Source organism: Vidua chalybeata, chromosome 10, assembly GCF_026979565.1.
Source record: "Vidua chalybeata isolate OUT-0048 chromosome 10, bVidCha1 merged haplotype, whole genome shotgun sequence".
In the NCBI taxonomy this organism is placed as follows: domain Eukaryota; kingdom Metazoa; phylum Chordata; class Aves; order Passeriformes; family Viduidae; genus Vidua; species Vidua chalybeata.
In genome coordinates this window covers 21,837,814-22,092,641 of record NC_071539.1, presented here as the reverse complement: position 1 = coordinate 22,092,641, position 254,828 = coordinate 21,837,814, and the positions used below count along the sequence as shown (strand labels likewise).

Here is a 254,828-nt window from a genome sequence, read left to right as displayed (position 1 = left end):
ATATGTCGTCATCGCTTTGGCGGGATGAAGGCTGGGCAGCAGTCCCCAGGCTGACTGTGGCTTCCATCAGCTATGCGGGATCAGACTCATCTGTCCCCAGCTCCTCTCAGTGGTGGCCACGCGGCTGCGGGGCAGATGTGCTCTCACCTGGCACTGTTGCTGGCCCCATGCCTCTGTCTGTTATGTCTTCAGCAGTGGCCACTGGTGCCAGTTCTGCCGGGTGGGAATTCTCATCCCTGTGCTCACCCCTATTCTCATCCCTAGCCAAAGCTTTGCTCACTGAGGAGCTCTTCTAGGCAGAGACCCACTCGTGGATCTGCTAAAGCTGGCAGTGGGCAGCTTGTTTGCATTTCAGGGTGGTGATGGCAGAGAATGTGGCAGAGGTGGGGCACAAGGCAATGTGCTGAGGGTACACACAGCAGATAACAGAATATCGACCCCACGTGGAGCCTGTGGCATCCTCAGGACATACTGCGATGCTCATGGTCCAGGCTGAGCCTGCAGAGCACAGCTCGCTGTGCCAGCGATGTGTCCGTGTCCCAGTCCACAGCCCTGGTGCACATCAGTCCACTGGCCAGCCTCCTTCAGGCTGTCACCCAGCCAGATGTCCCTCTGCAGAGCAGGTCCCTGGTCAGGGAGCCCTGGTCAACAGGAACTTTTTGCTGCAGGAGGAGCTATGACCATGGCAGCTGTGCCAGACCAGTCTCAGCACAACCATCCCATGGCACAGGATCTAGGTGCCCAGAGCAGGGATCCCACCTGCTGGGATACTGTTGGGAAACATTAGCCCTTGTATTGTGGGGGCCATGGGGACAGGGACTGCCTCAGTGCTTGGGAGTCCCAGAGGCTGGCGTACCTGGAGAGTGATGCCCTGAGCACCAGCAAGGGGGCATCCCCCAAAATGAGGGGCCCAAGTCAGCAGGGATAGCACTGGTGACACATTAACCAGGCAGAGGAGGCAGCCAGGAGTAGAGTCCAGACTGGTTAGGGGGGAGCACTGAATTCTGGGTCAAGGTCCATGGGGACACTGGACACTGCTGGCACAGGATAGACTGTGCTGCAATGCTGGCAGCTGCTCAGGCAGCCTCCTCTACTCGTCTTCTCTGGGCTCAGCTCCTGGGGACAGCACGGCGTGCCATGGCCACCAGCCTGCTCCGCTTTGCCCCTCCGGAGGAGCTGCTCCGGCCCCTGGCCGTGCCAGAGAGGTTGCTGCTGGGGCCAGGGCCCAGCAATGTGCCCCGCCGCATCCAGGCTGCGGGCGCTCGCCAGCTCCTGGGCCACATGCACCCTGAAGTGCTGCAGGTGAGCCGCCCCTGCCCAGCTTTCCTTCCCTCCCTTCCTCTTCCTCACCCCCGGGAAGGACTGGAACAGCTCTGCTGGGGCAAGAGGAGCAATAGCAGTGCTGGCCAGTGTCCTGCTGCCACAGGTGATGGATGAGATCAAGGCAGGCATCCAGTACGCCTTCCAGACACAGAACAGGCTGACCCTGGCCATCAGCGGCAGCGGCCACTGTGCCATGGAGGCCGCCCTCTTCAACCTGCTTGAGCAAGGTGACCCCGTGCTGGTGGCCATCAACGGCATCTGGGGACAACGTGCTGCTGATATTGCCAGGAGGCTGGGTATGCTGGGAGCAGGCAGATGGTCTGGCAGGGCTGAGGGGACTGGGCTTGAAGGCAGCGTGCCCTGGCTTGCTGTCCCAATCCTGGCAGTGCTCACTGACACGGCTTGCAAAACCAGAGAGCACTCTGCTAGAGAGCACTCCAGATTTTTTTCCAAGAATGATGCCACGCCATTTATGGTGCTTTATGGTTTTTCCACTGGGCAAATCTGCAGGAGGCCAGACTCTGGCAGGTGGCTCTGCTCCTGGTTCACGCATGACCAATTGCCCCATGGAGCAGGTGACTGCCCAGTGGGAAGCATGCCCAAACCTCACTCTCTTCTGCCCAAATTTCTCCCAGGAGCCAACGTCTATGAGCTGCTGAAGCCCCCGGGCAAGTACTTCACTCCACAAGACATTGAGCAGGTGAGTGCTGGCCACTATGCAGAGGGCACAAGCTGACCTCCAGTGTGGTCACCTTCCCCCTGTGTCATGCAGGGCCTGGTGCAGCACAAACCTTTGGTGCTCTTCATCACCCACGGCGAGTCCTCCACAGGGGTGCTGCAGCCCCTGGAGGGGCTGGGCGAGCTGTGCCACCGGTCAGTGCATGGTGGGCACCCCAAGGTCACCACTGGGGATTTGGGCCTGGGGATTTATGTGTGCTGGGCTCTTCTCTGGCTCTGTTGTGCTGGAAGCAGTTGGTGCCAGTGAGACACGCAGCTCCTGTGGGGACCAGAATGCCAGGGCTGCAGCCAGAGATGTGGCAAGAGGAGGTGGCAGGAACACCAGGCTGAGCTCTGTCCTCCCACAGGCATGGCTGCCTGCTGCTTGTGGACGCAGTGGCATCGCTTGGGGGAGCCCCCATCTTCATGGACCAGCAGGGTAAGAGCCACAGTGCCATCATGGGCAACAGGGGACAAAGGGGCTCATGCCTGGGACAGGGGCAGAGAGCAGTGGGATCAGCCCCTCGGCCTGCATTTTGGCTAGCAGCATTAGAAACTGGTCCAGCTGAAGCCAGAGAGCCTGATTCCCCTTGGGGGACCATCAGCAGTGCCCGGGGTCCTCCCAAAGCAGCCTGAACACAAGTGGGACCTGCCATGTGTGCCATCCTTGTGCTTCCCACCCACCCCTTGCAGCTGGGTCGGAGGGCTCAGCATTTTCCTGCTGGGAGCCTCTGATTCCTAAGGAGCTGTCTTCCCTCTTGGGCAGAGATCGATGTCCTGTACTCGGGGTCCCAGAAAGTCCTCAACGCACCCCCTGGCAGTGCCCCCATCTCATTCAGTGAGCGAGCCAGGTAAGAGCAGCCCAGTCTCACCAGAGTGGATGGGGCTGGGGGAAGCTGTCCCCTCTGTCCTTTGCCAGCCACCTGCTTCTGTCCTGCTCTGCAGTGCTATGAGGGTAGAGCCCATCCCATCCCTGGGCAGTGACTGGGAGCTGGAGCCAATCTCTGCACTCACTGTAGGGGAGTCCTCCCTCCCACAGGGCTGATCCCACCTTGGAGCTGGTGGGGTCAAGGTCCCACCTCTCCCCAGTACTCTGTTTCGCCAGGGAGAAGCTGCTGAGGAGGAAGACGAAGCCCCCATCCTTCTATCTGGACATGGGCTGCTTGGCAAACTACTGGGGCTGTGACGGGGAGCCGCGGAGGTGAGGGCGGGCTCCCTTGTTACAGAGGCTGCGAGCACTCCCCACCCAGCTTTGTCCTGGCTCGGGAGCCGCCTGCCCTTCAGTGCTCAGGCCCTGCCTCCCCATCACCCTGGCTGCTGGTCACAACCCTCTGCACTGGTTGGTGAGGAGGGAGGATGCTGTGCCTCAGTTTCCCCAGGCCACGAGCAAGGGGCCGTGCTGCAGCCAAGCTGAACCCCCCCCCGGGTGCCCCTTGCAGGTACCACCACACGGCGCCCATCAACAGCTTCTTCAGCTTGCGGGAAGGCTTGGCCATGCTGGCAGAACTGGTGAGTGGCACCAGGCAGGCAGGGGAGCGCCAGCAGTGCCCGTGGGGCTCGGAGGAGCCGTGGGTGCCAGGAGATGCCTGTCAGCAGCAGAGATCTTCTCTCTCCTCTCTGCCCTCAGGGTCTGGAGAGCTCCTGGGAGCGACACCGGGCCAACTGCACCCAGCTGTGCCAGGGGCTGCTTGACATGGGGCTTGAGCTCTTTGTGGAAGAGGAGGTGGGTGCAGGGCAAGCCCACCACCACCACCACAGAGTAGGGGCAACGTGAGGGCACAGCCCTGAGCAGCTGGAGACGTGCCTGGGCAGCTTTTGATGCCAGAGAAAAATCTCCCCCCTCCGTGATGCTCTCTCCTGGCACTGTGCTGGGGTCACCAGGGGCCGTGGGACTGAAATCAGTTTCTGTCTTTCTCAGAAGGCCAGACTGCCCACCATCACCACTGTCAGGGTGCCTGAGGGCTACAACTGGAAGGACATCACGGCCTTTCTGATGGACAGCCACGGCATGGAGATCGCTGGGGGCCTGGGCCCCACGGTGGGCAAGGTGGGCAGAGTCCTCCCGTCCTGCTGCCCATGGCTGGGCACAGAGCCCCGCATTCACTGCCACTCTCGGGCTGCCACAGCGTGTGTCGCTGGCTCTGTCCCATTGCCCGGAGCAACGCATAGCAGCATAACCACACACAATCACCTCCTAATTGAATAACCACGCACGTAATTAGCGGGGTGACACCTCTTTATAGGGAACGATGTGCTAAATACCAGCAAGGGAGCTGCGCACAACCACTCACACCTGGCTGTGTGTCCCCCACTCCCTCGCACGGGCTGCTGAGGCACAGACACTCACCCTTCTCCTCCCAGGTCCTGCGCATCGGCCTCATGGGCTGCAACTCAACCAGTGGCAACGTGGAGCGAGTGCTTGGAGCCCTGCAAGATGCCCTTAAGCGCTGCCACCGCAGCCGGCTGTGAGCACCCCTGGTGGGGGGAGGCTGGGGGAGGTGGCCTGGCACTGCCTTGCATGCCTGGCTGCAGGCAGCTGGCAGCAGAGGGACTCCACTGCCTCCCTGGGATGCTGGCAGGAGCCACAGCGACATCCAGCAAGCCAAGGCACAGTGGAAAGAAGCTGGGATAGCAGGGGACATGGAGGAGAGGGCTGTGCTCAGCAGATGTGAGACGTGGCTCAAAGCCACTTCTCCCACCACCCCCCACAATGGCCTGGCCCCTCAGTTCTTTCCCTTCCCCTGGCCCCAGGGCATGGTGACCCTCAGCAAGCTGACAGAGGGTTGGATGCAGGCTCTGACCATAGGTCCCTTCCCCTCCCATCACCAACAACCTTGGCCTTCCCCACCTTGCAGAGCAGAATGCCAGCCATCCCCCTCCAGATTCTGTACCGTGGAGCACCCCATGCCCAGGTCCACCAGGGCAGCCAAGAGGCTGTGTATGCCCCCCCAGCTGCAGCAGATGTGCTCTCTCCCCTGTACCACCTTTCCTCAATAAAATGACACAGCAGGACGCTGCTCCCTGGCCCTGTAGCTCTCCTTGCACCCCCCCAGAGTTTCGAGACACCCCAATGGGTCAGCAGCAGGGTCCCACTCAGCTCTGCTGAGGGATTTCTTGACGGATCCTGGAGAGGAGCTGGGACGCTGCTGAGCGACGTGCGCTGTCCTGGATCCGGTACACCTGAAACTAAAGGCGGGTGGGGAGTGAGGGGACAGGGCTCCCCACTCTGCTGGAGCTCCATGCCCAGCACTGCCAGCCTCCCACAGCCTCCACAGCATGCCAGAGGGCTCGGTGGGGCCAATTGCAGCTCATCCCAAGCTTCCTAGCCCAGGTGGTTCTGGTGCTGCCTCACGAGTTCAGCTGAAGGGCTGGGGTTACCTGGCTGAGCAGGATGTCAAAGTAGGCTGTGTCCCAGCAGGACCCATCCTTGGTGGGGAGCTGCAGGAGGGCTCGAGTTTCTGTGTCTGCCTGGCAGCTGCCACTGAACCCATGGAGGCCAAAGTGGAAGCGGAGGAAGCGTTGGGGGTCCCAGGCAAAGCTCTCCACTTTATGGTAGAGGGAGGCAAGGTCTGGGGCAGCTCCTTGGAAGAGGTTTTCCTCTGGGTTCAGGAAGTGGGGCAGGTGCTGGGTGGCCAGGCAGCGGAGAAGGACCACCAAGAGCCTGTAGACAGAGCCTTCCAGGTCCTGCCAGTCCTCCGGGGAGGGGAAGAGCTCTGTGCTCCACAGCAACACCATCTGTGAGGAGGGAGAGAAGAGCACAGGATCAGGCACAAGTCCTGATTCCAGGAAGGCTGTCCCTTCACACCCTGCAGGTCACCATGCAACCACTTGTGGGGCTGAATCCATGGGGGCTGGATCAGATGATACTTTTCTGAAGGCCAGATACATTACATGTGCCCTTTTTCTTAAAAAAAACCCACAACCACCACCCCCAAAACATCAAAGAATGCAAAGCAAAGTACACAGGATTTGGTTACTTGGAGCTGGAGCCATTCTGTAAGCAGAAAACACCCTTGCATCCTTCTTCACCCTTGGCTTGGAGAGCCATCAAAAGGCAGGCCACACCTGGATTGTGCCACCAAGTGCTGTCCCCAGCATGGCCAGTTGGCACGGTTCCAAAGCGTTGAAAACAGGTTGGGTGGGGAGAGGAGTTTTTTTCTCAGCAGAAATGCCACCCTCAGCCCTGTACAGGCATGTCCCAGCACACCAGGGCATGGGGCAGCCTTGCAGTGTGGCACAGAGGTGCCATCCCACAGACACAGGCAACCTGGGCCAGGGGATGATGCCCTGCACACCAGAGCAGAGCCCCAGCTCTGAATGCACTGTGTCTCCAGCTGGAGGTTGCTGGTTCGATCCAAGGAAGAAGGATCCAAGCCCTCTAACCATGGCTGGCAGCAGCACACATCCTTCCCAGACACAGCCATGGGCTATTACACCCCAAAGCCCTGCAGATCCTTGTTTGGGTTCTTGTGCAGGGGAGCAGCCTTGGCTCTGCTTGCCCAGAGAGCCATGGTCCCAACCAGCAGAACCAACCTACCTTCAGGTGGTTGAAAGTGAGAGTGCCTCTCCCCCTCTGCCCTCCCCAGTCCTGGTCACGGAGCTGGTCGAGCAGGCGAAGGCTGTCCAGACGGGGTCCCTGCAGGGTGTCCACTCCTCGGAGCAGCTTCAGGATGGGAAGGTGAGTGGAGGATCTGGAGGAAGAGAGTGGGGTCTGGTGGGAGGGGAGATGAAGACCTGCATCCTCCCAGGATGGGGAGAGTATGCCTGCAGTGACTTGGCATGCAGGGGGATCCCTCCATGGCACACATGTGGTCCCAGCCAGTGCAGCATCTTAGATCTGCAAGACCCTCCTGCACTTGCCTCTGGCAGAGCAGAACTTCAGAGGTGTGGAGTGAGATGGGAACACTGCTGAGCAGCTCCTGCCTTCCCAGCAGGATCAAGAGTGGGGCAAAGTGGGGTTGTTCTCCCCTATGTGTAGTGGGGAGGGGCGGCTGGGTTGGTCCCCAGCAAGAGGCTGGGCATCCAGTTGGACCACCTTGTTCCCAAAATAGATATGGACTGGTCCAGCTGGCTGCTCAGCCCCTCCATGGGGCTGGGTCATTGTGCTGGCAGGCAAGATATGTCAGTCCAGCCCTGTTTTGTCCTGCAGCCCATCCTGGGAGGCAGCTCATCACCCTGCTGCTGCCAGGTGCCTCGGCTTGTCTCTGAAGCCCAAGCAGGGATCTGAGAGCTGCCACCCTCTGCACAGTCAGGGCACACCTCCAGTGAATAATTTCAGGGGGCTCCTTCAGTTGCACTCCCCCTCTTTCCCTGAGCTGTCTGAAACTTGGCTGAGGTTTTTCTCTCCAACACAGGGAAAAGGGTTTGGGCATCATAAGGGAGTGACTTGGACTCCTGCTGACATGTCCCTGCCCTGTCCCCATCTCTTTTTGCCTACACCCAGCAGTGCTGCCAGCCAGGGGGGCATCCCTGGCGCAGGATCACCCCACTGTGCATGCAGCTGAGCCTCTCACCTCCAGCAGTGGGGAGAGGCAGGGACAAAGTGAGCCTCTTCTGTGGCCCTCCTGAGGCTGCCTTCAGGGAAGCCCCTGTCGCTCTGCAGCCTCTGGAGCTGCAGCGGCTCCTGCTGCCTCCTCACCACAGGAACAATGTCAAAGCGAATGGTCTTCCAGCTGCCACGGATCAGCAGGGAGAGCTCCATGGCATCTTCCCGCAGATTTTCAGCACTGATGTCACCTAGATGCAGAGGGTTTGGCAGCAAGTGAGCAAGTTAGCACAGCCGGTCCCGCAGGCTGAACCAGGTCTGAGCTGCAGCACCCGTGGCCATGTCCCACCCCACTCGACTCAGCCCTTTCCAGTGCTGCAGTCTGGGCGCCGTTCCCCGGGTAAAATCCCTCTCCCAGCCCTGCTGGGGTGGTTTTACAGGAAGAAGCGTCGCAGGGGTCAAGGTCAGGCACAGCAGGAAGTCTCAGGCAATCAAACTGAGCTGTGCTTCTGGGCAGCTGAACAGTGCCAAGAAAAGCAATGCAGTCCAAGAAAAACGGATCAGGAAAGGTTCATTGCTTTCTGGGGGTGGAGGAAGATGAAGGTCACTGGCTTGGCCACAGAGGAAGGAGGGGATGGTGGAGTTACTAGGACTGGGTTAAGAGACTTTCAGACCCACTGGTCCTCTCACATCACTCTTTCACCCTGGCTGAGCTTTCCTTCAAGAAGCACATTGGGAGATGAATATGTATGAAGAAGCTTATGGAACAGCAATGGGCATTTCCCAGGGTCCCCTCCCACCATGTCTCTTCCGTGGACACTGCTGCCAGCTGAGGCTCATGTGTTCACAGGGTCAGACCTGTGCCCCAGGGTCCTGGTCCAGCTCTGATGCACTCCCAGCTCACTCTCCAAACAGCCCCCTCCAGGGAGCTGGGGGCACTTGGAGGCCAAGAGGTGGAGGGGAGAATGTGGTGAGGGTAAATCAAGAACACCAAGTCCTTGAGGAAACCCTACCTGGGGACTAACAGCAGGGCTGGGTGGACCCTGCACCCCTCAAGAAGGATGCCATCAGTCCCCGGTGAAGGTGCCTGAGGATGACTCTGACACCCTGGGATGGCAGGGAACAGTTTGCATCTCCCCTTCCTTAGTTGGGGGCAAAGCCCATCCCAGCACACAGCAAGGTGCTCGCTAACCTGCCCCTGCAGCTTTTGGGTGGGCCACATGCCCAGGAACATATGTCCCAGCACGTTTGCATAGGGATCACTGCCAAGCTGGGAAGCTGGGCAGGCACTGGAGGCAGCTCCTGGCGGGGAAGCACCCTGCTAGTGTACGCACCTGGCTGAAGCAGGAAGAGGCGTTGGCAGCGCACGATGGCTGAAACAAGGAGCTCTTTCAGGTGCTGGAGGATTTTGCCTGGAAGCAGGCACCTCGCACCACCTCCGTGCTCCATCACATCCACACCACCAGTCCAGTCCTCCAAATCAGTCCCTGGAGAGCACACTTCCAGACAGCAGGTGTTCAGCTCTGAAGGATGCCCGCCCCAGGTGTCCCTGCTCTGGCATGCCAGCACACGCAGGGTATCGCCGTCAATGCGCAGGGGCACCTCAAGAGTGACAGCGTCCTCAGAAGCACAGAGAGCAAACTCGAAGGCTTCCAGATTCCTGGCGTAGTCCACGAGGAAGCGGGGATCCCTGGCATGGACACTCTCCAGCAGGGTGAGCAGGATGTCCTCGGCCCGCTGGAAATGCTCCACCCGCTGCCTCTCGCGGGACACGATCACCCCGAGGTAGCTGTGCCAGAGGGAAGTGTTGGCTTCCATGGCAGCTCTGCTAACTACGTTACGCTGCTCCGAGCAGCAGTGAAGGTGCGTGGGCAGGGAGGGCAGGGCTGGCTGCCGGCGTGGGGCGGGAGGAGGGAAGCAGAGCCGGGCGGTGACAAGCACCAAGTGCTCGGTGACTCCCATGAAGAGGTTCAGGGCAAACCCAGGGCGGGGGCTTGAGTCACACCGTGGCCCCTCTTCTTGCACTCCAGAAGGGTGACAGCGAGTGCTCAGCTGTGGGTCATGCCAGGGGAACGCTGTGCTCTCCCACACCGCCCTTGGCACAGAGACTAGGTGCCGGCAGCACCCTCTCCCAGCCAGTGCCAGGTGAAGGATCCACTGTCCTCCCAGCCCAGCCCAGCTCAGCCCTGCCGGCCCCGCTGCTCCCAAGCTGCGCGGCACCCACAGGAGCTGGGCCGGCTCCTGGTGGGGCGGGGCAGTGGAAGGGCTGCTGGACCCTGAGCTGCCGGTGCCCAGAGCAGCCCTGCAGGCCCAGTGCAACTCTGCCAACACCAGGCTCAGGCTCCATCAGGTTCCAACTCTCCCAGGTGCGGCAGCCCCCGGCGCCCCTCTCTAGGAGCGAGCCCGCCTCGCTGCACACAGGGCGCCGCCCGGGGCGCGGTTTCCTGCCAGGCTGCGGGAAGATCGAGCCGGGAGGACGCACAAAGCGGGGCTTTGGACCCCAAAGCCGCCGTGGGAAGGCTGCGGGAGCGGCAGGGCCGGTCCGTGCGGTCCCTCAGCCCCGCCGCTGCCAGGGGGCGCAGGCGCTGCCGTGCCCCGGCCCCGCTCCGCGCTCTGGGCTCGGTGCATCCCGAGCTGCCTGCGCTCGTACCCTCAGACCTGCGCTCGCTTCTCCCCATCTCCCACAACTTCCAGAATGGGTATTTCCCGGCACGTTATCTTTTTTGAGTGCCGTCACCTTCCAGAGGTTCCCGAGCTCCGCAGGCCTGGAGCCGCAGCTCAGTGATGATGGCTGGAAGGCTGGGCTCTCGCAGCGGGACTCTGTTCAGCCGTCCCAGGCTTTCCTGCGAACTGATCCCGCCTTGGTCACAGCAGGGAAGGGAATGGGGAAGCGGGGGAGGCTCCGTGGCAGCAGGGGTCCCGAGACGAGCGCGGGGACCACTTGTGAGGAAGAGAGGGAGAGTGCCATGGGGCTCGTGGCTGCTCCTCCCATCTCCTGCGGCTCACGCTTACCCTTTTAAACAGCCCAGATGAGGTTTCTGGATCTCCCCAGGGCTTATTTCCAGTGCCTCCTTCAGTTCCTCGTCTGAGGAGCTGCCATGCAGGTAGAGTCTGTCCCTCATATTCATTAACCCTTCTGCCAGCCGACTGAAGGAGTTCTCCCTTCCAAGGGTCAGAGCTTCCACCTGCAGAGCACCCTTGAGCACCTGCAGGCCGAGTCATTAAGCCTGCACTGGGCTTCTCACTACCAGGAGGCTGCAGGTGCTCTGAGCTGGGGAGTCTCAGCCGGATTTTAAACCCTGACAGTGAATGATGGGCTCTGTATTTCCTTGCCTGAGCTCTGTGCTTCAGGTTTCAGCCCATCTGAGCACAGGATGCTCAGTCCCCCACACCAATGGCTGTCTCAACCACGGGGGGGAGGGGGGCAGGTCTTGCCCTCCTCCATCATGTGGGGATGGACCAAAAGCAGCAGACCCCCATCAGAGTGTCTTGGGCTCATCCTGAAGAATGCTGAACCCAAGCCAGACAGGACAGATTACTGCTTCATGCCCCGGTGTGGGAAAAAGAGGGCAGAGAGATGTAGGCCACCACTTTTCTGGAGGTGGTGGGGCATGGCTCACTGCTGGCAGGGTTGCTGTGTGTCCATGGAGCATCATTCTGTCACGGATGGAGTCCCTGCCTCAGCAGCAGCCAGGACATTCCTTCTGTTGGTGCCTGGCAGGAGTGCTGGAGGAGGCTGTGGGCATGGTGCAGAAGCTGAATTGAGAGCCGGGAGTGGTTCTATAGGAAAGTAAGGCTGGGCAGGGAAACATGCCTGTCCCTCCAGATACCTTGGTGCTAGTGGGGCAACCCTGTCCTCTTGTCACAGTGCTGGCTGAGCCCACAGTGTGACCTGACATCCTGCAGCCAGAGCTCTGGCACCAGGAAGAGCCGGTGTGATGTGATTCCCTCAGCCACAGTCAAGAGGCTGGTGCTGCAAATGCTGCCTTCCTGCAGGCTAGGACCTCCCCCTTTCCCCTTTTCCCCTTTTCCTCTTTTCCCCTTTCATCCTTCTGCCTTTCCCTTCCTCCTTTCTTCCTCTTTTCCTCCTTCCTGTTTTTCATCCTGTTTTTCACCTTTCCTATTCTCCTTTCCCCTTCCTCTATCACTTCCTCTCCCCTCCTCATTCTCTCCTCTCCCCCATAGGCAAGGGGCCAGGGGCAGGCCCTGGAGGAGCATCCTCCTGGCTGCTGCCAGGCACGGGCAGCGCAGTGAGTGACCCTGCTGCAGGCACCATATGAGAAGGAGGAGTGATGCTGGGCAGTGGCACATCTGGTGACAAAGCTGGTCAGCTAGAAGAGGTGGGAGCAGCTGGAGGTGCTGCCAGATTCTGAGCAGGGCTCTGAGCAGAATGGTGTACATCAGGTGGTGGGCACAGAAGCTCCAACCCACGTGGGTGAGTGGCTGAGCCCTGGCTGGGGCCACACTGCACGGGATGAGCCATAGGGCAGGGACACTGCATGGCTGAGCATTTTGGGGCAGCACCTGGACACTCAACCCCACAATCAGTCCAAGCTGAGCACAGCTCCACTGGCCCAAAAACAGCAGGAAAAACTTCCTAGCAGGAAGGTTAGTTAGGCTATGGAAGACATGGCTGGAGTGCAGAGTGTCTGGGCAAGTCACTAGAGGCTGGTGGCGAGTGCCCTGGCACTGGCAGAGAGTCTGGCCTGAATGAGTAATCACTGTTTCCATCTCAGTGCTTTACAGTTCCAAGAACTTTTGATCTGTTAGAAACAGGAGAGAGAAAACAACCCCAAGCTAAAGGGCAAGTACAAGCAAGACAGAGGAAAAAAACCTGGGGGCATGGGAGCACCTGGCACAGCAGAGGTGGGCGAGGAGCTGCAATGAGCCCCCAGTGTCCCTCAGCCAGCTTGTCTCTCTGCAGGGCTGTGCAGTGTGACTGCTGCACGCCAGACCCTGCAAGACGCCATCATCACCCAGCAGAAAGATTTTGGGGGGCTGAGCTGTTGGGTTGAGGAGCTGGCAGGCACAGGGGCACTGGGATGAGGGAGGTAGGTTATGCTCTGCCCCAGCACCAGCACTTCTGCACCCCACAAGCCCCCAGAATGGCATGGGCCCCAACAAAACGGCTGGCATGGGGAGGGGGGACAAAGGCAGGGAAGGTAGAGGGGAAGAGAGAGTAATTTAACATGACAGGCTGTTTATTTTGGCAAAAAGGGTCTCTTTTCAACAGATTTCAAAGCTCGGCCCTGGGGCCCGGGGGGGGACCACACAGAGGGGTGGGAGATGAGGGGTGCGAGATGGGGGGGTTCAGCAGGGCACCCAGACTGAGAGGGAGGGAGAAGAATCCCCTGTCTGTTCCGGCCTGGGGCACAGGCAGGTTTTCAAGCCCTGGCTGTGCTTGCACGCTGCAGCAGCGGGGTGTCCCCGTGGGTGCCCACGCTCCCGCACACACACGCTTGCCTGCCTGCACACACACACATTCGCACGCTCCCCCTGCCCCTGCTCCTTCCTCCAGGCCAGGGCTCAGCTGGAGTCTTGGCTTCCCCCAGTGACATTTCAAAATAGGCTGTTTATTAAAATTAAAGAAAAAAAAAAAAATAAAAAAACAACTGCGGGAGGGGTGGGGGGGATTGCTAGGAAAGAAATAATTATTATAATCACATTAAGAGCTTTGGCTGTAAAATTCTTGTGAGGGCGCAGGGAAGGAGCTGGGGCTGCTCTCTGCAGGGAGTACAGGGGGCGGTTTTCCTGCCTTGTGCTCTTTTATTTTCCAGTCCTGATCCAACAACACCTCCCCTCCTCCCCTTTTCCTCCCCCTTTATCCTGGGAAATGAAAACAATTTATTTAATGATGGATCATCCCTTTCTCTGGTCACTGACCTTCTGGGTGAATTTCTGCTGAGCTCGGTGGAAAACTCGAGGCTGAGTTGTGGATCCCATCTGTGGATGGGGGAGGGGGGGAGCTCACCCTTATCCTTCCCAAAACCCACAGCAGCAATCCTGGGGAGCAGGACAGGGCTGGCAGAGAGGGTCCCCACCAGGAAGCCCAGAAGTAGACTTTGCTGCAGCCATCATCCCTGCAGACCGGGGGCTTTGGGGGCAGATATGGGGCCCCCAGAGCCTTCTCTCCTGGGACACCCTCATGGGTTTTTGGTATTTACTTGTTCTGCTCTGAGGTTGGGGTGGGCTGGGGTGCAGTGCTGAGGTGGGAGTGGGCAATGAAGAAGTGATCTCCACCCTGCCAACAGCCCTTGCTGCCCAGCGGGATTTCTCTGGCTCAGGGTGTCTGAGGGAAGTGGTTTTGGGAGCTGCTCAGGAACGGGGTGTGTGGGGCAGTGTGGGGCTCCCAGCAGCAGCCAGCCATGTATTCCTGTGTATTTCCGTGTACTCCCATGTATTCCTGTGTACTCCTGTGTACTCCCATGTACTCCCATGTATTCCCATGTATTCCCATGTACTCCCGTGTATTCCCATGTATTCCAGTGTACTCCCATGTATTGCCATGTATTGCCATGGATTCCCATGTATTCCTGTGTACTCCCATGTATTCCCGTGTATTCCCATGTACTCCCGTGTATTCCCGTGCATTCCCGTGTACTCCCGTGTATTCCCGTGCATTCCCGTGTACTCTTGTGCATTCCCATGCATTCCCGTGTACTCCCATGTATTCCCATGTATTCCTGTGTACTCCCATGTACTCACGTGTATTCCCATGTACTCCTGTGTATTCCCGTGTACTCCCATCTATTCCCATGTATTCCCGTGTACCCCCATGTACTCCCGTGTATTCACGTGTACTCCCGTGCATTCCCGTGCATTCCCGTGTATTCCCGTGTACTCCCGTGTACTCCCGTGCATTCCCGTGCATTACCGTGCATTCCCGTGTACTCCCGTGTATTCCCGTGCATTCCCGTGTACTCCCATGCATTCCCGTGCATTCCCGTGTATTCCCGTGTATTCCCGTGCATTCCCGTGCATTCCCGTGTATTCCCGTGTACTCCCGTGCATTCCCGTGTACTCCCGTGTATTCCCGTGTACTCCCATGCATTCCCGTGCATTCCCATGTACTCCCGTGCATTCCCGTGTACTCCCGTGCATTCCCGTGCATTCCCGTGTACTCCGGTGCATTCCCGTGTACTCCCGTGCATTCCTGTGTACTCCCGTGTACTCCCGTGCATTCCCGTGCATTCCCATGTACTCCCGTGTATTCCCGTGTACTCCCATGCATTCCCGTGCATTCCCATGTACTCCCGTGCATTCCCGTGTACTCCCGTGCATTCCCGTGCATTCCCGTGTACTCCGGTGCATTCCCGTGTACTCCCGTGCATTCCCGTGTACTCCCGTGCATTCCCGTGCATTCCCGTGCATTCCCGTGCATTCCCGTGTACTCCCGTGCATTCCCGTGCATTCCCGTGCATTCCCGTGCATTCCCGTGTACTCCCGTGTATTCCCGTGCAGGCGGTTTGGCCCCGGGCCGGTCCCTGCTTGGCTGGGCTCTGTTCCCTGGGGAGGGCATTGCCGGGGAGTGAGGGGGAAAGGCAGATCACAGTGGGGGCGGTGGGTGGGGTGTGTGCTGTCAGCACCCAGCACTGCCCGGGGCCCGGGTGGGAGTGCTGCCCTGCATCCCTGCTGCTCTGCTCACCCCCCCGCTGCCCTACAGAAAGGGATGGAGCAACCCAGCATCCAGCCCCTGCCCCCCCTGGCCTTTCATCTGCCGTGGCCTGTTGCTCAAAGCATGGTTCTTGTAAAAATGCGTAAATATTTATACAAGAATAATTTAAAAAACGTGGTCTGTCAAATAATCAAAGCAGCAGAACATCCGAGGAGCTTTCAGCTGGATTGGGAAACCCGATGTTGCTTCCCGATGCTCCGCTGCAATGCTGGAGGTGCCCATGGCCAACCCCAGCCCTGTGTGATACCACACTTGCCAATGTGGCTTCACAACAGGCTTGAAGTCTTCATTAAAACTGGTGGTGGGTTGGCTTTCACTTCCATTAACCCAGCTGCCTGCTGCAGGAGCCTCAGCCAGGGGTAAGACTTCACCAGGCTCTGGTGTCTGCCTCATGTCCTGGTTTTGGCACTGTTCCCTGCACTGGGACTGCCCCAGGACCTGGGAATATCCTTGGGTGAAGTGCTGTGTCCCTGTCCTCCCCTGAGATGTGTGGTGAGCCAGGGACTGGTGTGGGGAGTGACAGGGTGGCAGCTGAGCTGACAGGGTGACCCCTGGTGCTACCAGGTTGCTGGGGCACTCCCTGATAGCATCCTCATCCCTCCAGAGCCAGCAGCACCCTCAGCATTTCAAAACCTTGGCTTTGCAGTGGTGGGGCAAGAGCCTTGGGCCAGGGCTTCGCCCAGGGAAGAGGATTTGTGTCCATCTCAAGGGCTGCACATCCCCATTTGTTCTGGTGACAGCAGTGGCTGGCAGAGCCACAGCTCCTTTTCTGTGTCCCAGTGGCACTGTGTTCCCCCAGGGAACAGCCCTGAGCTTCCCAGGGGAGCAGCACCTGGGACCCCCCAGGCCCATGTCTTCTGTTCATTTGGGACTCCCCTAGTAGCAGGGAGGGGACACAACTGCAATCCAGCAATGTCCCTGCCACCACAGCTCAGATGACACGTGGCCACCAGATGCCTGGGCCGTGGGGTTCAGAAGGGTCCCAGGGTGGCAGGAGGAGGTGACAGGATGGGAGAAGGGAAGAGGTCCCCCCTGTTCCTGGCCCTGTGGGGTGGAGGCAGGCGTTGCTGGGGGTTTGGGGGAGTGGGAGCTGGGTGTTGCAGTAACCTCCATCCTCCTGGCTACCCTCCAGCCCCTTCCCACCACCCACATCCATGCACGTGATCTGTGTTGCTGCATTCTTTGAGCCTGGGCCAGATAACGAGTTCAAACCCTTTCCTTAAACCTCAGCTCCCCTCAAACACCCACACACCTCCCCGGTCTACCTGGCTGCCTCTCCCACCCTGGGGAGGGAGCTTCCAGGACTAGTTCTCCCCCACAGGAGGTGATGCTTGTGCCACACACGTGTTTGGCATCCACAGGGAACGCTCTCTGGGCTTGGCCCAATTAGCTGGAAGGGAGGGGAGAGCCAAATCCAAACCATGTGCTGACCTGCAGTCCCCTCTGCCTGAAAGCATCCGTGCTGAATGCGCTCTGGATCATTAATAGCTCCCCAGGCCCCTTCCACATGTCCCGTCCCCCAAGCACGGGCTCTGACTGGGGTGGGGGGTGGGAAGGGCTTCGTGCTCTTTCCCAGTGGTTTTCTAGGGCTGCCTTTTGTGGGAGGTAGTGGGGCTGTGAGGAATGGCTGGGAGGAACCAGGGGGTGACTCCCTGTGGATTTGGGGCAGCCCTGAAACTGTGATGCCAGGTAGAGACAGGCTTGGGGTCAGCAGAGGGATCTCTGCCTCCACCTCTCCCTCCTGGAGGTGGTTCTTCCCTGGGGAGCATCTCCAGCTGAAGCTGGGATGACAGTCCAGGACACCCCTAGGACCTGCAGCATCCCCTCCACACCCTCCAGAACCACCCACTGGGATGGGTGGGGCAGATCCTGGCCCCGTTTTGGTGGCCATCAAAGAGCTGGGCACCATAAAGGTGGTGGCAGAAATGGGCATCTGTGGCTGGAGATGGAGTGGGTGGCAGAGGACAGAGCTTGGCCAGATGCTGTGCAGAAAGGGTTGCTTTCCCCAACACTCCCCCCAGCATTCTCAGCACAGAGCCCAGCTTTGCACTGGCTCCAGCTCCAGGCCCAGAGGAAATGTCTGCAGCTGGGGCCCACAGCTGTTCTCCCTGCTCCATTTACTGCTTCCAATTTAACATCCCGGGGAGCTGGGCTGGACAGCATGGGGAGAATGTGGTGATGCTTTCCTGTGCAAAGCCTGCTTGGAAGAAAATCCTCCCTTCACTCTTGGGATAGCTGCCTCTCTCGAGGTAAAACCTACCAGGAGAAACCCAGGATGGCCCTGTGGGGTTGGTCCTGGAGGAGGGGCAGGTTCTGCCACAACATCCCTGTGTTCCTTGGAAGCTGAGCTTGTGGCAGGCCTGGCACGGCATGGCAGGGCCAGGAGATGGGATTTGGGAGCGCAGGGCTCATTCTGGTGGGTGTAAGGTGGTAGATGGTGACGGCCAGAAGATGGCCCCGCAGCCACTCCCCTGAAGAGATGGGTGTCTGGCATGGCAGAGCCACAGACTGGCTGTGGGGGAGGAGGGCAGTGCCCCCTCTGCATCCCTCCTCGGCCGGGCCAGGGCCGGGCTGTGCAGCCTAAAGCCTTCCAGAAAATCAGCGATGAATGACCAGGGAGGGTAATTCATATCAAACCCATAAAACCTTTATTAGCGTCCTGGGGGAGAAATCCGGATGTGGCTGCTTATTTATTTTGGATTTCTCTCTCTCTCTTTTTTTTTTTTTTTTTTCTTCCCTCCTTTTCCTTTAACATTTTCTTCCAAGAGATTTTTAAAGTGATAGGGTCAGCTCTCTGGGATCAGCAGTAGGGCTCAGACAGGGTTGCCTGCTGGGGGGACACATGGTCCTGGACAACTGGTGGATGCATTGATATTCCAGGAGTCAGGGTGATCTTGGGGTCCAGCTTTGGGACCCATCATGAGTTGATAATTATTCAGAACCATTGGTGCTTTTAGTGGGGCTTCCCTGGGAGTAGCCCTCACCTTTCCTGGGAGCTCAGCCTCTCCCAGTCAAACCATTTCCCGATAATAAATGTAGGGTGTGTGTGTTTGTTTTGCTTTGGTTTTTTTTTTTTTTTTTTTTCTCCAGTAAAGACAAAGAAGCCCTTGAGCCTGGAGCGTAACCTAAAACACGGCATTCCTGAAAAGAATTTCCTGATAATATTTTTAGCACCTGAAAAAAAAAAAAAAAAAAAAAAAGCGGGGAGGGGGGGCGGGGGGGAGAAGGAGGAGGAAAAAAAAAGCCAAAAAACAGGGAAAAAAAGGGAAATGACCCAGGTTTTTTTCTCCTTCACTCTTGTTTGTTTTCCCTCTTCCAGCCCTGTGTTTTAAGGGAGCAGGGGAGACTGGGGGCAGCGGCTGGGCGCGGAGGGGGCTCTGTGCCCACGCGTGGTTTTGGGTGGGAGATTGGGGGGACCCCCCGCCGCTCGCGCTCCTCGGGGAGCCCCGCCCCATAGCCCCGCCCCCGCACGCCGCGCGTCCATTGGCTGGCCACGCCCCGGTTATGCAAATGCAGCGCGGGGGCGTGGCCGGCAGGCTGAGGGCGCTCGGGGCGCGTTGGAGCTGAGGGGCCTCTGGTCCGCGCAGCGCTGCGGGCGATCGCTCCCGGCGCCCGGCCCCGGGCACCAGCCGCCGCCCTCCCCGTGCCCCTCCGCGGGCGTCCTGCCCCGTCCCGTCCCGTCCTGCCCTGCCCTGCCCTGCCCTGCCCCGCCCCCGCCATGCTTCCGTGGCTGGTGCCCCCGTGAGAGGCGAGCGGCGTTGCCGGCGGCCATGCGGGTCCTGGCAGGCTGGGCCGTGCTGGTGGCACTGGGCGAGTGGCTGTGGGCCGGTGGGGAGGTGCCGCTGGGGGACTTCTACCCCTTCGGGCCGGCCCAGGGCGACGCCGCCACGCGGAAGCAGGACGACGGTGGCTCCGAGCTCCGGCCCCTCTCCGTCCCCTTCCCCTTCTTTGGTGCGGGGCACACCGGCCTCTATGTGAGTAATTTCCACTTATTTCTGCTTATTTCCTTCCTATTCGCTCCCTCTTATTTATTTCCTCCTATTCCGCTTTTTCCCTCCCTCTAATTCCCTCTTTTCTGTTTCTTTCTTCCTCTTCCCTTTCTCTTATTTCCTCTTTCCTGTCCTGCTTGGATGGATCCCAGTTTCCTTGGGTGCCATCAGGTGGTCCTCACTGAACGGGAAACATCAGAGGAGTAGCGGTGTGCCGAGGATGCTGCAGTGGGCCCTGGGCTTGGGGAGCATGCAGGACCCCTGGCTCAGTGTGGGGGTCCCCAGCGAGGATCTGAGCCCCACTGCCTTGGGAATGCTGGGCAAAGCCCTCACCCACGGTGGGGAGCCTGGACTTAGCCTGGAGCCTGGATTACCTGCGTCCTGACACCCTGTGGGACTGGCTTGGTGACATGCTGGGGGATCCCGCAGCAGGGAGCTGGATGCATCTGGTGGGCAAGAGCCCAGAGTTGGTGTGCTGCAGCCCCAGCGTGGTGGCCCCTGGCTGGTGGCCCTTGCTGCAGCGAAGGGAGGTTGGTGGGGCTCTGGGTGTGATGTAGAATAAAGACAGCTGCACTTTGGGCTGCCCGCTCGGCACATCTGATTCCTTTGCCTTTCCCTGCGCCCACTGGGCTGCTGGGACTACGGGTGACACGCTCCCTTGCAACCCCTAAGCCACTGGGAGGGGACTGTGGCCAAAGAACTCAAATCGTGCCTGGCCCATTGTGTCCCCTGTAGCTGTGGCCAGAGGGGCAAGCCCAAGTGCCTGGCTGTCCATGGAGTCTTTTGGGTGGTGCTGTCTTGCATCCAGAAGTGAGATTTGGGCTCCCCATGCCGGTTTCCACCTGGCACAGAGACTCCTTCAGCGTCCTTATCCCATCTCCCTGGTTTGCTCTGGGCTTAACGATGGCCCAGACCCAGGTGGCAGAGGAGAGGGCTGAGCATTGCCCTGATGCCATCCCAGAGCTGAGCTCATGTACCATTCCACTGCCTTGGCTCAGTGCAGGGGGTCCTTGGTCCTACCTGGTCGTGTTTTTCCCCTGATCAAAGCACCAGCCCTGCCATCGGGTGGGAGGGATGCAGGCTTGGGGCTTGAGCCACTGTGGAAGGATAGAAGGGGCTGGGAGAAGCCAGGTGACATGATGGTTGTCCCATAGAGGATCCACAGTGTGGCTCTAGATCTTGGAGGGGCTGCAGGGATCAGAGGACAGTACATCCCCTTTCCCTGAGCTGAAACCCCACGGCTCTGCAGGGCCAACTTGCCTGCCCCCAGCACAGAAGTCCATGTGGCAGCAGCCCTCCTCCCCAGGGAGCTGCTGTCCAGGGGAACTTGCACAGGGCTGAGTTCACCTGGAAACCTCTGTTCTCAAGGGCTGCCTCCAGTCACCCCCCTCCTCCTTCACAAAAACCAGCAACAACAAAAAAAGCCTTTCTTGGCTCTGGTTCTCTCCCATCTTGCTTTAATCAAGGGAAGAATGTTCCTCTGCGGACACAGTGGGGTTACAGAGGCTTTGGGAAAACAGAATCCTCTTTCCCTTAGTCACAGTAAGGACTGCCCTGTGTTCAAATGGAGGGGCTATGAACTGTCCTTAGGGACTGGGGACCTCCCCCAGGGACTGCACAAGGCCATCACAGCTCAGCCCCCCGTGCCTGGGTGTGCTGGCAGCTGGGGTGAAGGCATTCTGGCTTCCACATGGCTCCTGGGGATGTTGGCTCCCAGCTCCTTTTTGGCACACGAGTGTGACACCACTGCCTGCCTGCATGCCAGAGCTGCTCTCTCCAGTTGAGAGCCTCTTGCCTGTACCAGGCCCCCTTTTCCATCCTGCCTGGAGAGCTTGGCTGTGTGTTCCTGCCTGTCCCACGGTCGCTTGTGGGCTGGGGAACAGAGTGGCTTGGAGCTGACTGGACCGCCAGTCATGGCACTGTGGCAGAGTGCTGGCAGGGTCTCCTCCAGGGAATTTGGGAGCTCAGGGTGAGAGCGTTTCCCTGTTCAGGCAGGCAGGGGGTTTCTTTACCTTCCTCATTCCCACTGCATCCCCATGTTGGGAAGTAGCACTCCAGGCAGCAACATCCACTAGTTCCAGTTTCCTTCCCTGGGCTCAGGCTGCCTCTGCCATGCATCCATGGGCCAGGCATCTCAGAACTCTAATTGCCCCAATTAGTTAGTGCTGAGGAACAGCTTGAAGTATCTCACCCTGGGGGTCTGACATCCCCCACTTTACTGAGAGCAGCCTGCTGAAGCACCGGGGGCTTTGCATGGAGTGGCGGCGCTTGGTCACCTGGGGATCGAGAGCCCGTTGGCTCACCCAGAGTGCTGTGCATGCCGGGATGGATGGATGGATGGATGGATGGATGGATGGATGGATGGATGGATGGATGGATGGATGGATGGAGTAAGGCTCCTCCCACCCTGGGCCAGTGCCCACATGGACCAGTGCCCACAGCCCCCCTGCCAGCAGGGTCCAGCCCCATGGGCTGCCTATGAGCCATGGGACTGGGGAGCGAGCTCAGGCTCTCTCCCCTGCCAAGAGCAGTGCCGTGAGCTGGCCCCACGCACTGGGCACTGTTTGTTTTATGCGCAGGGCTCCTGCAGTTTTTGCAGCTGTTCCCCTTTCCCTGGCCGGGAGAACAGGGCTGGGTTTGTTCGGGCAGCGGCCTGCAGCCGCGCTCCAGTGAGCAGGCAGCTGGGGCGGGGGGCTGGGGGTGTTGTGGGTGCTGAGGCACGTCTCTGCTTCTAAGGACAGGAAGGGGAAGCGCTCCAATATTTGTGGAAAGGGGAGGGGGAGGGAAAGATGAAATGGAAAGCACCTCTAAAACATGGATTCCTGCTGGCAGCAGGAGTCAACTCTGGCCACCCGTTTCTTTCCCTTCCTCTCTGCAGGTAAACAACAATGGGATCATCTCATTCCTGAAGGAGGTCTCTCAGTTCACACCAGTGGCCTTCCCCATCTCCAAGGACCGGCGTGTGGTTGCTGCTTTCTGGGCAGATGTGGATAATCGGCGGGCAGGCGAAATATATTACCGAGAGAGCACCGAGCAGCCCATCTTGGACAGAGCGAGCAGGGACATTGCCCAGTATTTCCCTGAGTTCCCAGGGTTTTCTGCACAGTGGGTCTTCATTGCAACCTGGTACCGAGTCACCTTCTTCGGGGGCAACTCATTTTCACCAGTGAGTAGCTGAGGCAAAGCAGCCACCCCACCTGTGTGCCTTCAGTGTGGTGCCAGACCTTCCACTTGGCACAGAGCTGTCAGCAGAGCTCAGTTGACCATGATGGCTCTGTCCTCATACCTTGCTGTGACAGAGCAATAGTGGGGCTAGCAATACCAAACCCTCCTCTTTGTGCCATGTGGAGGCTTTACATCATCAGGCTTCTTGGGCAAAAGTGAGGCACTTTTTGCCTTCCAGATGCGCAATATCCATATTTCCCCCCATTTTTCCCATTCATCTGAGCTGTTCTAGCTCAGGATCACAAGTTAGGATTAAAAATAATTAAACTCTAATGCCCTTGGTCATAGAGGAGGACTGGGGTTCAAGGGAACAACCCTTTGCTGAATGTAGTTTCTGTCACTTTATTTTAGGACTGGTTCATCGCCCCTCACTGCTTTCCTCCCCTCCCTGCTGCAGGTAAACACTTTCCAGATTGTCCTCATCACGGATGGCAAGCTTTCCTTCACCATCTTTAACTATGAGTCCATCACCTGGACCACGGGTATGCACGCCAGCAGTGGGGGGGACTTTGCTGGGCTCGGTGGCATCGCAGCACAGGTAAGTGGCAAATGTAGCCCCTGGGGTGCCTGGGTAGCACATCCGCCTTGTGAGCTTGTGGCTCCTCTTTGGGTTTCTTGGAGGTGGAAAATCTCCCCCGCTTGGGTTTTTTTTTTTTTCTTCTTCAGAGTTCTTAAATATCTGTGTGTGCTCTGGCTCCCAATGCGGAGACCATACAGGGGGCTTTGTTATCCCGAAACCACAGATCTTTGCCTTGGCTGCTGCTTCATAGTCCCTTTTCCTTCCTAACCTCAGCCTTTAAGAGCAGCTGCCACGGCTAGCATAGCTTTTGCTTGTAGTTTTATTTCATCCCTGTGTGTGTTGTTGTGTTAAAGGGAAAAAAAGCCAACACCCACACCCGCAAAAACCCCAGTACCCACTTGGATGTGTGAATTTACCGACAGTTGATCCATGCTTGGCTCCCTGCTTGTAGCCTGCAGCAAGCAGGATGCTGCAGGTGGAGAGGAAACAAATGGGATTTGAATTCCCAGGAAGGGACTGAGCAGGCCAAGCGTCGACTTCACACTGTTGTCCTGTCATGTGAATAGGATTGAGTGCTGGCCTGTGGCATGTGGAAAGGGAAAGTTGGTCTGAGTGGTGCCACCAGTGGTGCCACATGATGAGAGATGAGTCCAGGTGTTCCAGCTGCCTTTTCCCATGCATTAGTGATGTCTCTTTACTCTCTGCCTTTGTCCTTCCAGGCAGGTTTTAACGCTGGTGATGGAAAGCGCTACTTCAACATCCCCGGATCCCGCACCGATGACATCGCTGACGTGGAGATGACGACAAATGTGGGTATCCCCGGGCGCTGGGTGTTCAGAATCGATGATGCCCAGGTGCAAGTGGGGGGCTGCAGCAATACAAGTAAGAGGACAGCAGTTAGGTTTACTTAACTCCCAACCCAACCCCACACTGTTCTCCAGCCCCATCTTTCCCTGCCTCAACCCCCACCTCCGCGGGGTGGAAGAGATGTCTGGAAGGGCTTTGGGGAGGGAGGGGAGGCAGCTATGTGGGGACTGTCTTTAGCACCAGCTGTGGTTGGGGATGGCACCTGTGGTTGCCCTGGGGCTGGGAACGGCTGGGAGAGCAAATGGGAAGGGGAGGAAGAGTTCTTAGTTTAAAGAAGCCTGCGGGGAGTGATGAGGGAGGCTGGGGAGGAGGTGATGTGCACAGCTGGGCCCCTGCCAGCCCAATGCCAGGCAAGGCATGAGGGGCCAGCACCCTTGGGGGGTGCATATGTCCATCAGTCCTCATATGTTGGGCTGAGCCGAATGGAGGGCTGCTGAATGCCAGCCGCCATGTGGGGTTAGGTTGCCAGGGCCTGGTCCATGCTCCCCACTCTCGGGGTCCTGGCACGTCCCCCACAGAGCTGTTGGTCTCCGGTTCCTCATCCCCACTTCCCCCTGGCTGTGTTTTCCCACTCGTGATCTGTGTGTCTTGCGTTATCGGTGGATTTTCTGTACATGGGCTCTCCCGTCCCCTTTCCCTCTGCCCTGAATGATAAATGAGGGCACGCTCATGTCCCCTCAGCCAGTGGAGCAGACCTCCCCACAGCCAGGCTGCAGACCTGTGCAGCCTCTCCCCCTTGCACAGGAGGAGTAAAACTGCCCCCTGTCCCAGGGGAGCCCACAAGGAGCAGCCCCTGCCCTGCCATCAGGCAGGCAGCCCCACGGGCTCCCCAAGCACCCCAGGGAGCCGGGCGGGTGCAGGGAAAGACCCAGGCACTGGTGTGGCTGGAAGGTGGCAGGTGAGCCCTGCCAGGGTGGGGGCTGACAGGGGTCACTGCCTGTTCCCACAGCCTCTGTCTGCCTGACATTGCGGCCCTGCCTGAATGGGGGGAAGTGTATTGAGGACTGCATCACAGGGAACCCCTCCTACACCTGCTCCTGCCTGGCCGGTTTTACTGGGAAGAGGTGCCATGTTGGTGAGCACTTTGCTGCAGGGAGCAGGTCTAGCTCTTGGTGTCACTGCTGCCTGCTGGCAGTGTGTCTGTCCTCTCCCTGAGCTCCTGTCCCCACCCGGGGATCTGTTGCAGATGTGGATGAGTGCCTCTCCCACCCATGTCAGAATGGAGCCACCTGCCTCAACGGTGCCGGCAGGTTCACCTGCAGGTGCCCACCAGGCTTCAGAGGCAACAACTGCGAAACTGGTGAGCAGTGCAGCACTTGAAAAGCAGAGACCCCAGGCTTGGGGGGCGCTTCTGCTCTTGGAAGGGCTCTCTAGACCAGGGCTCCTGCAGTAGCTGCTGGGCTCTAGCAGTTTGTTACAGCCAACTTGGATTTCAGCTTGCTTCAGGCAAAAGAAGCTTTTCTCTGGCCACGAGCCTTTCCTTCTGCTGACTCCTCTGAGGGCTTCGCTCAGCACTGCTGCTAGCACTCTTCCACCACCACTCCCTTAGCCAGAAAAGCTGGCAGCCAGTGCTCAAACAAGCCTTGCAGGCCCTGCTTTTGCAGGTGATGCTCTAGTCCCAAGCTCTTCAAAGGCAGGGGAGACCCTCCCAGTCCCTGGCAGGAGCCGTGCTTGCAGGTTTCCCCCAGTGCTGGCCTCCGCCTGCCAGTGGAAGTGCTGCCAAAGCATTTGGCTCCCAGCAAGCTGCCGCGCCAGTGGAAAAGGCGAGAAGGGAGTTGACCTGTGGGGGAGGAAGGAAGGGAGGGAGAAATGCCCAGCAGAGCACACTGACTTCCAGGAGGTGTGGGGGGATGAAAGAGCTGAGCTGCCTAAGGACAGGTTTTGGGGACAGTCATGACTAGGGACATGGCCACTGTCCCCTGACAGAAGGTGCATGGGTGGCTCCAGTCCATGCTTTGCCTAGGTCTGGTATCACCATGTGTAGAAGGTGCCGTGTGCTGGTCCTGCGCCTAGGCTGACACCCCTGTCCCTCTTTTTTTTCATGTTCTTCTGCAGCAGAATCACCATGTGAGAATAGGGTGTGCCAGAACGGTGGGAGTTGCCAGGTGGTGAACAGGACAGCAGCATGCTTGTGCCAATCAGGGTACACAGGGGAGGACTGCCAAACAGGTGGGTGACAGAAACAAGTATGGGATGGAGATGGGGACATTTCATACCTTGGCAAACTTCCTTCCCAGTCAGCTTCATTCCTGGATGTAGTTTTTGGAGGGGAATGTTTACAGTGGTGGCCCTTATTTTTTTCTGTCCATTGCCTTCACCCTCCTGAGCATCATCCGGGCTGGGAGGGAAGCACCAGGTGAGCTGGGTGTGCTCACACATGACCTGACAACCTTTCCTGACCTCCCTTTGCAGAGGTGAATGAATGTGAGTCCAGCCCATGCCTGAATGGCGGGCACTGCATTGACCTGGTCGATAACTACACCTGTGTGTGCCTGGAGCCCTTTGTGGGACAGCGCTGCGAGACAGGTGCTTGTGCCCCAGCATGACCCACGGCAGGGACTGTGTACCCTATATTCTGCTGGCCATCATGGCCCAGGCTCTCCTCCTGCTCACTTCCTTGCTTTCCCCTTACCAGATTCATCTTCCTGCGAGGACCTGAGTTGCCAGAACCGGCAGACGTGCAACTACATCCGCCCTGGCCGCTATATCTGCACCTGCTCCCCGGGTTATTACGGCAACAACTGCCAGTACGGTGCGTGAGGTTGTGCCTCGACCGGCCTGGCGTGGGAACTGCAGTCAGGGGCACTGGGCAGGAATGGGCAAATGGCTGCAAAGGGGCTGTGTCAGTCATGGACACTGCTGAAAGTGGTGGGTGGCATGTGCAGAACAGCCATAGTGCTGCCAGGAGGGAACACCTTCCTGCAGGGCTGCTTGACCGTGCTGGAACCTCCAGCAGGATCCCCAGGACAGAGGATATTCCAACCCCAAACGGGACCTGTCCAGCTCAGGCTCCCCATTCCCCACAGGTGGGCCCCGCATGCCCGGCGCCTGCCTCTCCCACCCTTGCCAGAACGCAGGCAGCTGTCTGGAGACCGAGCGGGGCTATGTCTGTGAGTGCCAGGAGGGCTACACTGGACAGGACTGTCGAGACCGTGAGTACAACCAAGGGGACTTGCTACTGGGGTGCAGCATGTCAAGGGGAGCCTTCATGCTCATAAGAGGGAGAAGCAGCAGCCCCAGAGAGCCTGTCCAGGGCTCTGGGATTGAGCAGAAGGTCTGTCCTCCTGGAGGAGGCTGTGCCTGTGTGTCTGAGGGCCTCAGGGCTGCTGCCCACCTGAGCTTCCCCTGTGAGTGGCACCTGGCAAGGCTGCTTGTCGGTCCCAGCCCACAAGGAGGAGAGGTCCTGGGAAGCTCCTGTTTCCTCTCTTGCAGAGCTGTCTGAGGGCTGTGAGTGTCGTAATGGGGGCAGTTGTTTGGAGGGGAATGTCACCGTCTGCCAGTGCCTTCCTGGGTTTTTTGGTCTCCTCTGTGAATTTGGTAGGTGAAAGCTTCTTGCCTACTGTGTTCATTCCCTCTGGGATGCTTGAGTCAGGCAGCCTGTGGGTCAGCAAGGAGGCACTGCCTGTGCCTGGGCCTAGCACAGTGCCAGAGGCACACACTGAATTTGAGCCTGGAAATATTGTCGCCTGGTGAGATGGCAGTGCTTCCACCTCCATCACTCCCCCTTTGAGCTGTGCCTCTCCCAGCCTCTGCCTCAGCCCAGCTCCCACGGGTGGGGAGGGAGTCACGGCCTTTGTGCACTCCCTTGCTGAAGCTCACTGAGCATCCAGGCTGGGCATTGCCATTTGCACTGTCTGTGCCAGAGGATCTGTTTTGTCTCATTGGACCCTGCAAAGTTCAGAGACTCCTGTTTCCATGTGGGTGTTCTCCTGCCACTGACTGAAAGAGGTTGGCACTGGCCATCTGTTTGCAGAAGTCACTACGACACCGTGCAACATGAACACGCAGTGCCCAGACGGTGGGTACTGCATGGAGTATGGCGGGAGCTACCTCTGTGTCTGCCACACCAACTACGGCACCAACCACAGTAAGGCTCCACGGCGGTGCGGGAGCAGCCCTGGGGTGGGGGTGAGCAGGGGGTACCCTCACCTCACCTCAAGGGAAGCTGCCCTTGTACCCCTGGCCATATGTCCTCGGTGATGCCCTGTGTTTGGCTCTGCAGCGATGCCATCCCCCTGCGACTCAGAGCCCTGCTTGAATGGGGGGTCCTGCAACGTTCACGATGACTCGTACATCTGCGAGTGTCCTCAAGGCTTCCTTGGCATGCACTGCGAGAAAGGTACCTCCACAGCACCTGGCAGAGGTTGGAAGAAGGGCTTGGACCTTCTTGGGAGATGAGCAGTTCCTTGCAGAGCTGGAAGTTGGTGCAGGTTTTCCCATCCCATCCTGCAGGGTAGAGGGAGGGATTGAATGACTCCTTTAATGACACCCAACAGTCATAGCAGCAGATCCAGTTGTTTTCTGTACAGCACCATCAGTGTTGATGTTTTTTATTTGCGTGCCACAAGTTCTGCCCTTGGGAGCAGCCAGCTGTCTCCCAGCATTAAGCACCTGTTGGCCCCCAAGGCCCCAGTACACGTCTGCACAGGTGTAGTTTTTGTGCTGTTGCTGGACCCAGGACGCAGTCAGGCTTCCCGCAGCGAGGGGTGGTGGGGTGCTGCTGGGAGGCAGCGGCTCCGGGTGACCCCACTCTGGGCGCTCTCTCTGCAGCCAAGCCTCGGCTCTGCAGCGCGGGGCCCTGCCGCAACGGGGGCACCTGCAGGGAGGCGGATGGCGAGTACCACTGCACCTGCCCCTACCGCTTCACCGGCAAGCACTGCGAGATCGGTACAGCCCCCCGGCCCCCACAGGGAGGAGAGGTGGCAGCTGCCCCACCAGGCTCACGCCCGCCTTGTGCCCCCAGGTAAGCCGGACCCCTGTGCATCGGGGCCCTGCCAGAATGGAGGCACCTGTTTCCACTACATCGGCAAGTACAAGTGTGACTGTCCCCCAGGCTACACCGGCCGGCACTGCGAGATCGGTAGGTTTGAGGAGGGTGTGCCACTACCTGGTGGGATGGTGGGTCTGTCAGGAGCTCGCTGCTTGCTTTGAGCCCCCTTCCCTGCAACTCTTCCTTGTGCCCTGCTGGAAGGGGAAGGGGGCCGGCTCTGGTTTCATTCCTTGCTCTGCTCTTCTTCCAGTGCCCTCCCCTTGCTTTCTTAGCCCCTGTGAGAATGGGGCTACCTGCGAGGACCTCGGCGGGGGCTATGCTTGCACCTGCTCCGTGGGCTATGTAGGGAAGCACTGCCAGTTTGGTAAGGGCCTTGCACTTCCCCTGCTGGCTGGGGACTTGGGGCTCCTCTGTGAGCCCCATTCATCCCCTTTCTCTCCACAGAGGTCGACTGTGGCATCCCCAGTGAGGTGAAGCATGCCCAGGCTTCTTTCAACTCCACCAAGGTGGGCTCACTGGCTGAATACCAGTGTGAGCTAGGCTACATCCTCAGCCAGCACAACCATCCCCGTGTCTGCCGTGTGCCAGGTGTCTGGAGCGACCCCCCCGAGTGTGATGGTGAGGAATGTTGGGGAGTGGGTAAGCCCTGGGACACCATCCCAGTGACCCGTGGTCGTGGCATGGTTTGGTGACCCCAGGATATGTACTCCAGTTGCCTGCTGCCTTCCCCCCCGGGATCCCTGTCCTGTGCTCATGTCTCTCCCTTGCTCAAATGCCTTTAGAGATCGACGAGTGCCAGTCACAGCCCTGCCTGAATGGTGGCCAGTGTAAGGATCGTGTCTCTGCCTTCCTGTGCTTGTGTGAGCCAGGTTACACCGGCTACCACTGCGAGCTGGGTAAGAGACCATGCCAGGCATGCTCCAGGACTGTCACAGTCCTTTCCTCACCCTCCCACCCTTGGGAAAGCCCCAGAGGATTGCTAATTCCATCACAAGGAGCTAGGTTACCACGAGTTGTGTGTGCTTGGATCAACCTGAGGCAAGGGCTTCTTTCCCAGGACTCACAGCCAACTGTAGGGTTTTCCACCAGGGAGACACTACTCCTGACTGGGGACAATGGGCAGCATGGCAGGTGGTGGCAGGCGGCTCCAGTCCATTTCCCTGGGATCTGGCAGAGGACAGTGGTAGGAGAGGGTGGGCTGTTGGAAGTTAGATGAGGGGACATGACACAGGCACCCTGTGAGATGGATCTCTTGGCACAGCCCCACGCTGCCAGTTGTCCCAGGTGTCCCTGAAGGAATGTCCCATACCGTTTTCTTCAGGGGCAGGCTTGAGGCAGTGGGCATCCAGGAGCAGGGATGTTCCTGGCCACTGGGCTTGGGGAAGCAAATGACATGGGCAGGGTCCATGCCCTGTGGGAGGAGTGCTGCCTCTCCAAGCCCCTGTCCTTAGCCACCAGCCGTCTGTGCTGAGCTGGTGCCTTTTCTTCCCACCGGACCTCAGATGTTGACGAGTGCCAGTCGGAGCCCTGCAAGAACAGTGGGACCTGCCAAGACCTCCCCGGGTCCTTTGCTTGCTACTGTCCCGAGGGCTTCCTGGGGGCCCAGTGTGAGACAGGTAGGGCTCTCCCTTCCTGGGTCAGTGGGAGGCTGGACTGTGGCCACCAGGACACTGCCAGGGCTGGCACCATGCTAGGTGGCTGGTCACTGTCTTGGACACCTTGACCCCAAGCCATCACCTAGTTGCTCACTGTTGCACCTCCTTGCCTGTAGTTTTGGGGGCAGAGCTGAAACTGCTCTGATGGGGAGGGAGCAAGGAATGAAGTGTCCACCGGTGATGGACTCCCTTTCCAAGGTGTCCACCCTTTCCTGGGGATGTGGGCACCATGGTGCACAGTGCAGGTTTCAGTGTCCAGCCTAGCTGTGCCAAACTCTGGGCTATGCATCTGCCCAGCTGCCCCCTCAGAGGTCTGTCACTGTTGCTCGTTCATGGCAGCTGGGAGCTGGCTGCTGGCACGCTCACTGTCGGCCTTCTCCCCCCTCCAGAAGTAGATGCCTGTGAGTCAGACCCTTGCCGAAATGGAGGGGAGTGTGAGAGCTACGGGGGCTCCTACCTCTGCGTGTGCCCAGAGGGATTCTTCGGCTACCACTGTGAGACAGGTGAGGCAGGCAGGGCAGCGCAGGGTAGCCCCAGGGTCAGCGGCACTGCTGACACTGCCAAACCTGGCACCTCTCCCACAGCCAGTGACCCGTGCTTCTCCAGCCCCTGTGGGAGCAGAGGCTACTGCCTGCCCAGCAATGGCACCCACAGCTGCACCTGCAAAGTCAGCTACACAGGCAAGAACTGCGAAAAAGGTAAAGGCCCTCAGCACCGGCACCAGGACATGATGTGGGGCTTGACGCCAGCCTGGCAGTGCACACCGCCCACGAGGGGCTCCTCACCATCCGGGACCAGCAGCACTCCTTGAGGCAGGCAGGGCTGGGGGCTCGCCTTGGTGGGGGCAGCCCATGCCCCTCCAATGCCATGGGTGGGTGCTGGCATGCTGAGTCGCTGCCGCAGGTGCCGAGCTTGGCACCAGGACATGGGGGACAGATTTCCCCTGCAGCAATGGCAATCCCTTGGATGCCCTCAGGAGGGGAGGCAGAGGCGTCCGAGGGAAGCCTTTTGGCACTGGCCTCCCCCAAACCCCTCGCCCCATCCCGCAGTGGCAAGTGTTTGGCCACCAGTGATACCAGGGAATGCTCCTGGCGCCCTGGCTCCTCCTGTGCCCACTGAGCCAGGGGTGGCTTACACCCAGAGAGCCCCTGCCAGATGTGTCAAGTGAGACGAGGGAGGACCTTGTCCTCTTATCGCCGCTGTTCTGCCGCTTGCTGACAGGGTCTGTTCTCTAAAGATTCATGGCATTACCTCTCCCCTTTGCTTTTGCACACACCCTGAAGAATTGCTGCCACCAACCTCATTAAAGGTGGAAAGGGTGGAGGACACTGGTGTGTTGATTTCTTGGCACCCACCTGAGGACGCAGCTGCCAGGCAACTCATTGACGGCTACGCCGTGACGTACGTATCCCTCGACGGCTCTTACCGCAGGACAGATTTTGTGGACCGAAGTCGTTCTGCCCACCAATTGCGGGCACTAACCTCCGGCAGAGCCTACAATATTTCTGTCTTTTCAGTCAAACGCAACGTGAACAACAAGAATGATATCAGCAGGCCCGTCATGCTCACCACGCGCACTAGTGAGTAGCGTCCCCAGGGGGATCACTGTCGTGAGCGTGCGCGGCCCCTGCAGGTGCCAGGGTTTGTGCTGCCACCTCCAGCCTGCCACCAGCTCCAGCATGGTATCAAACCTGGCAGGTTTGCTGGTGCAGATCCTAAAATCCAGCTGGGGGCCTCTGGAAAGTGCTTGGCACAGAGAATCGCTGTTTTCTATGCTGTGAGTAAAATGCCTGACACCCTGTGGCTCACCCTGTCCAGGGGCTGTAAGGCAGCTTGCAGTGGGGATTGCTCCTGAAACCTGTTCATTGGGGCCAGGCTGTTTTGCTCTGTGTCACTGTGCCCAGGAGAGTATGAGGAACCCCTGTGCAAGGCAGGCAGTGGGGCTTCTGCAATCCTGTGGACCAGTCACCCTGCCATACTGCTGGGCTTGGAGTGGGAGCATGGCAGCAAGGGCAGGGGCTGTCAGGGACCTCAGTTCCATGGGCTGAGGAAGGGGCACAGTGATGCCTCTGGGCCATGGACAGGCAGAGCAGCTTCGACCCAACTTCGTAGGGCAGGCAGATGTGGAAATCAAATGCAAACAGGATGGAGGGAATTAGGAAAGCAGATAGCCTCTGAGGAGAGGAGAATGGTGGTGGTAAAGCCCCATCTCCCACAGCAGCTTGAGACCAAGTGAAGCCCAGGGGAAGAGATGGCAGCATAATGCTGGGCACAGCATCTCTTGGGGCCTCAAGCCACAGCTGGATGCTGGGGTCAGGATGGCCACCTGAAATGTGCCATGGACTTAGCAGACGCTAGTGGGGTTGCCCAGGGCTCGGTTTGGGGCCGTTCTTGTTTAATGTATTTACTGATGGTCTGCACCTAGGGATTTTGTGTACCCTCAGTAAATTTGTAGACAACACCAAGTTGGATGGAAGTGTTGATCTGCTTGAGGGTAGGAAGGCTCTGCAGAGAGACCTTGGCACACTCAGTCAAAGGGCCGAGGACAACACCATGATGTTCAATAAGGCCAAGTGTTGAGTCCTGCACTTGGGTCATAGCAACCCCATGCAGTTTCAGGCTGGGGGAGGAGTGGCTCAAGAGCTCTCAACAAAAAGGGACTTGGGGGTGCTGGTTGACAGCTGGCTGAACATGAGCCAACAGTGTGCCCAAATGGCTAAGAAGGCCAGTGGCATCTTGACCTGTGTCAAGAGCAGCGTGGCCAGGAGCACTAGGGAAGTGATCATCCCTCTGCACTTGGCATTGTTGAGGCTGCAGTGCATTCAGTTCTGGGCCTCTCACTTTAAAAAGGACATTGAGGCACTGGAGCATGTCCAGAGAAGGGCAACAAGGCTTGTCAAGAGTCTAGAAAACATACCTTATGAGGAACAGCTGAGAGAGCTGGGTTTGTTTAGCCTTGAGAAGAGGAGGCTCAGGGGGACCTCATCGCTCTCCAAAACTCCCCCACAGGAGGTTGTAGTGTGGTGGAGGCTGGTTTCTTCTGTCATGCCTGCAGAGAGAGAACAAGAACAAATGGCCAAAAGCCAAGACAGGGGATCCACATTACATAGTAGTAAAAAATTTTTCACTCTTTGGATGGTCAGACATTGGGAGAGGATATTCAGGGAGGTGGTAGAGTCACCATCCCTGGAGGTGTTCAGGAGGCATCTGGGTCTGGTGCTGGGTGATGTGGTTTAAGGTTTATAGTGTGGTTTATAGTGGCAGTGCTGGGAGGATGGTTGGACTGGATGATCTCCTCGGTCTCTTCCAGTTGATGATTCTATGGTTAGGGCTGGGTCTGGGCACTACAGCCCCTTTGGCATTGTGGTAGGGGGCTGGGGCAGAGGGGACAGCCTCGGGGGTGCTTTGAGTAGCACAAGGCCCTGGGGGTGGGCAGATAGATGTGCCTTCCGCCTACCTGGAGGCTGTGAGGAGAGCATGAGATCAGTGGGAGAGGTGACACTGAGCTCTTCCACTGGGGAAGGTGATCCAGAGGTGCCAGCAGGACCCCCCTTGGGGGCGCATGGGGAAGGGACGGGCTGACCCACGATGACCGCAGTCCTCTCTGCTTGCTCCGGCCAGGACCGCGTCCGGTGGAAGGCTTTGAGATCACGAATGTGACTGCCAGTGCCATCACGGTGCAATGGGCTCTCCACCGCCTCCAGCACTCCACTGTCAGTAGGGTGAGGGTCTCCATCCGCCACATGGGGGACCTGGCAGGCCGCACCGTGGAGCTGAACAGCAGCGTGGCCAAGTACACCTTCCTGTGAGTGGGGTGCTGCTGGGTGCCAGGGCTCTGGCTCCCTCCGGTTGCCCCACTTACCCCTTCCCACCCTATCTTTTTCCTCCACAGGGACCTGCAGCCAGGAGAGAGATATATCATCCATGTCACAACACTGAGTGGCCTAGGAGTGGAAGACCACCCCTCGGAGAGCCTGGCCACAGCCCCTTTTCATGTGTGGACAAGTAAGTGAGGTTGCCTTTGCCATCCCGGCTTGGCAGGAAAGCTGTGGGGAGGGAGAGGTGTGGGAGCTGCCAGACTGTCTGGCCAGCACAGCAAGTAGGAGGTGTGCAGGCAGGGCTGGGGAGGCCAGGAAAGACATTGGCATGTCCTCCCCTGCCAAATGTTGTTCAGTCTCTGAGACCAGCATGAGCCCAGCCCCATGCATGGGTGCAGTTCATCCCCTGCTATCTGGCAGTCAGAAGGCAAGGGCTGACCAGGGTGTCAGGGTGCAGTGAGGCTCTGTCTGTCTTGGCAAGGACCTAGTGTTGAGCATCCCCTCACTGTGCATCCCGTGGCTGGAGCAGGCTCGGGGCTGGTCCGGGCAGTGCCAGGCAAGCTGGGGTCCTGGCACACTTGTGAGGTGATGTGAGCGAGTAGGGCGGTGGCCATTCAGGGATGCCAGCTCTGACCACTTTCCTCCCCACCCCCTGCCTGCTGCAGGGCCTCTCCCCCCACAAAATCTCACCGCCTCCCACGTCACCGCCACCTCTGTGTCCATGGCGTGGGAGCAGCCGCCCGTTGGCACCATGGAGGGGTACATCATCAATGTCACCACTGCTCAGAGCGTCAAGAGCCGCTACGTGCCCAACGGGAAACTCGTGTCCTACACGGTGCGGGACCTGCTGCCTGGGCAGCGCTACCACCTGTCCTTGACAGCTGTGCAGAACACGGAGCAAGGCCAGGTGCACAGCGAGCCCGTTCACCTCTACGTCAGCACCCGTAAGTGCTCCCGGGGCTCTGCTGGGTTGCTGCAGCACAAGGGAGGCGATGGGATGACAGGGAAGCGGGGTAGGGGGTGGAAACCAGTTGGCCAACAGAGTGACAAGCCCTTGCTGCCCCAGCACTGGGTGTCTGCAGCAGGCTGTGGAGACAGGACACAGGTCCACTGGAATGGGAGGTGGGGGTTGTAGGGTTAGTGAAGGGCAGACGCAGATCTCCAGCTTGGTGATAGGCATCTACATCCCCGGTGTGTGGAGAGTGTCCATGTGCCACCTGGCAGCCTTGGAATGATGGGATGGGATGATTGGACTGGCTGGGAGGTTGGTTGCTGGCTCACACTGCCTCCATTAAGCCTCATCCTTTGGTCTGCAGTGCAGAGGGATGGGGCTCCAGACAGACGGTGGAGCCAAGCTGGGCACCCCCGGGTTCTGCGAAACAGGCTGCCCCCAGCCTTCCTGCCGGAGCTCCGCCTGCTGGCAGATCACGACACGGCTGAGGAGCCCTCGCCAGCCCCCAGGTAGGCACTGCCTCAGCACTCCTGGCTCTTGCACTCGGCCCAAGCACTAGGCTGAGCCAGTCCCTTTTCCCAGCTTCCATGCCCAGGAGTGTGCAGGCTCCTGCTGGGATGCAGCCTCTTGCCCATCCACTGGGGTTCTCAGCCAGGCCCCTTACCCTGAGAGCAGTTCCCCCATGGGACTTGCACAGAGCCTGATGCCACCAGCGAATGCTTTATACAGCTGCCATGAGCCCCAGCACATAGAGCCTGGGGGCCCTGCAGTGCCCTGTACCCTTATGGCTCTCCTGTCCCAGGTTCACGGAGCTGGTGGATGGCAGAGGGAAGATCAGTGCCAGGTTTGGCACTGCGCTGGGAAAATCCATCACTGTGAAGACGCGTAAGTGCTCTTGTGCCTTTGTGTCCTGCTCCTGTCATCCAGTACCATCTCCTGCACCTCGCTGCAAGTTGAGATGGCAGTCAGGCAGGCTGCTGTAGGGCTGGGGGAGATATAGAGGAGGGTGGAGCCCTCTCACTGGCCCTGGCAGGCAAACATCTGCTCTGTTTGTTAGACTCCTGCCTGAGGAGAGGGGTGAGTGGCTGGGGGAGCCCAGAGAAGGACCCTTGCTGATGGGAGGCAGTGCTGACTGTGCCTGCCCTTCTTCCCTGCCAGCACCAGCAGGGGCTTGAGCAGTAGCTCCATAGCCCTCCAGTGCAGCCCCTGCCTGCCCAGCAGCCTCAGCCCCCACTGTCAAGAGCAGCCTCACACCCAAGGAGAGTGCCTGGGTGAGAAACCTCTCACTAGTCAAGACCTATCCTGCATTTTCCATCCCGAGAAGAGCAGAGACCAACCCAAATGCCAACCCAAGATACCCTAGAGCACCTGCAAACCCCACACCATGCGGTGGGGAAAGGGGCCTGGCACACCTGAGCCCTTGGCCTCACTCCACATCCTGGTTCTGCCCCTACCTCCCCAGGACTCTGTGTCCCAGCCCCTTCCAGGAGGAGTGAGAGTGTCACCCCAATTCTAGGGGTGCCAGCTGGGAAGGGCTAAAGCACTGCCTCAGGCCTGACCAGTACCCCAAAGCTGCTGGCAGGCTGGATCCCCTTGAAGGGGCTGCCTTTGGGTCTGGCCCTGGCCTGGAAAGTGACATTTAATCCTCTCATTGTCCAGAGCCAGAGGCTCCAGTGAAGCTGGAGAACACAGAGGTGTCCAGCTGGGACAGTCTGGCACTGCAGCTGCGTGAGGCAAAAAGCAAGAGTAAGTCCCAGGGGAGACCCAGAGCAGCAGGAACCCAGCCCTGGCCCCACAGGCAACCTGCTCAGCACCAGCCTGCCCTCCTTGGAGGCATGGCAGGCACCCCTGCCCACCTGCTCTTCCTGGGAGCACCCTGGCAATGCCAGGGGCTTGGCAGGGCTGAGCTGTGGCCCCGGGCTCTGATGGTCGAGCGTGTTTTGCAGGAGAGGGGCAGAACTGCTCCAAGAATCCCTGCAGGAATGGAGGCACCTGTACCCAAGATGATGAGTCCTACCACTGTGCCTGCCGCCCGGGCTTCAAGGGCCGGGTCTGCCAGCTGGGTGAGTGCCAGGCTGTGCCCGAGGGCCAAGCTCCCTCCTGCAGTGCCAGGCTGGTGGCTGTCCCTGTCACAGGATGTCCCCTAGGATGTAGGTCACTCAGCACACCCTGCCAGCACCCAGGGGCTCCCACAATGCCCAGGCTTTGCTAGAGATCTGTGTTATGCTGGCAGCTGAGAGAGGGGCTGGGCTCTGCTTTTAGTTTGAGGAGATATGAGTGCAGGTCTGGTCTCTGCTCCTGGCTGAGCTCTCTGCCTCTGCCAGAGAGTTACGTAGGCAATGTGAGGCTGGGGGCTCTGCTTCTACTGGTGGGTCAGCTGTGCTGAGGCCAGCCCTCCAGCACGGCCAGGAAGCCAGGGGGGCCTCACCGGACCCTTGCCACAAGGCACAGGCAGGCAGGGCCAGGGATGGGCTCAGTGATAGCTCCCCTCTCCTATTCCCCAAGCAGCCTGCAAGAAGGTGCCACACTCGTGCACGCGGCTGTACTCGGAAACCAGGTCATTCCCAGTGTGGGAAGGAGGCACCTGCCACTATCTGTGAGTACTGCCTGCAGGTTATGCTCCCCCCTTCCCCTTGTGCTCTGAGCTGGGGATGTCTCCCTGCAGCTCGGCTTTGGGGAAGGGAGAGCGAGCACGAGGCCGTCTCCAACCCCAGCTGGCAGTTGCCCCCTCCCCAGTGCAGGCTGAGCAGCCTGGCATGGCCCTGTGGCCACCCCCAGCTGTGCTTCAGGGCAGGGTGTTGCTGAAGTGACAGCCCCATACTGCTGTTACCCACCCACAAGGCAGCAAGGTTGGATTTGGTGTATGTGACCCCCAGACAGAAGCAGATCCCATCCAGCTCCTGGCTGTCTCTCCATCTGTGAGCAGGGGGCTGGGGGAGCCCTGATGCAGTGCCAGGGCGTGGGGGGTTCTGCTCTGCCCCTGGCCTCCCTGCAACGCAGGCACGAAGGCCTGGCTGGGATCAGTCCTCCAGCACAGCAGGCTGAGCCCCATTCCTGCCAAGGCTGGCTACTGCAGCCTGCAAGGAAATAGGGGAAATACCCAGACTTCCCCTTCACTCTCATTAAAGCACATCTGTTCCTTTTGTTCCCTACACTCACATCTCCACTGTGTGTGCAGGTCCAGGAGAGTCTACAAGGTACACCAGGATATCTGCTACAAGGAGAGCTGTGAGAGCACCAGTTCCAAGAGGACAAGCAGCAGGTACAGCCCGCAGCAGCACACTGCATGTGCCAGCCTTCCTGTGATCCTCACAGGAGGATGTGGCTGGCTGGTGTGCCCCAGCATGCATGGGGACACCCAGGCTGGGGGTGGACTGGTCAGGGGTACAGACGTGACCAAGGCTTGGATGCCAGTGCTGTGCACTGGCCTGTGAGCAATAGCCAAGGGCCATGGGGCTGACAGTGCTGTCCTCCCTTCTCTTCCAGAAAGCCAAGCAACAGTCACACACTGAAGAAGCCATAGAAGTAAGTACCTGCTCCAGCCCTCCTCAGACGCAGGCAGGGACATTTCTCATGCAGGGAGTCAGGGAGATGGGTGCAGGCCAGGGCACAACCTTAGCTCATGCCACCATGTCAAGGGGGTATGAGGGCTTATGGCTGAAGGCTCCTGGTTGTGGCTGGGGTAGGAGAAGCAGGAGGCAATGCTCTGCTTCGCCCTGGCTCTGCAGCTCCACGTGAACAAGAGATTCCTGCATAAAAAGAGCCAGGCAAAGGCTGGAGTCCTGGAGGCAGCAGGTCCCCTTCTCTCTGGGAAGAGGCCAGCTGCAGGGCATCTGGCAAACACTGCACACCAGCTCATTTTACTCCTGCTCCTCCACAGGGTTTAAAGCAGTAGAAGCTTCGTCTTTCCACATCTAAGGGCTTTTTGAACACCAGGAAGATCCGATCTGCTCACTGGGTTGAACACAGCAGGGGAGCCTTCCTGCCTGGTGTCAACCTCTCCCTCTCCTCCAGCCCATTAGGGACACGCAGCTGGATCAGCACACTGAGTAGTGCTCCCTTTCCCCCTGCTGGCCCAGCACTGCCTTTGCTGGCCCCCTCTCTGCCCCTGAGGAGCTGAGCACCAGTGCCCCTTGAGGGGGCCAGCCCTGCTCAGCACCCCCAGCCACTCTGCACAAGCGACGGGCTCCCCGCTTCACTCAGGGGTCAGCCCAGCTCCTTGCCAACAGCATCTAGAACAATCTGTTTTCGTAATCCAAGGTTACAAATTACCTATAACCCTCAAATAAAACAGTTTAATGCAGACCAAAAAGCTTTAGCCATCACCTGAAATCTGGCCCCCAAAAACATGCTCTGAGGAGCAGCCTCTGTAGATGAGTTAGAAATGGTGAGCAGCTCCGAGTGGTGAGGTGAGCACAGGCAGTAGACGAGCATTCCTGTTTCCTCTGCTCTAGCAGGGGAAACTGAGGCAGCTTCTACTGCCTGCCTTTTTTTCTTTGCTTTGTAAACAAGCCCTGGTTTTAACCAAATATCCAGCTCAGAAACCAATAGAGCACCTAAAAAGCATTTAAAATGTGATCTGTAGGGTGAAATCTGTCAGCTGAGGCATGCCAGTACTACCACACTTGTCGTTGCCTCCACACCAGCGCAGGGCACAGCAGAGGCTTGGTGAGGAAGCCAGCCCCACATGCCAGCCCCTTGCACTGCACTTCCCTGTGGCACCAGTGCTGCAGGGTTATGTGGAGGAGAGGACCAGCAGCCAGCACTGCAGCAGGGCAGGCAAAGAAAGAAAAAGTGTAGCTTAGAAACGTTCCTAGTTTTTGTGAGTTTGTATGACAACACTAGTTAAACATAGATTTGTGTATTAACGTACACGGTGTATATTATAAATTAACACATACCAGAGATATATCGCAGTTATGGTATAGAGCGTCATGGCCCCAGCAGAGTGGGATTATTCTGGTGGGGAGGGCCTCCCCTCCTGCCAAGCAGGGCTCTGTTGCTCAGCCACATGTCTCAAGCAGCAGCTTGGAAGATGCTCTCAGAGCAGGACAGGCCCAGGAGCTTCGGCGCTCCTGCCACCACCCTCTTCCTCCCCCAGTGCTCAGCCTGGGGGCAGGGGCAATGTGAAGCCATGACCAACTGGCCCATGTGCTGCTCCCCTCCTGCACCACCTCTAGCTTTGCTCCCACAGGACAGACGTGCCTTGTTTTCCTCCAAGGCTGCCTGGTCCTGCTCCAGCTGCCTGGCAAGCACAGCAGCCCTGCCTTCCCAGGGCAGGAGAAGCAGCCAGCCCTCCCTACCAGGAAGAGCAGGGCAAGGGGAAACCCAGACAGGAGAGTCTGGAGCCGTGGTCTCAAAGTATTTGCACCCCTGCTCTGTCAGCCACGAGATCAGCACTGACATGGGCTGTGGAGGTGGCCCTGCCATGGGACACTTCTGTATCCACAGGAGTTGTCCCCACAGCACCAGGAAGCTTGGTCCCACTGCCAGCCAGCAGAGCAGCCCACAGCCTCCTGTCCCACAGCTGGCTCAGTATGTAATGCAGCTGGAAGGTTTTAACCTAGTCTTGGAAATAAATTAGGGGTTTTTGTTTGATTTTTTTTTTAATAAAAACACTTTATGGAAACTGTTTTGGTTTTTTTTTTAATAGTTGATCAAGGGGGAGGAAGGAGTGTTGTTGTATTTGACAGATGGGATTTATTGGTACCCCACCCATGGGGCCCTGCAGTCACCCCAGCTTCTGCTGGTGTGGCATGGGAGCCCAAAGCACCCAGTGAGTGCAGCACCCAGTGTGAGTAGAGCAGCAGGGGAGGGCTGGCACCTCGGAGCCTCACCTCCTCACTCCCTGGCTGTTTTACTTTCATCACTGTCCAAATCATCATAATCCTCTGTGTACGGTGCATCCACATCCTCCTCTTCCTCCTTCTCCTCCTCCTCTCGAGCCAGCAGCTTCTTGAAGACCTCAAACTCCTCTGGGGTAGAGTAGGCCAGGCTGGCCAGGAAGTCTTTCTCTGGGAGCTGAAGGATGTCCTTCAGTTTTGGGTTACTAGTTTCGGTCTGTCCTTTGTGTGGGGTCTCGTAGAGCCCCCGGCGCTCCAGGAAGATGTGCCGATTCCGGAGCTCGGCAAAGGGCATTTGGAAGAGCCGAGCCTTCACCATCTCCTTCTGCTGGACCCCCATTCTAAAGTAGGCGTACTGTGGGCAGAACGGGGGGTGTCAGGCACATTCCCGCAGCCGGTTCTGGCAGGAACGTGGGTCTCGGTCCTCACCTGGAACTGGTGATGGAGGGTGCGCGGCTCCTCCAGCAGGACGGCGGGGCAGGTCCCCAGCACTTCCCGCAGCTGCTCCGCCGTGAAAAGGCAGCGCTCCCGCAGCAGCCGCACCGCCGCCTCCAGCCTCTTCCGGGGCACGTGGAAGAGCTGCGGGCAGCGGCTCACCGCCCGCTGCAGCCGGCCTGCGGGAGGCAGCTCAGCGGGCGGCGGCTCCGCGGCACAGCCCCCGTGCTCCCCCCGCAGCCCCGCTCGCCGCCCTACCTCCGTCCAGCCCCAGGCGCCGCAGCTCCTCGGCGCGCTCCCGGAGTCGCTCCGTGGGCAGCCGCAGCAGCGCCGGGCTCCGCTCCAGCAGCGCCAGGGCGGCCTCGGCGCTCAGCCCGAGCAGCAGCAGCTGCGCCGCCGCCGCCTCCCGGTGCTCGGGGCCGAGCCGGGGCTGCAGCGCCAGGAGCCGCCGGGCCTGCTCCTGGCTGAAGCCCATGGCCCGCAGCGCCGCCAGCTCCCCGCAGCCGCGACGAGCGCCCGGCCCGGGGGCGGCGGGGAGCGCCCGCCTGACGCCGCGCAGCACCAGCCGCGCCGCCATGGCCGCGGCCGCGGGCTGGGGCCGGGCCTGCTCCGCTCCGCCCCGCCGCCACCCGGCCCGGAGCGGCCGCGATCCCGCCCTGGGCAGCGCCTGCGGATGGGGAGGAGGGGTGGGGTGGGAGCCGCGCCCGGCACGGCCTCGCCGGGCGCGCAGGGCTGGAGCCCGCGGGGCGGAAACAGCGCGGTGCCCTGGGGAGAGCGCGGGCAGAGCGCCTTGCCCGCTCCGATGCCCGCAGAGCCGACAGCCGCCGGGGCCGAGCCGGGGCGCGGTGCTACAGAACGCAGGTGAGGTCAGGGTGTTGGAGATAGCAGAGTCCAGAGCTGGATTCAAAGCTAATTAGTAATTAAGCGGAGTCCTTTTGATTCTCTGCAGAGCTGCCGCAGCCGGCCAAACTGCTGCCTTTTCCCAGCATTTCCTCCCAGGCAGCCTGACCTTGGCTGACCTGTACCCCAAAATATTCCTGTTCCCCATGTGTCGACCAAATTCTCTTTACTGAATCTATTTTTTTCTTTCCAATATCTCTATCTCATCAAAATCGAGAACTGCTTTCCTGAATATAGACAGGACTCTGATATTAAAAAAAAAAAAAAAAAAAAGGACACTGCCAACCCACCCCTCCCACCCAAGAAATGCGATTATATGTCTGGTTTTGAGTCTCCTTTGTGCACACACACTCCAGAAAACTAACAGCAATATTACCATTCATTTATTAATGCGCTTTTCAGAAAAATATATAAACTACATATAAAAAGTAAAACCAGGCAATAAAAATATTTTCCAAGTATTGAGCAATTTAAGCAACATTAAAATCTTCACCTCACATCTTTGAAACATGTCCTGGGTAAGAACAGTCATAGACTGAGTATATGTGGGTGTCAGCAGGTAACTTTCCAATGGGACCTATCCTGCTAACAGAGCTCAGACCTTTCTAAGTTGTCCCTAGATGAAGAAGCCTTTAGAGCGAGGTGTCAGCTGGCTCAGCAGGGGCAAACACCTCTTCCCAGGTATAATCTGCCAGGTTCACAGGCTGCCGCAGCCAAGGATGCTCTGCCAGCATGGCAAGAGTCATGCGCTGCTCTGGAACGGGGTGCAGGAGCCCGGCCATCAGATCCATGAGACCTGGGCAGGGACAGCAGAGGATGGCTCAGGCTGGATTTTAGGCAGGTTGGGAATGAGAGATACAGTCTATGTGCAAACAATGACAAATTTCCCAAACCCTGCTGCACTGAGCAGCTTTCCAAATCATCACAGAATACATGAGGGAGCATTTCTTCAGTCTTCTCCTTTTTTGGGGTGAAAAAACACTGCTTATACTTTCCCAAGAGATCTGCTCCTTTTGAAAAGCAAATGGGAAGAGCTCACCTTCTGACACGGGGCGAGGAGGACTCAGGACAGCTGCCAAGGCCTCTTCCAGCTCACAGAAGGGATTCTCCCCAAGCACCAGGGTGTAAAGGGTGATGCCAAGCGACCACATCTCCAGCTCAGGGCCATGGTACCTGTGCAGAGATAAGCTTGCTTAAACTCAGATTGCAAGTACAGAGCTATATGCTAAAGAAAGTGAAAAGAAAAAAAGGACCTTGACAGCCCTTGTTTCCACTTTTTATTTTAACATAGGAAGTTTGTGAGAATTCTAAGAAGGTTCTCATGTGTTTGAGGAGTCTGCATTATCCTTCTCCAGGAAATAAAACCAACCAGAGAACAGCCAACCAGTTTCTGTTGATGAGTATGTGTAACATGCACCCAGACTTCCACATACGTAAGCTGCTGACAAGAGCTTACCCCTCCACCACCTTCATCATCAGCCAAAACTGTCAAGTAAATATTTAACTGCAAGAGTAAACACATCCTCCCAGCCCTTTCAAAACAAAAGTTATGTGGAAATAACTATTAACTATCTCAATTCCATCTGAGAAAACATGCCAGTTCCTTCACACACAGTAAGAGGTGGAACTCCCAGGGCAGAGCTGCTTGCTTCACCTTTCATCTCATTTCCAGCAGGAATTTCCTCTCTTCCTTGCATTGCTTCCCCCACACTCCTTTAGGAGGAGGACCCATGGAAACAGCTGTGAGGCAGGAGCAAGATCCATGCAGGCATGTACAATTACAGCAGTGCCACCCATGATGGGGAGGCTTCCTTGTGGAGCAGCTACGAGAGCACCAGCTGCCAGGTACAGAGCACTTGGAGAGGGAAAGGAGAGGGAAGAGAGCCAATATTTAGGTAGCACACCCAAAACAGCAGCAAGAGAAGCTGTAAGAGAAGAATCCTTGAGTCCTGAGGAGGGCAGAAATCAGTGGGGAGACGAACAAGGACCAAACTGCAAAAATTCAAATAGAGGGAAGCACGTAGAAAAGAGAACAGAGAGGATGAGAGTGGGAGGATACAGAGCACAGACATGCAAGGAGAAGGTGCTATCAACAGCAATACTTGCTTACTCCACCTCTCTGACAGCAGCTTTTGCTAGAGAGAGCCTGACAACAGTTTTAGAAACACCTTTGTACATATTCAAGCTTTTACAACTTGATTTCTGTCACTAGAGAGCCCTACTTTGTATGCACTCAGACCTTCACAGTGATTTCTGCCACTGCAGTGCCTTAAATCTCACTGCAGTTTCCTGTGGTTGGATACTCTAGCAGCATTCCAGTGGCACAGCAGTTTGCCTTCTGTTCCAGCCCTGCCTACGTGGGTTATTTTTGGTGTGATGGCACAAAAATGACTTTTCAGAGGGTGACATACGGTTTGCCAGACAGCACTTCTGGTGAGCAGTATTCAATTGTCCCACAGAAGGTATAAAATAATTTCCCAGGTTCCAGGTAGGCAGCCGAACCAAAATCCACTAATTTAATTGTGAAATCTTCAGCAATGACAATATTTTCATCCTTGATATCTCTGTGAAGGATGTTCCTACAATGGAGATACCCAACAGCTGATACAAGCTGGAAGAGACAGAAGGAACTAGGTGTTACTACATAGAGTCCCTGAATAGTTGACAGGCATCACAGCTTTCCCAGAGTCACATTTTGGCTTGTTTTGACACTGCCTAAACAAGATATACACCCTAATTATGGTAATGGCCTCAGGCCTGCCTGTCATCATTGCTGCAGTGCTCTTGGAAGAGACACTTTAAAGAGCTTTTGCTGCTTTCATCTCACAGATGTGCAGGAGGAGGGGATGCTGCAGTCAGGATGCGATTGAGAGCATTGGAGCTTGCTGCTACAATCCTGCAAGTCCCTCTATTTTTATCCCAGCTTCATTTGGAGGGTCCTTTGGTTTCTCCAGAAGGATATTACTGTGTGCTTTCCATGCTGCAGGATGACAAAGCATTTGAGAGCCAAGTTTGGTATAAATAACTTAGTCACTCCTCAACTCCATTCTTTTTCCAGCACGATTCATGCTTTAATGCCATAATTAAGGATAATATGAGAATGATATCACCGTGGAGATGATCCTGACTCCTACAATGTTTTTAACAAGAAAAGCAGATGGCTGAGGGAGAAAAGTTTCTATTTATAATACAAATGTGCTTCTGTAGAGAAATGCAGTGCAGATCTGAGGGAACAATTCAGCCTTACAAGCCCCAGGCTGGGTTAAGGAAAGGGCTGATCACAAGGCTAAAGGGACACCTTTGGCTTCCATCCTTCCATCAGCACCCCAGGTGAGGGCAGGGTGGGCACAGCAAGGGTGTGTGTGGGGGTTACCACATGCACAGCAATTCTTGCATACCCTAGAGCAAGGAATTTACTCCAAAACTCATGAGGGGAAATTACCTGGGGACTGCTGTTGTGGTTAATTCACTAAACAAAGTACAGTTCAACCCTCAGGCAAGCTCCTGACTTATGGGAAACTACCCTGAGTTACTTTGCATTATGCCACCTTAAAATCCAATATAATTTCTTGATCTAAAGAGCAGAGCCCTTTACTCCTGTAACCAATCTAAACTAAGCACTGAAGTAAGTGAAAACGTGGCTTTTTGGAGGCTTGGGGGAGCTTCTGTGAGTCTTCCTCCTCTCTCAGAGGAAATGTGAGTGCTGCCTGAATGGTGTCTGGGTGACAGGGGCTGTGTGCTGTCCTGGTAACAGCTGAGGGGCCAGGGAAACCCTCACAGGCAGTAAGGTCCTAGAAAGGCTTCTTGGTAGTTTCTAAGTAAACCTTAACAAGGTTTCTGCAGGCAGCATTTCAATCAGCCCTACAGAATGGTGGGGAAAGGTTCTGCAAGTATAGAGCACAACTCCAGTGCCAGTTGATTAGCCAGTATTAAGTGGAACAGAATCCTGGTTCTTACATTAACCAATTCTCACCTGCATGCAGCAATTCTGCTCTCACCTGTCTGAATATATAACTTGCTAATGGCTCATCCAAGTTGGGCTGATTATCAATAAATGTAAAGAGGTCCAGACCAGATCCATGCTTCTCCATCACCAGTTGGAAGAAGCATTCATTTTCAAACACATCCAGCACCTATAAATAGAAGACTTGTTTAATCATGTACTTCATCCTCAAAAATTGCCTTTTTTTTAACAAAGACTGTTCTCCTCTTGGAGATTTAATTGGTGTATATTATAATCTTTAAAGGCTCATTTCACTGAGCACAAATGATTCTTGAAGTGTACAGAATTAAAACTGGGAGCAGAATTAAATCCAAGAGGAATTCTTGCTGAAGCAAAAAAAAAAAAAAGCCAACCAACAAACCAACCAAGCAACCAAAAAAAAACCCACCAACAACTCCAAAACCAAAACCAACAACCTCAAAACAAAGAGTATGAAACAAGATGTGTCCAGATTATTTACTGAACTAGTACATGTTGAAATGTGACATCACACTTCCAAGATATGGGTCTTATCTTGAAATAGCTTTTTTCTGTTAGGAATCACATCTTCAGATCACTTTGGGGTAAAAGTGTGGAAGCAAGCAACAGTCTGCTGTGTCACACCCTCCAAAACAAAGCAGGATAAACAGGTTCTTTTCTCTCCTGAAAAGACAGATTCAGTACAGGACACCTCACTCCTGAAGAGGAACACCAGACACCCAGGATGCAAACAAACCACCCGGTGCAGTGCAAACTGCATCAGTTCCCAGCCACTGTACCTTAATGATACTGGGGTGCTGCAGCTTCTGCAGGATTGCAATTTCTTGAGTGACCCTCCCCAGGTCAGGATCATCTACCCAGCAGTCCTCCAGCACCCTCTCCTTCCAGATGAACTTTACAATAACCTACACAGACATCAGCATTCAGCATCACATGCCAAAGCATGGCTTGGCGTGTCAGGGAAGTTAATTTCCAGGAAATCTGTTAGTGCCTCATATTACTAGAAGTGGAAGTAACCCCATGTGAATAGCTTAGAGTATATTTGAATGTGTTTAAATTAATTTAGTCCTAGAAGCTAAATGATACACATAAATGGAATATATTTATTGCTGTTCTGAATTCCAAAGGCTTTGGCAAGCCAGCTCTCTTATCAACCAGTTACAGCACATGGGTGCAGTGAGGGAAATGAGCACCAAACATCCATGCAAGAGAAACACCAGAACTTGCCCTCTGAGCACCCAAAATACTTCTGAAAAAGAGGAGGTGCCATCATCTCAACATGTCTACTCCCCATTCTTGGGTCATGGCACAATAAAGATTTTGAGGTTTGCCATTCTCTTTAGTAACAGAAGTCTAAAACCTCTAATTCTGTTAAGATTAATGTCTACTTCTTTCAACAGGTTTAATTAGCTGCATTAATTAGCTCATTAACTCATTCTGCACCTGTTGTTTCAGGTAACATTTATCCACAACATCAATGCAAATGTTTTACTATCCTGTTTCCATTACAGATTTCTGTTTAAACAAAACAAAACCCCAAACTACCAAAGAGAAGCTTTTGACAGTATAATGTTAACAGAATATGAATGCTCTGACCTTTCAGTTTTCATCCTAAATTATTATTGCAATAGGGCAACAAGAAATACTTCACCTCCTGGTGATCTTTCTTGCTCCTGGCACTCCAGACAAAGCCAAAAGAGCCTTTGCCAATAAGACTGAGAGTGCTGTAATTTTTTGCATATTCTCCCTCACATGCTCTTAATCCTTCAAGATCTTCAGCTCTTGGGGAATTGTTGAAAAGTGAAGTTGATCTGATGGCCTAAGTACAGATACATAGGTTACAATAGCAGCAAAAAATGACCAGCCACAGAATCACATTTATAAAATTAATAAATACTGAAAAGAACATGCACATCTGCAAGAATAGATAAAATGAGGAATCTTTGGTTCTGATAGTGAGAACTACACTATACATACATACATATATATATATATATATATGATAGTGAGTATCCTGCAGTTTGGAACTGCACTGTTCAGGCTGGAAAGGTAACTACACTAAGCCCCACACCAGAAGTGTTACAAAATAGCAATTGATATTTTATTTTAGTATATTAAAAAAAAAAAGTAGGGGAAAAAAAAAGAAACAGCAACATCCACCCCACCAACTCATGTCATTAATTTGAAAATCTTCTTGACTTTAGCTTCAGCTTAATAGTCAAACGAGGAGAGAAATGCTCAATATTCAAAGGTAGGATTTCTTACTTCTCCAAGACTTTTAGTAGAGAGATCAGCAAAAGACTGGGAAGAGTTTGCCAGGCTGGCAAGCAAATGCTGAGTCTTTGCTACAGCTTCCTTTTGGCTCTGTGAAATGTCTTTCACCACCCAGACACAGAAAAGCACAGTGGGATCCTGCAGCTCTGCACATTTCACCTCGAAGTGTATGCCTGTAGAAACAGGTGAGGAAATGAAAATGGTGGGATGTAGCTTTAGTGTTGAACAAGACAGCAGATGTTTTAGGACAAAATTCTGAGCTCTTGACAAAAAGTTCAGAATTTGGGAAACAGCTGCTCAGTAAAGAATCATCAGAGGGCTGACACCAGCACAGCTATTCTAGAGGTACCAATCAGCTACCTCCAGCAGAGATTTGTCAGTGTCCAATTCATTTCACACTGTTATTCTAGATTACATAAAAATGGGGATTTTATTCAACAAGCCACTGATTGCAGCTGAAGGAGTGATTGAAGCAAATTCCATTATGCAATTTTAATGCAATTTACAGTTTTACAGTGAAGTTTGTCTTTTCTGTTCAGAAAAAGTTATCAGGTTCACACTTTTTAATTGTGTTTTGAGAGTATTTCTGACTTTTCAGTAGGGATTATTTTCTTACCAACTTTGTATTTTATACCACCTCCTTTTCTGATACCCTCTGGGTAGACTTAAATACCTTTTTTTTTTTTTTTCTTCTACATGCTTCTTCCTTCCTCTCCACTGTGAGCTTCTAACCAGAACTGTCTGCATTCTGCAGAACTGTGGGTGAAAAGGAGCACCCCAGTAAGAGTTTGGGAAGGGGACAAGGTTCCACTTACTGAATTGTGAGCCATCTCTGTGACAGCAATTCCCAATGTAGCTGCCTTCCAGAATCTCCCAGGTCAAAGGAGCTGCTGGATTTAGCCTGCCTTCTTGTTTCACTGGGGTGGATGTTACTTTGATCTTCATATTTTGCTGCCTGAGGAACTGAGAGTGTTCTTCATGCCTACCTTTGCTTTTCAGGGGATTTCTGTTGGAGTTGTCCCCCACAGTTTCTGCAAGGGTTTCAGGTTTCTCAGGAAATGCTTTGGAGGATTCCTCAGAGTTTTGTAAATGCCTTCTGGAGGCCTGCCATCCACAATCACCTCCTGTGGCAACACCACTCAGCAGCTGCTTTCCTTGATGAGTGGAAAAGGTACTGTTGGTCTCAATTAGCACATTGGAGTCCACTGCATCAGAGCAACATCCTCCTACAAGAGCTGCAGTAACACCTGAAGAATTGTCTGAGTTCCCCTTGACACCAGCATTCAGTCCCAGTACCTCAAGACCAGAGCAAATACAGTTCAGTTCAGATTCTTTCACATCTTCAGAGGTTGTGGCAGCTCCTGGTGCAGAAGCACTGCAGCCTGGTTTATTTCCTGAGCAAACATCACAGTCACTGTTTCTTTCACGTGCAAAGAAGGTTGAAGGATCATTTAGCAGGCAGTTGTCAACAACAATATGCTCGAGGCTGGAATGTTTTGCATCACACATGGAATTTTTTTTTGACACCGGCCCTGGAACCATGTGGCTTTTCAAGTCTTGTCTGCAGTTCAGAGCTGTCCCAGGCCATGGCTCATCCACTGTTGGTGTTCCAGGTGAGTTACAAGTGGCTTCAGAAGGCAGCTTCACTGGGTCACAGGATGCTGCATCTAGATTGTCTTCTAGTCTGGAACAAACAGGCAACCAGGCAACAGTTACTGCAGGAGATCCTGCACTATGACTGCTTCTCTCTGCAGTCTCCAAGTTCTGACCTAAATCCCACTGTTGTGAGTCAGGTGATGTGTGAGAGAGAGCCTTGCAGAGAGCATTTTTTGAGAATTATTTGATCCTGAAGTTCCCACTGTTCTATACTGTGCCACTGCTCTGATTGTGTCAAGCCAGCTTTTGGGATAAGGCTCTGTGGTGGGCTGAGAGCCCATCTGTAGCAAGGCTGTCCTCAGTGCAAAGATTCAAAGTTATCAGCAACATCACGTTTACAAAATAAGAAAACTGTCCTCCTGTATAATACACATTTAAATATGGTCACTATTTAAAACCTGTACCAATAGTTTTATTTCAAGTTTAAAAGCAAAAGGCAGAAAGCTGTATCCAAAATCCTGACAAATGTACCAAAGGTACACTCAAATGGCCCTCTTTCCTTTTGGATAATTTCCTTCTCTAGCTTAATTTCTAAATATAGATCATAAACCATTTACCACCACAAAAAAAAAAAAACAAACCCTAATACACATGGGAGGTGTTTTGCCAGCTGATGGGAATGATGGAATGGGTACAGACACCAATGGAAAGAATGGTCTTATTTTACTATTAATATTGAGGCAACACAGAAGAAAAAAGATACATTTGATAAAACAATAAAGTTATTACCCACTCAGCTTTAGCAACAAGCAAAAATAAGCAAGATGATGCATCTGATCATTACTAGGAGAAAGAAAAGTGATTGAGAAAGATCCATCACCAACTGCCTAAATACTTTACCATCATCCAAAGTCTGCAATTGCTGGGGAGCACCTTTTTTTTTTTTTTTTTTCAGTAAGGACCTGGAGAATTCTTCCAGCAGTTGGAAAAATCCCATGCAGTGCATCCACTTGTAGTTGAAGTCTCTAGGTTTGCCCAAAAAAGGGGTCCAGCTTTATAGGCCCAAATCAAACAGTCCAAATTACTTGTTCACCTTTTTGTGCAGAAAACATCTGGGTCTGATGGCCCACTTCCCAACCAGCCAGGGCCAGGGCCGGGGGGGTTTTGCCTAAAATATTCTACTAACAAGCCTCCAGGGATATCTGTTGGGACAATTTCTTAATATACCTTACACAAGGTTATACAAAGGTCTCTACAACCGCAGGTTTGGCATTGAGAACAACTAATATAAATGTTTTGATCATCTATTTTTAACTAAAAACCCTTGGTGGTATTAATAACATCATGCTCAAGATTCATCTTGTAAGTCAATTTGGTGCTGAGGCCTCAGCAGGATGCTTCCAGTCCTGAAAACAGAAGTTCCCTTGTCTGTCCAACAGGAGATGGATATCTCCATCCATCAGGGTTTGGAGATATGCTTTGACAGAAACCCAAGCCCTGAAAAAACAGCTATTGCCCAGCTACTTGTAATATTTTAGACTAAATCAATTAGTTTTATGTTAGGCCATTAATAATGGAACTGTTTAGGAAGTATGCAGAATATCTACATTGGGCCACTTGTGTGACGATTTTTAAAATGACCACATTTCAAACCTTTTTGTCCACCTAAAGTGTTTGCTTAAAATACTCGTTGATTTCCAGATTTATACCATGTTCAAAAATCTCTAACAGGGAAAATATAAAAGCTTTATATTTATAAAAATATACAGCTTTATAGAGTTCATATAAATACATAAGAAATAAAAGAATGCAGAACTGTATCTTTAATAATCCATCCATGGCACAAGGTATTTTGCAAACATTTCCATTAGTAAAAATGCAGCATAGAAAAACAATGAAGCAGAGCACTTACAGGCCTTACTTACAAGGATGATATGAGAGATGTAAACCAGGAGAGTACAAAAAATGACACTATCAGCCACTTTAAAAAGCAGCAAGAGCTGTGCTGTAATAGTCTTTACTTTAAAGTGGATAGTAAATATTTACTGTGGTGGAGAAAACCACAACTGTAACAGAGTTGCAGCTAGAATTGTTAATGTGGAAGGCTTAAAATTTGACTTAAGGTAGGCCATGAGCATGAGATACGTACTTCTACAGAATTTCTAACCTTGTGACAGGAAAAAGACCTGGAAATGTTCAAGAAAAAATGGCTGGACTTCAGTAACACAGAACCCTGTTTTAATGGGATGACCTGACAGTTACACCAAGCACCAGAAGGAATAACACTTAGAATTCCCTCCAGGTAACCTGACTTCAGTGCAACACCAGCTGGAAGGGGATAAACATCCACTATTTATGATTAGGGAGCCAATTTACCTTAGTCTGGATGAAACATTTGGTCCCCTTTAGAGCTGGAATTTCTGTAACTTTACAATGGTAGCTTGTGCAGATAGAAATAAAAATCTAAGGCAGGGACAGCTCAGCCTGTCTTGCAAACAGCACTCAGATTCTAAAGACAGTAAATCATGGAAGGCTCTTGCTACACCCTCCCACAGACATCAAACAGGTGAAAAAATCAGCTTTTGCTGGTGATTGCCATCACAGCTCTTCATTTTCCTAAGTGAATATACAGTCTGTGAAATGCCTACCTATTATTGGGGGTGGATGCTGCTTCAGGAGGTGAGAGAGGAGAAGAGAAACTGGTCCCATTCTTTTGTTTATTCTCATCATATATTAATTTGTCATCTTTGTGTTGTTGCTCCAATTTCTGCTCTTCATCTCTTGACAGAAGGTGTGCTAAAGATGCAGCCAAGAAACTGCTCTCTGTACCAAACAGGAAACAAAACCACACCAATTTAAACTTTTATATTTAGACTTCAGAGGCTACAGTGATTAAAAATAAACTTGGAACTGCCCTGGTCTGTCTTTTCCCTAAGGAATTGAGTATAAAAGGCTTGATTGAGTCAAAACAGTCAAAATACAAGCACTCCACTCTTCTTTGATAAATCACCACATGCAGGAACCTGCATGTTTTAGGGCTGCCAAAATTTGCTTTTCCAGCAAGGCTCTTGGGCAGATATTGGTATCACACATTAGCTACTTGAAGTTCAGAGGCCTAAAAAATGCCAATAATATAAAGAGACTGAAATTAAAATGATCATACAGCAGCAGCATTAAAAAAAAAAAAAAAAAAAAAAAAAAAGAAAAGCTCAAACCACACATATACAGCCCATTCCAAACCCATATAATGGAAAGGCTTGGACTGGATTTATGTAACTCACTGAAGCTATAAGATAAAAAAAAGAGTTGAAACATGTTTGAAAGAAGAGGAAATTAAGGTCTTTCCTTCCCCAGTGACAAGAGATCAGAAGAAAAACGTGAGTTTGGAAGATGAAGTAAACCAAGTATTATTGCTGCACAAGAAGGTAATGAGTGAACAAATCTAGATTTGAATCTAGAACAATGTTTAATTAGTAACAGCTGAGTGCTAACAATGCCTCCTCACTGAAGAATTGAACTACTCCTAGATTAGGGGCATCATTTCATCAAAGAATTACCTAAGAAATTGTACACTGTCTACTAACTCTTCTTTGTTCCAGTGGGGTGCATTGGTTTCAGCACAGATGTGCATTTCTAAGCAAAGAGAAAAAAAAAATAGGGAAAAAAAAAAAAGAGACAAAACCGGCCTAAAATGTGATATGGATGAAAGCATGAACTTGCTGGTGTTGGGCAGAGCTGGCTGGAAAAGACAGATATGGAAACACGAGGCTTCTTTGCTTCTGTTTATTCATGCTGTGTTCAGAGAAGTAAAATTTTGGTAAATTCTGATGCAAACTGAATCAGAGGAACAAGTGATGTCTCCCTGACTGAAATACAGCAACCATAACATTGACTATTAGCCAGCAGCTCAAGCCAATTCAGAAGATTAGATTTTTCCCTTAAAATATTAATCCTAAGTAGCTACAGCTCCGCAGAAATACAGTCACACAAGCTATATTTTTCACATTTTAAAATACCACAGGGTCCTAGCAGGGAAGGGAGGGAGGAAGGGAGGGAGGGGAAGTGCTTGTTAAGTACAAAGCATTCTCTGTTCTCACTGTAATTTCCAAATTGGATATTCAGTTTTGTCTTCTTGGCAACAGAGAGAGAAGCTCAGTCTTAGGTGAACAATTCTCTTTACCTGAGGTTATAGTGGAAACCTGATTTTAAAACTGCATGGAGGGGCATTGCTTTTATGAAGAATGTTCTCTTTTTTGTGGGTGAACCTCTTGTCTCTTCTCATTTCCCCTCGGTTACAGCAGCCAGAGCCAGCTGTATGGCAGGCACTGACACCTTCAAAAAGGCACTCACCTTCTGTCCCTGTGGGATCATCCAGAGGAGGTAAAGGCAAAGAACAGCCACTGCTTCTTTCCATGTTGTTATAGAAACCAGGGATCAGGAATGTAATGTTCTAAAACAAAGAACAAAACCTTATAAAGCTAAGCCAGCTCTCACAGAATGGGGGCAAATGCTGACAATCTGTGTCTGTGAGCCTGATTCTCATGGACAGCCAGGCAACAGTGATCCACACGACCAATGGAGAACATAGAACTGTGCAGCTTGCTTTGGGCTACTTGAAATCCATAGCAGCTCCTCAGCACTGCAAGTCTCAGCAATTCCAGCATGGGAATTTGCATGTCATCCCACACCTCACTCACCAAACATGTGGAACACAGGGGTTTTGTGATGGCAAGGAGTGTAAAACAGCTTCACAATTCCAGTGGGTATGCTGCCACATGTATCAGTCTTCTGGGAGGACATGAACTTATCTTACCTTTCCCAACAGATCTTTCTTCTCATAGCCAAAGAGCATTAAAGCAAAACTATCCGTGATGCCACAGATGATTCCATCTGACTGGACAGTGATAAGACCACTGATGGTGGAGAAAACCACAACTGTAGCAGAGTACTGATAGCCTGGGAGAGAGCCTTCTGTCTGTGGAATCTCATCTTTCTGCACTGCTGCTGGCTCCTCCTCCAGATGGCTGACTTCCAGCTTTAAACTGAGAGGAAACATGGTACCCTCTCTGCATCGGCCTGCAGCTCGCTGGATCCTGAGGTTCTAAATCAAAGCAAAAAAAACCCAACCAAACAAAACTCAAACACAAAACGTCTAACTGACCAAATGTTTTGGGTTTATTGCATTGTTCATATAAAAGTGGGAATTCTCAGGAAAAAGAAGCAGGAAAAGAAAAGGAATCAATCTTGTGAGTATCAAAATGAACAACATCTGTTGTTCACTGGATTTGGAATCCAGTGTTGAACTACTAAATAAATATCCTGAAGATGAAGACCAGTCTACGCTGCAGCTTTTCAACAAATTAGGCATTCATAAGAAGGCCTCCTTCAACTCCCTATCTGCCCATTTCCATGGCATTTGCAAGACCTGGGTGTTCTTTCACTCCTCAGACAGACATGACTGAAATGACCTAAAGAATTAAAAGGAATCTTAAAAAGCTTACAGAGAGAGCACGGTGTCTTACAAAGCTAGGACTGGAGAAAACTGTCTTTGACCAGGGCAGAATCCAGGGCATGGTCTCATCCCAGGTTAGGAACTCTTCAGACAGCAGCTCCACAAAAAGGCAGCCCACCCTTTTCCAGGGGAATGAGGCTCCTCTCTGAAAAGGCTTTCTTCTGTTACGTAAGGAGGGAAAGCAGCATGCACTCCAAATGGGAAGGCTATGGAAGAATGAGGCCGGTGCTCGTACTATACCTTTGGGATTTTTTTGCCTAGAGGAGGGATCTGCACAGAAGGAATCAGGTCCTTTATGTGGAGTCCAACTACTGCTTCCAACTTTGGGTAGCCATGGAGATGAGCATAAAGGAGATCACACGATGTAATTTTTCCCTGGGGAGGAAAATTTACAGGATTGTTAAAATTTTAACATTTTAGGCACAGTCCACTCAATGCTTTGACAATGGCTTCTGCAGTTACCAAAGCAATGGCAGGAAATTTCATTCTGCAATATTTTGGTGGACACAACTCACTCAGTAAAAGCAGACACAGCATAAACCAATATTCCCATATCACTGTGCAGGGAGCCTGCCCTTTGCCCAGGAGAGAGTAAAGGTGTCCAGTGCTCCTCACAGAACTGTTCCTCAGCCAGATGATCCCTTCACAAGGACATCCATACCCCAAATTATCAACCCCCTGCCAAACCAACACTGCTCAAGGACAAGCCATCCCCTGAGGAGAGAGAGTGCATTTCTGTGTTGTCAAACACGTCAGGGTGAGCCTCACCAGAGATCCATGCACAGCTCCTGCATGCACAGCCCTGCTTTCAGGCTCTGCCATGGACACACTCCATGTTCACAAAGAGCAGCCTGTGCCTGCTGCCTTTCAGACACCTTCCAGTCCCACACATACTCTCCCAAATTACAATCTAGTTTGATTCTTAGGAAAACACTTACGTCAACCGTGAAGGAAACATGAGCTGCAAGTCTCTCCACTGGTTCCAGCACAACCACACAACGCTGGGTGTCCTTGCTTCTTATCTGCCTCAACCAGACTGAGACAGGGATCTTCTCATTGAGGTAGCCAATAACATCCACCTTCCCACCAGATTCAGAAATGGAGACATGACTTACTTAGACTGTGGTTACTCAGAAGAAATTTCAAACAGGGGTAAGATACTGAGCCAAGATACCTCCCTATCATTATTAGAAAAACATCATTTCTTGACTACTTTCTAGTATTTTATGGGAACAAACAGTTTTAATACAGAGATTAAAATGTCTGAAAATAGTTCACAAAATGTTGTTACTTTTGTATAGGCTCTCCCCACCTCAGGAAGTCTAAAGGCACAAAGACTTCAGAATAATAAATGTACCACTCTAACACCTTGCATTCAGTGTGAAGTGCCTCTCAGAGATGTCCTATTTAAGGGATGTCCCATGGTGCTAATGAACACTCCCCATTAGTAACACAGTCCTTACTTTCAGCTGCAAAAACAGCAGTTTAATTTCTTTTGGGAGGAGATTCTTCTCAGATCAGAAAATGTTTATTTATCTTATAGCCTGCAAGGCTCGTCCTAAGCCTTTGATGATTTTATATGATCTTGGCAGAATGGGTTTATGACTTACACAGTGACTCCTATAAAGTATTTGGAACAGCTTAGAGTAAGTGCCTCTGTCAGACATTTAATTTTAATTCTCACTGAATCAAACTTAGATCCTTGCCCCGACCCCATATCCAGCTGAGGATTCAGGAAGATAAGGCTCTGAGATACCAAAAATTTCAGTTCAAAAATAACACACCAGAAAGAATAGGAGCTCATTTTCCAAAGACTCTCTAGTGACAGCTCACAACAGCAGCAAAAGAAAATAATATGGAGATTTTCTCATGCAGTTCTCTTATAAATAACCCCATTCTAGGCAAAATATCAATGCCACTCTTTTGCACTAACTATGGTGTTTTTAACACAGACACTTCACACAGTATTTCAATGGCTTCAACCTTTATAATATGCACAAGCCAAAATGAGAAAATTTAAAATATATTTTTAAGGACCAGACAACTGGGAAATTTTCCACAATAGAGTTTTTCCATGTTAATCCATTTTTTAAAACTCTAATGTCCTTTAAATTCTGGTTTGGCCAAGTCACAGTGACTCCATGTGCTGACAGCTGCAAGATTCTCATGGGTGTCCCCTTGAATCATCTTTTGCCCTTTGAATTCCCACACCTGCAAACTTTTAAACTAAGCAGTCCTGCAAATGACACAATTGCCAAATGTCCACAGAGTTAAATATATCAGGAAACTATATAGAAAATGTAAAAGAAAAAAGAAAATCCCAAACCAAAGCCTACAAAACCACTTTATGTGGTGGAGAATAATTCCTTGAACATTTGACATACCACAGCTCCCGAAACCACGGATGAACATTCAGAAGTTTCTAGGTACTCCTCACCCACTGCTTCCCAGGCCTCTTGGCCAGATTTGGATATCAAGTGAGACAGCTTTTGACCAATGAGTTCCTGACTACTGCACCCAAGCAACTTGCAAGCTCGATCATTGGCCACGAGGATCTAGAAAAGAACAGAAAAAACTAAACCTAAACAAAGAATAAAAATTTTTTAAGAGCTCATCATCTCCACAGGTTGTTGCTTTAATGTCTTGAAACATCCCTTTCTCCTCGTGGAAATAAAATGGCTCTTTACAATTCTGAGTTCATTATAGATTCTTTTTCTAGGACATCCCTTGCCCACACGTCTTTTTGGTTAAGAGGTTTTGAGACATTGCTTTCCTTTTAGGTTCCCCTGTTTTCTTTTAACTGTAAACAATGACATCCATGGAGGCAAAACTACAGAGTTGTATTTGCAACCAAAGCCCAGGCAAGCCACAAAATTGCAGCCAGACTCAAAGGGGTGCAGTGATCACACCAGTCACTGGCACACTGGAGCCTGTGCAATGGAGCAAGTTGGGATTCGGTGTCTTCAAAGTGGGCAAACCCAAGCTGTCAGTTCAAGCTAAAACATGGCACAGCTCTTTAAAGGTATCAGGATCCAATTTTAGATTCCTCTCAGGACAGGAACAGTGAAATTCTTTCCCTCCCAATGCAAATGAAATGTTTACTAGGGCAGATAAAGAAATCTCGTGCCACCACAAACACATTTCAGGTTTGGTACTTTACAGAGAGAAGGCCTGAAGCACATTCTGCTCTTCCTTTCTTCCCTCATGTCACTTCACAGCTGCATTCTTATAGAACCATTGAATGCCAGAATGGTTTGGGTTGGACAGGACCTTAAAGACCATCCACTTCCACCTCCCTGCTATGGGCAGGGACACCTTCCACCAGCCCAGGTTGCTCCAAGCCTTATCCAACCTAGAACATTTCCAGGAATGGGTAGTCCACAACCTTCCTGGCCTGTTTGAGAGAAGACTCAACACGTCCTTGCTTCTGCTATTATTTTGTGCATTTTGCTAACTTCAACCTGCAATGGGAATAAACTCATCAGCCTTTAGAACACTACTGAGCTGGTGCAGACTACAAACTGCCTTCATGACACTGATTACCTGCAGATACACAAGACAAAACCAGACATTTTAGCCTGCTGTCACACAACCTGCAGCCGTTATGGGGAGCTTAGTGCTGCAGGTACCTCTGTTGTGCTGGCATCCACAGTGAAGATGGCTTGGTTTGGGTTGCGTGCAGCAGCTGGGAGGTGCTGGCTGGGTTCCTCCACAGCTGGGGTGTGCAAAAAGGAGCAAGAACTTCCAATGGAAGCAGAGAGAGGGGCAGAATCCCACTGAGCCCATGAGGTACCAGTTTTGCTGGTACAAATGTTAGGAGCCGTCAGAGGAGACGAACAGTAAGAGCTCCACTTCTCCCCTGTGAAAACATAAAGGTCAGCAACGTTGCTGTAACAGGAGTATCAGAGGAATGAATTAAAGAAAAAAAAAAAAAGCTGTCAGCTGAAGTGACTGTCAAGTAATCCCAAAATGCATGCTTCTAGATTTTTAAAGAAATGACAAGAAAATAAAATCAGTGAAACTAAAGAAAGCAGAAACTCTCCTAATAAATTTAGAAATTTATCATTTTGAATCTGGAACACATAAACTTAGTCCATACCACTTGCCAACACTCAGACTAGTTAACTTTTATTTTTTAACTTAGCAGTCTTTAAAATGTTTTGAAATCTCTGAAAATAAAAATGAAATGGTCATTAAGTAATTGCAGTAAGTGCTCAAGCCCTTATTAAAAACTGCATTAGTTGGAAGCCAATTAAGCGTTCACAGTATGTGACATTGAAATACCTGTATCCACACCAATGTTTTAGGCTACAAATTGACAAGTGATTGCACTACAATTTTCAAAGGTTCTGTGAGCACCTGTCCAGTAATGTTTTCCCTATAAGCTCTCCCAGCCTGCAGGAGTCCATGGGTCAGGTGCTCACTGAACAAGTGCATCCTGGCAGATACTTATTGCTGTTATCTCTGGGGAAGGGGAAGATCTGAAACTGCCCAAAAGCTTCCCAGGAGCTCAGTCTCACAACAGAGTGCTCACCAGGCAGTGATGCTCCAAGCTGACAGAGCCCGAAGAGACGGCTTCTCCTGCTTTTGTTGCCCCAGGGGAAGGATCTACTTAGCGTGTCAGAGCCATTCAAGTGAGTAGGGACTAAGCCTGCTGATGAAGACAGAAGGGCCCCTTCAGAGGTGCTACAAGCCTTAGCTGCCATGATCACCCTCTGGTCGCCAGGCCACGCCTAGGGAGCCACCATCTGCAAGAGAATCAAAGGACAGAGTCAGGCCCTTGGCAGGGACCGACGCTGGCAGGTGACGATGCCTTCCGAGCCAGCCATACCCCTGCAAGTGACAGCAGAACGCTCATTCCTGAGCTCCTGCTCTGTGCTCGGTCTGGGTGGGTATTACCCACAGGTGACTGCTGACTTGGCATCCTGCCCAGGTGAGGGTTCCATCCCTCTATGGATTATTCACTGAAAAGTTGGATTCCGTGATCCTTCCGGGTCCCTTCCAAGCCAGACGCTTCTGCAGGACACGAGTGACCGACAGGACGCCGCCACCACATTTCTGTCAGAGCTGCTGAGCGCCCAGCCAGCACCCTCCTCCCTTTCTGCCGGTTTTGAAATCAAAACCTTTGGGTAATTTGGAAAGTCACTCGCAGTTTTGAATCAGCAAGTGTAGCGCAGCCTGCCTCCCTCCCTCCCACCCAGGGTGCCGGCCGGACCCCCGCGGCCCCCACCGGGACGGGACAGGAAGGGACAGGACCGGTCGGGACGAACCGCTCCGGTCACAGCCACGGCCGCGGCTCCTCAGGGCGGCCCGCCACAGGCGGCGGGCACGAAGGAACGGCAGGCGGGACTGAGCAGCCACGGCACCCAATGGGCACAGGCGATGCGAGAGCGGCACGGAGAGCAGCAAATGGGACGCCAGCGCGGGAGGAGGCAAAACAGCTCGGATGCCCGGGCGTTCGTTGGTCCCGCCGGCCTCCCCTTCCCCGCCGCCGCCGCCACACGCGGTGCCCCGCGCTCCGCAAGGCGGCGCGACCGACCTGCTCCGGGGGCGGGAGGGCGCGGGTGGAAGGCCCTTCCGCAGGGCGATAGCTGTTCCTCCCAGGGGTTTGTAGGCGGAGGGACGAGGCCGAAAGCAGCGCGTAACGCGTCCGGCTCCGGGCGCCGGTGGACGGGGAGCAGGTCCCGGCCGCTTCCCACCCCTCCCGCAGAGAACTACAACTCCCAGGAGGCCGCGGGGCGCAGCCGGCGCGCGTGCGCGCTGGAGTGTGTGTGTGTGTGTGGGGGGGGGTGCTCTGCCGCGCCTGCTGGGCGCGCCAGCTGCGGGCGATTGTCGGCGGCAGCGGCGGGCTCTGATTGGCTGCGGCGCGGCGGCGGCGGCGGGCTCTGATTGGCTGCGGCGGCGGCGGAGGCAGTTTCCGGAAGGGGCGGTGGGAGGAGCAGCGATATGGCGGCGGAGAGCGGAGCGGGGCTGCAGGAGATGATGGAGGGTGAGAGCCCGCCGGGGCTGCTGCGGGGGTCGGGGTGGCGCGGCGCGGCGCGGCCGGCTGCTCGAGCGCCGCCTCCGGGCCGTGCGGCTGCCAGCTGCGCGCCGGGGCGGCTCGTGGGCCCTCCGGGGTCGTGCAGCCCCCGTGTGTCCAGCCCGAGGGCCGGTGGCCGGGCCCTGCCGGGGCCGGTGTGTGTCACCGCATGGCGGGATGCCCGCGGGCTCCATGTGCCACAGGGAGAAGGAGCGGGGTTGTGGAGATGGCCGTGACGTAAAAAGTAAAGATAACGAGAAAGAAACCTTCTGGATGGCGCTGGTTTTCCTTAGTCCCCTGGTGAGACGAGAGGAAAGACTGAGGGGGGGGCAGCGAGGAGCGAGGAGCTTCTTCTGGTCCAGGCTCAGGGTGGCCACTGGAGCTGTGGCTCGGTAAACGTGAAGGGACCTGACAAGTTGTGCTGGGAGGTTGCTCTTATCTGCGAGGATTTTTTAATCGATGCCTTCACTTCTTCGTGTCATTGGTACTATTGTACATGATACTGATTTTTTTTTTTTTTACTATATTCTAAAAGCTCTTAAAATGTAATCGTTCTAATTCCATCTCCGTAATCTTTGGAATTGCACTTCATTGATCTAAGAAATTTCCTTTTTCCTCCAGTCTTCTTCCCAGATTGTTGGTTTTAGGAAGATGTGATGGGAGGAAAAAGTGCATCCAAAATCAAAGTAGAAACAAGGGGTAAGAGGCCTTTTATTTAAGACTAAACCTTTCATTTAGTTAACTTAGGATTTCTACTAACTGCGTAGTCGTTTCTGTGAACCCTGGTTGTTTTATCTGCTTGCTGCTCCTCCCCTGTGCCCCTCTGCCGGGAAAAGCCTAATTCTGCCTTTCTGTGTCTCGTGCAGTTGATAAGAGGCTCGAGTCGGAGGAGTCGGGAGACGAGGAGGGGAGGAAGCAGGCGGTTCGCTTGGTGACAGAGCTGAGCCAGCAGAGCCTGCGGGATGAGCAGAACGGCGAGAACTCCGCAGGTACCGCGGCAGCCTCAGCACTGCCGCCAGCAGCGCCGGCCGCGTGTGCACAGCCTGCAGCAGCCCCCCGTGCTCCCGCTGCCTGGGTAGCCATGGGAACCTGCCCCAGAGCCATCTTCCTGGAATTTCAATAAATCATAGCGTTATCCTTGCCTGCTTTTTATGGAACTGCTACTTATTAGACCTTTGATTTTTTTTTTTTCCCCTTGTTTATTTACCCATCCGTGTTTCTCTTTGAATGTAAAGTGTCTTTATTCGTGTTTTTCTTTTATGGAAATTTAGAAACTTTATGTGTGAAGATGTTGGAAATTTTCATTAGAAGTTATCATGAGGAGCTTTTTGTAATTCTACCTTTGTTTATGTAGTTTTTTTTTTTGCCTAAAGAATTGCCAGGCTCCTCTGGAAGGCAACCAAGACTATTTCTAGATGGATTGAAGGAACCTGTCCCTTTTGTTGTTTTCATTTAAAAGTTCTAACACATCTCAAAATTATATCTTTGAATCCTATTGGGCTTAAGCTTTTCCTGCTGATCCCACTATTTGTACTAGAACATGGGGTAGAAATACTGACAGACTTTAACGCCTGTGGATATTTGATGGAAGGGTTTTCAGTGGCTTGCATGGAACTTGTCAGAGCAGATCCATTTCTGCAGACCCTGTGTGGTGATTTGAGCTGAGCTTTTGGTGCAGCCTGAAGTGTAACATCATTCTTTTGACAGAGATGTCCTTGTTATTATTATTATTGGGATATTAGAAGGGAAATAATGAAAGAAATTTTAGTTCTTATAGTGGATCCCTGCTCATCTTAACCTTGCACATTGGGATTTGCCAAAGTATTTTTCAAACAAGTAAATTGTTACTAGAATTTTAAATCTCTTCTCGTAACTAAATGCACTCTATATTGATCTAATTCGTTGTTGATAATTTAAACCCCCTAAATATTAATAAAGAAATGCTTTTCCATTCTTCATGGCTTTGCAAACTGTGCATCCAAGCACTGTGAAATTGATGGAACCATGCAGATCAGACAGAGCTTTCCTTTGCATGCCTGGAATCCTGAGTGTTTGCTCAGCTGCCATGATTTAGCTGTGTGTTGGAGGTTGTATTTTGCACATTGTTCCCCTGGGAGTTCTATGAAAGGAAGTACAGAAGTGATGTACTCTCAATCTAGTGAAAGCAAGAAAAGCACATTCAGATTTGCTTACTGAATTACATTTGTGTACTGTTTAATATAATGACTGCATTGTTACTTTTTCCAAACTGTAAGTATTCAGAAAACTAGGGCAGGAACCAAGCAGAGGAATAATTTTTGAACATTCGAGATAGTTTCCACAGCCAGCTTTGAATTTCTCAACTGAAAGAAAAATGATGAGTTTTCCACATTTTTTCACTGAAGATCTGAAGTAGCTTGAGCAGCTGAAATTTCAAATTCATCATTTAGCTGATTCTCCGTGGAATAGAGCCTCTGGTTAGAAATCATATAACTGAGCTATTTATAATAGTCTTCATGCATATGCACTTAAAAAGTGTAGTTAGGCTTTTTGTTGATTGAAATGCTTGTGGTACTGTGAACTTGCATAACTCAGTAATGACTGTTCCCGCTGTGGAATTTGGGTTTTCTCAGTGGTGGATTTTTTTTTTTCCACCTCTGCAAAGGCGTGTGGCTTGCAGGTATAAGTTACACAAAAAGTCACTTAGGAAACTTCACTGCCAGAGTGATGGGATTTTTTCCATTGAGAAGTGTGGAGTAAAGCAATTTGCAAGGGAAATTGCAGTCCTGGCTGTAAAGTGCTTGTAGGAGGGTCAGTTTAGAGTTTTTTTATATCCAGTCACTTCATAAATAAAATGACATATGACTGCAAATTTGCTAGAACCATTTTTCTTTTTTTCTTTTTTTCTTTTTTTTCTGCTTTTGAGAGAAAATGTATTTTAACATTTTCCTACCAATACTGATTTACAGCTGGTACCAGATACACATCTCCCTCAGGCTGCTGTGTGCTTTATACACAGTGCATGGACTTCCTGACAGTTAGCTTTAGTACACAACAGCACTGCCTGTGTGTTTAGTTTTAAATTTCTTTTATTTTACTGAATTCAGTGTGCATCCTGTGTGACTTTCTTTTGCATCTTTGGATTTGAGTGCTGTTTTCCACACTCACTATCATGAGTGGTCTCTCAAAGCCATATGTCAAAATTAAGAGGAGCCCCAGAACAAAGTATTTAACACGTTACCTAAATCAAGTGTTTATAAATTAAAATATTCAAGCTTCCTAGCCAAATGAAGTCAAATATTTTTTTTTACTTGAATGGGGTTTCTTGCTGAAGATTTTTTTCTTTACCAAGTGCGTAATTGGCTTTACTGTTGGACAACTTTAAAGTCTCAAAGGACTTGAAACTCAAAAAGTTCCTTCACCACGAACACTAAGTTACTGCCAGTATGACTCAATACCAGGGGCATAATTTGGGATTTTTTTTGTGTGATATCTCAAATAACTGTTGTTCCAAAGCTGAGCACTGTTCCTGTGGGCTGTAAATTCTGCAAGGCTGCTTGTTTGGCTTGGAGCACTTCTCTCTGAATCTTTGCACCCAAGAAACAGGTCAAAGAGGTACAGCCTTGATGGCAGCAGGATGGAGTATCCCACTCCCTTGCTGAAGTGCAGAGCTCCTGATATAGAATTAAAATAAGAAAAAGCAGGTGTTGCTCACTGCTAATTGCTGACAGGCACGTGGATGTGTGTCAATTTTTGATGGCATTTCTATCTTGCTGTTCAACATCCCCAAGACTACCAGCTCATTTTGCATTCCCAAAATATAATTTAAGTTTCCTGCTATTTTGTGCTATTAAAAAAAAAAAAGAGGATTGCTTTTTCAGTTTTAACTTCTGTGAATCAGCTCAGTGAGTCTCTTTCCTGTTTCAATGTCCAGGCAAGAAGAACAGCCCAAATACAGGAAGGTCAGTGATGATCTATGGACCACCAAACCCTTGGAGTTGGATGGTGCCATTAAAAATGGTGATGCTGGTACTGTTTGTGCCTGCACTACTACTTACAAGGGCAAGCATTAGCAGGAGAAACACTCATTAGCACTTGACATTTAACCATTCTGGGCTGTGAAAATAGTCACTGCTACTGAGTTAAGGGAATGAGCTTGCATATGTGCAGGAGTTAGTGCAAAGCCCTTGGGATGTGACTGTAATTAAAGTTGCTTGAGTTTTTGGTAGCACTCAGAGAAGCTTTGCACATGAAGTAGAAAAATCTTGCAAATTGTGTTGTGTGTCAGTTTTGCAAAGTTGAATCAGACTTTGTTTTTCTTCAGAAATTGATGCAACCAGCATGCCATCTCCAGCAAATGGGAACGGGCATGAATTATTCAGCATGAATTCTCCAGTAAATTTCCCTCCCTCATGTGCTGTGGTAGAAGCACAGCAAATGCTGGGGTGTTTTCCAGAGCTGTAAAAGCATTTCCCAAGGAAATTCATGCAGTGGGATAAACAGTGTTGTCTGGCATAGTAGAGAGTTCAGCCAAACAAAGGAAGGGAGATCCATGCAAAAGTGTTCACAACCGTGCCATAAAGTGTCAGTGCTAATAAAAACACCGTGAAGGGTGGCATTGTTGAGATGCTTGGTCATTCCTGGTCATCTCACTAGACACTTAGGAATCCTTCTTGGCAAGGTTTTATTGTGTTTTCAGAGGAGCACAGACACTTTGGATGGGGTAGGTGTGAAGGAAAGGCATCCTGCCCACCCTTGAGCCTGGAGTTTCCAGCAGCCACACAAGCAGGTTGGGCAAGGTGCTGATCTGTGTGTGTTTTATATCTCAACATGAAATCCTGCTGTAAAGAAAGTTTTTTTTTCCGTAACGAGCTCTTGTGGTTTTAATGAAGCAGAATGTCTGAACTGTGCCTCTCATGTGTTTCTCCTCCTGAGGAGCATTTGCTCTCTGGATGTTAGCTGTTATCCTGCCTTTGGCTGTCTGGTACAAGAGCTTGTAATGTGTTTGCTTCTCCTGCAGGAGAAGCGGAGACCCCAGTGGACATGGAGACTATTAGCCTGGACCCAGAGGCTGAGGTAAAGGCAGATTTTTGTCCTTACGGGCTTTATTCAGCAGGAAGCAAAGGTAGGCAAAGGCAAGTATTGAATCCTGATTCAAAGATCTAATTCTTCTGAAGGTGCTGGCTACTGTGATCCTCCTCAGAATTGATTCAGAAACTTTAGACTAGCAGTAGAGACGTTCTATTTTTCATCACTAGCTGAAACATTTCGTTAGTACTTTAGAATTTTAAATTAAGCATAGATGCACTGAAAGTGTGTCTGTGCTGCAAGAGGTACTGCTGGGCTGTGAGCTTCAGGGAGTCTGTTCAGTGAGCTGTTAGCTGCTGTGAGCCCTGTGGTGTGGAGCAAGCACAGTGACTTACCCAGCCCAGTGCCTTGGCATCAGCAACCTTGTGAGCCCATTAGCAGCAGAGGCTTTGAGCTGGGGTGGGAAGTGCTCTGTTTCTCTTTGACTTTCAAAACTGGAGCATCTGGGGCTGAGCAGCACAGATGGGAAGTGCCTCAGCTGATTGCCAGTGCAGAATTAACATTCACAAAACCACTGGTTATTCAAACTGTCAGTGACTCCTGCTCATCTGAGGCCTGGAACTGGAAATGGCAACTTGTGTTCTGGTTAAGCCCTAGCTAAGTAGGTAAGAGAACTTTATGCAAAACTTTATTTATGCAAGAATTTTTCCATCTCAATAAATTTCTGAAGGTTTTTAGTTTTGGTAATGCTCAGACTCAGGAAAGGGCTGTTGCATTATATGCAGTTGACATTTTGCATTTGCAGTTGACAAGTTCAGGCCATGTGTCTCAGTTGTGGTGGTAAAATCATGTGCCAAAGCCATTTTACAAATACTCTTGGAAGGGAAGTTTTAGTGAGCTACACATTTTGTAAGACTGTGATTTCCTTAGAACAAAGTACCAGGTTGATCTTTAAAGACCAGATTTGTTTTGAAACAACTGCTAAATCCCTCCATTTCTCTTTAAGGATGTTGACTTGAATCATTTCCGAATTGGGAAGATTGAAGGATTTGAGGTGCTCAAGAAAGTGAAGGTAACAGTCCTGGGGAATAGAGAATGCCTCTTGGAACTGAGGATTTTGTAGATCTAACCTATAAGATGACAGAGAATCTCTTCTTGGCTGAGATTTAGTGAGTTGCTTCATTTTTAGCTGAAAAAGGTAGTTTTACCTATTTGTCAAGTGATAATAAAAATTTTGAGATTTTGCAAGTGTGTTTTGTAAGTGGATGAGAGACAGTGCATCAGGGCACATCCTGGACTAGCACAGCAGACTGAACACAGAAACACCTGGATGGTAAAGCCCTCGAAGCAGGCCCAGTTAGAACATGTTGCTTAAGGCCTTCTCCAGTTAAGCTTTTGAGTATTTCCAAGGATGGAGATTATGTAGCTTCTCTGAGCTGCTGTTACTGTATCTGACCCTTAGGGTTGAAAGACTTCTGTAGAATTGGAGTATACCAAGAAGAGATTGTATTAAAACAAACAAACAAACAAAACCCAACAAACCACTAAAAACCCAACAAATTCCCAGCAAAACTTAATGGGGAAACCCTCACAAACATCTTTTTGTCTGTAAGCATAAAGGCATTACATGCAATCCTTCATAGCCATTTTTCTGTTTCTTTCTCAACTTTTCCTCAACAATTAGACTCTGTGTCTCCGTCAGAATTTGATTAAGCACATTGAGAACCTGGAGCAATTGCAGACCTTGCGGGAGCTGGATCTCTATGACAATCAAATTCGGAAGATTGAGAACTTGGAGTCTCTGGTGGAGCTTGAGTGAGTCCAGGGGAGTCACCAGGATTAGGCTGGGGGTGGTTTGCTACTTGCTGTGTTACTCATGTTGTACTTACTCCAGTGTTTATCACCCAAGCCACTCTCAGAATTTATTTTGGTGCTCTGTGAAGGATAATGTGTATTCTCTATTCATATTTAACCTGTGCAGTACACAAGTTTCATTATCCTGAAGCTGCCCAGGGACAGGCAGCTGGAAATGAAACCTGTGCTGTGTAAGGCAGTGAGAATGGCTGGTGGTTGTAGCTTCCACACAGGTGTGGGAGCTCTCAGGCCCTCTTTGCTCTTGCAGTGAGAGCTCTGTGTAACAGGTGTTTATTCCTGCAAAAATGACAAGAGATTTTGGGTAAGGTTATTTTCTTTGAAGAGTGTTAGGGAAGGAGTAGTACCTGTCCAAGTTTCTGGCATTTGCCTGGATCACTCTGGAGGTACATTACAAAAGTGTTCCCCGTGGGGCAGGACGGGCCCATTTCTCACCATCACAACTGCTTCCTTCCAGGGGAGCCCTTGACATGGTCCTGTCAGAGGCAGATCTTGTAGGCAAGTACCTTTGCCAAGGAAAATGCAGATTGGCTTCCTCCCACCATGGCAGCTCCATGGCTGGGCAAAATAATGGCTGTCTTCTGCATGTGGCAGATGATTTTTTTTTCTTTCCTAACACACTGCAAAAGTATTTTGAAAGTTTTATTTGTTGTATTTTTTGATAAAAAGAAATTGCATTCATGACTTTAGCTTCAAGGCCTAGTAAAAGGCTTGATCTCTGCAGACAGGGAGATTCCCCACCAATTTACAGGTGCCTCTTTCAGAATCATCCATGCCTGATGGACTGATGAGACCTTTGGTTTGTTTTACCTCAGGGTCCTGGACATCTCCTTTAATGTTCTGCGACACATTGAAGGACTGGATCGGCTTACCCAGCTTAAAAAGCTCTTCCTTGTCAACAACAAAATCAGCAAAATTGAGAATTTGAGCAACTTGCAGATGCTACAGATGTTAGAGTTGGGATCCAATCGAATTCGGGTAGGTGTGCTCTGAGGGATGTTGGCTGGAGAGTTTTCAGCTCTCTGTGTGATATTGGCATTTTCTGAAAGGGCACTGCATTGACTCGGATTTGCAGTTTTGTTGGTTTTTATTGTTCCAGTCACTCCCTGTGCTTATTGCTGTGCATGCTGGAGCCTTTCATTCTGCATTAGTGCCTGGCTACTAAATCACCATTTGTGAATTTTTGTCTTTAATGAATTCGGTTATCCCCTATATGTTTCCTTTTGCAGGTGATGGTTTCTTCCTGCTAGAGAGCTAAGCCTATCAAAACTAGCAGTTGTTTTCTCTTACCTTTCTACAGACTGGTGCTGAGTCCATGAAACCTATTGAAAACAAAATGAGTTTGATTTGCAGGTGCAATTGACAGCCTGCTATGGTAGTCAGTCTAGTTTAGGAAAAAAAAATTCTTGAAGCTTTGCTCTGGAATGCCTTTAAAACCTAAAACTTGGTCCTTTACTGCTGATTGCTTTGGGGTTTTATTGTGCAGATTGTGACTTTTTCAATTTAAAATCCGTGCCACTTAAGGGAGAGCAGTTATGAGTAGTCCCTCCTGTCCCTAAGGTATGATTCACTGTATTTGCTCAATTCATAAGAGAGCTGGTCAGACAGATGACACAAAAGACTTGCAACATGCAAAATAAGCTCTTTTTTTTTAAAGCTTTTTTAATTACATGCTCTTTAGAAAATACTCATAGAAGATGAGTGCATTTCAATCAATGTGGTGTAAGTTGGTGCTGCCCATTTATAGTCTCTGAGAAATTACTTGTTATGCTGAAAGATTAGGAAAAGATCTGTTTGTTCTCTTTGTTTCAGGACTTGTGAAAGAACACTTGTCTTTGTAGAAAAGAAGGAAACTTCAGCTATTAAAAAACAGCCTTCTAAAGCAGAAATGTGTGCTGCCTTTTTGAAGAGAAAAAATTTTGGTTTCCTCCTAAAGCCAGACTGGACTGAATTGTTCTCCAGGAATTTCTGCTTTGGAAATGAAATTATTTAGGGGGATAAATATAGAGTGTGATAACATCAGCCAGGTCAGATGAAGGATTAGGAACCTTAGATTTTGCATAGGATGGGGGAACAGGAGTTAAGAAGAGAAGCAGAGCAGGCTCAGCACACTGATCCTTACATTACAGAAGTTGGGTTAAGCAAAGCTGTACTGTATTCTGTTTCTAAGCATCATTATCATCTGGGACAAAAAAAAAATCCAGCTAGATACTTAATTGATACTTAAGCAGTACATTGTCAATAATGTTGTCAAGCCAAGGAATATATTTTTAACAATGGGATTAGATTTATTTTATGTGTTTTCTCAGTGTTGAGCCTGAGCATATTAACAAAACAAACAAACAAAAAAAAAAAAACTTAAATTGTCACTGTATGAGTAACACAAGCTTCTTAAATTACTTTATTTTTAGTGGGTTTTTTTCTGTTTGTCTGTTAATTCTATTCTGACTTCTTCAAAGAGCAATGTTCTCTGCTTCTAATTGCTTTATTGGAGTGAGTAACCCGTGACTTGGCTTGGCACAAAGAAATCTCATGCTGCCTGGGGCTACCTGGAACTCCTGGGCTGGTTTTCTCTGGGTGTAGGATGCCTTGGGTGTATGTTTTACAGCTGGACATACCCTTAACTCTTTAGTATACAAGCCTGTGGACTCTACAGGCAGTGTTCTTGGCTCTGAGGTGCCTGATTAACTTCTTCCTTGTGTATTAAAGCTGCTGCAGCAGGGCTGTTCTTGCCTACTCAAACCTCCCAGAGTGCCCTTAGCTTGGAAGCCCTCATGAATTAGCACTTCTTGCTCTGTTTCTTTTGGGGAGCAGAACTTTATGCTTGAGCTGAAATATTTAATGTTTTTTTTTTTCTTAAAGTTGGACTGAGGCAGCTGTAATGTAAAACACTTATTTACTTGTTCTTAGGTTTTTGTCCCCTCATGTCCATCTGTTCCATTCCTCTCCCTGCTCTGAGTCATCAGTATTTCCTCCTCAGGGCTGTAGAAGTTGCCAATGGGCAACAAATCTATAAATTTTCTTGCAAGGTTAAAACAGGGCTAAGTGCATAATCTAAAAGGGGGGTGAATGCAAATTTGAGCTGGTTAACACTGTATGTTCAGTCTTCTGGCAGCTGTGGGATGGAGGTTGGAAAGCTTCTTACCTTTCCTGAGTGTCCATCTTCTCCTTCCTTATGTTAGTACCTGCACAGGTAAACACACAGAGTGATCGAGGTCGTGCTAGGACTCAGTGGCCTGGCTCCCCAGCACTACTAATTCGAAATTTTGGCAGGCAAGAAGTATGTGGAAAAGCTGAGATGTCACAGCCTGCCTGAGCACAGCAGACACACAGCTCTGGGTGTGTCTGTGTCCTTATTACTGTTCTACTCTGAGCTGAAGTCTGGTTGTAATGTCCTTATTGCTTTTAACAGCATCTTGGTTTTTTTATTCAGAGGCTTTTCCCTGCAAAATAAAAGTGTCTCCTTTTGTTTGCAGGAGCCTTTTGTAATCTTGCCCTTTTCCCTTTTTTTCCTGTTTTCACTCCTCTGTTCTTGCTTTCTCCCTTCCTTTGTAATATCCTTGATGCTTCACAGAAATCCTGATTTTCTCTTCCTGAAGGCTGAGCTTGAGCTAAACTGGTACAGTGTCTGTATTCTCCCAGTAAAGTGTGTATTTAAAAAGTGTGCATCACTCAGACTGGTGTAGTGTGTTCTGCCAGAAGCAAGGCTGTACAGCCAGTAGTTAAATCCACACACACCTGTGAGACAGTTAACTTTGCTTATGGCAGGGAAGCTGAACAACTTGCCTCTGTGTTATACAGTCACTGATGTGCAGGACTCAATTTACAAATTCTGGTTTTTCTTCCCAGATTCTCTTTTTTTTTTTTTTTTTTTTTTTTTTTTCTTCATAAATGAGTATCTTCTATCCAGGATACACCACATGGTTCTAATGTGGCTAGAAAGTGACAGCCACATCTCCCAGGTGGAGTTTTGCAATAACACTGTCTCCTCTGCTCGTTTCACAGGTAATTGAAAACATTGACACCTTGGCTAATCTTGACAGTCTGTTCCTTGGAAAGAATAAAATCACCAAGCTCCAGAACTTGGATGCCCTGACAAACCTGACTGTGCTCAGTATACAGGTACTGGTTGTGTTCTAAAACCTTGAACCACCCTGTGAGATAGGATCAGCTCTTCTGAATCACAAAATCCCAGGATGGTTTGGGTTGGAAGGAACCTTAAAGACCATCTTGCTCCATGCCTCTGAAATGGGCAGGACACCTTCCACCATCCCAGGCTGTGTCCCAAGCTCCCTCAGGGATCCAAGGGCAGCCACACCTTCTCTGTGCCAGGCCATCACCTCCCTCACAGAGAAGAATTTCTTCCTAACATCTAATTTAAACCTGTCTTCCTTCAGTTAAGGCCATTCCCCCTTGTCCTATCACTGCATACCCTTGTGAAAAATCCCTCTCCAGCCTTCTTGTAAGCCCCCCATTAGCAGGTCTGCAGGGTTAGAGTCAAACTCCTGTGCTGGAAGGTAGTGTGATGTGCTTTGTGTTGTTTTTTTTTTTTTTTTTCATCCTTTCATGCTACTTGAGATTGACAGACACTGATAAAATTTGATAGCTATTTGACTTTTGTGGAAGAAAGAACAGGAAATGAATGTAATCCCCTATTTCCTTCCTGAAACACTGTTTCCTAATGTATTACAGTAACACTGGAAGTGTTGTGTTACAATGACAGTGGCTCAGTGTCACTGCCTTCTTACTGAAGAGGCAAGAAATGTGAACGAGCCTTTGCTGAATGCAATCTGACCTTAATGAGCTTTCAAACAGCTTCTTCCTTTTTGAAAGGTGAAATAAAATACACTCAGCTAATTTCTTTCACTGAATCTCCTTATCCATATGACAGTGCTTGTGCATTCTAGTATCCCTTAAAGCTGCTGACAAGACACTGACTACCTGCTGTGGTACCTGTATGTGCCATTATTCTGCAGGCCATAAAGAATTAGCTACAGCAGAGTGCAGTGTGATTAAGGTGGTGTAACTTCCTCTCTGACCTTCCCATTTGTAAAGACCTACAAAATGAGCACTATTCATGCATAGGCCTTCTGTTTGTTAAGACACCAAGCCAAAAACTTTCAGGCTGCAACTTTTGATGGGAAGGCCAGAGTCTGATCTTGCTGGAGACTGGGACTCCCATGGAACTTCTCATGCATCAGTGGTGCAGAGATCAAACAGCTGAACTCCCCAAGATCTGTGTGGGCCCAAGCAGACTATTTCCACTTCCCAGCCATACTTTAGAGAAATGGTTTCCCCCAGTGAGCCACGTGGCTTTGGGTTTGTTTGGAGGGTACTAAACAGCCTGCTGCACTTCCAGAATAACCGGCTGACCAAGATTGAGGGGCTGCAGAGCTTGGTGAATTTGCGGGAGCTGTACCTGAGCCACAACGGCATCGAAGTCATCGAGGGACTGGAGAACAATGTGAGGCTTTTGCTGACTGTGCAGCACAGTTGCTGCCCTGAGCTGCTTGTGTTAGTGGCTTTTCTGGAAGTTTTTGTTCCTCAGTTTCCCCAGTTAGGTGTGAGTTCCTGAGTCTCTTGAGAGACCACAAATATCCAAGTGTTTGTTATATGTTAAAGTATCTCATGTGGGTAAAGATCCTCCAGATACTCTGGAGTAAAATTATTTTTGTGACATGGGAAGGGTGATGTGGTTGGAGCAGTAGCCTGGCTGATCCTCAGCCATGGGAAGGCTCCTGGACACAGCTGCTGCAGCCTTTCAGACAGCAGCTTGTAGACACCCATGCGTGCTTTTCAATAGGACAGAACTGGAGCTGGGAGTAAGAGAGGCCAGCCATGGCATGCAGTTTGTCTTCCTGTCAGCGTACACGTCTCTCTTTTTAGGTGGGATGGATTTTGTGGAAGCCTGTATCATTTTCATTCTCACCCAGCGAAAGCTTTTCTAAAATTGTTGAGTTTCCTGCTGCTGAGAGTTTGTTCAACTCTGGTGCTCAAGAGGACACTTTGTATCCAATTTTTAGTGCTCCTTTTAATGTGCTCTGAGGAAAGCTCACTTTTTAGGAGCCCTTGCCTTGCAGTTGCCATCCAGCCAGTAACTGCCTTCATTTTTGTCACATGGCTTCTGGGGGGTCAGTAGCCCAGCTTAATTGAAAACAATCTTCCTTGTTCCATAGGGGCAGCAAGAGTTGAGCTGAATGTGAGCAGCTGGCAATAACGTGTCTGCTCCTGACAGTTTCCAACTCTGGGCCTGGAAAAAGTGTCAAAGAGAAGATGAAAGGAAATCAGATCTAATATTTTTGTGTTTGCTTTGTCTAGAACAAACTCACGATGCTGGACATTGCAGCCAACAGAATTAAGAAGATTGAGAATATCAGTCACCTAACAGAGCTGCAGGAGTTCTGGGTAAGCACAGGCCAGAGCTGTTCCCCAAAATGTCTGTGCCACAGTGAGGGGAACCCTTCTGATGTGCAGCATATGGACATGTGTGCCTTGGAGGGAACTCTTCTGGTGATCAGCTTTAAGGTCTTGACAGTCTGCATGGATAGAGTGTGTGGTGGTTTTCCGTAGGGAAAGGAAAGAGCTTAAAGATTTCTTTGCCAAGTTTTGCTGAGTGGTAAGGAGCCTGTCTCTGCCTAGGAAATGGGGCCTGCCTTCCTGCTCAGGTTGGTTATGAAACAGCCCCACATGTCCTATTTCTGTAAGTGAGCATGACAGAGTACCAGGGGAAGCACAGAGCTTGTGCAGAGCAGAGTTGGTATATTTATGGTGTTATAAATATGAAGATAATGGAACCAGAAGTTGGTTTAGTTCCTTTGAGGTAGGTAACAGCTTAGGATTGCTTCTGTTTCTTTCTGGCACCCTGAATTGCTGAGCTCTTTGGCTTTCCTAGGTCAGGTCAGGAAATTCAGAGATGCCCTGTCCTGAAGCACCAGCACTGTACCATATTTGGGAGCTGTGCACAAACGTGCTCGTGTGAAAAAATGGAGAAGCAGCAGCAGATGTTCATGAGCTGGCACGTGCTTTAGCTCTTGTAGAGTCTCTGCATTCAAGGCTGAGAATAAGAGCTGTGCTGTATAATGTCTGTCATTTGGAGTTACTTAAACTCTTGGGCAGATGCTGAGAGAAAAGGAGTGGAAAGCAGCTTCAAATGAAACCCAGCTGGAGTCTGGAGCCCAGGCTCCTTAGATGGTTTTTCTCATCTTGCAGTGTGGCTGAGGAGCCAGCCAGCAGTGTTACTTGGCCTGTGTGTGAGGAGCTCTTTGAGGAGCAAAGCCATTTAACTGCCCATTAATCTTTTGGGCAGTAGAGGTGAGGCAGTGCAGTGTGGCTGGTGCAGGGCCTGTCCTGACCCCATACAATTTCCTCCTGTTTTCCTCTTTGCTGTTGCTGTGCTTATAGGAGGTGTCTGCACTGGTTGCATTTGTTCTGAAAGGACAGGCCAGAGCTGGACTTGGCTGGATTCCTTTGCAAAAACACCAGTGTGTTCAGAGTCCTTTGTCAGAGCAGAGTACTGGCCAAGATCTGTTAGCTGAGCACAGAAAATGCCCTCCTGGCTTTGTTCCAGCCTTCCAACACTATGTTTAAAAAAACTGATAAGTTTGAAAAGAAGCAGGGCAGAATTTTCAAAGGAAACTAGTGTTGTAGCTCCCAATTTATATTTTTTTTCACTGACTGCACATTTGAAGCCACGTAACAATGTCCTTTAACACCTTAAGTAAACAGAATTCAAAATCCTAGCTACTGTGACAGTCTTCTGGCAGTTTCCCAGTAGCACATCCCCAGTGGAGGGACTGAGATATCTGAAAGTTGAGTGACTTGGCTGAAGTAACATTGTGATGAGCTGTAGCAGAGTGAGACAATCCAGTGAGGTTTTTTATATTTTATGTGAAGGCATTGCTGCAGTGACTCTGTATCCAAAAGCAAAGGGTGCTGTTGTTTCAGGGTTGGACAGCATGTGTCCACTTTGCAGCTTTGCTTCCTTGTTGGGCAGCTGAAGCATTCATTCCTTTGTGTGCAATTGCTGAGCCAACAATGAGGCAGGAGAAGAACCCAAATCAGAGAGCTTGGCATTTCTTCTGGAGTGTAGAAGCAGTTTTTGCAGGGAAGTTTATGTAGAGGAGAGAGGAAAATGTTGCTTTTCTTGTTAGTTTGGGACCTTTTTTTAATATTTCCTGAGAAGTCATAAAAGTAAAGATGGGTGTGACAGTGGAAATAAATTATGATATAAAGATTTCCAGCCCATAAATGCATGGTGGAGTGGGAGATGGTGTAGAGACTGGCCGGGTGCCTTGCAGGGTCTTTCCTAGCACACTGGCTGGACTGGATCTGCTGTTTGAAGGGTGGGACATCTGCCCAGCAGCCAGAACAGCATGGGGGAGTTGGGTTTAGTGCTGAGGCCTGGGATGTGAGACAGAAAAGCTCATCTCAGAGGCTCCAGGGCAAAAAGGCTCTTGTAGAGGTGTTTGTGAATGGTGGTGCTCCGGCAGTAGTGGCACAGCACCACAACTGCTCTCCTTTTGGGGGTCCCTGTGGGTGTGAACATGCCTGTGTGTGCTCTGCAGATGAATGACAACCTCGTGGAGAGCTGGAGCGACCTGGATGAGCTGAAAGGAGCCAAGAATTTGGAGACTGTATACCTGGAGAGAAACCCCCTGCAGAAGGACCCCCAGTACCGGCGCAAAATCATGCTGGCCCTCCCGACTGTCCGGCAGATCGACGCCACCTTCGTTCGATTCTGAGCCTCTTGCTGCCCTCTCTCCCCTGCCCTCCTTCGAGAAATGTCCCAGCGGGGTTTTTTATCCACTCACCACTCCCCAGGTCTTCAGTACACTGACACACAGGGCAAAAAGTCAACAAAAAGCACTGAAACCAGGTCTCGTGTACAATGCACTCATTGTTTTTGAAATGTTGTTATTATTATTATTAAATCTTAACACAAGAGCCTTCAGTGTACCTGTGGTTTTTATTTCATGGGGGAGGTTTTACCAGAAGGTGTTTGCAGTAGACTGAAGCCATGTGAACCATTTGCAGACCACTGTTGACTCTGTGACACACATTCAGGTTAGGAATGTCCTCACAAACACCACCTCCAGATCAAGGCTCAAGAGTGGCCTGTAAAAAGGTGGAAATAGATCTGACCCAGATTAGTTACCAGGTATACCTGTTGGTACAACATTCTTCCCCCAAATAGTGGCTGGGCACTGAAACAGGCTCCTTAGGCCAGTGGTCATGGCCCTGAGTCTGCCAGAGCTCAAGAAGCATTTGTACATGCAGGGTGTGATTCCTGGGGTTGTCATTGTCAACCCCAGATGCAGGGTGTGATTCCTGGGGTTGTCATTGTCCTGTGCAAGACCAGGAGTTGATCTTCAATGATCCTTATGAGTCCCTTCCAATTAAGGAAAATACCTTAATGATGGACACCTGCAGATTCCCAGGCTCCCTTTTTTTAGGTGGTGGATGCACTGAAAGAACTGTTTCTCTTCACTGAATGGACAATGTCCTCCCTGTCTGCCACTCATGCTGTGACACTCCCCTGCTCTCCCACCTCTGCCACTGCAGGCATCTTTTTATCTCCTTATTCACCTCCCATGTGTGGGGGGTTCCTGTCTGCTCAGCTTCTCGAGTTCCTAAGCTGAGCTCACTTTGCCTGGTCTCTTAGATTTGAAGTGCTTGGCATGGACTGGACCCAGTGGCTGGTGTGGAGGAGTGTCTGACCTTTCCATCACCAGATCACACCCTGATGGACATGCCTTTGAGCTGGGTAACCCCAAAGAAAAATCCTTATCTACAGTGACAGAGAAAAGATGCAAGAGGATGTTGCTCCACAGCGTGTATTTGGCTGAGGTGGTGGAGGAGAGGGGCGCTCAGATGGGGCCGGGGTGGTGACGTGACAGAACACTGCACCAGACCACTGCCTCTCATGTCTCCTTTCTTTCCAGCTGAAAACATTCCTGATGATAGGTGTGCCCAGATGTGGACACTGGCACTGCCAGGAGGGATGGTGGGGCTGTGCAATGTCCATGAGCCACGGGCACCCCATTGCCTGGGTCTGCTGCTCAGCACTAGGAGGAAGGAAGGGCACGAAGGCTCTGCCATGCAACAGAGGAGCTCCACAGATGACCCCCCTGCAGCCTGGTGGGGCAGGATGGTGGCAGTGGGTGAAGAGGCCATGGAAATGCCCCAGCTGGGTGGTCACAACCCATTTCTGCTGCAGCCAGGCTGCCTGGGGGAATTGCTGTGCTCCTCACCCCACACACCTCACCCCCAGCCCAGCCACACAGCCCTGGACAAGAGGAGCATGGCCAAAGTCTTCAGCAGCAGCTGCACGAGGATAGGTGAGGGGAAAAGGAGCTTGGAGTTCGACTCCTTTCCACATCCTGGAGAGGAGGCTGGGGCAGGAGAGGGTCTGCTAGGTTGAGGAGCACAGGAAAAGCCTGAGTGTTCCATGGCTGGAGCTGGCAGCTGGTCCATACATCATGTTCAGAGGGTACTGGACCCCCAAGCCCTGGCAAGCACCAGCCTACTCATACTATTCAGGTGCTCCAGCCCTTCCCTTTCATGAGACAGGTGCAGTCCTCAGTCCTGTTAATCAACTCTCCCAGCTTCCTGTGCTAGGAACACCCAAGTGAAGTGGCTGGAGCCTCCAGAGCAGGCACATCCTTCCCTCAGCTCCTTGTTTCACTCACAAGACAATGCCCAGCCCCACAAGAGCACCAAGTCATGGAGGAGAGAGATAATGCAGGACAAACAGGGCTTTGGGTTCCACCATGAGATCCCTTTCCTTGCCTCAGACTTGGTCCTGGTGTGGGAAACCACCCCCCAGGAGCTGAGCTGGCAGCAGGACATTGTGAGAACAGGGACTTGCAGGAGAGATCTGCTGCCATCCACAGGACCTGGAGGAAGAAATTTCTGGATAAGCTTCACTCTGCTGGGATGCACATAGAAAAGGTACCCAGTGATCTGACTCCAGATTTCAATCCCCTTGTGGTAAATGCAGCCTTGATTAGTGGATTGTTTGATCCAGGGGAGGATGTGCCCTGCCACGGGGGCCTCTTACAGGAGGGGAGCCAGGGGTGTGATGTGTTTGTGTTCATCTCCTGGGTCAGCTCTACCAGGCTGATCCACACCAGCACAGTTACCCCAGTGCTGCCCACATAAACATGTACAGGTGCCAGAAGCCTTATCTTTTATCTTCTGCTGGAGTCACACATGCACATGACTCGGCTGGAGAAGGTGGTGCCCTATCGAGTGCACCCTGCAGCCTGCTCTGCTACTGTGCAGCAGCTCCAGCTCTGGCTGCCTCTGCAGGTGAGGGGCTGTGGTGCTCAAGCTTGCAGGGGATGGGGGACAGTGCCCCAGTGCTCCTGGGTGTCCCACTCTGCATGACCAGCTGTATTTCTGTGGGGCTCTGATGGGGTTTGCAGCCTCCTTGCTTTCCAGGGGACCCAGCGACCCCCAGTCACCACTCTTGTCCCATGGACAGCTGTGGGATCCCACTTCATTTTGCTTCTCCTCCAGAGCCCCATCCCTTCTTTCCCTGGCTCCTGAAAAGCAGGTTCCTGGGCCTTTGGGCAGGGCTAAAGGACAGGGGAGTGCTGCTGCCACCACAGGCAAGGAGCACTGCGGCAGGGGGACTGTCCCAACAGAGAGTGGCAGCACTCACGTGGCCACAGGATGCCTGGGGCTGAGGCAGTGCCAATTCGCTGTGGGCTAACTGGTCCCAGTCTGGGACCAATCATCAGCCCTTTTGTCCCACCCTAGCAAACAGGAAGAGGCCTGTGTGTGAACCAGACGAACCCTTCTTTCCCTGGGGCTGCTCTGGATACATTCCTGGACGCAGAGCCTGGGGTATCCACTCACAACTCTGCCGTGGCTCCTGCAGGTTTGTCGGCTGTCCCACAAACTACCTGAGCTCTCTGGGGATCTGCAGTGAGGAGCTGAGTGCCAGCTGGGACAGACCAGCCCCTGCACTGGCATTCTCAGCTGGTGTGTGCTGTGGGAATTCCTTCCCATGCTCGGGGTCCCATCTCCCTGTGCCAGCAGGCTGAGGGCCCCGCTGTCCCCGCAGGGCAGCCCAAGTGGGTGCCCCATGGAGATGGCACAGGAGCTGCTGGGCATCATGGTGGGGAACCATATCAACAACGTGCAGGAGGTGGCCAACCTGTGAGTATGCCCTGGCTTGCCAGGGCCATCACGCATCCCTGAGCTCACACAGGATGCCAAGGGCATGTTCAGTAGCAGAGGGCATGGTGGCCCTTCTTTTGTTCCTCCAAAGACCTGAAGTGCTGGTGGCAAAAGCAGAAGCTTCTCTCAACCAAGAGGAGGGTGAGGAGGGGGAGTCAGCCCTGGTGGAACAGGCACGCTGGGCTGTGGGGCACCAGCTGCAGGGGTTCAAAGGGCTGCTTGATGAATTCCTGGAGATGGATAGGGACTGGCCTCGGGCTGGGGAGTGCTGAGAGGTGCTGGGAGAAAGGCTGCCCCACTCCCCACAGGATGGGGATGTGAGATGCTGCAGTTGATGCTGTCATTTCAGTCTGTCTCTCCCTGCTCCCCCTCTTTCTCCTAGTCCTGCAGTTTGGCTTTACCACCATCTTTGTGGCAGCCTGTCCCCCTGGCATCCCTCATCATCCTGCTCAACAACAGGGTGAAGATCTGCCTGGATGCCCACAAGTGCTTCAGTGACTACCAGCAGCCTGTGGCTGAGCAGGCATGGGGCATTGGCACCTGGTTCTCCGTCCTGGAGGTCATCACTCACATGGCCAGTGGGCTGTGAGGGGGCTGCAGGTGGAGTAAGAGAATTGGGAGAAGTTGTTTGGGTGTTGAAGGGTGCAGCATGATGAGGGGAGCAGCAGTGCTCAGGGAGGGTCTGCCTGTGCAGAAGGTGCAGCTCCAGCCATGGGCACTGGGTAGTTGTCATGCTCTGGGCCTTGGCAATAATTGGGGGAAGAGAACAGCTGTCTGCTGTCCCAGACCAGTGTCATATCTGGTTTGTCAGGCTGAGGGCAAGGAGAGGCAGAAAGCCATGCAAGCAGCACAGGGCATGAAGGAGCGTGGGGATGGGGTGTCCCCCAGCTGCAGATCTGCTGCTGCACATCTCCCTGCTTCCAGGCCTTCCTCATAGCCTTCACCTCTGATTTTCTGCCCCATGCATACCACAGGTACATCCACAACAGCAGCCTGCACGGCACATGAACTTCACCTTGGTGCATGCACCATGGGACTTTGTCCTGCAGAGCAACACCCATGCATGTGGGAGCCTGCTCCTGCCTCTGCTGCCTTCTCCTTCCTTAGGCTGCGATTTTGCCTTTCCCTGCCTTTCCCACAGCAAATATTTTGTTTAGCAGAGCGACTTTTAGCCAGGTCCACGTTGTCCACCCAGTTCCTTGAGGTCCTGGGGGCCCTCACTCAGCCAGGGCTGAGCGTGTGCTGGACACGTCTGTGTGCAGGGTGGTGGGGAGGGTCACTGGACACTGTTGTGGAGGGAGGTGCTTTTGTGAAGAATAAACTCCCTCGGGGCTGGGTTACCTGTGAGACTTAGGTCCCAGCAGAAGCTGGCTGAGGGCTGGTTCTGCTGTGCTCTGGCACACCAGGCTGGGAGCAGGAGGAACTGCTAAGAAGCTCGGTCAGTACCTGCTGCACTTCACTCCCTCAGTTACAGAGCATTCAGGGACAGGATGGCGGCCTGCCCTTGAGTGACTGGCCGTATGCTCAGGTTTCATCATCACCTTTGAGGTACCAGCTATGAGCCCAACTGGGTGGCCCAGGGCGTGGTGCTGGGGCAAGGGTAAGGATTCACCACGGCAGCCAACTCACACCTCTCATCCACTTCCAGCATTTGGGTTTCCTTACTGCATGTGTGATTGCATGGCTGGTACCTGACACGCCTGAGGCTGTGGAGGTTAAGATGAAGTGTGAACAGTACCTGGCCAAAGAGGCTCTGGCTGTGGAGTAGCTGAGCAAGAGGGACCATGGCTGATGCCTCCCCTTCCTCCCTTACACCAGCAGCAGCCCTGGCACCAGCTGCCTGAAGGCAAGCAGGTCTGTGTTTCCCTACTAAGAGGGAACAGCCCCCGCCCCTTTCCTGCTCTCACCCCTTTCCTTCACCCCACTGCTTGCCATGTGAGTCCCACCCCTTCAAGGGCAAGGCCATAGCAAAGGCTCAGGTGGGCAAACTTGAAGTCCTTGAATCCCTGGCTAAACCCAGCCCAGCATGGGCTATCTTGGATCTCACCCCACCAGCAGAAATAATATCCACCACACTCCAAGCTGTTTCAGGTTTTATTTTAGAATTTATAAAATTCCAGTGTCATCCATACTCATGAGCCTTTTTACATGTTTGCATATAGTCTCCAAATTCCAAAGTTAAGGCCAAGGGATCATTGCTATGGAAACGTACAATATGGAAGACGTCAAAGAGAAGAAATGGACACATGCCACAGTCTGCTGCAGAAGGAGGGTGCTGGGGGAACAGTACTAGGTACAATCACTTCATGACCTTCTTTAGAGTGGAAGGTTGGGCTGTGGGGCATGAGCTCAAGGCAGTGGGTGCCCTGGATGTAACTCAAGCCTTGCTGTGCAACTGGTGAGGGCACAGGGGCATAAAGAGGAGGAGGGGGTGATAGGCTTGGTGATGCAGGGCAGACCTAAGCTACAGGGTATTAACCATTTTCTGACAGACGCAGATGGGAAGGTACCACCCTAGTTCCCCTTCTCCCGTGCTGGAGGCAAGGCCGCCCTGTCCTTCAGGGGCAACCAGGCACCCCACAACGGGCCATGGTCCGTTCTCAGACTAAAGGAGAGCACTGTGAGGTTTTGGTTTGACTTCTGCATAGCAGCCTCTGCCAAGAAGAGCTGGCGCAGGAAGGAAAAGCATCGGCATGTTTGGCCTGTCCCAAGGAGGGAAAGGCAAGGCAGCTGGGCTCAGCCTGCCACAGTTGTGCTCTGTCAGTAGCACTAGAGAAGAGAGGCTAGGGACTCCTGCTTGTCCAAGAGCTGAAGCAGCTGGGACAGAGGAATGGCTCAGACTACAAGCTCTGTAGGACCAAGGCAGGGAAGCGGGGGCACACAAAAAGCCCACGCTACATGCCTCCCTCCATGAAGACATGATTTTCCTTTTACTTGCTGGAGGAGCTCAGACAACACCCTTTGAGCAAGCTGTGGCAGGGCCCAGGTGCAAGAGACCCCGAGTACAGATCATGGATCACCCTCTACCACATGATGGAGGTCTCAGGAGGGCTCAGCACACACATCAACCCCCAATGCTGTCGGAGCAGAAGCCTGGCTCACACCACCTCTGCAGCCCACGGCCCTGGGGCCAAGCCCTGTGCTAGCTCAGCACGCAGTCCTATGGATTCACAGCCTGCCTCAGCACCACCATGCTCTGCTTCCCTCTGGAGCAGCTCTCACAGCTGTGCGGAGACACAAGGCTCCTCTTGCTTCTCCTCCACGCTTGTGCTACGGCTGCCCAGGTGACAGCTGGAGTAGCTGCTGACCCACAGCCATCGAGAGGCCCCCATCATTCTGCTGTTTGAGGTAGAAAGAAGGCAACAGGAACGGTGTGACTGCCGCTCATGCTGAGCTGCTGCAGCACTAACAGCGAGCTACAGCTCCTCCAAGCTGTGCGTCCCACCAGCTGTTCCTGAGCCGCGTCACTGCAGCCACCTTGGGTGAGCCAAACCTGTCCCATCCGGCCACACTGCCGTGTGCTGGCTCTCCTGCCTGCTCACACTGCTGGGAAGGGGGAACAAGGAGCGGGGTCTGTCATCAAGCACTGGAAGACTGGTCAAGTGTGCAGGCTGGGGCTGTGCTTGGTGAGGCGCAGGGACGCGCGCTCACTGCGCTCACAGGTGTTTTCCTGACCAGGGTAGCCATACGTTGTTCTGGCCCCTTCCATCTCTGTTGTTTCTACAGCCTATTGAAGATTTTGTTTCTTTAAAAAGCAGATTTCTGACCTTACAGATTATTTGAAGCTCTCTCCCCACAGTCAGCTATCAGCATTAAATGAATTTTTGGCAGTTAAAAGGAAAAAAAGTTGATTGCACTCTACAAAGGTAAGGTAAGGCCTGGGATAAACACAAAGGAAAGAGGGCAAACGTTTTGGCTTTAGAAAGTCAAGGAAATTTATTTCCTGAGGTCATGAGACAGGAAGTAGATTCCTAGCCACAGTAAAGGAGGTCTCCTAATGAAGGCGAGAATGCCTAGTCAGACATGCTCAAGAGAGCAGATTGCTCTGCTAGCGCTTGGGAAGCTGCAAATCTTAGCCACTTGGAGTCAATTATGAAGTTTCTAACAAAAACACACACATTTAGTGTTTGGTTCTGAGTGGAAGTCTTGTTCCGAACGAGGAAAGAATATCCATCAAGAGATGAGGGTGGGTCCTAGACACGGTGATAGCTGAGGGGAGCAGGATGGGGTCTAGCACTCCAGACACCATTAGGAGACCTCTTGGGACAATTGATTTGTGCTCCAGCCGCTGGGTCAGATTTCAGACAGGAAGTATTTGTGGCAGGTTAGTGTCAGGTCAGCGGGCTGGAGGAGTTTCTGCTTCCAGGTCATTATCGTTTGGGTCCCCAGGGAAGAGTCTTGGGGGCCACTTGAGCCCCAAAGCTGGGGAAGTCTTCAGAACTGCTCATATCAGGGGCCTAGAGCAAACAAAAAGGGAACAAGTTAAGCTCCTGCCCTGCTGTGAACTGATGTGGTCAGGCCCTGAGCTAAGCAGCATTGTTGATATCCCAGGAGGTGAGACAATGGGGAAAGGACAAAAAGGATCATTGTGGCCCCAGGACACCTAGAGGTGGTATTGAGGAGGGTGCAGATAAGGTGCAAAGGGCTCCAAGGGTCCCAGCTGAGTAACTGGGACACTGGAACAGGGTCAGGCCAGCCCTGAGCAGCACTGGGGCAGCTGAGGAGCTGTCACATGTCCCAACTCAGAGCTGCAAACACTGAGCCAGTTCTGTGCTGCAGCATGAGTCTCAAGTCCCAGGCCCTACCCCTAAAACAACACAACCTGGCAGGACGCCTTCTGTAAGGATCCCCCATTCCCCAACAGCTCCACACTGATGTAGCCAGAGTGACAAGACACTGGGAAAGTGCTTTGAAAGCTGGACAGGAGAGCCCAGGCTTGTGCTCAGGCCACAAAGAGCAGCTAAAAGCTGCTTTCTCTGTTACCAGGGAGAGAATGCTGTGTCCCTAGCACAGACAGAAGTGTCCCCACGCTCTGTGTCCCCAGCCTGCAGCACGAACAGCACTCACCTTCTCGTTGTTGACAGTGGCCCAGGGGGCATCTCTCACCACAAAGCCCTTGGATGGGGCCTTGGACTCTTCATGTGAGGAGGGCTTCATGTACACCTGCATTGCCTCGTTGTCCACCACATCTGCAAGCTGCAGTAACACAACCAGTGAGGGGGCATCTGGATAGCTTCTCAAACTGGAATAAAACACCCACCCCTCCATCTCTCCACACTGCAACCTGCTCAAGCTCACCAGCCTGTTCTACAATGACCAAAAATGGTGTGTCTGCACTAGACTGAGGGCCACAACTTTTAACTGGTGCAGGCTGTTACAAGGCAAGAACATGCACATCCTCATTCACATGGCATTCTCATTCACTGTCCTCTCCTGGACATTAGGAGAGGGGACAGTCCAGCTGGTTTGAGGGACAGCTGCAGTGGAGGCAGACAGCCACCCACACAGGGCTCAATTTCTCCGATGCAGTGGAAGAAAATACCACATGGACATAGGTCAGACATCCAGCTCTGTAGCAGGGGAAGCTCTTGCTAAGCCCCATCATGGATTTGCTGAACACTTACATATTCCTCCTCCAAGTTCAGGATGTGATCAATAGCTTCTTCTACATTCTCAGGGAGTCCTGTCACAGTCACACAGTTGGGGTCAGGAGCTCCACTCTGGGGAAAGCGAATATCCACCTGTAACACAAGGAACAGCGTAAGACTTACACCTGCACATCTGAAATGCCAGACACTCCCCATGACCCTTGTCACTGGAATCACAGATCACTGTCACTGATGCCCTAATTACTGTCTGTTCACAGCCACAAGTCTGTTTCAGACCTCCACAGCTCAGACACTGAGGGGTCAGCAGGTATATAGCTGGCCCCAAAGCTTGCCCAGTTTCCTGTGAAGGAAAGCAGAGCAGTCTGTAGTAAGGACCAAATTTCCAGCAGCCCCTGGTGCTCACTCCCAGAGGCTCACTGTTTTCTGGGCAGCTCCTGCAGCACAGGCAGGAGAAGGGCTGCATTTCCAGACAGTGTCCTCACACTGCTGCAAACATTTTTACCACTGAGCCATCACCGCAAAGCACAATGAGCTTTCAGTGTTTGCCACAGAATAATCCTGGCTGACAATGGCTTTACAGAGCTGGCCTAGTGCACCCCATGCACAAGCACTGTACTCTCTCACACCCTGCCTTCCAGATGGGTGCCAGAAATTTAAACAAGACAGGACCAAACCCAAAGGTTGCTCATTTGGGAACCAGTTTGTTTCAATAACTGAGCCCAGCCAAAATGCAAGTCTCCAGAATCCTATCCCTCAGTATTCACATTCACTGCTGGCCCTGCAGTAAAGCCTGCTGATGATGCCATATGCTATTAGGGCAGAGATCCCTGACCTTCCAGAGCCAGCTGACTTTGCCACATCCACAGCCCTGAGAATGTGCCATGATTCCCAGAGTCAAGGGATCCACAGTGGCCTAGACGAAAGCCAGAAAAATTCCTTGAATTAAGCTCAAAGTAGCTGGGGGGTCTGGGGACAGCCTCCTCACACAGCCTCCCCCAGCAAGAGGCCTGGCTGCCCACTTCCAGTAATCAGAGTAGCTGACATACACACCTCCTCCTCTCTCTCAAGATCATCTGGGACCCCGTCTGCAAGAAACCCAACAAAAGGGCTCCAGAGAGGGACGGAACTCAGTGCTGCTTGCAGAGCTAATCCAGAGCACTGAGGAAGCATTCCCAGGTTCCACTTCTGTCTAGGTTCCAGCAAAACAGGAAAAGCTCCTGGCCTGGCTTCCAGAGAAAATGACTCAGAGCTGAGGGGTGTGGGGATGCTTCAGCTGGTGTCTGACTATGGTGTCCAGACAGCCCAGGTGCCCTGGGCATATCAGGGTGCCCTGGGCCACGGATGCTGCTCATATGCTGGTGGAGTTGAAGGTGAGCAGGGAAGCACTGGCTTTTCATTCATGTCTGTTCTAGCTGAAGATGCTGAACAGGCACAAGACACAAGAACCACAGGATGTGAGCCTCATTCAGCACCAAGCCCTTTCCACAGGAGAACGTGGCTGCCCAGGTCCAGCCTGACCTGTGTGGCATTGCCCCGCTGCTCACCTTGAACTCATCCATGATTTTGCGGATGGCTTTTCCACGTGCACCAATGATGCGTGCGTGAACACGATGGTCCAGAGTCACATCCTCGGAAACCATCTGCTCCAGCTCACCAACGATCTTCATGATGGCATCCCGGGCAGCCTCGGCGTTCTTCTCATAGCCAGTAATGGTGATCTGATCTTGGGCCTGGGGCACAGAGACGTGTAAGAGACCAAGCTCATAAGCAGCTGAGCAAGCTTTCTCCCTGCTAATCCCCTTCACCATCCACCTTATCTAAAGCCACTGGAGAGAGTTCAGAGCTCTTGAGAAGATGCTCAGAGACAACCACTAGTCATCCTTGCACTCTGTCTGATCTCTCACCTGGCTTTCATCATCCTTGTCGGGAAACTGGATGTTGACCTCATGCTCTGTGCGTATCTGGGTGATCACTGCTCCCTTCCGCCCAATGATTTTAGGGTGATACTTGGGATCTACAGTGACTGTCAGTTTGAAGCTCCGCAAGGCCTGGAACAGGAGAAGCAGAGTGAGAGCAGAGAACACACCATGGCTGTTCCAGTGATGTCCACTTAAGTCATAGCATCTCCTTCTGGCTTCTGAGATGCATGGAACAGATTTTGCAGGGCCATGCTTGAGCACCCAAGCTACCCATCCACTGGAGCCTTGTGCTTTCGCCAAGTTCAGGGGGAAACTGCAAACAGCAGACATCCCTAACCTATTATTCAGAGCTGTGATAAGGATTCAGTGAGGCTAGGTAGAGAGAGACTGGCAGCACAGTGAGGTTCCCACCCACCAGTGTCTCAAAAGCACGTGAAGGTGCGAGAGAGACCTGGACAGTCCAAAGTTAATTCCCAAACTCTCCTGTCAGTTCATGGTAAATGAGCTACCTTTGAGTAACCCATTTATGACCATTCCACACCCACAGAGCAGCTAAGGGTGTCCCTAAAAGATGAGGTGTTCCAGGAGTCTGTGCCCAGAGGCTGAAGCCATGTTTTGCTGGAAGGAAGGACAGGCCCAGGCCTTACCCGATCCTCTTGTTCAGCTTGCAGCTCCTTCACTCTTTCCAGGAGCCCGACCTTGGCACGGTCCAGGTTGGTAGCCAGCCCAGTGATTGTGATGATATCTGACTGCAGCTCAGGAGCAGGCACCTGGATGTTCACCTGAGTAACAAGTAGCAATTATCATTTTGTATCACTGCTCATTCTATATCACTTGTGATGCCTCTCACTGCAAGCTGGCATCTCACTGGTCTCCCCTGGCACCAAGACCGGCTCCCACCCAGGCAGCCTAAAAACCACAGAATGGCTGAGGTTTCAAAGGACCTCTGGAGGGCATCAAGCTGGGTAACCTGGAGTCAGTTGCCTGGGACCATTTCTAGATGGTTTTTGAATAGAACTCTCTTTCTGTAACCCCTGTGCTGGTCTAGAGAGGCCAGGAAACAAATATATGTTCAACAACACTGACTGCGGCCAACCTGCATCAGCCCCAGAGGCTCTGGAGAATTCTCCTGAATGGGTAGGCACAGCAGAGCTGTTTCCCAGGGCCCAGGAGGAAAACAACTCTCACACTGATGAGGTATCCCTGCAGACACCAAACAAGTCATGCAACATTCACAACACCAATAGTATAGCTTCAGCATGAAACCTACCAAGCCCTGGATCCAGGGTCCAAAATACACAGGGATCATTTTCCTATTATGGAGCCTTGGATTCCACAGCAGACCTGAGTATGTTGTAACTGTCCAAACCCCCAACACAGTCACTTAGAGATTCTCCAGGACAGAGGACGTGGAAGGAAGGGCAACAACTTACTTCAAACTCATCCATCATTTTGCGGATCCCACTTCCTTTCTGGCCTATGATGTAACGGTGAAGATCAAAGGGAACTTCCACCTCAATGGTGACAGGAACCAGAGCCTGCAGGGGATGGAGCACAGTTTAGCAGGGGAAAAACTTCTCCCATCTTCTAGCTTGCCATATACTTGCCCAAAAGAACATGTTGCTGAACAGAGGTACATTCCCTTCCCAAATCTGACAGAAAGAGAGGACAGCTGGGAACACCAAAATGACCTGTTGCATGTTTTTGAAAGAAGACATCTGAAACCCCACCTTTAGGATAGGTTGCTTTCATATCTTTGGCTTCAGTCTAGCAGAGACTTGGAAAACATCACTACAGAAGCATGGCAAGGTCTGCTGAACCTGGAATGACTCAGCCTCAACCAGACTCCTCCTCTTCTCAGCTGTGCTCCATAAAACAATCATGTCATGCTTTTATGGCTATTGGGGCTGCTTACAAGCATTAGTAATTACAAAGTCAGGCACTATGATTCAAGCTGCCAGGCTAAGTCACAGAACAGAGGAGGTTCCCTTGAGCAGGGCAGACCCCCTCTACAGCCAACATCACTGACCACTTGCATTGCACCTGGGCTGTGCAGCTTTTACTACCACCACCACAAATTATATCCAAACATCACCACCTTAACAAGGAAAGGGACTAAGAAAGCCACACACCTGCAGCGCCTCCTTTGCTGCCTCACACTTCTCCCTGCGGCCAGAGATGATGATGATATCGCACTTCTTTGGAGAGCTGGGATCTGTGTCCTTCCCCTCCTTGCCTTCCCCACCTTCCTCACCATTCTCCTGCACAGCTGGCTCCACAACAGGGGCTGAAAATATGCAAAGTCTTGTGTTCAATGCACAGAGCCCCCTCCTCGCTCATCATCTCCCTCCTCCAGATCCTAAGGCTCAGCCACCAGTGAGAGCTCAGAGAGACCTCACTTTTTTGTCAGGTAAGTCCTTGCTCTCCCTGTACTCTGCAGTGACATGTTCACAACACCCAGGTCTGCAGTTTGACCTCCTGAAACTGTCCCCTTCCCAAGAGGACAAGGCTGATGCTAAGCCCAGATTCAAGGACACTGCAGGAACACCAGGGATCAGTTCTTCCCAAAAATTTTAAGTAGAACATACCCACTGGTACAGAGTGTAGGCTACACTACACTTATTTGACCATCCCAACTACCAACCTAAAATGCATCCACAGACATACCTGGGTTTTCCTCCCTGTCAGGGAATTTGATCTGGACGCCGTAGTCCCGGGTGATCTGCTGGATCCGGGATCCTTTGGGGCCCATAATGGAGCGGTGGAACTTTTGTGGAATGGTGCATTCGATTGTCACTTGAGCTTCCTGTGGGAAAGCAGAGTTGCTCTGTCGTGATGCAGACTCTCTCACACCAGAAAACAGGATGTTTGTGCATGGTGAAATCCAAAATGGACACAGAGAGGAGTCAGAAAAGGAGTCAGAAAAGATAACAATGGCTGACAGGGGAAGAACTGAAAATTTCCAAGAATCGTTCCTCTCTTAGAAGAGCAGAGGGTTTAAAGAAGGTTGCCTTCAACTCAGGACATTAAAGACTTCCAAGAGCAAAGCTCAAACTCTTTAGTACTCTGAAGAGGAGGAAGCATTAGAAGAAATAAAAAAAAAATAAAGACAGATGGGAAGAGAACAGATTTGACACTTGTCTGCTTCCAAAAGCCAATACTAGCAGTGCAGGAAACCCCTGAAAGCAACCACTACCCAAGGCCAGACATGGAGAGGCACAAGAAGGCTCCAAATCTTTTAATGTCTGGATGTACATCAAGGAGCGGCCTCCTACTTCCACCCCTAAAAACCAGAAGATTGTGAGAGGAGATTCATTCATACAGCATTGGCATTTTGGAGCCAGCTGCAACCCCCAGGCCAGGATCTAAAGTCTGCAGACCCTGTATGTTGACAGCGAAAGTTCAAATCCAAGTCCCAACCATGGGACTTGTTCACATAAAGCTTGGACATACAGCAGGTTCAAGCAGGACACTGCTGAGGGAACAGAGTACAGAAGAAAAAGTTTTTCTACAACATACCAGGTCCTCAATGATCTCCTGGATGCGTTTCTTGGCTGCCTCCACACAATCCTTGGCTCCCTTGAGGGTGACTTTATCGCTCTGGGTGCCGGAGCGCGGGAAGCTGACCATCACACCACCATATTCATCTGCAATCTCACGGAGAACTTGTCCTCGACGGATGACAAAGTGGCGGTGGTGCTTGGGGTCAACCACCATGGAGTCTTCAACCACGTTATCCTGCCAACACACAACAACCAGTCAATCCCACCCGTCCTGGTTATAGACACGAGCTGGCTGCACTCAACAGCAATCAGCTTACAACCTCACTCTAAGGTAAGGAAGGATCTTCCTGAGCTCCCACGAAGGCCAGCAAATGGTTTTAGGACAAGCAGGTCCTTCATGCTGACTTGTTACACCTTGCAATAGTGAGAGGCAAGAAAGTAGAAAAAGTTCATACCAAGTTCTTGATGAGGGCCTCCAGCTCCTTCTGTGCCTCTTTGACAGCCTCCTCTGTTCCCATGATAGTGATCAGTTCCTGATCTTTGTCCTCAGAGGTGGGAAAGATGATGCGGGCCCCTGTGTTGTCTCGCACCTTACGGATGTTGCCACCACCCTTACCAATAAGGAATTTGTGGTACTCTGGCTTTGCACGGAGGTCCACGGTATAACTCTTTGTTTGCTGAAAGGAGCCAGAGAACCATGGAACGTGTCAATATATAGAAAATATCTATCAGCACCAACAGTCAGCACACAGATGTGTTACCTGCACCCATACACAGAGTGCTGCAAAAGCAAAGTAGAATGCAGCACACCGTTGAAAGTAAAAAAGGTATACAATGTCTTAAATCAAAAACACTACCCTAAAGATGTTCTCAGGGCCAAAAAACTAGCTGTACACTCAGCATGCCCAATGAGAATATGAGCAGAGACGTCCTAAGGAGAAGGGTCTGACCTGCACGAAAGGCAACACAATCATTTGCTAACTGCTGCAAACCAGGCTCCCAGAGGCAACCAACCAATTCCCATGGAGAACATGTTCACCTGCTGACCCTAGAAAGCTTGCTATTAAAATGACCAGTCAGTCAGCCACAACTCAGAGCAAGGTCTTGTAACCAAAAGCTCCCAAATCTGAATATATGCAGTGAATGGAAGAACTGGAGCTGAAATGCAGAGATCAAGAAAAAAGAAGGAGATTGAGAGAGTAAAGTGTTTGAGAGAAGTGTGATTCCCAAGAACATTCAAACCAAAGAAGCAGGGAGTGAGTATATCATCAGTCTGGCCAGAGATTACAGACAGTTCTTCTGCCCATGAGAGAAGAACTCATTGTCACAAGGATGGAAGAACAGCTCTCTTTTAATCATCCAAACTGTACTCAAATCCCCTAAAAGAGGATTTGTTCTACTGATGCCAAAGGCTTCCATGCAGACAGAGGGAATCACTTCAACCTCCAAAAACAAACAGCTGGTCAAACCAACCCATTTCTTCCCCTGTAAGGCAAGGCTCACCTTCTCCTCTGCCAGATGTAGCAGCTGTTTCTTGGCTTTCTCCACATCCTGGGCTGGGCCCCTGATGGTCACAGTATCACTGCCAGAGCCCTCTGTGGGGAAGTGGATGTGGACTCCACCACATTCCTCCATGATGGAACGGATGAAACGGCCTTTGGCGCCAATGAGGGAATTGTGGAGTTTGGAAGGAATAGAGACCTCCACCTCTGTGATGTTGGCCTAAGCAAAGACAGCATGGGACGTTAGTCAAGCTATAGCAAGGTGTTTGCACAGTCTCCGCTTGCCCCCTAACTCCCACGTTGCCAGGAGCTTTGCAGTGCTGAGTGTGATAAATGCCTGACCAGAGGAAACTCCTAACACATGAGCAGCCACAAACTTTGGCTGAAGAGTCAAGAACAGATTGACATCCATATTTACTCCCTCCTGCTGTGCCCCACTACAAGCACTTCTATATTTGTATCTCCCGTAACTCCTATATTTTTATGTTTTCAAGTGCCTAATCTGCCACAGGCCAGTTGTTTCACTTACCAGTTCTTTTTGGATAGCCAAAATTCTGTGGCGAGCAGCCTCACAGTTTGCTCTTTTGCCCGTGATAACAATTGTCTCCGAGTTGCTGTTCTCAGCTGGGAGATCTATTTTGGTGTTGCTTTCTTCACGGATCTGCCACCAAAAAAAAAAAAATCCCAGCAAAATCATTTGAGAGGTGTCCTATGTCAGAAAAAAGGCCTTAGAGGTTTTATTTTGCATTATCAATGAGCAGGGGAGACCAGCGATTGAGATTTCACTGCAGGCAGTCACCATAATGAGCAGTGAAGACAAGAAAGATATCTCACCTTCTTGATGTTGGCACCTCCTTTCCCTATGATGTTCTTGTGGAATTGTTTGAAGATGGGAACAGAAATAGAAAAGCTGTTTTCAACCTAAGAGAGAAAGGAAGGGAGAATTGAAGATTACACCATCCTGGAAAGTGAAACCCCATCCCAGGAACTTAATAAACAAGCTTCTGACAACAGGCTTAGACCCCAGGAATTCTTCATATGGGACACTTCCAAGAATAAGCAAAGATATGTACCCTCTCCTATAGCTCTTGAATAACAAGTATTATTTGCCTGCCCCCATACACATAGAACCATGTCCGCAGTTCCTTCATCTTGAGGTGTGCCAGCCCTAGCCAAGCCACTACAGCTCTCCTCTATTCCAGGGTTATCCAGGCATGGAAGAGAGAATAGCAGATAGAAATCTCCCTTACCAGGTCTGCCACCATCTTTTGCATGTACTTGGTGCACTTCTCCACCTCATTTTTGGGACCTCTGAGTTGGACAATGTCACTCTTGTGTGCAGGGTCTGGGAAGTTGATGATAACCTGCAGGAAATGGTCACTTATATCAACTCAAACAAATACAATGATTGTTATGTCAGACATGTGCAAAGATTGGGGGGATCCTGCATATTTCCTTTCCCATTTGGAAGCAGGTAACCATGTCAGCAGTCTCTGGCCAGAAGAACCATCTTCTCACATATATAAGATGTATGAGCAGACACATATCAGTTAGATATTTCTCATACTCACAGAGAGACTAACTTTATGACTTTACTGATCACGTGTCTATTACCAATGTAGGAAAGATGCCCTCTGAATCCCTCCTCTCCTGGAAAGCCTTACCTCTGGGAATTTCTCCCGGATTTCCCGGATCCGCTCGCCCTTCTGCCCAATGATGGTCCGGTGGAATTTCTGCTCAATGATTAGGTCCTTGGTGCGTTCATTTTCCTGTGGAGAACAGAGTTTACAAGGAGTGCTCAGCAGGAGAGCCACATAATAGTCAATACCAGTTTGCTGCCCGACAGTTTACTCGCCATCCATGTTTTTCCTCCAGATATAATTCACTCTAGGTTGACAGAGAAGGGGATCCAAGGGAATAGAGGAACATGCACTTGTCATGAGATCCAAGTGCTCAGTGGGCCAGGGGCACAAACCTCTACCAGAAGGTTACTAGGGAACACAGGAGCTCAAACCCTGTGGCCTCCCAGACATCACATCGCACTAACCATACGGGAAGCGAGTTCCAGCAGCTCTTTCTTGGCCTGTTGGACCCCCTGTGGGTCTCCTTCAATTCTGATCAGGTTGCTCTTCTCATTGTCCGGGGGAATGCGCACAGACACCTTGTAGAGGTCCTTAATCCTGTTAACTGCAAGGCAAGGGCTGTGGTGACACACTCTGCTGGGCACAATTTGGAAGCAAAGACACCTTGACTAGAGGCTTTAGGAAGTACATCAGCCTCTGAGGAAAGGGCAGAGGGATGGAGCTGAATCAGGGGAAAGTGCCTCTTCACCCTGGGGTTCAGCAAGAGCAGCAGATCCATGCTACACAGCAATCTGTGCAATTAAATATTATGGCATCTAATTCACTTGCCAAAGTGAGGCATCTGTTTCTTCCCCAGATTGCACCTGTCTTTTTTTGGGGAGAAACTCACCATGCAGATTTCTACCCCCCAAAACTGAGTTCTAAAATGAAATTCACATAGACCAACTTGAAAAAAAAAAAAGAAAAAAGGACAACTTTCCAACCTCCCCAAAACACAAAAATTCTACCAGGACACAGCAAAGTAATCTGTTCAACTCTCCAAGGCATTAAAGCCATCCCAAGGCCTCACTGCCCATTTATCTTCTTGTGCCAACTTCACTCCAGAAGGGCAGAGGCAATGTAATGGAGGCAGCACCCTGGCTGAGCTGCAGAGCCACAATATGATAGGCTTATCACAGAGAGTCTGAGTACAGGAAGGATAAGAAAGGCACCCTACTTACTGTTAGCTCCATTCTTGCCAATGAGGTGTCGGTGGAATTTGTGGTCAACGTTGATTTCTGCATAATCCATCCGGTTGATCTACAAAGAATTGTACAGGGCTAGGCCCCCTCTGCTGCTGCCTGTGCCCACTGCCAGTGCAGGCACTGACTCCAGCTGCCAGCTACAAGCACTCCTGCTAGTGAGCAGAGCAGAACACTCCCCTCTGCTTTGAGCTGAGAGAACCGTGCTTGTGAAACATTTGAAGGGACTTAAATGCCTCTCCAGCTATGACTGAAAGAGAATCTTTCCTTCTCTGAATCAAAAGACTAAAGATGTGCTCATGATTTTTTAAGGAAAGCTTCATAACCAAGGTTTTTGTTCACCTGCCACACAACTCGCCTTCTGCAAGTTCTGCTAAGCCTGTGAAGATATCTGCAGACAGGAACTACACTTCATCTCTGTTCTGTTTCCCCACTTTCTTCTTATACACTAAAACTACCACCATCAACTTACCAGATCCTTGACCATGACTTCAATCTGTTCCTGGGCCACATTCACATCTTCTGTAGGTCCTTCCAAAGTGATTTTGTCTTCTCCTTCAGTGAATTCGATGTGAACCTTGAGACACAAGGCAAGGAAACCAATAAGAATTTTCCAAGACACAAGCCAAGGTCAATGCTGTCAGTCAGGCCTACACCATCAATCCCTACCACTAAGGGTACACATGATTTCTGAAGTAGGCAACCTACCATTTTGGCCATATCGGTGTCTAGAGCATAAGGTTTTGGTGCTGTCTTGAGTATGCAAGGGCTTTGGAGAAGTTCCTCACCTAGCCTGTCTACAGATACCATCTAACTCACAAGGGAGAAGTCTCATAGAACTCAGCATTTCCAGCTCTCCTACTACATCAATTCTCCAAATACTAACACATAAAGCTTCCTTTGAAGGACTCCACACTTGAAAGTTACATGGGATGGGAAGTGTTCGAGGCAGTAGAATTTGGAAGTTCCCCTGAATATTATAAGATCTGTGTCATTTCCTCCCTGGTTTTATCCATACTAGAATACATTTCTCTCTCTACAAAGAGCGAGCTGGATTAAACCACATTCTACTTCAACTGGTGCTAAGCTAATAGTTCATCCATACCTTTGGCATCTGCTGAGTTATTTTGGCCAGGTTTTGTCCTTTCTTTCCAATGATGAAACGATGAAGCCAAGAGGGGGCTGAGACCGAGGAGACGGTAAAACTGTTGGCCTGAGAGACAGAGAAGCTGTTTGATGGACAGACTGGAAGAGGCCTTCACAAAAATTCACTTCCAGTTCCCATGCTGCACCCTCGTTCTTGAGTTCTAAGCTGCATCTCTGACAGCCTGACAGAGACCACCCCCCTCCACTTGTCAGTGCCCAGGGATGTATCTTTGTGGGGCTTTCAAAGGAGCCTAGCCCATCCCATCAATACCTTTGCATAGACTTCAGTCAATGCTTGCCCAAGCTTTTCAGGCTCGCCTCGCAGTATCACCGTCTCCGAGCTACTGTCAGTGGGTGGGATCTCGACAGAGACTCCAGTTTTCTCCAAGATCTCCTGCAGGGAATTACCCTTGGGGCCGATGACATACTTGTGCTGGGACTTCTTCACCTCCACAGCGATGGTAGTAGTCTTCTTTTTCTGTAGGAGCAGAGGCACTGGAGCATCAATCACAAGGGAGCAGGGAAGGACAAAAGTGAAAGGAAGAGACACAAGATGCAGTGAAGCTCAGCAACCAGGAAAGATCAAAGCAAAGGTGAGCACAGGAGTTCTGCAGTACCCTAGCATCTTTAGGACCTGCCTATAGAAAGCCCTATTCTCAAAAAATTAACAGGTGAAATACAAAAATTCTGTTTAAGCTCCCTGGGACACTACATGGAAGAGACCACATACACACCCCTGCCCTTGCACAATGCCCAGCTGTCCCCAGGCAGTGCTGTAATGCAACACCAGGCTATAAGCTGATTACCTGTGTTGAAATTCAGACTGGTACAAATGCAGACATAACCATGAGGAAAAACAGACCAACAACCCACAACAAGGATATTCACAGTGACGCTAGCAATGGAAAATAAACTGAAGTGAAATTTACTTTTCAGCAACTTCTACTCATGTAACAATTTTGATACTGTCAGTTGGCCACACTGTAGCCTCCACAGTTCCCTCCTTCCTTTGCAGCACCTGTGAAAGCAGGCACCCAGAGAGCTCTTTGTGGTCTGCTAATTTCCATTACAGAAAAAAGCAGGATATCTGTCACCTCCCGGGCAGAATCACCCCAAGGCCCACTCTGCTGAGCAAGGAAATGGTAAGACCCAGGGCCATGTACTGCAAGGGCTGCTGAGCAAGAGCTGACATGAGGAGTACGCAACTGAGGGATGCACAGAAGTAGAACAAGAAGGGAAGAGGGACTGTGAGCAGGTGGGGGGAAGATAGGAAGCTCTAGGGACCATCCTTACCTTCTCCTCATAGATCTTCTTAACACGAGCCACAGCCTGGGCCAGCTGTTCCTTTTCCCCTGTGAAGACTATCTCTGTCTTGTTAACGCTGGGCGGAGGAATGTTGATGCGTGTCCCTGTCTCCTGCATGAGCTCACTCACCAGCTTGTTGTAAGGACCAGCAATGAAGGGATGGTACACTTTCTCCACATCCAGCCGCTCCACGGCACGCTTATCCTGGAAGAATCCAGAACAGTCCTCAGTGGAAACTGTTGTTGATATTACCATCTCTGCCACATACAGCTGAATTCCCAGTGCTGTCTTACTTGACACTCTAGCCCAAGCACCCTTTCCAGTTTGCAGGCTCCATCTCTTTCCATCTACAAATACTGCTGTTCCCAATTTATGATATTCACCTCTAATCTCCTGTCTTAGCTGGCATCTAATTCTCAAAATATGAGAAGTGTTTTTCTGACTTTAGAGATGGACAAAAGGGACAATCAGAAGGTGCAAAACCTGGAAGCAGTGCTCAAACAGCCAGTGGAATGGTATACATCTCTGTTCAGACTAACAGTGTTACCACTGGCTGTGGCCATGGTGGCTACAAACATCTAATATACCATGGAGAACCAAAATGGCTGTTCAGATAATGACATGAGAGAGATCACAGGACTGAAGTACCTGCTCAGCAGAGATAAGCAAGATCTCGTGTCGGGCCTTTTCAATCCCTTCTTTAGTGCCAGTGATCTTGATCTGGTTGCTGGGGTCATCTGGGCGGGGGATCTGGATCTTGGTTGCAGTTTTGAGCTCCAGGTCCTGCAGCTTCTCACCATTCTTGCCAATGACAAAACGGTGGTGCTCCTTGGGGATGGCAACTGTCGCTGAAGCCTGCAATACAAAGGCCAAGCATCTATGAGAGCCCCTGCCTGTACAGGGAAAGCTTTTCAGATGCTGCTTAGTGCTACAATTGAGGAGTAAACACAGTGCCTTCCAGCACATCCATCTAGCACAACACTGATACTATGCCAGAGGATTTGATCTAAAGTGCCTGTATTCCAGGAGTCTAAACCCCACTATTCCCTAAAAAGCCTTCTGTTTTACCAGGAGCAGTATTCTGAATAATCAAAGACCTTCAGGCACAGATGAGGAGGTGTCTATGCTCCACTGTCTCACAGCCTCTCAGCACCAGAGAGCAACTGGGATGACAGCTCAGGGGTAGAGTTTATCTGAACTCTGATATCTGCTGCCAAGGCTACAGAGAAGAAGACATAGTCTGACTCCTAGGAAACTGAAATTCAACACCAGAAACTTATTCCAGCAGGCAGACAGCTCAACTATGCTTACCATTACTGAGTGCTAAGGTGTCTTCAAAGCAGCACATGCTGCTTCAGGGACTGCTTTTCTCTTGAAAAAGAGAACTTTTCTCAATCTAACATTAAAGGGCTGGCTTGTAACAGGAATTCCTGACTTCTTCCCTTCGCAATGAGTTTTTACTGACGTGAGAGCTAAGGATTGCTACTATGCTCTTGATCCCAGTGAATACTATAACTATTAACTAACTAGGCACTTACAATTCAAGCTACAATGGAAAAATAAATCAATCAAATAAAAAACACATCACTTGGTGTGACTCTTCAACTTCCTGTCCACCTACTGATGCCAGCCAAGTCTCGGAGAAGTTGCAATACAGACACACCTTTCAGACCTGGGGCCAAGTAGGAGGGATATTTGAGGACAGTGGGGTAATACAAACTAAACTATTTTTTCAGATGCACATTATGTAGAGTTTGTCCCTTTTCGTCCCTCTGGCAGGGTATGACACATGGGCTGAACAGCACTGAGCAGACATGTATTAACTACTGCATTAACTACCTTGAACATTACACTTAAAAACACACCTGGCTGTGATGGATATTAACATGAACTACCATTTTGATAATGAACTCAAAAACCTGAAAGTAAGAAATCAAAATGCAGAGGACTGAAAGGAGAAGCAACTGAAATGAAGAGTCTGTAATTACTTACCAACGGGGCTCAAGTTACTCAACTCAGAACCCCAATCTGAAACTTCCAGCATTTGGCAGACCTCCCTCTTCTCTACTTTTCTTTCTCCCATCCCTCCACACTCTTCTCTGAAGGACTTCAGAGAAAGCAGCACTCCGTTCTCACACACTATGAATTTTGTGTGAGGGGCCTGTACCCTGCCAGCACCAGCACCTCAGCACAAAGTCACAGATTGAAGACTCCACCCTTCATGCAACACCACGGCCTGTAATTAGCTTTGAACCCTATTTTAAGCCTCATTTCCATTCTAAATTGCCAACTGTATGCTTTGAAAATATATGGCAAAGCTGAATTAGTCATCTAATAACACCTCTTTGGCTTATAAGCATACACACCCAAGGGTCTCAAAGCATTCAGGAGTCTTGGGGAAGAGCAAGGATCAAGTGAGAAACAGTTAGCTGCCCTCACCTGAGTCTGCAGTCGAGCAACAATTTCCTTCCGAGCCTTCATGACTGCTTCCAGCTTGCCAGAGACCATGATGGAAAGGCCCTGGTCCTTTGCGAGAGACAGCTCCAGGTGAGCTCCTGTCTTCTGCATGATGTCAAGGCAGATCTTGGCCTGCTCACCTTCTCCAAACTGATTCATGTCCTTGTATTTCCTCTCCTCCAGTGGCACATGAAACACCTGCTCAGCCACAGACACAAAAAAGAGCACACAAGCTGTCAGTGTGCTTTTGCCTGGCAGCTCCTCTCTCTCTCATGGCTATACAGGACTTTAGTGGCAAGCTGACTCCCAGGTTTGTGCAGCACATGAACCAGCTGTGCCCAGGGAAGTGCAGGAGCACTTCAGCAGCCAGTCTGCCCCACTATGATTCCTCCTAAAGAGGGATTAGCACTCACTTCAGGAATTCTGCAATCCTCCCTTCAGGCCTGCTTCAGCTATTTGTGGAAAAGGGATGCAAAGCTCCTTCTGGACATTTTTCCAACACATCCCTCCCCTCCAGAGCAGTCCTAGCTCTCAGCTGCAGTACCAGGGTAAAATACAATAAAGAGGCTGACATACCAAGGATTTCATACTCCAGGGAATGCTTCACTTCACCTACATACCTACTTTGGGGACTGGGGAAAAGATAGGAGGTAAGACATCCACTCCCACCAACCTGAGTGATGACAGAAGCCTTTATTGGTCGAATTTTGCTCCAGGGACCAGCAGGCTCCTGGGCAGCTTCCAAACATGGTGCTTTCTCAGGGAGTGGAGGGAAGGCTTCCTTGTAGGTTGGAGGATCATTCTCTTCTTCAGAGTTTAAAGCTGTAACTGGAGTAAAGCAAATAGGGCAAATGAGTCACTTTCCTTGCAGAAATGCCCCTGTTCACAAGCAATGCAATTGTAATTAGGTACCACTAACAAGGGAGAGCAAATGGCTTGTGCCCTGCTATTAATCCTATTACAACTATGCCTATGGGGCTGCCAAGTCTGGACTACAACTGACATCAGCATGGCACAGACTGCAGAGGATGCCACAAATGACCAGCCTTGTCTGAGCTGGCACAGGGGGTGCAGGGAGTGAACAGCACCTTATTGCCAACTCTGTCAAGAGGGGCTCAATTAGGGGAAAAAAGGCTGAGCTGAAAGAAGTGAAAGGACCAAAGGGTGCAGGTCAGAAGAGGATAAGACAAACATAAGCCCAGGAAAAAGGCAGAGAAGGACTATAGCTAGGGCAAAGTCTAGGGAAAGCCTGTATGCCTGTACATTATGTTTGACTCACTTGTGCACTGGGCCATAACAAATGTGGCAGTTCACAGGTGGGAATGGATGCCAAAACCCACCACTGAGTCAGTTTGTATGGCTAGTGACCACCCCAGCACCCAGCTGAGCAAAGGGTGGAAATGATACATGAGGGTCTCATGTTGCTCAGTGCCCCACCCCAGGGCTGAGAGCACTGCTAGCCAGAACTCTCTGAAGTGCTCAGGCCCATCTCCTCACAGCCCTGCATTGTGCAGCACCACAACTGCGCCGCTGGGAGTGGAAAGCTAGTCCAGCAAAACACTAATTTAGGAAAGGAAAATGCACACTTTTGGGGAACCAACACATAGAGTGAGCTTCGGTAAGAGGTCTGTGCAGTCTGGATCTAGAGGCACATCACAGGAACTCACCTTTCACTTGCTGCTGGGCCAGGCCGCTGCGGTGTTCAGCAAAGCTCTCCTGGGTCAAAACTGCCACGGAGCTCATTGTCGACTTCCCACCCACACACAATCCGGGTATGCCACTGGAAGAGATGGAAGTGGCAACAGTATTACCAACACCACCGAGGGTGAACAAAGTCAGTCCAGGAAGACAAAGTATATGTTACTGAGCAATTTTCCAGTTATCCTCTTGAAAAGCACCCAAAGGGCCCATCGGCTGCCCAATTTCCTTGTTGAAACAGACAGGAATTTAAGGGGGATATTTCCTCCCTCTACACAGTGGTCACCAAAAACAGGGCTCCTCCCTAAGAAGGCAGGGGATGTGTAACCTAAGAAGGCCACTGGAAAGGGGGACACCACAAATTTTTAAAGCATACTCTAATTAACCTAAAGTACAGTCTCATTAATCTATTTATTATTAATGGTGTGTGATTTTTGCATGAGTATGTGAATGTCTGGACCATCAGTCCAAGACTATCGTGTAACCCAAGAGATAAAAGAGGAAGGACCCAGGAAGCTGTTACCTCTTCATGAGAAACTTACTTAGGTGCCTGACTTAGGGAGACACTCAAAAAGCCACTCTGACTAGCAAGCTCAGCAACAGCAAGATCTGTGGCTCTCCCAAAATAAGAACTTACCAGCTAAATGGTCAGTAGCCAGAGAGTCCGTCCTGTAAGCTGCCTGTTTGTCAGCCTGCCAGCTTTTGCTTTAGAGAAAAAAAAAATAAACAAAATAAACAAATTAGCTCCAAGACAACAGAAAACCATGACATCCCTGTTACTCTGACTTCCAATAGAGCACTGCCTGTACCTTTCAAAGTTGCACCTTATCCAAAACACCCAGCTGCATCTCCCCACACATGACACCTGTCGTATTCTACTAGCTCTGCAGGCAGCGCCATTATCTACTCAAACTTCACAGCAGGAAGTCTGGAGTAGTTACTCCTTCACCACACTGGCTACAAGAGTTGCCAACCAATATCAGGCAAAAATATAGTCAATTAATAGCAGATGTTCAAAAACGTGAAATTTCAGGGTTGCAAGCAAGACCTTTTCTAGTCAGAAGAGACTAACAACCTGAAAACCTGCCAACAACACTGCCATCAGTCACAAGTTAGGAATGTAGTTCAGTGGAGCTTGGGTGAATCAACACAGACATCCTCACAAACTAAGGCAAACACTCAGGGCTCTCTACACTCAACTGCTGGGTAGTCCAGCTCTGCAGTTTTTATTGCAATAAGATCATGCACCAGACACTAAATTCTGCCTCTAGGCCTAAATCTGAAAGTTAGAAGAAGAAAATTTACACTGGTTTACATGGACTATTTTAAACATGTACAAAAGGCAGAACCAGGAAGAAAAATACACTGCTGGGAAGATATTTCCATCTCCCAAATCTGGATCCACAGATTTACTGAAAAAGTAAAAGCCAGTACAGTACACACACTGTCAGTTGTACAATATCCACACCCAGAATCCCCCAGAGCTGTTCTGTGTGCTTCTGCAGAGCTTGCACTCTCCTAAAACCCAGTGCTTCTGCCTGCTTATGGGACAAGAGGCTCCTCTCCCACACACACCCTGCAGTGCTGCTTGGACCATCTTCTGTACAGCAAACTTGATTGCTTTTCAGGAAAGTGACAGTTGCCATCTCTGATCTTCCAATATGTTAGAAAAGGCTCCCCAAACCAGGGTCACTCCTAAAAACACAGTGTTGCCGATGGGGTGTCTCACATTATGCTAGAGCTGTGATGCAGTAAGGAAGGCTGATGGTGGCAGAAGGAAAGGAGAGAAGAACAGTGACGCAACAGAGTCATACAGGCGTGATCTGCACCTCAGCCAAGGCTATTGTTTTCCCCTACTTCAACATGCCTTTAACAGGCAGAAGGCAGCACAAACTGTGCCGTCAGAGCAATAGAGCTAATGCTGCAATTAATCCAGGAATGAGGCAGCAGGTACTGGGACAGCCAGTCATGCTGCTGAAGTACAGTTGCTGCAGCAATGCAGATCTCTGCAAGGCATTTGCTGTGTACAGAAAGGGTGGCTAGCAACCTGATCTTGGAGAAATCTCCTTGCTGTCCAGGGTTACACCACAGTGTAAAACATGGTTACGTGTCCATGGTACATGCCTGCACTGCTCAAGCTGCTGCAGATCCAAGGGAAGCAAGTTACTGCCATGGCACCTGTTCCAGACTATCTCAGCAAGGCTTGCAGACTCTGTGGCAGCTCCTCCAGCCTGTTGGGTCACTAATGAGGGTGCCACCACCTCATGGCAGGCTCCAAACGAAGGCAGGAGGGAGAAGCATGCTAGACATCACAAACAGCTGTCAAGCTCTGGCTGGAGCCTTGCTAAAGGCACACACGTGCTTATAACTCTCATTTCTCCAGAAAACACCACCTGGCTGATCTTGCACATATTTTCCTCCTTAGAGGAGGAGGGTAAGGATAAGAAATTAGTGAACGACACCCAATATAGCACCTACTTGAAAGACACAACCTCAAGGCACAGCTGCTGGTTTCACTGTGTACACACCAGCTGCACAGATCCTCCTTGCAGCCTCCACCTCAGAGAGCAGCCAGACATTCAATGCAAAATCAAAGGGCAGTGTTTATCCATACAAATTTTTGCTTCGTCACCCATACAAGAAGCTAAGCACAAATACTCCTCATTTCCAGCAACCCCAAGCATCTGGTATATTGTAGGCCTCAGGGATTCATCTCTGGCCAAAATCAGAGGCAACCATTAGAATGGTATTTTAAATGTAACATCAAAACCAGCAGTTCAAGCATTGCATTTGGATCCTACACCTCTTTGGCTTCCCACTTAGGTTTTGAAACTAAGATTACAGCTACGTCATGCCAGCGTGTAGCTGACTGGGTCAACAGGTTTCAAACTGCCTGGTTGATACACTGCCTGTAGGGCTAGCCTTGTGTACCCAAAGAAGTTACAGAAGTCTAGAGCACACCTCAATAAAGAGAACGAAATCATCCCAAAAATAACCTCCAGCAAGGGCCAGACCCTAATCGCACAGGAAACATTTGTATGAAAAGAAACAAAGGCAAAGTCATGAGTTACACTGCCAATACAATCAGTTCTTGCAGATGGAAATGTCAGTTACATGTTATTTAAAAGTATTTTTAATAAAAACATGGTTACTTTGTTAACCCATGCAGTGAGAACCACACACAGCAACAGGGCCGGGCTGGTCGTGGTAGGCACTGTCCCTCTGTTCACACAGGACAGGGCAACCTCTCGGTTGATGAGTGGACACAATACTTGCTTTCTGAAAACCGACGGACTCAGAGACTGGAGGTCCAGGCCCCCTAGTTTTGAGGGAAGCAGGCTGACAGACAGCTGCTGTGTGGCAGAACGCAGTCTCCCTTCATAGCGATTCCCGACTTAATGTATCATAGACCGCAGCCCTGGCCGCGGGCAGCCCTGACCCATCCCCCATGTTTACTCTTCCACTAGCGCCGGCCCCGCCACCGCGTCCGGCCCCGGACAGGAGGAGCCCTGTGGCGGCCCCGCCACCGAGGACGTGCACCCGGCCGCGTCCTGCTGGCCGGCCGGTGGGGCAGGCAGAGATAGCGGGGCTGGGAGAGGGGCATCAGCGGGGGAGCCTCCCGCGCGGGGCTGCCTGCGCCCGAAGCCTACCCAGGCCCGCGCCGCCACCGTGACCCTCGGGGCAGCGGCACGGGGCCGCCTCTCCGCTCGGCCCCGCGGTGCCCGGCCGAGGGGCGGGGGAGCCGCCAGGCCCCGCGGGCCCGGCCGGGCGGGCGGCGCCGCCAGCGCCACCTCAGCACTGGCGGCACCGGGGGCGGGGCGGCGGGGCGGGGCGGCGCCCTTAAAGGGCCCGGCGGGCCCCGCTGTCACCGCGCCCCCCGCGGGGCCGAGCGGGAGGGGGCGGCGGGGGCGCGCCCAGCGCACCAGGACCGTGCGGGAACGGGGTCAGGGCGCGGCCAGTGCCACGGGGCAGCTGCAGCCGCAGCAGCCCTAGCCCGCCGCGGCCCGGCGGGTTGCAGGCCGGGGGCGGCCGCATCAGGCGAGCGGAGGGCAGGAACTCCCGCGGGGCCCAGTGACAGCCTCGAGCGCGGTTCCGCGGCCGCCGGAACGCTGCCGGTGGCGGTAGCGCGGCGGGTACGGCCAGCTCCGGGCCCGGCGCTGGCACCTCCCCCCGCCGACAGTGGCCAGGGCGCTCGTCCTTCTATAGCCACGGCAGGAGGGGAGCGCTCGGCCCCGCGACCCGGGGCAGGCTGCACTCCGCCGGTTGACCAACACCGGACGAAGGCTCGCCTCCGGCCGCTTTGGCTCCTATCGGAATCAAACCCTAAGACGGCCGGGAACGGCATGGTGTCGCCTCGGCCTGCGCCACTAACCCTCTCCCACCAAGGACGGGATCCACGCCGCGCCTCGGCCCAGCCTCCCCCTCCCGAGGCAGCCGCGGGGCCCGGCCTCCCCATCGGCCCGGCCCCACACGCCGGCCATACGCGGCAGCTGCTGCCGGCCGGCACAGTCACGCCACCGCCGTCCGAGGCCGCGCCGCGGGGCCAGACTTTTCCCCACCTCCCGCCGCCGGATGCCCTCCCTTGCCGGACTTTGCCCTGCCCGGCCCGGCCGGCGGGAAGTTAGCGCGGACTTTCCAGGCAGCGCCGACACGTCGGTGCCCTGGGGAGGATGCAAGGCCGCCTCGGGCCGAGCCGGGCCGCCCCGCCAGCCTCCACGTCGGCGCCGCGGCCGCGGCGGAGGGGCCGCCCCCCATCCCCCGTGACTCACTCCGGCCGGTGCCCGCTCGCCCGCCCTTCTGGAGAAACGGAGCGCTCCTGGGAGAACGGCGCGGCGCCCGCCCCGCCGCCTATATAGGCCGGGCCGCTGCCAATCCCCGGCCCGCACGTCAGCGGGACATGCCCCTTCCCGGCGGGGCCGGCCCGCCACGCGTGCCCTGCGCCGCCGGGGACGCCCCGCTGCGGCCGAGCGGCCCGGGAGCCTGCGGCTCTGGCTGGCGGCTCCACTCCCGCACGGCGAGGAAAGCGAGTCGCGGGTGGCTGCCGCCCGCTCTGCGCCCTCGGGACCGCGCCGCCGCCGGTTCCCCGGCTGATATCCGCGCTACAGGCCCTTTGCACCTTCCCTGCGGATTCGCCGCGGAACGCGCCTCCCGACCGCAGCCCAGCGGCAGAGGGGGCTGAGGCTGCTGTAGCACCGAACCGCCCGCGGGCCCTACCTAGCCCCGCGACTGCCCCAGAGCTCAGGATGACCCGCTTTGGTCAAGCCCAGTTTCACGCAGGGTTAGTGAGTAGTGCCTCATGAAGGCTCTGATCATTCTGAAAACCACGGCTTAGAGAAGAGAGCGAACAGCTGGGGCTCCTGCCCGGTCCCGCGAGTGAAAAGGGACAGCGAAGCCCCAGCCCCAAGAGGCCCCTTGATCCACCTCCTCCTGCACAGACTGTGTCAGAGCAGCAGCTACCCGAAGTGAGGCTGCAGGCAGGCAAAGGGGCAAGGTAAGAGCGAGAGTAGGAAAAAAAAAAAAAAAAAAAAGAGAAACAAAACCATAGAAAACCTTCAAAGCCACAACACACCCCCTATACCCCAGAAAATAATAATAATAAAAAAAAAAGCCCCTCTTCTTATTCCAGTCTCTAATTTGGAAATGGGGAAGAGTGAAGGAGGGGAAAGGCAAGCCAGCAAGCACAATACCCTCCTTTCCTGCATAGAAGGATGTTTATTACTTTGTGCAACATAGATGTTTTTAATTATTAGCTCTGCACTGTCAGGGAACCAAGGAAAAAACCCTATCCCATCACTAAAAATACATCAAATTTGAACTGATTTTTGCATTAGCTCATTTTCCTACACAGCATTAATCTTTCTCATAATTCATAACTTACACTTAGTGACTGGTTTTCTCACTCACCTTGAGAGAGAGCACCCTCAGATCCTAGCAAACAAAACTAAAGCTTCTGTGTGGAGCTCTGGCCACAAAAATCTGAGGTCTTTGGGTTAACTGCTTTTGATTACATGCAGTAAATGTTAGAGATATAATGGACATGTTTATTTATGGAAACATGCATGGTATTTAGCCTTTCGTAAAATTATTACTTATTAATAAACAAGAATAGATTTCTCCATTTCTCCTTTTTTTATCTTATGGTTGGGAGGACATCATCAAAGCACTTGAATTTTTTGACACAAACAATTTATAACTATGAAGATACACTTGTGGGTGAAATCAGGAAGCCTGCTAAACAGAGAACAGTTGTCAAGAATTGACACCATGGTCAGGCACCTCCATCTATCTCACCCAGCCCAGCCTCTCCTCAGAAAGCCTGTTATCTCTGGGAGGATGCAGGAATACCACTCCAGGCACAGGGTTCTCCACAGAAAGGCAGCGACCACTGCTGCCACATCACATCTGCTGCAGGAGCTGGCTCTGGCTGCTCTGACACAAACCACCTGGGCTCTGGATGCCACAAGCACCTCTAAGGCCCCCAGGCAGGCTGGTACCAAGAGCTACAGGGACCTGGGCAAACCTCAGCACCTCCAGGCTTTGGGCAGCAGATGCAGTGCAGGGTGTTGTAATTTGGAACTCAGAACCTTGCTTAAGGTGCAGGATGCTTTTCAGGTGCTTTTGCTCCCTCGGGTTTATCTCCCCAGTGCAAAGCAGGCAGGCTCCTCTCAACACTAACTTCCAATTAACTCTAACACGAGTAAGTACCGTGATCCCCTGTGCCAGGGAACCAGAGAAGCATCACAGCCTCCAGCCTACAGCATCTTACCAAGGCACCAACATCTCCCTCAACTCCACCTCATTATCTGGTTTAGCAGGGGCCCTCTCTGGGGACATGCCACCTCTGGGATAACAGCATGGCTCTCTCCTGCTTTCTCTATATAGTGCTGCTGCAGCCACAGGTTGCCAGCTCATTATGGATTTCTTGCTTCTATCACATCTTCCTCTCCAGGTCTGCTTAAGAGGCAATCTTCCTCTGCCTGTTGCTATTCCTTTATTTGTAGTTGCAAGTGGTGGAAGGGAAGCCTGCCAGTCCCAGAAACTACCAGAAGGCCTGGAGCACCTCACCGTGTGACACCCTCAAGTAATGATTTCTGCTGAAGGAAATGTGTCACAGGCTGTTCTCCTTAGAGGAAGATCTTCCACAGGGAAAGAGGTGTATGGGGCGGAAGAGCTCACCTTTCCTCCCACATTCACTAAGTATATAACTGCAATACACTGTGCATGGACAAAAACACATTTAGAGGGTGCCAGGAAGCTTATTTCAACCTCCTGCTCCCACCAGCACATCGACCATCCGTGTTCCATCCCATACCTTGTGTTCCATGAGGCTATGGAGTCTGGGTAGAGAGGGGTTTGCAGGGATTGCTTCAGATCTGTTATGCCTTAACTTACTTGCCCAAAAATGCAATCTCACATTAAAAAATAAATTAAAAATACACTTGTCATGGAGATGTGTGTAAAACCGCTCTTCTATAAGCCAGGTGCAGGAATTTTTGGCAGCTTAGGGGAATGGAGACAGAAGAAGGTACCCAACCCCTTGACAAACACTAACCTTCCACTCTCCCTCAAGCAACCTGTATTTTGGCAGCATTACAATAGGCCCCAATTTTATGACTTGTTAGAACAACAGAAAAAGAAGCATCCCAAAGAGAGCACCAAGGGGTGGCAGAAAGGATAAAGGATTGGGCAGTGCATACTTTCCACAGCTTATCAGACTGGCAGCTCATATCACCATCTGAGGGAGGACACAAATGGGAACAGTAAAAACATCAAACACACAGAGAGATAAAAGTTAACACTGAACTGGTTTGGGGCTTGTTTTTTTGGAACATGTGTTCACCCATGTGAAGGCAAGGTTGAAGAGTTAAGAAGCTTTCCATGATCGCTTCAGCCCATGAGCTCTTGGGGAAGGGAAACTGCACCTTAAACTATTGGAGCAAAAAGGCTGGTCTTTCCTGGCACATCTACCCTCAGCTGAGCTGGGATTTTGCAAAGCATTTCTTCTAGCCTATTCGTATTTTCTGTTGTTATAAGAGAGTCCTATTTTTCCTGCCAGAAACCAAAAGCCTTATTTGGAAAGCAACCCAAGTATGTTCCAAAGAGTGTGTGCTATGATTTTATTTCCTGTTAAATATAACTCCAGATTTCTAGAACTGTACAAATAAGCACCCTTTTTGTACTCTGGGTGCTTATCCCACACACAAGTCAGAGAACACCACAAAAGAGCTACTCCCTGAAAGCATCCATTTCAGCACATCCCTTGCCAGTGGCATTAAGAGAAAAGGGTTGGGGGTATACTTTGCATCACACTAGAAAAAGCAAGCAAAAGAGGATTCAGGATGCAGGGCACTTGTATGGCAGAGAGCATTGAGGTTCTCAGCCAAAGCAGGATACGTGTCTCAGCTCTGTATCACTGTGGCTCGCCAGGGGATCTTCCAACACAAAATTTGCATTTCTACAGAAAATCTCTGTTAAACTGTATTTAGGAGTCAAACTATATAGATAGTTTCGCTAAGAGAATATAAAAAGTTTCATCATAAGAAATGACTGAACATGAGTCCACAGTGCCTATGTCTCTGTGACTTTGAGACTAGTTCACACTTATTTGCCAGGAGGAAGAAAAGTTCCAGGGATGTGCAAATCTTCTTATCTTCCACATTCACACATCAGTGCTGGGAAGAAATGATTCTGTAGGCTAAATTCTGCCCCTTGGCTGTACTTAATGCAGCCCCACCATCTTCAGAGGCCCACTGTAAATACCCACTTAGAGAATTATAGGGAGAAAGAGAAAAATCTACCCAAGCCTAGACACTAATCCCAGCTCCAACCACTTAGTGATATTGTGAAGAAGAGAGGGTGGTGGAAGGAAGATGAGAGATGTGTGTTTGTCTCACACAGGATCTGGGTGGTATAAAATTTAGGGTCCCAGGTGGGTGCAACACGACTTGCTTTTCTCCTGGTAACCTACATTGTTTATCGAGGGCAATGCTCTTGCAGGAACAGAAGAGCGGACTTGATCTTGAAGGAAAATGACAAACCTCAGCAGGGCTCTCAGGCAAATATGGGTCTTTAAAAGATTTATTTCATGGGCACTCTGACAATAAAATTATGCAACCATCAGCTAGCAAAGAATATATACACTGCCCTTCCTAGGCTAACACAGGGTGCTCTGTAACAAGGGGCATGCAGAATAGGTAGGAAGAAGAGGAGCAACTGACTGGTGTGGACAGTTTTAGTGTGAACAAGGAGCATCAGGCCTTCTGACTGCAGAGGGAGGAAAAGCTGCTGGTTTTACACAGGGACACTGTGAGAAAATGAGACTGAATGGAAAAACAAACAAACAAGCAAAAAAACCCCAGTAAAGAGACTCAAGCTCTGCTCTTAGATTTGCTGCAGATTTGGTGAATTGACGAGCAAAATTCTCTTGGTTGCCCTGGCTGTGCACACACAGCATCTTGATTTTCTCTGTGGACTCGTTATTTCATTTCAAGTTGTTCAGAATGCTGTGATCCTTGGATGTCAGGTTCTGTGACAAAACAAATGCCTTTTCAGAGATGAGGAAGAAAAAAAAAAAAAAAAAAAAAAAAATCAATGGACAGTTTAATAAAATCAATTCAAAAGCAAAGCAGACAGAAGCCACAGAGGATCAATCTGAGTCTGCCCTTCCACTTGCACTGTGAGAGAAAACTGATTTAACATAAACTTGGCTTCCAAGAAGTTGCAAAGGAGTAGAATTTTTAAGGAGTGGAAGCAAATTTCAGGTTCCTGGCCTTGGGGAGCCAATAAACATTTTCACAAGGAATAAATATGAGGGATAAAGAAAAATACAGTATCTTCCAGTTTCACAGTAAAGCAAAACACTCTTTTGACTAAGAATGGAAAAAGTGATTCAGAAAACAAAGACTCCAAATATATTGCCTGGAAAGTGGGAATGGCACAGAAATCACAGAAATTCAGAATATCTGGCAACACATGGAGGTCAGAGCCTCTGGGGCCTGCTCAAAGCAGGGTCAGACCAGGCCATTCCTCACATAGGTCTTGAAAACCTTCAGAGCTGCACAAACCTTCTGGGCAACCTATTCCAATTGCTGACTATCCTTACAGTGAAAAAAGGTTTCTTACTTGCAGTTAGAACTTCAAATTTCAATGTTGGCTCTTTATGCTGATCTGAACTTTTAGTTCAGCTTTTTAGTTTAAATTACCATCACAGTGTGTCCTTATGACTCCCAGGTGCTTTCAGAGGGGTGCTGCAGCACTGCTTGCCATTCCACACTGCAGAAGAACAAAAATCTTCCACAATTAGAGAGCTGAAAGGTGCTTTCCAAAGCCTGCTAATATCCCAGTTACCCAAGAAACGAGGATTTTGGAGATACTGCAGAACAAAGCATGCACTATTTTTCTTTTCCTGTTCTTCAAATGGAAACTTTCACTTTGCTCTCCTTTGGCTACTGGATTGAAGTTCTTTTGTTTACCTTTCAGTGTCTCCTGATCTCTCTCCATTGGCCACTGCAATATAAAATGAACATGTGGCAATTTTTTTTAAAGAAATGCTCCCAGCAGCTCTCATCCACTCTACATCACCTAGCTTGAAAAGGGCAAGGGATTCACAAGCCCTAAACTTACCTTTTTCGACATTAACTGTCATATACTGAGAAAATGTAGTCAATTGTGTCCCTGAGCTCAAACCTGTCACCAGACCCACTAAGACCCTCCTCCAGGTACTCTTAAGCTGATGTTTTGCAGGGCAGAATTTAAGTACTTGCTTACAGCAGTTGATAAAGATGACAACAACCACTTCTTTTCATATTGATTGGATAAATATATACAGAAAATGAAGAAAAAAAGAAAGAACAGTGGCAAACTAAATGAGACCTCCCCAATGCCACTTTTCAGGGGAGGAGCAGAAAAATGCAATTTAAGCAAAAATGTAAACAGACATTTGGTTTTGTCCATTTTATTTGGGTAACAGTTCTTTTTAATCTTGCTTAGCTACTTTGATTCCACGTATTATATAAAATAACCTCAGCAAAGTTGTTCAAGGCTCCTTGAAAGATTTTAAAGATTCCTCAGTTCAAAATGTTTATTGGATAACGAAGACTCAAGAGAATGCCAGAGCTCCATTTTTATAAACTTCTATGTGCTCTGGTATGTTTTGCTCTGAATTCCAGTTTCCCAAGTCACATGGCTTCACGAGACTCTCTAATTCTGTAAATTTTATTTTCTTCATTTCTATCTTTCACTTGCAATAAGCAGCTTGAAACTACAACCTAGAAAAGTTAGCCTTATTGTGACAAACAAAACACTTAAAAGAATAAAAGCCTGAAACTTGCAGGGAGGCTAGTGCTCTGTTTGGAGCAGGACAGAACTATTTAAAAATGAAAAAAACCCACCTTCAGTTTGGCAACAATTTCTCTGAAAAAGCATTAAAGTAAATATCTGATTCCAACTGCCACTTGGGAAATGCAATGCTCAGACCCTCACTATTTAAGCACTGCCTTCCCTTTGTCCTATTCATAGCACATGCAACAGGGGCTCAGCATATCCACAGACAAGCACTAATTCCTAATCTCTACTAGGCCAAGCAAAAGGCTCTTCATGTGTTAGACAGAATTACATCACGGTGATCTAAACTGACAGTGAAAAACCCAGACAGTCTTCCCTTCCAAATTTGCAAGGCCACTCTAAGCCTGCTATGAAAGGAGAGAAAGACGGACAGGGAGAACTCAGAGTAAAACTATTCCCCCTAATTGTTACAAATAATATTATTTTATGCTTAAAACCCCTTTTCATAACTGAATCATTCCCAGTTCTACCCTGCTCATCTTTGGGCTGAACTGGAACAGGACATGAACCATTTTGGGTACTATTTTTTTGTTTTGATACCTCATGCTGCTCAGCCCTCCACCCACTTGGAATGGTATCCTGAGCAAGATGAGTTTTCAAATAAAATACAGGGGTAACGTTTCCTGAATTTGCAAGAACTTCCAACCTTCTGTAAATACTCACTGCTTGCTCTCATTTTACCCACAGCTATGCTGCAAGCAACAGAGCCATCTACTCAGGATTTTAATTTAATGAACCTATAAGAGCAAGAGTAAAAATTCACTTTTAAGCTTCTTCAATGCTACACAACCATCTCTACTTTTAAGCAATAGTCATATACCTACAACTTGCTATTCTCCAGACATTCCAAAGGTCCTTGTAAGACAAAACACCTAAATCCCAGCATGCTGCACCAACTGCTGAAGTATTCACTTTGAAAACAAAGGCATATGCACTAGCAGGTCAACCATAATATATTCCCATTCCCACTTTCACCCTGCCTGCTCTGGGAGTTGTTCTTTTCAGCTTTCCTTTCAACTGCTCCAGTACAGGTTTACATGCAACTTTATCGCTGGCACAGAGATAACAGCAAACTTACTTTCTCCTGAGCAGTGGAAACTGCTGAGGCCTGCTGTACAAACAGCAGAAGCCTGCTCTCCTCTTTCAGAAAGGCAGGAGAAGTCAGGCAGTCCACACCATCCCCAGTGCACACTGGAGACACAAAAATGCCCACCAACTTCTGGGACAAGCAGTAATAAGTCCACTGCAATCACTCCTGGCCTCCTCCCCCACAGTGGCTTTCCCTGGCTTTGCCTTTGTCCCTGACAGTGGGGAAATCTTAATTCCATCCCTTACTCTCTTCCTTTTTCCTAACTCAACCCATGTACCCATCCCATGCCTGAGGTCCCAGTTCTGGCCACACAGCCTGCCCTGGCTTTGTTTGTCACTCATCTTTGGCAAATATCCACTTTATTTTGTGAAATACCCAGTTCAATTTCCAGTGCCACAAATGTAGGGATAGACAAAAACACGGGACTACAAAAAAGCAGAAGAGAAGTAGCAAGTGATGTTACAGCAGGTGGTACCACCTGAATCCAGCACTGGCCATCAAGGCAGTCAGTGTTCCTCTGAAAAAAAAGCCTCAGCAGATTTTTCAGCAACTTGCTGTAAAACCTTTGAAATACCAGTCAACCAAAACCAACATGGGTGAGGAAAAGGGACAGGGGAGTGATGTCCATGCTGTGTGCCAATACCTGGAGCCAAGCCTGAAATCTGAATGATGTAAGAAGATTATTTGTTATCCAATCCCTGATGAAAAACATGCCAGAGGTTACCTTTGTGACAGTCAGCTACACCTGTCTCATGGTATTTACTGGGAGACATAACACCTGTAACCTTCCTTTAAAACCAGAATCCTGACATGTGACCTGGGGTCAGACAGCACTTTATGGGCTTGGAGAGAGATCTCAACAAGCAACTATCAATTCAATAACAGAGAGAAGGCTGGCTCCTGCCTCCTCCAAACAGGATTGTAATAGTCATAACACAACAGGGTTCCAAGTCTTTCCTCCTTAAAATCCAGTTATTTGCTGGGATGTTGCTGAATTCAGAGCTACAGCACACAAGTATCAATTACCACGATATGAGAACTCCCAGAACCTTTCCTTCACAGGTATTTCTCTTGCAGGTAAAAGATGTGGCATACACACAAGTTGTATATGTGTGGATACTTTTACTGGAATCACACTGACATACATTTATAAGCAAGTTTCTTATAGAATTCTGTTTCTTGGTTTTGCTTTGTTTCCGTGTTTGAGTTTGTTTTGTTGTTGGGGTCTTTTATTCAGGGGGAAGGATGGGTGTGCCTCTTTTCTTCTATTAATGCTGAATAAATCTATCTGTTCCATCCCCAAACTTTTCCCAAGCAGTTCTCTCATCACTGAAAAATTGTCAGTAAAACAGCAAAACTGTTGCTGGAAAACAGCTCCAGACACTGTGCTGTGGAGTGTAAGAGAATCTGGTACTACTTCCATTCTGCGTCAACAAGTAAATCCATTTTATTTTGCAATTAAATTAAATAACATCTTTTAAGGGAGGTCACATAAATATGCCTGTGCTATTCAAGCCTCTCAAAGGCAAAACTTTTCCTGTGAGTCACTATTTCTTTGTGTCTTGCAGCTACTGAACCAATCCCTTCCCTTCTACTAGTGCTGTTTTTCCACTGAAGTTGAACTCGTTACGACTTCCTCTAGATGAGCCTTTTGTGGTCTATCTTTTCTCTCAGGTTTCTCCCTGTTTTTTTTTTTCTGCCTGCTGCTTTGCAAGTGCCTCTTTTGTGCCTCTAGCTGGACATAACTACTTGCTCCAACCCCTGCTCCTCACAAAAGAGTGACATGCTTCCCTCGCTGCCTCAGCAACACAGCCAGCTCCCACAGGCCAGGCAGCTGTGGCCAAGGTCAGCCCTCTGCACCCACAGAAGTGCTTATGTGTATTTAAGTTACTCACATGCTAATATATCTAGCAATAAGTTGCAAAATATTAGTAGGTATCATTGAGGCTTGAGAGATCTACCAGATGCAAGATTCAACAACATAGAACCAGTCGTGAGAGACAAGTGAAGTCTAGCAGCGGGATCAAAGAGAAGTATCTGTATTATATGGCAGCTGCCAGAAATGATTGCTGTACTTCTGCAAGACTGCTGGAAAATATCAGACCTTTTGTAGGTAGAAACACCACAGATCACCTAAATGAAGGACAAATAAACTATTTCAGCTTTAACACACCTTTTTTATCAAGCAAACTCAGAACACTAATCACAGCCTGATTACTCCTCCTTGTTGCAATTAAAACCTTAAATGCATAAATCCTTTAACAACTCAGTTTTCCCCCTTGCTTTGGCTGGAATTTTTCCTCCCCATCTATTGACAGATCTTTTTCCAACCTGACTTTCTGATTTCCTCCCACTGAAGTCGCACCATGAGAGCTGAGGGCCAACATGAGTTCACAGAAGGAAGATGTGGAAAAAGATCACTAGAGTCATTAGGCATTCAGGACTTATCCATTTAAGATGGGAATACAAATCACAAGATTTTAATAGACTGTTTATATCCTAAAAATCTGCTTTGTTTTAAAGCTAAAGGACAGATAAATACAAACATAAATATAAATACAAATCTCTCCGGTGTAATTCCACATCCAGGATAAGCTAGGAACCCAAAATTGTTTTCCTAAACCTAGGAATCTCTAAAATGGAAAGAGCTCTTGAAACAAGCCCTAGATCCTTGAAACAATACTAGATTCTTGACTTAATCACCAGCTTAGCATGAACACCTGGAGGCCAGGGACCACTTCCAGGTGTCCTAGGTCCTCTGCAATCCCTTCCCCAAGAGGCCCTACTGACTAGGGCCCTCCCTTCCACTCCAAATGCAGGCTCACAATCAACACCACAGACTCTGCAGGAATAGCTTCCAGACCAAAGGCCTACAAAAAACAATAAGTAAAATAAAAAAAACATGAGAAAAGCCCAACAAGCTACACAGCAGCATCCTGCTTTCAAAGGTAGGGTAATTAGGAAGAGGAACAGAGGCTTAATCCTGCAGCTGGGTTTTATTTTCCTGTCTCTTCTTTATCTGTTTTCATATTTTAATACAATAGCACCTACTTAATTCCTGGGCAGACACATGCTGCAGAAGTTCTGCAGGCCCTGGGCCTCTCAGCACCGTGCTCCTGGACAAGTCAGACTTGTTACCTCCTGGGTGAACATGCCTTTCTCAGCCTGCTTTAAAAAAGCCCATTGTAAATCCTGCAGTGGTGCACAGAATCCCAGAATCACAGACTGGCTTGGGTTGCAAGGGACCTTAACCACCATCCTATTCCACCCCTTGTCATGGAAGGGAACCTTCCACTAGGCCAGGTTGTTCCAAGTCCTGGCCTTAAACATTTCCAGGGATGGGGAAGCCACCCCTACTCTGTATGTCTTTGTCAAGACTGTAACAACATTCCCATAAGGGTTCAAAACACTCATGGGAACACTTGCCAGTCTCATTATTTCATTCTGAGGTTTATTTTATAAGCTCTGCACAATACAGGCCTGAGGATTTCCTTCTGAAGAATTCTTGAATACAAAACAAAGTTGAACCATTGTTGAGTGACTTTTTTTCAAAGAGAAACATTTTCACATAAATGTGACACTACAGAAACCCACCATTGAAACTGACAAAACCCAGTTATGGTAAGTGAACCACTCATTCATAAGGGAAGGTTTAGATTGGATTTTGGGAAGCAGCACAGGCTACCCATCAGCCACCATCCCTGGAAGTGTTTGAGATGTATGGACATGGCACCTGGATTGGGCTAGTGATGAACACAGCAGTGCTGGGTGAAGTGTTGGACTCAATGTTAGAGGTCTTTTCCACCCTAAATGATCCTATGATTCTAACCACACACCTGCATTCAGTTTGAATGTTCTGGACTGGTCCCATTGCCACTGCTGACTACCCTGACCATCTGATTGGAGTAGTGATTGGAGGAATTACCCAAATTTTCACAGCAGCACAATCCTAAGTGCATTTGTACAAGCTTAACAAGCTTCTATATATAAAGAGAATCATATGCTTTGGAAAAGGCAGTATCACCCAAAATACTGTAACCAGTGAAACATCCCAATTTTCATCAAAAAGGTGCAAATTGCACAGTTTGCCTTGTCTGGGATGGCTCCCACTCAGATTATAGCTATGGAAACCCCAAGGTTACAAAGCTCTCTTCTAATAGACCATACTATCTTCAGAGGTAGCTTAATGTTAAATGGAAAAAGAACAGCTACTTGACTAAGAAAAACCACCCTTAACCTACCAAAATCAAGTTACTATTGTTGCCATTAAGCTGTGCAACAACCAACAACAACATTATGATCCAATTCTAGTTCAAGGGGAAACATTCCTCATCATCCCAGTCTAGGTAAGAGAGACTAATGAAAAAGTAGGAATCATAATAACCTTCAAAATCATAAGATGATATGTCATTTTTTTCAACCTATCAGGCAAAACTCGGGGAGAGATGAAAAAGAAGCCAACAGAAAAAAAAAAAATCAGCTTAACTTGCAACAAAGGAGGAGACAGGAGTGTGTATCACACTACCAGCTGTGGACACACCAGAATGATCTACATAGAACAAACCTGGAGCAATCTTTAACTGTTTCTTATAGAAGCTACTTGGAAAACTGTCCTTTGAGAATGATCTGGACTTTGCAGCAGTGGCAAAGCTCAGGCTGGCTGGTTACACTGCCTCTGCCACCCTGCAGTCACATACCAGCAGTTACTGTTTCTAGTGAGAGCTCTTCCTGTGCCTGCGTCATTCTGATCCCTGTAGAACTATACTGTGGACCTTTATGGAAAAGGTTGTGTGTTTTTGTTGTGGATGGCTCTGCCTATGATTTGGGCCATGCTTTATGAAAATCCATGTACAAATAGGAAGACTTTTTTTTTAACAGCTTGAATCTACAGAGGCAAAGGGTTATAGAGACAGAGCTTTAGCAGATACACAGCCACACATTAGGTTATTGCTTCCTTTCCTGCTTCACCTCTGATATATGTTCCTTTACCATGGAGACGGAAGCCCAACCATCACATGAAACAATACACAAAACACCACTTCCAAGTCAGGTTTGGGAAAAAAAAAAAAGCAAACACAAATCAAAGTACTATCTGTTGTCTTCTAACTGAAGACAGTTGTCAGAATAGAGCCAGTAGGAAAAATGGAGACTAAATCACCAGGCAGATTCTTCAGTTACATTACTGAACAGAAAAATGTGATAAAGCAATGCAGTACACATGAGCGTGCAGATTTTTCTCTGTCATTACATAACAGGATAAGACAAGAAATTACTCTTTCAAACACCTTGGGACTGAATGTCACTAATCTTAAATTCACAGGCACAGAAATGAGAATGTTTCAAATTCTAAGCTTAGTGAATTCAAGGCCCTTGCCTCATTTTACAAGTTAACTGATCTCTGTATTACCAACATTCCCAGCACAATCACCTCTCTGGCTTCTTGTCTTTCAGTGGAAGAAATTACTCTTGCCAGTTATGAAACCTCCCCTACTGTTTGGGGAAAGCCACCACGTAAGTGCTACTTATCATGTGCCATTTCAGCTATAGCTCAAGAATCATCAGTGCCCCGTGCTTAACCCTCTTCAGGGCGGCTAGATTGCTGGATCATCCCGGTCTATAAATAACCCGAAATCAAACCACACTGCAGGCACAGAGAGCAGGTCAGCAGAGGCTGAATTTCCCCTGGTATCATGCACAGAGGCGGCTGACGCTACCTGCAGTGTCACAGGTGAGGCCAAAGCCCTCCCCCACGGCGGCCCACGGCGCAGCCTCAGCCTTCGGGCGCAGGAGCACTGGGAATGGAGGCTACTGCACTTGGAGAGCCCGCAGCAGTCCGGGCCCGGGGGCGCAGGGCAGGGGGGAGAGCGAGCGCTTCCCCAGCCGCATCCCCTTAGCAGCGGCGCGGGCCCAGCCCGCGGGGGAAGGAAGCGGGACATGACTCATGGCTTTTATCTGCTGCCGGGCGGCCCCGCAGCGCTCCCCGCCGCCACGGCGGCGCGGGCGGCGGAGCGGGACCTCGGGCGGCGGAGCGGGACCTCGGGCGGCCCCCGCGCCCCGGCTCGGTGCGGGCTGCGCCGGCGGCACGTGGCCCGCGCTGCGCCAATGGCAGCGGCCGCGACCATAGAGCGGGGCCGGGCACTCGCTGCACATCCCGCCCGCCGCCCTTCTCGCCGCTGCCGCCATCTTGCTGCAGGCGACGGAAGGCGCCCGGCCACGGCGCCGGGCCCGCGCCTTCCTCCCGCTCACCTGAGGCGCCCCCGCCCCCGCCCTGCCGCGCCGGGCCCGGCGTTACCTCTAGTCGGCCCGCAGCGAAGCCTAGGCTGGGTACGAGGCCGACGGCCCGGCCGCCATCTTGGTGCAACAGAGGGGATGCGCGCGACCTACAACATGCGGGCGGCCCCGCCCCGTCCCAGCGGGTTGCTATGGGGATGAGGCGCGCGCGTGCGCGCGGGGCCCTGCACCGCCCGGGGGCGGGGCCTGTGGCGGGGAGGCACCGCCCCCTCCCCCGGCCGTGCGCGCGCGGGAGCGGAGCTCGGAGCGGGCGGCTGAGGGAGCGCGAGCCGCGCTGAGGTGAGAGGAGAGGAGCGGAGCGGAGCGGAGCGGAGAGGAGAGGAGAGGAGCCGAGCCGAGCCGAGAGGAGCCCTGCCCTGGGGGAGCGCGCGGTCCCTGTGCGCGGCCGCGTGAGGGGAGGCGGCGGGCAGGAGCACTGGGAAAGGGTCTGTCTTTTTCAGACGGGCTGCCGAACCCGAGGGGTTTGGTTGAGGTGGGGTGATGCTGGTGAGGAGAGAGCGTGACGATGAGCGCTGCGGGCGGTGCTGGGGAGGTGAGGCGGCCCTGGCCGCCCTCCCAGCGCGGGACCTGTATGGGCCGCCATGGGACCCCCGGGCGGCGGCCCCTCCCACAGCGTGCAAGGCAGTCGCTTCTGAACATGCTCTCGTGGAAAACTCCAGCCGCGCTGTTGAGACCGGAGGGTGAGGAACATGGCCGGCTCCTGAGGAAAATCTGGGCTGCTTCGAGGCAGCCCAGCCCTAAGCCCCGGACCCCGACCGCAACCCTAAGCCCCCCGTGCGGTGCCCCGGGCTCGGGTTTGCGGTCGGACGGGGCCTTGGCCTTCGGGTTCGAGTGTGCCCCTGCCCGTGTGGGAGCGCTCAAACCTGACGGAAACGCTGTGGGAAAGTTCATTCGTGGGAGGTTTCTGTGCTTGGCCCGTGTGTTAAAATATAATGTAGCTGTAGCCATCTGCATAACTCTCTGCTCGCTGCTTCGTTTCCCAGTAGCGGTGAGAAACTTTCCTCTGCTCTTAGCCCGCCTCTGAGAAATAGTTGGGTGACAGACAAGTCTCACAAATTAAAAGAATGTTCTTCTGTGTTCCAGCAGGATCTAGTTTTGTTTGGCATTGAAAACCCCTCATGGAGAATGCTTAAGCAGGAATCAATGACATCACTGGGCACGAAACACTCTTGGAAAGAAGAATTGCTATCAGAGCAATCTTACATGATAAAAGGCTCACGGAAAAGTTCTTCACTAGCTGCATGCATCATAGGTCATAGACTGCTTTATGGACTGAAATACAGATTTTGCAGATACTAGATTTTATTTTTATCATGCAATTTCACTTGAGAACCATGTTGTCCAGTTTTTATTTTGTGTCAGTAGCCAGGGTGCCAGATTTTTCTCAGCTAATTTGACTTCATGAGAAAGGACACCAAATTGCTTCAATGTTTAACATCTTCAGTCTGTAACTCCCATCAAATTCAAATGAGGTTAAAATTGTGTAAACATACACCTATATGGTACATTTGAGAATAAAATCCTGGAAGTCATCCCCACATTGAAACAACTTTACCTTGTGCCTGACACAAGAAGTTTGGCTTTTGCTGTCTAATGCTGGGCAGTTTGTTTTGATTCCAAGATTTCTCTTTGCTGAGAGGAACAGTCTGGAGGCTGCTGCAAACTGAAGCAGTTTGGTGTAATTTCACACACAGCTGAACTTGCTGACAAAATCTGCTTGGAAGATGGAAAGAAATCAGGTAGTGATAATTTCAAATCCCATAGAATTAAAGTGTGAGTGAGCTAGGTAAAAGGTGGCTGTGGGCTTTGGGAGTGGGAACAGATACTTTGTGGTTAGAGGGTGAGCCAGAGAGGGACTAGAAGGGAATTGAGCTCTTGTTACTTGCAGATACAGCATGTGCCCACATTTTTATGTTGCCACAGTAACTCACATGATCCTCTGAAATCATGCAAGTTAGTGGCTGGTGAGTCTTTGTTAAGAGACTTTTTTGCATAGAAATGTTAGATAAGAAATCTTTGAAATTTTTTTTTGTTCTTTTCTGTTTTATATTTCACATGCAACTACATATGAAAATTTTATATTGGTAAACAGAAGGTAGAATGACTGAGTTTGCAAGCATCTGTATAAAAGAGGAAGAGAAAATGTTTCATTTTGAAGCTGTGAGCTCTTTACAAAACACTCAAGCATGGATGGAAATGTTGAGGAGAAAGAGGCTTGAAAAGAAAAATCATACATGAGTTAGGGGTGTTTTTTTTGGCTTTGAAGAAACTTTCCTCTAAAGAGCAAGGTGCCTTTTAGCAAGGTGTTTGGTTTGGTTGGTTTCCGGAAAGGATGTGGACTGTGAAGGCTTCAGAATAGTTTGTCACACATCTGGTGCCTTCAGCACCCCACATTCATGTTGCTTGAATTTCTTGTCTGACTGTGTTTATAGGAGCAATGGTAGGTGAAAATTCTGCCCCTTGTTAGTACAGAAGATCAAATACTTGTGCTCTGTGAAGAAGTTGACACCGTTTCAGAATCTGGACATCCAGTCAGGGATGCTCCTTTTTCAATTTAGTGTGCAACAGTAGGTATTACACTGGTTTGTGGGTGAGCATTTTCCTCATACTATTTTTAATAAGCTGATAAACATTTTTTTTTTCAGATTTTTTTCCTGTCCTTCCCTAAAAATGTCCAAGGTAAGAATAACATTTCTGTCTTCCAATGTAACAATGGGAAACATATTTTTTGTTTTTAAATATCAATCTTCAATGACAAATTGTACAACTTGCATCTGTTTGGTGATGAAGAGTATTTAAAATGTACTGTCTATGGGAGACACAATGTTGAGAGATGAGTGCTGTAAGATATAGATTGAGGTAGTTTCATGCAAGTATAAATCTCTGCAGTTAACTAATACTCTTGGAAGGATTTAATTTTGGTCAGAGTTGTTTAAAAGCTCCCTGGTACATCTTCACTGAAACTTCCTTTCTGCAATTTCATTTTTAGCAGGCATCATTTAAGAAAATGGTGGTTTAGATTTAATTTCATTCTTTACTAATAGAATCAACTGGTTTTCCAATAAAATCCCTCATTTAAAATATTGTAACCTGAAATATTATTGTCATGCTGAGATTAATCTAATTCTTGGCTTTGAGCATTTGATTAAAAGGGTAAAACATCCATGTTGGTTTATTGGAGAGAAATGAGTGATAAAAGGTGCTTGAGTAACATATTTGAAGAGGGAACTAAGAGATGTAAAGATTTCCCTGCCATATCTGTAGCAGTGAGCATTCTAAACACTATTGTGTAAATTCCCCTTCCCCACACTTGAAGAGAGCTCTCTGAAGAGCACTTCCAGCAAATGGCTTTTACTTCACAAGTTGCTCAGGGTTTTCCTTTGGATGTGCTACAAATGGATCAGGAATTGTCATCTTTTTATTCAAGTCCATAGAAAACTATTTTATTTTAACTGTATGTGGAGACTGTTCAAAAAGTGATTAGTGCCCACAATTCGTATTTTGTCATACTTTGATAAATAATTATTTGGGATTTTGCTTCTATTTTACTTAAGGTGATCTTGGCTGGATATCTGAACAAGTGAAGCTTTGTTTTTTAAGCTCTAGGTCAATGCAGTTGTTCTGCACTTCTTTGTGAAACTGTTGAGTAGCAGGAACCCCTGAGTAGTTTCTTCTCTGTCATGTAGCTTCAAACCTTTTGAGTTAAGTGAGGAAAGCAGTTATACAAACTAGTAAGTCTTGAGTGGTTGCTTCTTATTGTCTTATTTTATTTTTTTTGAATTTCATTTTTAGCAACAGCCTGCTCAATTTACCAATCCAGAAACTCCTGGCTATGTTGGATTTGCAAACCTTCCCAATCAGGTTCACCGAAAGTCTGTGAAAAAGGGGTTTGAATTTACTCTGATGGTGGTTGGTAAGGAAGCATTTTATAGTTTTCACAATTAGCACTTGCTCACAGGGAATTTAAAGTTAAATCAGTTATTACTTACACTATACTAAGGCTTCAGCTTGCTTCAGAAACTTTCCTTTGCTGTTGCATTGAGCTTTCTTTTATATTTTGTTGATTCTTGCAGCAGTTGTTTACCACATTACAAACCATGCTTGAATACATTAATAAGTTTGTGGGTGAAGAAATTTTATTGTGCACTCCAGCAATCCTTCCCTTCCTTCCCTTCCTTCCCCCCATCCCTGTCTTACAGGATTCCAGCACTCCATTTAAAATGTAGTTTAAAACTGGTTTTGCATTTGAATACAGCCCTAGTTCATTTGTGTGTTTTGATTAAGAGACTAGTATTAAGGAGACCATTCTATTTAAAATGTTGTTTATGCTTCTTTAGTTCAAAGCAATCTGAACTCTAGTCTTTTCAACTCCTCCAAATACTCTTGTAAAAGAGTGAGAAAGGCTGAAAATTGGACCAGCTGGTTTTGATGTGAGCTGTTACTTTTTACTCTGATCATGATTTTATGTGAGCAGTTGTAATCTAAAGTGTTATTCTATTTGATAATTCATTGGGAGTCTGTGTTGCTATCTGGAACAGAAAGAAAAATCTGATGTCTGCAGAAATACCTTGATCCTTTGAGAAATCGGTAGCTGTTCTTGAAAATTAAATAGACTCCCAAATCAGGCTTGGGTGTCTTCTCTGTCTCTAAGAGCCATAACTTGTGAGTTTTGGTGTATGAACTCTGTAATTCTTGCTTTTAAATAGGCTTTCACCAAAAGTACCCTAATAGAATTAGGCTCTCCATTACCTGGCACCAGAAGAAATAAATCCCATTTGTGTGCTAGATTTGCCTAAGAGAGATCACAGTGGGAATGAGCAGGAGAGGTGAGATAGTGCATGATAGGAGGTGTTTAACTTCTAATGGTTTTGGATTTCAGTAGTTACAGGGAGAGTCTATCCTCAAACCTTTCATTAGTTTTGCCAAATGACAGCTTTAGAACTGCTTTTGTCCTACTTCTGTATTTTGTTCTTCAGTATTCTACAGAGTTTGCCTTTATCTTTGCCTTAGAATTTTGTCATAGTTTTTTACTGTATGTTTCATTGGATTTGATTTGGATGATACCATAAAGGATATCTTATAAAATCCAAGAGTACAACCAAACTATAAGTAGCTGCTTCAAATTATGGTGTCTACTGTAACTCTTCAGAATTTACTGTGCTACTATCCTAAAAGTGTGAACAGTTTTGAGAAAGAAAAGATGTGCTTTCTCTAAACTTCTAGATCTCTTTGAATTCTAATTGCAAATAGTGCCACGTAAAACAGTTCTGGAAGAAAGCAATGTAAAATTATATAGACCAACAGTTGTTTCTAGTATCTTGTAAAGTAGAAATAGAGGGGAAATGATATGGTGTAAGAGTAACAGAAAGAAAATTAATCCACCCATGTTGGAGTGAAATGGAACTTTACTGTTGTTGCCTGCCAATATTTTAAGGGATAAATGAAAACGAAGGGAAGAGGACTCGGAAAAAATAATTTCATTGAAAATCTGGAGTGGTATTTTAAGGTACACTAGCAGAGGGAGGCAGCTGATGTAAGATAAAATAAACTGTGCTTTAAATTGTTGATTATTTCAACAGTTTGGAATGTGAATTCTTTCTGTTCAAATATGCATGGAGTTTAAGTATGTTCTTTTGTGGGCTGTGTCACAGTGCCTGTTTTGAACTATCATTTTTCATTAAGTTGCCATCCTCTTTCATTTCTGAGCAAGAAAATACTTTAAAAGCTGCCTGTGCTGACAGAATCCTAATCACTGATTTTGCTTTTTTGCACAGCTTTTGGTTATGTTTTTTTTTTCCCTGCTATTGTTTACTGTGATATCTGAAAATATGAGCTGGAGTATATAAGAATTTGGCTGCTTGGCTGTGTTGCTCCTAAAGAAATCCCAGACACTTGTGTTTATTTTTAGGTTTGTTCTCATTATTAAGCTATGACTACATCTAAATAGTTATTTCACATAGGAGTCACTAAACTACTGTAGCCAATATAATCATTGACAGTGACTATGAAAAGTGATTTGGTTTATGTGTAATATTTACCCATACTGAAAGAGTGGAATGTGGCATTGGATGAAATCATACTTTTCTGGTTTGCTGAAATAATTCCATGTGACTGTTGAGTTACTCTGGGTGCATGTCACCTTCACTGGTGCAGGCTGCACTGGCACAATCTGATCTTGAAAGCTGCATTCTGTAAGGCATTAAAAACTGGCAGCTCCTACTCAAATCTTCATTTAAAACAGTTTCCATCCTTTTTTTCCTGTTGTTTAGACATTTTTGTCAGATTCATATTGCAGTGTTACTCAGAGATTCTGTGGCCCATCATTTTTTAACATTTATTTTTTAAAATTTAATCCTATCAACACCTGAAGTAAAACTAAAATTCTAGAAAAAGATCTCTTCAGTGAACTCAATACTGAGCATTTCAAGTTGCTGCTCTTTTTTATGCTATAAACATTTGTTCTGATTAAAATCTTGATTTTTAATGAGTCTAAATTTTCCTTATGGCCATCAGTATCTCTAGAACAAAAATATACTTACGGTACAATTTGGTAATCCCGAAGTTCTTCAGTATAAAAAAATTGCTCAGTGGCCATATTCCTCTTGCTTTGAGTTCTTGTTTGCCATATTGGCATAAAAACCAGAAATAAATCCTGCTTTATGTTGCCTGGCTGTACAGAAGTTCAGCAATGCATTTTTCATTGTTTAAATTGATGATAAAGCCTTGACAGGATATAGCTTCTCACTGGTTATGATATTTCACATTCTGGACTGATAACAGAAAAGCATGTCTTAAATCAGGAGACATGAAATGGAAAATCTTAAGTCTAAATGGGTCACAACTCCACTTGACTAGCAGCATTAATTACAGTGAAAGCTCTGGGAAAATGCATTAAAAAGCCAAGATGTAAAAATTGTTTTTCAACCTTTTTGTGTAAACTTGGCTAATCCAAATTTAGAACTTGTAAATTCTTTATTTGAAAGAAATATGACAAAATCTGTAGTCAGATAATACTGTCAGATACTCTTGAAATTATTTATGTAAATATGTTGAATTTATCTTCATATTGAATTGCAGGTGAATCTGGATTAGGAAAATCTACATTAATAAACAGCCTCTTCCTGACAGATCTCTACCCAGAAAGGATAATCCCAGGAGCTGCTGGTAAATACATCTTTGGCTCAATGGTTTTTGGAGTTGAATGCATTAAATAAAATTCAATAACTGCATTTATCTTTGAGTTTTGGTAAAAGCCAGCAGTGATTTCTAGCTGTAATAGTTTCTAATGTATTTCCTGACACTTGAGCTGTTTGATAAAAAAAACATTTTCCTCTGCACCGAGGACGTCTACCAGGTCTTTGTTATTTAGTCCTTGGGTGTATTCATATTAACACCTAGAAATTTGATCCCTTCTTTTGCTTAAAAAGTCTTTGTGTCATGGTAAGATAAACAATCAGCTAAAACAATCAGAGAATTTATTTCGTTCTTAATCTGTTGCAATTGTAAACATATGAATTGTTTATACCTGCTTGCACCTTAATTCATTTGCTATAGATTGATATTTAGTGAATGAGAACTTCACTTCCTATTCTTCTTTTTTTCCTTGTCCTATTTTTGCTATGTTATTCAAGGTATGCAATAATCCAGCAAAAGAGAATATTGTAATAAAAAAAAGATGTAATTTTGCTCTTTTTGCTACCTGTTGAATGACTTGTTTTAATGGTTTTATCATGTTACCTGATGATTACTTATAACTTCCAGCCTTAAGAAAAAAATCCATTACATATTATTTTGTATTGTTGTCCCATTAGCACTGGTTTTGTCTCAGTCCCTTTTGCCTTAATTTCTACATTATTTTTAAGAAAAGTATGAAATCTCATACAGCCCTCTAACAACATTGAAGGAATTTATGTACTCTGTCTTTTTGTTATCAGGCCTTAGAATGTAATCGATAGAATAATATTTATGCTGTTTTATCTGCCAATTAATCTTTGGAGTTTATCTCAAAATGACATGGTCTTAGAGACTGGATTCTGCAAGATGGAGTTTGTTGTCTTTCAGATAAGATTGAACGCACTGTGCAGATTGAAGCCTCAACAGTTGAAATTGAAGAGAGGGGCGTGAAGCTGCGGCTCACGGTTGTGGATACACCGGGATATGGGGATGCCATCAACTGTCGAGACTGGTACGTGCACAGAGAACATCTCTTGATCTATCTATGGAGGCTGACACAGATTTTTTACCTGTCCTGGGGGGTGCAAGTGTGCTGTGTGTCTGTGAAATGCTAAATTTGAGGTGGGATTTTTTTGTTTACTAATTTTGAGGAAGCTTCATTTCGGTGTTACAAATTAATTCCAGTACATGTGAAGAGGCATCGATAACTTCAACACAACTTGAAATAAATTTTGTGACACTTTTTCTTTCTTTGTTTACTTCCATTTTGCTCGAAAGAGCTTTAAGTGAACAGTGACCTTGAGTCTCAATAATACTCTTGAGAAAGTAAATGCACCTTCAGAGCAAGCAAAAATCCACACCTAAATCTTGTCCACATTCACTTGAGCATTCTCAGATTCTGTGACTAATTTTTAAGTGCTTTTCATCATCTTAGATTTTGTTTGGTTGGTTGTTTTGTTTAGGTTTTTTTTTACATATTTACATTATAGTAAATACTGAGAAGTAATCTTGAGATCAATAGCAATCAGTTTTCAATGGTAATCTCTTTTCCCCCATCGCTCAAACTCCTGAACCTCAAGGCAACCTCTGCCTTTCCCCATAATTTTGGAAATTAAATCTCCCAATAAAGTGAAATTTAGCTTCAAGACCACGTGTCCTGTCCTGGTGAGCCCAAGGGCTGCTGCATGAACAATCTCCTGTTTCATTTGTTCAAAAGCTTGTTGTTGTTCAGGACCCCACTTGAAATCATGCTTCTTCTGGGTCACATCGTAGAGAGGCCTTACAATCTGACTGTACTCTGGAATATGCACTGTACAAAAGCCCACAGCACCTGGGAAAGCCTGAGCTTCATTCCTGCTGGTCACTGGGGACATAGCTGCTGTTTTATTAGCCACATCCATTTGAGTCTGACAATGCCTATTTTGCCATTTTACTTCTAAAAACTGGATTTCTTGAGCAGGTCCCTTGACCTTACTTTGTTTTATGGCAAAACCAGCCTTCAGGAAGATCTGGATTATCTTCTCCCCTTGCTCAAAAACTTCCTCTGCCATGTTTCCCCACATGATAGTGTCATCAATGTACTGCAAGTGTTCTGAAGCCTTACACTTCAGAAGTAACATCAGCCCTTCTATTCTGTCTGAGGACATGCCCTCTGGAAACTGGAGCTGCATTTATGCTTGAAGAATTTCCTGTGGTGGTTGTACTTCCTCTCAACTCCTGCACCCCATGCTGCTGAGGCAGTGGTGGGTTTTCCATCCCACTTCCTCATGTCTTTTCTGTGGTCATGCAGGTAAAACGACAGGTTACCACGTGGTGAATATCCTGTCTCTTGAGGATGGGGGTGTTTGCTCCCAACAGCAGAGATTGGTCCATACTGTGGAGTATGGAACATTTCCTCTCGACTTTTTCAAATCTGTTCTTAATCTTGGACAGGCTTTCCACAGCTGAGGTGCAGGTTGGTAGGGAAGAAAAAAAAATTATGTTCATGTTGCCAGAGTTGGGTCACCTGAAGCACTGTTTGCTTTCCTTCTTTCATTGACAATAATGCCAATGAGTTGCCATACTACAGTGGTGTGCTCTCTACAAACTTCTGCCACGTGGATTGTGTACAGTGGACCTCATCTGGATCTACAGGAGACTGATGGTTATTTGGACCTCCATAGATTGCATCCAGCACAGCTAGTTCTCTCAGGTACTGGATACCTTCCTCCATGGCCTTCCATCTGCCTGGTCACACCGTTAGATCATCCTTGAGAGAATACATTTCCTTCATGCTTGACAGAAGTCACCACCAGAGCTGGGAGTTTCTGTCCTCTTCCCAATCTCCTTGTCAATGCCCACATCCCAGCACAGGGATCCCACTTGCTTAGCTTCCCTATGATCTGGTTCCATGTGGTGGGCCACAATGTCCTGGTACCAGAGCAGCCAGGTTGCCAGGGTCTCCCCCAGATGGCAGCTGAAATCTTTTCACATATCTTGTAGCTCAACAGGGATAGCAATTGGGTGGTTATCTCTGGCCCTGCCTCTTCCTCCTGCTGTGAGGGCCCTGCTTCCTCTTCATCGTTCACAAAGCAAACTGCTTTAGTTTTGGATTTCTTCTTCAGTGTAGGGGCAGCTGTTTGTGGCACAGATTGTGGCAGTGGTTCAGCTGCATGGTGCCTGTTGCTCTGCTTTCCTCCTCCTCGCCTGAGGGTGCTCTCTAGTGATGAGCAGTGTCCAGTAAACAAAAGCCAAGGCTCAGCACACTGCAGTAAGTTGCTCCTCTTTGGGGTTGCCCCCTCCTGTAGATTTGGGCCAGAACCAGGACACTAGTGGTCACAAAGTGGATATGAGCAGGCAGTTCCTGAAAGCCATTAGTATCCCAGGCTGCATCAAAAGCAGTGTGGACACTGCAGTGTGGTTGAGGGAGGGAGTTCTGCCCCACTCCTGTGCTCCTGTGAGACCTGCATCCAGCTCTGGGGCTCTAAAACATGACAGACATGGACCTAATGAAGCAGGTGCAGAGGAGGACCACGAAAATCATACAAGGGCCAGAACAGCAGTAAGGAGAGGCTGGGACAGTTGGAGTTCCATCTGAAAAAGAGAAGACTCCAGGGAGACCTTACTGAGGTCTTGAAATATATCAAAGGGGCTCACAGGAAACATGGAAAGAGACTTAATTCTGGGGCCTGTAGTAGCAGAGCAACTGAGAGTAGATTTAAGTTTGATGTAGAAAAGCTTTTTTTCCAGTGGTGGTGTTGAAGCCCCTGGCACAGTTGCCCAGAGAAGCTGTGACTGCCCCATCCCTGAAAGTGTTCAAGAGAACCCTGGACTAATGGAAGGTGTCCCTGGCCATGATAGTAGCTTGGAAATAGGTGATCTTTAAAGGTCCCTTCCAACGCAAACCATTTATGATTTTAAATCAGTTTGCAACAAGAACCTTAAAATATCTTGCAAAAGTGTGATTAATGTTAATCAAGATATAAACACTAACCCAAGAGAAATTTGTTGTAGAACTGAGGTTGGGTTATGTATATTTTATCTTTATATACATATGTAATATGCATAGTAGCTTGTTATTCTTTGTTATTCTAGAATTCCGATAAAATGTTAAGATGTGTGCTCTTCTATTTTCCCTGTTCTGTAGAATCAGTAAATGAATTTTTGTCCAATAGAAGATTGGTTCACCAGCAGAGTATCTTAGTGGTTTAATATTACCTTTGAAAGAGTCCTAAAGTTGTGGACTTTTTGGTGATTCCTCAGATCTGTGTTTGTTTTACAGTTTTAAGACCATAATCTCTTACATTGATGAGCAGTTTGAGCGATACCTGCATGATGAGAGTGGATTGAACAGAAGGCATATCATAGATAATCGAGTTCATTGCTGTTTCTATTTCATTTCACCATTTGGTCATGGGTAGGTGTTTCTCTGTCATTTTTTTTTACATTATTTTATTTTTGAGAATTGGTTTGTGCCTGGTGACTTAAATTTTCAGAACCAGGTTGCCATTACTTGAGCAACTGCTATAACTGCTGACATTAATTGGCTGTGTTCTTTCTCTCTGTGTAAAGCGAGACATTTCTGTTGGAGTGAAAATAAATTGGTAATTTAGAGTAAAAATAAATACATTTTTTTCATATTTTAATTTTAGCCTTAAGCCTCTGGATGTTGAGTTTATGAAGGCCATACACAACAAAGTAAATATTGTGCCAGTGATTGCAAAAGCTGATACACTTTCTCTGAAGGAGCGAGAGAGACTAAAGAAAAGGGTGAGTGTTGTTCTGGTCTGCAGAAATGTGTTGTGCTTTGGTTGTTGCAGTATGGTGGCTGAAGAGAGGGGCATTCTCATTAACCTTACTCTGTCCTAGCTGAGGAAAATATAATCTTATGCACAGTGTAGCATCACTTAATATGTAACTTGATATCCTGTAAAATATTTTATTATGTATTTAAATGAGAAATTGTCATTTGAGAATGTTGTTTGCAAAATGGCAGTCTAGCTACATTTACAATTAGATTGAGTGAATTTTGAAACTTTGGAAAAATATTTAAATACATCTGCTGATGGTAATTGCTCTATTACCTGTTTAATCAGTCCCAAAGCAGCGATAGTATCTGCATATACAATGTGCATATCTATATTTGGGTTTTTTTACCCAGTCAGAATTCTGATCATTTAAAAAAAAGGGATTTTCAAAGATGTTTCTGATTGTGAGGTTGTTTTTCTTCCCCTGTGTCACTCCTAAAGCATTCCAGTTCTGTCTTCCAGAGGCAAGACCTCTTAACACATTCAGTCATGCAGGATTTGATGCTGTATTTGCTTGGAGGAGGTGGGATTCAACAAACCATCATGAGCTAATAACAGCTATGAAGTTTAGAAAGAAGTGTTAGAATTAACTTGTCAAAGGCATGCTCCAGTCTTAGCTTTTGTATTGAAAACTTCATGATTTTTGTCAGTTATTCTGAAAATCCTTTTAGCTATTTTATCCAATCTGGAATAGAGACTTTATATATAATATACTCTAGTAGGTATGTTTAGAGTGCTAGAATTCTGCAGAAGTAAAGATTATTCTTTTTTAAAGAGCAAATTTTGGGCTCTATGGTAAATGGATTCCGGGTGCAGATACCATTACTGGCAATCATGAAGAAAAAAGTATTTGTAGTGTCTATATCTCAGTTTTTCAAACACTCCCACCCCTACCCCCTAAGTAGTAATTCAGAGGTAAGAGCAAGGAGGTTAAACTGTAAGAAAGCTTGTATAACTTCTGAGTCAACACCTTTATTAATACAAAAAAAAAAAATGCAAAGGTTTAACAAAGCACAATTTCCACAAAGGACGGTGTTTTTTGTGAATACTGTTGTTTATATGAAAGTCCATGGCAAGTAGTTGTTGAATACCATGAAGAAATATGGTATTTAAAACTAAATCCTTGTTGAGCGATTTGGATTAGTAAGATAAATCCAGATTTCTTAAGAGACTGTGTATTAAGTAATTTTATGTTAAGATTTAAAAGTACTGATTCTCCATGTACATTATATTGATTTCTTTTATTCAGATTCTGGATGAAATAGAAGAGCATGGCATCAAGATTTATCACCTGCCTGATGCTGAATCAGATGAAGATGAAGATTTTAAAGAGCAGACCAGACTCCTGAAGGTGTGACTGGTTTAATAAGTTATATACGTGGATAATGTATTGTATTTTTTCAGACTGCTCAGATGGCTTTAGAGCAAGACCTGCAATGCAACACAGAGTCACTGTGTCTTTGCTCAGGCTTCCCTAGCTTGGAAGCTGGTGGCAGCAGTTCTTTCATTTATTTTACACCTTTAATTTAAAATAATTATGAACTTATCATAATATGCAGCACTGAGCAGATCAAGAGTAGTTCTTGGAGTTGTTTGTCCTGGTTCATTATGAGTAACTTTTGCACTTTTGGCTTTCAGGCCAGCATTCCATTTTGTGTAGTGGGATCCAATCAACTCATTGAAGCAAAAGGTAAAAAAGTTAGAGGTCGGCTCTACCCATGGGGTGTAGTTGAAGTGGAGAATCCAGAACATAATGACTTCCTGAAGCTGAGGACCATGTTAATGTAAGTTAGAAAATTCCAAATAAATGCTAGTTTAGAAAACAATCACCAAGATAATAAAGCACTGCATTGGGGGCTTGCAGGAGTTCTGTAATCCCTGGACACATTCAGAATTTGTGTGGGGAAGGCCATGAGCAGCCTTGACCTTGCTGAGCTAAGTTAAGGCTGGGGTTGGACCACACAGAACCCACAGGTTCTCTCTGATCTGAATTGCTCAGTGATTCTGTGAAAATAATGATTTGTCTGATTCTTTTATTGAATGTAGTGCTGTATTGCTACTCAGATCCCCTGGAACATAAAACAGGTTGTGCTTATTTCAATATATCAATAAGTAGATACACTTGCAAGGGAGCAGACTTGAAAAGCCCACTAGTTGTTTTTTTTTCCCCTGGTCTTTGCTACTCTGTTTCGCCTGCTCAGATTCATCAAAGGCCTCGCCCAGGAGTACAGCTTCTGTCAGGGCAGTCTCAGAGCTGAGGTGACCTCTCTGTGTCCTTAATTGCACCAATTTAACTGAAATTAGTTTTAAATTAGTATGCTAAGTGGGTGTGCATGCTGAGCACATTGATCCAAGACGGTGCTGAATGCCACAGTTGCTTAAGCAAACTGATGTGACACAAGGATGTTTTATCTTTTAATTACTTTTCTTCCTCCAGTACCCATATGCAAGACCTTCAGGAGGTGACCCAGGATCTTCACTATGAGAACTTCCGCTCTGAGAGGCTCAAACGAGGCAACAGGTTGTCATCTCATGGTTACATGCTGCTTTCTTCTCTTCTCAATTTGTATTTTGCTCTCTCTGTATCTCACCTACCATTACATTGCTAGGATTTGGTAAACCAAGGGCAGCTCTGTAACTCCAGTCATCACCAAGTTCTATTGACCAGCTCACAAAGAGTGTAACAAAAAATATTTGAAGCAATGGTGGTGGAGTTAGGGAATTGTGGGAATAGATCTGTGCTTTAGTCTGAGGCTTAAACACAGTTGGGTTGGAATGTTGAAGGTACTAAGTAGGACAGATGTCTGTGATAAATGTCTTAAATCTGCAAATTAGGTCAGAGCTGATATCTTAAAAAGAGTGTGGGTTTTTTTCAGAATTAACAACCAGAATATTTGGATGAAGCCTTCAAAAAGAGATGATCAAACTTTTTAGAAATGCTTTATTAAACATGACATACATAAATGGTAGCAGTCACAGACTTTTAGCCCTGTTTTGAGCTGGTTTGGTTAGGGCACAGCTTTCCTGGAAAGAGAACTGGACAAAACACCCAATTTTTAAGTAAAATAGCAGGGTCTGTAAAGATGAGCTGGGGAGTTCTTGTGGGAAACTGTGTGTTTCCTGGTTTAGGTGTTTCAGCTGCGTCCCTTCTTATGGCCACCAGAGGGTTCCGAATCGCACATTTTGAGGGCTTTGGGGCATTTTGCAAAAGTTTCCCCATCTAGCTGTTAACAGACATTTTGTAACACGTCTGGTCAGTTTTCAGCAAAGAGAGTTTTCCTTTTACAGTTTCCTGCCTGTAGCATTGGCCTACAGGCAAGATAAAATGCTCTTTTCTCCTGATTTTAAATCCTGCTTTCTGAAATTCAAGGTAAAAGTCCCCAAACTTCCCAAGTTCTGGCACCTCTTATCCAACAGGTGTGTATAAAGGCCTTAGATGACCTAAGGTCATCCAATTTTTAGAGGATTTCAAGTTGCTGTTAAGTTGGGTATGTGAAACTAAAACATGTTTTTGTATATTTTTTAGTTAAGTGGCCCATATACCATGGCCCTTGCTTTCACATTTCTGAAATGGTACTAGAACGTAGTTAGATTTACTGTGAGTGAGGGTAGATTTCATGTGAATTTATTTCAAGCTTGCACTTCTGCTACCAGGAGTGCTTGACAATAGGTGTTTGTTGACTGTACTCACTAATGATCTCAGAGGTTTTGGGGCACAGAGGATTTTTTACAAAGTTTTTATTTACACAGGATTTTTTTACAAAGTATTTCTCCGTTAACTTTTTAACAAACACCAGATTGTTTGCTTTGCATGTTTGATGGCACTTGCTTGATTAGATCCATTAGTAGATCTTCCCTGTTGTGGCATGGAGTAGGAGAAAGCTATTAGCAAAGTGGTAGGAACTCCTGAATAAAGCCAGGTGGGAGTTCTCCCAAGTAACAAGTGATGCAACAGCAGGAAATGGCCTCAGGTTGCACCAGGGAGGTTTAGATTGATATTAGGAGAAATTTCTTCACAGAAGGGGTGTTTGGTCACTGGCACAGGCTGCCCAAGGGCAGTGGTGGAGCTGCCATCCCTGGAAGTGTTCAAACTGCTTGTGGATGTGGCACTGGGGGACATGGTTTAATGGTGAATACAATGGTGAGTTAATGCTTGCACTTGGCAATCTTAGAAGGTTTTTCCAGCCTTAATGATTTTATGTTTCTAACAATATTAATATTATTTTAGGAAAATAGAAGATGAAGAAGTAAATAAAGACCAGATTCTGCTTGAGAAGGAAGCAGAAGTAAGATGACAAAACTTTATATTCTTGTAACGGGGAAATTTTTGTTCTTTTGTTGCTACATTAGAGCAAATATTTATATGATCTTGGTAATTCATAAAGGAAAAAGTTATATGCCAATATAAAGTTATTTAAGGTTCACTAAGACAACAGAATGAGAAGAGGTGAGAGGAGACTCAGGATAGGAATTTTTTGGAACCAGTGGAATCTGGTAAAACATGATTCCACTGTAGTGATCAGCAATAGATGTAATGCACAGTGTGTGGGCAAGGAGAACCATCCTCCTGGGAGTAAGGGTTCTACAGTTAACAGCTGCAGACTGGGACAAAGTCAGTTCAGCTCTGCAGCAAAAGAGAGAATGATGGTAGAAATTGTCAGAAATAAAAAATGAAACTAAATTCTCATTCTGCCACTGTGACAAATTTATAATGCATAGATCTAATGCTGCTTTTTTTGTTCCTCTAACCTATAAAAGTTAGAGATAGCAAGACTAGAAAAAGTGCAATGAAAAGCAAAATGTGGGCAGAAAGGCTGAAGTGGAGACCTAAAGCAGGTCCTGTGCTAGGGTAGATGAGATTAATAGCCTTGTTGAGAAGTAGATGACAGAAGGAAAAGGGACTGACATGATCACAGATGGCAGGATGAATGGGAATCTACAACACAAGCAAGAGGTCATAGTTAATGGGATTAATAGATGGCTGATTTCAATTTAAAAAGATACTTCTAACATAGTCTGTTACTCTAAAATGCAATACTCTAAAACCTAGCTTCAACCAAGTTTATTCATGCTTGTGTCTCACTGGATGGTTTGCCTCTAATACTTTCTTTCACCAAGTCATCCCTAGCAAGGGAGTTGGGGAATAATCCTGATAATTCTTTTTTTTTTTTTTTTTTTTTTTTTCATGACAGATACAGGAGTAGTTTGGAGGGAGTAGTAAGTGTAAATTCAGTACTTCAGAACCATAATTTTTATACATATAATGTCAGAGACTTCCACTTAGGGATGCTTAAAAATCCCATCCCACAGTACAATAATAAAGTCTGTTTATTTCAGTCAGTAAATACTAGCCTCCTCAGTGATAAAGAGCAGTAAAAGAAGATGCCATAACCTGAATTCATTACGTGTCAGATAACAAAAATGCAGATATGTGAGCCTCTTTAGTAAAAATAAGTATTAGAGGGGTGACAGTGAAGAATTATATTCTGAGGTGAGATTAAGCTACAGAATTCTTCTGTGCTGCTTTTCCAGCTCCGTCGCATGCAGGAGATGATTGCAAGAATGCAGGCACAGATGCAGATGCAAATGCAAAGTGGAGAAGGTGACAGCAGTGCAGTTCATGGGCACCATGTGTAAAGTCTTGGGTAAGATGCTCCAATAGCCACTTAAAGGGCTTCTCCTTTAGCTGCTCTCTAATGTGCTTGGTATCAGGAAGTTTTGGAAAAATGTTAACGAGATGGGTTTCCATAGGTTTCTGTCTGAATTTTAATTTATAAGGATTAGCTTCTGTTTGCAAAGTTAGATGGCTTGGAGTCAAACTAAACAGTGTGGTGGTGTGTGTGAATACATATGAAAATATTCCAGAAAGTCAATACAATATATCCTGGTAAGAGTTATGGAAGAAGTCTTTGAAATAGTTTAACCAGGTTTCTTAATCTCATGATGAAGTCGTTGTTTACTTGTGACTTATAAAATCTTCTTTAAAAAAAAAAAAAAGAACTGCAGTTCTTTCAGGTTTCTTAATGTAAGAAGACTACTGATCTGAAATGGTATTTTCCTGTCTTGTTTTTAGATGATTTTTATCCCCTGACTCACAGGATACCCTCTGGAGCTGGATTGCAGTGGTGGAGGCAGAAAGGATGCCTCTTGCTTCCATGTGATCTGGAGCTTGCTGTGGAGTTTAATGTGGGACGGTTTTGTGGTAACATCTTGTGAGATGTTTTTCATAACATGTAGTCAGTTGGTATTTTTATATATTATACACTTTCGACTTTCATTTTCTTTAGCCCTTCTTTTCTTGAGGTTATTTTAAATTTCCTATTAGGGACACAAAATAGTAATTGAAAGTTTTCCAGCCTGATAAGTATTAGATAATAATATTTTTTTAATATACCTTATTAGCTCCCTGCTTTTAACTTTGTATTCCATTTAGAAATGAACAACTGTCAGTGATACCTTGTTCAGTGCCAGGTAACAGTTACTTCATTAAGGTTGCTCCCCTGCAAGGTTAATTTTATAAATATTGCAGTGTTTACATGTGTGTGTGAGACCAGCAGCCCTTTCTCTGTCTCTGCTCACAGCAGAGGATTTTCTTGGCCTCTGCAAAATATCAAATGAAAATTCAAGTATTGCTTGTGTCTCAGCAAAAGAAAAAAGAGGAAATGCCTCTGTGAGAGGCACACTGTATGTTACATGACAGATTTAACCTTGAGGGTTATTATTTTCCTAAAATCTCTTACTCTATTGCAGCTAATTTTGAATAGTTTCTTGTAGGTCATCACAAATCACTCCTGCTATTTTCTGGCATTATTGTAGCCAAATAAACTTGAATAAGGCTGATTTTATTGTTGAGTGAGGTAAACTCCAAAGAATAGTTTTCTATGCATGGGTTTTTTCATATATCCAAGGGATAAGAAATTCTGTAATTCCTAGTAAGTATTTTCATACTATTTTTAGGGCATTTAAAGCTGTTACATGTAGTAAAAATATATATTAGCACACTTCTCTTTTTAAAAGTGACCTGTTCCTGACAGGATCAGTGCAAACTGTATTTTAAATTCTTGCTCCAGGATGGAGTCAGCACTATTACTTCAGGAGAGACTCTGTTTTCTTTTATTAGGCCAAGGTCACTTTCTTAATCCTGGTAGCAAAGGAGGCTGTTTTTAGCTTGGCTGGGCTTGTGCTGCAGATCTTGCCTCGTGTTGTATTTGCAGCAAATAATCAATGTAGCACACAACTGCCCAGGTGGTGGCTGACAGGGCAAGCAGTGACACACCCTGGGTTGTTTGCTGCTCCTGATAAAGCCAGCAATCAGATTTCTTCATCTGATCTATCACAAAACATCCTTATCTGAGCAGCTAATAAACAAGTAGAATTGCAACTTCATTTGGCTCTTTGAGCTCAGGTGCAGCTGCGACTTTTATAATTTTGTTAATGTTCCTGTGAAAAAATAACAGAATTTCTACAGGTAATGTATAATTCCAGTGGTGCTTCAGTCGCTAGATTAAATAGAAACCTGTTAAACAACTGAAGTTTTTACCTGCCTGCAACTACTGTTTTATGTTTGAATCTTTCTAAAAATGTGAAGTAAAACCCTGTATCATAGCTGGGGAGCTCCAGCTCTCTTTTCCAATGTAATTACTATCAAAGTTTGACACTACTCATTTGACCTTCCCTAACCTTGACAAAAGTGAAAATGAGAACCTTTTTGTATGCAAAGAAGAGTTAAATTCCATTTGGTCAAATCTCTGCATATAAAACTTGGATGGAAAAAAAAAATGTGCTTCTAAATTCTTGAATTGCTTTTTCAAAAGAGGGTGTAGGACCAAAGTAATGTAGCAGCACTGTCAGAGAACACTCCACAACACCTTACTTATTTCTATTACCATGAGCCTGTACTTGAAGAAAAACTGTGAAATATAAAATGTCTGCACAGGGGCCTGGTTGTACTTGTCACTCTCACTGTGTATATTGGGTTGATAGGGTTTTTTCCCTCTATTTTTAACATGGGAACAAGAGCACATTGTCCATTTATTTAGTGCTGTTTGGTAATAATTTCACTGTCTGTGAAATTATTTCAGGTAATGTTTGATTCTTTGGAATATTTACATATCTATTAAAATATTTGATCAGGATAAAGCATTTCATGTGATTCTTAAGCAAAAAATAATTGATCTAAAAATTCAACAGGAGAAATATTTTTGTATGTTGTTTTGGCATTTAATGGGGAAAAACCAAGTTTGTGGCACTGGCCATTTCAGCTGAAATATTCAAGACAGGTAATTAATTAGTGCTTCTTTCCAAGCCTTTGGGACAATTGTTCATAGTGTGCCTGATGTCTCTGAAGGTCTAGTTCCCCTTCACTTTTCTTGGGATGGTCTTGAAATGGATGATTTTGTGGTAAGACATGAAAAGCAAGACTACTTTTCTCAGAAAAGCTGCTGGTAAAAGAAAGATATGACAGCAGAAGGGCTTGGGGACAAAAGGTAGATTCTGTTTGGTGGCATGCTGAACTGGCCACAGTTCATTTTTTTTTACTGTGTTGTGATGGTTTTTATTTTAGGAGTAAAAATACTTTTAAATTTGCAAAGCTTTATAGTTGATAGCAAAAATTACTTGTTCTTGGTACAAAAACCTGTTATAATCTATGTACTCCAATCAGCTAAAACTGTAATAAAAATGCTCAAAAGCTATTTTGTGTTTATTATGATTCTTTATTATACTCAATATTAATTTGTGGTGATATGTTTGAAATATTGCCCTGTTCCAGCCAGGAGAGGGTTAATTTTTGGGGCAGCCAGGAAGGGCAGGGTTGGAGTGGCAGTGGGTGGGGTTGAGCTCCACTGTAAGCATTTTTCCATGTGATGCACTCTCTCTTTTGTATCCTTTTTGTTATTTAATATGGTTGCTATTGCTGTTCCTTTTCTTATCTCATTGCTGTTTCCAGTAAATTGTTCTTACATTATTTTGTGTTTCCAGTTCTCTTCTCCATCCTGATGCAGAAAAGAGGGAGAGAGGGAGCGAGTGATTGGCAGCCTGGTTTGGAGTTTCATTGGGAGCACTAAACTGGGGAATAGCATTCCTAAATCAGGACAGCCTTCATTCAGCCCCAGTGTGGGGCACAAAGGGGTGACATAACAACAGATCTGCTCAGGGCAGGTTGGAAACGGGTTTGATCCAGGCATTTTCTGTCTTTGGTCACAATGTTGCTTGGTCTGTCGGTGTGGGTGTGGTCCTAACTCTGTCCATATTGCCAGAGATGCTCCTCATGGGGAGGTTGTTTCAGGACAGGGAGAGCAATCAGGATTGCTTTGTTGCTGTACTGTGGGATGCTAGTTTATGACATAACACTGAGGACAATGAGGGTCACTTGATGAGTATTCAGTGTTGCTATCCAGGGAGAACAGAAGGATGATTTTCCCCAGCTTTTCACTCCTTTTTCCTCCCTCCAGCCTGTTACAACAGCTTTTGAGAGTTTTGAATTCACTTTGTATGTTAAGGAAAGCATGTTCTTGTTGCTAAGTCTGCCAGGTCTACTCAGTGGGCCCCATACCATGTTGAGAGTCAGGACAGAGATTTCTAGGGAGGTCATTCAGAGATCTGCCCCCAAGGACGAATAGACATGCATAGCATGGGAGAAAATGGGCCAGGTTTTGGGGAAATTCTCTGCTACACTGGTTTGGAAGTTCACCCCTAAAGAAGTACAGGACCCTGTTAAAGTGACAGAATATTTGCAAAGAGAATGCTGTGGCAGGTCCAGAGAGGAGAAACTTCTTGCAGCGTGCTGAGCCCTGGCTTTTATTTACTGGACACTGCTCATCACTAGAGAGCTCCCTCTGGGGAGAGGGAGGAAAGCAGAGCAGCAGGCACCATGGTTGTCTTTAGACTCTCTCCCTTTCCTTTGCTCCTTCCATTTGAGATCCTGCAAACTCCCAGCTTTTTTCTTATATTTCATCCATACTTTTGGGGATGCATTTTTTAGGTTCCACTTATCCTGGTTAGAATGATGGTGACTTGTATGCCCAAATGTTCTCTTTTCTGAGTAGAGTAGTTCAAGTTCACTCCCTGGCCATCTGTGGCCTCTTCAGCAAAGAATGAGGAAAAAGATCATTCAGAGCCTGTGATGTGCCCTTTTCAGGTGGTTTTGAATATTAGGATGGCTGGGCTGGAGATCAAATTCTGACGCTGCTTGCTCCCAGGCTTTCCATTTGTATGACACCTGTGGATGAATTAGTCACACCTCTGTCTTCATACACACTCTAATGACCTCCGAGTAAGCTACTGAGGAGAAAGCTCTCCTGTGATGTGAGTGGAAGGGAATGTTTGGCATTCATTAACAAATGCTACCAATCCCAGCTATATTCAGAAGGCATTTAGTAGGAAATCCTCTCAGGACTGAAAGAAATTAAGTTCAGATTAATGGATTGTAACTTCGGTGTCAGTTGAGTCCTTTGCTGTTTCTGTCTCAATAGACAGCTTGAGTGCAGAGAAGTGCCTTGTTTTCAGGCAGCTCTCCCGCTCCACACTGCCAAATATTGCCTGGATCTTTCTGAGTATTTGGACAGGGCTGAGCACATCTCATGTGTCTGTTTTGTTGGCTTCTCTGTGGTGCTCTTGCTGGTTTATCTGGCTTCTGGGCCTTCGAGAAGGATTTCTATCAGCATTTTGCTAGCTTGTTACACACATTTAGTGGTTACAAAAAGAAAAAGGAAGTGAACAAAATATCTATAAACTTTTGTTTCCTGACATCTGAGTAAAGAAAAATGAGAAATGTAACTTATCCTGCCTTTCTCTGGACACTTTGTAATAGATCCTGAAATGCTACATGCTTTAGGGAAGTGTCTGAGAGGACAAATGAGGTGGTAATTGCTCAGAATGTGCAAGAATATAATCCATAAAGGCTTTGGGAAGAGTTGAAACTATTGCTTGGAAGGACATTGTACTGGAATTCATTGCAAAGGACTCCATGGAATCATGAGCTCTTCCCTATTTGCTGTTTTCTCTCAATGCTGTGTATGGCATAGAGCTCAAAGAGCTTAACACAGGGCTCCTGCTGTCAGAGAAAGCCAGAAAGAAATACTTAAAGGATTCCTGCCGTGCAAGAAAGCTGTGATTAAAACACTTCATAACTCAGCTTGCCATAGAGATTTTCCCACAGCCCACAATTCCCAAGGGCAATTTCTCAGGAGAGATAACAGTTTGATGAGCAGCTTGTTGTCCTGAAGCCCTGTTCCTGCCATGTCTGCCACCTCGTCCCAGAGATGCTGAACAAGGCTCTGGGCTGCTGTTCCTTTGGACGGCCCTAAAGGCATGTGGTTGGCAGTGCAGGTCACTTTACCAGTGAAGCAGGTGTTGTCTCTGTGCTGGAGCAGCCCTTGGTGTGTAGTTGTTTCCTAAGAATCCCTTCATAATCCATAAAAAGGGAGGTGCTGTCACCTGCTCATGTGTCCTTTTATATGAAGATTTGGAGGGTGCTGGAACCAGGCTGTTGTCACAGTGCCCAGGTGAGCCCATGTGCAGTGAAGTTATATTTGATGTCATTAGAGGTCAGGTCCAGAAACTGGGAATGGAGTATGAGGAGGAAGAGCTTTGTCTAAGGAGTGGTGTGATGGCCAGACACGCTGCCAGTGCAGCCCAGACATGATGGGATCACCTGGGCCTGGCTCACAGCCACGGCAGGGTGTGCCCAAGTTTCAGGTGCGTTGTGGAGTTTCTGCAGCATTTAGCAAGGCAAGATCTGATGTAGCTATGTGTTTGCAAGTTTAGTTTCGGTGCTTGAAATGCAGAAGACAAATGAATTTCACTCCCACCCACAGGAAGGAGAGCCTGTCAGTCCAGCAAGGCAGAGGAGGTGTCCAGCTACCTCAGAGAGAGAGCAACACGCTTTTGGGGAGTTACTCTGGCGAGAGCAGACACAGCCTCACAGCCATCCTGCCTGGCTTTATGGAGCAGTCCCACAGCGAAAGCAATGCAGCACTTATTACTGTAGGAAACACTGAACTCCTAGATAGGAAAAGAATGAGGAGCTCTATTCTCTCTTCCAAGCCTGGGGCTTATCCTGCTCCCTTTGAAACCTGCTGTAAATGGTTCTGTAGAACTGATGGAGCTGGTTGTTTTTGCTCTATCCCAGCCCTCCCTGGCTCTCAGCTTTGCACATCTCATCTGTGGTGATGTAAATGGTGTTAGGTTTAAGGCTGCATTCTAAGAGTGCAGATAGAAATTTCTCTTCAGCCCTGTCACATCCAGGAAGACATGGCAAAAAGTCAGGGAGATCCGAGTTATAAGATGTGCCTTCCATTATCAACTTCACCACGTTGAGGCATCATGCTTAAAGTGCTTCAGCCTGGCTGTTCCCGTGTTTTTTATTGACAAACAATTTGAAGCTGGTGGGGCAATGAGGAATCACCTAATTTTTAAAAGCAGAAGCCAAAAATTAATGGGGAAAAACCCATGTAGGAAGCATAAGAGATCACAAGTGTTGTGAAGGTAACTCAGTGTATTCTATAAAATAGGTAAATATACACATCCATGGGAGTTAACGCAAAACGCTCATTAAAACAGATCCTGTGCTGCATCAATAGCATATTTATTTTTTAAAAAAAGGCACTGACAGTAAAATGCTTTGTTCAGAACATGCTCACTCCTGTGCCTTGCAATCTCCAATTCCCCTGTTGTTTTTAAGTTTTTGATTTATTTTTACTTTTAAGAAGCTTTTGCATAAAGGAGAGCCCAAACCTAGCTTGAGCTTTTCCTGTAGTGGTACTTGCTCTGAGTTCAGAGCTTGTCCCCTGCAGAGAACATGTGATTTGCCTTTCCAGGACTATTTCAGTCTCTTTGAAAGTTTGCACCCAGAGCAAGAAAACTGGTTTGAATCTTCATTTCCTGCCCAGCAAATAGTCTCAGGCTGCTTTGAAACATGGAAACACAGCATGACAGGGGTGGTTGTCCATGTGTCTGACAGCTGGGCTCAGCTCAGGGGCTGTGTCTTGGCAGCAGTGGGACTGCTGTGCTCTGTGTCCTGGCACGAACAGCTGGAACAGCCCTTTGTGTTGAGGGCAGAGTGGGGAATCCACCAGTTTGTTTTGCCAGCAATCTGTGTTTGGCTACCTCATTTCTGAAAGAACTTAATGCAGCAGAGTTGGTGTTACTGACAGCCTCAACTGTGGTTTATCTGGCAGTGAAATAATTGCCAAGCTTATCTGTGTCTACTGTTTGGAGATCCTAAATTTATCATTTTATTCTAAGTTTCCTGTCCATGAAATAGAACTAGGCCTTTTTCTTTTTTATATTTAACTGGGCATTTGTGCATTTGTTGACTTGTTGACTGAAGTTGATTGGTATGTGAGGATAAGGTGATCTTTCTTGTCAGAATTTCAGATTGTGGGGGAGCAGTGTTTCTGTCTGGGGATGTCTTGCTTCCCACCCCCCCAGACACATACAGACATTTTTCATGTAGATCTTTGAGGCATTGTACAAGGCATGACTGACTTGAACCCTTGTGCAACTTCTCTGAGGTAACAAAACCCAGGCTGATTTGATGGGCAGGGAAATGAGAAGAACCTCAACGGGATTTAAAAAGTAATAATAAAAAAAAAGGCAGGGTGAGCCTTCTGACACTCTGAGTTTTGTTGGGGAGTGGTGTTCAGGCCTTGCTGCTTCAGACATGCTTTGTTGCCCTCACTGTGCAGACATTATTAAGTGTGAGAGAAGAATAAATTAATATAATTGCAGAAAAGCTGGTAGCAGCTTAACGTTTAGGCTGTTACAGTCACAGAACTAACATCTATCAAAAAACCTTTGGATTCAATTTAAAGGAAATTTAGAGGAATTCTGAGCATGTTAGTGCTTTTGTGCAATAGGATGGATGCACCACGTGGGGGCAATAAGGGATTGCCTGTGTCTCAGCTGTTACCTGTGGATAAGAACACGGCAGACACAGCTCTCAGATTTTGCCTGGACTTTTGTTCCAGTGTTGTGGCTCAGCAGCTCTATTTCATTGCACTTTGTAGCTTGTCTATGCTCTTGATTTTTGTGCTGTGGCTTCAAAACTGCTGCTGGCTACAGACTGAACCTTCTGGGCAGGGAGGACGTGCTTGGACAAGTTCACTAGTCAGACTGAGAGAAGCTGCTGAGTGAGTGTGTCTGTGTGTGCAGGTAGGAACATATGCTGTGCTTAATTTACCTGTTCTAATTGCCACCTTCACCATGAGAGCCAAGTTAAAATAGATATATAATTATGAAAGTCAAAGTAGGTGATTGCAAAAAGGGATTGCAGCCTCTTGGGGTTTTTCTTTTAGCAGAAGTTTTTCCTGTACACAAGTACCCAGGCCTGTTCTAAAGAATTGGTTAATAATGAGGGTTTAATTCCAGGTCATGGTCTGAGGCTGGTGGACTTTGTGTTTTATAAAGGCCAATGTAATTAGAAGTTGCAGTGTGTGTAGAAGGGCTCTTGAAAAATACTCCAAAGGGGAAGAATCTGAGAAGCTCAATGATTTCCTTCTGGGAGAAGTGCTAGAGCATGATTGTGGAGGACAGAATTATTTAAGATTGGATGTGCAAAATCCCAACCACAGAGTCTACAAGTATCTGTAGCATGGAAATCAGTTGGTTTAGCAAGGTACTGCTACTGCTATTGCTATTGCCCTTGCTACTGCTTTGCCATTCCATCTCTGCCAGTAGAATGAGGTGCATTCTGACAATTTTTGAAGCATCTTCATTCACTGCTGTTGAAGAACAGTATTTCTCCTATGCTTTCAGGTCAATTTTAACAGTAAGTGAGCCTGGAGTAAGAGAGTAATTCTGGTAAGAGGCACGTACAGGTATGGCTGTGTTGTTTAATCTTTGTGCTCATTGTGTGGATCATATCTCTGCTTATCCAGCAGTTCCTGTTCACCTTGACTTGAGTCTTTTGTCATTTGCTAATGACAGTTGGTGGATTGCTCAGATTTTATGATTTCACTCTTTTCTGTTTTTCTACCATATGGGGTACTGGTGGGCTGTTAGTACAGAGCACCACCTGATTAAAATTGCTGAAATTGGCTTGATTTTGCTATTTAAGAAAGAAACTTAAGCTCTTTGTGACTGTTGGGTAGAGAACTTGTTAATCAGTGATGAGACATGTTGAGGAATGACTTGTTGATCCTGCAGACTGGTCCTTACTGAGATGTCTAAGGTGATGTGGGAGGCAATCCAGAGGATGGGTCAGTAAGACAAGGTAACTGGTCTCTGTCCAGTTCTGCTGCACAGGCCATTGCAGGCTGAACTTTTCAGGGCTGAAACACTTCTAGACCAGAAACATGGCCAGGGTGGTCACTAATTGTCATGACATTTCATCTAACATATAAACACAGTTGTGTAAAAGTGAGTTTTTCCCCTGGTGGACCTCTGAGGTGCTCTGCAGGTGATGCAGTGTCACCAGGTCCTCCAGAGTGATGCAACAAGGAGTGATCATCTTGTGGTGAAAGCTCTCAGCCCTTCCACTTAGTCCTGAGAGACACTGTGCTTAGGCTTAGGTTAATGATGCCTACAGCAAATTGGTGAATATCTCTAGGTAGTAACAGATGGGAGAATTGTCATACAAGGCTCTGGCTTGAACTAAAGTAGGACAATGGCAGTGAACTGTGGCAGTCAAAGGTCTCTGAACTGCCCCAAAAGGGATTTTGGTGCTTTCAGTGACCCACCTGCAATGAAACCTATATCAATCCATCTTCCTCTTTCCATCCTTGGCGTGCCCATGTGTGTTGTCATGGTGGAGTCCCAGTACAACACACTGGAGAAGTGAACTGGTGGCATGTGGCCCAGTTAGTTTGGTGTACATGGTATAAAATGCTGGCTTAAGTGGTTGTAAATATTCTTCCTCTCAGCTATGCCAACTTGCTGCTGTAGACAGCAGGGAAGACACAATGTAAGCATTTGAAACTGCTTGCCTTGTTCTTATGAGATGGAGACCTCTGAGAGACAGAGCTTTGTAGTGTGTATTTGGAAAATATGTGCTGACAAAATCGTCAATAGGTGTAATTTTTCAGTCTGCAGAGTTTCTCTTTGTCATGGTGAAGGATCTGACTAAAAAAGAAGCTTTCCCAGATGTTATCTGAGTTGGATAAGAAATCTGCTTTGAAGGATTTCCTCAACCCTCATCCAGAGGGTGATTAAAGAAAAAGATGATACTATAGTGTAGTGAAAGGGTAATTCTAATTGTCCTGCTCAGGCCAAGAGGAGAACATGGTGCAGATTATCTGTTGTATTAACTGAGTGAGAGAGTTACACCTTGTTATCAGTTTTTATCTCAAAAGGAGAAAGCTGTGCTTTGTCCTGACACTGCATCCTTCCAACTGCAACAGCTGGCTTTCATGTGTGATGACATTCTTCTTCTAGTTTTGGTCTCTAAACTTCTTCCTCCTCCTGTAAAGGCTTCAAACACTGTTTGGATGGCTGAAAAGTTTGATTTCATGGCTGTTACAGAAACTTAAAAAGTCTTTGTGGGCAGCTGTAAAGAACAGACTGCTGAGCCTGGTAGAGATAACCAATCCACTCCCTCTTTTAGTTTTCAAAATCACCAAACACTACATCTCAAGCATGTTTTTTGTTACAGTTGCTGAGGATTTATTAAATGATTGAGTGTATAGAACAGAAGTTCAACCTGATATGGCCCTTCCTTATTGTACCCTGTGGCTGCTCTATCCGTGGATGTGTCCAAGGCCAGGTTGGATGGGGCTTGGAGCGACCTGAGATAGTGGAAGGTGTCCCTGCCCATGGCAGAGGAGACTTTTAAGGTCCTTTCCATCCCAAACTATTCTGGAATTCTCTAATATGATGGCTTTTTTTTTTTTTTTTTTTTTGCTTGTGTGAATAGACAGGTCAGAAATGAGCTGCATGTAGAAAGAGGTGTTCAAGATGAGGACAATTAAACACTGAACCTTTGTGCCTTTTCCTTACTGCATTGTTTCAGTTCTGTCAATTACCTGTGTTTTGAGTAAGCAACAAAGTCAGGACTCTTGAATGAAGCATAAAGGGCAGCAGCAGGGTGTTGATGTTTCTAAAGACTGCCACATCTGTAATTTTTGCTTCCTCTCCTAAGTGTGGTGGTATGTGGCTTTAAAGTGATCACATCAGATTTGTTCTCTGACTTAGTGGCAGCTGCTTTTTTGCACAAGAAAACTTTAGTGCTCTTTTTAGATGTTAAAGAAAGTGATCAAAATGAAGATGACTCTGAAGTGTCTGCACTTTGAAGGATGTGAAACTATATTAGCAGTTAAGTTGCCAATAAAAGGCCATGCAAATAAGATACTGGAACAGCCTCTCAGTAACGAGAGCACTTCACCTGACTGAAATCACCATTGATCTTATAAATGGAATTGTCTAAAATGTTGTGCACACTTTTTCAACTTTCCTATTTACGTTTCTTTTCTGTATCCATGAGATTTTTCAGCTTCACATCACTTTTTAAGGAGACCAAATCATGGGACATATTTTTTAAAACCTTGTGTCTTTTGGTTCTTTTGAAGAGATGAGAATGCTGTTAGTCAGGAATTACTCATTAAATTTGCAAGTTGCCTTTTCATGAGTGAGAGTAATGAAGCTGCTTCTGTTTGAAAGGGCTGTTCTGCATAATTTATGTGTTTTTTATTACCAAAAGTCATATGTTATGCCAATATTTTGTTTTTCATATTGCTGTGAAAAGGTCAAGTTCTCAGAAACAAGATGGCTCCTTGCATTTCTCATGCTATTGGCCAACAATCCGTATCTAGAGAAACCCAAGGACTTCTCTCATTCCTGTTGCTTCTTGTCTTGAAGAGCAGACTGTAGTGAGCTATGGGTGACTCAGGGGTTGTCAAAGGTGGCCCTTTTCAGGAAGAGCTCCTTTCCAGGCTATCCTTTTATCTGCCAGCCTTGGCCTCAGCTTTAGAGCTGATGAAATCCAGACGGTGCAAAGATCTGTTTGTCCTGTGCTGAATTTCCTACAGTGTTTTGTTCTTGTCTGTGTCAGTGAGGGATGGGTTTGCTGGTAGGGGAGTGAGGAGGAGGAGGATGCTGCTTTTGTGGTCTTCAGCTCCTTTGGCCAGCAACACTGCCTGATGCCCCTGCGCAGCACCCACATTTTCTCCTGTTCTGTAGCACTGAGTCTGTTTCTATCCCCATTTATATGTGAAAAATTTAACCTAGTGAAGACCTAAAATTTTCACTACTTGGTCTGGGGCTGGTTACTGGCATGGCATTGTCTCCCAGGGCAGTGTTTCCCTGAGGATCTGTGGGGTGTGCGTGATGGATGTCTGGGGTGGCATTGGGGGATTTCATGTGCCTCTTTTTGGGGTGCAGGCCTTGGGCAGCAGCCTGTGAGCTGGCCGCCCTTCAGCTTCGGATGGAACGATAATTTTAAAGCCTTCCTCGTGCTGGAAAACCACACTTTGGGTTTCGCTTTGGTATAAAATAATCCTCTAAGCTCGGCGGAACCGGGCGGTGGGGCAGCGGGAGGGCTCGCTCTGTGTCTGTGTCTTGCCGCGCCGCTCTCCGCGACGCAGCTCCGTGAGCGGAGCGAGGCCCCCGGGGCCCGCCCCGGGCCCGTTACCCGCTCGCAGGGTGGGGCCGGCCCGCCCCGGCCCCGCTGCCCACAGGCGGGCGGGGCGGGGCGGGGCCGCTCGGGGCCGGTGTGAGCGCGGGGCGGCGGCGGAGCGGGCCCGGCCTGGAGGTGAGCGCGGGGCGGCGGCTCCGGGGCGCGGGCCGGGGCGCGAACCGAACCGAACCGGGCCGGGTCCCTGGCCGAAGCGGCGGCCGGAGCGCGGGGGGCGGGAGCTGAGGGGGCTGGAGCGGCGCTGCCGGCGAGCGGCGCCCCAGGCCGGCGGCTCGGCCCGCCCCGCCTGCGCGGCCGCGCTTCCGCCGCTGCCGGCGGGGCGGCCCCGGCCCGGGGCGCTCGTGTGGCAGCCGGGCTGGGGAAGGGAACGGGGTCTGCGGCCGGCGCTCTGCCAGCTCGCCGAAGTCCCCCGGGGGCTGCCGGGGACTGGGGAGCGGCTTCCTCGGGGGCTCAGAGAGCGCCTTCGCAGGGGGCTGCCGCAGGTCCGGCCTGGGCGGCTTCGCCGCTGCCCACTCGGGCTGCGAGTGTGTGAGAAGCCGCACCCCGGCACAGCCCGTCCCCTGGCTCGCCTCCGTGCGGGGACCCGGGCCGGCAGGGTCCTGCGTCGCTGCTCGGTCAGGGAAGCGCTGCTGAAGCGCCGCTCACCTGGCAGGGACCGACCGCGGACGTTCCCCGCTGTCCCCGCCCATCCAGCTCCTTCCAGGCCAGCGTGTGGCCGTGCAGCTCTGCAGGGGAGAGCCATGAAACCCTTCGAGGCCGTGAGGCGGGACCGGGTCGTAGGGGAGCCTGAGGTATGGGCCGCATGGAGACACGTCGCTCCTCTCGCACCCGAGCACTCTTGAGTCTTCACCCGTCTTCCTTGCGGTGGTGGATTCCTGGTGCATCATTTGTGTCAGCTCAGCGCAGCAGTGCTAACATGGATGGCTATGGCTGAAAGATTTAAGAGAGGAAAGTTTGCTTTTTTGTTCTTCCTTGCTGCTCCGTGTGTAGCCATCCCTTCCCATGGAAGGCAGGGACCACCCTGCTCACACTTGGCACCTGGGAAACTGGCCTCACTTCAGATCTGCCTTCTGCATGGGTGAGGGATGGAGCGTGGCCCCTGCCGCTGACCAAAAGACACCATGCTCAGAGGCGTTCCTTTGAAAGCCATTGGTATCATCCAAGTGTGCAAAACCAGATTGAAAGGGGCTTGAAGTAACCTGGTCTAGTGGAAGGTGTCCCTGCCCATGGCAGGGAGCTGCAACAAGGTGGACTTTAAGGTCCCTTTAAACGCAAACCACTCTATGTTTCTATGATCTTGCATATCCTCAGGTGTAAGCTGCCTTTCCAGATTTGCTGATAGCTGAAAATGCTTTATTGCTTCTGAAAAATATGTTTATTCCATCCAGGTAAAAGATGAAACTCGTTGTGACTTAAAAGCTCTTCCAAAAAGTACCTGGTACAAAAAGTAAAAAAAAAAAGATTATATACAGCCATCTAAATTTTGTAAATTTTGCTTGGTTTGCCCCTTCATTTAGGGCTGAGAGCAATGCTCATTCAGTCACTGTACTTCAGGGAGCAGATTTAGCTTTGGTGCCTGGTCCCAGTTTGTAGGAAATGATCAGGATAAACACTAGGTGCAAGCAAGTTCAGAGAGAGGCAATGCAAGAAAGATTTTTTTTTTATCCCAGAACACCAGTGTTGTGGTAATATTGTATTTTAGGTTTGCATTGTTGAGACCTTGTTGTGGCTCACCCATGGCAGGATGCTCTTGGGATCTTTTCCTCTGCCTGTAGAAATTATGTATTCTTGGGGCTTGCAGCCTGTCTAGTTAATTTTCCTTCTTTTGTGTAGTCAGCCCCTTGAACTGAAGTGTTTCCTGAACCATGGCACTGTGGCTTTTGTCCAGAAATGTCATATGTAGTCAGAGGGCTTAAAACCCCATATGTAACTCTGGTGGTGAAACTGGAAATAGTGCTTGGCTTGGTTAGCACTCCTCACACATTGGGTGTTGAAGGCAGAGGGAGCAGACTGGGCTATCTGGGGATTGTCAATAGTTGTGGTGGAATCAGTGGGCTGCCCTGGGAGGGAACAGGATGTGGCATGGGGGAGATGCTCCCAGCTGGCACAGCAGACCACTGCTCTTCTGGGCATCATGCTTGCTTCTGCACATCGTGTGTTCTGCCTAGCGCTTATTTGGCCTTTAAAATCTGAATATTGGCCGGCGTAAATATTTTTAGGAACATGTCATCAGTGGGATATGAGGTCAAGTGCCACTGAGTTCACTTTTCCTGTTACCACCTGTGGGGAAAGACTTTGACATGTGCAAATTCTGTTTGATATGACTTTGGTCTCTCCTGGCTGGTAACCAAAGCTAGAGAGTACCCAGGAGCTCCTCCTGAGTCCGGCCTTGGGTGGCCTGCCTGCCTTGCCTTGGGGAAGCAGCTGCCTCCAGCTGGAGGGGAGGCAGCTGAGGTCTCTGCAGGGCTGCTCCTTCTGCTGCCTTGGCTGTTGCTGCTTGCATTTTTTTCCTTTTGAGTAACTGCAGTGTGTGTCTCTTCCAGGAGCTGTTTATTCAGAAGGGAATGAGTGCTCCTGGAGCACTAATTTTAAGAGTGGGTGGCTAATGAAGAGCTCCATGAGGAGTATGACTGATCCTGGGCAGCTCCTGAATGCCAATAGCAAAAGTTTACCATGTCATTACCTGATAAGGTACATGATATCAAGGGGATACAGATGACCAGATCAAGCTCTGGTTTCTCTTCAGATTAGCAGTTAGAGGTGTACCTGGGTATCTCTGATGAATTTCGTTGTTAGGATGGTTTTAAAATTTATGACCAAATTTCTCCTTGGCTGTGTGGCTGCACAAACCAAGAGGTTCAGCCAAAGAATACACACAAAACACCCTAAGGAAGAAAATTTCTGATTATTTGTCAACCAAAGCTGGGAGGTTGGGCACAGGGCAATGTGTGCCCACTTCTAAGGTTAAGCTCATCCTTCATGCTGGGTTTGGTTTTGGGTCCCTGGTGCATGTCCAGAGAAGGGCAGTGGAGCTGGGGAAGGATCTGGAGAACAAGTAAGATGAGGCACAGCTGGGCAGGCTCAGCCTGGAGAACAAGAGGCTCAGGAGGAACCTTCTTACTCTCTGTAACTCCCTGACAGGAGGGTACAGCCAAGTGGGGGGTCAGGCTCTGCCACCAGGGAACAATGGGCAGGACAAGAGGAAATGGCCTCAGGCTGTGTCAGAGGACATTTAGATTCAGTATCAGGGAAAATTTCTTCACTGTAAGGTTTGTTAGGCATTGGAACAGGCTTCCTAGGGCAGTGGTGGAGTCCCAATCCCTGGAGATGTTCAAGCATGTGTGGATGGGGCATCTGGGGTTTAGTGGTGGTGTTGGCAGTGCTGGGTTAGGGGTTGGACTGATGATATCAGAGACTTTTTCCAGTCGTAATGATTCTGTGATTGTCAGACTTTCTTGTTGCATGCTGTCAGCTGCGAGGCTGGTGGCATCTCTGGGTGGTCTCAGCTGTGCTGCTTGGTCAGGGCTCTGCAAGGGCTCAGAGGCCACACAAGTCTTGTGGTGGGTGATTAGGTGGGGAGGCATCTGTCTGCCCTTTTGGGATAAGTTTATCTTAACAGGAATCTATAGGTATAAAAATAAAATCCCCAAAATGTTAAAATGCACTGGGCTGCAAGCTAGGAAGACATTTGACCAGTCTCAATGTGTGTGAGAATTGGAACATAAACCACCCCCAACTAATTTGTAAGGACATATAGGGCTGGCTTCATTCAAATCCTTGGAGTAGGCTGCCTACCTACTCTGAGCACAGAGAGACAAAGGAGTGTTGTCATGAGCTGCCTCTTTTCTTTTCTGACAAAACATGTTTACTACGAAACAATAAACTGTCACTCCTTTGGATGTGAAGGCTGTCCCACCACAGTACCCACACACTCTGGACTGTTGGGATGCAGTGTGGTGTTTGGGTAATTCACCCAAAAGGCCCAGGGAGCCTCCCTGTGTGTTCCTGCTGGGTGCCTTGCACCTTGCTGCCAAATACCCGGTGCCGGAGGTGGCCATGGGGCAGAGGCTGTGCTGCATTCTGAGCACACAGGCCTCACCTTCGTGTAGACCCTGCTGTGATTCCCCATGCAAATATAACCCCTGTTCTGGTGGCATGGGAGAGCTGGGGAGAGCCTCATGGGACATTTTCCCCATGTCAAATTAAAGATTGGCTCTGCACAACTGCCACCAAGCCGTGACAGCAAGACTCATGTGTAGGAGTCAGCCTACATTCACTAGCCTCAGTCTCTGTAACTGAGATTTTTGCCCACAGATTTAATCTGGGTATAGCACAAATTTGCTAGTGAGGTGAGGAATTGTTTGGTTGCCCACTTGACTTTTTAACTTGCCAAAGAGACAGAAAAGAGACTGACAGAGTGATGTAACGGATGGAGAGAGAGAGCAAAATGGGAAAGTACAGCTTTTTCTTTGTTACCTTGTAGCAGTCCCTGATGAAGGCTCTGAGCTGCCAGCAGTTAAGGTTTTGCATGACTCATCATTTTGGGGATGCAGGAAGTTAATAGTTCTCATTATCTCAGGTGCAGTCAGTGGGATGGCTGGGTACCCATGAGAGGTACCTGCCTCACCCTTCACTGTCCCCAGTGCCCATGCTGCTGGTGGGAAGCTCATCAGCAGAAAAACCTTGTCAGAAACAAAAATGTTCATGTTGAGAGGGCAGAAGGCACAAGTTTGGCTACCCCATTTCTTAGCCATGCTTCAGAGTGGTTAGTTTTTCTTCCTGCTTTTCTTTCCCAGCTGTTGGACTTTAGTCATTATAGAATGGTTTGGGTTGGAAGGAGCCCTAAAGCTCATCTTGTTCCAACCTCTCCCATGGGCAGGAACACCTTCCACTAGACCAGGTTGTTCCAAGCCCTGTCCAGAGTTTCATTAACCTTATTACTGATTTTGCTAGTGGGATAAAGAGTGTTAAATAAGGATTTTGTGATAGTGCTTCAGTGGGTGATGTTTTCATACAGAATGTCAGTGTAAAATCTTTCAGGCTGTTTCCTTCCATGTTTCTACAGACCCTGCTTGCTGTTGGAAGATGGGAGAGATAGAAGGAACATACAGAATTCTGCAGACGCCGGGCTCTCGTTTGGGTGCCCAGAAGACCTCAGGAGTGAGTACCTTGGAGCCAGGACAGAACCTCTTGACTGCCATGGCATCATCGCCTACCAAAGCGCACGAGCGCGACCTCCCCGTCAAAATCAAGATGTTGGACAACACAGTGGAAGTACTTGACATTGAGGTAAGAGATATTTAAACCTGATTTCAAGTACACTGAGCCTCTGATAATTTAAAGCTCACAAGGATGTGCCTCTGTAGAGAGCTGGGACATTTTGAGGCAATATCTGAATGAAGATTCCTGTTGGGATTTACCTGCTTACAAGTAGTGATATCAGTTGCATGGCTTGTTTTTTAAAATCTCTCAAGTATAACAGATGTTTTGTGTTTTTAACAGACTTTAAATACAAGCACATACTGTAAGGAGTGTCTTTATTTGTTGTTTGCTTTGGGGGAACACCAACTGTCTCCTGCCAAAATGTTCTTGCTTCCTGAGCCACATGCAGCTTTGTCAATTTGGCAGCTGGCAGAGCAGAAGAGCTTTGCCTTAGTTACTGCTTTATATTAATTATTTTAATGGTTTGTATCCTCTACAAGTAAACTTACTCCTATATGAAAGTCTTTGATTGCCAGCATGCTTTAGGAGGGATGCACCAAAGGAGTGTCAGTTCAGTGTTTCTGAAAATGTTTATTTAAAAATATGCTTGGGGAAATCTGCTGGAAGACATAGAAGCCATGCACAAAGTAGGGAGATTCTGCTTTGAAACTAATTTTTTTTCTTCCAATTCTTGTTACATATTCAGCATTAACGTCTGAGTTTAATTCTAGTTTGCCTGAGAACTGTTGTTAGAAAACAACTGTGTTGTAGTAAAGATACTCAGCTATCAGATATTCTACATTAGTATCAAACTGTAATCAGTAATTTATAATTATCACTTGGAGCCTTAGTGTGTTTCATAGACTCAAAAAGGGTTTTTCAAATAGAGTGAAAAAGGTGTCTGTGGAACTCTGAAGAAATAGTGGATTTGGGGATGTCTTCTACAGATTTTGTCCAGCTGTTGAAGTCTCAGACATGAAATCTGGTTTTGTGGTTTTTTATTTTTTTTTTTTTTTTTTTTTAAGAGTGAGGCTGTGCCTGTATCCTTCCACTTGAGCACAGAGTGTCTGGTACTGCAAACCCACCCATCCCTCATATACCACATAGAACACAAAAGCCTCTTTTTTCCCTTTACATTATGTTAGAATATTTTTTTAGAAAATCTGCTGACTTTGGTTCTTTTGAAGGATAATTTTATTTATTTTTCCAAGTTGATGTAGATGGTGCTTTTGTGTTTTGATTCAAAAAAGAAAAAAAAAGCCCAAGCAACACCCTCAGCTCTGTAATTTTGAATGTCAGGGCAAGGCCAGGTTTATGGGGCTTTCAGCTGGTTGTGTTGTATGTGTTAACCATAATTAGGAGCTGTCTTAGTTTTCTTTACCTGGAAAGCTCTCTCTGATTATGACACCCACAGAAACACCCAAATTCAGGCACTAGATGCTGAGGCCATAATTAATATTGTGCTGCTTTTCTCTATGAGATCAGTTGGAACTGAAAGACTTAGAAACCTCATGGCTGATGCTGTCAGTGATGAGGAAAAGGGGTCAGCCTTGGGTCAGCTTCAGAGCACTGAGCACAAAAAGGTCCAGAGTCAGCAGCTGTGGCATTACAGTCCAACTAACACTGCCTCCATTGCCTTTCAGTTTTGGCTAAAAAAGGTAGCAAATGATAGAAAACAGGCATGAGGTATTAAACTGTGACCATCTGCCTGATTTCTTTGGTGAGCTGTTGGAATAGCAGGAACTGTCATGGAAAATGGGAATTTTTCACTTGGAATTGAGGGCAGGCATTAGGAAAAGGCAGTGACATTGCTGAATAGGTGGTGCGTGCTAGCACAGTAATTTTTCAAAAAGCAGTTAGAGAAACTGGTGGCCAAGCAGCTAGCCTAGATCAGATTGCCATGCCACTTGCCCACTTCTCTTGGCTTTGTAATTTTTGTCACTAGGTGTGAAAACAAGATGTGATGTTGTGGGGTTTGTGTCTGATTCAGGTTAGCAGTAGTTTGTCAGTGCAGTGGCACTCAGGCCTTTCCCATGGGGTTTTGGCACTGCCTGCTCAGGGAGATGTGGGTGATCCCAAAGGTGGTTTGGGGTTTTTTTCCCCCTATTCAAATTATTTTCTCTTCTGTCTGTAAGAACTATGCCAGCTGACTTTTTACTGGGAAAAATGGTGTGTCAATGGAAGGACAGCCTGAGTGTAGGATGAGCTCCTGGAGAGACCCTTCCCTATTTAGTGTGGTGGGGAACCTGATGCAGTAGCCCAGTAGCCCTGTTTATTGCCTCCCTGCCTAAAATGAGCCACAGTAGCATTTTTAACCATATGGGATGAAGAGAGTAGCCACAGTAACAACTTAATCCATGCAGCTTTACCTTGTCATCCCTTCCTTTCTCCAAGATGTGTTTACAACAGTTGCTTCTCTCCTGGCAGGAGTTGGTGGTTGCCCTTTTTGGTAGCCCACTTGACTTTTTAACTTGCCAAAGTGCAAGAAAAGAGACTGACAGAGTGATGTAATGGATGGAGAGAGAACAAAATGGGAAAGGACAGTTTTTTCTTTATGTTACTGGTGTATCTGGAACAGTTTGCTGAAAGTTCCACATAGCTACGTTCTACCACCTTTTAAGTCCACTGTCCCTGTCCATGTGCCCCATCTGTTTCATAAAGTTTGATTTCTAAGTAGGAATTTGATTAATTACTAAGAGGGAATTATTCTTTATAGTATGTTGGGAAGAGCCTTTCTCCGGTGGATCTGATTTGAATGTTAGAGGATTGAGAAATACTCAGTGTTTTCTGGAGTTTAAAAAAATGGAAAATGGGCTATTTATGGGTTCTCCTTTCCCTTCCAAAACAGAAGAGAGAATGAAACATATCCATTCAAAGCTAGGCTGCAATATTCATTATTTCCATGAGTTGGGTTTTTCCCCCTCTTTACAGCCAGCTTGTTTAGTCAGCCCAAATCTTACATGTGCCATTTCATGGGGTACCTGGCCTCTTCAAACTAAGTCTGTCCAAAGGGTGGCTTTGCAGACTACAAGATGAATGATTGGCAAATTCAATTTAGTTCTGGCTGTGGGCACACTTCAAAGTAATCAGCGTTTTACAGTAGAAGTTCTGCCAGCTTTCCAGGTTTTTTGAAAAGATTAAACTTGGAGGCTTTTGATCAGCACAAAAATGTGGCAGACTCTTAAGTAGAAAGGTCTGGGCTAGGTTGAATTCACCAAAATGACATTTAATGGAATTGCTGCCATCAGATGATGTTTAATATTTGGCCTGTGTGTTGTTCCTTATGTAAGAAATATGTGTCATTTAGGAAATTCTTTTACATGAAATATTCTCTATGCTATGAGGAAGTGCCCTAGAAAAAGTAGTTTATATTATTACACTTCAAGTTTACTGAATTGTTTGGGGAGAACTTGATGCTTCTTCAGTGGCATGTACTTCCTCTTCTTCTGCTGGGATGTCAAATTAAATTTGGGATTCAAAAATATTTATACATTTTATTATAGGGTCTGCCTGCCTGCTCCACTCTAAGGGAAAATTTAAACTGGAATTCTTTTCTTTTGTGCTAATCTTTGTTGGGTTGTTTTGAGAACAGAAGTCTGTTATTTAATTTTTTTTTTTTTATGTAATGGAGTAATTATGTTCTGTATCCCTGCCATGCTGTCTGAGGTGTCCCTCTCCCTCTGACAGGGGTGGACTCCTAGCAGGGAGATGCTCCATCCCACTGCCATTATTGAGAACAGGCTAGTTAGATAAGATTACACTGTAATTCCCCCCTTTATTTTCTTATTAATTAGTGTCCTCTCACTGCTCTTGTGTGCTTTGGTGTTCATTGATGTACCCTGCAAAACTATCACATTACTAGAAAACCAAAGTGGCTTATTTTGTACTAAGCTGAAAATGTGTACTTGATATTGTCTTTGCTGGGCACTTCCTTGGCTTATTGAAATTTATAAATTGCAATAATAAAAGTGCAAAGCTACTCTCCATCCTTATGTTTAGAATGGAATAGAATCACTCTGGTTATTCTGGTTTCTGTGCAGTTTATAGTTATCTGTGATTGAAAAGGTGCCATGAAAGTGGCTTCCCCTGGGATGCCCATTGTTTTTGACCAGCCATTGGAGGCCCTGAAGTCAGGAGCTGGGCTGGGGTTTCAGGAAGTTTTTGGGATGGCAGAGGAAGCAATCTGACTTCCCATGGTTTGGAGAGAGTGTTTCCCATTCGTGCACATGGCAAAATGCTGCTCTTATAGCAGCATTTTTGGTAGTGTTAGTGCCCCCAAGAACTTCCATGGGGATGATGCAGAAATGGTGCAACTTTTAACTGCTGTTATTGAGCAATTTTTAGGAAGAAATATGTGTATGTTAAACACTGGGATGATGCTGTGGGCACTGAAAAGCACTTGCTGTGTGCCATGAGGAGCCACTGGGACAGGCAGCCCAGTCCTGGCTCTGGCACTTGTGCCCTCCTGCCTCTGCCTTGCTCTCCCTGTGCCTGCTTAGACCTTCCTTTCATGAAGGCTTTCTCCCTCTGTGCTGTGAAAGTATTAACAGCTTAAATATGTGAGGAGTCAAGGGATAGTCTGCTGCTGAATCCTATTAAGTGCTGTGCTGGAGGAATCGAGGTGCTGTTGGTCAGCTCACAGTGTTTTTCTTCCCTAGCCAGGAAGAAATAGTCAAAATTCCAGAAAGAATCATAGCCAGATGTTTTTCATTGCTTCGGTTTGAGTCTCCTAAATATGGCAAATAAGCTGCCTTAGGACTTATTTTTATCTGACCTCAGAAGAGAAAGTTAGTAATTCACTATTTTAAATTTGCAATTATTATAGGGTTTAAAAAGAAGGTAACTAAAGCTTTGCCTCTTGTATGCCATTTGATTCCACTATATATTTTTTAGGCCTGTTATTTTGTGTTTGGAAGCTTGACTTTTTTGATGCTATGTAGGAATGTGGTATGGGGTGGGGAAAGGTGAAACCACAGCCATTTTATTGACAGGCACTTAGAGTGTGTGTTTTGTTCATTCGAGTGTTTTTTGTTTTTTTTTTTTTTTTTAAAGGAAAAATATGAACTTAAATTGTATAAGCCAAAATTATTATTTTACAGTTCTCTTGACCTTAGGTGTCATATTATATATAAAGAAAATTGAGTTGTACTGCAATAAAGAAAAAACAGTCTGAATATCCCTGTACAAAAAGTTGGTTATGTGTACTTGCCTTAAAACACAGAAACCATTTAGAAAAATGGTGATCAAGTGTTATTACAGTCCTTGAAATATTAATGTAGTGGATTGAATTCATAACAGTTTGTATGGCTAGGCAGGTGTTTGTTTCTGTTTTCGTACATCCTAGTGATGTAGGATAGGTGAAAATCAGCTGAAATCAGTCTTGTGCCATTCAACCAAAATGGCTGTAGGAAATGCTGTATTCCACAAAATACCCAAAAATAAGAAGGCCACTGGAAACCTTTTAAACCTTTTTTGGGTGTGGGTTACATTCAAGGTGGGGCCCACAGATGGGTAATTCTGTAAAATATAGGGAGCCTGAAAGGGAAGAAAACCCAAAACAAACCAAGAATCAACCCACAGGCAGCTAAAGACAGCTACAGAAGTTCAGTGTGCTGAGAGGCAGATCAGAGAAATTTTAGGTTTGTGCCTACTGGAAAAAGGGACCTGGAGCTGAGCAAGGATGATGTATCATGGTTCTCTCAGGGTTCAGAGCAGCACAGTCTTGGGGATGTGCATTTAGCTAAACAAGGTTGCAAATGCAAACCTGTGTGTCAGCCCTTTCTCCTTGAAACCAAATTCCTGTTTGGAAAGGGCAGTGCTGCCTACTTGTGTAAGAGAGAGGCTGTATATATTGAATATTTAAAAAGCTGTGCTATGGTGGCAATGCCTAGCGTGAGAGATTTATTGTTCAAGGCTGGAGTGTTGGATATGGGAGGGGGGTGGGCCCCTCTGTCTGACTGAGCAGTCATTCATTAATAAAAACAAGAATTAGAAAAGCGAAAAAACCCCAAAGCTTTGTAGAGACTCTGTTAGAGCTGTCTGACATGTCTTCAACTGAATTAATGAAGGAAAAGTGTTGCTGTGCCCTCAGCCCGCTTCTCAGGCAGATAGCCTGAAGCCAGTGGTGTAGGAAACCCCTGCTGGCAAGGGGGAAGTTAGAAAAGCTTGGCCTTATCTAATCTGGCTTGTAGGTATTTATTAACCCATCACCACGTTATCAAACCTCTGCTCAAAGTACAGTGGGGAGTGATGTTAGGACAGGTGGTACCATTTCAGTTTTGCACAAAACAAAAGGGAGTTTTGGCCTTTTCTGTAAAAATACCCAATTTGTATTTGTCTTTTGTCCAAAGAGTCTGTCATAACTGTCTTCTAGATGTTTTGAACTATTTCCTTTGGGCAGATTTCCTCAAAGAAGTGTCAGCCTGGAGTAGCCTAGCACCTTGCAGGGGAAGTACAGTCCCTGTGTGCTCTGTGACACCCTGCTGTCCCTGCTGTGACACCTCTCCTAGGAGAGAAGGCTGGGAGAATTGGGATTGTGCAGCCTGGAGAAGGAAAATCTCTGGGGAGACCTTATTGCAGACTTTGAGCACCTGAAGGGGCTCCAAGAAAGCTGGAGAGGGGCTTGGGACAAGGTTCTGGAGTGGCAGGACAAGGGGGAGTGGCTTCCCACTGCCGAAGAGCAGGGATAGATGGGATCTTGTGATGGTGGTGAGGGCTGGCTCAGGTTGCCCAGAGAAGCTGTGGCTGCCCCTGGATCCCTGGAAGTGTCCAAGGCCAGGTTGCATGTGGCTTGGAACAACCTGGGATAGTGGGAGGACTGCCCATGGCAGGAGTTGGAATGAGATGGTCTTCCAAGTCACTTCCAACCTAAACTGTTCTGTAATTCCATGAAAACCCAGATCAAATCTGGTGAATGTGGACATGGATGATGGTTTTGAGGCAAAAGAATAATTAATGGAGAAAGACTTGCAATTTTAGTGAGGTAGTGGTTTTTTTTTTTTTATGAACAGAGGAAAACAGAGTATTTTCTATGTTTAAAATGACTTAAAAATATCGAGTTTTCTTTAGATGCTTATACATGCATATGAAATGAAGCTGTGCAAGGTCCCAGAAGCATCAACAGTCTGAGTGTGTGGGGTGGCCAGGCCCGAGGGAATGGCTTTGTGTATTGTGAAAGGTTCAGGGCTTTTTGCAAGGAACAAAGTTCAAAGGGGAAAAAACCAAGATCTGTCTCCTGATCTTGGTTAATAAAGAGAATGAGTTCTCATTCTCTTTATTAGCTTGTGTGTACAAAGGAGGTGCTTAGACCTTCTGGTATGAACCTGAATTTGGGATCAGCTACCCCAAAGCTGCTCCTCTCTGCGATACTGTCACTGTTATCACCTGGATGTTTAATTATTAACAAGCAGGAACTCTGTGCCAAATCATCCAGCAGCACCTGTGAAACTCTGTCCAAAGATGTGGCCCACAGTGTTAGTTTATGTGACTTCCTTTTTCTCCACAGAGTCTACAGCAGTTTTATTCCAAGTAGTCCAGGTATTTCAGCACAGCACTATTTCTAAAAACTTAGGCCCATTTTTTGTCTCTACATGCTCTCTACCCAAGTATACATTTTCCAGTCTCATTCACGTAATTCCCTCCCTTTTGGGAATGTCTTCCCATGTCAACCAATTGTTGTTTTCCTACTTTCAGGCATCCAGCAAGTCTAGCCACTCTGGAAAAGCTTGTTTGTTGGGTAGGGCTGGTTCAGTGCTTTGACATTGCCTTAAATGATCCTTTAAATGATCATAATTTTAAAGGTAGCCTTAATTAAATGAGCCAGAGGCTTCCATTTCTAGAATAATTTGTCTGGCTGTGGATTCTGCTTAAAAAAAACCCTGACAAAACCACATCAAAACCAACCACTGAAATCCTAGGACAAAAAAAAAAAAAAAAAAATCACAGGGAGAGAATCTTAGAATTTTATTTTTTTTTTCCTAAACAAAAAAATGCCCAATATGGAGTGTAATAATGGAACTTAAAATGGCTCCAAGATTTTTATTTGGATTTGCAGCTTCCATAGTTCAGTAAATGATACTTCAATGCTGTGTGGAAATAGTGTAACACAATAGTTCTTCTTTCTGTAACATAATAACTTCTTTTTCATAAAGAAGAACTTTCAAGATGAAAGTGTACTCTATCTCATTTTGTGATAATGAAGCTGCATCCTGTGTTCTGTAAGATGTTAAATGCTCTGCAGAATATTCTTGGTGTGGTCTTAACTAAAGTAGCCTGTAGTAGGGACTTGTCAGTATAGAAGGGTGGATAAAATAAATGTATTTAAAATACCCTTTTCTTCACAAAGAGTAAAAAGAAAAATTGAAAGAACTGAAGCTTAAAGTTGTTGTTAAATGTTCAGATGATCAAAATAAAATAGTACTTAAGCAATTTGGCTGAACGCATGAAAACAGTGTTTGACAGAGTTGTTACCTGGTGCTTGTTTTCATGGGGAATGAGGGAGTATTTTCATTGGAGTTATTAGTTCCAATCAAAATTGAGAAAACTAATGAAGTACTGAAGAGGAAGGCAGTTGTTTCTTGCTTTTCCAGTGTGCAGATTGAATACTAGATATGGAGCTGTAAGGTCATCCTGTTTCAGCCATGAAAGCACAAAGTTAATGACTAGTATTCCTTGCCATATTAGATTATTTCCTTCTTTCTAATAAAGATTCTGATGTCCGCCCTGTATTCAGAAATGCAGTTTTGTTTATATGTGGCATTAATGATGATTATTAACAGGGAGTTTTGAGGATGGTTTTTTTTTTGTCTCACGCTGCATTTGGACAGAGATCTAACAGATTACAGGAGGGTTGGAGATAAACAGAACTATAAACTCACCAAAATGTTTGCATATTTCTGATTAAGAAAGGAAATAACAAGTCTATGTTTAGTTGCAAATTGTCTATTTTTTTTAATTTGCCAAAAAATGAAGAATCACGTTTTCATTAAGAAGACTTCTAAAGTGCCCCGAAGAAGAAAAACCAATAAAAATCCGTGAAGTGGCCTTTATTTAATCAGTTCAGTTTGCCTTGGCCCTTCACAGGGTGCTCAGTGTTGGCTGCTTGTGAGTGATGATGTCAAATCTAAACTTCTGCCTCTCATGCATGTCCACTGTTAACTAGAGGGATTGGTCCCCTGGCAGATGTAGATTTCTCTGACACAAAAATCCAAGGTGTTTGCTGGTGCTAGGGCACTGGCTGCACAAGAGTTTCCATTCTATACCTCAGCTTTATAACTCCTTTTTTTCCAAACTCATTACTTTTGGATTGATTTTCCCTTCCAGCTTATCTGCTGCCAAAAGTGGATTTCTTTTTTGGAAAGTTGGAGCAAGGGCAGCTTGCTAGTTTTGGAAGATGAGAGTACTAGTCCTTATGAAAATATGGAGGGTTTTGGTTTTTAAATTAAAATATGTGGAAGCAGAAAGTTAAGATGTTCTGGAAGACAAGTTTGGGAGGTAGAGAGGAAGCCTTGATTTTGATAATATTGAGCTATGGTCTACTGAAAATCCTAGGCTATGAGTTTTTCTCTCTTCCTTAGCTCAGATATTATGGCAGAGGGGGGATCTGCCATGTAGGAGTGATATTTGAGAAAACAGCAAATAACACTTGGCTTGATTCTCCCCCTCTGCTCTGGTGAGACCCCATCAGGAAGACACGGATCTGCTGGAGCGAGTCTGGAGGAGACCACGGAGATGCTCCAAGGTCTGGAGCCCCTCTGCTCTGCAGCCAGGCTGGGAGAGCTGGGGGTGCTCACCTGGAGAGGAGAAGGCTCTGGGGACACCTCAGAGCCCCTTGCAGTGCCTAAAGGGGCTCCAAGAGAGCTGGAGAGGGACTGGGGACATGGAGTGAAAGGACAGGGGGGAATGGCTTCCCACTGCCAGAGAGCAGGGTTAGATGGGATATTGGGAAGAAATTGTTCCCTATGAGGGTGGGGAGGCCCTGGCACAGGGTTCCCAGAGAAGTTGTGGTTGCCCCAATCCTGGAAGTGTCCAAGGCCAGGTTGGACAGGGCTTGGAGCAACCTGGGACAGTGGAAGGTGTCTCTGCCCATGGCAGGGGGTGGAATGAGATGATCTTTAAGGTCCCTTCCCACCCAAACCATCCTGTGATTATGTTGTTCTATAAAACAAAAATAACTGCTGTTAGTACTTTTTGAAAAATTATTTAGATTTTATTCCTCTGTCCTAAGCATGCCTAACATTAAGTATGTTTATTCTTCTGATAAAGTAATATATAGAGGCAAGAACCTTCATCTGGGAATGGTTGTTCTTGTTTGATGTTGTCTTAGCACTGAGAGGGTTTTGGGGTTTGGTTTGAGGTTTCTCTTGCCACACAGGGCTCTCCATGTCATTACTGGCTGTCAGGGTAGCTGCTGGCGCTTGCACAGCTGAGGAAACTTTTAAAGCTTGATCTCACTACAGAAATCAACTTGAAATGAATCTATTCTACCAACCAGATTTATAATGATGACTTGTTAAAATTATCTACAGTACAGTTAGAGCAGGGTCACTGAGGAAGGCTGCTGTTAGCTGCCTATTTAGTTTTTTTACCCCATTTTTTCTTCTTTTTCCTTATGTGAAATAATTCAGTAATATCAGTAGTCATTGTCTTGGCAGAAAATAAAGAGTAATTGAGAAGTTTGGAATGGAAAGTATGCCATGTTGGGGATTTGTATTGAAAGCAGGACCTTTATGAAATGCATTCATGCAGCTACTTGCCCGGATGTCAAAATTACAGTAATTAAGAAATTACTGCAAATATTTTGCTTTGTGCTGCTTTTATGCAAATTAAACAATGACATGGAGCTGCCCACTATGTTACTTTCATTTCTGTCTACTTCAAAATGTTCAGCTCTTTGGAAAGGATGGTTATAAATGTCATAAACGACTTGAGGTACCAAATAGTTCTAGGAGCAGTTTTCCCAAAGAATTTGAGGCATAATAATAAAAGACTGTGTTCTGTCTCAAGTTTTTGAATCCCATTTTAATTTTAAAATAAAATTAATACTGTTCTTTCAAAATGTGGCATTTATCCTTTAAAGGATGCAAAACGATACTGAGCTTAAACTGGGATTTTTTCTTAGCTTTTCTCTGTAAATAACACCCAAAATTACAGTTGGTAGCACAAGCAAAATTATTTTGTACTTTTAACATTTGGATAGTACCTTTATAATTTAATCGGTTGCCAAGTGCTTCCAGCTCCAACCATCTAAATTTCTTCATCTCCAGTTTCTCTTGAAGGAGCGTGGACTTGACAGTGGAAGGGGAGAAGTGCCAGGAATCTGTGCCACAAAGCCTCTTTTTTTGGGAGAGATGGAGGCAGCTAGATTGTCTTCAGGCACGGAACTAGATGGAGCCAGGAGACATGGCTGAGTTGAAAAGGAAGAAAGCTGTGTTTTAGAATCCAGTTGGGATAATTGTAATGCCTGTATGGAGCTAGCCCTGCACACAGATTCCTTGATCAGTGCAGCACACAGTTTGGCTGTAAAACTTGTCTGATTGTTAGCAGGCTTCTTTCAGGAGTTAATCCAAGTGCATCGGTTCTAACAAAAGGTGGTTGGATCCAGAACTGTTTTTTATTTCACAAATAAGAAATCAGGGACTTGGGTCATAGGACACATCCCGTTCAGAGGCTTCTAAAAGTTTGTAGATTTGTCCATGAAAAGGCAAGGTGCATGTCCCATTTTCTGCACATGAGGTTGGTCAGGGTATTGCTGCCTCCCCACAAACATTGCTGGCTGAAAAGTGTTCCCTCCTGTGGGGCCTGGGAAAAGGAGGTGTACAATTACAGATGTGTGAGTATGGACCTTAAAAACAAGGGTCCTATTATATTTGAGGATATTTTCTTCTGTTACTATTTTAAGATTTATGCACAAGTCCATAGCATAGTCCATTGAGGAGCGACTTAGGGAGCTTGAGGAACAACTGAGGGAGCTGGGGGTGCTCAGCCTGGAGAAAAGGAGGCTCAGAGGTGACCTTATCACTCTCTGCAACTCCCTGAAAAGTGGCTGTAGTCAGATGGGGTTGGTCTTTTTCTCCAGGCAGCACTGACAGAACTGACACAGCCTTGAGCTGTGCCAAGGGAAATTTAGGTTGGATATTAGGAAAACATTTTTTATGGCAAAGTTGATAAAGTTCTGGAATTGTCTGCCCAGGGACGTGGTGGAGTCACCATCCCTGGATGTGTTAAAAACAAGCCTGGATGTGGCACTGGCTGCCATGGTTTAGTTGAGGTGTTAGGGCTGGGTTGGACTTGATGATCTTTAAGATCTCTTCCAACCCAGTGATTTTGTGAATTCTGGGAATAGCAAGAAATGTGTTTCAGTTAAAAATTAAAAAACTTGATTTCCAAAATTAATTTCTCCAGGCATAAATGTCTCCTGTAGCAGAGTCTGTAACCTGCATGGGAAACGTGCAGGAAGACAGCAGAGAAAGAATATAATTTACTGGAGATGTGGCTTGCCATTACCTTATCATTCCTTATTTCATTGTCACCATTTAAAAACCAAAACCCATACCCACAGAGTCTTCTGGAACTAGAGATTTTGGCTAAAAAAGTTCAGCTGTATTCTTACCAAGAAAATGCCTTTTTAGATATCATGAGACCTGTTCAGAAAGAGAGATTAGTACTCATATTCATGTACCATGTCAGCACTCAGCCTGGCATCTCTGTGCCATCCTCAGTCACTGAGAACTGCATCATTTCTCCTGACTTGCAGTTTTATTTAGTGGTTTCAGCACTAGTGGCCTGAGCCAGTGCGATACCAAGAAACTTTTTTAATGACTTGTGTTTGCACTAGCTGAATTCACCTGACTGAAGCTGTGGTTGCTCTTATAGGTGCCATGGCTGATGAAAGCCTGAGTGAGAGATACAAACCCATCTTATGTAATTCTCTGTCCTGCTTCTGTGCTTTTCTCTGAGGTTATAGGGCTGGATTCAGTCAGCTTTGCTCACACCACTGCAGATACCAAAGCTATTTCAGATTTGCAGCACTCCAGGGCTGTCAGACTGTTTCTCCATGAAGTTTTAGGGGTTTTTAAAGTGTTATAGAGGCATTTGCACAGTTCTAAAAACATTGACAGTTTATATCTTTTTCCTGTAAGAGGCAATTTCTTTTGAATTTTTTATGCACCTCAGTCATGTGAAACTATTTCCCCAATGTTCCCCTTGTTTTTTATCTTTTAAGCCTAAACCAGCACATTCTTGCTCTCAGATATTTTAATTTGCATTGTATTGAATTATTCTAATTCTATCACTAATTTGGCTTTAAAATGAAGAAGGGTAGATTTAGATGAAATGTTGAGAAGAAATTCTTCCCTGTGAAGGTGCTGAGGCCCTGACACAAGCTGCCCAGAGAAGTTGTGGCTGCCCTGGGTCCCTGGAATCATTCAAGGCCAGGTTGGACATGACTTGGGATACTGGAAGATGTCCCTGCCCATGGCAGGGGGTGGAACAGGATGATTTTTAAGGTCCCTTCCTACCCAAATCATCCTGCGATTCTGTGATAATTTATTGCAATGTCTAATACTTTTAAAGTAGGTACTATTCTGAGTGTGTAGAGTCATTACAGAACTCTCTGTCTGCTTTGATGGGAAAGTCATAGAGTCTGTCATCACTGGACTTTTCAAAATGAACAAAACCATGGTGGCATCAGAACCACTGGCTGGCTGCCAGTGTGTTTTGCTGGATAACCCAGCGAACCAGAATGGTGCCACACCCTGTCACCACAGCTGGGGGACTGCTTTGTGACCCAAGGTGGAGCTTGGTGACCATGCAACTCCTGCTGCATCCTGCTAGGTTTTGTGTGTTGCTGGAATGGGCTGTGAGAGCCTTTTGGATTCTTTCCTGAGTGATGCAGATGGGCTGATGTGTTGGTTCAGAAATGCTGGTTTTCTCCTGGGGCCTGCTGCAGCAAAAGATGCTGAGAGCAAGCTGGGTGATTGAACCAGCAGCCCCAAGTGTCGCTGGTTTGGGTGCGCTATGGAAATCTCCTGTTCTCTCCTGTGTTGCTGTAGCTGCTTTCTGCTGATGCTTGTGGCTTTGCCCCTAACTTGGCTCTCAGAACGGGTTAGTGAGTGAGTTTCTTGAGGGAGAGATTCATTGAAAGGATTCCCCAGCCAGCGTGGTGAGAGGAGGTTTGGTTGGGTTCCCGCTGTCCGCAGGCATTTTGAGCCTGGTTGGTGCAAAGGCTGTGTGTGGCCTGGGGATCCTGGTGTGGGAAGGAGTGAGGGGTCTGTGTGGAGCAGGGATTTGGCAACTCCTGCTCCAGGCCACAGCACTCAGCTACACAAACAAACGTGTGGGTTTATTGAGGGAGCCGCAAATAGCCCGCAGCTGGTCTCCTCAGCTCTCTGCTGACCCTGCTGTGAGCAGGAGACTGGGTGTCGATGACCTCCAGTGGCCCCTTTCAACTTCAGTTCCTCTGGTTCTGTGAAGGATTTTTGTATGGAGCCTTGTATATTAGATGTTTGTGTGTTACAGTGACAAGAACAATGTGGAAAAATCTTCGTGATATTTTTCTCCAGTTTATAAAGATGCTATTTGTTTTTGCTGTAAAATTGTTTATTCTTATTAATCTCACTGTAACTTTTTTTTATTACTTCCTTAGTCAAAATGTTACGGCCAGACGTTATTGACAGAAGTTTACAAGCATCTGAATTTGATTGAATCAGACTACTTTGGAATTGAGTTCCAGAATATCCAGTCATATTGGGTGCGTACAGTTCCCTGACAAGTCTGGCATAATAAAATGGTCGGGTGAATGCAGTTCCTTGAGTGACAAAAATTTCTCAGTCTGCTGCAGTTTCCTGTAGTCTCCTGTGGGACTATCTCTTGGATTCTTGTAAATCTGTTTCACTCAGCAGAATGACAAGAGCTATTGAAGAAGAAGGGAGGCATCAGATCCTGCTTCTTGTTAAGTCTCAGAAATTGTATAAAGCAGTTAAATAGCTGCTGATGTTCCCACTTGCAGGGACAGAAATAAAATCCTCCTATCCTCTGAAAGGAGAAACATGAACTCAAAGTGTCCTCTGCAGAGAACTTAGAAAATCAAATTATGGTGTGTAATTTTGGTGGTGTTCATATTTATCCTCAGTTAATTCAATCTTCAATTAATTTTCCTGAAGAGCCATTACAAACCTCTTTCTAATCAACACAAACCTCAGCAGGCACACAGGCCTGCAAGCTTTTTAAATCATTGATCTAGATCAATGCTGACACCTTTAAGCCTCCTAGTCACTTATCCTGTACCTTGCAAAGAGGACAGTGTGGCTTCTAAACTGGAAAATGTTCCTCAAACTTTCCTTTCATTTTGATTTGTTGTGGTTTTTTTGAACTTTTTTAAAATTACTATTTTTTAGATTTATGAGAATATGACTGAGAACATAGGGAATGCTAATGGCACTAAACCATGCTGCTCTCGAGCTGAGGAAATACACTAAAGCTTGTTTAGTTTCTGTTGCTTGTGCACGGTGTCCAAACTGTTCCTGCAGCTAATAATGTTCTTAAAATCCTCAGCTGTCTCACAAACAGAGCAGTAACTAGTAAGGGCCAAACATAATTGTCTTGTAACAATTTTCTGTTTAGAAGAGTGGGGAAAATAAAAGGTTGAGCTTCCAGAATATTTTGCATTACCTTTATGGATGCTCCTTTTACTAGAACAATAGTCTTTCTTTTAAAATGTGCTTGCCAAAAGAGAAAAAATGGTGGGAAGTTAATATTGAGTAAAAAGCCTTAAGTAGGTAGGTAAGAGTGACAGAAATAGCACAGAAGGGAAAAAAACCATTGGACCTTTTCATGTTCTGCAGATTTTCTGTAATTCTGCAGCCTGGCTCCTGTCAGACTGTGGGTTTTGGCATGACTCCTGCCCTCTTGGCACTGGGGCTCTGCTTTTGCTGACTTGACTCTTCTTCTGTCCAGATGAGCTTTAGGCACAGATGAGTAGCTTTTGTATTGATGCATGAGAAATGTCAATTCAAATAGATAACTACACAATAGAGCAAAGGAATTACTGCATTGAGGAAGAAATGCTACTCAGAAATTACTGCTTAATTTGAATTTACTTTTGATGTTTTCATATTATATTAAATAAGAATGTAAGTTTGTAATTTTTTTCTCTTCAATTTCAGATTTGGCTGGAACCTATGAAACCTGTTATTAAACAAGTACGGAGTAAGTAGTTTTAAAAAAGGAAGTTTTACTTAATTTGCATCTTCTTTATGTGGGTTGCTTTCACAATTAGTACTTGATTTACTGGTTATGCTTCCCTGTAAAATACACATGGCAGGGGTGATAGTGATTCCTGCTGGGGCATGCTAACCTGACATTTTAATAGGTACTGTGTGGTGGGTGGAATGGAAACTTCCTGCGGGTAGGGTTCTTTCTCTGATAAATATCTGGGTAGGTTGGCTCAGCTGGTGTTATATTGAAGTGAAATACAACAATTGCTGTGTTAGCTTTTGGAAGTTGTGTTGTCATACCGTGGGAAGAAAAAGGAACATTTTGGCTGATTCCCATGGCAGCTCTTTCCACATGCTCAGGAGCAGCTGCCCTGGAGGAGCAGAGGTGGGGATCTCCCACCTGGGTGCTGGCTGCAGTGTCAGAGCCTCTGCCACGGCTGTGAAGTGTGATCTTGCCTCTATACCACCTAAAAAGTGTTAATGTGAGAGGCACCTTAAAGGCCCAAAACAGTTGAAAAATGCAGGTTGCTGGTTGGTTCTTCTGATGTTGAAAGATTAGATCCAGCTTTTTGTTTTTCCTCTGTAGAACACAGTTAAGCAATTTGTTTTGTGATTCTGATTGTAGAGGCTTTGTGGAGGAACAAGATCAGGAGGGTGTGGTGGATTCCTACTCCTTTCCAAATCTTGATTGAAATATGTTGAAAATGAGTACTGGGAAGTAGTTTTTAGGTACTCTTCTGTCTAAAATTGATTACCAGAAAATATGAAATCATCAATTCTAGCTCATTTTCTAACTTTAAGGTCATGATTTTTGACTTTTGTCGACACTGTTTTTTAAGCAGAAGAGCCAAATCATCTATAAAATAAGGCTCCTTGGGAGAGTACAGAATATTTTAACTCTATTTTCCCTGCCAAAAAGATGTTGGGAGTGCTGTCTTTTTATATCCTCCTGCCTAGAAGGAATTATGTCCCAGTCAAAAGATCTGGTGGATCATAGGTCTACAGTGTTGCTTGGTTTCTCCTTCTGTATCCTTTCCTATACTATATAAATTGTGGAAACTTGACCTTAGACCACAGACAGTGTTCCCTGATTATACAAATATTATTCTAAAATAGTCTAAAATAATGGGGATGTACTAAGATTTATGGCTGCTTTACAGTCTGCCACCCATGTTGTGGTGCCAGTGAAACTGAAAAAATTATTTAATTTTTTTGTTAATATTATTCTGTAAGAGATACCAGTCAGCTGTCTGGCAAATGTTCGTGTTCTGAAAACAATTTTAAATTGACTGAAATGTCCTATTTTGTATATATTGGGGGGTTTGTTTGGTTGTTTGGGCTTTTTTTTTTTTTCCTGTAGAATATAATGATCTTGAAGTTAAACTTCTAACTTTTAGTCCAGCAGCAGGGGAACACAGATGTTATGGACTTTAAGGTGATCTTGCTCAAACTTGTTGGTTGATGTTGCTGGTGATTGCTGTGTACCTGCAGATGGGCACTTCTGAGTCTTTGACATCCTCTCTAAAAACAGAAGTTCTTGGTTTGCTCCCAGTTAGTTTTGGCTTTTTGACATCCATTGAACTTTGTCTTGTGTGATAAGGTTTGGAATTTTTTAATTAATTTCAAATGAATGCAGTCAGTTTTACTAGTGAATCACTCCAGATGGGAAGGAGTTTGGATCCAAATTTTCAGCCTCCTAACAGACACACAGTATCAGGTTGACATTTGGGTACCTACTCTGAGGTGCTGCTATTTTATACAATAGTGTTGCATTCACCATTCCTGCCTGGATAATTTTTCCTCACATCCTTTTTGTTTCTTTCTTTTGCTCAGACTTGGCTTCTTAAAATAAATTCTGCATCTTGGTTAAGACTGAGCAAGTGTTTCTTTCCCTAATTTGAGTGGAACTTATTCACAGAGGAAAGGCAAGACAGCCTAAACAAAAAGAGGAGGGTTGTGCTACAGAGGCAAATATGCAATATTATATTTTTAATTTTTTAATATTTATTATCATTTGATGTAAGTGATGCTTGAAACACTTCCAAAATTGCTCCCACATTGACACTTCCACTTGATTGACATCAGTAATGTGCAGGACTGTTCTTAACCTTGTGAAGGTCAGAGGCTCAGAGTATTTTCAGAAATTTGATGTAAAGTTTTGGTCTTTTAACTGGAACTATTTATTTTCCTCACTTGGTCTATGTCTAGAACTGTAGAATCCTTAATCTCTGCCAAATGTGGGCTTTCTGTGTCATTATAGGGTGTTATTTCCAGCCTCCTGTCATTTCTAGATACTGCACTGTAATTAGGATATGGATTTTAGTTTTTTTGGTTTTTTGTTGTTGTTGTTCACCAAAGCTTTGGTAAATCTGGAATTGGAGGCTGGGAGCTGCTCTTGTCACAGCTGTGATAGTGAGTTCTCCCAGCTACTTGTCAAAAAGCAAAGTTTGTTATTCTCTCATTAGCAAATGAGAGGATGAGTGAAGGAATGTTTGGCCTGTGGGAATCAGATATTCCAGAAGAAGAAATCAGTGTACTTTGGGGCTGATGGGGTTAAACTGGACTTCGTTAAACTTTGAGAGATCCTGTTGCTTAAAATAAATTAAAGCAGGCTGCTTGTGCTCCAACAAGTTTGATTTATTTTTAATTTGGGTAAGTTTACTTTGAAACAGCGGTGGCACGGGGAATCCCTGGGGGCACTGCCTGGCTCTGGTCCAGAGGGTGCCTGTGGACATCAGGTGGATGCTCAGCAGGCTCCTGGAAGCACAGCCTGGCCACTGCTTTGCCTGCCTCTGGAATACTTGGCCTCATTTGCTTTCAGGCAGGGAAAACAATGGGAAAACAGTGCTGCCCAGCCCTGGCATGGTGAGAGACTGTTGTACCCTGTAGTAATTCCTTCAGAAATCCAGGGGAAACAGGGATTGTGGTTCCACAGGCTGAGTTGTGATGCTGGAACTGTTAATTTAGAGAATTATGGATTGTTCCCAATAGTGACCAAGGGTTCTCTTTAATTTTGAAAATTAAATTAGTTTTCTAATTTAATTTAATTTTCTGGAAATGTGTGGAAATGTGTATTACCAGGCATGCTGGGAGCAGGCTGCAAACACCCTTTTATCTGCATGGGGTGCCAGCTGAGTCTGCTGGCATCAGTCCTGATGGTAGGGATGGGTGTTGGGAGCCTGTGGGATGTGTCTCCCTTCTGCTCTCCTGCTGGGACCCTGTCCCTGGGTCACCTCTGATGGTCTTTTACGCAGCCAAGCAGCTTCTTTGGAATATTACAGATTTCACATTGCATGAAACTGTTTTTCCAGCATTCGGCCTGCAGGCTCACCTTGTCAGCGGTATCCACGTTCCTCTGGAAAACAGCTGCTTTATCTCACTTGACACTAATCTACACCAGAGCCTGCTGTGGTTAGCTGGGATTTGAAATCTGGCTAGAATTTCTCTGTGTTGGTTCTCTGCCTGTTGGCAAACAGAATATGCATGTGTTTATGAAGAACACCGGGTGCTTTTGTGAAATGACCAACTTTTCTTCTAGGACCAAAGACTACAATGCTTCGTCTGGCTGTAAAGTTTTTCCCTCCTGACCCAGGCCAGCTGCAAGAGGAATATACCAGGTAAAGTATTTTTAGAACTATTGGACATGCTTTATGTACTGAATTAAGAGAATAGGAAGGCAGCACAGCTGCCAAGCAAAACTGAGGTGGAAGATGAGTGAAAGAGCACTTACAGTGAATGTTACAGTTTCAGCAGACATGTGTTGGCAGATGAAAGTTATCAGAAAAATTACTTTTCAAAACAGAAAACAGCACAGGTTAGGCCTTTCCAGCATCATGTGGTCAAGGGAGTCAGAGTATACAGAAAATACAGATGTTTATAAACACTGTCTATAAAAAAAGAATATATAAAATAATCAGTACATGTTTTAATAAGTGATTTAAACTTCCAAACATACTTTGCACTTGCAAACACACTTTACTGTTCACAGTTTTAACCATGCTCACCATAGGTTATTTTTGTGGATTGCTAATGGATCTGTGGTCAGTTAAGCAGCCCTACCCACCTGCTAGCACCTGGGGATCTGATTTGAAGTCTGCTTCTAACAAGGACATTACCCAGATGTTGGTGTTTAAAGAGCTCATTTAGTGCTTTTCACAGTTTCACTACTTTTAATTGGAATTCCTCGTAGGTTCCTTGTTGTTCCTTGTTCAATACATCCTTCAGATGTATTGAAGAACAAACCAGCATGACAACTGTTGTGATTGTCTCTTGTAAGGAGAAATATTATCTAAATATTTCCTTTGCACCAAGTTTTCTTATATTAACTGCTGTTTCATATAGGAAATTCATCAGGAACACAGCTTTTTAGAGCAGGAACTGTATTTTGCCTATTTATTGAGTATTTATGGGCTGCACTTAGAGCATTTGGGTAGTCAATGATGCTGTTAATGATACTATATTCTTTATTGTGAGTGTACTAAAAAAACTGAGAGCTCATCAGACATACAGAAAGCAGAACATACTTTTTGAGAAACCTTTAATGCATACTTATACTACTTAAAAACTTTAAAAACCCCTATCATTCAAAATATATAACATTTAGTATATTTTACTTCAGGAATAAAATTTTAAAATAAACTCTTTTTTAAAAAATCATATTGCTATCTCTTAGGGTATAATTCAGTAAAGAAAAAGGATCAGTCTGTCAGTTTGAAGGTTTATAGTAGTGAATTGTTGCCTGTTTTCTGGAGTCCTTAGTGTATCTCCTTCCAAGTAAAAGGAACAGCATACAAAACTGTTAAACAAAAAATTATTCCTCTTTAACAACTGAATGGGAAATATTTTAGTTGAACTAATATAGCAGTATAAGAAAAGTAAACTGAACTTCTTACTGTCTTTGTAGGCTGCTAATATAGTTCTGTAAAATATAGCTGCTGAGTAGATTAGTTGAGTGCTAACAGAAATGCTTATCAGTTTTCCTAACAAAATACTGGAATCAGTGATGTCCTTCCATTTTTTTTTCTAATGGATAAGATCACTTGAAGTGTTCTTTCTTTCCAGCTAAAAATGACAGCTGCTGTTACTGCACAGATGAAGCCTGCTTAAAACATAGTTTTCCTTCTGCTTCCTTGTTCCTGTGAGCCTTTTGTGCTGATAATTTGCACTGGAGCAGTCACAGGTTATTTTGGTTTGATTTGACACTCCTCGGTAGCCAGGCTGTTGTGTTATTCTTTGGAGAGCAGAAGGATCAGGACATGCTGCTTTTTTAAGCTCCTGCTCAGTTGTTCTGTTGTCCTTTCATGTGTCAGGATGATCTGTGTAACTCCAGCCCTTGTACCTCTCCTGCAGGTATCTGTTTGCATTGCAAATCAAGAGGGACCTGGCAGAGGAGAGGCTGACCTGCAGTGACAACACGGCTGCTCTGCTGGTCTCCCACCTTCTGCAGTGTGAGTATCCCAGCCAGTGCTAACCCACATTAAATCACACATAGAAGCTTTTGGTAACTAAAAGAAGTCTCTGTCTCACAGTATGTCCTTCTCCACACACTGTAAATATGTTGGGTTTCAACCCTGGGATGGTCATCAGGGCTGATGTGGGGAGGAACAGCTGGTGCTTGTGTATGAGGTAAACTTGGCTTCAGAGGGGTAGCACAAAATCAGCACCTTGCTGTTTCCCTGGCTCTGCAAGCTCTGTTGCCAGCACTCTACATCTTCCAGACAGCTGTTCCCACCTGTCTAGGTGCTCCCTTGGCTTCACTTCTCACTTTTCCTGTGCCTTGGGAGGAGATGGCTGTACTGGAACTGGGCTGAAATGCAGCTAAGAACCATGCTGGAACAGGTTCTGCAGTGGGGTTGTCTGTCAGCAGCTTTCCTCCTTGCTGGGACTGAAAATGGAAATGGGAAGCAATTCATTTGGAAGCACTCCATGCTGCTGCTGGCTTAGTCTGTACATGCTTAAAGACCTAAAATGTGGCCTTAGAGACGGGGAGGTTGGAAACCTTGAGTGAATTCAGACACCAAATTGCTGGAGCAGCAGCCAAAGTGTTCACAGGTCTGCAAGCTGACCTGCAGGCTTTTGGTGGCTCTTTGCTGGCTAGAAGCAAAAGCTGATCAATAATACTTCTTCACATGTGCACTGCTAAGTAGTTATTGGTTGTCTAATTCTGCAACGCCATATAATAATACAGTTATAATAGTATTACTTGTGGTGATTTTATTGGAAGAGCAAATCTGTCTTGTGTGTGTGCCATCAGTGAGTGACACCATTAAAACCTGCTCATGATTTTCCAGCACTGTGGAGCTGATGAGAGAATCTCATCATCAGGCCTTGCTTAGCCTGATTCTGCTCTTCTGGAAAAAGGGCTTTGAGAAATAACAGGTTTATTTTCAACAGAAATTATTTTACAAGAGCTCCCTTCAGTATTTTTTTACTCCTTTCATGTGCTGGCTAGGCTTTAAACAGGATTTGCTGGGTTCTTGTTAAGAACAATCCCATTCCTTTCTCTGACAGTAGCTGATGGCAGATGCCCTCAGACGCAGAGCATGCATATGGCAACTCTCCTTTTGCTGCATCCATCCCATAATCACTGCACACACAGCACCACAGACTGGCTCTGCATCAGTTTGATTGCCCTTGTATTTGTCTAATTTCTGAATTTACTTATATTTTTGGCATCCTTCCACAGAAATGAGCTTCACATCTTAGTTTTCGGGAAGTTTTTAGGACAACATATGTACTTTTATCTTTTAAAATGTTTCAGTTTTGAATTTAATGTTGCAACTTCATGTATTTTAATCAGAAAAAGTAAATTCTTAAAATTTATTTATTCAACTTGTAATTTTATATGCATTTGCCACGTGTTCTGCCTGCCTTGTACTTCTGTATTCTGAGCCAAAGACTTCTGATTGTTTCGTGTTGTATGAGGTGGAAGCTGTTCTGCACTTCACAATAAAGCTCTTTCCTTCTGTAAATCTTCCTAAATTCACAGCATTGCATCTGAAAGACATGGATATGTGAAGGGGAGACCAAAATTCCAGATGTAACTTAACATCTTCCCGAGTAGCCTTGTCTATTACTGTTCTACATATATATAGTAAAAAATGAATTGAAATATGCTATTTGGTATAAGGTACCTGTAAGGAGGAAATGTTCAGACCACCTCACAGATTTCTACAAGTCTCACATCTTGCACTCTTAAGAAGTCTAAGTTTTCCAGACAATGTTCAAATACTGCTGTAATCCCCAGGAAGCCAGCTTGGGGTAAATGTGAGTTTGGTAAAATGAAGCTGGATACAAAACCAAAACATCGTGCACAAATTTGAAGCACTTAAAGGCTCTTGTAGTGTCTCTAATTCCTAACCAAATATTTTCTCTCATTGTTCCTTTTCCATTGTTTCTTCTTACTCTAACATTGTTTTGTTTTCTGTTGTAGCTGAAATAGGTGATTTTGATGAATCAGAAGATCGAGAACACCTTAAAACAAACCAGTATTTGCCAAACCAGGAAAAACTTGAAGGAAAGATCCTGGAGTTCCACAGGAAGCATGTGTAAGTGAGGATTAATATAAACCACTGAGGTAACCCCTGGGCAGCAGATTGACTTGCCTGGGGGAAGTTGAGCAGCTGCATGACAGGATGACATTAAGAGTGTGTAAAATTAAACACCATTTACCTTGAGCAAGAAAGTTTGGTAGCAATAGTTACATAGTCAGAATGGAGTTGTTGGGCAGTAGTTTTTCTCAAGTTATTTTTGCAGTGGGCCTTTAATAATGTCCCAAAGAAAGCTTACATGTTATAATGGATATAGGCAAAATAATTCTTCAGAATTTCCATTCTACAAAGCCTAAGCTCAGTTTTGCCAGCATATGCTGGCAAAGAGCTCTTGTTTTTGTCTAGATAATTAGAAATCAATTGAATCGTATTCTTTTGCTACACATTAAATATAAGGGAGATGGAGAAGGATGGGGAGGGAGTGGGGAAGAAGTAACTTCTGTCAGAATTCATGCAATACCTTATCTTACAGCTGGGTATTTTTGAAATAAGGGAAGATTATTGGTGACAAAGAAACTCTGCCACAAATATAAAATTAGTTCCAACATGGAGTCAGGAACTGCACGAACTTATCTTTCTGTAATTTGTGACACCTTGCATATTAGGATTTAGCAATTTGAAGTTCTTCTAAAAATTGTGAATGTCCACACACGCATTTTATCATGCATGGTTCTGTGTTTTAATCCAAACTTAGATTTTCCTTTGCTCTTTGTGGGTGAACTCGTGGATTGTTGCTGACTGATTTTCTTTTAAGACAGAACAAGGCAGGGCAGCATCTGTGTTTAAAGACACATCCTATAGTATTGGAAGATTAGTTCCTGAGAATTTCAGTAATTAGCTATTTGCTGTTTATGATCAGTCATTTTAACTTGTACTGAAATTATTGCTAATGATGAAATTTCAGTTTTGTTGATTCTTCATGAAATCAGGTGGTTACTTTTTCTCTGCCTTTGAAACTTTGAGGTGCTTGTGGAAATTATGAAGAAACAAAAGAAATGTTTTTAAGTAATTTAAAGTAATTTTGAAGTAAATTAAAATATATGCTATGATTCTTCACTTTGGGAGAAAGTTGCCAGAATAGGGAAATCATTAATTTCACTATTTTTCTCTTGTCTGAAGAAAAGTGCTGAAATAAATAGTAATTTTAAAGCAAATTATAAAGGGGAAAATCCTTTTCCCAGAACTTGTAGTGACATTGTGATACTACTGCAAGGTGCTGTGGAGTCTGAAGCTACAAATGGGTCATGCAAGGTTTTGATGACACTATGCAGGGTAGGCTGGTGGCTCTCAAATTTGAGGTGAAACGTGGGATTTTTAGATCTAAGTACCCCCAGAGCATGGACAGAGTAGCCCAGTGTTAGTCACATACCAGGATTCTGTTGAGTTGCTTCTGCTTGTGGGGAATTTTCCTGGTTTGCTTCCCTTGATGGAAAGGTTGTGACTGTCTTCTGAGTCAGGGACTGGTAGTTCTGTTTAATAGATGTGAGCTTTTTTTTCGAACAAGGTACTTCTAATCATTGGTTACAATAAGGAAAGTTTGTATTTTTGCCTTGTCAGGAAGGTTAATAGGTAAAGATTCCTTGCTACATAAATGTACTTTTCAAAATTATTTTAATAAGAATTGCATTTAATACAGCCATATTATTAAAATGATTGTAAATCTTATTTTAAGGCAGTTTTTTAAAGGCAGAAGTGTACATGCAAGCCATGTTCAGATTAACAGCTGAGGCACGAAAAGGTTACCTTTGAATGATAGAGATACCTGGGTACCTTGAGGGCACATTTTAAATTTTCCCTGTGCCTTTGGAAACATTTTTGTTAGAGAGATGTAATTTTGCAAGCTCTGCAGTTTTAAAATTAGCTGTGGCTTCCATGGTTTAACCCCAGCTCAGCCCCATGCTGCTGCTGGCTCCCCCTTGGTGGGTTGGGGGAGAGATTTGGAAGGGTGAAAGTGGGAAAATTCACAGCTTGAGATACAGACAGCTCAAATAGGTGAAGCAAAAGCCACACACACATGCAGAGCAAAACCAGGAATTCATTCCTTAATTCCCACTGGCAGGCAAGTGTTCAGCCATCCTCAGGAAAGCAGGATCCCATCACAGGTAACAGTGACTTGGGAAAACAAGCGCCATCACTCCAAATGTCCTCCCTTCCTCCTGCTTCCCTCAGCTTTATATGCTGAGCACGAGGCCATATGGGATGGAATATCCTTGGGGTCAGTTGGGATCAGCTGTCCTGGCTGTGCCCCCTCTCCCAGCACCTCCCTGGTGGAGCTGTGTGTGGAGCAGAAAAGCCTTTGGGTCTGGGAGAGCTTTGCTGGGCAATAAGGAAAACACCCCGGGTTATCAACATGTTCCCAGCTCAAATAGAAATCTCAAACTCAAATAGAAATTTCAACCTGTGAAGAAAATTAACCCCAGCCCAAACTAGCACATACATCCCCTCCCTCTTCCCTTACTCAGGGAATATTGACCACCCTTTCCCATCTTCAGCAGTTGAGGGGGACTCTGAGTTTTCTCAGTGTAGACACATTTTTCCTCATTTCTGTTCCAAGGAGCAGGCAGGAGCAGAGACCTGAGTATTTGGCTTTTTCCTGGTGATGCTGCACAGTGCAGCTGGACAGACAAAAATGCTTCTCTTTCATATTATCCTGGTGTGTCACATTTTTACTTTATTCATTAATTTTAATTATTTATTTCCTTTAATTTACCTTATTATTCCCCCAGTTACCTTTAGCAGACTAATATTTTTGAGGCCAGGTGGGATGGGGCTTGGAGCAGCCTGGGATAGTGGAAGGTGTCCCTGCCCAAGGCAGGCATGGGGGACTGGATGATCTTTAAGGTCCCTTCCCACCCAAACCATCCTGGAATTCTGTGATTCTTCCACTGATGATTGCTCCTGAAAGATTTCTTGTACAAACCAGGTGTCCAGGAAGAGAAACCCATTTCTGGCAGGATGGCTCATCTCCTCCAGATTGTTTTTGTGGCACTTTCTGCCCATTTTCCCTTTTTTTTTTTTTTTTTTTTTGCTTCACTGTAGCTCTTAGAAGTGGGAGAACATCATCACCCTCAATAAAACAGAACCTGTGTATCCAGTCCATTCTGTAAATGGAGAATGTTGTAATTGGAAAGATGGCAATTGAATGTTTATTTTCTATTAAAAATATTTTTTTCTTTTACATTTGAAAATACAGATTTCTTTCCTTTAAAAAAGAATAGGAATATGGTTTCTATACTTTGCAAATGTAGTAATGGTAAACAAGATGAGTTATATTTTTGGTGTAGCACATTAGTTATTGCTTCAGCAAGAGCCTGAATTAGCCTATTTTATCTTTATAGTTGATTAAAAACAAAATATGTGTATCTTGTAGATGGTGTATTGGTGCTGGTGCAATTAATTCCTGTCACCCAGACACCCAAAATACAGTGTTTTCTGCCTTCCTGTGAATAGTAGAATACTTGCTGTGAGGTGAGTGCAGGATTCAACATGAGACATTTTGCCTGTGTTCACATGTCTGTGGTTTCTTTGTCTGTGCATACTTAAATCAGGAAAGAAGTAGAAGATTTAATAGATTTATATTTACATTTACTGTTATCCCTCACGTCCTTTCACAACTTGTTAGCTTAGTTGTCCTTGAATTTAAATTCTTTAAATTGTGTGTAAATTAGAAAAACCCTAACTTGACACTTCATCTTTCAAGTTCTATATTAATCACTGGGTTTAAATGCTCTGTAAATCACTTAACACTTGACAGCATTTATTTTGAGTGCATTGCCATGGGAACATTGTATCACAACCAATATTTGTCTAGCTGGATGGTTGTAAGGAAGCTCTGCACTAACACCTATTGCACTGACAGTTTTTGCTGGAAATACTGATATTAGTGTGTCGTTTATTGACCTGGGGAAGATTAAGTAGATTTATCTGCTTAATGGCTGAACAAAATTAGAGCAGATTGTTTTGGGGCTGGGCTGTGCAGCTAAGCCTGTAGGCAGCATCTGAGGGCAATTTCTGTCACTGCCTCTCTTGGTACCTGTCTGTGGTACAACCAGAGCTGCCTGGCTCTGCTCCCAGCTCCTCCACACCAGGCTCAGCCTTCTCTGCTGGCTACAGGCAGGTTGTGTGCAATCTAACACTCTGAAAATTGGCTGGCATCTTATTTTTATTTTTTTTTCTGAGATGTGCTGTGCTTTGGATCATATCTAATGGTACATGAAATAACAGTCAGTGGTTCTACATCAGTTACACCAGACTGTTCATGAGGAATTTTTAGTACTATAGAGCTCCCATTTTCTAGTTGCCATTTTTTGGTTTTGCCTTCCTTCCCTTCCAAACCTCCTTCCCAACCTCAGCACCCTTTTTAAAAGACAAAGCCCTGCTTTCATTCTTAATGTCGCTGTATTCAGAAGAATTATAGCAGGAATTAGCGTGGGTGGGAGTTACACACAGTGCTCTCAGAGTGTAACTCAGGAAACCCTGGCCAAAAGCAGGATTTATGATCTACCTATTTTGTCTTGTATATATTTAATAAATAGGAACCGTGGTACTCCAGGTTTTTTGACTCAGTTAAGGAATCTGTGGTGGAAATTAAACAACAGTTGAAGGCAATGTTAAAAGCACTTGCTCCAGAGTTACTAATTTCAGTGAGAAGAGAAATCTGCTTTACCAGTCTGAGCTCTTAGGTGTGACTGGTACACACAGTGGTAACACTGTTAGAAATGCAGCTACAGGACTCTGTAGTTTGGCATTTCTGTTTCCATTTGAAATCAGGTTTTTGTGCCCCTTATGATCTTCTCTTTATATTACATGGTCACATAGTACTGCTGTTTGGATAAGGTGGATTACAGACTGAGCCTGTAAAGTCAGGAATGTCACTGAATCCCTGCCTTCTGCAGCTGGCAAAAGAAATTTGTGATTTCCTGCTGTAGTGTTTTAGATTCTTTGTTTTCCCCTCCAGAATGAACAAGGCAACAGAACACTGCTGAAATGCTGTTGTGTGCATTCAGGTTTCCTTTCACAGGGCATTTTGTGTATGTGTGTGTTTTATAGTAAAGAGAATTTTAGCAACTATAAAAAAATCATTGCTTTTTCTTACAGCTTCTATTTTTAAAACTGTAGCATGTGAAATAAGTTTCATAATTGTATTATGAATTGTAGAGACAGTTCTTACTTAGGGTTAATATGTATTGTCATCATCCCTAGTTTTGTTAAATTCAAATGTAATAATAATTCACTTCAGTATTCTCTATTTGTGTTTTAAAAAAATCTATATGGAGCTAAACAATTGTTTGATCTAACACATGACTCTAGGTAGGTAGAAGGAGGTATTTTTAAGGAGTATGACTAGAAAAGCCAGTCAAGGGACCAGGAGAATTTATTTAGTAGTGGTGTTCTGGTTGACACAGCATAGTACACAAAAATAGGTAATGTTAAAAATAGTTTGTCTTCTGTTTTAATAAAGTGAAATGCAGATTTATGGAAGAAAGGGCATTTTCTTCTTGGAAAAAAAGGCTTGTAAAATGTGCTTAGTTTGTGTGTGCAGGAATCTAATCTGTTTTCAGCAGTGGTTGTTTGTAAATAGAATAATTATGTTTTAGCACCTGTGTCTTCTGTGTATCATTGCATTTATCCTAGTGAACTTGCACATGGAAGTAATTTGGTATTTATTATTTCTAATCATTGTCAGTAGTGATGTAGGGGGTCAGCTGATACAGCCTCACTGCTCTGAATGCCCCAGCAGGTCCTGTGCTGCTGGTGTTCCACAGAATTCCAGAGTGGTTTGGGATGGAAGGGACCTTAAAGTTAATCTTGCTTTGACCTGCTGCCATGGGTAAGGACACCTTCCACTATCCCAGGTTGCTCCAAGCCCTGTCCAACCTGACCTTGGACACTTCCAGGGATCCAGGGGCAGCCACAGCTTCTCTGAGCAACCTCTGCCAGGGCCTCAGCACCCTCACAGGGAAGAATTTCTCCTAATGTAGTCTTAATCTCATCTCTTTTAGTTTAAAACCATTCCTCCATCTCCTATCACTTTTTGTCCATAGAAAAAGTCTCTCTCTTTTTTAAAAGCCCTTGTTAAGAACTGAAAGGCCACAATGAAGTCTCTCCAGAGCTTTCTCTTCTCCAGATGAACACCACCAGCTCTCCCAGCCTGTCTCCAGAGCAGAGGGGCTCCAGCTCTTGGAGCATCTCTGTGCCCTCCTCTAGTCTTGCTTCATCTTATGGAGTGTCCACTTAGGCTGGGGACCCCACATCAGCAGCTCTGCAGTGGGGTTTCCTTGGGGTTAGCACAGGAGAAGGTTCTCCTGCTTCTCCTGGACCATATTATGCCTAAAACTGGGTAGTAGCATTTTCTTGCAGGGTGTTTGTAGTTCAGAGACCTACTTGGGTGACATGCTTATGTTTGTGATAAAGACTTTTTTGCTTTGTAGTGTAAGTGAGGCTTGGTCAGCAGCAATAGTTAGACTTGATAATCTTCAATGTCTTTTTCAGCCTTAATGATTTTATGATTCTATGACTCCAAGACCTCCTTCATTTCCACAGCACCTTTTGCTCATTCTTGGAGGATCTTTAACTCCTTGTCAGGACCCATGAACTTATAGAGTGTTTTGACTTACAGGGAAAAGGTCTTGTCAGTTCAAGTACCCACTGAAAATGCACTACAATCTAATGCACTCGCTCTCATGGAAAAAAACAAGGGGGATTGAGGGAAAAAAAGGACTGTTTTCATGCAGGAGAGCAAAATGTTAATGGTTTGATGTCAGCTAACCTGGGGAGCAGTCAGTGAGGGCTGAAATTGTGACAGGTATGTGCCAGAGTCATGAACAGTCTCTGTGGTGCTGTTTTGGACCTTGTGCACCCTTACAGAGCAGTTGCTCCTGTCTATGTACAGCTTCCTCTTGGTTTTAGAGTAATTTTGACAGCAGATGAGGTTTCATTTTAAAGATCCTTCTCTTGATTCCTTGGCAGGGGGGGAATTATCCAGCCAAAGGCAGGAGGAATGTGTTGCACTGGTAATAATAGAGTAATAATTTTGTGGTCCCAAAACTTGACCTGAAAAGGGTCATTCTGTTGCAATATTTACATTGTTTCTCTTTTGCTGGCTGCGCAACTCCACCAGCTCTCACTTCTTATCTTAGTTAATGCTAATGTGTACACAAGCAAGCAGAAGGAGGAGCACTGTGGATTGAATTTGGATTTGTTCAACTTTATAGTTTCTCAACTGCAAAAGCTCTGAGCTAATTAATATCTTTCTCACCATCTGTTTTGGGATGCACTTGACATTGGCCATCAGCTGTGTCATTACAGAACTTTCAGAGTAACACACAACATGGAGTGAAGCCACCCAACTAGATGAGACAGAAATTTCTCATTTAGTGCCAGAGTTCAGACTTAAGTGTGTTGGCAGTGTGGTAGAATCAGATCATTCTTAGAACTTTATTTTTCTTCCTCATTATAGGGGTCAAACTCCTGCTGAATCTGACTTTCAAGTGCTTGAAATTGCCCGGAAACTGGAGATGTATGGCATCAGATTCCACCTTGCCTCCGACCGCGAGGGCACCAAAATCAATCTGGCAGTTTCACACATGGGTGTGCTGGTGTTCCAGGTATGGCAGGGCTGGCAGACTGTCCTTTAGCATGTCTTGGAGTAAGTCTCTCATTTTAACATCAGGTGTTTATGATGTCTTGAAAATTTAACGTGTTCTATGGTCAAGGAGTGTCATTTAAGCCCCCAAAATTCTGTTTGGTGCAGCTTGTTCTTGTGCAGAGAACAGAGCATCAAAACCAAGTGACAGTGAAATAGAGGGGCTTTGTTTGAAGTTAGGTGTGTGGTAAGAGAAAATCATCAATTCATTTGGAGCAAGCAGCCCTGGTCTGTCATCCTGGAATTTTGGTTTGGTTTCTCTTATTTTAATATTCCAGTGGATTTTTGCTGGGGTACTGTTGCTCTTATTGTATAGGAATGCTGACTGATTGGAGTGATTGGATCAATTAGTGTTACTATGTTTGTTGTATTAAAGAAGCAACTCAGTGCTCAGAATCATGTTTATGAATTGAATACAATGATAGGGTTTTCCTCTCCCCAAAACACAGAGGCATCTGATTTACTGAAATATTTCTGTTTGGGTGCTCAGCTGTGTCTTACCTGATCTTTGGTTACTGTGGGGCAGCTTCTTTTGGAGGTGCATCAGCCACTGTAGTCCTGCAATCCCTCTCAGACTGCTTAGTGACCTCTCTTGTTTAAGGGAATATTGTCACCAGAACTAAAAATCCAGCTGGATGTGTCCACATACGTGTCTATATACCCACAACAGAATTTTGCTTGGTACTCTGCTTTTCTGAAACTTACGCTAACATTTGATCATTCTCATTTTGATTCAGGGTAACACGAAAATCAATACCTTCAACTGGTCCAAGGTCCGTAAACTGAGCTTCAAGAGGAAAAGATTCCTTATTAAGCTCCACCCAGAGGTTTGTGTAACTTTGACTGTAATATAGATGATCAGTGTTAAAAAAAAAATATCTGTGCTTATGAATATTTCTGGAGTTTGTGATTTTATAAAACAGCCTCAGTGGGCAGGTTTGGCTGCGTCATTCAAGTGTCAATCTTTCCTTTCTCACCCCACAACTTAGGATCTTTAAGTTTTTCTGTTTCAATCTCAACTTATCCGTGACACAAGCTTACACATGTATAAATGTAAGACGGAAAAAAATTACTAGACCAAAGTATTTGGTGCAGCCTTTCTCAGTACTTCTCCTTTGAAAAAGATGCATCCACTTTCTTGATTCAAAAAAAAATTATCTGATACACCTGATCCACCTCCTACCTCAGGTAGGAATAGGTGGCTGAAACTATAATGTTGTAGCTTAATTTTGGTGTGATTACCCTTGCTTCATCTTTTCTACACATCCCTATAGCACAAGTGTCGTTTTTCATACTTATCTGATTTACAGTACGTGTTTTTCATTGCAGATGTCATCAAAATTGTTGCTTCCATGCTGGATGACTAGATTGCATTCAGTGTTTAATTTATATTAAAAGAGAGGGGAAAAACCAACTTTGGACATCATATAATTTCATGTATCAAGGATACCTGAAACAGGACATGCTGTCTGCTGATGTAGCAATGTGTCTCACAAAGAGACCCTCAGAAATTTCATGTGATAACTGTACTCTGACATATGCAGTATTTTCTGGTTTTGTCTGAATTTCTGACAAGCATCAGAACTCCTAAAAAAGGAATAGTATTTTAAATAGCTACTATTTCACTTAAATATTTAAATTTCTTTGAATTTTCTAAAGGTGGGTTATATTGAGCATGTTTCTAAAATAAAATGCTTTTTAAACACTTGTACGGTTTCAAGGTAAGCAAACATTTTTGACAGATATTAATTAATTTTTAACTGCATTCAGAATCACTCTCATTGTTTTAAGGCAGATACTTACTGTCATTTTAGGTGCTACTGAACTTCTATGTTTTTTTCCCAGGGCCCCTATCAAGATACATTGGAGTTTCTTTTGGGAAGTAGGGATGAGTGTAAAAACTTCTGGAAAATCTGTGTTGAGTATCACACATTCTTTAGGCTCTTCGACCAGCCAAAGCCAAAGGCTAAAGCAGTGTTCTTCACCAGAGGGTCATCATTCAGATACAGGTAGGGAGAAACAGAGCACACTCATTTTGTCTTAGAAAATGAGAGCAAAGGGAAGAAGTATTCTAAAGACATTCCTCTCTAATGCTCATCCCCTGTGTTTGATAACCTTTGTACTTCTGTGGGTTCACAGTGGACGAACGCAGAAGCAACTAGTGGATTATATTAAGGACAGTGGGATGAAGAGAACCCCATATGAAAGGTAAGATGAAATAGCTTTGTAAGGCAAAACATAACTGAGACTCTCACAGTGCCCTTGTTGCCTAAATTTGTGTTTTAATGCTACTTGGAGGCAGGCTCATTCTCAGTTACCGAATTTAAGGTAGCTAAACTAAAATGTAGAAGTTTATTATTTTGTGATGCTATAAGAAGCTTAGGAAAGTTTTAGTACCACGTTTGGATGTCTGTGGACAATGTGTGGCTTAGCTGTCTGAAAGTTCAGCACGTACTGAAGATTCTGTGTTAGTGAGGACCTGTCTGTGCCACTGTAGCTGTGCAGTCAGCCAGTGGCAGAGCACATAATGGAACTTGGGATCTGCAAGTTTGAAACTGTGACCTAAAATGCTCAATTGTTTCTAAACATATAAATATGTAAATTAAGAATATGTGTTTTCATTATGAAATTGTTTTTTCCTTACTTGACTCTAATGCTGTCCAGTCTACATGTGGGGAACTCCTCCTACTCCAAATCCTAATCCAAACTATGTGTGAGAAACTCTTACTCCTAATAGAAAAGAATTATAAGAATTTAATAGGAATTTTTAAAAGTTTACATTAATCTACTATTAATATTGTTAATGTCTCAGACTACGGTTGAGCTCCTTTTCTATTTGAAAATTTGATTTTCTATTTAATTATTCACATAGAGTGAATCTAAAGTGTAATGGAGGATATCACTTTTTGGAGTATAACATACAAAATTTTATATGGTTGGCTGAGTTTGTAAAAATTTGTACAATAATTTGTACAAATATCATTCTGGTTCTAATGACATTCTTCTGTAGATGTTTATAATAGTGAAAAAGGATGGAGTTAAACTAAAATGTGCTGTTTAGTGTTCAGTTAGTATTCAGCCCCAAGCTGTTCTTGAAGTCTCCTTCAGTGGTACCAAGAGATCCCCACCAGCCAGGTGGGGTCAGTCCCTCCTCTCAGGTAACAAGTGACAGGACAAGAGGAAACGGCTTCAAGTGGTGCCATGAGAAGTTCAGGTCAGATACTGGGAAAAATTTCTTCACTGAAAGGGCGGTCAGGCACTGGCACAGGCTGCCCACGGAAGTGTTGGAGTCACTGTCTCTGGAGGTGTTCAAAAAAGGTGGAGATAAAGCACTTGGGGAAATGAGTTAGTGCTGGGGGAACAGTTGGACTTGATGATCTTAGAGGCCTTTTCCAATTTTAATGGTTCTCAGATTCTGTGAAAGATCTGGATCTTGCTTTATTCAATTTTTGTATGTTTCTTATCTTGAATCATTTAATTTACAACTCTTTTGACCTTTTAAAACTTGACCTAGTTATTAACAGAACATGATAAAATAGAGCTCGAGATGTTTCTATTGGCTGCTGGCATTACCATAAGTGATGGGGGAAGGAATGAGGCTGATGCATGTCTTGGATGCTGACAGGCTGCTCTGTTCCACAGGAGGCACAGCAAGGTCAGAGCATCCACTCGCACCTCGAACACAGACGTGCCAAAGCAGGTCAGTTCTGCAGCACTCTTGGGGTTGTGGTTGTGGTCAGGGGTATGGACAAACATAGATAAGCTTTCTGAGGTGATAGTGGAGGAGTCAACTCACCAGAATTGCTGCCACTGTATGCTTTTCATCTGCTGCACAGTTCTTTTCGTTGGTGTTACTGATTTGATAGTTGTAGCCAGTGGAATGTGAAGTGAGTAATATATTACTCAAAGTTCCACTGAACTGAAAAGGAAGTGTTGGACTTTCTAATATGTTGTTATTTCAGAGGATTAGTTATCTCCAGGTACTCTCTGACTGCTCTCTGGCAGTCTGAAAGCTGTTATAAGATGCCTTCTGCAGGACATGGCAAGAAACAATAATTTCACTGAATGCTCTTGTGTTACATGGGAGAGGTTAAGGAAGCAGCGCAGAATTTCACTGTCATTTTGTTGTTTTCCTTTGTGGATGCTTGTTCAGCTATAAAATGTATGCTTTTAACTTTACATTCAGTTATCAGAATTAAGGGAAAAAAACCTTGCCTTTTGCATGGGCTGCTGGATCAGGTTCTCTACAGTGTCTGCTGTAAAGTGAGCTCCTGTGACGCAGATATTTCTTCTGCATATGGATGTAACTGGATGTTACATTGGTTTTTATGTATTACAAAAACCTTTTTATCTGTTTTGTTTCTGCTTTTCTGTCCCCTTTTAGAGTGTCCCATTCACTGAGGGCTTGAGAACTCCAGGGTCTCCTGCCTCAACAGCTGCCCCCTTCCACTCGGTTCACTCCTCGACCAGTCCTGCTTCTATCCTGCCCATGTTTGCTGAACCCAGCCCTTCCTCCTTGGACCCCCGAGCACCGTACACAAGGATTCCAGACAAAACCACTGCAGCACCAGTGGAAGAAGCGGGGAGGAAGCTGATGCAGCAGCCTGGATCTCCTGTGCTCCAAGGTGTTGGGTTTGGTAGTGTTGCAGGAAACTGTGACCCGTCTTGTCCTGTTGTTGAGAGTGGTTGCGGTGTAGACGTAGATGTAGTGAGAAGTAGTAAGGAGAGCAGGGTTGTTGGTTGTAAAAATGACAATGATGAGGATGACTTTACCACAGGTGTATTCATTGCTGAAAAAGAGCAGCAGCATGGCAGCCGAGGGGCCCCTCTTTTCACACTGACAAATTCCCAGTTACAGGTGTCAGAGGAGTTTATTGATGATGACCCAGCAGAAATGTCCTTTTTTGCTGGGGGCTCTGAGGCATTTTCCTATGTGTACAGTGGGTTAGAATTAAAGGGTTCTGAGTTTTCTAAGTGTCTGTCAGAGCCGGCTGGTTTAGCTGCAGATGCCCTCCAGCAAAGCTCAGTCTCTGCTCAGTCGAGCCCTGACAGGTACTCAACCGAGGCCGTGGATATGAATATGGAAGAGGAGTTTGAATTTGAAGAAGGGAGCGATTTCAACGGCAACGAGAGGCCATCGGACACCTCGGAGCTGTTTGAGGTGAAGGCCCAAGCGAGCAGAATGCAAAGCCTGCTGAGCCCCTCGGAAACGAGCTCCCTCGTCAACAACCGCTCCGAGAGCAGCTCCCTCAACAACCTGCCCCTGAACGGGACCTCCTCCCTGCACACCTACGGCTCTGCCACCCATTCCGAGGCCAGCTCCATGCTCAACTTCCCTGCCTACTCCGTGCGCTCTGAGTCCAGCTCAGCCTTCCAGTTCACGGACATTATCGACCAGCTGGAGCAGCTGAGCTGCCCTCCCACCACCACAGAAGACTCCAGCAGCACAGACACCGACTCCTGGGACTCGGAAACGGCTGCACCTCTGGATGTAAACCTTTTCTTTAGTAACCCCTTTGCTCAAAGCACGGAGGACAACTGTGCCTTTGACTTTCAAAATAATTTAAAAAATCTCACGCAAGAAGACTGGACAGAGAAGTCACAAATCAATTGATTGGTTTTCTGATGAATCCCTCTATGCTTTTCAGGCTTGGAAGTCAATAGGGTGTGATATCAATCAATCCTGTGGCTGGATTTTAAATCACATAACATAATTGATTTTTTAAATTTTTTGTTTTTTTAATTTGTGTGCCTCTTCAGTGTCCCTCAAAGCATCCAAGTTTTGGTGCTGTGTTTCTGTGCATCACACTGCATCAAGAGTGGGTTATAATAGGCTACAATATTGGAAAATACTACATTTAGGAAAAAACACTGATTTCAGAGAATTTTAAGTATCAACTGACTCATGCAGACATCACAATTTACAGTATACTGAAGAATTTCTTTGGCTGTAAACATATCTGTAAGATACTTGCTGTTCCTCCAAAATCCAAATAAAACAGTCACTTCTGCACATGCTTGTAAACCAGCAGCTGCATCCACCAAATTGCCTGTTTTCCTGTGTTGTAGCAAGATCCTCATTTTGGGTTTGTTTTTGTTTCCATAATCAAAAAAAAAACCCGAAGAATCTTCAAATCATCTCTGAAGGACAGTTTTAAAATACCAACCTATGCAACATGTCTGTGGTATGCTTTGAAGAATAAATAGCCTACCTTTGGAAGGTAGTTTGGAAGAGGGAATGTGTATACAACCAAATGGAAATAGCAGTTTCCAAACTTCTTGTGAAGACAAGCTTGTTTGCTGACTTCCAGGTGTCTTCAGCAGTCCAGCAGCAAATATTTTGCAGCAGTTTGGAGATACACAGAGACTATAAAAGCACTTAATCCCCATCACATTTCCCTTCTTGCTCATTATTAATCACTCTGCATAAAAATACAAAGTAATTCAGAGAAGTGTCCTGTATCTGTGCAGGACAGCTGGTGGTAAACCTGGTGTTAGCTTTGACTTTTTCTTTAAAATATGGACTGTATTCAGAAAAATACTGTAATTTTCCTGAGAAATAGAGTTTTTAGGAGAGGTAAATACTATAGACAACAGTTAGAGCTTCAGGTTGGTTCAGCTTCCAGCCACTTGGTTTTGGGGTTCCCTTCTGCCCAATTTTCAGTCCTTTGCTGAGACAGTGCAGTACTAACACAGTTGATGCCTCCAATATAAGCAGCTTAGTTACAAAAATAACTTTATGGTCAATATTATTGCTACCAGGTTAAATATGGTCTTGATATATCATTAAAGACCTTCATTGTTTACTCAAGCATTTAAAAAATACTGTTATTTCTCAAAATTCTGATAACCAAAACTTCAATGGAATACTTTTCAACGTGAGGCAGAACTCGAGGAGGTAAAACCTCCTTTAGTCACCTATTTCTTCCAGGTTAGTTTTACCAAGGTATAACTATTCTGCACAGTGCTTACTTTTATCTTGTGTTTGAGTGGAATATGTGTTGCCCCATGAGAAACCTGTTCCCTTTGCCAGTAGCACAAAAAGACAAAGCACATTGAGAACAAAGTATTAGCTCAGACCTCCAGTAATGTACTAAAAGGTGCTCCTTTTTTTTTGCTATAGGTTACTTCTATTTTATTTCTTTCTTGTTGAATGTGTGTTCTGGCTTTTTGTGGGGCTTTATTCAGGCCTGTGGAGATGATGTCATGGGTGTGTGGTGTGACATTTTGAAACAGCACTTGGAGGAGGTCTGCAGTGGTGTAGAGAGCTGGTGCCTTTAAGTACATTTTCAGGTGATTTGTCCAATTTCTTCCCAGAGTGAACTACATTATGTAACCTAAGGAAGAGAAAGAAAATGAGCAAAAAGACAGAATTCTGTCTGCAAACTCTATAACAGGTGGTAGCATCAGGGACAAGTATATAGATAAAGATGCTAGACAAAGGCTGTTGATGTCTTTGATCTATTAAAGAGAGGATCAAGATTCAGCTATTACATAGAACTGTGTCTGCCTCTGTTTCATGTCCTGTGCCTCAGTCAGAAGCATTCCCTTAAATGTGTTAGAATAGGGAATAAATGCAACTAAATTCTCTTAGTTTTCAAAAGATCTTGGTAAAAAGCTGCCTGTATTTTCAATGTACAGGCTTGCCAATTTGCCTTCTTGCATCACAGTTTGAAAAGACATCTTAATGTTTTTCTTCTTTTATTTCAAACTGTGCAGATCTTTTATTGGCAGTTCTAACTCTCAGGGATTTTTTTTTTTTTTAAGAAAGCAGTAAGATTCTTAGTGTAGTGCCCCTTTTGTTTTCCAAAGGAATGGTAGTGACTAGGATTTCAGTCTTCTGTCTTAGAGCAAGTTGTGTGGATCCACAGGTGAAGAAGAGGTGAGGGGACCTTTGACCCTGGTACAGATCTGTTTAGATGAAGGCTTTAGGTACAAAATGAGAGTTCAGAGCTGCTACTGTGCCTGTTAGTTCTTTCTGTACTCTGGCTGACTGATAGCATAGAGCTGTCATGGTTTCCTTCTGTGCTTCACTTGATTTCCAAAGCCATATGAGGATATCTTTGCATGCTGAGCTGTGTTGTTTTGTTCAAGGTTTCCCAGACAGACACAAAAGAGAAAACAATTTGCTTCCTAAGTAGAGTTTTTGTTATAGAAGAAAGCTATGAGCAAAGGTTCTTCATAATTGCCTTCAGAGACAGAAGTTCAGATTCACTTTCCGGTAGAGATGGAGAGAAATCCATCTGCCCTCAAGGGAATGCGGCAGCTCAGACCTTCCCAGGGAGCTGTGTGGGTTTTTTTCAGTGCAGTGGAGCTGTCCTCTTCTCCCCTGGCTATCTCCTGAGGTGGCAGGAGAAGGTGGGACAAGGAAGGTCTTTCCCTGCTCTGTCTCCTTGATTTACTTTTGGGTAGCACGAGGGGAGTGGTGAACTGTAGGGCATTGTGGTGTGTCCTGAGTCCTGGTGATGCTGCTTAACTTCCAGCATTATTTCCTTTGGTTTGTTTTATTTTCTAGTTACAGTGTTGATACTAAAACTTAGTTCCTGGTACTGATTCTGTTTATTTCCTGAGAACACAAGCTTTCCTTTCATGAAGGTGAGTGGTGAGCTGGCAGTGTGAGAGCCAGGAGCCTCACAGTGACCTGTGCTGCAGGAACTGCATGGCATGGGAAACAGGGGAAACGACTCAGGAAAAATGTCAAGATTGAGAAGATCTTTGTTGAGTATCACATGCAAGAAGGCAGCGTTTGAGGAGCTGTGGTAGAGCAGATAAAACCTAGGTGTGTAAACTTTGTCCTGTGGCCAGCAAGTGGTTGTCCCCCTGCTCCTCCCAGTACCCGCCTCTGGAGGTTCTTGCACATTTGCTTTGTGCCTCCCACCCCATGGGGAGCCAGGGGCACACACAGGTATGAGCATTTCTAGCCACTGCACAGGTTTTGGTGCTGTGTTTTTCCAGTAGGAGAGTGTCCAGGTGTGCTCTCCTGCTCCACACAGTGCACCCAGCAACTGTTTGCAGCTCAGCAAAGGGAGTGTGCCAGAGCTCCACAGTGAAGTAGGGCTCTTTTCCATCCTTCTGTCTCTCTGTTCTGTTCTAGCAAACACAGGCAGCTGTAGGATGCATGCCAGTAGTAGTGGCCTTTTCCCAGTGAGTCAGGCTGCTGGACTTAGCTCTTTGCAGTGCTCAACTGAATATTGCAATGTGATTGAGAGAAAGCAAAATGGGTGTTTTGAGTGAGCAATTTAATCCCCACCTGTACTTCTCTATGTGTGTACTTATAACCCTTCTGATGCTTAAACACATTTATTAACTGTAAAGCACTACATCAGAGCATTTTTGATCATCATCTATGCAGTTAATGAAACTTAATTTGCACAAAACATGGGTCATGGAATATTCTCTGACCTATCCACATCTGGTTAAGTTTTGTTAAGTTTACTAACCTGTGTTACCTATTGTGTGTAGACTTTGTAATTTTAAAGTATTCATTAGTCAAGTAATACATGCTGTATATTCCCAGGACTTGTCATATGTTATCTTAGGGTGGAATAGGGTGATATATCAATCTACCCTCAAGTTTCCCTTTAATTTCCAGTGAATTTCAGAGTTGCTGAATAATCTGGATAATACCAAGTATTGGTCTCCTTTTTCCTGTGCTTATTTGTATTGTGGTCATAGGTGATTTTGTTTAAGGGATTTTTATTTTGATTTTTTTTTTGGTGGCTTGGTTATGGTTTGGTATTGGGTGTTTTTATTTGATTTTTTTTTTTTTGGTGGTGGTGGTAGATTTTGTCTAGTTTCAAGTCTTGGTAGGGATAAGATTTTGTGAAGACACTAATAAAAGTTGTTATAATTTTATGCTTTTTTGGTGCAAACCTGTCGGTAAGTCATTCCCATTATTGTCATTTTGCAAAATGTTTTAAGCCATAATTACTCAGTACTGAATGAGTGTAATCACATGTAGTCCTTTAGCTGCCATTGCCTGTCATTTTTAGGGACTCTTACACCTCACTTGGCACAAGGGCTGTGTGTATATGTATGGCTGTACATATACATTCTCTGTCTGAATGTGGGGAGACTTTACAGTTCTAAACACATCATAAAATCCTCTTAATTAATTTCCTGCCCATGGGCTCCCATAGGATTACTCCAGTGGCTGAGCTGGAGGTTTGGAAGTTCAAATTTGGAACATGATTAATTGAACCTGGTCTGTGGGAAGGTTTCCTGTACATTTTCAAAACTCATAATGTTCTGCAATTGCTGGAATCACAAAATTCCTGTTTATCGGTACGAACAGGGGTACATGTGCCTTGGTTAAGGGACCCCCCCAGTTCCATAGGTGCTACTCTTGCCAGGAAAAGATTGCATTCAAACAAAGAGAGCTGGAATTTTTAATTGATCTCTTGAACTTTATCTTTTATATGGGAAATGTTTATTGAATTCTATGTTGGGATTTTGAGTATCTTTGTGTCTGTTCAGATTGCCAATTATGAACTTACAGATTTGTACTAATTCATAATTTTAATTGTTTATACAATAAAACAAGGAAACCTTTGATATAAATGACAACATGGGCTTTTTAGCTTTATTTTCATTACCCTTACCTTTGAAATAGAATAAATATTTGTTCTCCTAGCCAAGGCATCTTATAGTTTTATTCCCAGCTTTCTCCACACAGTTTTCCCCCTGTAGCACTTCATTGGAAATAGAGCACAGTAGGCAAACACTGGTGTGTGGGTTTCAAATTCCTGCTTTGTGCAGATCTTTTGCTTGGAATACAAATGGGACTAGAAGCTCACATTTCTTTGTAGGAATTATATTTATTGTGGAGACCTTTTCTTTTAGACTGGGTATTTCCCTTGAACTCTCTCTTCTGTATATCTGTTTCTATTGAAAGTTTGTCTTTTGCAAACACAGCATGTGAAGGTGATTGCATGTTTTCTAGCTGGCAGGTTCTCCTTCAGGTGTCTGTGGCCAATGTTTAGGTAAATCCTCTTCCCCTGCAAACAGGGTTTTTACATTGTGGAAAGGTGGCAAAAGGAGGGTGGTTATTTGGGATTGTTTCAGCTGTTTTATGAGCATCACCGTAAAACCAGGGCCAACCTTAGATTCTGGAAGTACCACATGTAGATGTGACTTCACAGGTACACAGCACTGGGGTACATGCCAAGTGCTGTAATTGTGCTTTAATGTTTCATGTGACCTGTACCTGTTGGAAGATAAAAAAAGAGATCTTTGAATTTAAAGTCTCTTGCATCAGTTCTTTAGGCTCTCAGATAATTTTCAAGATTCTCATGTGTCTCAACTATTTCTCATCTTTTTAAAAAGAAGATTTGCAGAGGGAAAAGCTGCTAGTTGTGATGTTTTGAAATAAGAAAGATAGGGAAAATATCCAGCATTTTACTTGTAGTACATCAGCTTGCTAGTGACTTCACTCTAGAAGTAATACCGTGTACTTTCACTGTAGAAATAATCATTTGGTCTGTGCATGTGATGGGTTCAGCAGGGCGTGGGGTGGAAGAGAGGCTCAGAGCAGGCTCCCATTGTCCTCTGGTCAGCCTCTGCAGGGCTCTAGCCTGAAAATAATCTCTGCTTTTGAAGCAGTAGTAATAGCAGTGATATAATAATAAAGTTGTATCTCTAAAGGTTTTCTGTCAAATGCAAGAGACACTCCATTTGATAAGGAGCTGTTGCTGACATTTGACCCTCACATAGCTTTTGTCCATCCCATAATGCTCAGTATTATTTGGGTACTATTTTAGTTGTCTGTGTTTGAATTATTTTAAGCATCCAGGCATAAAGCTTACAGAACATGTATTTTTTGTTTTAGCCAGCCTGTACACTCAAATCTGGCTTTCTGTGTAGGAATTGAATTTAGACTGAAGAATGGAAATACCTGCTGAAAAAATAACTGGGAAGTGATGCCAAAAGCTTGTTATCTTATTATTCTGCTTGTTATCTGAATGAAAATCAAATGGAGCCTGCTTCTACGTGACCAATATCACACAGTAGCTGTGGAGGCTATCCTCAGCATTCTCACCAGGTTCTGTAGCTGTGCTCTTGAATACTACAGAGCTTTTACAATGTTTTATTGATCAGTTTTTGGTTTTTATTTCTATTAGGTGTATGCTGGCTTTATGAAACTCTGGGTTCGTTTGCTTAAGGGCACGTTTCTAACTATGTAGTGTAACTAAGAAGTATTAGTATACTTGAAGATCTTTGAGTATGTGGAATATTACACTGAGCTGATGCATTTTTGGATGTTGCCTTAAGTGCATTTGTGTGTGATGCAGAGGTAGAAATTTGTTGTATACAGGATGCAGCCATGTCTGACTGTCTGGGCTACAGCGTTGAATTCCTACATCAGTGCATGGAGGCCTGGCTTGTGCTCCCAGCATTTACATACACCAGTTTGGGATGTTGTGTGGCTTACTTTTAGGGAACAAATTTCCACTTCATGCAGAACATTGAAACACAGAACCATCCCTCTGAAAGAATAATCCCTTTTAATGTAACTGGAGGATGCTGCCTGTGGGGAAGGGAAGACCTCAGAACACCAAGGTTTGATGTCAGAGGGAATCATTCACATGTTTTGATCTTCACATCAATATTTCCACCTAATTAGGAGTTTTCTACATTGAGCAGCAGTTGAAATGGCTTCTCCCTTTACCATCCTTCTTTGTGAGAATGAGGAATTGCTGTACATCCTATCTGCTTGCCTGGAGTCCTCTTGTGCTGTTCTGGTGGAGAAGACTTGGGTTATGAGAATGAAAATTTCAGTCCTCACCTGTAATATCATCTGCCAAGACACCATCACACTGAGCTTAGATCATATATTTAATTAAACAAATGTTAGCCAAAAAGCTAACTTGAGCTGCTCTGTGACTTCTTATAGTCTATTCCAGGAAAAAAAAAAAAAAAAAAAAAAAAAAGGGAAGTGACAGGACAAGAGGGAATGGCCTTAAGTTGAAGGAGGGAAGTTTTACGTGGAGTAAAATCTTCCTTGTGAGGGTGAAGAGGCCCTGGCACAGTTGCCCAGAGAAGCTGTGGCTGCTCCATCCCTGTAAGTGTCCAAGGCCAGGTTGGATGGGGCTTGGAGCAACCTGGGATAGTGGAAGGTGTCCCTGCCCATGGCAGGGGATGGAACTGGGTGGGTTTTAAGGTCCCTTCCTGCTCAAACCATTCTAAGATTCTGTGAATGTGCCTCATGTCCATCAGGCTTTGGGGAGGGGTACTTGCTTTTGGATTCAATGTTTGCAGTTAATTTACTGCCCACCTTCTGTTGGAGGAGATAAAAGGTAGAACAACCCAAGTAAAAAAGCAGGGTGGTTTATAGCAAGTTATATCCTATTTGCTCCCACTGTGTCTGTGCTTTCAGGCTGTCTGGAAGCAATTCAAGTTACAGATTCTGGAATTTGTTGCTACTTCGTGTTAAATTCCAAGAACTTAAAGAAGCTCCTCGCCCCTGCAAACTCATTTGTTTGGAAGCTGTTCTTTCAGCATTCCTGGCATGTAAAAGCAAACTTGAGTCCTGTGCCTGGATAGGTGAAACAAGTGCTTTTTTCAGTGTTGCTTTCCTGGGGTGAATGGACAAAATGCTCAGGGAGAAGCAAAATCTGCTCCAGAATTGGTGCTGGACTAGTGTACAAATAGTTAACTCAGCAGCCTGGATGATCTGAATCTCTTCCAGGTGACCGAGTGCAGCTCTGTTTAGCTTCCTGCCTTTGTCCATGTGGAGTTACGGGCTGGGGCTGCCTCGCCCTGGGTGTGCTTTCCAAGCCTGAGCAGCTGGGAATCGAAAGCTCCCAACTCCTCCTGCAGCACCCATGTCGGTGTGAGGAGATACTGCATATCTGTGAGGGCTGATTTTTTAAAAATTTTAAGATTTTGTGATGATTTCTAAGTAGTCTGGGAGGTGATGATTTGGCAGTTTGGGGTTGGCTGTTGATTTCCCCATTTGTCTTCGGGGCGGGTGGTTTAGCACGCGTGACACAACAAATCCTGCTGGGGAGGCTTGGGAGGGTGTTTAAGTTGTAGTTGCTTAAGTGCTGATACCTGTTTAGTTGTCTGATCTGAGAAAACTCATTTGTTTATCATAGGGAAGATCAGAAAAATAGTATGTGAGATTAGGAGGAATTCTGTGGGTGTAGTGTGTCTGTCACCTTCCTTTGGTCCAAAAAAGCTGATCTTGAATGGTCATTTTCACCCCCAGGGGGATCTACATACTGAAAAGAGGAGGCTTAAATTCACTGTGATGTGTCAGAAACCTCTAAAGGGTCCACAAAATAATAATAATTAAAAAAAATACATGTTTAATAACCTAAAGCAAAGTGGTACTTGTCACTTCTGACAGCTTTAGCTGTGGATTGTGTCCATCCAGTTAATACTCAGTGCTACCAAATTGTTTTCCTTGAGATTATTCTGTTTGTGGAGGAATGGAATTTTTTTCACGCTCTCTCTTTGTATAGCAATAGGCTTTCCTTTCCTTTTGGATCAGTTTTGGAGATGCCCTAATTTCCGAATGTATTTCTAACATACTTTGTCTTCTGGAGTGGCAAGTCATGGAATAATTTGTCCTAGCTTTTCCCTGTGTTGAAAAGTAACTCTTATATTGAAAAGCAAATATGAAAAGCTCTATCCCTGCAGTATTACCCTGTGAACTGTGTTCATTGTGTCCATTGTGCTGTGAACTGTGCTGTTACTCAGCAGCACTTTTTCCCTGACAATAAGTTTAATATAATTTAATAATTTATCCTTCCCCTTACTATGGTTGTCACTGTGGCTGTCCTTGCTGCACTGCCCTGTAACCTCTGGGATGCAGGGAACACTCCCTTTACTTTGAGATACACACTGAAGTCTTTGGATTTGTGTACCTTTTTGCTCTTTTTCTTTTACCTTTTTAAAAATAATATGAGATTGCAATGCTGGTTTGCTGTAACAGTGAGTAATCACCTTATTTGCACTATCTTTGAAATAATTTTCTCTCCTTTTCCACTCCATTTTCTTGTTGTCTTCCCACCCAGGCCTCCCTGTGGACCATGCCCAGCTCTCCTCCCTTGTGCTGAAGAGTCCTCTAGGCTTGAGCCCAGCCTTTCAGGTGAATGCAGTCACTCAGGGCTCATCCCCTCTGCTGAGCCCTGTCCTCAGTGATGCTGGCGGGGCCAGGATAGAAGAGGATGATGAAATGAAAAGGAAGGTAAGAGCACAGAGCTGGGGAGTGATGGTGCCATGTGGGAGCTGTGCTGGGTATTGAAGGTGTGAGGTGGGAGCTGTGCTTGCTGGGTGCTGAATGCTGATTGTGTTTTATTCTGTGGTGGCTGTGGCAAAACTCCAGTGCTGAAGGTTGGTCAGATGTGTTGCACTGGGAGTCCCTGGTGCCCTCCTGGCATCTTCTTGGCACGGCCACTGGGACCACCTCCCTCTGTTTTAGCAGGAGCAGTGTGTCAGGGAACTGTGTTCAAAATCCACCTTTTGTACCCCAGAATCCACCTTTTGTACCCAAGGAAATGAGTTCAGGTTGGATATTAGGGAAAGGGTCTCCAAAGGTTCAGGTTCCCTAGGGAAGTGGTCACGACACCAAGCCTAACAAAGATCAAGGAATATCTGGACGATGCCTCTAGTCATACAGTTTATTTTCAGGTGGATTTGCAAGGAGTGGGGAGCTGGGTGCAGTGATCCTCAGAGATCCTTATTTGTTAATGTATAAGGAGTTTGTTTCCTGGGTTCCTTCCTTCCCATGCAGTCTTGTCATGGTCTCATTGGTCCATCTCACCATACATTGTTCCTCCAGGTCATCCTTTCTGATCATAACAGGACCTTTAGAGTGGTCCTGTGGTGTTCCCCTTGAGCTGTGGAGGGCCTGAGCTCAGTGTGAATTCTCTCACATCCATTTCATCATGGGCTTGGTCAGCAGAGCTGGCTGTGTTGTTGAAGTTGTCCTCTCCATGGCTGACCCTTCTCTCTGGAGAGAGGTGGACAGTGCTCTGGCCTTGCAGAAGCTTGAGTCTCACTTTCTGGAAAGAGGGGGGCAGAAATGCCCCTGACTCTTGCAGGTGCAGTGAGTCTCAAACCAGGAACAACTCTGGGTCTTCAAGATGTGTTTATGTCTGGGTGCTGCTCTGTGCCTGGGCTGCTTTCTTTCTGCCTACCAGTGAGCACTGGTTGCTTTAACCAGGGACTCCCCCACATGATGTGGGGCTTTCCTCACCCCCATGCAGAGCTCAGGATTTTCTGCATTTTTTCCAGTAGGATAAAGAAGTCCACCTAACAGTAGAGTTCCATGACCATTTTTCTGGAAGACTCTCTGCTCTCCTTGCCTTGCTTGCAGAGAGGTTTGTTGCCTCTGGAGCTTGAGAAGGATCCAGGACCTTCCATTACAGTGCAAGGAAGGCTCCATTGTCCAAACTCAGCTCCTTATGGAGCCAGTGGCCACACTGGGATCTGCAGTTTTCCATACAGCCACAAAGAAGAAGAAACCACCTTGTGTGGTTTTTGCTTCTGCTCTTCTGCTTGCCCCATCCAGTGTTCTGGTTTCTTACCTCTGTCAGGATCAGGATCCTCAGGCAAGAAGGTCATAGGCCCCTGCTCTCTGGTTTCTTTACCACATTCTTGGGCACCTCCAGGCAGTTGTGGTGCTGTTGAGAAACACCCATGGTGTGGACGTGGTGTAAGTGCTTGCCAGAGAGAGGAAGGTTTAACCAGTAAGTGGGAGCTGAGCTGCAGACACCTCCCATGACTTGGCAGCTTTTAGACTGTCTCATTTAGACTTTTTGAGGTGGAGTTTATAGCTTTGGTCGATCACTCTACTGTTAGTTTCCATAGTTATTTTAAAAATAACTCCTCTCATTTATCCTTGTAGCTTGGAAATAATGAGCAGAGACTGTGTTAGCTGACTTAAACGTGAAGCCCAACTCTTTCTGCTACATTCTGCAAGGTCTGGTGTTTTGGCAGCTTGTGTTCTCCTTCAGGCTGAAACTAATTTATGAAAGTGAGACTCCTTAGAAGGGAACTTCTTTTTATTGTATTGATCTTAAGCTTGATCAACTCCTGAGTATTCCAAGGCTTTGATGTCTATTCAGAGACATTGTTTTAAGTGAAACAGACACAGGAGGAAACCAGTGTGAAATTGGTTACATTTCACAGGAGTTTTACAGCTTTGTTGTAGAAGAAAAATGTAATCTTACAATATCTCTCTTACTAGAGCTCTGATTTGAAGGTGATACTGCTGTAGTTCCACCTGGTTAATCAGGGCATGTTCTGCAAACTCTCCAGCCCTCACAATGTGTGTGCTGTCTGCTCTTTGCTGCCATGGTGCTGCTGGTCCAGTACTGATACCTTAAGAAAGACGAGTTTTGTTTTTGTTTTGTTTTGTTTTTTTCTTTTTAAATCATTGTGCTTTTCTTTCATCTCACTGGTAGATTTCTCCCCGTTTCTTTTCTAATGGAGATTGGTTGTAGCAACCCACTTAAAAAAGGGCATTGCAGCTGGGCTTTTTGGGAGAGTTCCCCCACTCAGAGTTATTTTTAACACTTCTGAAGCCTGGTGTTTGAAGTGAGAACTCAAACATTTTTGACCATTACAAGTTCAGAGTAGGACTCTTCACTCCCCACAAGCTGGGGTTTGTGCATCTGGTGAGTTGAAGGTTTCCAGGTGGGATTGTTTGTGCATTATATGGTGAAACACCAGTTTTTCCAAGTGGGGATCTTGGCATTGATGCCTGCTATGGTTGTAGAAACATTTTCTTTGGACTCTAGAAGGAGACTGCTACCTCAGAGTTTTTGTGTTTGGCTTTTGAGGCATGAGCTGGTTTTCTTTCCCCTTGCAGAGCCTGAGCAGTAGTGAAGGTGTTTGGCAGGGCCCCTGTGCACTGTGCCATCCTTTCCACTCCTCTGGTGCAGGGTCTGTCCAGCAGCTGCTGCCAGCACACAGCACAAGGGATGCACTTAGGACTGGTGCAAGACTGAAAAAAAGCAAGTTAAGGGCACTAAATTCCAGCAGGGAACAATTTGGAAAGAGCAGGAACTTCTGAGAATAAACAGAAAGGCCTGATGTGTTGGGGAGGGAAAAAGGAAGAGAAGATGCCTGGGAAAAATAAAAGCCCTCTTGTGCCCCAGGTTAGCACACAGTCAGCTGGAGAATGAAGCAGAAACCTGCAGAAGTGTTCAGAGGTGGAGAAAAACATGATCCATGCAGGCTGTGAGAAGTGACAGGTTATGACCATGGTATGGTTTTAGTTTTTAAAAAAGTTCTCTCATCACTACCTGCCTGTGTAGAAGTGATGCTCCCATGTTTTCACACACCTGCACGCTCTGTAAGATTTCAAAGAAGTGCAATATTATCCTGTACATAGTCCAGAAGGGGATGTACCCAGAACTGTGTAAAAACATCCCTGATAGCAGAAACTCTCCTGTCATGTAAGGAACTGCCGAGGCTGGGAAGTGAGATGGTGAAACTGTATCACCTGAGGCTCCAGGGAGGCCAGAAAAATGATGATGTTTCCTTTGGGAAGAGGCTGCTTATGATGGATGCCCACTGAGGTTCCACAGTATATGAGGCTGCAGTCAGGTAAATAGCCCAAGGAAAAAAGCCAAGATGAGGTAGGACTTTGCCTGACAGCATGTATCTGAGACAGGTAGGTTGAAGCTAAGGGGATGGCTATGGAGTGAGTAGGGAATATGTCCTCTGCTTCCTCCAGAGAGTGGACTGACATGTGGACCTACAATAACTAGCATAAAATAACCTGAAAAGAGACTAGACAGTGTCTTAAAATTAATTATTTGAGGATACACACCTCTTGGGATTCTCTGGACTCAATAGAGGGGTTACTGAGCAACCAGGAGAACCCATTCTCCTCCATGGGTAGCATTGAGCTGGAGGATTGGGAGACACTCAGTAGCTGTGCTGACAGCACTGGAGGCATCTCAAAGTGACTCTCTAAAGGGAATTTTTAATTAACTCAGAACATACAAGGAAACAGAAGAAAGAATTTTCAAAGCAGTGTTTCCCTCAGGAGGGGCAGAGATGGAGGAGACCAAATTTTGACATAACCCAGTGGCATTTGGCACAGAACTACAGCACAGCATCGTGAGCTAAGGAGACAAAGCAGTCCCTTACCTTGAAGAGTGACTAATTCCTTAATATTACATGATTTTTAGTAATATATGTTTTCAGACTAACTCTGATTTTGTGTTGTAACTGCACAACATCTCTTGCCACCATTTCATTCCTTTGTTTTTCCGTATCCATTCTGTCTTCTCTTTAAAGAGTGGCCCAGAGCAATTGTGCAGCCTACAACTGCTGTAGTTTGATTTTCTTTTTTTCTTAGCTAATTAATATGGTCTTCAAAGGAGTATCTTGAGTAAAAGCTGTAAGTGGAAAGAAAGTTTTGGAAAAGGACTGTTTGCAAATCTGTTGGGCTGTGTTTGGTGGTTAGAGAACTGTTTAAAATCTTGGTATCTTGGATTAAGTGTTTCCATATTTTTGTAAAGTGCTCCCTTAATTTGAGGTGGAAGTTCATGTAATGGAAGTGTCCAAGGCCAGGTTGGACAGGGCTTGGAGCACCCTGGTGTAGTGGAAGGTGTCCCTGCCCATGGCAGGGGGTTGGAATGATGTAAGCTTTGAGGTCCCTTCTAACCTAAACCATTTGTGATTCTGTGCTAATTGACATATAATTGGTATTATTTTTTAATACTCCTAACAATATAAAGAATATTTTAAAGTGAAGTCAGTATTTGGGAGTGTGATACTGAAGAAAGAGATGTCCTGTTTATAAGGAGCTGCTCCATTTGCACACAGCAAGGGGAAGTGGATGTGGGGTTAGAGCTGATGCCCAGTGGGAAATAGAGGTTTGTGTTTCAGTACTTACTGGTGGCTGTGTGTCCTTCCAGCGCTGCCCCACCGACAAGGCATACTTCATAGCAAAGGAGATCCTTGCCACAGAACGCACCTATTTAAAGGACCTGGAGGTTATTACAGTGGTAAGTGAGTTTGACTTTACTTCTTTTCCCTTTTTTTGACAGATTTGTGATTGTTATGTTGGAAAAACTTGGAATTTCTTCTTGTGATGTAGCATAATCCATGAGCCAAGTAGCTGTCCCCTTCCATGTTCCATAGCTCCTCCTGTGGGAGGGCAGATACCTTCTCTGGACTTCCAGCACTTGCTTCAGCAGCTACATCCTGTGCATCCTGATAGCTTAGGCAAACTTTTGGTCTGAAAACTGTGAACAAGGAAAGTCTAAAAACATTTTGCAGCAGTCCCTTCCCTTGAAGAGTGACTAATTTGTTGATATTACATGATTTTTAGTAATATGTTTCCAGGCTGACTCTGATTTTGTGTTGCAACTGCACAACATTCAGTTTCAGTGATATCTGCCAGCTCTGCTTATAACCTGGCTGTCTTCTCTGTGGTTTTCCTTTGGAAACTTTTAGCCTTGGAAAGCTTTTAGCCTTGTGCATTTGGATCTGTGAGCAGATGACAGTTGCAAAGGGCATGGAACCCATGGGGGTTTGAAGAGTTTCTTCTTGTTTTGTTGCTTCTGTTTCTTCCTCCTCTTTTCACTCAGAATAGACAAGTGCAGTTTGCCCTCCAGTTTGGAGGGCAGCATGAATTTCTAGTTCATGTGCTTCTAAAAGAGCTTTTTTGTTCATGAGCTCCATGTTTGAGCACTGTGACTGTTGCCTTTCTATAAGCTGTTGTTTTAATTTCATTAAAGAAAAGCTAGAGTCCCTCAACGCTGCATGGCCTCAGTGGAGGTGTTCTCTGCAAGCTCGTTGAGCACCATCTCACTCCAATTCCTCCTACAGGCTTCCCAGCACTTCTCCTAAAAGAAGGGGGAACACCTCAGAAAAATCTCAGAGGATTTTTGTAATATCCCCGTCCCTGCCAGAAGCGGGGACCTGGAAGCGCTAAAGTGTGGAATGTGACCTCAACAAGATGTCTCCAGCTGAGTGACTTGCACAGGGCTCCAGGCCTATGAGAGCAGTTTTATCTGCGTGGAAGTGGCAGCAGCTGGGGCAGCCACTGGGTAACTGACTGTCACTCAGCTGTCCCCAACCATCCCATCATTGCATTCAGAAACAAGCTTGTGCCCAGAGCCTCATCTTCCTCATATTTGGCAAGGAAAAAAAAAATCCCATCTTTTCATTTTTCACAAATTAAGTCTTCCCTAAATATTACTTCTTCCTTCCTGCTTTTTCCCTGTGCATACTTTCTCCTCCCCCATCGCTGCAGGAGCAGGAATTTTCATACTAACAATGAATTTCTGAAGCAGAGACATTGATGAGAATTTCTGCGTTTCTGGCAGTGGTTTCGGAGTGCTGTGATCAAGGAGAATGCCATGCCAGAGGGCCTGATGACACTGCTCTTCTCCAACATAGACCCCATCTATGAGTTCCACCGAGGCTTTCTGAAGGAGATTGAACAAAGGCTCTCACTCTGGTAAGTGAGGAGGGGGACCTTTCTATACATCCTCACATCAAAACCAGACTACAATTGGTATTTCCACATCAACAGGAGCAAGGAGAAATCTTTTATGAAATGAAAGCTATGAAAAAAGTACAAACTATGTTGCACAAAGGCCATTTTCCAAGCTTTGCCTTGTATATAATATCCTGTAGTTGTATGACTTGTGCACCAGACTGAGGGTTTTTTAATCACAGAATCATTTAGCTTGGAAAACACCTTTAAGATCATCAATTGTTGATATAATCTGATGGTGTCTCTCAAGCCTTAGAAAAAAGAAGGAACACAAGATCAAAAAGATGATGCATGTGTTTTTTCCACACCTTCCAGTTAATGAATCTCCAGGTGAAAATCTAGGAAACATTTTTGTGATGAAGGTGGGAGTTTGGTTCTTGCAATGCGGTTTATTTCACAGATGATGTTTTTAGTCTTTTAAACTTTGTATTATTTTCTCCTGACCTGATTTGTTATATATTACAGTATATAATATATATACTGTATATACTCACCCTTTCAAAAGGAGGTGATCAACATAAACAAAGTATGAACAAAAATTAATTCACAAAATCAGGTGGGGTCATGTTATAACATTTATATGGAGGTCTGAAACATAAAACTCTCAAATAGACTTTCACACAAGTTCATTTCTAGTCCTTTCTCAGTTTCTTAAGCATGTCTTTGTGTTTGCTGTTTTGTGCATTTAATGTACCAAGTTTTCAATCTGAACAGTGAAATAGGGATGTCAAATGCCTAAAGCTTCTCATGAATTACAAGGGAAGATGGAGGGAGAAAACAAATGTCTTGATCCCCCCATGTGTGTCCCCTCTCTCCTCCCTCCATGTGTTCCAGGGAAGGCAGAAGCAATGCTCACGTGAAAGGGGATTTCCAGCGCATCGGAGATGTCATGCTCAGGAACATGCACGCTCTGAAGGTAGGCACAGGACTCAAGATGTAGAATTTGGGGATTATTGAGGTGTTCTGTTTTGTTTGGTTTTGTCAAGGAGCAGAGCTCAGGGTTAATATTTCCCTTAATCACAGAATCCCAGGAGTGTTTGGGTTAGAAGGGGCCTTAAAGCTCATCTCATCCCAGCCCCTGCCATGGGCAGGGACACCTTCCACTCACTACACCAGGGTGCTCCAAGCCCTGTCCAGCCTGGCCTTGCACACTTCCAGGGATCCAGAGCAGCCCCAGCTTCTCTGGGCAACCTGTGCCAGGGCCTCACCACCTGTTATGGTCTGCTTCTTAAAATTAATAGAAATGGAAAAGAAAATTGAAATGCAAATGAGACCATGTGCCAAAGTCAATAGTATGGGCTTTATTTAATAGTAAATATCAGAGGGGGCGGGGGGGGGGAGAAAGAAATGGAAAAGTGGTGGGGGAACAGAAAGAGAGGGACAGAGACAGATTAAAGAAAGTATCACTGCTCAGTACATCCCACCAGTGTCCTGATGATCCTGTTCAGCTGGACTTCTTGGTGGTGAGGGTCCCCCACAAAACATAGAATCCAAGGATAAATATGTGCTCAGGCCAGGTGGAATGCCCAGGTACCTCCCCTGGAGGGGGGACAAATCTTACACAGTCTGTTGCAGCAGACTGAATCACTTTGCATCCCCTGCAGTCCTGTGGTGCAAGGCCACAGGAATAAGTCTGGGGAGCACTTTGGAGGGGTCTTTGATGGATTATGACCCCCTCCCCCCTCAGCTGCTTCCCACATGCATGTCCCATGGATGTGGCCTTCCTGGGGTTGGGGGGTTTTACAACTGACCCAGTTGGTGTAAGGGTGTTCTCTGCCTCTGACTGGAGGTTTCACCACTCACCCAAAACTCTCCTCCTCTCCCCTTTGTCTGGGGGGCTCTGTGCAGACCTGGCCTCTTGGGCTATGGCCTCCCCCTCCCAAACCCAGCCAGGAATGATTTTCTGCTGGGTTTGGCTTTCTTGGGCATGCATTCTTTTCCCTCTGCCTTGTTTACTTCTCCCTAGACCCATGATTATTGAATAATAGTGTTCCCTTTATCTTATCAAGGCATCTTAACTCACAGTCCAAAGTTCCAGTCAGGCATCTTCAGGGAGGGCTGGGCTTCTGTGGCTGTAGCTTCTTTATACAGTTTGCCCATAACAGGCAAAAGGTTCCTAACAATGTTTAAGCCATGAACTATCAGATTCTAGTATCTGACACCACCCTCACAGGGAAGAATTTCTTTCCAATATCCCATCTAAACCTTTTCTTTTTCAGTTGATCTTGAGGTAACTTGCAAACAAGCTATTGTTGAGAAAGAATTTAAAAAGAAAACACGGTAAAATAATTGCAGGAAGGTTCTGTGTCACTGTTGCTTATTTAGGCACCTACATTTACCTTGAGAAAAGGTGTTTGTTGGTTATTCAGCAGAAAACAAAGAAAAGTTCTTTATTTAGCTCCCCTATTGAGACCTTGATTCACAAGGTTATTTAATTTAAAAATATAGATATTTTTTAAAGGCAGAATATTTTTTTCTGCAATGAAGTCAACTTTATTTGGAGCAGAGTGCCTCTGTGGGACAGTTACATTGGTGCTGCAGTAGTGGAGTAATTATTTAATTAAAACCAGTGGCTTGAGTGGGAGTGCAGGAGTGTGGGACTGCTATTTCCACCACCAGCATTTGATATTCCCAGCAGGCACAGCCACAATGCCACACAAACACCTATTTTGACCTTGACTAGAAGCTGCCTGCCACTTCCTTTAATGATGAAAGTTCTCCTTTGATCCAAGTAACTTTTTGTCCAATTCCACAGGAATTCACCAGTTATCTGCAGAAACATGACGAGGTCCTGACAGAACTGGAGAAAGCAACCAAACGCCTCAAGAAGCTGGAGATGGTTTATAAGGAGTTTGAGCTGCAGAAGGTTTGCTACCTGCCCCTCAACACCTTCCTGCTCAAACCCATCCAGAGACTGATGCACTACAAGCTGATCCTGGGGAGGCTGTGCAAGCACTACACAGCAGAGCACCGGGACTTCGCCGACTGCCGGAGTGAGTGAGCACCCAGCCGTGTCCTGCTGGCAACACCCTCCCCATGGACATCCAAAACTCTGCCTGTGCCCTGGGAAGACAAGAATTATACCCTCATAGAATCTCAGAAGGATTTGGGTTGAAAGAGACCTTAAAACTCATCTCATTCCCCTTCCACTATGGACAGGGATAATTTTACTAGACCAAGATGCTCAGAACACCGTCCAACCTGGCCTTGAACACTTAGGTTCACTTATTTTCAATTATGTCCACAAATTCAATGTAAGTGCTTCTTTTTCCTGGCATTCCAGGAAGTGGTTTTCTCATGATGGATCTCAGTGCTTCAACCAAAGCTGGAAAATGAGTCCTTTTCTTGTCTCCTAGCAGGGAAAAAAAAAAGAGGAGGTTTTTTTAACAAACTTTTTGTCATTTAGATGTAAAAATGTGACCAAAAAGTGTTTGTTTTGCAGCATCAGAAGCTTGTGTAGTAAATTCCATTACAAAGTAATCTTTGCCAGAAATAGTTTGGTTTGATTCTTTTCATTTACTTTCAGCTGCATGGTAAATACTTTTTGTTTAAGCAAAATCTCAGATACACAATGATCTCCAGAATCATAGGAAATGCTATGAAGTTGCTTGCTCTTTTTACCCTTTTCTAAAATACACTTAAATTGGCATTTGGACTGGGTGATCATTGTAGGTCCCTTCCGTACGAACCATTCTGTTCTAAAATTTGCTGTGAATTTCCGATCTAAATTGCAGATTCAGTTTTCCAGGGGTGAAATGGGTGGCTTGGGTTGCTCTGCTCTGGTCCCATTGGTGCTGTTCTCCACACAGGTGCCCTGAAGGAAGTCACAGAAATGACCTCACAGCTGCAGCACAGCCTCATCCGCCTGGAAAACTTCCAGAAGCTTACAGAGCTGCAGCACGACCTGATTGGGATAGACAATCTCACAGCACCTGGCAGGGTAAGTGCCTCTGCTTAGTTTTTAGAGCCTTTGTTGGTTTTATTTCCAAGGAAGTGCCTTTGAAGCGTGGATTTGCCATCACTGCCCCTCTGGTCTGTGGGACAACTGTGAAGGCTTCATGTAACTGTCTCTTAGTGAATGCCATGGATGATGGGGTCATCACCTTGGTGAGATTCTGAGGAATGGATCAGAAAAGATTCTGCTTAAACTCTGGCTGCAGTTTTGTGTTTCCAGTACAGATACTGGGTGTGCTGGGTGTGGTGCTTTGTGTGGGAACTGGTGTGTCCTACTGGAAATGCACTCCCAGCTCTGCTTGTGTCTGCCTGGTGCAAACTCAGGGAGCACAGGGATGACGAGAGCCACAGCACTGGGCTGAACTGGTGTGGGTGCCTCTGTATTACAGGAGTTTGTGCAGTTCCTGCCTGGTTTTTTGTTTCTTTGTTTTTGATAGATGTACTGGGCATAAATACAGGAGCATCACATGTGCTTTGGGGATGCTATGGCAGTCACTGCAGTGGGATGTAAGTGTGATAGGTGAACTGCTGGTGTCCAACAGGAATTCTGCTCCTTTCCCTTCTCTTCCTTCACTGATTTAAATGCTGGCTGCAGCAAGGAGCTGATTCATGTCACAAAAAAAGGAAGGAAAGTGTCATCGGGCCTCTAAGAAATCTGTTAGTGGTCATTGCTGAGCACCAATCAACATCTGTGTACTCTGGGATGAAAATAAAATTCCCTCAAGTCAGGAAAGATCAAACATTGTTTAACTTTTTCTTTTCCACTGCAGGAGTTTATCCGGGAAGGTTGCTTGTACAAGCTCACTAAGAAGGGCTTACAGCAGCGGATGTTCTTTCTGGTGGGTGTTGCTCCTGACTTTTATAAACCCAAGGTCTTCAAGATAAAGTTGTTGGGGAAGTGTGTTTTCTTGTACTTGTGCTTAACATCAGCACCTGAGACTAAAAACTCACTCTGTGCAATGTTTTTAGAGGGCGTGGTTGTGGCACTATTCTCTGGTCAACTTGGTTCCTTAATGGCACAGAGTTTTAACAGAATTTAAAGACTTAATTTCCTCTTTTATAAGTAATCAAAAGAGTGGTTGGGAGGGTAGTTGACCAAACTGAGAAATGGCATTTTTCATGCCATTTTTCATGCATCTACAATGGCCTTTAAGCAACAAATTTTTAAGGAGATGTCAAAAAATCCTTGGCCCTGCCTGCTGCTTTCAGAGCACTGATTGTTCTCTTCCTGCCTTTCCAGTTCTCAGATATGTTACTGTACACAAGCAAAGGGGTCACAGGGACAAATCAGTTCAAAATCCATGGACACCTCTCTCTGCACGGCATGTTGGTAAGTGGCTCCATGTTGCACCACAGGGTTAAGGAAATGGCTTTGCCTAAGGCAGGCTGAAGAATTCCTTCAGGGCACAAGGACCAAAGCCACAAACTGCTCCAAGGCAGGTCTCAGCAGCAATTGGACCTTGATGTGTGTCAAACAGAGCTTTCTTTATCTGCAGGTGATGAGTTTGTTCCTTCCATATTAGCAGAACAGCTGGAGCACAGCCTGTTGCCCATTCATTTTCACGCTGCTGTGAGAGGCTGATCTGGAAATAGGGATTTATTTATCCTGGTGTTTTGTTCCCCTGCACACACCTGGGCATGTAATCAATCCTCCTGCCTCCCCACACCTTTTCTAACACGATTGTTCTTTCTGTCTTTGGTTTGCAGCTGATAGTGCTCGACCCCCCGGTGAGTAATGAGCCAAATCTGCTCCAACCCCTTCCTTTCCTTGTCCTGCTGGAAGTGGTGTTGTGCCCCTGCAGTAGAAACACACCATAGATTTTCATATAGAGCCAAAATAGACTTGAAAGTAGGTGGTATTCGTCAAAGAGTTGCTGTTCTGCACTTCCTGCAGCCAGGTTGGAATCCTGTTTGACTCCAGTCCCAACCAGCACAGGGCAGTTTTAGTGTTTATTGGTGACTGAGCACTGATGAGAAAAATCTTTTCTTTTCCTGCAGGTGGAGGAGAGTGAGAATGAATGGTCTGTCCCACACTGCTTCACAATCTATTCTGCACAGAAAACCATAGTGGTGGCAGCCAGGTAATCTTAGTTTTCCTGTGGCTTTGATGGATTCCTTCTCCAGAAAGTTACTGCTCAAGTGGTGCAGAGCCAGAGGGGTGTTTTATGCATCCTCTGGACTTCAAAATAAGCCCAGGACTCTTCACAGCTCCTTTTTCAGTGTTGAATTTTGGGAAGCAGCAGTTTATCCTGGCCTGATCCCAGTGTGGGCAGCAGGAAAGGGATTGGGATTCTGCCCCTCTGCCCTGCTCAGGTGAGACCCCACCTGCAGAGCTGCCCCAGCCCTGGGCCCAGCACAGGAAGGAGCTGGAGCTGCTGGAGAGAGTCCAGAGGAGGCACCAGGGTGAGCAGAGGGATGGAGCAGCTCTGCTGGGAGGAAAGGCTGGGAGAGCTGGGATTGTTCACCTGGAGGAGAGAAGCTCCAGGTAACCTCACTGTGGCCTTCCAGTGCCTGAAGGAGCTGACAAGGAAGATGGAAAAAGACTTTGGACAGGGGCCTGTAGGGACAGGACAAGGGGGAATGGCTTCCCACTGCCAGAGGGCAGGGTTAGATGGGATATTGGGAAGGAATTCTTACCTGTGAAGGTGCTGAGGCCCTGGCATAGTTGTCCAGGGCAGCTGTGGCTGCCCCAGCCCTGGAAATGTCCAAGGCCAGGTTGGACAGGACTTGGAGCAACCTGGGATAGTGGAAGATGTCCCTGCCCTCATGGAGTGGGATGAGATGGGCTTTAAGTTCCCTTCCCACCCAAACCATCCTGTGGTTCTGTGTTTCTGTCTGACCCAAAACAGCAGCAATAAGTTTGCCATTGTGCTTGTTTATTTGGGAGTCGCCAGTGTCATCCTTCAAACCACTTCAGGAGACAAAATCTAAACATACAAATATTTTAGAGACTCAAAAGAATTAAAATTCATAACATACGAATTGCTGTGAGGAGGGGAGAGTTCCTGCAGAATCTCCTGGAGGAAGCTGGGGAAGAATTAAAGGCTGACTTGGAAATAAAAACCAATCCTTTTTCAGCCTAAATTACCCCTGTGCACTGAGTTTGGTATCTTTTTGTAATTAGGATGGCTCCTACACCTGTGTCAGGATTAGCTTTAGGAGTTCTTGTCTTTCTGCAAGTCTGCTGTGAAAACCCAGCTGGAATCAGGAATGCCAACAATGCAGGGTTGGGAGCACTAAAGCTCAACCTTAAATCATAGGGTTTTTACTGCTTGATGACTTGTTCTTGAAAAATAACCACTAGTATATTTATAAATCAGGTGTGTAGTGGCACAGGAGCCAATACCTTTGGTATGCAGATGTATTTTTTAAAATTCCAAACTAACACCTGAGAATGCATTTTTTTTAAGATCAACCATTTCTCAGCAGCTGTGAGCCATAAGGTGCTTGAAAGATTCCTAAATTTAGAAAAATAAACAGAATTTTTACCTTGTCATGACTTTAAAATAGCTCAAAGGTTACCTGTCAAAAATAAAATTTGCTGTTAGGCTTAGACCAAATGTGGAATTTTCAGTCTAAATTTAAAACTTTCAAAAAAAGAAAAAAAAAAGAGGTGGTTACCAAAACAAAGAAATGTTGTGGCTGTGTCTAAGGCTAAACCTTCTCTGTTGCATCCCTGTGGATACAGATACACCTTGAAGGGCTGTGAAGGTCTCACCTTGTAGTGGATCCTGGGAGGGGGCAAGGAAGCTTCCTCTTCCTGTGCTCTGGGTTTTACTTGCTTGAGATGCCAGGTACACCCCAGATGCCCTTTAAAAGATGGGCTGTGCTTCATGCTGCCATTTATCCTTCAAAAAAAGTCATGGCTCATATCCCCCATCTCCAGAATTCCTCTCCTGACCCCTGCCAGCTGTCTGTTCATTTTATTTGCTATAAAGCCCAAGTGTTTGTTAGTTTAGTCTTGTTTCAAGGCTTGACTATAGAGGTGGAGGCTGTATGAGGTCACTTTCCTCTCTGGAAGGCTCCTGCTTTGGAGGAATTCTAATTTTGGTTTTATTTATTTTATTTATCTAATGGAAGGACACTGTCCCACGTTTTGGGCACGTTTGTGCCTTCAGCACACAGGCACAGTTCTGGGCTGGCAGATCCCCATTCCCACTGCTTCCCTTGCAGCACCCGCCTGGAGATGGGCAAGTGGATGGAAGACCTAAATGTGGCAATTGAAATGGCCAAGAAATCTACAGAGAAATCCGAGATGCTTCTGGAAAACTCCGTGTGCAACCGCTCCAACAGTAAGTGGTGTTCCCTGCCTCCCTGAAAAGCAGCAGTTGTCCTGTCCTTTCTGCTTTTCCTTTTGATGACATAAATGACATATTTTTATAATTCATATGATAATGGAGAATTAATTGGGCTTTGGTTTTAATCAAAAGAGATATGCTTGTCTTCCTAGACTTATGTTCAAGATAGCTTTAAATGCAGCAGAGATGCTCCCATTGTAGAGTTGTTAATTTTATAAGGTCCCTTAGTCACCCTTTACATAGATTTTTCTCAATTTTACTAAGTGGTGAGTTTTTTTTGTCCAAAATGTAGTGTCTCTGGAGGTCAGCTTTTATAGCCCAGTACTCCTGTGCTTGTCTGATGGTGTTATGGCTGTGCTGAAACATGGAGTATTTTTTCTTGGAGACCTCTGTTCTGTTCCTTGACTCAAGATGAAGTGTGGTCATTTTTGCTTGTTGGACACAGCACTGACTCAAACCACTCTGTGATTTTATTCTAGTGGAAGGTGTCCCTGCCCATGGCAGGGGGTTGGAATTATGAGCTTTAAGGTCCCTTCAAACCCAGACTATCCTTTGATCCTGTGAGTCAGCTGCCCCAGGCAGAACTGAGTTATGAAACTCAGACTGATGTGCTCAGAGTGGTCGGAGGAGCTGCGTAACCAGCTCAGCTTGACATACTTAAAACTGGACCATGGCAAGAGAAAACCGCCTTTCTCAGGAATCCCAGCTTCTCTTGCTTTTTCTATTGCACAGTTTTCTTAAACCACTACCCAATTCTCCTCCCCCAGGATCCTCTGATGAGGTCTCTGTAGAACAGGAGTCCGAAGATGACATTCACTCCTCCCGTAGCTCCTTGGACAGGCAGAGCCACCACCGTGCCAACACCACCATGCACGTGTGCTGGTACCGCAACACCAGCGTCTCCATGGCCGACCACAGCGCGGCCGTCGAGGTACCGCGGGCGCAGCGCTGGCCCCGCTCTGTCCCTCCTGCCCTGGCCTCCATCTCCCACTCGGCCTTGGCAGAGGTTCTGTGTCCAGGGAGAGCGTGGGCCACCCACCACCTCTGCATGCTGTCCCCTCTGTGGCTGTCTGTGTGTCCGCACTCGCGCTCTCCGTGCAGCAGGGCTTTGCTTCGGCAGCGGGACCAAAGCAGGGAAGGTTTAAAGGAAGCCCAGGATATGCTGGCACTGAATTGCTCCTTTGGGTTTCACCCTGCTTGCTTGCAGGAGGACTGAGCATTCCCTGTGCTGGGTACTGCTGGTGCACCTCAAATCCTGGGGTCAGTTTTGGGCCCCTTGTGACAAGAAGGACATTGAGGGGCTGGAGCGTGTCCAGAGAATGACAGTGGAGCTGGAGGAGGGTCTGAAGCACCAGGAATAGCTGAGAGGGCTCAGCCTGGAGAAAAGGAGGCTTGGAGGGGGCCTTCTGGCTCTGCACAACTCTCTGACAGGAGGGGACAGCCAGGTGGAGGTTGGGCTCTGCTCCCAGGGAACAAGGGGCAGGACAAGAGGGAATGGCCTCAAGCTGTACAGTGGAGGTTCAGGTTGGGAATCAGGAAGAATTTCTTCACAAAAAGAGTGGTTAAGCATTGGAACAGGCTGCCCAGGGCAGTGGTGGGGTCACTATCCCCAGAAATGTTCAGAGAATGTATGGATGTGGCACTTTGCCAAATTGTTCAGTGGGATTTGGTCAGAGGTTGGACTTGATGATCTTGGAGGTCTTTTCCAACCTTAATGGTTCCCTATCCATGATATTTTCCTTTAGAGACTGACTGTGCTGTACTGAGCTCTGGTTAGTAGCTGTACTGCACCCAGAATTAAGAAGAGAGATTTCAGTTGGAATTCTCTGCCCTTCCCTCACTGGCAGGACTGAGCAGCCAAGTGTCTTTTCATGGCAGCATCATTTTATGCTGAGCAGAGATGTTCATTATGTGCCCACGGAGGTGTTCAAGGCCAGGTTGGGTGGGAGTCTGAGCAACCTGGTCTAGTGGAAGGGGTTGGAACCAGATGAGCTCTAAGGTCCCTTCCAACCCAAACCTTTTTGGGATTCTGTGAGCCACTGGTACCTGCAGTCTTGCTGTTACTCACAGTTTAAGGCAGCACGGGTGGCACATTTGGGCACTGAATCCTGCAGATTTCGAGACTGATCAGCTCAGCACTCCTTACACTGCTTGCACCAACTCTATGGTTTTACTTTAGGCAGCAGTTTGGCAGGGTAGGACACCTGCCTGGAGGCTGGCATGCTTGGAAGGCTTCCAGAAGTGGGAAGGACCCTAAATAACATGGACAGAGAAAGGAGGTCACTAACCTGACAAAAGCAATGGGGCAGGGGGCTGCAGCCTGTGTCTGTGCCTGCCTGTCCTGCTCTGCTCTTGAGGCACTTGTTTAAGTGGAGTTAAAAATTTGGGCACTGGAGCTCCTGTGTTTTTCTGATAGAGATCGTGTGGATCAGCTTGGTAAGGGAAGTGCTATAGATGTGACCTGAGCTTGAGGTACAGACACTGGGCACTTGAGCTGGCTTCTGTCGTGGTTTCTGTTGGAGGGGACAGGCCTTTCCCTGCTTGGGAAAGACACCAGTTCACAGTTCTGTGCATGGATAACAAGCCCACCCTGCTACAGGTTCTGGGATTGAATGTGTGAGTTCTTGCACTTGCTCTCACTCTGATCTGTTCCATGTTCTAACACTGTCATTTTTTTTCACAATGCATTTTCCTTTGACAGCCACCTTTCTTGCATCACTCCTCTCACCCTAACATTCTGTTTTTCTCTTTCTCTCCCCCTTTCTCTGCTCAGTTTTCTGCTCTCTTGCTGTTTCTCCAGAGCTTCCTCCTCGCTATTTGCTGGGCCAGGCCCAACGGCCCAACACAATCACCCATGTTTGTTGGTACCGGAACCAGAGCCTATCCCTGTCTGATTACTTGTGCATGATCCAGGTAAAGATGCCTCTCACATTTTGTGCTGGTGGGGAGGAGCCATGGGATGCCCAGGAAAATGTCCTGCTTCCTAACTGCTCACGTGAGGATCCTCGTCCTCAGAGGCAGATGTGTACCACTGCCTCGTTAAGACAGGATTTCCTCCTGTCTATCCCTCAAAAAATGGTTCTCTGTAAATCTGCCACATATCCTGTCTTTTTCTTAAATTACAAAATTCCTGTGCTGTCATTCCATGCCAGAGGTTTCCCTCTCCTGCTGGCTGACTCCAAGGCAGTGGTGTTCCCCTCCCTGCAGCCCCTTCCACGCCGGCTTTGCTTCGTGTGGCTGCCACGTGTTGTTTATCTCCCAGCTCTGCAGTCCTCTGTTTCCCCTCCTGCTTTATTTCCCTTCTCACACAGTGTGTTCCCTGTGGGTTCTCTGCATGTCAGAAAGGGTGGCTGAAGGGGAGGGACCCTGGTGGCTGTCACCATACCTGGGAGGCCTTTGACACCAGGGAGAAGTGCAGGAGCAGCAGCAGGATGGCAGCCGGTGATTTCATGGCAGTCCTCTTTTCCTTTCTACCAGAACCAGCTCTCTGGGTATTTGCTGAGGAAGTTCAAGAACAGCAATGGCTGGCAGAAACTGTGGGTCGTCTTCACCAACTTCTGCTTGTTCTTCTACAAGACACACCAGGTGGGCAGGTGTAGGTGAGGGGGTGATGGTCAGGGTGCTGGGGGGACCTGGGGATCCTTGGCTTTCAGCTCCAGGGGCAAATCACTGCTGTTGGAAGGAGAGTAACAAGGGGAAGAGGAGGTAGCTCATAATGAAGCTGGTCTCTGAAAGGCTGTGGGCACTTCTTGTGGAACTTAAATTTCCAGTTCTGATGGTAGTGACCTTCTGTGGGTGAGGGGGAAATGTCTCCTCATGCAGTGACTGAGGGCTGTGAGGGACACAGCAGCCTTTGGGTCTTCTTTGCCCACTTCTGTCTGTGCTGGGCTTCAGCTCAGCCTGACAGGCTCCAGGGGTTTTTCTGCCCATGGTGCATCCAGCACCTGCTTGATAATGAACCATGATGCAGTGCAATCTTTTCATCTTATTAACCAAATAAACTGTGTTAACCCAGGAATTAGGTTATTCTGGCTTCTTGCCTTGAGGTCACATTTTCTTTTGTGAGAGTTACTTCACACCTTTTTTGTCAGATCTGTGTTTCAAGTTCCATAGAAAGGGTGCAGAGAAGGAGGAGGGAGCCCAGGAGGCAGCATTGGGCAGAGGAGCAGAAGCAAAATAACTATAAAAAATGAAAGGAGTTGGGGGAAGGTTTAATTATAAGCAGTTGGTGGCCTTGCCAGAAGAGTTGTCCTGTTGTCTCCTGAACAAGAGTGCACAGCCCTCCCCTGTGGTACACGGGCTGCATGGCAGGGGTGCCTGGCACTCAGGGCTGGGCTCTTGGGCTCTTGCAGGATGATTATCCCCTGGCCAGCCTCCCCCTGCTTGGCTACACGGTCAGCTGCCCTGTGGAGGCGGATGGGATTCAGAAGGATTATGTCTTCAAGCTGCAGTTCAAGTCCCACGTGTATTTCTTCAGGGCTGAGAGCAAATACACCTTTGAGAGGTAATTTTCTGGTTTCTCTGTCTTGGTTTATAACCTGCTCTTAACTGTGGCTGGTCCTTTTATCCCCTCTTTCCTCCTAGTCTGATTGATCTTCCAGTGCATTCTCAGGAATAACGTTCCCTTCTTCTCCCCACCAATGATATTTGGGGATCCCTCCTCTGACAGAACCCTCCTCTGTGTGTGGAAGAGCTGGGGATGCACCTGGAGCTGTGAGCTGTGCTTTGTGCCAGGAGTCTGGGGCTTTGTTGGAGCCAGAGAGGAATGTAGGAGGGGAAGTGCTGTGGGGTGCTCAGCTCCTCCAGCTCTTTGGGAGTCAGATTTCCAGGTTCTGTAAAGAGTTCTTTAGTTTTTATCTTTCATCTCTGGGAGCAGAAGTTACAACACGAGGCCGAGAGCAACAAGTGCAGGGCTCCTTTTCACTTCTGGTTTCTCTGTAATTACATTTTCTTGTTATCCTCTATAATTGCTCTTAGGGGCTTCCACAGAGGGTCCAAACTGTGTGTGAAATGCACCACAAAAAACTTTGTACAAAACTTTGCTGCTGTGTTGAGAGCCCTTGCACTGGGTTGTATTGGTAGTTTTGGAATGTGGTTTTACTGAGGTGTCACATGTCCCCCTTCCTTGGGAGAGTGTCACACACTTGTGAACAGCTGAGGTATCTGCTACCCGAGCCATAAGTTGTGGTCTTTATCATGTAGGGATTTCAGGGGAAAAATGTCCAATTCACAGTGGATTTGTCTTGTTTTTTTTCTCTGTTGCTTTGCTTTCTTCCACAGGAGCAAGGCTGTTACCTATTTCCTAATTTATTGTTAAGAAAAGCAATAATTATTGTCAGCTTGTCATCCTTGATAGCACTGAGGAGAGAACACAGTGAGCTCTCATGAGAGTTCTCTGGAGCTCAGAGCACTGTGGACTTGTTACTTGGATAGGCAACCATGTTCTGCAGGGTATTTGCCACATTTCAAGCTGTCCCTTTGAAGAGTTAATTTTCCAGAAGACTTGTGAAAGAAAGAAAATGGCTGTTTTGGGAGGTTTGGGAAAGAGGTACAACTCATAACAAAGGACAAGATTACCTGTGAGTGAGGGTTAAACATTTCTCCTGTCTTTTCTTGGCAGGTGGATGGAGGTGATCAAAAGAGCTACCAGCTCTCCTGCCAGGTCGAGCCTGCTGCTTCCCAAGGAGAAGGAAACACACACAGACTGACGTGAGGCAGAGCTGGATCTCTGCTGGCAACACCAACAAAACAAACAGGCAGGAACAGGAGGCTCTGGAGCTGACAAAGCAAAGACCCAGGAGGCTCATTCCCCCCAGTATGGAAAGTGGGAGTGAGGGGCTGCAGACAGGGATCACATCCACTCCCGATGGTGTGGAAGAGGGTCAAGTCTGTTCCTTAGAGAGAACCCAACAACAGCAGTGCTGGGTGCACACATCATGGAAGGGTTCTTGTTCCATTGTACCTGTACAGTGACACCTTTACCTGCCCTGAAGGCAGGCACCACCTTCTTTTTACATTTTGACTGGATGATCAGCACACATGGGAGAAAATCAGCAGCTTCCAGGGAGCTGGCAGCAGTGGTGCCAGGGCTCCCTGTCCCGGGTGCTTGTGGGGCTGGCAGCACACCCTGTCCTGCTGCTGCTACCATCAGCCTGCTGGCACAGCTGCCTCAGACAAACAGGAACACACCATGTGTTGGCTCACACACAGCTCCTTCTGAACAGACACTGCAGCTCTCCCAGAACAGCTCTGCTCCTCAGGAGCTGCCAAGGCAGCAGTTTCCAGGCAAGCAGGAAGACTGAGTCTCTGCTGAGCTGGTGAGGTGTTGGTGGATTGTGGATCAGTGCAGGGGGGTGCACGGTTTGTCCTCTGAACTCAATCACTATTCTCATATCACAGCTCCAGTTTCTTTATCCTGTAGTAGGGGTTAAGTAAGGCACGGGATGGCAAACACTCTCCACTCTGGTGTGGGTGATGTTTTCAAGGCATTTAAGCACTGTAGGAGAACAAGCCTCTGAAAGTCACTGTTGCTTGTGCTTTTGTCATGCAAAGAAATGAAAATCCCTAATCTTCTGTTTCAGTTCGGGGTGGGATCCATCTTCTGTTTCTCATGAAGGTGTAAAAGTCACTGGATTCCAGATGGAGCATTAGTGTCTGTGGACTCTATTAAATTTCTGTATTAAATCTGAAATGTTTGCAGCTTGTTCTCTTTTGTAAAGCTGTCACCTTTGGGTGCCTCCACAGAAGGACTGACATTCGCTAAGTGCCACAAGATGCTGCTGGACATGGCTTTGATGGGCTGTGGAGACTCTGATTTATATTAGATAGAAAAGTGTTTGTGTACTAATGGAAGGAACAATGCAGTGAAGCAGTGAAAGCAAAAGGAAAGTGTTGCACGCTGTGAGGATGGAGGAATGTGGAGATCCCATGGGACAATGGGATGGACAGAGGCCAGCACGAGTGTTCAGTTAATGGTCTCAAGCATTTGTGGGATGAGGACTGAAGGGAGGGGGATCCAGAGGGATTTTCTTGCTTGGCATTTGCATCCTAGAGGAGTGACTGCAGATCCAGACTTTGCCATCACTGTCACAAAGACCATTGTCCCATCTAAGTTAAATGTACTTAATTTATTAGCATCTTCATTTATTATTTTTTTAATTACCTGTTGTAGGTGTATCCATGTGGATTGATTAGACATGTTATACCGTGGCTGAATATGACTGTTCAAAGTAAATAGCATCTTGCTATAAAACTCTCTCAGCCTCTTATTCCTGAGCTCACCATCCCCATTCCTGGACCCACAATCCCAGGTTCAAGTTACTCAGTAGTTCTCCACGACCCTGGATCTCAGCTCACCTGATACCAAGTGCTCTCCATCCAAAGTGGGGCTCCCACAGTGAGCAAGAGTCTTCCCTCAAGGTTTGTGGGCTGGTGAGTGAATGATCCTTTAGCTGCTTCTGTGCTGAACTCGCAGCTCAGCATCTCTCTTGAAGATGAAATGGCTGAGGTGGGGGTCTCTAAACCAGGAGCGTCTGGAAGGACAGCAGGCAGCAAAAGTCCCTTCTTGGTTTGAGAATGCTGAGCTCAAATGTCTGTGCATTTAAAGGGCAGGAGCTCAGGCTAGGAAAGCCAAAAATATTGGTATTCCTAGCAAAACTGCCTTACCTCAGTGAACTTTTAAAAATGGTGAGGATTTCTGTGGTGTATCAGTTCTGTAAAATATTTCATTTTTCCTCCAGGAAAAAATTACTCTCCAGGAGTATTTTTGTCTTAACTACAAACATGAGAAGTTTCCTTAACAGGAGCTTTAGGTAAGAACAGAATTAAAACAGGTCCTTATTTCTTGCTATGGTGCTAAGTTGTATGTAAGGGGGAGATGCAGTTGGGACTGCATGGCTTAATAGCCATGGTCTCACTATTTCAAAGCCCATCCAGTTCCACCCCCTCCCCTTCCCACCATGGGCAGGGACACCTTCCACTATCCCAGGTTGCTCCAAGTCTTGTCCAACCTGCCTTGGACGCTTCCAGGGAAGGGGCAGCCACATCTTTTCTGAGCAGCCTGTGCCACCTGAGCCTCACTACCCTCAAAGGAAGAATTTCTTCCTACTATCCCATCTAAGCCTGCCCTGCCAGTGTGAAGCCATTCCCCCCCTTGTCACCCTGGAGCCTTCTTCAGGCTGAACAACCCCTACAGTGGGTTTTGCCTCTTCATGCTTGACCTCCATCCAGGGTAACACAGCCCTGCTTCATTGTGCACAGACTGTGCAGTAACTCCTGACACACTGAATGTAACAGACCAGAGCTGTTCTGGTGCCTGCTGCCTTCTCCCTGGTCAGAGAAGTGATTCTCTTACACCAGTGAAGTGTTTCACACTGGCCCCACCTCAGCTTTAGCTCTGCTGAAGCAGCAGCAGGCGTGGGCTCCAGGCATTCTGTGCCTGGCACAGAACCAGGGCTGTGCCAATGGACAAGGGCTGTGCCAGGAGCCAGGTCCTCTGCTGGGCAGGGTGAGTGCCTGGGTGCTGTCAGACTTTCATTTTTATAAGGCCCCACTACAATTACAAGCTGCACCCACCCACACAGCTCTGCATTCTCACCGGTGCCTCTGCCCTCCAGCTGCAGGTGAGGCCAGCTCAGCACCACTGTCCTGGCAGCAGCCTGCTGAGCTGAGCATGTGGCATTTAGCAAAATTCCCCCCAAAAGATCGTCAGAAGTACATTAATCAGTTCCACTTCTTGGCTCCAAGGGAAAAACAGATGAGGAGCATTGCAGATTCCTTTATTCCTGCCAGGGGAAGGACAGTCACAAGGGTTTTAAACACGGTTAAAGTGGCACCTCCAAAGTGTTCATTCTGTCACTGAGGTCACATAGGCTCAGGGTTGCCTGGTTCAACCCCTGCTCATGCAGGGCCACATCTGTGTAGTGGATTATCCCCAAAGATGGAGACTCCACCACCTCCCTGGGCAGCCCCTGTCCCACCTGGGCCCAAGAGGAAGGCAGAGATCCCCCGTAGCCAGAGTTTAAAGACTGCAGATAAGGAACAAACTCCAGCAAAAACCTCCAGTGCACAGCTGTACCTTTGCCAATAGTGTGGGCTTCCTGGAGTGCCAGCAGAAGACACTGATGTGCCTGCAGCTGTTATCCTTGCACACACAGCACTTGGCTCTGTCTCTAGGGCCTCTGTTACAGATGCATGAGGAAGATGTGGGGGAAGACCAAGAAGAATGCAGAGAAAAGCAGCTGGCACCAATCATTTTCCCCCAATAACACAGCTACACCAGCCTCATTTGTTTTGTTACTTTATTGAAAGTGGCAGATCCCTTTCAATGTTTTTGAAAACTAAACCCATTGTTGCTTTGAATACTGGGCGAAGGTGTGGGGATTGTTTCCTTTAAAAAGTTTCCTCGTTACACTGCAGAGCATGCAAGTAACGACACAGGTACCTTATCAACACCTTTGCTACTGCTGTGAACAGCAACTTTAAAAGCAGCAGGGCCCCTTATGCTGGCCTGCAGCCTCTGCCTTCCCCCTCTCCAAGCCTCCTGTCTATACAGTAACTTCTCCTGAGGGAAAAGTGGGTTTGTTCTGTTCTTCCTAACTGCAAGCTCTGAGCTGGCTCTCACCACAGAACACCGCTCTGCATCAGAGAGCCCACAGCAGCACCTCTTCTCTACTGTACAAGTTCATAGTGTTGCTGAGCCTGGATTTATCCATCAGGATAAATAAAGGATAGGCATAAGGTAAAGTGAACACCATACACCAGGATCAGGGAACTTATGGTCCCCCTGAGCTACTGGCAGCCCAGCACTTAAAATCTGCAGGTCTGAATCTAAGTACCAAAAATCAAGCCTTGTTTCTAACCAAGTGGCCTGCCATAAAAAAAAATGCTGAACAGCTCCAGCCTTTGTTCTCAGTGGCTCTGGGGTGAGCCATATCATCCACATACATACAAACACCCAGACAGAAAGATCTGGGTAACTGAGTTCTTGCTGACTTCATGGGAATCTCTTTTCAGTTAGAGAGCAGCTCTCTAAGCAACCAGCTATCAGGGGTTATTTTCCTAAGTCTACTTTTCTAGACCTTTAAAATGTAGATTTAAGATCTGTGTGCTTACCTGAATTAAAGATTTGCTTTATAAACTAGTATGGTACAGAAAGCAAAGATCCTGGGGATGGCTCTGCTGCGATACCTTAAGCAGCCAACACAGCAGTAGATGCTTTAGTTTCTCTGCTACCAAACACCACCCCAGCTTGTCAGCTGGAGCAGAGCCCTGGCTGCAGTGAGTCTGGATCCCAGGCTGAAGGAGGAGCCACAAAGGGAAAGTTGAGGAGGAGAGGAAGGCCTAGAGCAGCTTTTGGGAATCCCCAGCCCTACTACACTGCTGTGAGCCATCCAGTTTATGTCTTCCTGTAGAGCACAGGCTCTTGCATCAAAAACTGCTTTGTAGTGTCCCTCTGCCCTGTGAACCAAAGCCTTGCTGATGTCTGCAGCTGTTGCGTTCTCCCTCTCCCCTTTTTAACCCTTCTGCCCCTGTGGGCCTGCACAGCTCAGACCAGCCTGCCTGTCAGCTACTTCAGCTGCCAGGAGCACCAAGGACAGAACTCCACCAGCTCCCACAGCAAATAGACCCACTTTGTCTTCTGCTCCCTGGGGACCCAAGGCAAGTTCTGCTGTTGCCTGAAGTAGGTGAACTGAGGCCTAATACAAAATGATGTCCCAGAGCCAAGAAAAGAACAATCAGCAAACCCATCCTCCCATGAAATGACAGGCTGGGAAAGAGCAACCGTGTATCAGCTCAGCTGCTGCAGCACTGGAAAGTGTTGTTACTTGTGTGTGAAGGGCTTGAAGCGATCCTCCAGAACAACTGCAGAGCTGCTCTGACTCCCCCAGAGGCCCTAAATGCCTGGAGAGCTTCCCAACATCCCTGCACTCACACAAGACTGCTCACAACACTTCTTTAGGAAGGGCAGGAGACTAAACCCATCAGACTTGCCTGTGAAACATAGATCAGTGGAAGAGAATCTCCCATTTTCCAGCAGCCAGGCATTTACCAGAAACAAGCTGTGAATCAAACCAAGCCAAAATGGACACATCCATTGTAGGAAAACAATTAAAAACTGCATTGATTACATTGTAAAAACAATTAGACCACCCATCTTGGGTTCTGCAAAAGGTCTAAATTGTACTTGCATTGCAAACCCCACCCTGGGTTATCATGGAAACACGGCTAACATGAAGGCTCTGAAATGTCCTGGGGTCCATCACAATGTCACATCCAACAGATGGTGGTCTGGATTAGAGATGTAGTTCTTATGAAGCTGGAAAAAATCCTTCCCCCCTGACAACAGCAGCAGGGAACGTGAGTGTCAGCGGGCAGAGGTCAGGTGGTTCCGACTGTGTGAAAACCTGCAAGGAAGAATTAACAAGGGACAACTGCTCAGTGCTGGCTCTTGGAAGCTCTCACCTGGAATGGTGCCCACAGGCACCCACCAGCAGGGCTGTGGGGGAAGGGGTCAGGCTGGGTGGGTCTGTCCCCACTCCCATTGCCACTGCCAGTTTTTGCAGTCCTGACAGACAAAAGCAGCACTTTTAACAGGAAGTCAAGGTGGTTTGACATTTCTTCAGGCTTTCAAGATTCAGTTCCAACCTAATAAGAAGTTTTCACCTCTAATGTTTTATGGTAAGAAAGCAACCAGGTCTTTGAGGTTTTGCAAGCCCCTCAAAAAAACAAGTATCTTGTGCTTCTGCCCTGCCCAGCAGTGTCATTTCTAGGCTGACAGAAGTGAAGGATGCTGAAACATTTACCTGGCTGCAGTCACCCACACACATCTACATGCATCTCCTGCTTAGTCTACCTGACTACCAGTCAACCTGCTAGTCTAGCCTGACTCAGTGGTGATCAAAGGCTGGATTCAATATTGGACATCTTTTCCAACCTTAATGATTCTGTTCTATTCAATAGGTACTTGAGTTACAAGGCACAAAGATTAACCCACCAGAAAGAAATGCTTCGAAAGCCCAAGTTCAAGGGTGTAAAGACTGCATAGTTTGGGTTGTGTTTATAAGGGCAGCCAGAGCACAGAACAGTTTCTTTTGGTATGGTAAAACACTTCCAGCCTGTTAACCAGGGAGGAGCCAAATGTAAAGTTTCTCTCATGGTAAGGTGAGGGTGAGATTTAGGATAGCCTGCAGTGAAAGAGAGAAAAGCCAAATTCATGTTAAATAAAGTCTGATAAATCTGCAACCAGGTTAGCTGTGCTGCTACCTGCAACACATGGATGTGACTGGACTTGGGGCCAGCAGTGGAGCCAAGTTTGACCCAGCAAAGAACTAAATTCTACCAGACTACATTCCCTCACTGGTTTAATAAATAATTCTTTTCAGGAGAAGCACACTTTTGCGTACACCTAAAGGTGGGCAAGCACGTAGCTGCACGTAGTGCTTTAAAGCACATTCCTTGCAATGAAACAGATATTTATTAACAGAAACTTTCTATCCCAGAAGCAATCCCAACTACATTTTGCATAGTCCTTGCTGCCTGGGTAATGGGACCAGCAGGACACCATGTGTACACAGATTTATGTGAAAAATGAAGGTAAACAGCAGCATCTTTCTGTGCCCTACAACATACACCTACACTACAGAAACCCGTCCAGTGTGAGGAAAGGCTTCTGAGGCAAAAGAGCTGTTGCCATTAAATGAAATCAGTTAGAAGAATTGCCACAGGAGCGAGGAGGGCACTTTTGTCTGCCTGGACTTTGCACAGCCTGAGCACAGGAGCCGCTGGTTCAGTGCCAGCTCTGCCCCAGCTCACCCTCAGGACACTCCCTCACCTTTGGACCCGCTCCACCATGTGTGCTATCAGTTTGTCAGAGATGCCTGGGCAGGACTCCTCGGCCAAGCTGAAGGCGTTCTCCAGCTCCTCCATGGCTCCCACGTTGCCTCCAGTCTGCTTGTGCTTATCTTTGAGCTGCAACCCAGAAACAGGGCATTAGGTCCTCATTTTGCTGCAGAAAGCACTGGTCAAGAAGTGCAGCACTGACATGAAGGCCCTTTCCCTCTTATTAGGACTCCACCAGGGTGTAGGAGGGCACCCACATTCCACTTAAAGGAACCAAAAAGAGCTCATTTGTAGGTCAGCAAGGTAGAAGTCCAATGTCTGGGCTTCAAATCTGCCTCCAGGTACTAATGGCAATCAAAGCCCTTACCTAACAGGATGTACTCTTAAACTAACTAAATGTTGTAAGAAATGGACCAACAGCCCTGAAAACTCCTAACAGCACAAGGAACTCCAGGTGTATCTGAAGCAGTACAATCACCTTTGCTGCTAATGACACCCCAGCACCCAGACACACACACAGGCTCACAGGCAGAATATACCCAGTGCCAGGAGTTAGTCACCACTGCTTTTAACAGCCACAAAAAAGTCTTGAGTTGCTTCTAGTGACTGGGAAGCCAAGGCAGAAAACTGCCACAACAGGGATCCTGAGCCCCTTGGCCTCCAACACTCCTCTCTAAGACAGCTTTACCCAGGGGTTAGGGAAAGAAAGTCCACACATCAAGACCTCCACACACAGCACCCTCCCTCATCAGTTCACATCTCTCATGGTCACTGCACTCCGACTAGGCCTCTACTTGCACATGTTTCCAGTTGTTAATTTGAAATAGCCACAGCTCTGTTGAGAAGGAATGCTTCACAGGTCACTGGTGCTGGGCCTGAAGGAGCCTGTTGCTGGAAATCCTACATTTCTAACCCCAGCAATAGTTCCCCATCTTCTTCCCACAAGCTGCTCATATGACAGCCCCTTCCCCAGAGCACCATCACACAAGGAGCTGAACAACTCAAGCATTTGCTGAACAAGCAACATCTGGTCCAGTTCAATTAAGCTCTCATTAGGCCGTGCTGATTAAAGGGCTTTACATAAGCCTTGCAGTTCTTTGCCTCAATTCTAGGATCAGCCTTTCCTGTTGTTGGAGCTCACCTTTTCTCAGAAAGCAGAACTATGTGAATGTTAATCCGCAGCTGCAGTCATTCCTGTGCACCAAGTCCCCTGATGGGAACAAACAGTTCCCAGCCAAAAAGGGCCACTGCCCCCTCAGTGGGGCACCTGTTCCCTACCACAAAGCTGTGGGAACAACCCACACACTCCTCTGCTCAGTCAGAAGTGGCAGGGGCATGGAGGGCAACATATCAAGGATACAGATTTCTTAGGCCAAAAAGAGTTGTGATGCTAAAGCCAAGGATTTGAAGTGTACCTACCAAAGCCTGCCTGCCTCAGAATAAGCACAGGGTCTGTCCTGGAGGTAAGGAGTCACTTTATCATCAGCCTTTGATGCCAAGCCCCTGAACTTCAGCTTGCCCAGCAGCCTGTGATGGGAGCTGTGTGTGCTGGGCTGTCTCTTCCCACTGCAGAAGAGCTCTCTGGAGGCTTGCAGGAGTTAGAGCACTGCACTGAGCTCAACCTTACCAGGCCCAAAAAATCATTTTACCTCCCTGCTCCACAATGCTTCCAGATTTGTAGCTGTCCACACCTGTTAATGACTCCTCATGAGCTGTTCTCAATGTTTACACCCAATAACACACACGCAGGAAAGGCAGATGAAAGATTACGAAGAACATCTCAGTCAGATTTCCATTCACAAAGCCCAGCTTCAGCCCCTTTAGGGAAAGAGGGGATCAAGCCTAGCTGGTTTAAGGTGCAATCATACAACAGTGAGGAGGACAAAGTTTTCAGTTCTAGTTTCCTACCAATAGCAAGAAATAACACAAGCAAGCAACAGCAAAGAAGATTTCACCTGGAGAGGTTCTCTTTCAAGCCCCCTCCACTGCTCACAAAACCCAGGTTATTTCTGAGACTGCCCAGAACGCTTCCTGCTCCTAATTTTGTTCAGTGAGATCTTCAGAGCCAGCAAAAGTCTCATCAAAGGAAAGGGGGATCAAGAAACTGGGGCAAGGGAATCAAAATAGCAGAAATGAAATGTCCAAGGAGCCACTTCCTGCCTGGAAGTGGTGCAGCAAGGTGAGTAAAGAAAAGCACAAAATGCATTTACAGTCACTGCCCTGAGCACTCTGCCCCAGGAGGCTCCTAAACTGAACAGAGACCCAGACATCAGTGACTGTGCTGCACAAACTGCATCACAAACCAACATGGTTTTAATGTGGTTTCATCTCATAGCTCTAGGCCTACAAGACCCAGGTCACTGGCCTCATGCTCTGACTTTGAAAGTCAAGGCCTGTGGAGCACAGAGAGGCCAGTTAGATAAACTCCCAATTTCCAAAGTGGAGTGGTCTCAAGAGCCTGCTTTTCAGAATGACCTCTGGTTCCTGCCATGCAGCGAACCCTCCTTCCACATAGCAGCAGACCTGAGAAGAGAGAGTTAAGTCCAGAAACTATTCCTGGAAAAAGCACAGCTCTCTGCTGGGCCATGCCATCAGGATCCAGAAGAGGAACTCGTCAGGACCAGAAAAAATGTGTCTGTCACCAGCATCTCAAGAACAGAACCCCGACATGCAGCATCTAATTGATTTCTTCCAAAGCATAATCTCCTTTCCTACCCTTCTGCTGAGAAGAGCAACCAGAGCTCATAGCCAGCAGCCACCTTATGATTATCCTCCTCTTCCCTGACAACATCACCCAGCTGGAAAGGTGAGCTGTCACCTCTCTGCTGATACACACACCATCCTATCATTAATGGCAGCTCTTACTCCAACTCCACATCCCCATCCAGACCACAAGGCAGGAGAACTGGCTAGGTTTTCTAAATCCATTTTCTCTGCCTGCCTTCCTGAAGCTAGGTGGCAGGGAACTCCTTGGTCTTGGCATTCTACCAATAGCAGCCTGCACAGATCAAGAAATGGTCTAGTAACCAGCAAAGCCAATTCCTGCTCTAACCCACTTACCTTCCCCTCAGTAACTCTGTCATGCACATGCATGTCTGCTCGGACATGCACAGTGACAGGCAGCTCAAGTACCTCTCTGCTCTAACAGGAGCTGCACTTCAGCCATGGACATCAGGGTCTGGAGATGCCCAGGCATCAGCAAGCCTAAGATGCAGGTAGGAGACAGATACTCCTCTATCAGATCCTCACCAGAACACAGATTACCAGAAGGGTAATGCCTTTCTTCCAAAGACAAGTGTTTTCAGGAGGACATGCCAGGGACACACTTACTTTCCACACATATGGTCCAGCCCTCTGAACTGGTACAAATGCTTCAGAGTCCTTTAACCCCACCAGACACCTCTCCACACCACCTTTCTCCAAATCCTTCCCATTTACTTATCTATGTCAGGTATCTCTTCATCTCCAACCAGCAGAGACACCAAGAAGGTTCTACTCACCTCCCCAAAAACTGGGTGAACAAGTGTGGAGAGACATTGTGACCGTGGTTGCCTCTTGATGGGCTCAGTAGGCTGGAAAGCAACAAGAGAAGAAGTTACAAGCACAGGCAAAAGCTGTGCAAGGGCACATGATTTACTCAGCCTTTGGTGAATTCACAGCATTACAAAGAACATCACCAGATCTTGGAAAAGTCACAAATCACAATACTCTGGCTATGTGGAAGAGGCAACTCTGGAGCACCAGCCCTTGGTGCCAGACTGAAATAAATTTCAGACAGAAGACGAGGGCCTGGTGGCTTCCCCAAGGCACCCAAAAGCTCATGTTAGTTCAATCCACTTGAGAAAGACCAGACAGCACACAGACCTTTTGGGAACCATGAAGAGCCATTCCTTTGTGCAGCTTGCTCAAGGAATTGGGGCGAATGGTTGGTGGGAATGTCCAGATTGGACCTTGGTCTCCATCCTCTGCATCTCCATCACTGCAAATGAAAAGGGGAAAGTCAAGACAAAGCCTCAGCTCCATACATTGGGGGTTTGCCCATACTTTCCCAGAATCACAAGTTCTCCCCACCTGACTGCCATATTGTTGCAGGCCTTCAGGCTTTTCCCTATCCCAGAAAAAATTCTGAAGAGAAACCACTTCAGTCTCTACAGCACCTATACAGCATCAAAGAGATCTGAGCTAAGCACTACATCATGTTTCCAAACCATCACATCACCTCTCTGATCCAGCCAGCTTGAAGAAGTTTCTAATGCTAGTTAAATTAAGGAGAATTTCAAGACAACCCAAGCTCACAATGCGAGGGCCAGACTTAGATGTCATAAGCCAATTTCTCTGACTGCTTGGTCACTTGAGTGCTGTCACAGTGAAGAGCAGCTCTGTGACACCATTCTGGCAATGAAGTGCCCTTTCTCCACCCAAGGCCCATAACTTGATTGTCCTGCATGGCAGTGCAAAGATTTACCCCTGAGTACACATACACACCAACACAGCCCTTGCCACAGCTGCTAAAGCCTGGACCTCTGGTAGTTAATGAAGGGTGCATAAAAATACAGGCAATAAGAGCCCTTTTCTACTGGTTACATGCAGACTATAAATGTTTTGTGTCAGTGTTCTGATTCCTTACACCCAGCAAAGAGGCTCCACAGGTTAAGAGCGGAACAGAGAACAGAGTCCCACTGAACAGGAGGTAACAGTCTGGCTCTTCAGGCAGCACTCACTTGCTGCCACAAATGAAAGCACAAAGGTAAGATCTCAGGTGGGAAAAGGACCCGAGCTATTTGCAGAAGGCTACCCTGGGGCAAGCAGGGGCAGCAGGGCCATCCCTCCATGCAAAACATGTACGTACATGTCGGAGTCACCAGAACTGGAATCTTCCCCGTGGCCCTCTGACTTCCAGCGTTTGAATCGATCAATCAGCTCCATTAGGAATGAGGTTTTCTTGGTGTAGCGTGTGATGAACTTGTGCTTTAGCAATTCTTTAGCTGTCGGCCTCTGGAGCAGATAAGGAAAGCACGTCACATCTAAGCATCTCTGCACACTAAACACACAGCTCACTGACTCAGCTGGAATCACAGAATATCCTGAGCTGGAAGGGATGCACGAGGATCATCAAACCCAATTCCTGGCCCTGCACAGGACAGCCCCCAACAATGCTACCAATCCCCAACAAAGTGCCTGAGAGTGTTATCCAAGCACTCCTTCAACTCTCGGCAGCCTTGAGGCCATGACCACTGCCCTTAGGAGCTTATTCCAATGCCCAACCACCCTCTGAGGGAAAAGCCTTTTCCTAATATCCAACCTAAACCTCCCCTGACAGAGCCTCACGCCATTCCCTTAGGTCCCATTGCTGGTCATCAGAGAGAAGTGATCAGTGCTCGCCCCTCCACGTTCCCTCACAAGGAAGTCCTGCCAGGCTCACAGGTCCATCCTGTAACCTCAGCAATTCTCTCTCTCTCTCTCTGCGATTCTGGAATCTTCCTGTTGAAGGCATTTTTGACCTCTGCTGGCCTTTATCCAAATTCACAGGTGGGCAGCAATACTCACAAATCTAGGATCCTTATTAAGGCAGGCTTCCACAAACTCCTTGAAGGGCTTGCTGTGGTGACCCTCAAGTGTTGGAGGGTTGTTTTTGGGGATCAAGAAGAGAACCCTCATAGGATGCAAGTCAGAATTTGGAGGCTCTCCCTTTGCTAGTTCAATGGCTGTAATCCCGAGGGACCAGATGTCTGCCTGGAAAAGAGAAGAAGAAGAACACAGAACAGCAAGGAATAATTCTACAACATGGAAGCACAGTTTTAGGACAGCTAATCACATAAATCAGATGGGACATTTCATGTCTAATACACAAATTTCTCCAGCAGATTCTGCATCATAACAGAAAAGAATAATTCCTGCAGTAAGAGCACTTCCAATCCCTGTTTCTGTCTAGCACCACCTCATGTATAGTAGCCCCAAGCAGCAATCCTCCAGCTCCCAGCTCACCTTAAAGTCATAAGCAGACTGTTTGATGACCTCTGGTGCCATCCAGAATGGAGTCCCCACAAAGGTGTTTCTCTTGATTTGGGTGTCTGTCAACTGTCCAGCCACCCCAAAGTCAGCCAGTTTCACATCTCCTTGTTCCGAGAGCAGCACATTGGCAGCTGTATGCACAAATAAGCAATTAAGTCTGCTGGCCTCTGAATCACCTCCAGCCCAAAGAGAACTGAATACTGAGCAGAGCCCTCCTGTGGCATCCTCCTTCACCCCAGTGATGACCCTCAGCCTGGATTTCCAGCTTCAGACCCATTCTCGTGCTTTGAACACCACTGGGTAACATGGAACAAGCTCATGCACTTTGTTGGATCAGAAGGGGAATATTGCTAAGGTAGGAGCAGGGAGTAGATGTGAAGGGCCACACCATCAATTAGATGTGACTCCTGGCCACACAGAGAAGGGAGGGTAACACAGTCTCTAATGCTCTTGACTTCTTTTCCCCAAAGTAGCATTCAGCACAGGTTAAATAGCAGATCCTTCTAAAGAGATCAAGGTCCACTCTTGTACTAGCTCCCACTCACTCACAAGACTATAACATTGTGCAAGTTTGGGAATGGGGGTTTTCATTCTGAGACTCTACCTAACAACTTTCAGCACTTCCCCACCACTGGCAGCCAACACCCCTACAAATCTTGCAGTGCTAGAAACATGCAGTCTCACATACACAACAAAATCTTCTCTCCCCATCTCCCTGCATGAGGTTTCTGTGCCCTGCCTGCTCACATCCCCTCCTGCAGTGGGTTGGAGCAGTGAGCATCTGGCCCTGGCCCAGCTCCACAGCACTGTCCCTCCATCCTCCTGCAGTACTTTGATGCTCTAGGCTTGCTGGGACACTGCTCTTTGAGAGGCAGATGCCAGCTCTCTCTACACTACACGTGGCCAGTGACTATAAAAAACAGCAATAGATAGGATAAGCTGACACAAGCTGCCCTGATTTTCTAGGGCTGTGAACCCTGCATGAGGACAGCTCACTCCTGCTGTGAGCTACAACCACAATAACCAGCACACACACCCTGGAGGTCCAGCAGAAAAGCAAATGACACAAGTCAGCTAATATTTGAGCATGCCTTTCATTGTCTCCTTCACTTCAGCTCCCTGACTTGTCCAAACTCCAAGTGCCAGAGGAGACCTACAGATCCTTACTGTTACTCTAAACCCTAAAGACATGAAAAGCATGAGTTATGATACAGTGACAAGCATCAGATTCAGAAAACAGCAACTCAACAAGAAAAGCAGAACTGAGAAACAGTCTTTGAAACCTTGCAGATTATGGTGAATATAATAACTCTGAGTATTATGTTACTAACATCCATTACAAGAAAGGGAGCTGAGCTCTCCAATCTTACCTTTGATGTCTCTGTGGATCTTCCTCTCTGAATGTAAATAATCCAAACCTTTTAGGATTTCTCTCAGGATAGTAGCTATATAAGTCTCCTCCAGTGGTCCTGGCTTCAGCTGAAAAAAGGCAGAAAGGTGACTTAAAAGAGGGTGACTGATGCCTTGGATTTTCCAGGCTCTCAGTTTGTTACTTGGAAACCTTGGCCAAGCAGGTCATACTTAGCAGGAAGCACCTTCTTGCACGCCTGATTTACATGCTATAAGCAGAATGCTGGTGTTTGCACCTAGCAGCATTCAATGGAAAAACTTTGGGGGATTTTCTGCCAGTCATCAGTCTGTTAAAGGCTTCCCAAACAAACAGCAGTTCATCTCTCCCTTTAGCCTGGAAATACATTGGCCAACAGAACATTTTAACAGTTTCTCTTGTTCAGGTCTCTCTGCCAGCATGCAAGTACTGAATTTCAGCCTCTGAGATATCAACTCTCAGGCTGTGGAGTATGGCATCAAAGCTCTTCTCCTTTCCATGAGTTCTTCTCTAACCAAGTCCTGCCTTCTCAGTGCAACAACTGAGGTTCTGACACTCAGGTAACTGCTGCTGATGACAGCTCCCCACTACACCTTCCTCCAAGTCACTGTAGGCTCAGCAGTTTTCCCTACATCATTAGTTACCTCTCTGGAAAAATGGGCATTATTGTCGTAAAGAGAAGAGAAAAAATCCATGACAGAATTCTGTGACAGAGAAAAATTCTGTGCAGTGGACCTTTGCCTATGGGTAAATTCTGCATTTGTATTCTCTGAAAATTTGGGGTAACTTAATCATAGACCATGTCTTTACTGAGCTATGCAAGCACTGAGCAATACCATGACTCTGACTAAGTAAAGGACAGATTTGCACTGCTCAAAGCCAACTGGCTGTGCTCACTTTTCAGTTCACTGACTCCTTCCATCATACAGTAGCACAGCATGCTGGACAACAGTGCTGGGACAGCTGAGCCTCCATGAAAACATTCCCTCTGTCCTGGGATAAGCATAACCAAACATATCTGTCCTACACTGCTTACCCCTCGGGCACAGGGCTGCCAAAACGATGGTTATGTGGCAAGTGAGTGTCAGGCTTATGGATACTTCACAAACCCAGTCTTCAGTGAGTATTTTTCATAGTCCAGAACTTGCCACTTACTCACCAAATCCAGGGCTGAACCTCCTCCCAGGTACTCCATGATTATCCACAGCTTAGTGCCCTGCAAGCAAGAGGACAATTCAAGAGCAAAGACAGTAATAAAAGCAGACAGAAAAGTGAGACACCCACAAGGCAGCAAGACACAAGAGTAGTCCTGTACATAGTCCAAGAGATGTTGCACACTGCAGTTCTCAGGGGCTTAAGGAAGGAGCCCCAACCTCCCTCTTTTCTGCTGACACAGCATTACCTGCCTCCAGCACATTTCTAACTCTCAGTTTGCAGTTTTACATGGGCAAGTGCCCCTACAGGCACCGGATTGCCCACAGATAAATTTATTCCCAGGTTGGAGCCCTTTAACATCTCTCCAACAGCTCATTCAGCATAAATCCTTCTTGGCAATGGCAGGGGAGCATTGCAGCCTTTGATTTCATTAATAGAGCTGTCAGCATGAAGGGTACAATCAGCAAGACACTCTTACTCCTCAGAGAAGAGATTCCATGCTGAGGTTACAGGGTCCCAACAGAAGATAAGCAGCAGGTCCATTAAACAAAGCAGAAGGCTGAGAAAATGCATTATGGCCTTTGAGAAATAAAGGAGGAATATTCAGGACCCAAAGAGCTCAGGAACTGTTTGCTGCAGTCCCACTGTCCCATTCATCTCCAGCAGCCAGCATGCATAGGCCACTTCTGATCAACACTATTTCCATTAGAGATTCCTAAACCTGCTCTCAATGGAAGCAGTATTAGCATTCCTCCATAAATTCAATTCATATTCTTTTCACCATTTCTGATGAAGTAGTTTCAACCTCCTCTTTTTTTCAGAGGTACTGCCTTAACACTGTGCTATTCTGGAAAAGTATTCCATCAACTTCCTTTCCAGAACTGTCAGACCAGGTAAAGTTCAGTCTTCAACAAACAACTTGCTCTCCAGTGAATTGCCCTGCTCTTGGTACCACAAAGTACAGGGCACCTCATTTCCATGTGCTTAGCAAGTGTCTTAAAGCCCAGTCTGCTATTAAGTGCACATCAATGCAGCGAGCAGAGCCACCAGCACTCCTGCTGCCATGCTGCCACTCACACATCACCTTGCAGTGCCATATGCCACCATCCACTGCAGCATTCACAGAGCAGCACCCCCATTCCCAAACTACTGGCAAGGAACCACCGTGGTTTGTCCTACCTTCAAGTAGGAGCCATAGTACCGGGTGATGTAGGGACTGTCACACTGGCTGAGCACGGTGATCTCCTGCTGAATGTCCTCAATCTCATCCTCAGCCTCCTCCAGATCAATGATCTTGATAGCAACCACTTCCTTGCTGCGGTTGTCGATCCCTTTATACACTTCACCAAACGATCCCTTGCCAATCCGCTCCAGCTTGGTGAACAGCTCCTCAGGATCCACCCTGGAGTGCTGAACCATGAAGCAGAGATGGGAGAGTTCCATTAAGTTCCTGGGCTGCAGAGAACCACACATACCCACACAGCTCATCTCCATATCTGTGCACCTACTACGTTAATAAATTCACCAGATACTCACCTATCTTAAACAGTCTTAGAAACTTAGCACAGAATATATCCAAGATTCGAACTGAAGAAACCTTTTCCACAGGCTTTCCAACCCTGCAGACCACAGTGAGGGAGGAAAAGGAGGGAAGCCCAGCATGAGAATGCCAGCAAATACCACTATGGAAAGTGTCAGCTCCATTGGGACATGGCTGCTCAACTGCAGGCACCAGCTGGTGCCAAAGCAGCTCCATGAGCAAGCATCTGTTCACACTTCTATACAGACCAGCAAGGGGTACCAGAACCAGCTTTCTCTTGGAGATCTGGATGAGAAAATGGACACAAGCAAGAGGCCATAAAAATGTTCCCCTAGTTAGCCTTCCTGCACTCAAAGACTGAAATGATTACAAAGATCTGCACCCTTCCCTACTTGTCTGAAGGGTGAAATGTTACAGTAATATGAATTCACATTTACTGTCTTCTCTGCTGCAGCCTGATTTCCAGGCAGCACCCAGCCCAGCTCTCCTTAGATGTTGGCAGATGGAGCCTCACATCTTTTGGAAGGTCAGCAGCAAGGAGGAAGCAGGAGAGCAGAATGGACACTCCACCTACCTGACCTCCTTTTCTATACCAGCCTCTTCTCTAGCTGGTACCCTCAGATGCAAAGGCAAATAGCATCTCCTTCATTAGATAAGCACATCAACTAGGTAGTTACTAACAGAGAAATACTGATTTTTTTTTAACAGCAGCTGCACAGTTAATTCTTTATTAAGGTGAGTATGGGTAAGAAAGGGAAGAAATCACAGTCACTTTCTCATGCTATTTAATTCAGTCCACCTGCACACTAGGAGGTCCTTCATGCTACTGAAATGCTCTTTGCAATTAGTTTTTCTGCCTTTTTTTTTTTAATAGTTGGGAAAAAAAAAAAAACCCTGGAAAATATGGCCTGACCTTAGGAAGCAGCCAAGCCACTAGAAGGAATTTTCCACACCTAGAACTTCTCAGTCTCACCTCCAACACGTCCCCCAGTGAGAGTGCTTTCTCACAAGGGCCTTGAGTTGGCAGATTTTATCAGAGAACACAGAAGCTGCATTTTTCCATCTCACATCACGTTCTAGCAGCAGGCCATCATTGAACAGCCCAAGGTGTTGCTTAATGATTAAGCCAGTCTGTCATCACAGGTTGTTTGCCTTCTGTGCATTGCTATAAGCCAAACCCAGGTGATCTTTACAGGCAACTCACTCAACAGGATTTCCACACAAACTCCAGTCCAAGATACAGAAAGATAACCAAATATCCTTTTGCATCCATAGCAACACCCAAACAGGCTGTACTTTGAACAAATGCACTGGAAACAGACTAGAAGGGATGTTCAGAGATAAGAACTGGAGATGCATAGCAGAGACTGGAGAGAGAGAGGTGGGGGGAAGAGGATTTGAGCTTGAGAAATATTAGGGGACAACAGGAGAATGATGACCACTGGCAGGGAGAACAGGCTGACTAGTCCAGGCTCACTACAGACCAGGAACAGTTTCCACCTGTTAACCAACTTGGAGGAAGGGGCAATAAAGTGCCCCAGACATTACTGTGCACAGTGACCTACTGCACCCTAAAAATGCCTATCAACATATCAGCCACTCCCACACATCAGGGAGAAGGGAGAGGAAGAGGATCATCTCCTAGAAGCACCTGCTCAGCTCAGAAAAGAAACACTACCCACATGAATACTGCAGGGAAGCAAACCTTCAAGAAAACATTCCTCCCCTCCCATGTAATTTTTCCATGAGTTAAGAAACAGCAAGGTGGAAGTAACTGCTCCTCCCCTCAGCTTGGTAGAGCACATCAGAGAATCAGAACTGATTTCTCCAGATCAAGACATCAAACATAAGAGCACTGGCTGTGGCAGGCAGCTTTAGGGACAACCACCAATTTATGTGGCAGGTTCTGTAATAATGGAAAGCTTTGTAAACAAGCTTCCAGACTTGGATGTTGGTTTATCCTGTTTTCTGTAGAACAAAGACATTCGGGTAGGTGCTGTGAAGGAGACAAAACTTCTGACAAGCAGACAGAAATTTTGCCCAAGGGACTCTGGAAAACAATGCAACTGATGGGCAGGGAGACAGGCCCATTCCCAGGGTGGAAACATTAGGACACTTCGTTTGTAGGTGCTGGATTTACCTTCCCAGTAGTGACCTGGAAATGCTTTAGAGCTCACAGGTGACAGGGCAAGAGTCTGACTCTCTGGAGGGCCTGAGGATGAACATCCCTCGATGCACTGGCCAAAACTGCAGAAATCAGACCCAGCAAGACAGCAGGGACCCAGGGAGTCAGCACAGGGCCACAGAGTAATTCCAGCCACATTTACAGTCTCCAGATACTGCTGGAGGAGCACAGTTTGCTGATTAATTTCTTCCCTTTCTGGAAACAGGGAAGAGGAAACAGGCCCATCCCCAATTCAAGCAGGTCAGTGTCTGCTCAAGAGCACACCTTGTGAACTACCATTGTGGACACTACAGAAGAAATTGCCAGGTGGCATTTTCAGCAAATCTGAACTTCCACAACCAACTAAGATGTACTGTCTGCAGGACATTGTTCAAAAGCCCTTATCCATTAAAAAAATCTAGTCTGAGAGACCACATGGTGACCTGTGCTGACAAACAAAAATGCTCAGATCTGTGGGCATAAAAGCCTCAGCACTCAGCAGCACAAATGCAGTTCCACCAAGAATGGAGAGCTGTGGAACTGCTCTGTCAGGAGAGAGAAGGATGCACTCCTGACTCTTCCCTTCCCCAAAACACCTGCACCTGCAAAGCACCACGGTGAGAGGTGTAACAAGCACCATCCCTCCCTCTCCTAAATATGACTTATCTCAGTACCAGTCATCTTGTTAGAGAACCACCCTGGCTGGAAATCCATCTTCTGGAATTGCAGTGCTACAACCAGGAACTTCATTAGTAGGAAGCAACAGAATCCAGATGAAATGTTTTATACCTGCTTAAATGAGCACAGATAACCCAAAGCAGCTTATTAGGACCTGTCACCTTTGCAACTGCTCACCAGCTTGGGCTCTTCCCATTTTTCTTCCACATGCACAGAACCCATCAGAGCTGAAAAATGGAGCTGCAGCTGCTCCTTGTTCTACTACTGCATGTAAAGCTGTTAAGGGATGATCACTACATTGTAACTTTTTCCTTGGCTGACTGCTTGTTACGCAGCAGTTCTGAAGCAAAAAGCCTGCTGCTGTTCCTCTCCACTGAGAGCAGTCAGGCACTAGAGCTGGCTCAGGCAGGCCTGGGCAGGCTTTGGAGGGAGAGCACACAATGCACCAGCTCAGTTGCAAGTGCAGGAAGGGAACAAGTATGAGAGGGATGATGACAATTTCCCAGTAATGTGCTCCACTTCTGCCCTCTGGGATCCAATCTCACAGCACAGGAAAGAAGGATGCTCTGTCCTGACAGGTGTGGGAGTGTTTGCCATCCTGACTGATGATACCATGTTTTAAAACAGACCAACTCACTGCAGCCATCAGCTATTAGGAATTGCAGTGTTATGAGATGAGCCTGGCAGCAACACCAGCTGCTTCATGGGGAAAGAATGGTTTTGGCAGCTCTGCAACCTCCAGCTGCTGAGACATGATAGCCACAGTCTTTGAGAAGATGTGGATAAGTACTAGAGAAGAAGGGTAAGTATCTGCCCTCATTTCAAAGCTACTGCCTGAAAAGATAAGCTGCATATTGGGAACAGAAGCAAACACCATTTGAACCAGCTGAAGATCTTCTCTCTGGGCTGTGTCCAGCTGGATCTTGCTCTCAAAATATTCAAGAGCAAGAATCATGCCTGCATTTGTTGCAAAAAAAAAAAAACCAAAACGCTGAGGGGTGCTTAAACTCTTTTGGAAATGAGAACTCCTTTATGTAGTGCAGGTTGGAATTGGAATCACTGTTCTATATGGGAGAGGTCTGTAACAGAAGATTGCCAATACTTTATGAGCTGAAGCTGACCAGGAGGGTGGGAACTTCAAAGGGTTTATGTGGAACCACAGCCACATTTAGTGTTATTTCTGACTGCAGCACTTTCCAACCAGCCAAACAAACAAACAAACAAAATTTTCCTCTGCCAAACACAATGGAAGAAGGAAGCTGGTTTTAATAGAACTCATCTGCTCTTCTCTTTCCCTCATTGCCTCCTCTGCTCCCCAGCTTCCCAAGATGAACACTCACCGCTGGGCTACCAACAGTCTCTTTGGTGAAACCAGCTTTGTATCTGGAACAATTTGAAAGCTTCCTTGTCTATATGAAATCTGTGCATAGCTCTCTGCAACTGCCAAAACCTGGGACATTTCTGGAGTATAGAAAAGAGAGAAGTTTGTGTTCAACACTTTGAAACACTGTTTGAAACTCCCAACTCTCTTCATAGACAGTAATCTTTTGCTTCAGGAGATGAAGCATTACTTAGGCAAAAAAAACCCTAAATGGCTTCTCCAAGGTCAGGTAAGGAACAACAAATCTAGAAACACAGCTCAAATCAAAGCTTTAAACATAGTAACTAACACAAATACATCCCCTGGCAGATAGAGGTTCAGACCAAGACTGCAGGCCTGCAGCACTGTTTGCTCACAGCAAAGGATGCCAAGGAAAGAGAGGAGACAACCAGCTGAGGCAGGGAAATGGCACCACAGAGGCAGAGCAGCCTGAGCAGTGGCCTAAGGTAACTCTGCCCATCAGCACCAGAACTGAGAATCAAAGACAAGTCAAGCCTCTGACAGCCCAAGGCAAGTCTTAGTCCCTTGATTTTCACAGCACCTCCCTCTGCTCCCTAAATCCCAGTAAAGAAAACTTCAGACCAGTTCCTACTGCCCTCCCAGCAAGCCTCAGTTACACCAGGGATTCCTGAAAAGACTGGAGGAATGGACAACACAGATTGGTTTTCTATTCCTAGACCAGACAGTCATGGGATGACAGGGTCTGAGAATGCCTAACATTTCCATAATAAATTCAGAGCTGAAACCACTAGAATGCTAATAAGCTTCATAAGTGAATGCTGTGTACAAAAAAAAAGCTTCAGAGCAACCTCCTCTGCAGCTACAGAACTGTTGTCAGCCCTAATCAGACAGTATCCTTCCCCTTCTCTCCCTGTACAGTGACTCAGCCAGGCATTATATTTACATTTAATTCCATACACACTTTGGGGAAACAGTTGATGTGAAAGACAGCATGCAAACTAAGGTGCATTGCAAATCAATTTTAAATCAGTAAAGGTTCAGAGAGAGCATTAGCTCAAACCACTAAAGCTTTTAGTAATTCTACACCTAGGAGCAGAACAGAATAATGTCTCAAAACATGGTATAAGAAGACCTCTGTTCAGTATTGACATCTGCCAATAATCAAACACACCTCACAACCAAATTCAGAGGGAAGAAGATGCAAGCCAATACTATTAATGTGGTTTAGCTTTTAGTCCCAAATCCTGGCATCATCTTTCCACACTCCTCTTGTGAAAATGTCATCACAACAGCAGCATTTAACCACATCCACAGAAGCTGAGATCTCTTGGAAGAGTTATGACCCAGTATCAAATATCACTGCCTCTTATACAGCAAGGTTACAAGCACTATTTTTCTGACACTAATGCCATGAACACTTTAGAAAGGTATGTCTGGCAGGGCCAGCATACACAGTTTTTCTGTTCCCATTTCTAGACTCCTCCTTCCAAAAAATGCTCAGAAAGCCAATGACTCCTGTCTCCCTAAAAAGAGCACACTTAATCCCAGAGAAAGGCTCCAAAGTGGGTGAAGAATTCACTTTCTGTATGGCTAGCAACACATCACTATCAGCCCAACAGCAGGTACAGAGTCAGACACAGGTCAATCAGCTAACAGGAGTAAGCTGAGACCTGTGCAATAGAGATAAAGAGTGGCAAAAAGTGATTTTCTGGTTTTTCGTTTGAAACCCTTGTATCAAGAGCAAACACCATTATGTAAACCCTTGAAGAGGGTTTTAAAACAAACTTTTAATCACCACTTACCTGGCTAGCAAATTCTCTCAGGTGAGCCATGCCTACAGGATGGGGTTTTTTGCAAAATCAGGGAGGATTAGGATGTTGCAGCACAGCGGGAAAGTGATGATTTCTCCACTGGTCAGCTGTGACAAGCAAGAATACATAGCTCTCAAGTGAGGTTCTTGGAAGCTGGCTCATTCCCCTGAAGAGTTACCTGCATCTTTTTTCTCTCCTTAATCTGAAGTGCTCCTTGAACCTGCCAACACGTTCTAAGCATGCTAGGCCCTCCTTGCATTTCTCAATTCTTTACAGAAATGAATTCCAGATGCGTCAAGGAACCTCACTCTAATGTTACACACTGACCAAGTCCCAGGCTCCATTTTCCCCTACCATCACCTCAGCACGCTCCCCAGTATTATAGCTAACCCCACAGTTCTTTTGCCTCACCACCACTCCCAGTATCTTCCCCAGCATCATCCTCAGACACTCCTTTTCTCCTGCTCCTCCTCAGCACTGAGAGCACTCCTCCGCTCCCACTGTCCCCGGTACAGCCACTGGCAAAGCTCAGTTGCTCACACCTTCCTCTTCAGGGGACACCAACCCCGCACCACCCCGGCCGCTCCTCAGTTCTGCTCTCCTCAGCGGCCCTTCCCTGCACCCCAGCAGCAGCTGAGCCCCAGCCCGGCCCCCTCGGCCCAGCCGTCTCCAGGGCCCCCGACCCCAGCATCCCCCGTCACGCCGCGGCCCCCACAGCTGCCCTTTATCCCCACTCCCGTCACGGACACCTCGTCCCACCTCACACCTCAGAGATCTCCCCCCTCCCGCGTTCCCCTCGCCATCATGGGCTACTCAGCGCGCCCCGCCCGGCACCCTCAGGGTCCCTCTGCGGCCCATGGCCGCCCCGCGCAGGCTCGCCCGGCCCTGGGCGCCGCCGCACCTACGGGCAGCGCTGCGCCGCCGTCGGGAGCGCCATGCCGGGCCCTGGCGCACGGAGCCGCCGCCGCCGCCCCGGGCTGCCCCGCGACACCAGCCGCGGCGGGGGGGGAGCGCCGGGCCGGGCGCAACAACACGGCGCGGCGGCGGGGGAGGCCGCGCCGCGCGGCACGCCGGGAGATGTAGTTTTCACGCCGCGCCAGCCGGCAGTGGAACCGAGTTCCTGGACTGCAATACCCAGAATGCTGCGCGCGCAGCGGCGAGGCGGAGCCGCAGGGCGGAGGGGCGGCGCGGGGGTGGCTGGGGCGGGGAGTCCTGAGGCGTGGGGGGTGGGCGCTGCCCGGCCCAGCGGCCCCGCAGTGACGGGGAGGAGGTGGCGGGACAGTCGCTTTTGTGCTCCTAGCCCAGCCTCACGGGGCTTTCCTCTCGCCAGCCCTTACGGGACTGTGCCCGGGAGCTCCCCGGGTGACGCCAGGCAGGCCCGCCCTCAGGTGTTCTCCTGCCCGCTGCTCCCCGTGAGGGTGAGGGGCTATCCCCTCCCCGCCGCCGGGGACTGCCGCTGCCCCGGGGACGCCAGGCCGCCGGGGGAGGTGGCAGAGCGGGAGGAGGAGAGGCGAGGGGACGGAAGCTCCCTCATGGCCTCGTTCTCAGCGCTGCATCCGCGGGGTTGGGTTTTCTTTCACGTGCTGTAATGTCAGTGACTGATTCACGTTTTTCAAAGGGGAATTTTTTTTTTTTTCTTAGCCTCTTGCCAGGCAGCTTTAACGCTGTTCCCGCATTGAACAAAGCAGGCACAGGTTTTCCGTGGCGCTGACACACAAAGCCTTTATCACAACCTGCTGCTTCTGATGGGGAGCTGGCGCTGCTCGGAAGCACAGGTGAGCTGTAGCAAGAGGAGCAACCCTGGAACCGTCGCTGCATGAACAGATGGGTCTGGCAGCAGCCAGCAGCTCCCCCACAGTCCTCTTATTCCCTCCGGCATTGCTTCCCTCATCCGTCTCCCTTCTCTTTCTTTCTCTGCCCCTGATCAAATCAAACAGCATTTTGAGGTACCTGTGTGAAAATATCAAATAGATAGAGTACAGGTATCAAAATCTGCAGTGAGATTCTGGTTTTGTATTTAAATCAACTATGCCTCACTGGGAGGTTTGCACAAAGCTCTTGCCTGTAGGATCCTTGGGTTGCTGGAGCCGTGAGTTTATACCTGCAGGACCAGCCTTCTAGCCCCACAAAATCAGACCATCTTGTCTCATAAACAGTCCTATTCCAGCATGGCACCTTTACTTAGGAGATCTATGAACAGACAGAGAAACCAAAGCTTCATGTGAAGCAGGAAAGGAAGGAGAGTGAAGTTCTGCTCTGGTTCCACTGTAGCAAGGACCAAGGGGTGAGCTGTTATCTCCCTGAGTCCCTGTGTATGTTACTTAATGACCATTTGACCCCAATACCTCAGCTCTCCACCTCTTGTCACACAGACAGTCATTAATTCAGCCACTGTTGGCATGAGCCCGAAGGGCAGAAGTCTTACGTTAATTAATGTGCCAAGTCTGAACATACACACAGGAGTAGCAATTAATTTGTTTTGTCAGTTCAGGATAAGTCTTTCATAAAGGTGATTGTCATGTGGGGTTAGCATGGTGATTCCTTCTCAAACTGCTAAAGCTGCCTCAGGAGCACAGGACACAAAGGGGCTCAAATGTGGGCTGGTGTTTTTCCTCATCTGCTTTGCAGCCTGTTGCTCTATGGATGGGGCAGGAGAGATTGTGTGTGAGGTTTTTGGTCTGGCCACCACCTGGAGGAAACCATTTATGGTCACTTTGGACACTCTGGTTGGGACAAGCTGGGGATACAGGGCCTAGAGATATTTGCTCTGTTGTCAGGCAGCTGTTTCTGAGCCTGTTTTGTAGGGGGAGAGGATTATTATACTCAGAAGAATGCAGAAACAAATGCTGATGCTGGGGAAGCAGGTGTGCCTGACTTCTCCATGGTTGTCCATGGCATGTTTGTATCCATCATCTCCTCCATTTGATTTCCAGAATGTATCAAATGGAGCCAAAGTCTTGCTCCCTGGTTTTCTTTCAGTTGGTGCTGTATTCATAGCAAGCTAATTATCTTTTTTTTTTTTTTAATTTTTATTTTTATTTTAACATTAGCAATTGTGACTACAGAACAGTCATACTACAAGTTGTGGATGTGTATAGATATAATTTTTTGCTTCAGTACCCCTAAGTTACCTGTGCATTGCACCATCTACCTCCACTGAAAGAAACCCAGTCCCTGCCTCCAGAAGATCTATGTTTGGAAAAAGCCAGCTAAGCAAGTGCAGAAGAGGAGGTATTTCAGCTAGAGGAAAGCACCAGAGAGTTAATTGTGTGCTGGAGTGGCCAAGCCTACAAGACATCAGTTGCTGAGCATTCAGGGTTGCAGCTTTCACCTGGCCCTGGGAAACAGGGCTGTGGGAAAGGGAACTTTGGGCAGGACTGTGCTGTCTCCTGCCTCTGGCTGTCAGAGTAAGCTCCTCTGTGTCTGTTGGGGTGCTATGGAGGATTACCTTGTTCCTGGAGCAGGGGGGGATGATAGGGAGTCCCCTGTTGCTGATGCAGCAGGTGGCTCTCAGGGCTGAGCCAGCCTTGCTGCTGTCCCTTTCTTCTGCGCTAATTCTGATGCTGCTGGTTAGTCTTTGCCTTCATGGCAAGTATGAGTAAGTTCTTATCTGTCCTTACCTTTTGCTTCACAAAATTTTAGGATTTTCATGCTTTCCTCGTCCCATGCTTTTTAAAATTGGTCAAGAGCTTTGAATAGGGACACGTCAAATACCCACACCTGTAAGCTCACATATTTGTTGTGTGTGCTGAGTACCTGCCTTAGCCTTGATGCTGTGGGGAAATCAAGCTGAAAAACAAAGGCATCTTTTGTATGGGGTTTCTTCTATTGTTAGGGTTTCTTACTGCTTTTTAGAAGTTATGTCTTCTCTGTTGTACGATTTTCAAGAGGATAAGATTGTTATTTTTTTTATTCCCCCTTTTCTTTCTGTTAGTTCTTTCTGTTAAAGCAAAGGGATTAACCTTCTGAATAATAATAATAATAAAAACTTGGTTAAAAGCTGGTGACATAAAAAATGTAGTATTTAAATAAGTCTTCTGCTCAACACCCAGCCGCTAAACCCAATGTCAATTATGAAAGCTACTTACAAGTAAGCTGTGCTGCAGTCCCTATTCCTGTGGCAAGTTTTGTATGCCCATGGAGTCTGCTTTTTCCTGTCCACAGAACTGGAGCCTTTATCAGAGATGTGTTAGTCAAAATTGCTAAATATTCTCTCTAAAAAAGGTAACTATTTTTTAAAAAAATGATGTTTTCTGCTGGCAGTGTGGAACAAACACTGCTTGAGATAACCCTTATAATTCTCATAAAAAAGAGAAATCCTGACCCAGGTATTTACAGCTTTGGCCCAATGAGCTGACACACCTGGCTCTGTTTCTGTGAAGTCCAGAGAAGAGTGTGAATAGCTACAAGAAGCTTTGACTGACATTTTCTTAAATGTCCCACTAAAGTAACTCAGCTTTTCCTTTTTGCTATGGAGTGTGTAGTGAATCGCCAGAGCACCTGTAGCCTTCTCTCCTGATGCCCCCTCTCCTCTGTCTATGCTTTGGAGAACAAGGAACTTTTCAGCAAGACATCTCAGAGCTGCCTTCCTACCTGAAGGTAAAGCGCTGCAGTTGTATTACTGTATTCCCATCTGTTGCATACCTGCTTGGGTCAGACAGAAAAGGGGTGAGGGGGTGGGTGGGTATGAAAATGTGTGGCAAGACACAGAATCATGGAATCCTATGGGCTGGAAAAGCCCTCTCAGACCACTGGGTCCAACTGTTCCCCCAGCACCAGCCCGTGTCCCCAAGTACCACATCTACACTCTCCCTCCAGAATAGTGAGTTCACCACTTCTCTGGGCAGCTTGTGCCAGAGCCTCACCACTCTTCTGGGGAAGAAATTTTTCCTAAATATCCAATCTAAACCTCCTCTGGCACAGCTTGAGGCTGTTTCCGCTTGTCCTGTCCCTTGTTCCCTGGGAGCAGAGCCCGACCCCCACCTGGCTCCACGTCCTGTCAGGCAGTTGTAAAGAGGGAGGTCATTTGCAGGCTGAGCCCCCACCAGCTCCTTCAACTGCTCCTCATCAGATTTGTGCTCCAGACCCTTCCCCAGCTCCACTGCCCCCCTTTGTACATGTTCCTCCCAGGGAAGGTTAGTCTGGAGCCCCATGTGCTGATAAAAACAAAGAATGCTGGTCAGTAGACTGTGTCTAGTACCACTGCAGGCTTGCTCCAGCTATTTATGGCCAAAACAAACCAGGAGGAAAGGACCTCAAGAGCTAGTGCTGTGCATCCCACCTGCTCTGGGTTGTAAAATCTTCATGGTTGGTTCAAGCACTGATAGATTTTTCTGCATGAATTATTCAAAATACCCGGATTTACATTGTTCTGTCTCTCTTGAGAAGCTTGTCATGCCAGTGCTGTCAGAGAGGCTGTGCAGGTATCCTTGGGAGAGCTGGGCAGAGCGGTGTGGTATGAGCTGCTGTGAAATGTCCCTGGGGCATGGGGCAGCTGGTCTGTGTGTGAGATGGGGACACGAACCTGCTGCTGGGTCCTGGGGCTGCTCAGCCTGCAGCAGCTCAGGCCTTTCCACCTTGTTCCCCCCTTCCTCACATGTGCGGCAGACCTGGAGAGCCCTCCTAGCGCCCTCGCCGTGCTGACCGTGCTGTCAGGGAGCACTGATGGCTCTGGGGCAGGGAAGAGGTTTTTGGAAGCCAGCCTGGTTTGCTCTGTATTGGTGCCAGCAGATGGCAACAGCGCTTTGCAGCCCCGGCTCCTTGCAGCACCCGGCAGCCCCAGTCGGTCCCTTGCAACAAGCGGCTGCACTGCTCCTGCCGAATCCCTGCTGCTCTGTTACTGCTCATGCCTGTGCTGCGTGGGTCATGCAGCCCTTCGTACCGCTGCGTGAAGCGGTGCTCAAAGCCAGGAGCTCCAAGCTTTTCACCCAGCCTTGAAGCCGATATCTCCCTTCCAAAGGAGGGAGCTGGGGGCGCAGGGTGGGTGGTGGCCTGTGCCTGGATCTCTGTCCTGGGACTCTGAGCTTTGCTGCTGTGTGAGTGGGGCCAAGTCTGGTTCAGTTTCTTCCGTCTACCCTGGGTACCACATGAAAAATTCAGGTGCGGTGAGGGTAAACCAGCAGAGAGTGGAGTGTATCATGGAGGGTGACAATAACTGTGCAGGGAGATGGGTACAGCCACCAGGTGACTGGGGACATGCTGGCTGGCTGATATTAGGTCTGGCACCTTAGCTTTGGAGTCACTAAGGGACATGGGCAGCGGGGTTGGAACGAGATGACTTTTAAGGTCTCTTCCAACCCAAACCATTCTATGATTCTGTGATTATTTGCAGCAGCTTAGGCACCTTGAGCCTGGAGAGCCCTGAGAAGTGGTAGCACTTTCATTGCATAAACAGAGCTGTGGAGCAGTGGTTAGTCTGAGAGCTGAGGGTGTTAAGTGCTCTCCCTAAAGGTAGAATTACTTAGCAGGATAGATGGGGGGGTCAAACTTTCCCGTAAAATGTACTGCAAGAACAACTCTCTTGATGGTGTGGTGCTTGTTTGGAGAGCAGCTATTTCTGGCTCCTTTTGGATACCAAGAGACTGAAGTGGTTTGTGACTGGAGTGCTATTGTGGAGAGCAGTGATGTGGAAGAGCACTATTGCTGCATTATGCAGTTAAACACTACTGCTATAGGAACAGAAGGCAAGTTATCTTCTTGACAAGAGGGTCCTTTTGAATCTGTCATGTTCCCAGGGCATATGGTTTTGCCCAGTGCAAAGTGGAGCTTACAAGCTCTAGGAAAGAATGAACTCCTACAGAAAGAAGCAAGAGCTGGACTCATTGGCAGTTTTACTCTTTGCTGTGGATTATAGTTTTTGTCTGGACTTGGCCCCTGAGCTTCTGTGGAGCAGATGCTAGTCAAGCTCATGCCAAAACAGTCTCTGCCTGAGCTTGCAAGCTACATTGACTGTTTTAAATGGGGATGTTCTCCATAGTCACCTTTCTTTTTGGTGAAGACTTTGAAGTGCAGCAGTACCTTACCTGAATTCAACAAAGGAAACTAGGATCAGAGAGCCGTCTGAATCCAAATTGCTCCTTCCTTTGGTCTAAGGCATAGGACATTAGTTCTGCTCTATTTGGGTGCATCACAGCTATTGATAAGTATAAAGTGATTGTTTTGTTTTGTTTTGGCAGTAATGTCGTGCTCCAGGCTTTAAATGGTGCTCATTTAAGGAAAGCTAGAGAGAATTCAAAGAGAAATCCATACCCTTACAAGACAGATCAGTCTGAGCTGGTACTGTGGAAATCCACTGGCTCTGATGATGGCTCTTCAGATCTTCACTTGTATGGAGACTGCAGCAGACTGTTAAAGCTACATCAGTCTCCTTCCTGCTTTCAGACTGCATCCCTATAAATCTTGCAATATTGGCTGCGCAGGGCTGACCTTCTGCTGATAGAATAGCTCTTAAGGCTGACTTGAGTGTTGAGCAAAGAAAAGAGCCTTTATCTCTCAATCTTGCTGGCAG

At 47.2% G+C, this 254,828-nt stretch overlaps 10 protein-coding genes and 1 long non-coding RNA gene across 30 annotated transcripts; 6 read left to right on the top strand and 5 right to left on the bottom strand.

Moving 5' to 3' along the window:
• The first annotated feature begins 1,017 nt into the window (after positions 1-1,017).
• AGXT (alanine--glyoxylate aminotransferase) lies at positions 1,018-4,509 on the top strand. 2 transcript variants are annotated; one of them, XM_053951712.1, is made up of 11 exons: positions 1,018-1,302; positions 1,427-1,619; positions 1,959-2,023; positions 2,108-2,196; positions 2,409-2,479; positions 2,807-2,891; positions 3,146-3,241; positions 3,480-3,549; positions 3,668-3,763; positions 3,959-4,087; positions 4,402-4,509. In XM_053951712.1, exons 1-11 carry the CDS (start codon positions 1,063-1,065, stop codon positions 4,507-4,509), a joined length of 1,242 nt encoding a protein of 413 aa, XP_053807687.1. In that variant the 5' UTR covers positions 1,018-1,062. The 2 variants fall into 2 exon arrangements, with proteins under 2 accessions (XP_053807687.1, XP_053807686.1); XM_053951711.1 differs by having other exon boundaries at positions 2,096-2,196.
• MAB21L4 (mab-21 like 4) lies at positions 4,094-9,358 on the bottom strand. Its single transcript, XM_053951713.1, has 5 exons — positions 8,860-9,358; positions 7,554-7,776; positions 6,578-6,731; positions 5,419-5,775; positions 4,094-5,226 (listed from the first exon to the last, which is right to left on the bottom strand). The coding sequence occupies exons 1-5, from the start codon at positions 9,341-9,343 to the stop codon at positions 5,134-5,136; spliced, it is 1,311 nt and encodes a 436-aa protein (XP_053807688.1). The 5' UTR covers positions 9,344-9,358; the 3' UTR covers positions 4,094-5,133.
• Positions 9,359-18,740: 9,382 nt separating this feature from the next.
• On the top strand, positions 18,741-40,845 carry SNED1 (sushi, nidogen and EGF like domains 1). Of its 6 annotated transcripts, none has more exons than XM_053951688.1 (33): positions 18,741-19,174; positions 22,068-22,355; positions 22,812-22,952; positions 23,654-23,816; positions 24,751-24,876; positions 24,988-25,101; positions 25,857-25,970; positions 26,214-26,327; positions 26,437-26,553; positions 26,828-26,953; positions 27,234-27,338; positions 27,775-27,888; positions 28,024-28,140; positions 28,572-28,688; positions 28,765-28,881; positions 29,042-29,155; positions 29,236-29,409; positions 29,574-29,687; positions 30,294-30,407; positions 30,836-30,949; positions 31,031-31,144; positions 31,964-32,026; positions 34,068-34,251; positions 34,339-34,451; positions 34,930-35,208; positions 35,581-35,725; positions 36,019-36,101; positions 36,876-36,962; positions 37,163-37,279; positions 37,722-37,812; positions 38,395-38,478; positions 38,703-38,741; positions 39,097-40,845. In XM_053951688.1, the coding sequence occupies exons 1-32, from the start codon at positions 18,971-18,973 to the stop codon at positions 38,737-38,739; spliced, it is 4,104 nt and encodes a 1,367-aa protein (XP_053807663.1). In that variant the 5' UTR covers positions 18,741-18,970; the 3' UTR covers positions 38,740-38,741; positions 39,097-40,845. The 6 variants fall into 6 exon arrangements, with proteins under 6 accessions (XP_053807663.1, XP_053807659.1, XP_053807658.1 ...); XM_053951684.1 differs by having other exon boundaries at positions 31,730-32,026; positions 37,725-37,812; XM_053951683.1 differs by having other exon boundaries at positions 31,730-32,026.
• On the bottom strand, positions 40,844-42,071 carry MTERF4 (mitochondrial transcription termination factor 4). Its single transcript, XM_053951690.1, has 3 exons — positions 41,753-42,071; positions 41,489-41,673; positions 40,844-41,414 (listed from the first exon to the last, which is right to left on the bottom strand). Exons 1-3 carry the CDS (start codon positions 42,069-42,071, stop codon positions 41,058-41,060), a joined length of 861 nt encoding a protein of 286 aa, XP_053807665.1. The 3' UTR covers positions 40,844-41,057.
• A 697-nt stretch (positions 42,072-42,768) lies between these two features.
• Positions 42,769-61,337, bottom strand: PASK (PAS domain containing serine/threonine kinase). Of its 2 annotated transcripts, none has more exons than XM_053951199.1 (17): positions 61,298-61,337; positions 60,293-60,506; positions 59,388-59,617; positions 58,143-58,313; positions 56,697-56,837; positions 55,999-56,133; positions 55,060-55,347; positions 54,597-54,696; positions 52,895-53,069; positions 49,466-50,334; positions 48,642-48,823; positions 48,028-48,195; positions 47,156-47,281; positions 46,393-46,527; positions 44,806-45,005; positions 43,434-43,567; positions 42,769-43,190 (listed from the first exon to the last, which is right to left on the bottom strand). In XM_053951199.1, the coding sequence occupies exons 2-17, from the start codon at positions 60,462-60,464 to the stop codon at positions 43,027-43,029; spliced, it is 3,390 nt and encodes a 1,129-aa protein (XP_053807174.1). In that variant the 5' UTR covers positions 60,465-60,506; positions 61,298-61,337; the 3' UTR covers positions 42,769-43,026. The 2 variants fall into 2 exon arrangements, with proteins under 2 accessions (XP_053807174.1, XP_053807175.1); XM_053951200.1 differs by lacking the exon at positions 61,298-61,337 and adding an exon at positions 61,015-61,035.
• Positions 61,338-61,667: 330 nt separating this feature from the next.
• On the top strand, positions 61,668-77,599 carry PPP1R7 (protein phosphatase 1 regulatory subunit 7). 2 transcript variants are annotated; one of them, XM_053951201.1, is made up of 11 exons: positions 61,668-61,747; positions 62,399-62,476; positions 62,644-62,766; positions 66,777-66,832; positions 67,791-67,856; positions 68,469-68,599; positions 69,472-69,634; positions 72,662-72,778; positions 74,016-74,120; positions 74,975-75,061; positions 77,221-77,599. In XM_053951201.1, the coding sequence occupies exons 2-11, from the start codon at positions 62,434-62,436 to the stop codon at positions 77,395-77,397; spliced, it is 1,068 nt and encodes a 355-aa protein (XP_053807176.1). In that variant the 5' UTR covers positions 61,668-61,747; positions 62,399-62,433; the 3' UTR covers positions 77,398-77,599. The 2 variants fall into 2 exon arrangements, with proteins under 2 accessions (XP_053807176.1, XP_053807178.1); XM_053951203.1 differs by lacking the exon at positions 62,399-62,476 and having other exon boundaries at positions 61,674-61,747.
• Positions 77,600-82,918: 5,319 nt separating this feature from the next.
• Positions 82,919-121,613, bottom strand: HDLBP (high density lipoprotein binding protein). Of its 2 annotated transcripts, none has more exons than XM_053951357.1 (28): positions 121,531-121,613; positions 103,443-103,510; positions 102,775-102,887; positions 101,781-101,935; positions 101,090-101,305; positions 99,299-99,505; positions 98,639-98,854; positions 97,617-97,823; positions 97,305-97,412; positions 96,672-96,776; positions 96,179-96,257; positions 95,423-95,562; positions 95,040-95,144; positions 94,626-94,739; positions 94,210-94,296; positions 93,905-94,036; positions 93,377-93,595; positions 92,329-92,550; positions 91,890-92,108; positions 91,038-91,176; positions 90,503-90,657; positions 89,804-89,908; positions 89,018-89,152; positions 88,356-88,499; positions 87,996-88,181; positions 86,467-86,583; positions 85,910-86,038; positions 82,919-85,299 (listed from the first exon to the last, which is right to left on the bottom strand). In XM_053951357.1, the coding sequence occupies exons 3-28, from the start codon at positions 102,848-102,850 to the stop codon at positions 85,213-85,215; spliced, it is 3,804 nt and encodes a 1,267-aa protein (XP_053807332.1). In that variant the 5' UTR covers positions 102,851-102,887; positions 103,443-103,510; positions 121,531-121,613; the 3' UTR covers positions 82,919-85,212. The 2 variants fall into 2 exon arrangements, with proteins under 2 accessions (XP_053807332.1, XP_053807333.1); XM_053951358.1 differs by lacking the exon at positions 121,531-121,613 and adding an exon at positions 107,575-107,645.
• Positions 121,614-121,699: 86 nt separating this feature from the next.
• SEPTIN2 (septin 2) lies at positions 121,700-157,185 on the top strand. 7 transcript variants are annotated; one of them, XM_053951368.1, is made up of 13 exons: positions 121,700-121,808; positions 124,175-124,208; positions 125,322-125,442; positions 128,607-128,693; positions 129,591-129,714; positions 132,964-133,098; positions 133,334-133,451; positions 134,739-134,840; positions 135,128-135,273; positions 135,927-136,010; positions 137,718-137,775; positions 139,022-139,134; positions 139,563-142,182. In XM_053951368.1, the coding sequence occupies exons 2-12, from the start codon at positions 124,200-124,202 to the stop codon at positions 139,124-139,126; spliced, it is 1,089 nt and encodes a 362-aa protein (XP_053807343.1). In that variant the 5' UTR covers positions 121,700-121,808; positions 124,175-124,199; the 3' UTR covers positions 139,127-139,134; positions 139,563-142,182. The 7 variants fall into 7 exon arrangements, with proteins under 7 accessions (XP_053807343.1, XP_053807347.1, XP_053807344.1 ...); XM_053951372.1 differs by lacking the exon at positions 121,700-121,808 and adding an exon at positions 121,876-121,906; XM_053951369.1 differs by lacking the exon at positions 121,700-121,808 and adding an exon at positions 121,901-121,954.
• Positions 152,120-225,641, top strand: FARP2 (FERM, ARH/RhoGEF and pleckstrin domain protein 2). Of its 4 annotated transcripts, none has more exons than XM_053951360.1 (27): positions 152,120-152,174; positions 157,123-157,346; positions 171,904-172,008; positions 173,423-173,465; positions 177,012-177,090; positions 178,823-178,920; positions 180,906-181,020; positions 188,483-188,630; positions 189,406-189,495; positions 190,514-190,677; positions 190,808-190,876; positions 192,311-192,368; positions 193,053-193,293; positions 203,689-203,861; positions 208,552-208,641; positions 209,968-210,101; positions 210,975-211,056; positions 212,896-213,133; positions 213,950-214,080; positions 214,865-214,933; positions 215,335-215,424; positions 216,093-216,175; positions 218,268-218,386; positions 219,160-219,323; positions 221,870-221,977; positions 222,745-222,896; positions 224,013-225,641. In XM_053951360.1, the coding sequence occupies exons 2-27, from the start codon at positions 157,143-157,145 to the stop codon at positions 224,098-224,100; spliced, it is 3,135 nt and encodes a 1,044-aa protein (XP_053807335.1). In that variant the 5' UTR covers positions 152,120-152,174; positions 157,123-157,142; the 3' UTR covers positions 224,101-225,641. The 4 variants fall into 4 exon arrangements, with proteins under 4 accessions (XP_053807335.1, XP_053807337.1, XP_053807334.1 ...); XM_053951359.1 differs by lacking the exon at positions 152,120-152,174 and adding an exon at positions 152,405-152,848; XM_053951361.1 differs by lacking the exon at positions 152,120-152,174 and adding an exon at positions 154,695-154,748.
• A 1,472-nt stretch (positions 225,642-227,113) lies between these two features.
• On the bottom strand, positions 227,114-248,323 carry STK25 (serine/threonine kinase 25). 2 transcript variants are annotated; one of them, XM_053951363.1, is made up of 12 exons: positions 248,223-248,323; positions 247,313-247,428; positions 240,966-241,196; positions 239,791-239,847; positions 238,615-238,723; positions 237,218-237,375; positions 236,780-236,965; positions 236,082-236,227; positions 235,097-235,211; positions 234,733-234,804; positions 231,225-231,361; positions 227,114-229,797 (listed from the first exon to the last, which is right to left on the bottom strand). In XM_053951363.1, the coding sequence occupies exons 2-12, from the start codon at positions 247,340-247,342 to the stop codon at positions 229,758-229,760; spliced, it is 1,281 nt and encodes a 426-aa protein (XP_053807338.1). In that variant the 5' UTR covers positions 247,343-247,428; positions 248,223-248,323; the 3' UTR covers positions 227,114-229,757. The 2 variants fall into 2 exon arrangements, with proteins under 2 accessions (XP_053807338.1, XP_053807339.1); XM_053951364.1 differs by having other exon boundaries at positions 248,227-248,323.
• A 215-nt stretch (positions 248,324-248,538) lies between these two features.
• On the top strand, positions 248,539-251,223 carry LOC128793054 (uncharacterized). The gene is made up of 3 exons (XR_008432649.1): positions 248,539-248,739; positions 248,963-249,096; positions 250,372-251,223. It is a non-coding gene; the product is annotated as an uncharacterized LOC128793054 (long non-coding RNA).
• The last annotated feature ends 3,605 nt before the right edge of the window (positions 251,224-254,828 follow it).

Bases quoted from the DNA above. Each gene is read 5' to 3' on its own strand.
- AGXT (XM_053951711.1), top strand. From the start codon at position 1,063: ATGCTGGCAGCTGCTCAGGCAGCCTCCTCTACTCGTCTTCTCTGGGCT. The intron at 2,024-2,095 runs GTGAGTGCTGGC...TGTGTCATGCAG, and splicing joins CTCCACAAGACATTGAGCAG to GGCCTGGTGCAGCACAAACC. The intron at 2,197-2,408 runs GTCAGTGCATGG...GTCCTCCCACAG, and splicing joins CTGGGCGAGCTGTGCCACCG to GCATGGCTGCCTGCTGCTTG.
- PPP1R7 (XM_053951201.1), top strand. From the start codon at position 62,434: ATGGGAGGAAAAAGTGCATCCAAAATCAAAGTAGAAACAAGGG. The intron at 67,857-68,468 runs GTAACAGTCCTG...CTCAACAATTAG, and splicing joins AGGTGCTCAAGAAAGTGAAG to ACTCTGTGTCTCCGTCAGAA. The intron at 69,635-72,661 runs GTAGGTGTGCTC...CTCGTTTCACAG, and splicing joins TGGGATCCAATCGAATTCGG to GTAATTGAAAACATTGACAC.
- FARP2 (XM_053951360.1), top strand. From the start codon at position 157,143: ATGGGAGAGATAGAAGGAACATACAGAATTCTGCAGACGCCGGGCTCT. The intron at 208,642-209,967 runs GTAAGTGAGTTT...CGTTTCTGGCAG, and splicing joins ACCTGGAGGTTATTACAGTG to TGGTTTCGGAGTGCTGTGAT. The intron at 219,324-221,869 runs GTACCGCGGGCG...CCTTTCTACCAG, and splicing joins ACCACAGCGCGGCCGTCGAG to AACCAGCTCTCTGGGTATTT.
- SEPTIN2 (XM_053951367.1), top strand. The intron at 124,209-125,321 runs GTAAGAATAACA...TTTCATTTTTAG, and splicing joins CTTCCCTAAAAATGTCCAAG to CAACAGCCTGCTCAATTTAC. The intron at 135,274-135,926 runs GTAAGTTAGAAA...TTCTTCCTCCAG, and splicing joins AAGCTGAGGACCATGTTAAT to TACCCATATGCAAGACCTTC.
- STK25 (XM_053951363.1), bottom strand. From the start codon at position 247,342: ATGGCTCACCTGAGAGAATTTGCTAGCCAG. The intron at 238,724-239,790 runs GTGAGTAAGTGG...GCCTTTTTTCAG, and splicing joins GAGGTTCAGCCCTGGATTTG to CTGAAGCCAGGACCACTGGA. The intron at 229,798-231,224 runs GTGAGGGAGTGT...TCTTCCTTGCAG, and splicing joins ATGGTGGAGCGGGTCCAAAG to GTTTTCACACAGTCGGAACC.
- MAB21L4 (XM_053951713.1), bottom strand. From the start codon at position 9,343: ATGGAAGCCAACACTTCCCTCTGGCACAGCTACCTCGGGGTGATCGTG. The intron at 6,732-7,553 runs GTGAGAGGCTCA...CTCTTCCTCCAG, and splicing joins GCCTCTCCCCACTGCTGGAG to ATCCTCCACTCACCTTCCCA. The intron at 5,776-6,577 runs GTAGGTTGGTTC...CCCTCCTCACAG, and splicing joins TCACTTTCAACCACCTGAAG to ATGGTGTTGCTGTGGAGCAC.
- MTERF4 (XM_053951690.1), bottom strand. From the start codon at position 42,071: ATGGCGGCGCGGCTGGTGCTGCGCGGCGTCAGGCGGGCGCTCCCCGCC. The intron at 41,674-41,752 runs GTAGGGCGGCGA...TGCCTCCCGCAG, and splicing joins GCGCCTGGGGCTGGACGGAG to GCCGGCTGCAGCGGGCGGTG. The intron at 41,415-41,488 runs GTGAGGACCGAG...TTCTGCCCACAG, and splicing joins CCCTCCATCACCAGTTCCAG to TACGCCTACTTTAGAATGGG.
- SNED1 (XM_053951683.1), top strand. From the start codon at position 18,971: ATGCGGGTCCTGGCAGGCTGGGCCGTGCTGGTGGCACTGGGCGAGTGG. The intron at 23,817-24,750 runs GTAAGAGGACAG...CTGTTCCCACAG, and splicing joins GGGGGGCTGCAGCAATACAA to CCTCTGTCTGCCTGACATTG. The intron at 24,877-24,987 runs GTGAGCACTTTG...GATCTGTTGCAG, and splicing joins TGGGAAGAGGTGCCATGTTG to ATGTGGATGAGTGCCTCTCC.
- HDLBP (XM_053951357.1), bottom strand. From the start codon at position 102,850: ATGAGCTCCGTGGCAGTTTTGACCCAGGAGAGCTTTGCTGAACACCGC. The intron at 97,824-98,638 runs GTAAGGATGGTC...CTGCTCCTACAG, and splicing joins AGAAGATCTATGAGGAGAAG to AAAAAGAAGACTACTACCAT. The intron at 88,182-88,355 runs GTGAGAGATCAG...TCTGTGCCCCAG, and splicing joins ACAAGGATGATGAAAGCCAG to GCCCAAGATCAGATCACCAT.
- PASK (XM_053951199.1), bottom strand. From the start codon at position 60,464: ATGGCAGCTAAGGCTTGTAGCACCTCTGAAGGGGCCCTTCTGTCTTCA. The intron at 56,838-58,142 runs GTATGTCAAATG...TCTGGTGGGAAG, and splicing joins CCGTGGTTTCGGGAGCTGTG to GTGGATGTTATTGGCTACCT. The intron at 48,196-48,641 runs GTAAGAAATCCT...ATCTGTACTTAG, and splicing joins CTACTAAAAGTCTTGGAGAA to GCCATCAGATCAACTTCACT.